The 286,529-nt window shown below is 40.8% G+C and overlaps 14 protein-coding genes and 1 long non-coding RNA gene across 22 annotated transcripts; 10 read left to right on the top strand and 5 right to left on the bottom strand.

Moving 5' to 3' along the window:
• Positions 1–57,217: 57,217 nt before the first annotated feature.
• Positions 57,218–81,735, top strand: smpd3 (sphingomyelin phosphodiesterase 3). Its single transcript, XM_026365968.1, has 9 exons — positions 57,218–57,666; positions 59,132–59,383; positions 59,501–60,452; positions 71,654–71,729; positions 75,406–75,567; positions 76,033–76,122; positions 78,719–78,782; positions 79,319–79,487; positions 81,601–81,735. Exons 1-9 carry the CDS (start codon positions 57,365–57,367, stop codon positions 81,700–81,702), a joined length of 2,169 nt encoding a protein of 722 aa, XP_026221753.1. The 5' UTR covers positions 57,218–57,364; the 3' UTR covers positions 81,703–81,735.
• LOC113166045 lies at positions 81,547–83,296 on the bottom strand. Its single transcript, XR_003299138.1, has 3 exons — positions 83,176–83,296; positions 82,378–82,509; positions 81,547–82,200 (listed from the first exon to the last, which is right to left on the bottom strand). It is a non-coding gene; the product is annotated as an uncharacterized LOC113166045 (long non-coding RNA).
• A 9,153-nt stretch (positions 83,297–92,449) lies between these two features.
• Positions 92,450–94,499, top strand: LOC113165318 (C-C motif chemokine 4-like). Its single transcript, XM_026364722.1, has 3 exons — positions 92,450–92,704; positions 93,521–93,638; positions 93,738–94,499. Exons 1-3 carry the CDS (start codon positions 92,521–92,523, stop codon positions 93,850–93,852), a joined length of 417 nt encoding a protein of 138 aa, XP_026220507.1. The 5' UTR covers positions 92,450–92,520; the 3' UTR covers positions 93,853–94,499.
• Positions 94,500–98,137: 3,638 nt separating this feature from the next.
• On the top strand, positions 98,138–135,549 carry LOC113165211 (septin-7-like). 2 transcript variants are annotated; one of them, XM_026364575.1, is made up of 13 exons: positions 98,138–98,443; positions 102,511–102,607; positions 117,062–117,168; positions 122,179–122,279; positions 122,389–122,523; positions 125,133–125,250; positions 125,531–125,623; positions 126,301–126,397; positions 131,079–131,130; positions 131,331–131,456; positions 132,060–132,195; positions 132,763–132,908; positions 133,040–135,549. In XM_026364575.1, exons 1-13 carry the CDS (start codon positions 98,405–98,407, stop codon positions 133,077–133,079), a joined length of 1,287 nt encoding a protein of 428 aa, XP_026220360.1. In that variant the 5' UTR covers positions 98,138–98,404; the 3' UTR covers positions 133,080–135,549. The 2 variants fall into 2 exon arrangements, with proteins under 2 accessions (XP_026220360.1, XP_026220359.1); XM_026364574.1 differs by having other exon boundaries at positions 102,508–102,607.
• Positions 135,550–135,609: 60 nt separating this feature from the next.
• Positions 135,610–137,787, bottom strand: LOC113165213 (C-C motif chemokine 4-like). The gene is made up of 3 exons (XM_026364578.1): positions 137,567–137,787; positions 136,274–136,379; positions 135,610–136,090 (listed from the first exon to the last, which is right to left on the bottom strand). The coding sequence occupies exons 1-3, from the start codon at positions 137,631–137,633 to the stop codon at positions 135,967–135,969; spliced, it is 297 nt and encodes a 98-aa protein (XP_026220363.1). The 5' UTR covers positions 137,634–137,787; the 3' UTR covers positions 135,610–135,966.
• A 4,488-nt stretch (positions 137,788–142,275) lies between these two features.
• Positions 142,276–151,383, bottom strand: LOC113165212. Of its 2 annotated transcripts, none has more exons than XM_026364577.1 (6): positions 151,032–151,383; positions 150,829–150,952; positions 150,565–150,662; positions 149,690–149,776; positions 149,495–149,615; positions 142,276–142,363 (listed from the first exon to the last, which is right to left on the bottom strand). In XM_026364577.1, exons 1-6 carry the CDS (start codon positions 151,093–151,095, stop codon positions 142,315–142,317), a joined length of 543 nt encoding a protein of 180 aa, XP_026220362.1. In that variant the 5' UTR covers positions 151,096–151,383; the 3' UTR covers positions 142,276–142,314. The 2 variants fall into 2 exon arrangements, with proteins under 2 accessions (XP_026220362.1, XP_026220361.1); XM_026364576.1 differs by lacking the exon at positions 142,276–142,363 and adding an exon at positions 149,184–149,331 and having other exon boundaries at positions 151,032–151,372.
• Positions 151,384–167,400: 16,017 nt separating this feature from the next.
• On the bottom strand, positions 167,401–169,033 carry LOC113165970 (C-C motif chemokine 4-like). Its single transcript, XM_026365819.1, has 3 exons — positions 168,863–169,033; positions 167,798–167,921; positions 167,401–167,695 (listed from the first exon to the last, which is right to left on the bottom strand). The coding sequence occupies exons 1-3, from the start codon at positions 168,927–168,929 to the stop codon at positions 167,605–167,607; spliced, it is 282 nt and encodes a 93-aa protein (XP_026221604.1). The 5' UTR covers positions 168,930–169,033; the 3' UTR covers positions 167,401–167,604.
• A 10,679-nt stretch (positions 169,034–179,712) lies between these two features.
• Positions 179,713–195,314, top strand: si:dkey-30c15.10 (uncharacterized protein LOC559353 homolog). Of its 2 annotated transcripts, XM_026366500.1 has the most exons (24): positions 179,713–179,863; positions 180,578–180,674; positions 180,821–180,985; positions 181,412–181,507; positions 182,290–182,465; positions 182,601–182,693; positions 184,353–184,445; positions 186,232–186,316; positions 188,708–189,006; positions 189,135–189,229; positions 189,721–189,856; positions 189,993–190,128; positions 190,476–190,658; positions 190,791–190,917; positions 191,153–191,201; positions 191,737–191,790; positions 191,876–191,908; positions 192,010–192,031; positions 192,174–192,283; positions 192,734–192,787; positions 193,141–193,227; positions 193,454–193,561; positions 193,653–193,801; positions 194,145–195,314. In XM_026366500.1, the coding sequence occupies exons 2-24, from the start codon at positions 180,584–180,586 to the stop codon at positions 194,308–194,310; spliced, it is 2,607 nt and encodes an 868-aa protein (XP_026222285.1). In that variant the 5' UTR covers positions 179,713–179,863; positions 180,578–180,583; the 3' UTR covers positions 194,311–195,314. The 2 variants fall into 2 exon arrangements, with proteins under 2 accessions (XP_026222285.1, XP_026222286.1); XM_026366501.1 differs by lacking the exon at positions 184,353–184,445 and having other exon boundaries at positions 179,714–179,863.
• A 3,083-nt stretch (positions 195,315–198,397) lies between these two features.
• exoc3l1 (exocyst complex component 3-like 1) lies at positions 198,398–207,752 on the top strand. The gene is made up of 15 exons (XM_026366596.1): positions 198,398–198,684; positions 200,617–200,792; positions 200,942–201,161; positions 201,648–201,860; positions 202,065–202,264; positions 202,355–202,573; positions 202,666–202,736; positions 203,481–203,598; positions 204,056–204,181; positions 204,514–204,614; positions 204,699–204,815; positions 204,917–205,187; positions 205,277–205,432; positions 205,614–205,747; positions 205,952–207,752. Exons 1-15 carry the CDS (start codon positions 198,642–198,644, stop codon positions 206,136–206,138), a joined length of 2,352 nt encoding a protein of 783 aa, XP_026222381.1. The 5' UTR covers positions 198,398–198,641; the 3' UTR covers positions 206,139–207,752.
• A 143-nt stretch (positions 207,753–207,895) lies between these two features.
• prmt7 (protein arginine methyltransferase 7) lies at positions 207,896–214,781 on the top strand. The gene is made up of 17 exons (XM_026366187.1): positions 207,896–208,118; positions 209,354–209,390; positions 209,915–210,064; positions 210,380–210,488; positions 210,631–210,743; positions 210,865–211,094; positions 211,174–211,354; positions 211,437–211,564; positions 211,889–212,027; positions 212,116–212,199; positions 212,284–212,331; positions 212,467–212,556; positions 212,806–212,967; positions 213,088–213,162; positions 213,559–213,719; positions 213,813–213,909; positions 214,301–214,781. Exons 1-17 carry the CDS (start codon positions 208,024–208,026, stop codon positions 214,457–214,459), a joined length of 2,058 nt encoding a protein of 685 aa, XP_026221972.1. The 5' UTR covers positions 207,896–208,023; the 3' UTR covers positions 214,460–214,781.
• Positions 214,779–218,132, bottom strand: ciapin1 (cytokine induced apoptosis inhibitor 1). Of its 3 annotated transcripts, none has more exons than XM_026366189.1 (9): positions 218,090–218,132; positions 216,917–217,079; positions 216,630–216,773; positions 216,451–216,530; positions 216,212–216,371; positions 216,047–216,123; positions 215,738–215,859; positions 215,546–215,627; positions 214,779–215,454 (listed from the first exon to the last, which is right to left on the bottom strand). In XM_026366189.1, exons 2-9 carry the CDS (start codon positions 217,071–217,073, stop codon positions 215,344–215,346), a joined length of 933 nt encoding a protein of 310 aa, XP_026221974.1. In that variant the 5' UTR covers positions 217,074–217,079; positions 218,090–218,132; the 3' UTR covers positions 214,779–215,343. The 3 variants fall into 3 exon arrangements, with proteins under 3 accessions (XP_026221974.1, XP_026221973.1, XP_026221976.1); XM_026366188.1 differs by having other exon boundaries at positions 216,917–217,110; positions 218,090–218,124; XM_026366191.1 differs by having other exon boundaries at positions 218,078–218,095.
• A 639-nt stretch (positions 218,133–218,771) lies between these two features.
• On the top strand, positions 218,772–223,049 carry coq9 (coenzyme Q9 homolog (S. cerevisiae)). The gene is made up of 9 exons (XM_026366152.1): positions 218,772–218,873; positions 219,457–219,688; positions 219,842–219,977; positions 220,858–221,000; positions 221,105–221,189; positions 221,279–221,383; positions 222,160–222,315; positions 222,453–222,506; positions 222,770–223,049. Exons 1-9 carry the CDS (start codon positions 218,816–218,818, stop codon positions 222,803–222,805), a joined length of 1,005 nt encoding a protein of 334 aa, XP_026221937.1. The 5' UTR covers positions 218,772–218,815; the 3' UTR covers positions 222,806–223,049.
• A 444-nt stretch (positions 223,050–223,493) lies between these two features.
• On the top strand, positions 223,494–226,853 carry polr2c (polymerase (RNA) II (DNA directed) polypeptide C). Its single transcript, XM_026366153.1, has 9 exons — positions 223,494–223,683; positions 224,164–224,213; positions 225,243–225,311; positions 225,427–225,479; positions 225,554–225,682; positions 225,763–225,814; positions 225,973–226,141; positions 226,268–226,342; positions 226,451–226,853. The coding sequence occupies exons 1-9, from the start codon at positions 223,598–223,600 to the stop codon at positions 226,593–226,595; spliced, it is 828 nt and encodes a 275-aa protein (XP_026221938.1). The 5' UTR covers positions 223,494–223,597; the 3' UTR covers positions 226,596–226,853.
• A 423-nt stretch (positions 226,854–227,276) lies between these two features.
• On the top strand, positions 227,277–236,425 carry LOC113165344 (diacylglycerol O-acyltransferase 1-like). 2 transcript variants are annotated; one of them, XM_026364763.1, is made up of 18 exons: positions 227,277–227,380; positions 227,883–228,027; positions 228,549–228,636; positions 228,776–228,816; positions 229,672–229,757; positions 231,380–231,432; positions 231,631–231,736; positions 231,825–231,929; positions 232,022–232,081; positions 232,177–232,280; positions 232,807–232,845; positions 233,630–233,671; positions 233,759–233,803; positions 234,089–234,198; positions 234,284–234,349; positions 234,447–234,534; positions 234,819–234,881; positions 235,923–236,425. In XM_026364763.1, the coding sequence occupies exons 2-18, from the start codon at positions 227,909–227,911 to the stop codon at positions 236,073–236,075; spliced, it is 1,368 nt and encodes a 455-aa protein (XP_026220548.1). In that variant the 5' UTR covers positions 227,277–227,380; positions 227,883–227,908; the 3' UTR covers positions 236,076–236,425. The 2 variants fall into 2 exon arrangements, with proteins under 2 accessions (XP_026220548.1, XP_026220547.1); XM_026364762.1 differs by having other exon boundaries at positions 232,004–232,081.
• A 1,620-nt stretch (positions 236,426–238,045) lies between these two features.
• wwp2 (WW domain containing E3 ubiquitin protein ligase 2) lies at positions 238,046–284,942 on the top strand. Of its 2 annotated transcripts, XM_026364957.1 has the most exons (24): positions 238,046–238,099; positions 239,350–239,431; positions 244,215–244,371; positions 244,479–244,600; positions 246,414–246,551; positions 251,749–251,827; positions 254,844–255,007; positions 255,461–255,713; positions 257,289–257,378; positions 263,642–263,816; positions 273,354–273,408; positions 274,957–275,038; positions 276,218–276,346; positions 277,822–277,900; positions 278,266–278,337; positions 278,443–278,531; positions 280,244–280,403; positions 282,166–282,299; positions 282,454–282,594; positions 282,699–282,819; positions 283,175–283,279; positions 283,374–283,470; positions 283,814–283,886; positions 284,176–284,942. In XM_026364957.1, the coding sequence occupies exons 2-24, from the start codon at positions 239,362–239,364 to the stop codon at positions 284,273–284,275; spliced, it is 2,685 nt and encodes an 894-aa protein (XP_026220742.1). In that variant the 5' UTR covers positions 238,046–238,099; positions 239,350–239,361; the 3' UTR covers positions 284,276–284,942. The 2 variants fall into 2 exon arrangements, with proteins under 2 accessions (XP_026220742.1, XP_026220743.1); XM_026364958.1 differs by lacking the exon at positions 276,218–276,346.
• The last annotated feature ends 1,587 nt before the right edge of the window (positions 284,943–286,529 follow it).

Genomic DNA, 286,529 nt, shown 5'->3' with positions numbered 1-286,529 from the left:
CACAGTAAAACCATACACTGAGCTTCAACTGGAACGTGACTGTACAGTTACAGTTTTAGCAACTGAAGCTAAAGGTATGACTAAAAGATATGACCATCTGGTTAGACTGTTATCATTTGAAATGCATGTAAAACATGTTTGATTAAATTTGTAGTCAAAATATCTTCGAATACTTCAAGTACTGAAACATACAGTATTATAGTACAGTACAGTGCATTCTGTTTGGAGGCTATATGCAGTACCAGCTGAACACAGTGGGGGGCAGTGTGACGTCACACTGAAGTCAGATGAGGACAGATGTTTCCACTGCTGTGGCCTGGTTTCCAGTTTCTGGCTGGCTGCCTCTCAGACACACCCAAAGCTGTGCTCGCATAATGACAGACCTGCTGCCCTGCAGATTTAGAGAAGTCCAACAGCAGTCGGCTGGCTCAGGACAAGACTTCATGGTCGCCGTGTATGTGGTCAGCCTGATTTTGTGTTTCTGTACAGGGAAAGCAGGCTGGGGAGGATCAACATGTTCTGTAATGACATGCTGGGATGCTGTAACATTTTGGTAACCTTCAGTCATCATTTCTAGCTCTAAATGCCGTCTTTTATCATTGCTGCTCAGCTGCTTTCAATAGAAAGGAGCTGACCAGTAAAACCACCACAGTAAAAATGTCGTATAGAAACAAGCTGGGAGGCAACAGATCCAGTGTCTCGGTTCATAGGGTCAGTGACCAAGTCCTGGGCTGAATTAATTACTCCTAAGAGATTTGTTGAAGTTATCACTTCACATGTATGTGTTGATCCTCTTTTTTATTTTCTGCACCGTCACTAAACGGTGGAATTTATCCTGCTATGGAACCTTTGAGAAAAAATGACCTGTTGACCCCTACTAAACATATTCCACCCGTTGATTTTGCACAATTAGCAACTAGTATTTCTTCAGCAGAGAACCACACTGCGTCAACAAGTGAAACATTTTTCTCTTGATGGAGGATAGTGCCCCCCCATGGGGCACGAGGGATCCCTGAATGCATTTATTAAAGGTTATTGCATTGATTGATAATTAAATCAAACAATTATATCAAACAACTCAGATGCCATGGCCTTCTTTAGAATTTAAAAATCCAAAATCCAGAATTAGAAAAATCCAAAACTGAAAAAAGACTCTGCAGATCAGATCACATTATTAATGCATTAACATTAAGTATGTGATCCTGTAATATGCTGTAGAGTATTATATTTATTACATGTTTTATATTTATCCATCACATAGGCCAATTCCCTTAATACCTTAGTTACATTTTCTAAGTTTCCACAGTATTTTGTTGGTAGTTTTTTGAATAATTATTAGTAGAAATGTGCTCCAAAAAGATCTTATTGTAGAGAAGTGCTGTTAACACCTCCCGTGAAGTCAGACTCACAAGGTAGTAAGACATATATATACTTGACCTATTTGACTCGCTCTTCTTAACAATCAGATAAGATCAGCAATGATTTCTGCTTGATTAGTACATTTTGTAGCTTCTTATTTCTTGCCATTTCTTGCTCATGCTAGCACTAAGTTTGGGTTTCGTATTGTAGCTTTAAGTTGTAATTTCTGCATTTGAGTACAACAAATTTACTGTGTTGTGGATGGATTGGTATAAATCATGAAGCTTGTGTTGTCCTCGAGTAAACATCAATCCAGTGCTTTGTTTTTGACCAAATACTTTGACCAAAAAACTAATGAGATTCTCATCAGTCTCCCTTGCTGTACTTTGTGTTTAGTGTTAATTAGTAAATGGTAACGACATCATTGTCCTTAAATTCAGCCCCACAGAGCAGCTGGCATTGGCTGTAGACTGTGAGCTGCAGAATTATATTCAAGGCCAGACAGAAGTGAACAAAAACAGACTACATAACAAGTACTCCAACCCCACTGGGACAATTTAAACTGTTTTTTTACACCACTTCATGGTGCCTCTTTATAGTGTCCTCCCCGCACAAGTGCACTATGTTTTCTCATTGCTTCAAAAAAACAGTATTAGGAGTATTTTCTCTCTCTTTAGCCAAGAGGAGACTGCAGATACACAGACAGAATTTGGACTGAAAATGCTGGCTCCATACTGAAAAGCTTCAATTGTCCAGTGGATTTAGGTGCTGCAAATAAGCTGTCAGTTTACAGTATGTAGGAACCAGTGGGTTTAACAAAGTGAAACAAGTTGAAGTGCAGTAAAATACTCAGTATTGCAGCTGAGGCTTTAGTGAGCACTTAAAGTACATCCTCATAGTTATTGCAGGAAGTCCATCCTGTTTGCCTCCAAGGAGGGATCGAACCATAATGATAGCCTAATAGCCTTACCTTCACTCATCATCACACCATCATTACCAGCAAAAAATATAGTGCTCACATTAAAGAGTCTATCTGATACCGTCACACACAGATGATTACCAGTAATGACTGTTATCAGCTGAACCTGCAATAAGCTGTCAACCCATGTTTGTCTCACAAAAAAATCATCTCAAGGTAGAATAAGCTACAGTGGTCATGACACTGGTCTAACCATTTGTGCCACATGTGATGAAATTCCCTCAAGGTGATATAGCACTCCAAAAAATGGGTGTGATGTCACTGGAACTGACCTTTGTCCTTTGACCAAAATGTAGTTCAAATATATAAAATCTGAAGACGTTCAGGTGGGATCACAAATGTGCATATGTATGTAAAAAATCAAAATAATATTAGTGGAAGTGGTGGACAGACATGTTGACCAATAGACTGAAGTCACTTTTTCTAAAGTCTTCACACAGTCAGCAAAACAGAAGTGGAGAAAACTGAATCCGTTCAAGCTCAGAAAAAGCAGAATTCCGTAAATATTAATTTCAAAATACAGATAGAGAGACGGATAATGGATTTCTCGATCTGTATCTGAGGGGTATGTCTTAAATGATCCAGTGTACTCATTTAGTTTGTCCAAACCTCATTTACATACCAGGATGTTAACTTACAGAGAAGCTGATCTCATAGCACCAGTCAGAACTGTGATGTTATTTCTACATAGTCAATTTCTACTGAATTGATTCATACTGTGAACAATCAGGTGGACGTATGTACTAACAAACAAACAAGTAAAAAAAGCAAAGTATGTTCTAATGTTGGATTTCTGAAAGCTGTCAGGTTTTATTTTGATAACAGCTTTCTGTGAACCAGCTTCACCTGGACAGCTTCACCTGGACAGCTTCACCTGGACTGTTTGTGGTTCCCACGTTCTTCATGAGGAACCACACCTGCAGCTACACCACCCTCTGACGTCTGCTGTGTCTCATTGTGTCTATTGTGTCTGTGCCAGTGCAGACTGAACTGTACAAATGCTTCTGCTCAACATTTTAAGGTAGGTCACGTAGCAAAACATGTTTGCAATTGTCCACCTGTTGTGAAATGTCTGTCTGTTTTTCAAAATGTCCACAAAACCCAAATATCACAGTTTCAGAGTAGTAACACCTGTTTTATCACGTGAAGACAAAAGTATGAGATGTTGTCACAGTCACTCGACTTTCTGAAGGGCATAGAGATGAATTCATGCACATTAGAGAAGAAGGTTCTGGTTTGTTATTTAGATGATATTTGAAAAGAGGCGTCAATAAATTCTTCAAGATCTGGTCTCTCCAAATACATTTCAGTCAGCACGAACACATCTAAACAAACCTAGGATAACCTAAGCTAAGGGTCATGAGTGTAATAATATTAATACTATGAGTTTTGTTCTCACTCATTTTATTATTACATAAAATGACTCACCTGAAAATAACAAACAATAAATACAACAAAAAGAAAGTAAGAGATAAGAAGGAATTGATTATTTAAATTTATTAAATGATGAATTGATTAGTTTTTAAAAATGTGGGAGGAAACCGGAGAACCCGGAGTAAACCCACACCACCACAGTAGGCAGAGTGCAAACGCACAAACACACAGGACAAAGAGTCAAACTCTTGTCTTTGTGTTGTGAGGCCACACTACTGACTACTGTGGTGGTCCTAATACCCCAAACCCTCCCCCCCCCCTGCAGGAGGCTACCAAATCTAGGTAGCCCACTGCAGGAAGGTACCAAATCTAGGTAGCCCACTGCAGGAAGGTACCAAATCTAGGTAGCCCCCTGCAGTAAGGTACCTAGATTTACCTCCTGCCCCATATTACTGCACACTGAAGGTCCTTGGCAGATATGGGGCAGTTGCACAGGTAGAACATCCCACATGCACAACAACAGGGCTCTATTGAGTGTGAGGAAGTCAGTTGTTGTGAACCCTGTGTGCCCACAGACAGAGGCGTCTGTGTGTGGTCCCCTGTAAAGCAACGGTTCCAGGTTTTTGAGATGCGTTTACGAATGCGAGAGAGAAACCTGAAGACAGTGTTGCTTCTTTTTGGTGCAGTAAGTAGGTGATATTTGAAAGAGGAGGCAATACAGTTGTCAAAGGCTGAATCCACCAGGCACATTGCAACCAGAATCAATTGTCCACCGGGAAAATAGTTGCACAGATCCTTGTAAATGGTCTTGTGCAGGTTTATAAAAGAATGTGATGTGATTTCAAAGTCTTCCAGCTCGATTTCAGACCAAACTCTCTGAAACAGTCGGTTGGTGACGTCCTCCACGTTTTCCAGAGTCACGTTTGTCTTTTTCAGAATTCGGTTAACCAGTTTCTTGACCATTACCAGCACCAAATTTCTGTTCCACTCCATCCCTCTTCTTTGTTCTTCCAAAAGGGCACGGGCCTGTCCAGACAATGAGGCGGGTGATGAAGCCTCCTCCACAGTGACGGATGTCACCCTGTCACTGTGAGAGTCAGCCTGTGTGCTCATCCACCACCTCATCAGTTCAATGAATTGCCACACTTTGGTCCTAATGTAGGCATATATGGTAGATCGAGGTGGAGTCACAAACACACTGATGGGGCTGTGGTCCGGTCTTTGTTTTGTTGGGTCGAATTTCATCTCATCTGCGTACATTGTCAGCGCTTTGTTAAGCTTGGAGGTGAAGAACAGCGCTTTGTCGTTTAAAATATCCTGTAACCAGCAGTGGTACTCCTCTTCTGGTGTCTCAGCTGCCTGTGTTTGAAGCAGAGAGTCAACGCTGGTCATGAGAGACTGCATCGGCTGCTCGCTTTCAACTTTGGCGCCGTCAAAGAATTTGGTCTTCACTTGTGCCGCGGTGCGACAAATTGAGGCTTTAGCGATCTGCTTTGCAAAAAAGGTCTTTACTTTGTGCCCCAGATCAGTTAGGTGCAGTTTGGAGTAGACGTCTCCTGCAGCATCGCTCTCTTCCAAACTATTTGCTTTTTGGACGATCACCTCAGCAATGTCATCGGCAACAACTCTGATTTCCTGAAGGGAGCTGGAGTCCAGGTGCTCTTGAACGCACTCTGACACTTCATCCAGAAGAGGATCAGTTAAATCACTGACCTCCTTCTGAAGAATTTTCTGGACAGCTTTAGATGTTATAGCTATGAGACTGTATTTGTCCTCTGTTGACTGTGCTCCTGTCTCTGGGCTTTGTGCTTTCAGAGATTTCTCTGGTGAACGACGGTCATGTTTGTTGATCTGCAGATGTTGTTCGCTGCTGCTCATCAGTGTGGGGCTGAGAACACTTCTCTGCCTTCTCTGTGATCGGGATGTGAGCGGCCTTGTCGCTTTCCCTGCAAAGTCCTTAATCATTTTGCAGGCGTGTAGAACCATGTCATTAAGCTCCTCCGAGCAGGTGTCCTTTGCAATGATCACAACCTCTCCAGAGTCCCATCCAGTGGAGAGGTTGGCGTTCACACGCTTTGTAACCTCTTTAGCAACCAGGCTGGTCAAACACTCTGAGCTGATGCTGTGGACCTCTTCAGTAATGTTCAGAGCCTGAGCAAAAGCCTGAGGAAGCATGTCGCCTAGACTGGACACGACCTGCTCCTCAGACATGGCTACAGCAGTGCTCTCTGAATCCTCCTCAATGGATGTGCTCAATAATCCTATCAAATCCAAAAGGGTTCCTGCCAAGATGGTTTTCGTGGCTTCGTCAGGTTGATCTGCTTTTAAGCATTCAAACTGTTCCAGTGTCAGTCGACTACAAAAGTCCAACACAGGCTTTAAAGTGTCCACACTTGTCTCCAGCGGCTCCTCTCTCTGTGAACGTTTCTCCATGTTGACTGGTGTTGATCCTCGATTCATCTTCTTGCGAAGTTTTTGTTGTGTTTTTCTTCTAGTTTCAGTGAGTTCTTCTCTTTTCACAAAATCCTCTGTGACTGTCAGAAAGATTCATGTAAGACTGGAATGATCCTGAGACATTGATCAAAGGCTTCCGGACTCTGACATCACACATCAAAGCACTTGTGGAGTCTAGAATCATAACAGCATTTGTTGCTAGGCAACCGATCAGCTGTTTTTTTTTTAAGTAATTATTTTTTTATTTAAAACAATACAATTCATGAATGACATAAGATCAAACACAGAACATTGTCAGCAGGGGATTGATACTAGCTTTACTAGGAAAAGTGCATCAAACAGCACAGTAAACTGTTTTGGATTCACAGGTATGCTGTAAAAAGTTGTGTTTGTACATTAACCAACCAACCAAGATATATTGTTCATGGAAATCTGAGAGCTTTCTAGGATTTTCTCTATGCTGCAGTTACATAATATAAAAAAAAAAAAAATTAAGGTCATCATGTTGGGAGAAGATATAAGTGGGAATGGATATCCAAATAGAAATAAAACTTAAAACATTTTTTTAAACCCATTGGAGGATGACAAATGCAAAAAGTTGGGACCACTTCTATAAGAATGTAAATATCACGAATTCGGTTTTAAAGCACAAATAAAAATCCAAAAACAAAAGTGGTTTATTGTTCAAGTTAATAGTTAAAATGATACAGAGCCAAGCAGGAAAAGCAAAAAACTAAAAACCCGTGGTTTGGCTCATGAAACAAGTAACAACTAAAGATTCAAAATTCAAAAGACTTTATTAATCCCAGAGGGAAAGTGTTTTGCTTTATTGCTCAACACAGACAGAAAGAAAAAGGAACCACAACCAGGAAAGATCCACAGCAACATAAATACACAATAACATCAATACAGAGATATCTGTATAATCACAGAATATGAGAGAGGAATGAGAATGGATTCATATTTATAGTCCAGGGTGGAATGACAGCAGTTATAAGACATCAATTGTCAGTCAAATGATAAATGGTAAACGGTCTGCACTTACTGTATGTACAGCTTTTCACTGCATCGCATTCACCCATTCACACACACTCTCACACATCGATGGCAGAGCTGCTATGCAGCTGATCTGACTCACCGGGGGCAACTTGGGCTTCAGTGTCTTGCCTAAGGACACCTTGGCATGTGACATGGCAGTAGGGAATCAAACCACCATGTAGAGGGTCCAGCTCCACCCCCAGAGAAGAGCCAGCCGTCCTGATCAGTTTGTTCTGCTACCACCATGTAGCACATTAGATGACACTCGGCCACCACAGACTCATAGAACATCAGCAGCAGGGTTCTACAGATGTTGAAGGACCCGAGTCTCCTCAGAATGACTCGGGTCCTATACGGCTCCGAGCCTTTTTGTAGTATAGAATAGAATCTCTAATGAACAGATACATTACAGGACACTCCACAGACTAAATGCCCTGCAGAGTCTTCCGGCCTTATGCAGGCCAATAGGTCCACCTATTGAATTCTGTCATGTACATTACAGTATGCACATGGAGTGTTAGGAGCATTAATCCACTCAAGAACATCCCTCCAGCTCCTCCTCCACCAGCTCTGGAGCCATGGCTCTGCTCGTCTTCCATAATCTGTTGCATTACTGATACTGTCTGATGCTGATAGTAAACACTATGTTCTCTGTGATATACAGTAGTGAGTCGCCAAAACGCTCCAGTTCAAGCACTATACTTTAATTATACAGACTGTGAACAATAAAACCAACCGTTGTTGCCACGTTTCATTACATAATATACAGCTGGGGTATATAATGATACAGTAGAGACAGCCCGAAGGGATGAGAGTAATAAGATTATAGCACTCCACTAGATTAACACGTGTGAATGGAAGATACTTATAGCGTGTGTTTGTGCATGTGTGTGTGTGTGTGTGCGTGCACGCATGTCTGTGTGTTTAAGGGGGGGTGGATGTCTTCGTTGGTGCTAAAACACAGATTGTCCTATCACTGCTTTTCAACAGCTCTGCACACACAGCACGTCCAGCACGTCCAGCACGATACTGGGATGGTTCCTCTTAGCTCCACGGCTAAGAGTCGGTAGACTGGAGGTCAGGGTCGATAGCTGCAAGGTAAAACATTAAACTTTGAAACAATAAACAGCTGTGTTTCCTGTTTCACTACAGCAAGGAATGATCATTATATGATGTGTCTCCTATTTTTATGTATTTGTATTTATATATTTATATTATACATCAAACGTGTTTGATGCGCAAACCAACCAAGAAAAAACACATCAAAAGGACAGTTTTTCCTTCACTTTTCTCTCTTTTCATCGACTGTTAATTTAGATGTAACCTCTATCTGCAGTACAAAGCTAAACATGTAGCATTAGAAGTCAGACTTGGACCTAGTAGTGTTTTTAAAAGTCATTTTTAAAAAAGATTTGGCATCAGGTTCTGCATGATGGTCTTGCTGAAGACAGAAATAAAAGCGAGTTCAAGGGATGAAAACCTGAGGTTTTCTTTTCAAGTCAGGACATTTTCATTACACGTAACAGTCAAGACCTCATCAAGTCTGAGAACATTTTTGAAGAATCTGTCAACACATTTAATTCATGGTGTCCAATTCATTCTTGATTAAATTTAATTGTTTCTTTTCTTTACTTTTTTAACACGAGTTTTGGTTCTTACGCTTCCTGTAAGTTGAAAGAAGCCACGGTGAATCATCATGGTGGTTAATTGTGCCACAGTTTTTACTTGCGCACTGGTTTGACTCACCCCGTCTCTAATGGTAATAAAAGAAAAAGGTCATTTGAAACCCAACTCACCAGAGTCAATATGAAGGACTGTTGTGTCAGCTTCACCTGTTTGCATAACATGCTCATGCATGCAAGTCATTCAAACGTCTGTAGACACATTTCTTCACTCTAGCTGTTTAGTTTCACACTGGCAGGTCTGCTAATTAACCAGTAAGACATTTCAGAGGTGCTCTGCCTTCAAATCATATTCATGTGGTTAATATTTCCTCCTGGCAGAGGCAGTGAAGTGCAAACAGATCAACACACGCTGTACCACTACAGGATAATGAAAATGAGTTTCTCTTAAATTCTCATGGGCAAACTGATCCAGACCTGAATCTTTAGGGGTTATCAAGCAGCAGCTCGCTGAAGGTTTCAATGTGGTATGATATGGGTTATGGTCTTGGATTTAAAAATGCACAATAACCTCTGCAAAAGTCAGTAGTAGCAAGTGTGGATATGATGGAATAAACACATGGATGTGTGAGAGAAAGGACACTATAAAAGTGTGAAGCGAGTAGAGGACAATCAATGAGAAGGAGAAATAGAAATGTATTGCTGTTATTTATTTTTACAAAAAGCACTGACTCACTCCAGGCTACTGCTTTTAAACAGCCTTTTACAGGCTCAGTATGTGCGTACATGCAGAGACCAGCATGCACTGCTTCCTGGAAACAGCAAAGCCTCTCACTCTGAATCTGAATCTGACAAAACCACCTTCTCCTGCCTACTCAGCTTTTGTATATCAATAACTGCCAGAGCTGGAAGCGTTGCAAATTTAAAGTTGCACTGTTTCAGAATTAAAAATGTACCAAATGACTATGTGTCACGTCAAATAAGTTGTGTCTAGTGACATACCCACAGAGTATTTGCAGTTCCCCTCAGCTCTCTTCAGCTATTTATTGTAGTTGAACTGGTGTCTTTTGATCAGGCTCACCACTCCCTCAGCCATGCTTTCAGTCAAAGAAATCAGCTGCTTTAAAGAAAAGGCTGGTGGGATACTGCCTCCTCAGTACCAACCAGCAGATTATGCCTCAGCCTGACCCCTACATTATCATCATCATCCTCGCCTGTACCTTATCGCAGGGATGATGTTTTCATGCTGGTGTGTGGTTCCCTGTATGCTCTACTGGACTCTCATGTTGGTGTATGTCTGTTTGTGTACATGTGGAAGTGCTTTTTAGCCTGTGGATCACAGCCGCCTGCTTGATATAACTGCCTTTAAGAGGAATTCTTTTTTTAACGTGTCATTTTTTGGGGACTTACTTTGTTGTGAACCGCTACATTTTATGGATATTAGAAAATTTGCCATCACTCTCCCCACCGATGATTTATACAACATTAAGATCAATACCACTTAAATGCATCATCCTGTTTAGAGGCCTTGTTTTCTTCGAGATGCACATGTCAAACGCTGGCATCACTATGGCTCATAGCCACACACTTGCACAACCTAAAAGGCTCTTTAGTAGCTTCTAATTGAAAAGTCGTGCTTCTGGTAGAGAAGAAGACAAATAGATGTTGGTGCAGACATCAGGCACAAGCACTAGGTTAGAAGCACCGTCCCCTCTAATTTAACGAAGTAGGAAAGTAATTACACACCAATTTCTCCTTCTTTTCTTTCACTATTGCAACTCCTCCCAGCCTCCCTCCTCATTGACCCTCCCCCTTCACCTCAAGTCCTTCCTGGATACATTCTACCTTCCTCCACACACACACACACACACACACACACACACCCACACACACGCACACACACACACACACACACACACACACACACACACACAAACTGGGCTCTATAAAGGTTCAATCCCCCACCCTTTTCTCAAAGTGATCAAAGGTGCCCCTTCTAACATGAATTAGCCCTCAGGGGTCCTGGCGACCTGAATAAACAACCTTACTGTAAAGTATAAACAAGCAGCATGGGCTGTTTGCTGCCATGATGTCACAATCCATCATAAAAAGTTAAGCTAATTACATTAGAAAAAAATAAATAAAGAAATAAGTTGAATTTTTCATCTATACATCCAACTAAAGTATATTTATCATTTCAAATATTCAGTTAATGTTTCTGTTTTTTCATGAGAAATCCACATTCAGACATAAAACTCCAGCCTCTATTTTAACTGTGTCAACGTTACAGCTGACTTAGTCATCGAAGACATTTCCAATAGAACGACAGATGAAAGAAATGCTGAATAACAATTAGCAGTGAGTTCCATTTCGTGTGATGTCAAGACTTCAGCTCTGTCTTTGTGACTGACCATTAAAGGGTGCTCACTTCACAGAGCAGGGTGGGAACATTGTACAGTATAACATAGACAACCAAAGTGAAACCAGAAGTGTTCTGGTTCTACTGCAGCAGTAATAAACTAATATAATAAACGTTTTCAGCATGTCTGTAATGACATGTTGCTGTTTCGGCTGCACCACCAAGGTGTTGGCCTCGCCGAGAGAGGGACATGTAGAAAGAGAGGGCTGTGGGAGTGGAGCTGTGATGGGTGGAACCGGCCTCGTTGCTATATGAGGCCTTCTAATGACAAGGCGTCTCGGAGTTTGAAGACATAAATAGTTTTTTTTTTGTTTTTTTTTTTAAATCTGTTCCAGGCAAAATCTGGAAAGAGTCCACCAGCCCAGCTTCAAATGACAGGGTGGCTGGAAAGAGAGTGTGAGCGGGGGTGTGTGTGTTTGTGTGTGCGCGTTAATTCACACACTGGGTAGACAGTTGGACTCTTTTAGCTCGTCTTTTCTTCCACATTGTGCTACTGTCTCACAGATGTTTCTCGTGTTCAACACAAATCAAACACACACACGGCAACATCTGCTGCCTAGCTGAGACGGATTTACATCGGGAAGGAGCTGCTGACTGTAGCTCGTAATTCACAACGCTGCCTCTGTTAACCAAAAACTGACAGAGGTGGTTGCCCTCTGTTGACACAAGTCTGGGGAAAGTTTGCAGTGAATGGCTAAAATAACATGAACCGCATTTAGACAGAGAGCGTTCAGTGAGATGCAACACGACTTTATACGAGATGGCTTTTCTTTTTTGGTGCGAGCAAACTTGCTTCAGCCAGCAAAACGTTTCCCCATCTGTCAACGTGCTTTCCAGATTCATAGACTTACATTATTTTTTGCCAGTGACTTTGACCATGCTCAAACATCCTCCACTCACCCAAGCCAGCTGTCCTGTGGTGGTGTTTACGCTAAGGTATTTCTGTCCTGCCAGTGTAAAGACCACTCTGTTACCATGGGTGTGTGTGTTACATTCAATTAGATGCCACCTGATGTTTCTGTTTATTCCTGACTTACATTACTGTAATCCTGCTTTTTCACATATAATACACTCTCTGTCTGAATCTGCAGTATAACTTTTACTCAGAGCAGCATCATTTCTATCTACTCTGATGGCATTCTCATGTCAATGGATTTTTTTTTTTTTATTGGGAGCAGGCCATTGTCCATTGTGCTGGAAGTCCTGCTCATTATCTGCATAGAACGTGTTCCCTGTTCCTCTTCCCAGGTTTGGATGAGCCTCAGTGCTGGCACAAAATGAACAACCTGAACTTTTGTGCTTATTCTTATGTGAGCTTGATTCAAATTAGTTCTGCACTGGTACATGCTGCCTCACAGTGTAAACGCCGACACTAACAAAAGCGTTCATTTACTGACACCTACTAGGCTTCTAATGTGCCAGTGATTAAAATGGAAGCATTACAGCCTTGAACAGTGTTACAGCCTGGAGCGAGGGACAAGCAACTGGCTGCAGAGGCTCTTTAATATATACATACAGTACATACAGTACATCCATACATACACACATACATGGATATATATACTGATCATGTACTGTTCTTTGGTTGTGTAAAGCTGCTTTGTGACAATGTCAGTTGTAAAAAGCGCTCTACAAATAAAATTGAATTGAATTGAAATTGAATATACACATACATACATACATATATACACACATACAATTCCAAATTAAATTAGAAGTCAGTGTAAATACATCTAAATACATCCATTAAATACAGCGTGAATCTAAAACGTCAGACCTTTTTCAAGGACTTTGTGAAGAAGCTGGCTGATCGTTCTGGACTTCTGCTCCAGGCAGGTTTTGCTAAGGCAGCTGAAAAGAGAACTGCAATAGTCAACACAGGTTGAAATGAATAATACTTATGAATAATTATTTCCTCCTCCATGGCCTCGCCGAACTTTTCCCAGGTCCGGGTTTTTGCCTCTGCGGCTGCGGCACGTTTGGCCTGCTGATACCCATCAGCTGCATCAGGAGTCCCACAGGCCAACCAGGCCTGATAAGACTCCTTCTTCAGCTTGACGGCTTCCCTTACTTCCGGTGTCCACCACCGGGTTCGGGGATTGCCGCCACGACAGGCACCAGAGACCATGGAGGAGGACTATCGGTCTGCCTCAAGGAAATTCTGGCAAACCGTCCGGCGCCTCAGAAGGGGAAAGCAGTTTCCTGCCAATACTGTTTACAGTGGAGGTGGGGAGTTGCTGACTTCAACTGGGGACGTTGTAGGACGGTGGAAGGAATACTTTGAGGATCTCCTCAACCCCGTCGTCACGCCTTCTGTTGAGGAAGCAGAGACTGGGGACTCGGAGGTGGATTCATCCATTTCCCTGGTCAAAGTCACCGAGGTAGTCAGTAAGCTCCTCGGTGGCAAGGCACCAGGGGTGGATGAAATTCGCCCTGAGTACCTTAAGTCTCTGGATGTTGTAGGGCTGTCTTGGTTGACACGCCTTTGCAACATCGCGTGGAGATCGGGGACAGTACCTCTGGACTGGCAGACCGGGGTGGTGGTTCCTCTTTTTAAAAAGGGGGACCGGAGGGTGTGTTCCAACTATAGGGGGATCACACTCCTCAGCCTCCCTGGGAAAGTCTATTCCAGAGTGCTGGAGAGGAGAGTTAGGCCGCTAGTCGAACCTCGGATCCAGGAGGAACAATGCGGTTTTCGTCCTGGCCGTGGAACACTGGACCAGCTCCATACTCTCGCTAGGGTGCTCGAGGGTTCATGGGAGTTCGCCCATCCAGTCTACATGTGTTTTGTGGACTTGGAGAAGGCGTTCGACCGTGTCCCTCGTGGCATCCTGTGGGGGGTACTCCGGGAATACGGGATTCGGGACCCTTTGTTAAGGGCCATTCGGTCCTTGTATGACCGGAGTAGGAGCTTGGTTCGCATTGCCGGTAGTAAGTCAGACTTGTTCCCGGTGCATGTTGGACTCCGACAGGGCTGCCCTTTGTCACCGATCCTGTTCATTACCTTTATGGACAGGATTTCTAGGCGCAGCCAGGGGTCGGAGGGAATCCGGTTTGGGAATCACAGGATTTCATCTCTGCTTTTTGCAGATGATGTTGTCCTGTTGGCCTCATCAGACCGGGACCTCCAGCAGGCACTGGGGCGGTTTGCAGCCGAGTGTGAAGGGGCTGGGATGAGAATCAGCACCTCCAAGTCCGAGGCCATGGTTCTCAACCGGAAAAAGGTGGCTTGCACCCTCCAGGTTGGGGGGGAGATCCTCCCTCAAGTGGAGGAGTTTAAGTATCTTGGGGTCTTGTTCACGAGTGAGGGAAATAGGGAGCGTGAGATTGACAGACGGATTGGTGCATCGGCAGCAGTAATGCGGTCGGTGTACCGGTCCGTCGTGGTGAAAAAGGAGCTGAGCCGAAAGATTTACCGGTCAGTCTACGTTCCCACCCTCACCTATGGTCATGAGCTTTGGGTCATGACCGAAAGGACAAGGTCGCGGATACAAGCGGCCGAAATGAGTTTCCTCTGTAGAGTGGCTGGGCGCACCCTTAGTGATAGGGTGAGGAGCTCAGTCACCCGGGAGGAGCTCGGAGTAGAGCCGCTGCTCCTCTGCATCGAGAGGGGCCAGTTGAGGTGGCTTGGGCATCTGTTTCGGATGCCCCCGGGACGCCTCGTAGGGGAGGTTTTCCGGTCCTGTCCCACCGGGAGGAGGCCCCGGGGAAGACCCAGGACACGTTGGAGGGACTATGTCTCTCGGCTGGCCTGGGAACGCCTCGGTGTCCCCCCGGAAGAGCTGGAGGAGGTGTCTAGGGAGAGGGAAGTCTGGGCATCTCTGCTTAAGCTGCTCCCCCCGCGACCCGGCCCCGGATAAGCGGATGAGAATGGATGGATGGATGGAATAATTATTTCCACCACTGACAGAAACAGGAACATGAGCCAATCAATTTATATGCAGGTCAGGACTTAAAGCCTGGTCCACAGAGACCTTCTGTTAAACCTACCTTCTATGAACTAGCCCGGGGTCTCCTCCACTTCTATAGCTATACTAAATAAGAAACCAGTATAACAGCAGTCACAGTGATTTTTCCGCCTGCTTTGACGACGTGTCCGTCTGTAATGCTAATGTCTCCGGCTGTGATGAGAACAGCTCTTCCCCAGTGATAAAACTTCCACGTGGTGTCGGTGCTTCTTCCTGTGGCGTGACATTTGTACCCACCACAATGGTCCTTCTCCCCAGTAAAGGGCAGTAATGCAAAATGAAATTGTTCCTTCCTAATTATAACTTCTCCAGAAGAACAAGAAAGAATTTGACCTTCTGGTGTTTAATGGTTTACATTAAGTCGTGCCATTTGCTGATTCATTGCAAATTGTAAATGGTAACCCACAGTGGAGTTATGTGATCTCAGTCCCTGGTACAAGGCAGGTCCCTGTGTGCTGCTCCTTCACAAATGTTAAAGCTGCTATAATCAATAATTTTAGATTAACATTGGAGCAAATGTTTATGTGAAGAATGTTGCTCATAAAGAGACTGCGTGTTCTCACTGTGCCTGTGTGGGTCTCCCCAGGTACTCCGGCTTCCTCCTGCCGTCATGATTCTGCAGGTCCCCTACACGTTTAGCATTTTATCAGCTCCTGCCAAATCTAAATAAGACGCCTTAAACATCATCTGACCTTTTTACTTACAGCAGAAACATTCTGTAACAGACTACAGTGAAAAAGATATGTGTAAAATGATTACACATGAAAACATACCCTGGAGCGCTTAACGTCATGGAGGGGAAAATGTGTTCTATCCTGATGACAGTCCACAAGCTGAAGCTCAGTAGAAGCCGGGTGATGCTGCAGAGAAAATTTACTCCAAACTACCTTTGGAGCTCCCAGCTCACACCCAGACTTCAACACAATAGAGATGCTGTGGAATGATTCCAAGAGAGCTGCTCTAACCAGACGTCCTAAGAATATGTCTGAGACGAAGCAGCTCTGTGAGGAAGAATGGTCCAGTGTTTTATTTTCACCATCACTTTACATATTTCATGGTTTAAAGAATGGTCACAACCAGAAAAGTCATGCTGGATTAAAACATCCAGTACTACTGATTTGAGCTTGGATCTTTTGAGCAATGTAGAAAGCTCAGGACCCTCGTCTCATTTTATGAACAGTTGATGCAGAGACCCAAGAAACCAAGAAACTGTTCACATACTTTTTCTTGCAACTGTACACATGTACTGCACTTACTCCTCCTGCTGCAAACACCTGGTTATACAAAAAAAAAAGCAAATAACTGGATTCAGTATTTTTTAGATCAAATTTTTCCATGTTGCTTGACTATTTGTAGGCTGGAGCTTTTTGAGGGAGCCAGCTGGACTTTTCGCCCAACAGATGCCAACTCCACTCCCATTGCAGGACACCGACCTCATGCTGAGTCTTGCTTGTACTTGTGTATTTTTATTTGTGGTTTGCATGGTTTGTGTGTGTGTGTGTGTGTGTGTGTGTGTGTGTGTGTGTGTGTGTGTGTGTGTGTGTGTGTGTGTGTGTGTGTGTGTTTCCTGACTTGAAGCAAAGCTGTTATACCGTGACAGTGTAGGATCCTCCTCACTGTTTTATATAGACTGTTTTTTTCCGTGCACAAATGTTATCCCAGAACTTCTGTTCCACTACAGGATCACACAGAGGCATGAATGTTCGGGCACATATTTTTGTGCTAAATCTGTTGCAATTAAAATAATCACAATAAAGGGACTTTAGTTTGTAGAGTTACAACCTTTCACCCATTTGTTCACTCAAACATATCACAAGTTGCAGGTTCTTGTATATACACATGCAAAACTTTACATCCTGAGAAGAACAATATTCCATAGTAAAATTCTAAATACAGTAAATACACATTGTTATAATCCTCTAACTCTGCATAAGTATGAACCAATATAATCTGATGACATACTGTGCAGACACTGTACTAGATTTAGCATACAGTCAGCATTGAAATTACTGTTGACCACACAGCTTCCTTTGCCAAAGCTTTTCCACGTGGTGAGGGTCAGTTATGGGTGATAAGCTGTAGCATAAGCAGAAGAGTGAAAGCACTCGGGGAGTGGATGAGCTCAAAGTCTCTTTAATCTTGTAATCTTGTAAAGTAGCTCTTTTGTCCCTGGAGACAAACTCCATGCTGCCCGTGCTCCTCTGTTACTACTTATTGGCAATCTACATGCATGGGCACAGTCTATTGACAGCAACGCACACACGGTTACGCTTTCTATGTACTGATGCTGTGGCCTGATAGAACTCCAGATGCAATACTAGATCTAAAATGAAACCTTAATTGAATCATTTAGGCTAAGACCGACCTGTTTTGTGTCTTTTCTCTTTTGTCTAATCGCTGTCACTGCTTTCCAATATAAAAGTAGCACAAACTAAACCTTGTCTTTCCATCACTCCACATCTTCCTGTCCTATTATCCAATCACCACTCTTTAATGCCTGCAGCTCCCCTGCGGTCGGTGCCGTATCATTCATCTCTCTGACGAGGACTTTCATCAGCCAATAGCTGTAGGCTGCTCCACACATTACCACAGATGCATTATTCATTCGTAGGCTAAATTGTGTCTCAGTGAGGTGGAAAGCGAAGACTGAAACAAACTTCTTTTAGAGCATAATCCACATAGTGCATTATTATCACAGTTGCTATTAAGTTGCATCGACATGCTACTTTTACAAGGCAGGGTTCCTGAAAAATACTTTATATTAACGCACTGAGACATACCTGTTTGTAAGCTTTATTAAAATGACATTGCTTTGGCTTCACTACTACTCACCCTCTTGTACATTTCTTTCATTCACATTCCTTGACCTGTAGATCTGAGTGTGTGTGTGTGTGTGTGTGTGTGCGTGTACGTTTGAGCCTGTGTGTGTGTAAGAGGATCATCGGCCTCATTAAGGAAAGCAGTCAGTAACCAAGCCCTGACAGCATCTTTGTGGACTAAATGACTGCCTGGAGAGATAAGAGCACATCAGGTAGACAGGCTTCACCTTGACATACTCCTCTGTACCAGCGTCAGACACACACTGCTTCTCTTACAGCAGAAAGGTGAGGGTTAGTGTGAACTGCTGAAATGGTGCTGAGGGGATAAGTTGTTATCAGTATAATTTGGTGAAAAGCAAATTACCATTTGATAAATGCGTCTTCTCAGTTGTCTGACCAACAGAATTTGACAGAACCAGCTATCGAAGGTGATCAGCATTTTGAAAGCTCAACATTTTTTTTCTCTTCTCTCCTATTTTCTATTCTCCAATACCATCCCTACAATGAAGCATGGTGGTGGCAGCATCATGCTGTGGGGATGTTTTTCAGTGGCAGGAACCTTTTTCACGTTGTCATTATGGGGTATTGTTTGTAGAATTTTGAGGACAATTATAAATTTAATCCATTTTGGAATAATGCTGTAACAAAACAAAATGCGAATAAAGTTAAGTAGAGTAAATACAATGTAAATGTAATTTTAAATTGTATAAAATTCCCATTGCCCATCACTCTAAAGTCAGTAACTAAGCATTCAGACCCATACTTAGAAGTTAGTTAGAAGAAGGTGCTTCAAATTAAATCTACAATGCAGTAATGTGTGCAAAAAAAAGAAGGGCAAGAAGCAGCTGAGAGTCAGGGTCAAGAGGAAAGACAGAGGAAAGAAACATGTGAAGAACAATGTGTGTGACAAACAAGAGGGGCGCGCAGACAAAGAATACATAGTAGCTAGTAATGAGACACGACGTGGGCTAGACAATACAGTAAGTGTGGGGTAGGCTCCAGACTGCCTGCTACATCAAACAGTACAACCCATCCCTCGGCTATGGAGCCCACATGAGATGAGACAATACGAGAATGTGTGTATGTCATTGTCTTTGTGTTTGTGTCTCTCAGGAATGTCATGGAGGTGGAGATAACACTGAATGAGCATAAAGGCCTAATGATAGTCTAGAAATGAGTGGCAGAGCTGATCAGACAAGATTTTGGTTTTAAAATTAGTCTCTCTGTTTGCTATTGGATGAGAAGCTCCAGGCAAGATATGAGGTAAAATAGAGATATGTTTGAAAGCAAAACTGAAACCAGTCTGGAACTATGCTGGTGATTAAATAGTGGGAGATTTGAGTGGAGTGTTGTAAGGTTTTAGGCCAATTATTCTTCTGCTGGTCTCTGTGACGTCACACCTTCAAATTTCATCTACATTGTAGACCTCGCACACGCTTCTTGAAATGTAAAATGTTGTCATCTGCAGCCACACTGAAGCACAGTCCTTGTTGATGATTGGGCTGTGGTTCCCCAAACACTACACACTTATTCTTCTGTCCCTTAAAAACTCACCGTCAATCGAAAATCTAAAGTCATTTTAATAACAAGAGGAAATTACTAAACTATGTACTATGTTTATATGTATTAAACAGAACTATTTGAGTCATTGGATCCACTGGAAAAGCCTACATATAGTCAGCTAGCCTTTTGGCATCCCCATCCAACACTTTAGCCTTGAGTGAGACGTTCGAAGGACTACTGGCCTGGTTTTCATGAAATATACTGTGAACATTCATAATCCCCAGTGTAAATAAGAGAGGCCTTCGACTATGTTTGCATAGTCTACTCAATTGTGCTGCTACTTTAACAATGTGTGGCTTCACCAACATGTTTAGCAGAACAGTGGAAAACTAAAGACAACAGGCATTAATGTTACTAACCAGTGTATTACCTCTATCACGAAAGACTTAAAATAAGAAAAGTATTTGATTTACATTTACTATCAACACACCTTGTCATCTTCATCACCATTGTTTGCTGTCTCAGGCAACTGCTCTCAGGTTGGTCATGTGTTTACTGAACCACTGCAACCAGGCTGGCACAATCACTTCAGCCTTTAGGCAGAACCAATTGGCCTTCAGGCAAGGGTGCCTGGCAGAATCAAACTTATAGTGTCTGCAACGTGTGCTCTTTAATAGTCTGCAAAGTGTGGAGACTGGTGCTATACACACACACACCTCTGATCAGTTCACTGCAATCAGCCATTGTTTGAATACCAATGTACCAATGTGTGAGTAAATCCCTCCACCAGAACAGACATTTCCCTTCAACTACATGCATATGATATACCAATACAGATCAGGCCTGTGGCTTCACACTAACATCACAATTTCATTGGAAATTGGATATTGTCACTCACCTGGAGAGAAACGTTAAACTTAATATTAACATATTTTACATTCACTTAACAATCACTGTCATGTAAGTAAGCTGACTTAAATATGTAAATGTTCAACTCACAGCCAGATTTTGTAAGTGATTGATTTCCAAGCTTTTCTTCTCTGCAGTCATGCTCCCCAGAGGATACATTATTTTCAATTTCAACACTGCATTTAGGACCAAGTGTCTTCACACTGTATTGACACCAGACATATTGCTATTCATTTTGTTTTGCTCTCTAAAAGGTGCATTTTGTGAATGTAATGAAATCATGGCTTTTACTTTAGCTCTTCCCTTTTGAACAGATTTGGGAGTTTTAGTGACAGATCCAAGTCCTGAAAACTGCATTGTGGAAGCTATAAGACGGACGGGCATTATATTTATTAACAGTGTATAATGTATATAATGACTTGTCTAATTAGCTTTGCAAGGAGATGATTCAGTTATGGTGTCACCTCATATTAGCAGCATCAGCACCATATATAACAGTATCACCTAGTGTCATGTCATATTTCCTACTAGACTGAGGAGGTACACCCCTCACCCACCTGCTAAAACACACACTACTGCCAAGCTACTACTGACTTCCTCATCTTGATTCTGCTCTACTTCTGATGATCAATCAGAGAGTAACAGGGCTGGATTTTGTTCCTTGAATATCAGCTACACAGCAAAAATAGGTCTGCCAACTTTGGCAGTGTTCTCTCTCTCTCTCTCTTTCTTTCTCTCTACACACACACACACACACCATGGACCACCACCTCATCTTGGCAGAAGCTCGAATTACAGTTATGGTTAATGGATTCACAGGACAAGAGGCTGTGTTTGGACGGCATTTTATAATTCATCTGAATCCCTGTAAGCAGAGTTCATCATCATCCAGGCCGTGCGTGTGTGCGCTCGTGTGTGTGTGTGTATGTGTTGCGGCCTGCTCAAAGGGTGTTTGCACTTGACAAACCATCAAAAAAGCATCAAAAAGCACTTCAGGGTGCTTCCCGAGTCAGAAAGCTACATACACAGAGCAGCAAAATGCTGTTCTCAGCTCGCTGTCGCGCTGGGTGGTGGATTGAAAAATTAACAAGAGCCGTCACTTTGACTCCCAGCCAGATGGGTCCTTTTTATAGTAAAGAGTTTCCTGTTATATAATAATTGCACCCTTACTAACCAGAGCTGAGCCTGAGTGGACAGGTGGCCTACGTTGAACTCCCACCACATAAAAGGAGTGTTCCTAGTCATCACGCTGTACAGTCTGACATTTACAAATCCCTCCGCCCCTGCAAAACCATGAGAAGCTCTGCACTACACACGGGGCTGATGCTGAACCACTCACCATGCATCACTGTCACTCATTCAAATGACATTCAGTTTGTTTTAATAGCGTGTCTTGCTTTAGCTGCAGCCAGTCGACTTCATGCTTTGGCATCTGGAAATGTATCTGTAGCCATCCAGAAATTCTGATAGGGGAAGAATTAATAACGCTCATGTAAAAGGACACAGAGAGAAGGGTACAGAGTAAAACAGGTTAATACATGACGCTATAAATATCCTGTTTTTTCACTCAACATCACTAACATGAGTAACTGATGATTCAGTTTACTAATCTACTAATCAGCCCCTGGAAATATTTTTAAGATGTCGAGACAAAACTAACTGATGATGTCATCAGGGTTGTCTCTTGGGCTTTGACGTTTCAAATTTATGATGGAACAATCCTGCACTACAAATCTGTAGCACAGAGATTGAAAGACAAGGAAGTTTACCAGCTGTAAATGGCCTAATGGAAAGATGCTACCAGGTTGTATAATGGGAAATGTAAGAAGCAGTGTTTTGGAAGTCCAACACATAACAGTATATAATTTACACATGTGGATTAGTATTTGATGATTCTGTGGTTCTGGGGGAGACAACTGGACCATTATTTGATATATGTCCACCACCATTGAAAAATAATCAGCTCTTTAGCTGTTTTGTTTTCTCTCTGCTTTCGTTTCCTCTAGAAAACCCCTGATCAGTTCCCACCTGGCTATGACTGATGGATCATAGCAGAGGATATTTCAGGAAGTCGAGTCTTTCTCAACTATTCTCTGTGGTGTAATTGGGTGAATGTGTCATAGTCTGGTTAATCTGATTTGCTCTGTGGGGCAATACCAGCTTTTAATTGATCCAGGCTTATTGATTCAAGAGCCTGGGTCACCAGGAGTTATGGGGAGGCAGTAGTTTGACCCCAGTCCTGTTGAACATACTGTATGTCAAAGTGTCCCTGAACAAGACACTGAACCTCCAGTGAGTGAACCTCTGGGTACTTATCCCGAACCTGGTGAAAACTGTGGAGGATTGCATTAGTAAGGGTATCCTAGCTAAGAATCTGTAGGATAAGGGTTCAGACCATGATCTGCAGCAGCGGCCCCCATGGGACAAGCTAAAAGAAAAATGTCCACATCACTCCATAGCAATTTCCTTAGACACTATCTAACGCAGAGATCACCCATGCACTGTGATGTAAGCCCTCACAATCCCTCATGTCCCAAATTTATTGTCACAGCTCTCTAATCTCCCCTCTTTCATTTTGCAGGGCTGCTGAGTACTCAAGAGGCCTCACACTGGGCTCCCAGCTCACATATGAAACATCAGCGGACTGCCAAGGTCTCTGTCTTCTCCTCTCTAACAAATAAATCCTCACTTCAGGCAGATGTCCTGGCCAAACTAATGATGCGAGGTTCTCACCCAGTGTGAGTTCAGTTCATGGAAGTTGAGAGAATGCTGATGCAAATATGAGATTTACTGCAGAACCAGTCAGTCAGAACATTTTGATTAATGTGTGCTCATTTCACTGCCAGTCCTAGGAAAAGAAGTATGCCACATTAGATTTATCATAAAGACACGCTGGTCACTCCAAAACAGTTCACTTTGACCTCATGGTATTACAATTTGGTGAACTGTCACAATCACATGGATTCACTAATTACAAAGAAGCATTGGCTGTGATGTCTTAACATCCATGGTTGTATCTGTTATATATATTGTTTTTGATATGCTTATGTTTGAAAATTCTTATTTGAAAACCACCAAAACTAAAACTATTAAAACTATTGTAATTTCCTTTCAGTGGTGATTTTAACTGATTTGCCTACTTAACTAAATGTTTACTTACTAAACTCTACTACTACAAAATAAGTTATAGGTAGACAATATCTGGTGGTCATAGAAATATGAGAAAAGCAAGCTGGATCAAGAAAGTATAGAACTTTTCAGGTCTAGTGAAGAACATTTTGTTTTGTCATAGTAATCATATACTAAAGCAAAACGAAACCCAACCAAACAGCTGTTTGCACAGTCATTCAGCTTCTAGACTGTTTGGGATGAAAAAGTGTGCAATGCCAGCTACCATTTTGTTGCCTGGTGACAGCGTGGTGCAATTTATTTCCAGAGTCTAAAACATTGTACTCAACCTGAACAGAACTGTGGTGAGAAAACACAAACCCGATGTGAATAAATTAAATCTTAAAAAGAGAGAGGCCAATCCACTCCACTCGGGTCCTGGACAGTTTTGACACAGACGTGGGACCCCGGAAAGTAAAAGGAGACCTGAATTAGATTGAGCAGAATTAGGGGCTGATCCGACTCCTCACATTCCCAGAACCAGGTGGAGCCATGAAGCTCCAGCTCTAGCTGTGTTTTCTTTTTTTTCTCTCTTCAGTTCCTGCAGCAATAAATATCTCAGTAATGACTGAGTCCATTTTGTCCTTATTTCTGACCTGTGTTTTTCTCATACTGACCGCTCACAAGGTGCGCTTTTATTCACCAGAGGCACCTGTGGCAACATCAAGTGAAGCCTGATGGGCAGCGAAGCCAGAAGTCAGTGCAGCTGCCTCTCAGTTTGGGATGAAACCTGACAGAGCGTAGGAGGATCCCACGTCTCTCTCTACAGCCACTGGAGGGGAAAACAACACAACATGAAAACCTGCTTTTGACTATTCTTCCTCTCTCTCTCTCTCGCAGCTCGTTTCAAAGGTGCTTGATTGGCACGAAATACACAAGATGTTACTGCCTGAGTAAAACAGGACTCAGTTCACAATGATAAAAAATATCATCCTCGGGGATATAAAGACCTTTTTCAGTGTTTTCTGTCTGATTAGTCAGTATTCATGTGCAGCATGTTTACAGAAAGATATTTTATTCTAGGACATTAGTCTGCTGATTGTGTGATTGAAGATGGGGTAGCATTAGCAGGATCCACATTTTTTTAATCCAAACGATTAATCCTATTAAGTTTCAGGTGATTAAAGACCTTATGACAACATAATAATTAATGTTATATTTAATCTTTGCACAGTTTCATCTAAATCGCATGCTCTGCACCTTTAATGTTTGCTTCCAGTATCTTTAATTGCTCATTTCCTAATGGTTTAATCTTTGTACATAGCTGCAAACAGCACAGGAGGACTCTTTGCATTTAGTTATTTTCCACATAAATTTGTCTTAAAATATGATCATATCTTCATTTAAGTTAAGAGTTATCAAGCCTGGAGTCCAATCAATGAAACAAGACTGGAGGTGTTACTTAGGGTGAGTTGATTTAGATTTTGTTGTTCACAAGAAGCATCTCCCGATGTGAACTAGGTCTCTCAAAAGCATCTCAGAAGTTTGTAGCCTTGCTTCTGACTAAACATAGCCAATGGAAAAAAAAAAAGCTTGGTTCAGCTTTGAAACGTGTAATTTCACAAAGCTCATTTAACAAGAATGTATTCTGAGTTTTGTAGTTACCAGTCACTCTGCTGCACAGATTTAACTACCTTACCCTTTCTCTCAGTTACTCTCTCGAGCCGTGGCTTTTGCCGAGGCAGCGTTTTCTGTTGCATCATGTTTTTTTTTCCCTCTGTGTGACACCAGTGAGTGAAAGGTGTGTATGTTAAATCTTAGAGTAAGTGACAAATGATTCACTTACATTCAGTATTCCACAGTGGGTTTTCAATTCAGTAAAACCTAAGCTGTGCCACAGTCTCTGTATTTAATATCATCTGCAACCAAACACTTTAAATCCACTTAGATTAAGAGACTATACTTGAGGAGCAAAGTGGAGCAGCAGCGTATGACTGACATGATGTTTATCTATCCCTGAAATATGTTGCTTTAAAAACAGCTATTTTGCATACAGAAAATTACATATTTGCTCTCGGAGGAAGTGATGCATCTGGTGAAGGGCCCGCTTTAAGATTTAATACATCACTTAGATGAGTCATCTTCACTCTGTAACCACTGTAGTTTGTGTCAGAGTTTGTTGAAACAGCCAAACCTTAGAGAGCAGCGTCAGCTCACAGAAAGTCACTCACTGAAGTTCAAAACCTGCTTACATACAAAGATACTGGGAAAATCACGGCTATTTGAAACTGGAGCTGAGAGACTGCCAGTGGCACCAGAACACACACCCACCTTTAAAAACACAAGCTGTGTAGCTTAAGAAACTATTTGATTTCTGCACCCAACTCATCAGATTTCAAAAGAAATCCAACAGGATATGTAGAGTTAATGGTCCGATCCACAGAAGAAGTAGTTGTTGAAAGCCAAGAAACTATTCTTTGGTTCATCCTGGTCAGTTTGTGGTGAATGCATGAACTGAATTCAGCTCCACTGTACTGGAAAGACTGGGAAGTTTAATTGCCTCATATGATGATGATGCAGCTTTCATTTTCTTAAACGAATTAAAGTGAACAAAGGGAAAAACCAGTAACAGATGTAATAGAATCACATTAAAAAGGAAAAACAAATAAAAACACATTTAGAACATAAATCTAGTTTTTATTTGAACACTATTGTTAGTCAGTTAGTGCACCACTCACTGTTATTTCAATTGAAATAGAGTGCAAGTCAAATTCTGTAAGTAGAGATAAAATAACTTGACTACAACCTCTGAGACACTTCATGCAGAAAGGAAAGGGACCTCGACTAATTGGCCACTCATAACATTCCAGGTGATGAGCGCTGGCTTTGTTTTAGGACACCAGATCCAGAATCTAGAAACCTGCATCCAGAACATCTAAGAGAAAAACCAATGAACATTCCCCAGAGTCAATCAGTGCAGAAAGTCAGATATCTACTGTCTCACAGAGCGTGGCTAAAAACAGGCTGGGTCGGGATCAAACAGGCAGTTGGGCAAGAGAAGAGGGCCAGGTCTCAGGCACCAATCTGGCAACGAGGCAGTGCAGACAGGTCTTCAAAATACCCACTCTCGCTGATTACCTGAAGCCAGGAAGACGGGCAGGCGTGAAACAGAATGTCCAACACAGAAGACAACAAAATAAAAGCATGGTAAGTCAAGAAACAGCGAAAACAAAAGATGTAAGGATTGCATCGAGACAGATGGCGACAAGACACCTGCTTGTTTTTGTAGCATATGAAACAAAGGAAACAAAGGGAGCTCCAGTACCAACGTGTCTCTGTCTCTGCTCTGATAATACTTACTGTATACTGTGTGACAAGCCTTCTTCTGGTGATGTTCAGGTGAAGGTAAATCCTCGTCTATACTTTTCTTTGCACTGTCACAAAATACAGTTGTAGCTGCAATATAGGAACAACTTTTAAGATTCAAGATTCAAAAAACTTTATTAATCCCAGAGGGAAATAGTTTTGCCTCATTACAGTTGTTCTCAACACAGACAGAAAGAAAAAGGAACCACAACCAGGAAATATCCACAGCAACATAAATACACAATAAGAAAAAATACAACATACATACAACAAAGATACAAGACGTTTATTGATTACAAGAAGACCAACAAGCAGGTCGGGTAAGCAGGTGGAATCAGGCGGCTGGAGCTTGTGGGGCACAGTGTAGCATTTGTTGTTGGATAATGGCACATACATATAATCTGGTCCTCCCACAAGCTTAGACATCTACAGAATCATAATTAAGAAGTATAGCTGCAAATTCGTCACAAAACATGTCCTTTGAGTATCTGGTCCACAGCCCTGGAACCACAGCAGCGGTGCTTCACTTCTGTTAGTCCTGAAACCCAACATCGTCACCGGGTGAAACATTCACCAATACTCAACAAAAGACGTAAATAGAAAAATAAATCCTGCCCTTTAACCCTAAACACCACTCGATGCTTGGTCGTGAGGGAAGTAAAGAAGCAGGAAGGGAAACTACTCAGTAAAAGATTCAGAGAAGAGTTTAGTCTGCTTGTAAATAAGAATCCTTACTGTCAATAAGGGACAGTAAGGATTCAATTAACTGAAATGAATACTTTATAAAATATGTTGAAACATGGCAGCACAGTAACCTATTGTCTCTCTCTCTCTCTCTCTCTCTCTCTCTCTCGACGGAGGCGGTCGCTGGGGGAAGTGGGCGTGGCGTGGCAGGCAGGCAGTGACGTCACCGGGAGCTGTTCGGAGCGGTGTGGTGCTGAAGAGACGAGTCTCCTCTTCCCCCTCAGTCAGACAGACAGTCCCCTCGCTCGGTTGGTCCGCAGACATCAGCTGGTCCGCGAACGCTGGATTTCACCGCCTCACGGCTCGTTTATTGGCGCTCAGCACAGGACGATACACGAGAAGAAGAAGAAGAAGAAGAAGAAGAAGAAGAGGAAGAAACAAAGAAACTCTCTGAGCCGCTCACACGTCGGCTCGCAGCCCATGTGGGACACATTTCCAACAAGTAAGTGTTTTCTGTCTGGCTCGATCGCACCTTTCTCCTGGGTTAGAAAGGCTGATAAATCACAAGTGATGTCCGTCCCAGGGAGATGATTTAGGCTGTGGTTGTGTTAACACACACACACACACACACACACACACACATGTATCCACACTGTCTGTCTGCGATTATCAGCTCGTGTGTGTCCACTGAGGCGAGTCCTCCAGCCGCGCCTAAACCTTTCCCTGAGCCTGCCCGGGGTAAAACATTTGACTCACATTTGCATGATCCATTGGCCAAAGATGCTCTTTGTGTGTGTGTGTGTGTGTGTGTGTGTGTGTGTGTGTGTGTGTGTGTGTGTGTGTGTCACATGCACACACACTCTTTTCTTTGCATAAATATCACAGAGCACAAAGCTAATGCAACTGAATGGGCATACAAATAGAAAGCGAGTGTGTGTATGTGTGTGTGTGTGTGTGACACTTGTAAATCGAGGCTCACTCTAGGAACACCACTATTCTATAAATGTCACTTCATTTATTTGATTTCTTGTAAACTCTGGTCAGTCAATGTGGAATTTTCCAGTTTGCTGACATGTATTGGTTTTACTGGTTTCCCACTGAGGCCATACTGGGACTCTACACTGAGAATCACACGGAGAATCTGCTGAGAGGCGTAGCTTTTCATTTATTCCTCAGTACATTTAGGTGTGGTCCGACTGGCCTCTCCTCTCTTCACCTCTCCCCTGTGGTTTTTTTTTCCTGCTCCTAAACCCCTGCTCTCCTTCACCTCCACAGTTTTGCACGTTGAAGACACATTTTTCCATTGCTATTTGTCATTTCTCATCACCCCACACCATTTAAGTGGTAAAATGTGCTACTGTTCATACAATATGTTTCTTTCCGGCTACTGTAGTAATTTGTAATGACACTTCCATCAGATTGATTTAAATGAAACAGATGTTTCCAGCTAGAGGCCAATGGCTTTATAAATCAGACTCTGTATAGGCTGGAGCCTACATTTCCCACAGTGCAACGTAGTGGTGCCCTTTATTATGCTGCGTTTATGTCAGGTCAGCAAAATGGGAAAGAGTACAATTCCCATGGAGCTGAGCCAGGAGCATTCACACACTAGTCCAATGCTCAGCTGCTAAGTTGCTGTTAAATTAGTCACTTGCACTTAGCTTAGCTTAGCTAACAAGCTCAGTTTGAGTGAACCAGTTGTATTAGTTGGTCGTGGTTTTGTGGTGGTCTGTGGTGGAAGCTGTTACTGTATGTTCACATTTCACTTCAAGTGTGACATTTCATATAACAATTAGAAATTCCTGAAATCTACAGCTCACAATTAGAAGTGGGAGGTTGGCATGAACATTTTTTTTCACTCAACAGCTCCTAATGACAATTTAAACAGCATGAGATGAAAGCCCAACCTTTACTTATTATAAAGAGCCTATGAAGACCACACCCCTTTACTTTTCACTGTAAGACAAAATGATCATGTTACTGGGTCTGGATCAATCCGATTTTTGCTATCATTTGGTATTATTAGTTCAACGTAATGCACAAAATATTTTGGCGCTTTGGCCTCAGCTCCTGCACAAGGCACACATGCGCCATCTGGGCGCTCGCAGGCTGCCGCTCGAGCTCTCCGTGAGTCCTGACATGAACACATCTTGACATCTCAGCGCAGAGGCAGATATGTGAAAGGTGACACTGCTGACATCATGACAGGGCTGTAAAAGTGCATGATATATGTTTAGAGTGGTCATGGATGATTCAAGCATAGAGGATGGAGAGCTAGTGCTGCTCTGTTTATCTTTGGGTGAGTATAATTCCTCGTGGATCTAGATCTGGATCTGTAGCCCAACTCCTGCTTTCGTTCTCTTTCTGTTTGCGTAATTCAGTTTCTTTCTTTAATGCATCATGTTTGCTTTTGATTTGGAGACTTATTTAATGTGGTTCTTCGATTCAGACCAGCCTGCCAGAGGAGCAGAAGGCATCACAATATGTCTGCTTCTTTAAACATACTGTAATGTTGAGACTAACCTTTTCAGTCTGACTTTCATAACAACTCAGTCATCACCTGCTGTTTGATGGTTTGAAATCACAACTATGCCAGTCATAAAGCTCTTCAATGAGTGCCTGTATTTTGTCAAATAATAATAATTATTAAACTCAGTGCACGCTGAGAGCTTCGACGTTCAGTATCCCACAACAAGCCTAAGGGTTCACAAACATTTTATTTGAAACTGAGAACATGTGGAGCACGATAAAGACTTTGTACTGACTGATGGTCGGCATCTACTGCCCTTTTTTTCTAAATCAGATAAGACTATTGTTCATTTTCCCAAATCAAGCAATGACTTTTCCCTGAACCCCCAACATCCAGTGACCTTTCTGTAGTTGGAAAAGGTCAACCCTTAGTTCTCCTCCCCTAGTGGACTGGTTTTCTGTTCATGACAGGGTAGGTAGGTGGGTGAGTGGAGCTGGCAGGTCGATAAGGGAGGCAGATGGGTGGGGGGGGTCTGATGGGTGACACCTGATAGTGCAGGATCCCGTTTCTCTGCCTGTGTGCAGGCGGAGAGATACTCGTTAATACTTAAGCATGTACTGTACAGTACTGGATAAGATCGAGTGACGTCTGCGTAATTATACTGGATGTTTGTACCTTGGTTTTGTTGAACCAAAGGATGCTGACAGCATTCATAGTGAAGAATAGACATATGTGTCCACTAGGGGCGTGGTTGCACTCCCAAGCATCAATTTACTGAAGAAATAAAATAAACACAGAAACACAAATGAATACTACTGCCGTGTAAGACTACAACCAATCATTGAATGGAGAGGGGCAGAACAAGACAGTGCAGATATGTTTAAAACCTTGTTTGCTAGTCACCTTTGCATTGGCTCCATCTTCCCTTCCATTTGCAGTTCTGCACACCACATTGTGTGCATGATGGCACCACTGCAATTTAGAGCTAATGTTTGCACATTCCTAAGCATAAGTCTTTGTGTACCCAGCTTTTTCAACAAATTGCCCCAAATTAGCAGATAAAATTAGTATGTCAAGCCATGTGAAGAGCCCCCCCACCTCTCCTATGCTTCTTCACAATGCTCAATTTCAGCAGAATGAGGCGTATTTATATCATTGCTGGGTTTTCACAGTGTGGCACAGCTCTCTTATTTCCTCTCCACTAGGTTGCCCCATATGAGCCTGAATAGAGTTTATTACCACAACCACAGGCACAGTGGGAGGCTTCCTGCTTACATTCATGATCGTACAAGAAGCCTGAGCCAACATAACACGAAGGTATCTGAGACTGCTGCAAATTCAGCTTTGTTCTTCAAGCCCAAATTTCAGGGCTAAAATCTATATCTGTCCTAATGTTGTTGTCGTGGGCAGCGGTATAGCAGAGATGAGAGCGTTGTTGTGGACAGCTGAGTGGAGCCCCGCTGTCTTTTAAATCATCCACTGCAAACCTTGAAGGACGTGTGATACCTGTGGGCTTTTGCTGTTAATTTCAAACCGTGAAGATACAAACATGGTGTGAAATGTGGCTGCTATAGCTGACCCTGTTAGAACAGACTTCACTTGCACCACAACAATTACATTGTCAATAGCAGAGATTAATGTAGTATGTCTAGTATTGTATATGTGACAAGATAATTTGCCAAAAGGGAGAAAAGAGGGGAAAACATCGAACTATGACACTGACAGATTCTTGTTAGCCCATTAATGAGGCAGATTTGCTTCATTTTAGTCATTTTATTTGATTTTTATCAGATAATTTTATTTTGTTATGGTCCGCTGATGCTCTGAAGCTTCTATAGAACCGGAGTGGTTCACTTGATTATGAGGACCCAAGAGACGACTTGGGTTGGATTGGTTGGATTTGTGTCCACATTCTGCCAGCCTAATTGGGTCGAGTCTCCTTTTAGTCCTTTTGCATGCTTGCAGCAAGTCTAGCAGGTCTAAATGAATATTCCAGCAGCTGGGCTGTGTTCTTTGCACCACAACTAGGTAGTTCGCACAAAAGAAAATGCCTGATGTAAGAATTTATGGGAAATGTTGAAGTAATGTGTTCCCCTCTTGACCTGTAATCTCATTGTCTGAACCTAGCATCACTGTCAGGTTTCATATGGTTTGCACAGTAGAGCAAAATTTGACATCATCCTAAAAATCATCCAGCGTGACCTTGCCGGTAGAGTCGGCTCTAGCTCTTTGTAAAATTACAGCTTTTAGCAACTCACAATGACACATCACGACACATGTTCATATGTGCGACCAGACAATGTAGAAACCACTCTTGGTGCTTGTTGCTGAATGTCCATTACTGACTGAGTGTGAGTCTTTTCAAACTTAATAAAGTAGTATTGTATTGTTCAGTGAAGCTTCAAGCCTCAAACGTCAAGCACCATCTCCTCTCTTATTCTTATTCACTGTTAAAGTCAGGTGTTACCTTTTATCACATGATTCCCAGTGCACATTATATGGTGAGCTAGAAAAGAAAATCTGCCAAATTTTCAAGTTGAAGGCTCTCATAGGACAGTTTTTCCACCAGCTGCAAAACATGTCGCACATGGTGATGCGGGTCTGTCAGCTCCGCTCAGTGCAGAGGAGATCAGACAGGCAGCCACTCACTGAAAGCCTTTAGGATTAGCTATTTCATAGGATTGTCACCCTGATCCTCTATGTTTGTTAGGATGGCCTACTTAAGACCACATCTGGTCAGAATGTTGCTGTGTACGCATTGAAGAAGTAATTTAATCTGCATAAAATGAGGGATTCTTAAGTTTTTATTTGAAACTGTTTGAATGGTTAAAAATAGTTACTTCAGCATTTACAGCACCATAAAGGCAGGTTTTAAAGTTGAACCCTTCAGCTGAGTTTCTAGTGCAAAATCCAACCAGAAATGAATTTAATTCAATTCAATCCAGTTTATTTATTTAGGTTTAAGGCCGCACAAAAAATACCTGTATACAGAATTATATAGAAAACCAAACAATCCCACTTGAGCAAGTACCAGACGACAGTGAAGAGGAAGAAACCTCCAGCAGAACAAGGCTCAGGGTGGGCGGCCATCTGCCTCGACCAGTTGGGGTGAGTGGAAAGAAGAGAGAGAAAAGAACAGCAGGCAACAAACTAACAAGAACAACAACAGGATTGGGCAGGTTGGTAGGACCAGTTACTGCATACTGGAAATGAACAGCTCTGAGGCCGAGGATACCTGCAGAATAGTACAAAGACAGGGAGACGGAGAGGAGGAAGCACAACTACAGGAGAAAGTTAATGACATGCAATGGTGGCATATAAATTCTAAAGCTGAACCGATACAGAAGTCAAGTGTTATACTTAACAGAAAGACCGAAAATTCATATGTATATTATTGTGCCACTGTTGAATAAGCATATAAAAGTGTTTCTGAACGTGTTCAACTACCCTCCTTTTGAGTAGGCAGTATTTTGTAACACTCTGTAGTACCAAACAGCCCTACAGGGCACAGGCTTAGGGCGCTGAGAGGTCTGGCTGCCACTGATGCACAGTCTCTGTATGAAGCGATTGTTTGGGTTTGACAGTCACGAAACTTGGTTAAAAAATGTTAAATGGTCACAAACGAAGGGGAAAAGATTTGATCTTATATCATATCATATATGGACATTTGTGTCTCTTTATATAGTGTCTAGAGGGGGTTGGGGGGCCATTACCTGTCTGTGCCCAGGGGCCTTTTTTTTTTTTTTTTATCTGTCCACCCCTAACTCATTGCTCCCATTCTGGTCCACTGTGCACAGCTTAGAAATTACAGCCTTAGAATATTACCTGGTGTGTTGTATGATTATGAGATTAAACCCAGAAAGACCGGAGCGTTTAAGGCTGCTGAAGAGCCCCAGTGAAAATAACCAGTAGGTAATCCAGCCCTCACAACCTGGCAACAGGTAATTTACTTACTCAACACATTTTAAAACTCAGGTACCTAAATGAAACAGACCACGTTCTGGGAGAACTCTGCAGCCTTTGAAGTCGGCGAATGCTTCACCCTGAGCCAAAATATATAGGCTGTATTTAACAGGCAGTATATACATGTGTAGCAAATGTACGGACTATATCATTACAGCATGTGGCTATTTTAGCCCTAATTAAACCCTGTAGAGCTGATTAGAGAGCAGACCATGTATCAACATTCACTCAGCAATCTCTCCACTCCACCCTCTCCACTCTCCTCTCTTTCATTTCTACTCAAACTGTACGGGCTTCATCTCATCATCCTGCCTTCATGTGGGCGGTTGTCCTTTACATCCCTCTCTCTCTCTGTCTCTCTCGCTCTCTGTCCCCCATCACTCTTGTAAGTCTGCCATTCTCCTGTCTTCACTGTGTCCTCCATCTGTCTATCTCGTACCCTACATCCATGCTGGCGCGAGTATGTGCCAGCATGGCACTAGGGTGGATGTCTGCTATTGCATTTGGTTACACCTTGTCCAAAGACAGCAGACTTATACTGAGAATGGAACCTGACACGTGATGACTGCAAAATATTATTGTGTTGTGTTTTAATCAGTTATTATTAAACAATTCCAGTTTGTAACATTAGAATTACTCTCCACACACCAAATATACATTCTGTTTTTAAGAACTGGATTTAAAGAACAAATCCTGAATGTTTATTTTTTTCAAAGAGAAACTGTCTTAATGTGAATAGCAGACAGAAATCAGAATGGCACACAACGTGAGACACTGGCACTGAGAAAAACACAATAGAGCACCCATTCAGTTAGCAGTGCTCTCGCTGTCCCACTTCATCACTCCAGTAAATAATATATCAACATCTATGTTGGCTGATTGACACGGTTGGCATTTCCACTGCAAAGCAACAATAACAAGGTGAACTACACAAACGCCACGTGACATATTTGCTGACATCTTTGAATATGTAGAAGTTATACGTCGCAGAAAACAGCTCTTCTTGACACATTGACAAACCATCTGATGCCATTTCTATTTCTGCAGCTCCAGCTCAAGAACAGAATTTTGAAGACAAAGCCATAACACTGAGGCCAGAGACAGACTTTGAGCAATGTTTTTATCTGCTTATGACTATTTTCCACAGCCTGCAAAAATATGCAGCATTATTTTCAGTTGGGTTGTTGCTGGGGGATGGTGCCGTTCCTGCAGGCATAGTTTGACCCACAGGATGACTTCCACAATCTGGCCAATCAGAACAGAGTAGGATGAGGGGGAAGGAGGGCCTTAGGAGGGTTCAATTGGGTCTTTTTAGTCCCAAGACCAGAGGGGAAAAATTATAACATGTTTTTGCATTTTCTAACATAGAAATTATATAATCTTGTATCATAATACATAATATAGCTGAAAGACACTAAAATGTTCCATATTCCAGTGATTATCCTCTGTAGGACTATGCATTTGACCCATTTTGATTGTAGAAATTTAATTTATGCAACTCTTAATGGTGCTGCATCATAGATTCAGAAATTGCGCTGGTTTTGTAATCATTACAAAATCCAATTAAAATTAACTATGCTACTAAAATGTACAGAATAACACAGACCAAGCTTCATCCTGAATGATTCGCAGTGACACATCACAGCAGTCAAGTCAAAGCAGTCTCATTTATTTACAGCATGTTTTCAGTGAAGACTAGCACGTTCGGCACACTGTTGTGTGGCTTTCACATCATTTCCTCGTGTTTCAGAAAGCAAACATCACGAGGGTCAGCAGACGTCCAGGATGACAGTGGGCGGTAGCTGCAACACAGCTTTCAAAATGTAATGATGTGAAAATCACACTGAGCTGAATGAGTGCACGCCGAGAGCAGTCTGGACAAGGGCACTCCCAGTCAGCAGAGCAACTGGAGATTTAGAACTGAATATGTTTCTTGTTTGTTCCAGCTTTGCATTTAAAGTAACATTATTTAAGTTAGATACTCTGGATGTTTCTCATTTAGCTGGAGAGCAATGAAAGTTAGAGAGTAACAGTAACAGGCTCAAAAAAAGTAGAAGTGGTCGACTGTCCACTGTGAACCAGCACACACACACACACACACAGACATCCACACTTACATGGGGGATACACATTACCTCACTTGTGCTCTGTCACACATAGAGGAGATTATATAAATCAGTCCATGCAAGCTCACACAGCTGCACACACACACACACACACACACAGAAGCACACGCCCTCTCTCTGTTCCCCTCACACTGTATTATGAATATTATAAATCAATCTTTCATTCCAACCTGAAACCCAGCTGAGTGGAGAGCAGGAGTGGCATTGTGACCACCAGTTGAACTGGTCCTATTCACTGCCGATGATGATGTGCGCGTGTCTGTGTCCTCAGGCACGTTGCCTTTTAATACATTGCCTTGCTGTTCCTGAACACCTTCAGTAATATGAGGAAGCTTCTGCTGAAAATAGCTTTGAACATTTGACTTTAGTGATTCTTGTGATTTTTAAACTGTTAGAAAAGTGAAGACAAATTAGAAACCTGGCAGCTCCCATGTGTGATTTACTGCTGAGAAGAGAGGGAGCCACTCCACCGCTTCCCAGCTTTTTGGAAGACATCCAAAACCTTCATATTCGTGGAAGACCATAAATTACATACATCTTTTGGGGAGGATGTGGCAAAAGAGTCAATCAAAGACTCAATGCTGATGGAGGCTCTTCAACGTGGGCTGTTAAAATCACCGAGTCGGGAAGAAAATGCAAGACAGATCAATGTGTGATGGATAGTACACAAGAGAAACAGCTCTTAACAGCAGAAATCTTCAAGGTTTCAAGGTTTTAACATCCCCAGCTGGAAGTGTCTTTACTAGGACAGTGATGACTGTAGAGAAACAAGACAGTTTTGCAGCACCACACATGCATAAGCACTGTTAAGGAGCCATTTGAAAGTTAGTCGCAGGAGAGAGAACGGGGTTATGGTACCATTGTGTTTATAATATTGCGGAAAAAGCCTTTTAGGTGAGCACAGGAAGGGCTGTCTATCTTAACCATTAGTTATATTATATTCAAACCTTCCCATCTGAGATTTTATTATATAAAGACAAGATCAAAATGGGCTTTCATGCATGTCCAAATTGTATTATGCCATATTCAGTGGAAAACAATTATGTCTCTGGATCACGGCATATCCTTTCAGCCAAACAAGTAGATAATGGGACAATCTGCCTGTTTTGAGAAACAGAGAAGTAGAAATGTCCTGAGCTGACATGGAGTGTCATTTTTCTCGTCTTTAAAGGATTCGTATTCAAACTCGAATGTGTTTTGCCTCGACCTGCTGGTGTTGCAGCTGCTCTGCTTCGCAGCCAGACTCAACAGTGCTGCACAATCAGACTGTGAGAATGTAAAACATAACTCTGCTGCGTTCTTCTTTGAAATAAAAACAGTTTTCCATATAAAAAAAAAGCCTTGAAATGTCCTGGAACTGGTGACTTTGCTAAGTACTGTAACTACTTTATGATGAAGATTATAACATTAGTTCAAATTGGGGGGTTTGGGGGAAGATCTGGAAAGGGAATGGTTCCTCTTCGTAATCCATCTGAATGAGATTGGCTGGACGATCTTTGGATTACACCCATTTAGTTGAAATATGTGTGTCTCACTAAAGCTACATTTAGTGTGGACAGCTGTGCAGTATGTATGCGTGTGCGGTTGAAGAGGGGGTCGCCTGCCTGCTGCTGTTGGCAGGTCAGTGTGAACAGACTGTGTGAACATGGAGAGATTATGTTTCCACCGCTGGTCCTGTCTTTACCTCTGCTGAGAGGACGCAGTGAGCAGGATTTGGTTTTGGTTGAGTTAATCTTCCAGTCTGAGGGTTATATTTGGAAACTGTGTGAGTATGAGTGTGTGTGTGTGTGTGTGTGTGTGTGTGTGTGTGTCAGTCATCTCACCCGTTAACTGATTAAATCATACACATCCACATCAGGCTATTGACCCACTTGAGAGATGTTTGGCTGTTCCAGTGTGTGTTCTGAAACTAAAATGGTCTGTTAGCTAGTTGCATTAGTAAGTACCCTCCTGTCCTTTTCTCCCAGAGGCTCTAATCTACTTCTTGTGTGAGGTCGGAAAGAGGTGCGCTGGGTGGAGTCAAGTGTGTGTGTGTGTGTGTGTATATCAGATGTGGTTGATGTAGATGAAACATGCTTTAGAAACCAGCCACACACTGATAACAGGGGGAGAACACTCCAACAGCGACTACATGTGAGGATTGCACAGTATCCGTCTGGAGCTACACACACAGCCTCTCATTACCTGCTTGGACTGTAGGCCATGTTCTGACCTCAATGACTGTGTCATTTGTGTGTGAGGTTGAGAGGGGAGGGGTTGTGAGAGAGGATGACAGGCAAAGCTGTACAGTAATTAGTGAGGTGCTGAGGTTAAAGTTGACATCAAGGCAGGGTGGGCTGTGGCTCGGGCGTTACATGGTAACCTGATTTTTAACTTCCTCCACCTTCTCTATTTCTATTTTTGGCCACCCATTGGGTAAATTCTAGCATTTGTATGGCTGGGTAGGTTCAAAATGCAGAGTTACAGACGAAACTAGTGCAGCTGGCAGCGTTGATTAGGCGCAGGTTCTGTTACAACCAACAGGAGGAGCAGAGACAGACTGTAGGTGGATATGCAGTCTTTTGGCCGCACATTGCCAGACTACAGACGCCTGCTTTGTTGGGGATCATCAGATGCCCCCTGTAAACCTCAGTGAATACAAATGACAGCAACAGAGATGTTAAACTCTTTAAGCTTAAACTCACTTCTTAGAGCTGCACTAATCTATATTTTTATATGGATGAATAATGGTCCTAATGACTATGTGTAATGTGAAATGAGTCATGCACAGTGTGGAACCCAGAGAGAACAATCACCCATCTCAACACATGAGCACATAGAGAACCTTGCTGCTCTTCAGGACGCATTATTTATTACAGGTTTTCAATTGCACACTGGAAGACACTGGATAAGAGAAAACTTCTGTTCAAAGCCCAGAACATTGAGCCATGTCTATTAGTTTTTAGATGTTTGAGAATTAAAATGTTGCTTAAGAAAGTCTAAAGAACAAAGACAACACTGGTTATGAATATAACCCCAGCTCTACGTTCATAGACATAATTGTAGCACTGGAAATTGAATTGTTTAATATGTGTGTACTTGATATTTTTCTATATTCCCTGAGAAATACTTTGATTTGGTGCTTTCTGTGGGACGTTTTCATGGTTAGACTCCCAAAGAATATGTAAAACATTTTGTGTCATGTTTATGGGCAGCACGTGCAAGTTGACACATGGGTAGTGTAACAGCTAGACTGGTTAAAATAGAATCACATCGGATGGATGTGTTTAGTTCTGTCACTGACCACTTCAGGGGAACTTTCACATTGCAAACCATCAGAAGCACCTAATGACACGCATGTGTACATAATCATGTGGGAATAAGATAAATACAGAGCATCTTGCAATAAATCACAGACAGAACCAACAGGATTATACGTCTGACAGTCTCAGACTTTCAATCAAACAATTAAAGTCAACTCAGCAAAACTCAAACCCATCTCGAACACATTCATCTTCTCTGAAGCACAGAAATAAACTTGACTTGAAATTAATTTCAAGGTAAGTACTGTGGGTAAATGCTAAGATTTCCATCATTTACACACACACAGACACACACACATACACACCACCATAAATAAGTAATATTTATTTTTACATTGTTGTCTTTCCATTTTTATTTATTATTATTATTATTATTATTATTATTATTATTATTCACTTACTTCATTAATTGAACAACACAGTGCCATAAAGTAGAATAATACAGCAAATTATGAGATCATGCTGAATCCGTCCCTCACCAGTCACAATATACTGGGATGTTGAATGTAACAGTTCAGATTTGGTTAAACTGAAACAAATCCTGACCAACTGGGCTGATCTGTTCCTCTCACTGTGTTTCGTAAAGGTTCCAATTTGTTCCCCTGATGAAACTGTAATGTACACATCCTCCGAATAACCAAAACTGTACACTATCTGTGATGCATGGCTCTCAAAGCTGCATATATCTACACAGCCTAAATATAACTGCACAGTTACAAACCATTAAAAGGTCAGTTGATGGTTTCACCCTTTGCTCTGACAGGTGGTCAACAGTGTAAGCATACATGCTCATTGTACATTATAATATTAAGATTGTACATCATTGGTGTTGTTGATATTATTGTAAGGTGTTGTTGTCCTGTGCTGTTCTGCGACAGTCACAATGCAAATTTCCATTAGCATACTGATGGAAAAGCCCTTTAAGTGTTAGCATCAAGCTAACAGAGAAGCTGTTATTGTCATGTTTCACATAGCTATGCTGATGTAGTAGAAGTTACTTCTGCTGTTTGTAATATTTTCATATTCTAGCTATATTTCCTGCTTTAACTTGAAATTTTGTGCATGTATTGTTTAGGAGGCAGCAAATAAACTGTCTCTAATTTGAAGGACACTTTACCTGTCTGCTAAACTACATAGAATAAACCACCAGAATGAACTGGTATAAAGCTTCATTTCCAAAACTATAACATCGCTAATAAATGCTAATCTCATTTTCACAAATAACAGAAGAAATAAAAACAAAAGAAAATCATAATTAGGATTATGACTTAAAGTCACAATAATGAGATAAACAGTCAGACTTGATGTGTAGAGGGAAGATTTGCCCTTTTCATTGTCAGAAAGATCAGACCCTACCTTCTAGACTATACAACCCAACTCAGCTTGGTTGGGCTCCAGTCATACCTTGTCTCGATTACTACAATGTCTTACTGACGGTGTTACCACTATCAAACCCCTCCAGATGATCCAAAATGCAGCAGCACGTCTCACTTTTGATCAAGGACACACCACACCACATCTTCAGATCTCTGCACTGGCTTCCTGTAGCTGTCCACATCAGGTTCAAAACCCTGACCCCTGCCTAAAAGGGGTCGACTCAACAGCACCGGCTTACCTGAACTCCCTCATCCAAGTCTACAATCCCTCCAATCTAAGGCACTCTACAAGTCAATAAGATTGTATAGACATTACATTGTAAAGATTCCAGGCTAAACGTTTTAGCTCAGTGGTAGTTTATTTAATACCATTTGATGACATGTAGTGGCTAGAGTGAATATTATAGGGTCACCATGTATTTAGACCCAAAACTATTTGTCAGGAGGAGATTGAAGTGTACCTTAGGCCTCCCACAGCAGACAGGATTTCAACTCTAGTGTAAAACAGCTGTCTGTTGGTGTGATTTTAACCAGTCACATGATGAACACATGTGAGCTTAAGAAAATTCATAGGCAAACATTTGAAATTTGCATTAACCCTAACCATGTTCATTTAGTGCCTAAATCTTACCCAGATATCTTTGTGACTAATCTCACCCTCTTGGGTGGTACAGTCATTTTCCTAAGGTCTGGAAGAAGATCCGAACGGTTTGACTCAGCTGAGAGCAAACTGGTTAAAGTAGTGAGGTACAACCCAGAAAACCACCTGTAACTGGTTAGCGCTAGCATTATTGATCACTTTGTGATTCTATTTTGTCTGATACAGTATATGTACAAATAAGCATTAATAAAACATTTTTTAAACAACTCCGATGTGGAACAGTAAACATTTCCCAGATCTTTAATTTTATGTACAGATTGATTAAGCTTGCCCACATAACCATCTAAGTCTGTTAATTTAGTGATCGTGAGGCCCATGCTTTCTCCCTGCCACATCCTTTTGCTCTTAACATCTCAGTAATTTCAGATGAAAGCAAGGACGACAGAGCATCACAAGATTCATAATTCAAGATGACTTTATTGGCTCCACAGGGAAATTTGTGTTAGACATAAAATAAAGCAGCTGTAATGCTTTAACAGCCTCAGCACAATGCAGAGACACAACATCCAACTCATAATATTAGTCAGATCTAAAGCTTATACATTTAATGTGCATTTTACAGAAGTTAATTGCTTTAACATTTCTAAAGGAAGCATGCCTTCTGCATCCAGCTGCACTCGTATTACATTTAGATCATTTTAGAGGAGCATCTTCCTGGATTACATAATATTCATAAAGAAACAGCATAGTACTAAAGATTATATGGCTTGTCCTTATTCTGAACACTGTGAACTGAAGATTTGGATAAACCAGCTCAAGAGATAATCCCTGACATTAATCTTCAGCTCATCCTCTAACCTGTAATATTTAATACAGCCTTGTCACCTCCATCATGGCATCAGTGTAAATTTAAGACTCTGATCTGAAGCAGTGCTGTGATTTATGGATGTAATTTAAAGCAGGCTACACTAGATATTGTTTCAAACACTGTTTTCTGTAAAAACCGTGTTCTATGTTGGTTTTAGGTGCAGACTATTTTTATCTTCTGTTGTTTTCCATAAATTAATTTGATGAGGAAAAACTACTACTGGCTCTAGCATGCTTAAGTCAGGAAATAGCTCAGCTTATAATAAAGACTGGAAATAAGGGGTAAACTCTAAATTTGTTCTATCCGAATTTAAAGACATAAAAAACAAGCCATGACATTTTATACCTATACACTGCTGGGATTTGCCAGCCGTGTAGCAGTGAGCAGAACACAACAAACAGTGGTGCTGGTTGGTATGTGTTCAGATGTTATTAAGAGCCAAGCTATCTGCTAAGCTACCTGTAGTTTTATATTGAGGGTAAAGACATGAGAGTGAACAAAGAAATAATAAAGACGGATGAAATATGTCAGGACTAGTCAGGAAAGAAATGCGATAAACAGTGATGACTCAATAAATGATGGCAGAAATAATTATTGTGATCATGATGATCATATGTGTTAGTTAGTCTTAAGTAAAACAAATTTAAAAGACAATAAACCATGATCATTTCCAAATGGTTGGTGTAGAGAACATCCCATTTTCAGTCTCTCACTCTCTATCACTCAAATTTACCTGTGTTTGCCATGGCCTGAACTTTGGGCTGTTTCCATAGCAACATCCACCAAACTCGGTGACAGTGACATCCAGCCAGCAGCCACTTGCTCCTTTCTTCCCTCTACATTCATGACTACATCTTCCTCTGTCTCCCTGCTTTTCCAGCCACTTCCTTTTTCACCTCCCTCCAACACGCACCTACAGAGTTTTATGTCCTTGCTATTGATGTGCACATGAACTGTTATCTTCTCGTTATGACCCTATGATGACATGGCGTGGGCTCGCAGTTTTCTATCTCAGAGTTTAAAGAAGAGAGCTAGACCTTGATTTTAGTTCTGCTTTTTTTAAAATAGAACCGGTCAGTCTTGGTATGTATGTGTTCATGGGTGTGGGTATGCGTGTAGAAAGTCATGAAACTCCTACTCAGCTTGACTCATGCACTGGTTAAAGAAGATTTAGGGAAAGAAATACAACATCTTCAATACAGGCCCTCACATCACATGGTAGCAAGTCTAATTAAAGAGTGACACTCAACTTTGTTAAAGGAAATCTCAGCAACAAAGAGCTGAGTCATCATAGACCCAATTATTCCACTATACTTTCCATTTATCTTCATTATTTGGAAGATTCTGGTTATGGATCTAGCTGATGCACTTTGCAGCGTCAGCATAAACATCTTAAAGTTTTTGAATAAGTCTGACCAAAAGTCCCCTGGATTAGCAACTGTGAGTAACTCTGGCAACGTGCCTGTCATTCAGTTAGCTACAGTAGATAATGCAGATGGCTCCTTAATTTGGCTATATTTATTGAATGACTTTGATACTAGAAATTAAAAAAGAAAAAATGTAAATGTGTATGTTGTAAGATTCTGGAGGTTTGTGCTACTTGAAACAAAAATACATTCATAGTGTATAAAATATTGATATTGATACCATTTGCACTTTGTTTTAAAATCATAGGTAACAGAATCCCAAGTGGGCAGCACGAAATACAAGAGAACTGACCATTAAGACAGCCACTATTCTTGCTAGTTTAGCTTTAACGAACACACACTTCTTCTCTCAGCGATGCCAAGGCAATCAGGGGACTCATTTTAACCCTTTTTATTGTTTTCACAACCTGAATTTCCCACCATGTTTCTTCAACTGTGCCAAATCTTATACACATGAATTTCATCTGACATCAAATATATGACTTTGCTACTGGGCGCATGTTGGGAAATGACCACAGGCAGTATGTTTTTGTTTAGTTTATTTTTTTTATTTAGGCCACATAACGGTAGGTTTCTCTATTTTTCTGTCTGTTTGGACTAAAAACCAAACAGACAGAATTAAAGTCCTGGGTCACAAGAAGCATCAAGTGTGTTGGTTAAATAGTGAAAGGCTTGTGAATGTTAGCATGTGTAACACCCCCCTTGGTTTCTGGATTTCTGTGGTCTGATCTGGAACGAAATTGTTCTTGTGTGATTGTGTTTTGACAGTGGATTAGGACGCAGCTGTTAACTGTAACAAATGTGGAGCAAATCAATGCTGGACAATCCATACTGTCCAATCTGCAGCTGGGCCAGAGAGCAGGCCATGTGTGCTCTGGGCGTGTGTTAATGACTCATGTATATGTGAGTGTGTCTATGTTTTGTTCTGCATGAGCCGATAATATGCATCTCATTGCCCTGGTCAAGTATTGATGATTTAATGTACCGACAGTGAAAACTCATGTCTGTCTGCCATCGTGCTTCTATGCCTGTTATTAGTTGTGTGTATATGTGTGTGTGCGTCTGTGTGTGTTTATAGAGGCGGTTAGCCTGGCATTGGGAGAGGGGCAAAGGTCAGAGTTCTGTAGGGCAGAAGCAGAAATTGAAAACAGAAGTCTTACAAGAAAAAGAGAGAAAGGATGGAGCGGGAGGAAGGGAGAGGAAAATGAGTGTGACAACTCATGTTTGTGGTTGTTTCTCCATACATTTGTTATCATCTCTTCTGCTGTTGACTATATGAAGTCTACATTAAGTGTATCTGTACAGATGTTATTGATTCATGCAAACAGTTGATATGGACAAGAATCGTGCTTGTTGGACTGGGCTCAGGTTTGGCCACCACACTCTCTGGCACAGGTTGGGTATAGATTGCAGTATATGACCCAAGCCTTACTCTAACTTGCACAAGGTTTTAATGCACTTCAGTGACTAAATATCCTACTGTCAGACTATTTATGGCTAAAATGAATGAAAACATTCAATTGTAACTGTCACTGGCTCCAATATCCAATGGTTCATACGGTGTTATGTATTTGCTAATACTGTGCACATGTTAGCTATTAAGCTGTTAGTTAAGTTATATAAGGTACGGCTCTACTGACACGGTGTGGGCTCACAGTTTCCTATATAAAGGTCTATATAAAAGGGTTCAACCTTGGTCCTGCTTTTGATAGAATCACTTTTTTTAGGCATTGCGTTCATGTGTTTGCATATGTGTGTCATAATATACTGTATTTGTAAAATGCAACACTCCCACTCAGTGACCTGCTCACTGGGGGAAGTGTTAAATATAGCTAAAGGAAAATTCCTGTATTCTGTGAAATACTGCGGGAAAACTGCTCTAGCAGCATCTATTGCAAAGGCTTGTGGACACACAAGCAAATAGAGTACATATACAAAAAATACATATAGTCAAATCAATAGTAAGGATGGATGAATTCTGTATTTATAGAAGAATCTGAGAGAAAACATGGACAGCACAACGTTTTGCTTTGTAAATCTCAACTGCTTTTATTTGTGTTGGTTCTTGCAGTCATAAAGAGAATTGTTACACATTTGACCTGCAGTTTTCTACAGTGTGCAGCACTATCAGCTATAATATCTGCCTGCAGAGTAGGCTCATACTGTATGGTACATTTTTCCCAGAAAAGAGTTAATTAGCATGATTGAAGAATGGTTCTGCAAGTTGATTGGTGAACCTGTGGGATTGTCTTGATGTAATTTCTTGAAAGAGCCCCCCACCAATTTAACAGAAAAAAGGAAATTACTGTAGCAGAGCCAAACACACCGACTTTTCTATTAAACACATTCTTCTTCTTTATTAAAACCTAGTTTCTACATTACACACAACACAACTTGACCACAGACAGTAGTGAAGCTTTAAGTCATTATCCTTTTTTCATTGCATTGTCTTGCTAAAACCACAGGTTCATCTCGGCTCGTCAGTGGAGTGGACAGGGGCAGAGAGAGAAATACTAAAAACAACGGTAATGTTTCTGGGCAGAAACTTCATTGAAAGGTTCAAACTACTTACATGGTAAAGAATTTTCCAATATTATGAATTTATGAGTTGCCATAGAAACAACAAGCATGTCCCAGCCGTGCCTGTGGCTTTTTAGTGAACCCTGGAAACATTGCAGTTTGCAGACATGATGTGGTCCACAGTGTTAAAATGAGGACACTAGTCACATTGGTAACTTTGGTGTTGGTGCATTTTGCAGGACGTTTCTGTACTTGGTTGTGTTGCCTCTTTTTAAATAGTGTGCTTGTGTTAGAGGGTTGATAACTGAGTCAAACCTCAGGAGACCAGTTGGATCAGGTTCAGACAGAAATGAAATCATGTCTGGTTTGGGTAAAATGTGGCTCTGTACTTGTAGACTAAATGTTTCAATTGTAAACATTTGAACTAAATAGACTACATACATACAAACATACAAGCATACATATTTTCTGCTTCAGTCTAATATAATGTGCAGGTTCAGACATGAAATATAATACACTCATGAGGTTCAGGTAAGGGTTGGGTTCAGCCACTACGCCCTCAGTCCCTTGGTGTGAAATTGGTGAAGTTTTGTCTATTTTCATGTTAAGACTCTTACATAACTAGTCCTATTTCATCTAGGATAGTAATGTATGTGGGTTTGTTTTCGTTGTTTTTGCTGGCTACGTCCCCAGAGAGTTAGCTACAACTCTGTTCATCATGTTAACTATAAGCAAATGAATGATGCTTTGTACAGCATACAGTTAATAGTCGGGCTTTTTTGGGGGCTGTTGTGTAATATTGAGCAGGCTGGTGCTACACTGACATCAATCAGCCTGAGTCATTGATCGACTACGAATTGGATGCTCTGGATCACGCAGGGCAAACGCAGCAGCAGCTCTGCACACATTCACACAGGAGTTACACATTCACACAAATGCACACACAGGCACAGGACATGCTCTCGGGAACACACTCAGACACACACATTGTTTGCCTGCTGCCTGCTCTAAGCCCATAAGGATGGCTGCCCAAAGGGCTATTGGGTTATTGTGAGTCATGATTATAATCCTCTGGATGTGAACGTATCAAGTAAGAGTGTACATGTAAGACTTTAAAGTCTTTCAATGGGAGCAGCTTCACTGTGCACATACTGAACATTGGTTCCTTTTTAAACTGCCTACATGTTCAACTGTGAGGACAGTTAGTGGTGAACAGTCTGTAGGTAGGGAACAGGACGAGCACAAGTACAATCACATCATTATTGATCTGGCATTCAGATTTTCTGTGTCCTCACAAAACCTTGTGTCTTTGGAAATAAAAAACATAGATCTGTGGTTTTATTGCGACAGAGTATTGAGGAGAAGTAGATGAAACAACAACAGGTGCGAGATGAGGACTCTGTGATTTCTCCCCTGTGGTTCTTGCAATGAGACAGAAAAGATGAAAAAGGAGGACTGAAGGGAAAGGCTATGAGAACTGACAGAGAAGAAAAAGGATTGAAATGAAAAATATAATCTCTAGATATGTCATCATAACATAAAATAAACTGACAAAGCGGTGCTTATAGAAGGTTCGCAGCCAAGTCAGGCTCCTGTGCTCTTTATCCTTTCACACATTGTAAGGTAATGAAAACCATTCTGAGGGGGACCAATTGACCAATAAACTATATATTGAGGCACAATTTCACTGGCAAATAGCAAAGAATGGTCATCTGAGGACAATTCCGGTGCCAGACAAGAAAGTCAGTATTCAGGTTCAAATATGGTCGGTGACATTGCCACAGATGCAAAAATGAATCATGTATATCCAGTGTACAGTACTGTGCAGTCCTAGGCCACTATTAGATCCTTTTTTGTTTGTTTGCTTGTTTTTGTTACAAGGTCATAATAGATTTGCCAAAACAACATATCTAATGGTGGCATAAGACATCAGCACAGTATTAAAAATCGAATCTTTTTGGCAAATACGTTTGAGATAGAATAGAAGTTTACATGCACTCATCATGTACAATACTAAATAAGTATTTTTTTTTTTCCCGGGGGCAGACTGATTGTGTAACATGCATTGGTAATCTAATAAATTACATCCCACAAATTACAGAATAATTAGCCAGCAATAGTTAAACAATTGAAATTAAAATTTAAATTAAATATAAATTAAATATAAAACTAAACTAACTAATGTAAAATAAGTTTTTCAAATTTGACATAATACCTGGTAATTTGGCAACAATTACATCATATCTAACAATTTGTGAAACTACAGCATGTGATACAAATCTAAAATGTTGATATAATTACCTGGAAATTAGGTAATAACAAAACAAACAAAAACAAAAGCAGCACATTGACAAGTAATGAACCATAATTTATTGATACTTATGAAGTACGAAGATACTTGTATCAACATACATGCTAGTGGTTCAATTCCCAGTTTCCCCTGAATTCCTGGCCATATGCTATTGTGCTAAGTGTCCCTGGACCCACTGGACCCTGAACCCTTGGTGCCTGAAATGCAGCTGCCTGTCCACAACCAATTTTCAAGGGGATTGATTATCTTTATTCAAAATCCAGAACAGAGAGCAGACTCACAGTGACGAGGGGCAGGCTACAGACTGCAGGAACAGACAGACAACACGGGAGATCAGGCAAAAAGAGCAGGCTACCAGCAGCAAACAATGTGGCAACGGGTTGTTGAGTTGCTGAATAAAACCCAGCAGGTTAAATAGACCAATGAGCAGGTGCAGTCAGTCAGGAGGTAATCAGCGTGGACTTGACCAACACAGCAAGCTGAACCACAGCAGAGGGGGAGAGAGCAGAGCCAGAAGCAAGGAAAGGAGCAGATCACAACAGTATGCACTTTTCTGAGCTCGTCAGACCATGTTTTGGTGTCTTTCAGCTCATTGTTTTGGTTTTAGATTTTCAACTCTACAGCACAGATTCATTCTCACTGCATTTATCTGCATTACGTCCAGCTGTAGCAGGCAAGATTTTTTTTTCTTTCTCCACAGGAAAAAGCTCCAAAAGTTAGCAGCTGCCTGGTGAATCTACATGAGCCACAGCTGCTGTTGCAAGCTTGTGGTTTGGTGTGTGACTGAATTTAATTTAAAGGTTACGGTTATGCAGCCAAAACCTACAAAGGTCTGGACATGTTTAAAGTATAAGATAAATAAATATTTGCTCAAGCTTTAGGTTGGCAAGAGAAAAAGTAAATATGGTTAGTGAGAATTGAAACATAACAGGTTTTCAAACTAAGGTTTTTCTGAAGGCTTAAAAGTTTCTGAAAACCAAACTAATATTTTACGTTAGCTAAAAACCACCAAGCAATATGAAGGATGTGGAACTTTAGTGTCAGTGCACCATATTGTAACCTTCACATCGACTCTGTAATCACACAGCCATCCTGATGACGTGAACAGTCTCAGTCTTTCCCGTCTCTACCGTCCATTTTATATGAACACAACCTTCTGCCTCACTGCATAAAGAGCACACGGCTTCCTGCGTTATCGCTAAACGTTGGCACTGCATGTTAAACATTAGATATGGATTTGTCCAGTGCTGGGATACTGACTTTACAGCACAAAGGTACTCTGTTGTACTAGCAATTCATGGTGTCTGTCATTTGCAGGTCATTCGCGACTGATGACATAACCAAAAGCAGGTTAATGGTGGGATGGCTGTAATAGCAGCCTTTGAGTTATGTAAAAGTCCAGAGGTGATGCTGCACTGCTCTCCATAGTGATTTATTACATCATGGCCAGGAAAGCAAGAGGGTAAATGTAGAAGAGGGAACTAGAGAGTTTTACTGAGACATGAAGGTGACATCAAACAAAGGGTCATGGGTTAGGATCAAAGCTATAGTATCACTTAGTGAAAGAACCACTTCAATAACGTCCTGACCCAAATTATAAGAGTACTATTATTTCTGATTACACTGCATATTTTCTGTATGCATTTGTCTTTTCAGATATCAGAATGAACATCATGTGTGATGTGTGGCTTGTAAATAAATCATGTACTGTATATATTTTTTATAAGCTTTTCAGAGCTACTACTTTATTACCACCTCAAAAAACATCTACCTACGCTACACAAACCTCGACGGCGTTCCCTCCTACTGTGAGTCAGCCATGTCCAGTTCATTTGTTGTCATGAGAGAAGCAGTGTTCCTCAAGAGCAGGTGGCAGCAGGTCGGGATCGAATTACCACACTGATTACATTGTGTCTCAGAATGATTCTACCACTAACCATGTTGTACAGCCACAATTACATTGACGAGGGAGACAGGGAGTCGGAGACAGAGGGGAGGAGGGTGTGATCGCTTGATAGCTCAAGATGCTCACAGATACTTTAAGTGTAGGGGATACTGTATATTAATTTAATAACAACACAGTGAGTGTGAATATTCCATCTTTAACATCCCGTCATTAAGGTTTCAACCTCCCATTTCATACAAGTAGGTGCAAACAGAACTGTTAGCATGAACTCCTGAGTGTGACAGTCATTTTTGACCAGAGGCACGTTTAATCCCGACACAGTTCAGTGCAAGCCAGAAAGTATGATCAATGGTAGGAATATAGTACAAACAGGAAGAGACCAGGCCAGAAATGTCCAATCAGAGAAGCAGCTCTTATACCCTTCAAATCCAGTAGATACTTTAATGTACTGCAATGTAAATAGTTCTATTCTCCTCTGGGACTATAAACATACAGTTGTTACAGTGTTCACTACATTTTTATGTATGATAAATTAAAACTATTTTGGGTTTATCTAACTATTCTGTTATGTTGGTCTGTTCTCACACACTGGTGTCCACTGAAGTAGCTCCACAGACACCATATGGTGCCTAATCCTGTGCTGCCTGTAGTGATACCAACAGTTTGAGATTTGTGATTGAAAGTATTTTAATAATTATTGGATGGATTAGATTTTGGATTAGCACCACCATTCACAGTATAGCCTCACAGAGCTACTTGCACGGATGTAGGTACTTGTTTAACACCAAATGTGTTTGGTTACATTAACTACATCTATATACACCCATCAGCCACATCTTTAATCTTGTGGTTGACAGGGCTCAGCATGGGCACCAGGCCTGTCTGCAGCCACATAGACAGGAAAAGAAAGACATAGGAGGAATTAAAAAGGTTGCAAATAATTTGCATGTGTGGCAAAATAATTACTGAACCTGAGCTATGAAAAAGACAGAAAAACACACAGTGAACACGCAGCAACGCGTACATGTCCACCAGTAATTTACTGTGTTTGCTGGTGGTTCCAGTCCAACCACACGCTGTATAAACACAGACAACCTCCTGAGACGAGCTATAATATAGCTGTGAAACATTGAGGGTAATTAGCTGTAGGTTCTCTTCTGGCTGATGATAAATTTAATAGTTTATCCAGTCTGCTTGAGAAGCCAGAGTGCTCATGGGAATTTTTGTTCCACCCCACACATTCCCATAGGCCTGATGTCAGTTCAGATCGCTTCCACTGAAAAACACAATTCTTAGTTGATCTGAAAATAAGGAGACCATGTGATACAGGTATTCAGTCTTTCCGGTGCAGTCCTCTGTTGGGCCATAAAACACAAAGGAAACACACACTGTGCTTAACTGTGACAGTTTACATGCACTGCTTGTGGGTGTGCATGTTTCCCAACATTACACATATACCCTGCAAACACTAGTCTGTGAGAACCCAAGCTGTGTCCTGACGGTGCCCATGTGTGTTCGCTGTGCGCTGACAGGCGGCCACACTGGTATAGTCACTAAGTGCATGTGACTAGGTCACCATGACAACAGAACTCCCCAGAGTATGCTGAGAGCAGAGTGACGTCACTGGCCTTTGCATGCGCGTGTGTTCATGTATGTGTACAGTATGTGTGCCACTTGGAGAATTAACTGCTGGTCCTCCTGAATGTGCTGAAGTATGCTGTGTGTGAGAGAGACGCACAGGAAATGACAAAAGAAGCAGAAGACGAAGACAAAGGAAGAAAAGGAAAAAACAGCAACAACAGTGAAAGGATGCAGAAGACAGACAGAGAGCGAAATTAAAAGATTCAAAGAAAGTGTAGTTACTCTGGTTTTTCAGCTGTACAATATGAGTAAAGACACACATATACACACACACACAGAGCACACACACAGCACACGTGAGCTGTATTCTCTCTCCTACACACAGTAACAAAAGGAGAGCATTTATCACCGCTGCGTTCTATTCTGCTTCTTCACTACACCGTGCTGACAAACACACTCACATAGTGTGTATGGACATGAATACACACGACGGTTTATACCTCACACGATGTACACATGGACATGCACAGACGTCATACACACTAATGCATTTACAGTGTCTGCACACCCCCATTCATAAACACAAGTCCGTGCTCGTGAATACGACCCTTTTGACTTCCTCTACATGCATTCACTCACACACGTACACACGCTGGAACAGCTCACACACAGTTTTTCTGACACTATTGATTTGGGCTGAAGGAGAAACTCTCTGAAGCAGATCTGTGGGAAAAAAAATTTAACGGACTACAGTTCCCCAAGTCGACACAGTCATTTATCGCCCACTTCCTGGCTGTCGATGTGTGCATCTTAATGAACCTCGCTTTACAGTGAGGTGTTCATCCTATTAGAGGATGTGTTTGTGTGTGTGTGATTAAAAATGTGAAGGTGTTGTTAGTCTATGCTGTGCTTGAAAACTACATTGTTAGAGGCAATGCAGCTTTTTTTCAAACAGAGGGAATTCAAAGTGGTTTACATAAACAAAGATGAGCATTGAGCAACAGGAAAAACAATAAGCAGTAACTGTAATGAATAATGAATTGCCAGAGGAAACAAAAGCACAGCAGAGAAACCAGTTAGTCAAGGCAAAGGAGAAAAGCAGAGTTTTCAATTAGGCTTTGAAAGTTCACAGTGTCAGGGTACCTTTCACATCAAGACGTTGGTCCGTCTCTGTGCAGCACAGTAGCTAAACGCAGCTGCACCCTGTTCGGTTCTGACTCAAGGTTTTGGTTCCAGCTGACAGCTTCATAAAGATTGAAGAGCCCTGCTGGGTTTGCATTCTTCAAGGATATCAGATATGTACAGTAAATACAGTATATGATATCCTTGAAGCACTTAAAGTCTATACTGTAGGTAATTGGTAGCGAGTGTATACCTTTAAAAACAGGAATTATGTGTTCACTTCTCCTGGTTCTTGTTAAAACTCTGGCAGCAGCAGTGTCAATGAGCTGAAGAAGCTTTTTGTGAAGACCTCGCTGTTACAGAAATCCACCCTGCTGCAGAAGAAGGCATGAATGAGTTTCATTAAATCTTGCCTGGACATTAGACCTATATATATATATATATATATATATATATATATATATATATATATATATATATATATATATATATATATATATATTTATATTTATATATATATATATATATATATATATATATTATATATATATATATATATATATATATATATATATATATATATATATATATATATATATATATATATATATACTGCATCCAGCTATTTATTTGCTCTACTCTAGGCACTGACAGTGAGACTTTAAGAGACCATAGTCACTTGGTAAAAGAATGATGTCATTCAGAGTGTCGTCTGCGTAGCCTTGATAAGCAACATTATTATATGACTGGTCCTCAATGAAGCATCTATAGATGGAATGAAAAGCAGCCTTTTCAATCAGTTTTCAAGGAAAGAGATGATGTAAGATTGACCTGTAATTATTTCATGTTGAGGGATCCAGGCTGCTTCTCTCCAGTGTGTGAGTGTCTAAACAGCAGGTGGAGGAATTTAGTTAGTGTTTGGTTTTAGAACTAAGTTGCTCTGGGTAAAAAAAAAGACATTTTGGAAACTTTATTACACCTACTGTACGTTGGAACGGGAATCAAGGGATAGTTAAGGTGGAGAATTTGCTTCAATAATTATTGCTATTTCTGTTAATATTTGTCAAACTTTACTTACCACGAAGATTTGCTTTAAAGATCTCACAGTGAATCTAACGTTTTTCCCTTTCCAGCTGCAATAGAGTGAATAATTTCTAGAGGCTAAATTGGCAAAGAGTGAGTCTGTTAGGCTTATTGACTTTGTCACAGCTTCCATAACAGTATAGAGCTTTATTATTATTATTGAGCAGTGTAGCAGTGTATAACAGAAAAAAGAAAGACAGAGAAAAGAACGAAAGATTTGTCTCACATGTTGTTACACACACCAGCAGCTTCTGTCTCAACAAGTAATATATGATATTTTGTTTCAGTTTATTTACACTGTTCACTTTGTATGTTAATGAGTGAAAGGCAAATTTAAACTGCCATTGATGTTGTCTACTTAGTGTAGGAGACAAACTCCCACACTGCTCTTTGGTTAAAGCACCACTCTTCATATTGTATTTAAATTGGACACTAGCTGCGAGTCTTCATCTCTCTGCGATGCAAAACACTCTCTTGGGATTTATTAATAGCAGATGCAAACAGCTAACAAAATATTTTTTTTTCAAAAGCCACTTAAAAAATGCCCCCATTGACTTAATGTGTCCTTTGGCCTGTCTGAGAATATAATTTGACAATCCATTAACTGAGGGTTTAAAATACATTGCACAAGAATGTGGCTGATGGTTTGCCCACATTTTCCCATAATGAATTGCATTTGCTTGATATTGTTTGGACTTACTTGTTGCTGGTAATGGTAAGTAAGGCCTGCAATAAAAAATATGTTAATATAAGTAATCAAGTCAAGATAGCTGACATTAAAATAGTTGTCTTATTGATACATTGAGCAACATTCCCCTCCCTGCATTTTGTCATGCATCTGTCATTGAATGCATCACAGCACGGTGGACCTACACTCTCCACTGCCATGCTGTTTCACCAAATCTTACCTTGATCTACAGTACAGTCTATAGCATTAGAGTTTATCTTGGTATGCCTTTTGTTTGCATCTTCTCTTAATTCACTAACTTACCATCACAGTCATATTTACTATCTTAAACACACCTGCTCACTAACTATGTCCTCAGTACATCACAAAATGCCAGGACGCCCAATTTACCCAGCTTCCATTGGTGCCAGACAACCACACATCAAGTCTGAGCTGTTCACACCTTGAAAGCCTGTTAGTCAGCCAGTCAGCTGAAGCACAGCGATCATGCCAGTCAGGCCCAGTGGTGAGTCAGCAGGTCACCTCATCATCTCTCACACGGTCAACCAGCACCCCAGAAAGTCAATCAGTAACAGGCGGCAAGTTAGCCATCTTACTAAACAGGCAGCTGTTCTGTCACAACATGAATCATGACTGTACACAAAGGTTTTGACTGTGCAGAAGAAGATTACTGGGATGGAGGAGACAGTGATTATTGTTATTCGGATGGAGATGTGCTATTCAGAGAGTGAGCTTGTCGAACAAAGGAGTCTCATTTTGGGAGAAAATAGGAAAGTGTACCGTTAAATGGCTCCCACAGCGCTGTCTTGTTAAAAAGTGTCTTGAAAAGACAAGAGAACAGCGTCTGAATGCTAAATACATGTATGACAGACCATGTGTCATGTTTGTCCTGTTTATTTTTAACTGGGATATACTTGGGATCACTGTATACAAAGTCAAAAATGATGTCTTTTCATTATACAAGCATGTTTACATTTTTGATGAAGACTACATTAAAACCACCATCTGTATTTAATGCAGGGGCTGATATTAGTGGTGCATATTACAAGATATGGTACAGTATTATTGGACAGCTGCTCCATTTGTTGTTTCACAGTCGCCAGTGGTATTTTAATAAGAGATGTGTGTGCAACAAGTGTAGCCTGCAACATATGGTGAGGTTCAGCTTGGCTGGCCTGACCATGGAGTTATTAAGGTGTTTCTGTCAATATGTTAACTTAAAGGCTTGGGCTGGTGTATTGTTGGTCCCTGTGGGGTATATGAGGTTACACTGAGGTCAACACTCTCTTTGTGGCTTCTTCAACCCGCGGCTGTTGACATGAAAGAATTAATCTATTCATTAATCATTCATGCTAAGGGAATTGATCTCAGTTCCCAGTAAAGTTGGGAAACAGTGCCGTTTTCAACAATGCTCAAAGCAGCTAGCTCAGATAGCTGCTTTACAAGTGTTTGCAATCACCTTTCGTCTTTGCACAAATTCTGTTTCCATTTAATGAAATTATTTTTTTGTTTAAGAAATAAGTAACTACTAAAAAAACTAAGAATACTTTAAAAAGGGGTGGAGAATTGGTACTGTTGGATTTACTGCAACTTTAGAAAACACATGCAAATGGAAAAAAGTGGGATACAGTGGGTCAATAAATGCACTGCAAATAGCACACAACAATGGAAATGTCTGTCCCCTTGTTTGTAGTTCAGGTGTGTCCACAGGGACACTAAACAGTGACGGACACAGCTGGGATACCCTTGCTGTTGCTATGGTGACTCATTAAGTTACTGAAGTGGAGTGGTGTTGGAAAATGCTCTGATATGATCTTCTAATAGTTTGTTTTAACCTTTTAATGATAAATAGAGACGTATGTAGTTGCTCCCAGAAACTTTGTATTCATTTAAAATATCTGTTCTGTTCCTGTGGTGTTTTATCTTTGTCCATTTGGTTCAGTTTGCTTACAGAGATCAGAGAAAATCAGTATTGATCTGCTTCTATTTTCTCCCCATCTTCCAGATCCTGACAAAACAGTGATGTTTAATGGCAGCTACCTTCCGATGTTGCTGCAGTCCACACAATCATACAACTGTCACCAAGGCCAAGGCTCTCCTCATGGCAACCTCCTACCTCCAGACTGCGCTCCTTGACCCCTGCTGTAGAGGGAGGAATTGTTGAGGGAGGGGAATTCAGACCGAGACAAACTTGCCTGTGAAGATAAAACTCACTAAACCATGTAGTGTACCTTTCTCCAAGGAGGGGGGAGGGTCTACGATTGAATCTGATTTATGTTTTATTTATTTCTGTTTATGTAATCTCTGGGACACATTACTTCTCACTTATTTAAAGAGTTTATGAGGGTGTGGACAGAGTGTGTGAGGTGAGGAGAAAGTGATAGAGAGGAAGAAAGAGGGAGACAAAGAAGGAAAGAGATGGTCCTCCACACCACCCCTTACTCCAGTGCCTGTCTGCACTTCCTGGACGGACTATCATGGAGCCTGGTGTTCCCCTGCTACTGGCTCGTGGACCGGCTCTTGGCCTCCTGCGTGGCCACCTCACTGGAGAAGCGCCAGCGCTCCCAGGACCCCTGCTCCTTCCTCACTCTGTGTATCCTGATCTCTGCACCCTTGTACCTGCTCCTCTTCCTCGCCTCCCTGCCTTTTGCTCTGCTGGGCTTCATCATCTGGGCTCCTCTGCAGGCCATCCGCCAGCCCTACCTGTACACTTACAGCAGGTTAGTGTTCACTTTAGTGACACTGGCACTACTTATGTGTCTTGTTGTCAGGTTGCAATACAATTGATTAAAATGTGTCCTTCTTTTGAATGGGAACTTGTCTTATGTTAGGTGACATCTAAGGTTTGAATGGGCATGAAGTTTCATTAGAAAAGGATAGCAACTCTGTATGCTAATATTTAGTACATGGATAGAAATTGTGTGTGTTTGATACTGTGAACATCAAAATATTGGGCATTAATTATGTATTGAAACATGCAATGTATTTAAACGTGGTTCTAAAAAGCCAGATATCCTGGCATTTTTACTCAAAGGCACCTTGTTCTAGTGAAAATAATCCTGAAGTAACACACACACAGTGCTTATTTAACGTCACTCATCTTGATTCTTTCAGCAACTGCCATAAATGTGGATGTAAGCCTCATGTTGTCGTGTTTCAACAATTCTAATTTTGCGGTAGAAAAATGTATGTCAGTCCACCAAATATTGCACGCAGCGCAAAACAACTTATCCCTGCTTTCATGCAGAAAAGAAGGTCTTCAGCAGTATTTTTGCAGACTTCATACTTCAAGGAGCAGCAGCAGTTCTGGTTTGAAGCATTTAGGGACCGCTCAGATAAGTTGCAGTGACTGAACAGTATTGCAACCACTTACCTTTTTGTTATTTTAATTTCACTGTAATTCAACTGGGAAACAGAAATTCCACTTTCCACGTTCAGTTCCCACTACTGATTTTTTCAGTACTGTTTAATAATGCATAAACCTTCTGTATTCCTGTATGTTGACATATTCTGAAGACAACATTGAATCAACATTTGGTAAAAAAAAAAATTAAAAAAAGTTTTTATTTGGATCAATGTATAACACATACTGTAATTCACAATTTACGTTTTCCTTCAGTCATCAATATGAACTCATCTTACACCTTTTTGAAGAAATACATCATTTAGTCATCACTGGTTTTTGCTTCTGATTTGCTTCTCTGGGATACTCAATTAATTCGTCTTGTTACTCCTACATGCTGTTTTAAAATTGATGTATTGATTTATTTGCTTTATTTTATGGCTATCACCTATTTTAATAATAAAAGACCAAAGAGCAGTGACAATTGGTTGGGATCATTCAGTAGAATGGTAAAGTTCAAGAAATTTAAAATAAAAATATGGTTTACCAACTGTGAAGAGTTTCAGTTATCTAGGTTACACAAAACCATAGTTTTATCCCAAAAACTGCTGTTGCATTGGCACTCACTGGAACTAGTGAGATTTATAGGTGTTTTGACATTCAGTCTTTTTGCTAGGATAACCTAGTTGCTAGATGTACCTTAATATTTAAAATATGGCACCAAAAAGGAAATTTTATTTTTTTAAATGTTGGCCTTTTCTTTTAATAAATTATGCAGTAGTACTTGTGTACTCCATAGATTCTTTTTGACTTAATGTGATAATGTGTTGTTCTTTTTGCAGGCCAGACAAACACCAGGCTGAGCAGGGCGAGGCAGGGCCTGGGAGTGTAGGTACTGGGGAATGGAGGCCACAGGGAAGAAGCTTCTGTTTCTGCAGTGCCAATGTATGCTTGCTGCCTGACTCCTTGGCCAGGTTCAACAACCTGTCAGACACCCACAGGAGAGCCCGCGAATTGGGGAAGAGGATTTGCAATGGTGCCAATCGGCCTCAGATTAAAATCTACATCGACTCACCTACCAACACTTCCATCAGGTGGGGAATGCCTTCTTCTGGGCTTCACCTGCTTATTTCTTAGCATGTAGTAAAACAAAAGTCTTTCTATGCATTGCTAAAAAGTTTATATTTGTTTGTTTCTGTTCTCTTCATTAGTGCTGCTTCCTTCAGCAGCCTTGCCACTGGTTTCCGCCGTACCTCTTCTCTGGACCAGCGTCCAGACCAAACACACACCACAAATGGTCCAGCTGACACTGAAACCGAACCCCTCACCGAGTGCCCAATTCACCCCTCAGGTGCCACTGACTGCCCTGTTCACCCCGCTGCAGGAGGCCAGGGTTCTTCTGAATGCCCCCTTCACCCAGATGGAGCAGACATCACGGCGGACTGTCCCCTCCACTCTGCAGGTGCTAACAACAGTTCAGACTGTCCCGTTCACACCTCAGGGGAGTCTTCAGACTGCCCCATGCATTCCACAGGGCCACAGGGTGGCCATCATGATTGCCCAATGCATGGGGAAGGGACCCAGCCAAAATCCTCCACAGACTGCCCTCTTCACGCCTCAGGGGTTCAAATCAGCATCAGCGCCCCAGAACCAGACCCCCAGGAGGAGGAGGCTGAAACAGGGAACCATCGGCCTGGGGAGCAGTCAGGAGTAGACACAGGCAGCATGACTGCCTCCAGGGAGTCCCTCGCTCGTTACCATGGAGGTGACAGCGGTATAGGGATATCCTGCAATAATACTCTCTCTCATGTTCCTCGCACATCAGTATTCAAGCGCCCAGGACGAAAACGCCGCCACGGGGATGAGACATTTGACCACGAGATCTCTGCCTTTTTCCCTGCTAACTTGGATTTCCTCGCCCTACAGGAAGTGTTTGACCATGGATCAACGACTAGACTGCGGCGGCAGTTGCACCGCTACTTTCCCTACGTGCTGAGTGATGTTGGTCGGTACGGCTGGAAAGGCTGCTGCTCCAGGTTCAAATTCCTGAACAGCGGGCTGATGCTGGCCAGCCGCTACCCAATCCTGGATGCACGGTACGAATGCTACCCCAACGGGAGAGGGGAGGACGCACTGGCAGCCAAGGGGGCACTGTTTGCCAAGGTAAGCGGTTTTACTTTACTTTTAATTGAACTACCCTATTCGTGGTTGAATTCTTGAATTCTTTCTCCCCTCATTAAGGATGCAACAGGGAAAATATTCATTTCATTTAATTCCAGCCTGAGCTGAATTAGAATTAAATGCCACTATAGGCCTAATTGTATACTTCTGCCGAAGAAAGGTGTCTATGCTCTGAACACTGTTCAGTGCTGTTTTAGACAAAAGATAATCTTGTCATCTCTGATGCTAATATGTGTAGCTTTTGCAAGGTGGTAATTGAATCTGCCCATGAAGTCTATTTATACTAAATTATCTTAGATTTGTGAAAGAAGATGTGAAAGACAGTGTGAAATAGGGACAGAGAGTCAGATTGAAAATTACCTGCCAGCTGTCAGCATTAATTCCCCTTAATTATGGGAAAATATTTTAGCATCCAAACATCTTATTTTCACTTCTGATTCTCTTCCTACTGTAAAAAACGTTGACACATTGCTTTGGTGTTGTCAATACATGTTTGCTCACTGAGAATCCGCACACAAATGACTACATTTGTTGGTCTAAAAATATAAATAATATAAGAATAATGTAAATCTATCATTTATGAATATTGTAAAAACAATAACTCTTACCCATATAGCTGCATATGGACTGTCAGCAGCAGATGTTATAACTACATTATGTGAGTTGACAGCATCCTGATATCAGACAGCTCCTAGCTAGCACTAGCTCCCCATAGTTCCCCAAAGCCAGAGATGGAGTTTTATGATGTAATCTGTGTCATAGATAATACATACCACCATTCCATTCATTTAGAAATGTATTAACATAATAACAGCAAAAGTGTTCAGTTGTGTTTTGGGAATCATTAAACTGATAAAGTGAGTTTTTCAGCTATAGTCATTTATATAACATTAAACATTTCTACACTGTATTTCTGATCGATTTGCGAATTCACTGAGAAAAGGAACATATGCAAAGATCAGTCTTGGGATTTTAAGAATGACTGCTGACCAGTACTTCAAACATGTGATTAATCAAGAACTTTTATCTGGTTTTAGTCTATATTAAGATTCACAGCTACCGACTGACTGTTACGAACGATATGAAAAGGCTTGTAATATAACATGCAATCATATCTAATTACTTTCCCATTCTAGCCTCTTCTGTTCTCTAGTCTCATACAGTTTGTTCACCAACTGGAGATTGGACCCCAAAAATTAGTCAGTAGTAGTAGTAGTTAGAGCAGTGGGCCTTGAGGACCCTGGGCCTTGAGGACCAGGGTTGGGGATCACCAAGTTAGAGAACAACAGATTACAACTGATGGTCTCCTAAATACATAAATCTGGTATAAATCACTTTGCTTACTATTGCAATCATCAGCCTTTTCTACCTTATGTATTAAGCCGTGGAGTCCATTAGGCATTTTCAGCAGTAAGATATGAACTTTCATTACACATAGTCTTACTGTTTTTTTTTCAATAACAACCATTGGTCAAAACTGATGTCTAATTGTCAAAGCTCTTTACACAGTCAGCTAAACAGAAGTCTATGTGGAGGAAACAGTGAATCACTTTTCATTGCTTTGAGTGACCACAGTTTCTAAAATTCATGAACTCCTTAAAGTACTGAACACACTGTACTTTTGCAGCACATTTTTCATATGCTAACACACTTCAATACAGTTAAATACACAATCAAAACAGAATTAAATTTAATTCTGTTTATCTATATAGCACCAAATCATAACAAAAGACATCTCAAGACACTTTACAGTGTAGGGTTTAAAACCCTACAAAGTATAATTCTATACAGAGTTATGTAGAAAAGAAAGAGGAGAGAGAAAAGGACATCAGCGAGAGCAACAGCAAATAGCAATAACACTGTGCAGGTTGGTAGGTCCACAAACTGCACACTGCAAATATACATAACTAAAGAGTGGCAGAGGGAGGAAGAAGAGGAAGGTGAGGAGGACCTCATGAGATTAGGGCCATAATTATTGACCATATGGTGAATCATGGACTCTCTTTGAGAGAGGTCGGTTAAAGGATGCAACCAAACTTGCGAAATGAACTGTTTAGCTGAAATGCATGTGTGTAATGCAGACTGTGTGAAGAGCTTTGAAATTTTAGTTTCAGTATAAACAAATGTTTGCTAGCAATGGAAAAAAAAAACTGTAATGCATGGTGGTTTTACTGTACCATCCCAGGAAGCAGGAAGTGTTTATGATATGGCTCCAGAGCACTAATGTGGGCTTCCTGCAGAGTGATGGGATTTGTGCAGCAGTTTCCACTGACATTTACTTATCTGTGTTAGAGTCATGCTTCTGTTGAACTATAGCCTTTTTTTCCTTTATATAATAAGAAAACACACAGTATTCTTCATGGAGAGAAAAAGCTTTAGTGCACAGTGTAGTGTTTTTACAGACAATGTGAGAGGGACTCGGTGATGAAGCGGGCAGCTGCTCTGTGTCTATGTTTCATTGCATATGTGCATGTCGCTGTGATGAGTGTTGATGCTGTGTGCGTTCATTAATAAGCCACATACCGTGATTGTCAGGATGTAAGTTTAGAGTTGATCCAGCTCCTACTGTGACAAAGCCACTTTATGTGTCTTAATGTTGATGATGGGTACCTGTATGATGCCTTTTTATTACCTTTATGTCTACTAGATCTAATAAAGACACACTCTATCGCAGCTTGCATGCTGACAGTCTCATCCTGTTACCTCTGCAGCCTGTTGTCACTGCAGCCTACAAGTCGGCCTTGTATCCCTGTTTCACCACCTCCTTGGATATGAGGTCACTCCAGGTTGCTCATAGATGCTGGCTGTCAGCCAGCTGGCATGTACGTGTTTCAATGCAATCTGCTTACAGTATGCTCCCAACTGACAGAGAAGGAAACCAAACAATGTTAAACAAAATGATTCTCCTTAGTGCCAGGAAATGGCTATTTAGCCAGAACCACATGCCTCTGAGTCTAGCAGGATTGACATGTCTCGAGGGACACATTTGAGACAGTAATTTCCAGAAAATTAAAAAAAGGATTGGTTTAGAAATAAATTTTATTTAATAATAGCTTGATAGAATAATCCGAACTCAAGATCCACTTGCTAGCTTTTTGTGGTCTTCCTTGGCAGATTACATTTGCTGAGTTGTCATGCGAAGGTTCAGTTTCTCATGTTTTGTTTAGGGTCCAGTTCTAGTTTGACTTTTTGTGTTTGATGCACAGAATCTACAAAGCATGTGTGCTAATAAACTGCTCCATGTACCATCAGTGAGATTTAGACTTTTTTTATTGAAGATTGGTGTACATATTTCAGCTTGTTCCATTAAGGATCCCCGCAGTGCATCATCTGATCCGCTTATCAATTTAGCAAAGATTTTTACACCAGCTGCCCTTTCTGGCACAATCTTGTCCCAGTTTTCCAGACTTTGGACTAGTACTCACAGTACACTAGTTGTCCAACTTCTGCAGCTTGGTTTTACTTTGGTCAACTATGGGGTTCAGCTTCTTGTTCAGAGTCACTTTAACATATAGTCAGGGGAAATCATGCCTGACTACACCAACTCTGTGGTACTGTAGGTCCACCCTACCCGTCGTGCCATGGCCATTGTCCGTAATTACCTAATTTGGATGATTGTGCAGCTTTGATGCCACCAGCTGACACACACTGGAGAAATGTCTTCATGAGTCAGGTTTAAAATGTGCTGCTATCAAATACCCAAGGTAGCAAATCAAAGGGGGCAGAGCTCAAATGGACATTTGAGATGACGTTAAGAGCCACTTTGCCCTAACCATCAATACTAAAGGAGCTTTTAGAGCCTCACAGTGTATTTCTTACTACATTATGCTCTGACTGAACTGCTTATTGTTGTTCCCATCAATAGAAAGGTGTTCAGCGTTGGCTCTTCTTTACAACCTGCCTGTTTCTCAGCCAGCTGTCAGCTTTGATGTGCCTGCTGTTCATTCCTTGCCTCTCTCTGTCCTCCAGGCAGCTTGGCAGCTTTCCAAAGCAGCATCTTTTTGTGAACCCTTGCCTCTCTATCCAGGAACCTTTGGTCATTCTTGCTCATTACTACTCAACACTGGCTGCCAGCTGGGATGCATCTCATTAGATGCAGTTTATTTGATGTACCTGATGTTCACACTGTTTCTTTGCGTAGCTACCAGACTGTGTTTGTTCTTTCATATTAAGCACAAACAAGGATGCTTAGTCAGAATTTATTGTTACAGTGGTAATCCTTTAAATTCTCCTTTTTTCTATATTGTGTTGTAAAACTAAAAGTTGATTAGTCTGGTGCTTTTGTACAATTAATTTGCTTACACAGTCTGTCAGTCACAACATTGAGAGGGGTGAGGTAACACCAGTTTGAGTTCCCACAAGTGAAGCTCTGTTTGGCCTTAGCTGCCAATGACAACCTACTATAGCCAGTATATGGGCATTTAGGTATTAACATATTAAGTGTTAAGTATAAACAGTCAGCGTATTTACTCTTAAACTTACACAGTTTTTTTAGGATTAGGGTTAGGGTTAGAAAATTTAACAAGGATCTTCATCAGCCATTGGCAACTGAACACCACAAAGGAATGTAATTTGTTGTCAAATGTTGCTGGGCCAAACCCAGCCGTCACTGGTACACCCTGGACACATCACCAGTCTCAGAGCTGCAATTTACTAAGCAGTTAACCTAAAGGCATGTGTTTGGACTGTGGGAGGAACCCCTCACTAGCACAGGAAGTACATGCAAGCCGTAAACTTTCCACAGCCGCAATCATACTTAAGTTAATGTGCAGATACAAAAAAAGTAAAAGCTTCACATGCGCTGTATAATTGTAGATCATAAGCATGATAAACTGCTGTTCTTTTTATATGAATTCTGCCTCTAGCAGATCCAGCATGGGGCACGCACACATTCTCATAATTTCCCAATAGATGTATTTACCTGCAGAGCCGCAGCAGGTCAGAAACATAAATCTGAATGGTCTCTTGTGGAGAAGTAATGCGCTAGAGTGTGTGTGTGTGAGAGAGAGAGAGGGAGGAAGAGATAGGATATTAATTAAAAAATGTTTCCCTAAAGAGTGCCAACGCTGGTTCCGTAATTAAAGCTTTTCAGCCTCAACATTTATCCCCTCTTATAATTATTTCAAACTACTAAGTGCATGGTTGAAGAGTTGTGGGTGTGTACATGTGTGCGTGCGTCTGTGTGTAAATACAGAGTTAGAATGCATTACTACAGATTAGGCTTCAAAACAGGGACATGCTCACATTTAGATTGGATAGAATGGAAATGTTTGAGAATTCACCAAATCTACCTCTGACCGTAAATGATCAGATGGACCTCCACTGACTATATTGAGGTCAGTTCAATTCATTGACACTAATTGCTTTTGTTCAGGATTTCAGCATGTATCAGAGTGCAAAACTAAACCATACACTGGCCTAGGTAACAGTACACAACCACTTAAGCCACAACTAACCTGCAGGCTTTAGTTGAAATCAAACTCACGTTTTTATTCGCACTTGGTGTGGTTCATTAGATCTGGTGTAAGAGCAGTAATCAAACTCAGGGGTTAAACACTGCACAGAGACCACCTCAACAAGAGGTGGCCTTAAAAGAAATCATTTAGTGAACTAGTGCAGTCCTCCTGGTGCGAAAACATACTGAACCAAAACAGGACCACAAGATATGAATTGCATGATTCGAGGGCACTGGATTATATGTAGTACACTCAATTGGACTTCAAATCCAAATTGAACTTTTTCCGACTGACTTGACATAGAAACAATCTAAACAGACACAAAGATAGTTTGTCCCTATCCTCTCATGCAACCCATAGGATCATCTTTTGAAATAGTGCTCTTATGCCAATAGGCACCCTAGATGGCATGGCATGCATGTGTTTCTTGACGTATGGGGAAATTACGCCCACTTACCGCAGGTGGCTCTTGAAATAGCACCATAATGGCAGCTGGCGTACTGGACACTTCCTCATCACGGAAGCTTTAATAAGCGTGGTTATGATTGTGCAACCATCACAGTTAAGTTATGTTGAGGAACAATAATTAGGTTGGATACAGAGCAACTGTGTCTTCTGAAAATTACATTTTTATTCAAACTAAACTGCAACCACAATTATGGTACTACAAAGTTATAGTTGTAAATGTAATCATTAGTAATTATGTTTTAATGCAATGAATTCTATTGAGTGAAGTATTCTTAATGCCAAGACTGACAAACCTGCAGACCCAGTCCAGTGTCCAATGTGAGGTTGGGTGTAGGCAAGTAAAGCGCTTTGGTTGTTAGAGTTAGATGTATGTATGTATATATACACTGTTGGTTATGCAACAATTCAGTGAAACTGCAGTCTTCAGTCATTCTTGAAGGTAATTAACAAATTGTCTGTTGCAGTAAAAAGAAAGTCAGTCAACTACAAACAACAGTCTATCCCAACACCACTAAATCATTCACAACATGTTGGATTTACAGCAGTGAAATATTCTGACTGCACGACATTCTCTAAAAATAAGACGCCCAGTGAAAAAACAGAATGTCTGTGGTTTTGTTCATCTGGAAAGCCACCGCTTGTCGGTCACTCGCCATGACAATTTGTCTGCTTGGTTTTCAAATGAGGCGATTAAACACATCTGAATAATGTGAGGCAAAATCTGGGTTCTGCCCCCATCTGATGGTAAAGTTAAGATCATTAGTTACAGCATTCCTTGGAGCTTTCATTAGCCGGCATGTATATCTCAGCTTAAGCTTATTGGCTCCCAATGTGGAGTCTCTCTTTCACAGCTCATTTCATTTCTGCTCAGTTCTATCTCAATGATCCGTAATGAGAGGAAGTTTCAGCATCTCATATCCAGCATTCTGACTCATTTGCCGTTTTCAGTTTTAGAGAAATGCAGTTAATTTCAATTCATGTTATTTTAACTCAACCAGAGCAGGAGGGACAAAAACGCTTTCTATTAATTTCAGCACAAATAGCTTCCAGTCATGGCTTTCCTTCATCACTTCACACAACTCCAATTAGCTGGCAGTATCTTAATTCCATCTTCTGCATAGATCAGGGATAATATACAGCGCACACACGTCCAACCCTTTTGAGTGTATGGATGAGTCCATATAAAGACACACGCACACATGCCCTTCAGGCCTCTTGTCAGTTTCAGGCTGTACACACACCTATTGAAGCATAGATAAGCCCCTGAAATATTAATACAGAGCGTGGCATGCAGATGGGGGGGGAAAAGAGGAGAGGAAGGAAGAGGGAGAGACAAGGAGTAACAAGAAATGAGAGGAATAAATAAATAATACTTTCATTTTGAATGTGCTTTGAATATGGATTATTGAAGATGTGATACTTCTCATGCATAGAAACATGCACGTTAAAGTTCACACTACAGGCATCTGGTACCTGTCCTGAGAATCAGCAAACCAGTACAATCTTCTTTGACTCATATCTTATGCAGCATTTGCAGAAACGTTAACATATTATCTAAAACCGCCTTTTCCGCTCTTCTACCTCACCCATTCTTATAAAACACTCACTCCATTACGAGTAATTGGATTAGTGCCTCAAATCTGCAGAAGGAAATGTATGGCCTCTGCTGTTAGGTGTATTTACTGTACTACAGTCTACAAAGTGAGCTTTGTGTTTGGCATTACCTTCCAGCTAATTTGACTAATGCTTTATTGTGGCTTTTAGGATTTTTCATTAGGGGCTCTGCACAGATACCAAGCCAAAACAGCCATCCCATTATTGGCAATCAGTTTCCACTGGTCTAAATGGAAGTCTCTGCTAAGTAGGAAGCTTTAACACAGTGGCAAATTCTCCGGAGACATAAATGCTGATTTGTCTTTGTCGTTATTAAAGAAGTGAATTAATGTTAAATGACGTACATTTATTGCACTGAATGAAGGCATCATGCAACAACCTTTCCATCTTTATAAACCTTTTCCCCATGTTTGCATTTGTGACCAGATTAAGCCTCTTCAGAGTAGTGCCAACATGCATCGGTAACATATACAGATGAGCCACAACATTAACACCATCAGGTGGAATTATTTTTATTTAGCATCTGCAATTTTTTTTTTTTTTTTTTTTGGTTTTACAGTTAACACAGAACTCATTGATGCTTTTACACTGTCCATTCAATAATGCACTGTGCAGTCAGCATTAGTAGTCATTGCTGCCCCTCCTCTTTTTGTGATGGTTTATTTTGAGAGCAGCTACTGGGATATTCACATACATTGGCAGCAGTATGTACAGCATGATTTGGACCCAGATAGAGTCATGAACTGCGTTCAGCATGTTCACTAACTTGCCTGGCTCTAGATTCTGGGACCAAAAAGACCAGCTGTTCTCTTATAAAGTGTTATTTTCCTGTCTGTCAGTGGGTTTTTCCTGGAAAGTACTGAGCCAGAGAGTAACCTTTTAGAACTATAGCAACTTAGCAAATGTAAAAGCTTCGCTTAACTGGATAAACAGCATGTTCAACAGTTTTAACTGGGTGTGTTGTAGTTTTTAGGTTGTAGTCTAGGTTGACTTACCAGGGTCTGTCCTGTTATTCATCTACTCCACCCAAACGTCTTCCCACTTCAAACCAAGCACCCCACAATCACTGTCTCCCTTTCTCTGCAACCCTTCATTCCTCCTCCTCATCATCCTCATCATCAGTCTGCATCCACCCACCGGCACTTCAGAGCTGCCAGCTTTAACCTCACTGCATGTCTTGTTTCTGTGTCGCTGAAGGACTGATGCTAAAGGTGTCTGATTAAATCTCAAGTGATGTTGAATTTATTGCAGCTTTGCTCACACTCTGCTGCTTGGGGAACTGCGGTAATTGAGGTCTGGGCAGAAGTATTGAAAAATGTATAAAGTGTACCAGGAAGTGCTGAAAAAATAATACCTTCAGCTCTGAGTTTGGCTCATGCTCATTGAGTCATCCTATTTCCTGTAGAGAACATCGCTCTGCAAAGCTACAAAGGACGAACACTTGAAATAAATGTTTTTTTCTAAGTAAACCTTCATTTCACATAAGGACTGAGTCTTTGGGTGAAATAGATACAGTACATAGAGAAACTTGCCATCACAGAATGACGCTGTTGGTTTTGTCGTAGAAACCCTGTGTCCTTACAGTGATTGATAGTGGACTGAACGTGTCCATGCGCCTGCAGCCTTGCAGACCATACATAATGCAAAATGTGAAGACTGAACATTTGTCTTCTTTCAGTTTATACTGTACTCCACTGCAATGCATAGGCCCATAACTAGCCTTGTTGCCTTGTTAGCAGCTCTGTGAGGCACTGCTGTGCATTTGCATTTTATCAGGGTCACAATACTAACACACGTTGTTAGTAACATATGATCTGTTTCGGGCTCACTATCTTAGTTTAGTGTAACATTTTGAAACTTAGCACAGATCCTAAACATTACAGTTCACCCAGAGAAACTTGATTTTGGGTTGAATGCCAATCCATCCTGTAGTTGTTGAGCTACAACACTGAAAAAAAACAAAAAACATCAACCCTTATGAAAGTGCTAGATGTGTCAGCAAGATTCATTTTCTGTCTACAGATGTCGGTGGATAACTCTGTAGCAATCCATCCTACAGTTCCATCTTTATGTGATTATTTATTTTAAATACCATTATCTATGCTGGACCAAACAACTGACTGCCACTCTAATCCCAAGAGTATTACTGCTACCATGACTAATAGGCTAAGTGATGTATTCATAGGTCATTCACAGAGAAGATGCAGGTTAGTTAGCATCACCAGTTAGCGTAATAATAATAATAATAATAATAATAATAATAATAATAATAATAATAATAATAATAATAATAAACTACTTAATAAATCAAATAATAATAAACTACAACTCGTTCAACAGGAAAATCTAAATAGAAATAAAGTCAGATTAATTTATAGGTTCTATTTTATTCTCTTTGTCTAACATCTCCTACTGTACTCTAACAGGCAAAGTTTTAGAATCAAATAGAAATGACCACGTGGTTAAAAGAAAATCTGATTAACTGAACAGTGAACAGTGAGCAAATACAGTGTAGACATTGTTAATATTGTAAAACTAACTACTGAAGCAGAAAACAGCTGTAATCTAAAAGAGTATTGACATAAACGTACAGAGGCCTGCCATGAGCAAACATTGGTACTGTCTTCTAGTAGTCTTCTAACAGCACGTTATGTTTGCTCATGCAACTTTATTAGTTTAAAAGGAGAACTGATCAGTAGAGACCCCTTTTTGCAGTGACGGTAACGCAGTGAAAGACGTATCTTGTCACCAAAACATTGTAATTCCTATGTGAGTCCAAACGACTGGTGGTATATGTCTAAAACAGAAGAAGCCAAACAGAATCTGGGTTCTGGTAGATAAGCATAAACAGCAGGTTTCCAGTTATTCTCGCTGTGTCTCTGTTTTTTTTTTTTTTTTTAGCAACATTAGTCAACTGCAGCAAAATACATGCTAATGCAGCTTGCAATCAGATCAGCTAACAGAGCACAATCAATTCAGAGAAACAGGAGTGCATACAAATGAAGTTCAAACATTTCCATACAGGTACCTCAGAATATTATATGCACTATAAAGAATGTGGCTCCACGGGCTGCAGTTCAGTTTTTAGAGTTTGTGATGCAGTTCTTTCAGTTAGTGTTTAGTCATGTACATCTATAAATACTGGTTATAGTAAACACTCTTTTTAATATATCAATAATAAATCAATGTATTGTTTTCTTCACTTACTCTCAGATCCTGATGTAATTGTGCTGTATGTGTAAGTTCAAAATTAAGTAATAGTAATAAAATAATAACTAGAAGACTTTCTGTAATACTTTTCATATATCACAATTGCATTGTGTGTTATTATTATTCTACATAATCATTTTTTCTTGGGTGAACGCCATGTGCTTCTGCACTTATTTATTTCTTTAAATCTTTTTTCCAGGATTCCCTGGTGCTGTAATGTAACACAGCCTAACTGCTGTAATGACTTCACTGCTGTAATCACCCTGCTTCCCCACAGGGATCAGTAAAGTTTCACCTTGCCTTGTATGCGCTAATTGCTGGTGTTATTACCTGCCGTGCTTTACATACGCAGTACTTGTTTGGCGGGCTTTGATGTTGCTTGTTTGAACACGGCAGCAGTGACATCATGTCGTGTTTGTCTCCGCTCCCCCGCAGGTTCACGTGGGCACCTCCCATCAGGAGCAGAGGGTCGTGGGATATCTCACGTGTACACACCTCCATGCCATAGAAGGTACTGTTAACATGTCCTGCAGTTGTCCAAACTGTTCTGTCTTTCAAACACACATGCACACACACAAATAAATGCCCATATGCATGCACAGATGTGCTTATGAGACCATTTCTACAACACTGACTGTGACTTGGCTGCTTTGTGTTAAGAGTGGGGAAAATCGTAGCTTTATGTGTGTGTATCTTTGCCATGGCTTCTTGCTAGAGTAGCCAGAGGCTGCACACACACACAGCTACACACAGAGCTCTGTATGTGTTTCCGTGTTCAGATACCTAGATAAATGGGCGCATCAAGCCCCCCGTGTGCCTCCTCCTGCTGTTCCCATGGTGACTGTCTCAAGCTGTTTAAGGCGTCACAGCCCTATTTAAAGCCTCCAGTTGATGCCTCCCTCATTTTTTACCAAAGACATGTCTCCCTTCCTTTGCCTGCTATTCTGAGCTCCTCCTACACTCCTCACAGGTCTAAATTTAGCCGTGCCAGCACTGTTTCTAAAGATACATCAAACATAAAGCCCTTTGGGGGAGGGGGCTGGGATCCAGGGGTAAGATCAGGATAACTTGGAGGGAAAAAAGGGGACAAGCACAGAGGCCTGATTCTTTTCTGGGAGTAAAGAGTAATCTCTCCTGCTCAAGTGTAGCTGCACGATACGGTGTGAGTAACTAAACATTTGGTTGCAAATTATTACACAGAAATAGAGAGCATGTGCTCAGAATGGTAGTAGTAAAGAGACAATATAGTTTGTTATAACTTTTCCTTAAATCTATTTTAAAATTCAAATGCATTTGTTTTAAAGTAGGAAAACATGATTTGTACTTGCACACTTTCTATTTTATATACTCATAAATAGGAGTACAGTGGAAAGACGCTTAATTTAATGACTTGGTCCCAATAATTGTGTAATTGTGTTGGTAAGGCTTTCCAACCTAATATAAATAAATAAATGTTTTTAATATAAAATTGCAGCCAGCGAAGCCGCGTCCTTCAGAGGCCTGATAATCAGACCACACTGACATTTCGTTCCACTTTATTATTCAGCCTGACATCTAATCATGTTAGCCCATTTCTATTTGGGAGGGAGACTAGAAGGGAGTGTTTCCATATTGCTCTGACCAATCAACAGCAAACTGACACATCTGTTCTGCTGGCGTAATTTGTGATCGGCGTGGAAGATGTGGTGGTTGCTTAGGAGCAGCTAACCTAACAAAAGGAATCTAATGCAGAAGCTGTTACGTCACACAAGCAGGTCTAGCTGAAAATCCAGTTTCGATGTTAATTAGAGGTCACATAAATTCTAAATACTGGAAAATCCTCATTAAATTACAAAGACGTAATGCTTCATTTAACATGTTTACATATGAGGAGAGCAACAGGCACACAGGCCGAGCTACAACTTTGTTAGATTTAGCTTTAAAAACGAGTTTGTCATGTTTGGGCACAGTTGGGATTTTGGTTCAAATAAAGTAACAATATTAATTGAAACTCTCATACAACCATTCCCACCTATGGGCTATGTAGAATTGCCAATTAACCTAACATGCAGGTGTCTGAATCGTGGGAGGAAGTATCTGGAAAAACCCAATGGGGAAAACATGCAAACTCCACCTTCTTGCTGTGAGGTGACAGTGCTAACCACTACGCCACCGTGCAGCCCCTCCACCAACATGTGGTGATGGTAATAAACCTACTGGCCTACTGGTAGGCTGGAGGTGCCCTGCTGAATCACAACTCTGGACGTGACAACAGCTGATAACCCACATCTGAATAACACAATAACAGTCAAATCAGCTGCTGTGTATTTGTTGGAGCCTTTCAGGAAAGCTGCTCTGCCACATTTCCACTAGATAGTGGGGACTGGACTATACTGCACATTTTTTATTGAGTGACAAATATATAAAATATCCCCCAAGTCAACCAGGCGAGTTTTTCTCACACAGACTGAAGCAAGCACACACACACACACAAAGACACACAAACCTACAAAGGTAAATGTAAAGCAAATACACCCCCACAACCTCCATCTTCATCTATCTCTAAGTGATCACTTAATACAAAGAGAAAAAATGTTACATTTCACTGTACTTGAGCTGGAGCGGAGAGTAATCAAAGCCAAAGCCACCTACTCAGCCGCCAATATCTTGACACCTCTTTGTTTCTCACACTCTCCACTATTCAGCTGTTATTTCTCTCTCACATGCTCTCACCCACCGCCTCCCTCTATTCACCTCCTCCCATCTCTCTTTAACTCCAATTTATCGGAATTATTGGCAAAGTGGACAGAGGACGACTCTGCCAAAAACAAAATAGCACCAAAGGTTGAATTAATATTGTGTCACTATGATTAGTAACATAACAAATCAACTTAATAACCCATATAAGTAAGAAATAAAATTACTTTAGTTTTGAGTCCATCAACAGTGTAAGACCTTTTTGTCATAGTTTTGCTTCATAATGTACAAAATGGTTTCACTGGGTAAGAGGTCTGGACTGCAGACCGGCCAGTTTAGCACCTGGACTGAGCTGTGGTTTGCCATTATCTCGCTGAACTAAGCAAGGTCTTCTGTCATAAAAGATATCATCTGGATAGCAGCATATGTGGCACAAAAGCCATATATATGTCTTTCTGGTTTAATGGGGCATCCACAGATGTGCAGCTTTCCTATGCTGTGTGCACTAACACACTCACATTTCATTACACATGCTGGTCTTTGAACGGTTAGCTGATAACAGGCTGGATGGTCTATCTCCTCCTAAGCCCCAAATTTTGGCTCATCACACCAGAGGACAGTTTTCCCCTATACCTCCATGTGTAATGAAGTTGGGCTCACAGAAGGCAGCAGCAATTCTGCGTCTTGTTCATACTGTATAGCAAATACTGGTTTTCGACCTCTTTCCATCCTTACAGAGACTTATCTGCCTGAATTTAATAAAGGCACAACACCTTCAAACCACAACAACAATACCACAAATTTAGAATTTTCTTTTTGTCAGAGTTTCAAAGTTTTGTTCAGTTGAATCTTCTGGTCCCTCCCACATTATGATGCATTAGACCTGATGTTGACCAGATTTTCCGGTAATAACAGCAATTGTCAAGGAAGCCAATAGCATAATTTTGGTAATAAGCTGACTCTAATTAGTTGCTTGGGTTGGCATGTAGCTCAGTTAGTTGAGCACGTGTGTCAGTGGTGTGATGCATCGATAAACTGCCAGTGAACCTAGTGAACCTCACCCCATCATTACATCCTTTTAACATTATACATTATAAAATATACATTATAATTTCTTCAGTCATTTTTTGCCCCATTCCAACTATTAAAATGTTCTACTGGCATCAAAAATCAAAATAGGCAATAAACATTTCTTATCTTGTTTTCGTACTATTTCAATGCTAATTTCATTTACATTGCCAATACCAACAGAGGAACCCCCTTTTGTGGACTCAATCGTACTTTACTAGGTTCTCCCCCCCCTAACACTGCTGTGAGGTCTTTTAATGTCCAGGCATGTCTTTCGTCTTTGGCTGTCCCTTTTCTGTAGATCATTTCAGGTTGGTTTCATTCAGACAAGCTCAGGTGATTTTATTGCAAGCACTTTGCATTCATTTGCTTCTCTTTCCCTCCCTCTCTCCCTGTTTCCTCCCTGTCTTTACTACACACACAAACACTGCACTGTTTACCAGGAGACGCTTCTGTACGATGTGAGCAGCTGGACCTGTTGCTTCAGTGGGGAGCAGAGTTTCGCCAATCCTCATCCCAGTCACCTGAAGGAGAGAAGGTGCTGGAAGACCTGGTGGCCTTTGATGTCATCCTGGGAGACCTCAACTTTGATAACTGCTCTTCAGGTATTCAGCAGTCAGCTTCTAAACCATCAGACATGATGCACAACATCACATGTGAAATGAATTGTGAAACAAAATGAACTGGTGAATAACATTTGAGTGTTGTCCAGCAGAGTGCAGCATAAATCTAAAAAAGAAGGTCCTGCTTTTACTTTGTTTCAGGCGGCCAGACTGCCTCATTGTTAAGACACATTATATATGCCAAAATGAAAAAAGCATTCACAATTATGGCTTGGAGCCATTGCTGACACGAGCTGATGGAAGTCACTTTTTATAGTGACCATGGTATTTCACATTAAAGCTGTTGATCATAATGTATTTGCTCATCCATAGGCAGCAGTCTTCTTCCCTCCCAAGTTAGTAGAATAATGTGTGTGTGTGTGTGTGTGTGTGTGTGTGTGTGTGTGTGTGTGTGTGTGTGTGTGTGTGTGTGTGTGTGTGTGTGTATACACTCTTGTGTTTTTCCAGAGGACAAACTCGAGCAGCAGCATGCACTTTTTACTCAGTACAAGGACCCGTGTCGCCTGGGGCCAGGGGAGGACAAACCATGGGCTCTGGGTAATAACATACACACACAAACACACACACACACACACACAATCTACACTGTTATACATGCATTCACGGATCAACACCATAACCTCACGCTTCATTGTGATATTCAGGTTTTCCTTTAAACACATTGACCCATGAAGTCTGGTGATCCATACAGTGCATGTTGAGCAGAGCCGCCCATAATCTGGCTCTGTCTGGCTAAATCAGGATGCCCCCACTGTTAGATTTAAAATACACCCAGAGCAGTGTTCTGATACATGGGCATTAGTGACGTAAAAACTGGAGGTCTGGATATGAAGCGTTATTTAGGCCAGTGGTATTTTGGGGATAGTGTGGGCTCATTTAGAATGAGGCTTACTTTGTTCATGGATGTTTCGCACGGCAAACCGGCAAACCTGTTCAGTCACCATTACAGAGGGGGAAGAAGGAGGCAAGAAAAGAAGACTGGATCAATGAATCAGTGAAACAAAGGAAAGGAAGATTATCCCATTTCATAAAGCTTATCCCAAGAAGATTAGAGCTAAATGAATACAATGGGGAGCAAACAAAAAAAGAACACACACACACACACACACACACACACACACACACACACACACACACAGCCAGCTATTGCCAGCTACTGTCAGATGTTGTACTGACTGAACTCCGAGAGTCCCAGGAATGTTGTAGTGAGGCCTCCCTGCCTGCCAACCAGCCTGGGACCATTTGGTAGTTAAACAGCGGTGGCTGGGGAGGAACATCACACAAGTTAAACTGTTAAAATTACAGGATTCTGGGATTCGTCTATCATCTCCCCTGCTCATAACTGACAAACTAGCATTTGAAACAGATTAAACACATCAACCACAAACCAGATTCCCAACCACCACAGTCACTGCCGCTTCCCATATATTGTGGCTAAAAGTAGTGTGAAGGATCATTTATGCTGTTCCCCATACAAACACGACAGCACAGTGGTGATGTCAGAATTTATGACAGCAGATAAACTGAGGTTAACCACCTGAAAGATGGAACCTCATGTATATCTACACTTTCCCAAACGTGCTCTAAGTAGCTCAGCAGACAGACAGACAGGCAGCAGCCAGGTCTGTGTAACTGACTCTTCGCCATCTTTGTTTCAGTGACCTGAAACCTGCTCTCAGACTTGTGAAAAGCACTAGCTGTTTATCAGACAGCTACTTTTCATAAGAGCTCCCAACGCCTGTAAATTGACTGGAGTAACTTTAGAGTGCTGCACTCTTCAAAAGGCGGCGCTTTTTTTTTACCACATTATCCCACCCGTGGCCTCACGCTGTGGAAAGTGTTCACTTCTCTCTGGCTGTTCCATTTCACTAGTCGATGACAGTGGATTGGAGTCTGAAAGCCATAAAGACAGAGATACACACTCTCAGAATTCAGAAGTCTGCTGATGCCTCCTTTACCACACTGAAAAAAGCAGCTATATGTGAAATGAGGAGCCGGTTGGTGTAGTGAGGGGGAGGATTGTAAACCTACATCAAGAAACAGGGTACAGTGGGAATAGTACTGTATATATAGTATACGGTGCTGTGAAAAAATATTCAACCACCATCCTGATTTCTTCTCAGTTTCAGATCTTCAAACATAATCTAACAAAGTGATGTAATACGAACAGCACTTGTGGGAAAAAGTATTTTCCTCATTTCGTTAAGGTTAGAGAAAGTGGCTTAAGCTGTCCTTAATTCACAGAGCTGGTTAAGTACATTTACTCAAGTGCTATACTTCCTGGAATATTTCCATCCTCTGTTACTTTTTACTCTGTTGCATCTTTAGACATCTTTGCAAATGCAATACAAAATCAAATCAGCTAATAAATGCTGCTGTATTGTTATGGATTAACCACTGGACCAGACCTGTATTCATGTTGTCAACGTTATCAAGTTCAGTAGTGTTTAAAATATTCTCTCGGCCAGATTGATGCTCAGTGAAATCACTTTTCTTAGTGGAGCACTGGTACTTTTGTGCTTCAAGTACATTTTAGAGCTTCTACTTAGTACTTCAACTTGAGTACAGAATTTGAAGCGGTACTCTTACTTGTAGTGGAGTACTTTTTAGTGACATACTTAAACTTTTATACTTAAACAGCAGGGGTGGATCTAAAGGTGGGCAAAAGGGAGGCAGCCGTCCCCCTTATTGTGGGTCTACCTCTGCATAAAAAGTGTTCAGTAATGTTGTCACTACAAGTGGATCTCATCCTGGAGCCTGGATATTCTGTTGTCAGTGAACATCTTACTCAGACATTCAGTAACATGTTAATTAGCAACATTTTCTCAAGATGCCAATGGTGATATAGTATAAATGTCGTTCCTAGAAGTAAGGGTTGCCAAGCGGTTCAGCCAAAGGGGCACTCCCAGAGCACATGTGGTCGCACAGAAATTTGCAGTCTTGCAGAATAAAAGAATAAAATGAGTCAGTTTCTGATCACAGCTTGTAGTATCACAAATTTACATAGTAATATTTATTACTTACTTTTAAGAGAGCGTGCATCCATTTTCACTTCCCCTACAGATCATTTAAATGACATTATGAAACGTATTTATTATACCTATAACTCGGCCCTTCATGTGTTATCCAACAGGTACTCTGCTGGATCCCAGTGGCCTTTATGACGACGAGGTCAGCTCACCTGAAAGTTTACAAAAGTAAGTCACACACACATACAGTGAACCTGTTTTTGTCGCATTAATGTTATTAAATTTCCAATTAATTTATTTATATTAAAATATTCTTCCTCCTAATGACGTTAGTGGGAGGAATTTTCTGTTTGGATCCCCACCTGGATGGTAATCAGGTTCCTAATACTGAGTGGACCTGTCCCTCCACATCACTTGATCTGATCTGAAAAACTCCCTCAGAACAGACATTTAACTACCATTTCTATGCATGTACAGTAATCCCCAATCTTGAACCACAGGAAGAAAGTTGAAAGAAGGCTTCCCCTTTGTTGTTAAGTTTACCCCTTAGTCCAAAGTTTACATCTTAGTTCATAGCTGACCTTTGACCTGAGCACTGCACTACATGTTTTCTCATTTTGCCACTCACCCTAGTGTAAATGGTGCTTTATCCTTCCTGTATTTAGACTGTGGGAACATACTGCATACTGGGGATTCACTGTCTTCCTGTGTACATGTGTGTCCTCCTCTACTGATGTTTTCCCTACACTTTACATCCCTGTCAGAGTGATGGAGAACGAAGAAGGTAGAAAGGAGTACCTGGTGTTTCCTCCCAGTAAGAACCAGTGTCCAGCCAGCAGTCAGAAGGGAAGGAAGATCCCACTGAAGGGCAACGGACGAAGGATTGACTACATCCTCTACAGTGATGAGGGCCTGCAGCAGGACTGGAAACTGGTATGGTTTTATAAGACCCCTTTTTGATATAACATGTTGCTATGTTGTCCTTTAAATGATCTGAAGTTAAAACCAGAAATGTTTCATACATTTTACCCAACAACAGTATCTAACATGACTGCGTTCAGCAACCGAACAGAGTGTAGGTCATTTGTGTTGTGAGGCTTTCAGGGACAGTGGAAAGTAAAAAAGATTTGGAGTTGCCGTACTCAAATATCATTTAAATTTGGTGTTATGAGTTGATTAAATGAGTCAAATAAAAATGTATATAAGAAAAGAGTGCTTCTCAACCTTTCTGGCTTGTTTTCACTTAAAATTTAGAATGAACAATGTGCAGTCGTGAGCATTTCTACCACAAAATCACGTACACAGGAGCTAGAAAAGACAAGAGCAAAGACCTCTTCACTGGAAACCTGTGATTCCCACCACGTTTATCCCAGTTTGTTATTTTCATAACTGTCTTAAACCAGTGAATGAATATGTGGACATTCAGATTCCAACCTCGATGTTGAAGGGTGTGATTGGTGGTTAGAATAAATATGAAGTCACAAAAAAACATTTGGGAAACTGCATTCACTGGGGAGTCTGAAGCAAGGTTTAGTGTGTTAAGGTATAAAACACAGCTTCCAACAAGAAACTGATGCATTCACTGAGACCTAGTGCAAGAACTCTGTTACATCGTGCAGCATTTTCCCCTCAAGTCAGAAGGTGATCTGCCTCATTGTACAGTGATTAATTTCCTAGCAACAAGACACTTGTGAGCACTTGTGTCCTAGAACCACATGAAACATCGTTGGGAAGCCAGTGAATCGATCTCAGGAGAAGGTTCCACTTGTTAAAGGGATTTTAAAAAATCCAAGTTGTAAAAGCTCAGGAAGGTGAACAGTGAAACACAAGCGGTGGAGGAGGGAAATGAGGGCGACACCGACACTCCTGTCAGTGTGTGTGTGAGCGAGGGGTTGGAGGGGATTGGAAAACCAAATCACATCATTTACATAGAACATCTCTCCGTCTGTCTCCATGCTTCACAAACCACATCCGCCTGAGGACACCATGTGCCAGAATGAAGCTACTGCAGCATTCCTTCATCTAAAGAAACAGCCTTTATTTGTCATATGTCACGTTCACATGTTACAATGAAATTGGTCCTGAATCTTCTGTGTCTAAAGCCAATGATCTACCCATTGAGCCACCAGCTGTTAGCGGCTGCCAAGTCAAAGACAGTATAGACTTGTTCTGAATCCTCAAAATCAAATCTAAACCTGCCAATATAGTTTTTACTCTTCGCTGTGAATTGAGATCCAAAAAGCTGTCTCATGTTTGTTATGTTTAATCAGTTGCCTTCCATTGTTTTTAAGTATAACTTAATGGTATAATAAAAATCAATGATCAATAGAAAATAGATTTTTATTACCACTCAATTCAACATTTACAACATTTATTTACAAAAGACATGCAGACATACTTTTTATTGTATTTTAATTATAGGGCCAATACTGTTGTGTGAAGTCATTTAGTCCCCAGGGGACATTTCTGTCCCCTGTGATCTGGCTCTTTATCATGATTTGAACAATTCCCTTTAGTTCCAGTGAAGGGAACTGTTTCTGCTACAGCTCACAGTGACACATCTGTTTGTCCAAAAAGGGAAAGGCCCTTTCTGTCGTTCTGTGTTAGAAAACAAAACCAGTTCCATAAAGAAATGGTTTTCCCAGTTCACAGGTTGTTTCCCAGCTGGATCTCACAGAGCCCCAACCTCAATCCCATCCAACATCTTTTGAGATGGACTGGAACGTGGCAGTCGACTGTCCACATACTTTTAGCCAAGTAGCGTAGCATTTGTAGTTCCAACCAAGTAATTTCTGAACCTTCGGAAAGTACTGCTGATCTGAGCAGGGTCTTTCTTGGGGGGTTAAATTTAGACTGGTTCCTCCAGTGAAAATGCATTTGAATTCATTACTTTGAAATCAAGACTCACTGAGTTGAAAGAAAATTTAAAAAAAAAATGTAATTATCCTCTGTAGACATGACATTCAGCCTAAATTTAAGAGTGACTCTTACACAAAATAAACACATAAACCATGATGACAACTGTTCTTATCTTTGGCCTCTACAGGACATCGAGGAGTTCAGCTTCGTCACCCAGTTGGCCAGCCTCACCGACCACCTGTCTGTGGCCATGAGATTGGCTGTTTCAACGGGCGAAGAGGAGCCTTAGACTGACCACCTGAGCTGATTTCTTTTTTCTTTTTTCGTTATTTTTTAAATACTGCCATGGAGGATCGACAGACAGCCAAGACGAGGAGAGGAGATCAAGAGCTCACAGATATGGAGCTGCTTAAAAGAGAGAGAGAGACAAAATGCAGTTCTGCGAGAGGATTAAAGGGACAGAGAAATGGACGGATCGATCGACAGAGGAGCGCTCGCTGGATGAATGGATGTAAAGCAAGTGGAAGAGAACGCAACTGAGGCGTGATATGAAAGAGAAAGACTCTGGAGGAGAGAGATAAGCAGGGGAATTAGTTTAGAAAACCAGAAAGGAATTCATCTTTCTGGGTAAAGCGCTCACAGACAAACACACACACACACACACACATACACACACACACACACACACACACACATACTGAATACATTACCAGACACAGACACAAGTCATCAGCGTTGTGACTGTTGAATATCACCTGGCCTCTCCGCTCCTCGCCTCCAGCTCTCCCTGTTGGACAGAATCCCGATTATTTTATTTACAGTGAATAGTTTTAATGTAGCCAATTTACACACACTCCTTTTGTTGGATCCCTTTTAGCCATAGTGTAAATGATTTTATTTTATTTTTTTTATGATTCAGGGACAAAGGAAAACACGTGATTTAAGTGATGAGAGTGAAACGTACAGCTGCTCACTGACCACCTGTGTCCTTGTGTTGTGCGCCTTCCTATAAGGTTATTGGTCAGTTCCACTGTCAGTCATTCACCTTACTGCTCCCACATTCGTCCCAGGAGCCTCAACAAGTGTCTTTTTTTTTCTAAAAAACAAACAAACAAACAAACAAAAAAATAAAACCAAAACTAGTCTTTCTAAAAGGAGAAAAATAATATGACACAGTTTCTATGGTTTATTGCCACACCTCTTTTTATAGGGAGTTTAATGCCTGTTTAATACTATTGTATGTTTCTACAAACAAGTATTATATAAGGTGACGGATCTGAGGAAGAAATGTCTGATGCTATTAGCATGATTTCCAGCCATGTTTAAATTTGAAAAAGAAAAGGAAATGAATTGTTGTCATAGTGGAAACTGACACTTTGCTGGTGCATGATGAGAAAACGTATCAGTGTACAATGTTAATATAGCAGCTCGTTGCATTTTGCCCTGAAACACACACGTACTGTATGCCAGTGTGATGTTGCATGTGAAACCCCTCCACAACTGATACTACCAAACACACACAAACCCGGTGAGGATTTCTATATGGCAGCAACACAGCTAGAATCATGTACAGCTGGTTTTCAGCCATACTGGACCAGACTTGGTTTCAGCTTGTTTGCTAACAAATCACTGTGTCTGTGTTATGAGCACATCTTATTTGATGGCTAGATAACATACAGCCCAGGTTTTACAGAACTGAACTATGTTTTGTAAAGATCTAAACTGTCCCAAAGATCAAGGCAACAAACTCAATAATACTCACAATCCAATGAATACAGACAGGTAGCACAGAAAATACATATGTTCACAAAGTAGTTCAGCAGGAATGCTGCAAAACTCAGTGAGTGTCAAAATTTGCAAAAAGGTTCTGAAATCATAATAAACAGGAAGAGAAACTTACAAGTAGAAATAACTGGCCTTCTCTGATTGGTTAGAAGGGAGAGCCTCTGCTCTGCTGTCACATTAGCCTTTGACAGCATCTCTTTACATGAAGATTTGATTTGGAACATATTTCTGCTACAACTAAATGTAGAAAAGCTGACATTCTGTAGCCTTAAGTAAAGTTATTTAACTTTATATGGAGGCTTTAGGACTCAAAATCATGAACAAACATGTCAGATAACAGGATCTGTAGAAAAGTAACAGAAATAACTTGAGTTGAGTTATGAACTGATTTGTGCAGCTGGTTGAACAACAGAATTCATGAGAATGGACACCAACTGAGAAATTACATTGATTTGGATTATTGGAACTCATAATAATGTTGCTTTAGCATAACAGTATCCAGTCTAGTCTTCAACAGAGCTACGTATGTAGACCATGGTGTCAAACAGGAACTGGAACTGGCCAGTATTAAGTCAGTGTAGATGTAAAGGAAGTGGCAATATGAAAACAGTCTTTGTGTGTTCGTGCTGCTCACAGTGACTGAATGGAAGGCCACTGTCATCACCCTAAACGTCTACACTACACTAATATGAAGAAAATGATCAGTAACCATGAGTGAGAACCACATTTAGCACCTAAGCAGACTGTTCATTCAACGTTTAATTTGTAAAAATGTACATATTCCTGCCTAAACATTGAAGTTGGTTTTACAGTAGTAATGGTGGCTTCCCTATCGCCCAACATTATGAATGCTAACTTCATACATGATGTCACGTCAGTGCCCACGTTGTCATCTGTCATGGGGCAACTACAGTACAAAAATCATGCTGTGTGTTTCAGATACTGCTCGATTCCCATGGTCTGCACAGCGAACAATGTTTACAACACTTTTTGATCTGTTTCTCGGCACTAAAGATGAGCTTTCGGGGGCAGGTTCACCACAGATGTGTGTGTACATCTTGGGCAGCTCATGGTGTTATAATTTTTTTATTTTTTTTTCAATACTAACTGATGCGAACACTGTGCGAGAAGGTAACACAGGATGTATAACACAGTATGAGTTTACAGCGTGTGTGTGTGTGTGATATGTGTGAATGACTGCAGGAAACATACTGGTTGTTCTGTTATGTATGTTCAACTGTCATTTTTACATACAGTATGAGTCCACTGGTCACCTGGCTGCTGTGACACACTCTATGTCTCTTTATGACTCTCATTATTCTAATTATTATGACTAATATATTCTTCTTATGACTAATATTTGTATCTGTTCTTTTTTTTTTTTCAACTCAAGCTTGACCATGATTTTTTTTTTTTTTTCTTAAGCTGTGTCAGGCTCTTGTGTGATTCACCACCCCCAAGTGTAGGGTGATCTGAAACCCTAGAATCTGCTTTTCTACTTAGTAAATACTCGTGTAAATACTGTACACTATCTATAGTGAGTTACTGAAAGGTGCCACAGTTTTCATGAGAATTCTCTCTAAGGGTAAAAAGGTCACGGCTTATGGTTTGGGTGGGAAAGTACAAGTGGTAAGAAATGAAAAGGTGTATTTAATAACTTTTTACTTTTTCAGTGGAGCAAACATCCAAACAGTGGGATAGTGTTACATCTTATTTTTAAAACTTGGGAAGGAATATGGGGATAAATCATTTTGAAATGTGTCTATTTTCTTCTGCCAAATGTTCTGCATTCATATCTTTTCTTTTTTCTCTTTTTTTTTTTTTTTTTTGTCTATTTTTTTACAACAAGGCTGCAGAAAGTTTGGGGTCAACATTTGATCTGATTTAAAGGTCAAAAGTGATGGTTAGTGTGTGTGGGGGGTGAGTGGGTCCAGGCACAAATACAGGAAGTCTATATGGTAGGCCTTGAAATTTCAGTCACTCACACAATACGTATTATAATTAATATGAACACGTCAGATGGAGGGAAATTTCTTAATGATTATTAAGTTGGAGAAAAGGATTTTAGGAACCAGGCAGGTGTGGAGAAACAAAGCGCATGTGAGATACTTCCATTCAAGCTGCATTATTCACTTCCTCAAACCTAAACAATTACATTTGTTTGTTTGTCGTCACCTTCTCATATTTGTTGAAAGAGTGCCCCCATAGCAGCGGGACATCTGTTGAAACTTCTAGGCAACAAAATGGCAGCTGTCATTCTCCTCAAAGGACAACAAAATAATCATGGCTTGGCTGAAAAGAACTGCTTACCTAATGCGGACTGGAACTCCACTAGGAGACAGTGTTCTCTGTCGACCTAATCATCACACAGACCTCCTTCATGTGAAAGTTTGTGCCTTTTAATATGACATCAAGCCTGACTAGAATCCTAACTGGTACAAACAACTTACAGTGCCATATTTTACAGGACAATCTTCTTTTTGGTCCACTTGTAAGCAGTTCACCAGCATCTATGTAAGATATTTGTGTCTTTAGTTGCTAAATGCTCTAGTATGTTGCAGGTAGGGCACAGATTAGATCAGCAGCATCATTGTTGCTGCTGTTCACAATAGGTTGACAACAGCAGAGGCACTGAATCATAATATTCAGTTAATAAACATATAATAAATTCATGACTATAAGTAGTAGAAGTGGCCCCTTTCACCTCATACATAGACCTTTTCACCATAATTAATTTTAAAATGTTAATTAGTGCAGCTTTAACTTAAAGTGAGGACAGGATTCCAATAACACAACTGATTAAAACAGCAGTCAAACAATTAATAGTTTTCCTACCTCCACAACAAATATTATGAACATCAGAGTGACTGAAATGTCCGGGCTCTATCATGTGGCCATTAATGGCTATGGTACTGTACATTGTATAACAGACCTGGGTACACAAGTATCTCCACAGAGGGTTAGTGGTTTATGGCAAACAGGAGCATCGTAGTGTTCACAACCTCCCGAAACTGTTGCTAATGACAATCAAGCAATCAGAATGAACCAGTCGTCACCTTTGATTTATTTCTAAGACCCTCTGTGGAGCTGTACACACTCACCAAACAGACTCCTCTGCACGCTAAACACCACGAGCAGGACATAATACCTGAATCGGGGGTTCCTTTCTTCAATTCACTATAAAAACAGAATGCATTAGGAAATGGGGTCATTCTGTTTGGTCATCTGACTCGATCTAATGTGATGAGAACATGGACGCCAGAATAATCTGTTTATTCCCAAGTGCTGAATGCAAACTCTGCAGGAAGTATGACGTACACTGATATGTACGTTATACATAAACATTTTTGGTATTTCTGATCTACACTAAACTAGTAAACTGTTGCTGACTAACTGCAGTATTTCCTTAAGTATTTAAACATTCTGTAATATTTCTGCTCAACAAACATTTTTCCCCCATTGTGTTCATGATATTCAGGACAGAATTATTCCATTAATCGGCAGGTGGTTGAGGAACAGCAGAGCTTTTGCAGCAGCATGTATTCTAATAATGCTTCAGGCTTGTAGTCTCATTAGAAGTTAATGCCTCACTTAGCTTTAATTTTTTCATGTTTTTTTTTAAATTACTTTATGTCTGTGTGGGGGGGGTCTTGATTGGGTCAACTAGCTTGGTCTCTGTAATGTGGCTCTAGGGAAACAATAGCTTTTCTCTTTCTAAGCTTCTCTAACAAACTGCATATTTTCTTCTGCCTTTTTCAAAAACAAAGGAGATTTCCCTCCCTTTTCTGTGTCCTTGTGTCGTTATTTGACCTCTCTGCATTAAAGAGTCATTCACTGGGTTGCACACAAAAGTTGTAAACACATAATAAGGAATTCTAAGACCCATTACTTAAAGGCCAACGGATGATGAAATGAAAGAAGCATTTGTGTGGTCCTTCTGCTTTTCATGAAAAAGGGAAAAGTCTAGCACTCAATATTTGCATAAGGTACTGTGTCAAATGTGAAAAAACCCCTTTATACTGAAACTCAAGTCAATTAGTTATATAACATTAGACTGAAATTACAACGGGTTTTCTTGATTTTATAGATAATACCCAGTTTAACTGAAAAAAAAAATGTTTTTGGTTTCCTTTTGTTGTTTTTACATCATCACCTAATGTTGCTAAAAAGCTGCAATACTTGATTAAAGTTAAAGTAAAAAGTTAAAGTTAAAGTTTGACACTGTGTTTCAGCTAACTGGTTAAATTTGACTCAGTCTCAGTTTCTTAGTTTCACCAAAAGCAAAAGCTTCTGGCAGAATTCTGTTGGATATTTGACCTCTGTCCTTGGCAGAACTGGTATTTGACACAGACCTGAATTATAAGTACCAACCATGCATTTTTCACAGGGTTTAAGTTGGGATTTTGTGAAGGCCATTCCAAAAGCTTGCTTTATCCATTCTACAACCAGATTTGATGTGGGTCATTGTTTCACCTGTCTAGCTTATGGTTTGAGGTTATTAATATTGCATTCACATTGTGCAATGTACCAGATCCAGTAGCAGCAATACAGCCTCAGAACATCATGCTGCCACCACCATGCTCAACAGAAGGTACAGTGTGTCTGAGGTTAATAACTCGCCTTTGCCCTCAAAACATACCTCTGGTCATTGTGGCCAAACACATCAATCTCTGTCGTGTCATTTACCCATGTGCTTTATCTGCAAACTATATTTGAGCTTTAAGTTGTTGATTTTAGATCAAAATCTTCTTGTTAAACTCTCTTGACTGTAAATAGGTCATGGAAGACCTGCGCTTAGGTTGTTCCTCACCATCTGAGGAAATGTCCTATCAGCTGAGTGAGACAATCCAGATCTTCTTGCAGACACTGTAAAGTGGCTTCACCTCCCAGTAACTTGTATTTCTGTACATTTGTTTGTACAGATGATTTTAGAAACTGCAGTTGTTGAAAAATGACTGTAAGATACATTTCTGATTGTGTCAATCTACCATCATCTTTCTCAGATCTGCACGGAGTTCCTTGGACTTTCCCATTGTATCATGTGTTGTTCAGTCCAATGACTGATGCCACATTCTTTTTATGTAGTCACCCATGATCACTTAACAGCACTATCATTAACTATGGTATAGAAGAGATGTTACAGGACCAACAAGACAAAAAGACAGGACCTGTGTGAAGTATGTACAGTCTACAGTGTGTTTGCATTGTATTGGTAGCCAGAGGGAAAATTGAGATTTTCTTTTTTTCAATAAAATAAATAAACTATATATATATTTATATCATCATATGTCATTTTTTAAGAAAACCCAAAATAATAAAAGTCCTAAGCAAAAGAAAAAACAAAGAAATTGTGCAATACTACTCTGACATTCATGTCCAACCACAAGTGTACAGTGATAATGCAATTCTTTGATTGTGTTGTGTTTCATTTCCCTCATGTTGTCAGAACAAAACACTTAAAGCTACACTAACCATTATTCTTATAGGAACAACGGGTCTAAAACTTTACATTTACATTTAGTAGTACATTTTATCCAAAGCGACTTACAAGTGAGGTACAAGGTACAAAGACAGGCAGAGTAAAAGTAAAGGACGTCTTGCCTACAGACCCCTACTGGAGGTAGGCCACAGCTGGGGTTTGAACCCCAGTCTCCCACAGGGAGAGCAGTAATCTTACAATTATACTTTGCAGACTAAATTTGTTTTCAGTTTACAATTTTTTTTACCATGTTTAAAAAAACTGACTCTCAACCATCAATCTCAAGAATTAAACCAATCTTGTAGTTAAGTAACTGAATTCTTAAACCCCAGGATAAATATTTCTGACTAGATACTGTAAACTCTAAGTTTACCTACAAGCTATACCTGAGGTTTCAGCTGTGCAGTTTTCATGTTGTATATCAATACTGACAAAGACAGTATCAAGTAAAAAGAGACATACTGTTTTTCAGATTATGTCATGATTAAATCTGAAAACACATTGTTTCATGTGCAGTAGCATGATGGGCTTATATTTGTGTTATTTAAAGACACAAAAAACAAAGTGAGAAAAGGAAATATTACCCAAGATCTCTTGCTTCATTAGGGTGGCTTCACATGCTACTAGTTTCTAACATGGTAATGACTAAACCATGCTAAAAATAGGAGAAGAAGCGATATGAGTCATACAGTAGTAAGCCCCCTACAGAAGATCTCAGTTCTCACATAAAACTGTACAACACATATTTTATACCCTTTAGCCCTGCCACTTTAAAATAATTTATATAAATTTTAATAATATCTTCTTCTTCTCTTTCGGCTTTTCCCATCAGGGGTCGCCACAGCGAATCATCCTTCTCCACCTAACTCTATCATGAACATCTTCTACCCTAACACTAGCCAACCTCATGTCCTCTGTTATAACATCCATATATCTCCTCCTTGGTCGTCCTCTTGCCCTCCTGCCTGGCAGCTCCATCTCCAACATCCTTCTACCAATATACTCACTATCCCTCCTCTGAACATGTCCAAACCATCTCAGTCTGGCCTCTCTGACTTTGTCGCTAACACAGGCAACGTGAGCCGTCCCTCTGATGTACTCGTTCCTTATTCTGTCTAACCTGGTCACTCCTAAGGAGAACCTCAACATCTTCATCTCTGATACATTTTAATAATATAATTAAATCATAGTTTGTTTTTAGGTTGTGATTCCATAGTTGAGGTAATGTCTCCTTGTAAATTCTCATCATTAGTGTAGACACAAGAATGAGCAGATAAAACAAAAAATAAAATTTGTAATGTCATTTTTCATTGCACAATAAATATAGTGGAAATATACACTACAAGCCAAAGGTACGAAGTACAGTGTTTTCATGAAAGGATCCATCTTCAGGTGTGTAACCATCATTTCAAAAGGGATTTCTAATGTGCTAGCAAACACAATGTGGTGCTTGAAGGCAGTACTAATGTTTTCTTATTCTTATGCCTCTGTATGTTTATGTAAATATTCTTTTAAAATCAGCAGTTTCCAGCTACATTAGTCATTTACAATATTAACGATGCATACACTGTATTTCTGATCCATTTGGTGTTACAAAATCAGCTTTTCTTTCAAATGCATTGGAATTTATCTGTGTCTGAACGTTTGAGTGGTAGTCAATGGTATATTTTTCCTTATCTTACTTTTAAACACTGCACTTCCTTTTCACAGATACATTGTCAATGAGCTAAAGAACTACCTCCTTTTCAATACAATAAATAATCACACAAGAATTTTGTACAATCAATTATTAATTAGTTTATTAACCTAAGATAAACAATATGAGTACATACTATATACTATACATATATATATATATATATATATATATATATATATATATATATATATATATATATATATATATATATATATATATAAATTCCCTACTCACCCCTTTCTTGGAGCATTCTTATATATATGTATACAGTATACAGTGCTGTGCAAAAGTCTATTTGTTTTGTTCTTTTATGAACGATGAATAGTATTTATTCATTTTTTCATTAGAAAAACAAAAAGTGGTTTCTTGGCTTTTGCCTTTCGACAAAAAACATTTCTGATCAAGCTTCTTTAGGCTGCGGAACGACCAACTTGGCATCCACATGAAGCTGCCAGATGCTGAACCAGGTCCTTGCTGGACTTCTCATCAGATCTTCCACTTCTGTTTTTGTCCTTGACCTTTCCAGATTCCTCTACAGAGGTTACACTTATTATTTGTCACTTTAGCCAACATAATGTTAAAATAAACATGTTTATTGAGATTTTATTATGAATTTTATCACTCTAAACATATGTCTTATGTACACTAGCTGTATTCTATCAAGTGAATATAAATAGGTATATAGTTATAATAGCACTGCCAATCCAAAGAAAAATTTAATGCTGCCTAAGACTTTTGCACAGTACTTTATATATATAATCAAATAAATAAAACAGAGGTTTACACAATAGACCAAAACCAAACTAGAGAGCCAAACTACAGATGTTTTAACACTATCTAGGGAATCAGGTCTTAATGTTGTGTTATTTCATATATGAAACACACAACAAGAAATAATTAGTTGTTTGTAAGGTTGTTTGTTTGATTTAGGTGAGGGGTAGGATAGAGGCATGCGGGAGGTGTTACATGACACAAAGAAAACATATGCTGCAGAAATCACACACTGACACATGTGTTCTGTAGACAACCATGGTTCCCTGAATGAGAGAAGCGCAGTGCGACACCAGAAAGTATGAAAGAAAGAAATCAATAATTCCCATGCTTTGAGGTGTGGTCCTGAGCGGATCCACTAAAAGGGAACATCCACTTAAAGTATAGTAAAGTCTGTTTAAAGCCTGGACAACCAGCTCAGACATTTGTCTTCTCACACAGCTCCTACAGGTAATGTCCACGTTCAAGCTTCCAGACATGTCTGAAAACAAATTGGGGAACACTGACTGAGGCCAAACTGTGAAAATAAAATCTCCATCCTCGTGTTGATGATATAATTTTTATCGCTGTGCAATAATTCTTGAGAAAACCCTCAAGAAGCCTTACTGCTGTGTGGTTAACCTCCACTAAAAGAAAGGCTGCATTGAACAGCAACTAGTCATCCCATCATTACCACTATGACTCAAACATCATCCGTGCTTGTTGACATACTTACAAACTGGAATTTTTGTCAGTATTCCAGATATTTACAGTTGGCATATTAAACAAAACTTAAGTGGCTGGTTGTTGCCTCTTTTGCTTCATATTGATTTGATTCACTATCTGCTCTCGAACATGTATTGTAGAGTATCCTCTCCGCATCATCGTGGGGTCATTACAACAGTCATTACAATTGTCAAGATGGATAACCTGACCTCTTTTTGTCATTTTAGGTTTACTCAAGCAGTTAATTACTGGTATGTATGGCTCACCACACTGTGGTCTGTTCTGAACTGCTGCAGATGTCAGTACAATCACAACAGTGCACATAACATCTTAACTGCATCTCTTCAATCTTTGGCCTATTAAAGGTCAGAGATTACAGAACAAAAAATACCTCATGTGACAGTGAGGGTGATACGTATAAGGCGAATAGAAAGCCACTGTACAAAAATTACATGTGGAAACTACGTTTGAAAGTACTTCTCCTTTTTCAACTCGGGCGTCATGGTTTGTCTGCTTTGTTTAGGGAACTGAAAATGGATCGCAAGCACATGCACAAAAAAGCCCACACACGAAACTCCCACTCGTGGTAAGCCCCCTCCGTCACACAAAGGTGAGATGAACCTACATGGAGCTGTGGGTCTTCCCCGGCACGCCTCTGAGATGTATAAATGTGGAACCCGACAGAGTTAAGGTACACACAGCTCAGAGGACAAGCTGATACTGAAGCTCAACTGAGATTTGCACCCTACTCTTCAACAGCGAAAGCAACACACGCGCTCTTCAGGATGGCCGCTCCTCGTCTCGCTCTGTCTGTGTTTGTGCTGATGCTGGCCGCCATCACTCTGAGTGAAGGTAGGGAGTTTGATCAATACGCTCAGTCACTAGGAGGCAAAATCATATTATTTTAAATTTATGAATACATTCTTAAATGTTACAGGATATTCAGTCTGACAGATATTTTATAAAATAGATTCATGTGTTGTTCACCTGTCATTGCAAAATCAGTACGTTCAAAAGAGAAAAGGCAGTAGATTAACACATAAAAGTATAATTCATGTATTCAATATAATATATTCATATAGGTGAATTGCAGAAATAGATATGCCTTACTGAGTACCTGTATAATAAGTTTGGAGCTCCCTCTATAGCGTACCCAAATATACAAGTCAATTTGAGCACTCTAGGGTTCAATCCTAAAAACAATATTACAGGCCATCAAAGCTGCACTTGTCAGTATTTAATATAAACAATTCTTCAAAATAATATGTATAATGACAAAGGAGTCTCTATTATTGATTGCTTCCTCTTTTAGCTTGTTGTTTTGCTTTTGTGGACTGCTGCTCTAATGTAGTGATGCTTCACTTTAAAGCCGCTCTGATCAATATGTCTGTTCGTTGTAAAAACAATGGCAGACTGGATGTTGACCTACTGTATAAAATCTTCTTATGAAAAAGCCCTGACATTTAGTTAATAGAGTGAACAAGTTACTTTCTTAAATTGAAACAGTTCCTATTTGACGTAGACAGCAGGGTAACACAAGAAAAGAATCAGGAGCAGATTTAGCGTCATGCAGGACAGCAGGAAATTAAAAAGGGAACAAAAAAAGGAACAAGCAAATGCTGTTGTTTTGGCATGCACGGTTGTTCACTCACACTTGTTCTTGTTTAGGTCTGCGTGGTGCCGGCCCTAAAAAGTGCTGCTTCCGTTTCAACGACAACCCAATCCCCAAAGAAAGGGTGGTTAGCTACGTCAAGACCAGCCAACGCTGCTCCAACCCTGCCATCTTGTAAGTGCACAATCTTTTACACGGATGCATCACTATTATCACTGCATCTCATAAAGGAACTGGACCTGACTGTCTTTTTTTATGTGTGTGTGTATTTAGGCTGAGCACAGTCGCAGGTCGTCAGCTGTGTGTTAAACCTTCAGCTGCTTGGGTGAAGGACCTCATCAGCTACATGGACAACAAATACCTCAAAGGAGAGACCTCCAACTTGTAACTGTGGCAACACAGCATCCGCTCTAAAGAGCTTTCTACGACCGAAGTCTGTCCACTCAAGTGTTTTGATGCTATAACTTGTCCAAATATGACTTTTTAGACTAACAAGTGTTTCACTTAAATACAGTATGTTACTGTCCCAACTGTAACGTATGCAGGAGGACAACAGCAGCTCTCTGCTTATCTGTGTGCAAACTGTATACAACGTATATGCTTAACATTCTTATGTTTGTAACAAACATTTCTTGAGATGAGGTTTGTTTACATGAATTTATATCATATGTACAACATGGTTTAAAGTTGCCAGATGTTACTTTGTTGGTACTTTTTTTCTAAAAGGTGGAGTAACAGGAGCATTTTTTGCTGTAACATTCAAAGTGTGACCACCAACACTGTGAACTGCTGCAGTTTTGTCATTTGAATTTAGCTACAAAAACTCCACTGACTGAAAGATCAACTCCATAGTGTCATCAGTAGAGGATAAGCTATGGGCTATACAGCTGTTCATGCACTGAATTGCTGTGAGCTCTGTTTTTTTTTTTTTTTTTTTTTTTTTTTTTTGTTACCTAAAATATATTTGAATTAATTTGATGAAAATAATAATTTATTCTCTATGCTGTTTGCTACAAATTTGATTCTTGGATTAAAGCAAAGTGAAAAGTTAGACTGTGACTGTGTGGTATCTTCTTATTGTCCAGGTTCTTACTTATTTAACAGTTTGCAAATACACTGCTCAAAACAGTAAGGTAACACTTAAATCACACATCAGTACTCATAGAGAGCTGTACTCGAACTCACAGTGAAAATCAGAGTGAGAAAAAATTAGAAGCAAGTATTTGTCTAAGGCCACAACATCTAAAGTGATGTTGCTTTTGCACCTTTTGTCACTTCCATTTGCACCAAGGCAGCTGAAACTGATCCATAATCACTCACTTCAGTAAATGATCAGAACTCCCTGAAGTTTAACTAACTTGGTGTTATGCTGTGATGATTAAGTGTTGCCTTCATTTTTTTAGCCAGAGTTCCCTCTCAGCTCTCATGCAGGATTCTGTTTTTAAACACTGAATACTGCTGATGATGTTTGTATATACTATAAAACCTGTAGATGTGTAGAAAGCAATATGCTGTGCTGTGTACACGTTTGATATGTAGATTTTCTACAGTATTATCTTCACAGCAAGTTTGCTATTGCATTTGCTGTCTTTGCCACTAGAGTGTGCTACATGACCACTCTGTGACCAGAGTGTGTCACAGGAAAAACCAGAGCACAAGCAAGTGCTGACACTGTTCAGTTAGTAGTGAGGTAAACAATGATGAAAGCTTCCATCAGAAGACTTAAAAAGTGCTTCCACAGAAATATTCTCTGAACATATTTTTGATATTTTTGTCATCTCAGATTTGGGTAAATGAATGTTTAAAGGATCATTAGTATCCTTATTGTTTAGTAATGCTATTCACAGTGGTCTTTGAAGGCAGCACATTTCTGCCTCCAGCACATTAAAGCTTTAAGGGCGCACAAACACATCACGCCTGATTCTTATTGCTAAGAGTGTAGATACATCTTTTTTTTAATTTTGTAGTAGAAAGGAAAACATCTGTATGTTGCCATATTTCAACTCAGGAGAATATGTAACAAGGACATAAATGTAGTCCTTGATCACTTAAAGTTTATAAAACCTTTATCTGATTCTGTATTAGCGAAAAACATTTATTAAGCTGATCCACATGTGTGACCTGTCCTTACAATGAAGGCTTGAGTTTTAGCTGTGAAGCATTTTCTGTTTTGCAGGAACTGAAACTCTGGTACAGTGGGCAAAGGAGCAGATGATGATATGATGAACCACAGACTCTAACTCTCCTGGCACCAGCAGTAGTAGTGAAGTATCAGAGAGCTGTTGCACTTGTAACCAGTCATGATAGTTTGAATCATGTTGTATATGTTGTTTTGCCATAAAATGCCTCTGCCGCTGACTTCAGAGCTACTGTCAGATGCATGGTGGCAAGGACCACCCACACCAGTTTGATACCATTAATACAGAACAGTGGGGCAGCATATTGGTGCAGTAAAACTGCCTTGAAGGGGCAGTGTAAAGGTGGCTAGGAGCACTGGCCTTAGTTATATAGACATTTAAAAAGATCACTGGTGTACTTCACAGCACAGAAAAAAACAGTCAGTCAAGGAAAACCAACCACACCTGATGACACGAGCAGTGTGAGAGCAGTGAAGAAAACCCCAAAGTGTGAGGGAATAAAGGATCCAATGAATCCAGACCATACAAGCTCATCTGTGAAGCTTGGTGAAGATAGTGTCATGGCTTGGACTGTATGCTTCTGGAACAGGCTCGCTGATCTTCAGTGATGGCAAAACGATGGTAGGTATGATGATGATGATGGTAGCAGCAGGATGAATTCGGAGGGGAGACACAGATAGTGGACGCATGGTTTGCTAATTGACGGAGAAATACATCAAAGCTAATTTGGAGCAGCTTCATCATGTGAGTCACAGGCTTAATGCAGTTATAACCAAATGTCACATTTAATTGACTTTAATTTACCTCAAAACTACTGATACTGACACAAATTATGGGTGATCTGATACAAAAGGTACTGTTTCCACTGATCATCCTTGAGCTGTCCACCTGTGGGACATTCAGTTGATTGAACATAATTTGGAAAGGCATACACTTGTCTGTATAAGGTCCCGCAGTTAACATGTGCATGTGAGAGCACAGACCAAACCATCAAGTCCAGGGAATTGTCTTTAGACGGTTTATCGTTCAACAGGACAACGACCTTAAGCACGCAGCCGAGATAACAAAGGAGTGGCTACAGGACAACTGTGTGAATGTTTTTGAGTGGTTCAGTCAGAGCCTAGACGTGAACCCAAGTGATCTCTCTTTTTTCTTTTTTTCTTTTTTTTGTTTGTTTTGTCTGTGAGTATGTTTGGATGCACTGGATACTCACAGTCCAGTAGGTGAACATGGAGGAGAGGCATGACAGACTGACAGGTTGACTTGCATTTGATCAGTATCCGGAGGACTACACCAAGAGAGGCAGACAAGTTCAGACTTTATGCTCTGTAATAACAAAAAAATAAATAAACCTGACATTAAAATAAGACTGAACATAACTTTATTTGTTTTGTGCAGATGGAGAGCTTTTCTTATGAGGCTGTCAAGACAAAGACAGAGTGTAGTTGTTGTTGGGTAAACTGTTTAACTGCTGGCAAAATGGACTAAATATACTATCTGCCTTCAAATCCACTAGTGTAAGTTTATACTGTACACTCAGTTCTGTTTGTCTTTGGTTTTATCGGTGTGGGAGCTGGTCGGTGACCTGACAATTTCGATTCGCCGATTTCAAATCATTTCCTTTAAAAAAACAGAGTTGCCAGAGAAGAAGCAAGAAACCTTATTTCTGTCATTTGCAGGCACAGTTGTCCTGAAAGAATCCTCTCTGATCAACCAAGAGAGTTTGTTAATGAGGTGAGTCTGTTCAAGCAAAAGCTCTACTCTACCTCTCTGTGATTTAAATCCTTTTTATAGTAGGACTACGTATACTGTGACATACATTCATTGTGACATACACTGGGGCATGAGCTGCTCCCAGACAAGAAGATGTAGCTGTGGAGTCATTTTGAAAGTAAGACAACCAGTTCAGACATAATCCAAATATTAGGTGTATGATAAAAGATAGTATAGTGTGCACTAAGTCTGGAGCCTTTTTTCAGTTTGGTAAAAACCTTCAGTATTGATCAGTCGTTGATGTGAGGATTACTACACATCGCCTGCAAGCTTGCTGAAAATGATGGTAGACCATCAACCTCACAGACGGTTTCACGTGTGTATGTTTTGATGGTTTCTAGCAATGTAGATCAGGTGTAGTGAACTTATTATGTAGTGATTTATTTTTCAAATGGGCAACGTTGCTTGAAGAGCAAAATATAGTAAAGGGTTAGTGTTAGTCCTGAGATAAGAAATAATAGTAAAAATAAGTGATTAATGTATGTTTGTGTACATGTGGTGGGTGCTCATTATTAACAATATATTTTAATAAATGGTCAAAATCAAGAACAGTATGGTTACAAATGAATCGTGATATTGACTGAATGCTTCAGTATAGAAGAACAGAAATGTAAACCAAAAAAAGAAGTGTGGTGATTAAACTAAATCTTGAAATGAGACTGAAGTCATGTCCTCTTCAAAGAAGAGAAGACGCTCTGTTCATCCGCGGCTAAAGAATCGTCTTATTGTGAAAGTCTCCACCGGATGTGTCCGTGGCTACCTCCGGTTCGTGTGCCCCTCCAGCAGAGCAGCCGTTGAGCGCTCTTCTTCGTTGTGTTAGCCTTACATCTGGTGGTAGCTGTCCCTCAGCGGCCATACCTACTTCACCTCATTCATTCATTTGCTGCTTTTTGTTTACACCAATCTGCGGCTTTCAGACAGGAAAAAGACTGCGTGCTCTCCCTGCTCCGTCTTTCTTTTGGACGTCCGTCGGTTTATGCCTCGGTGACTGTCCGTTGGGCTGGGTGCTGACAGCGAGGGAGCGTTACAATGATCGAGCGACCAGAGACTGCGGTTCCCAGCATCGCTGTAAGTCCATTTCTCCACTAAATAGACCCCTGAGTGACTAAATGCTAACACCACTCTTGTTGCCAGTGTCTTGGTTAATGAAATCTCATTGGGAATACCCCGTTTAACTGTTAGTCCCTGCTGCTACAGACCTTTTCTACATAGCGAGCTCTGCTCACCAGCCTACGTTACCATTCTGCTTGTTTTAGGATAATTTGTGTAAGTGCAAAGACACATTTGTGAACAAAACGTCGCTCACACCTTCTGACTAACTTCCATAATCTACTGATAAATTCGGCATGATATACTGTATTTAAAAAAATAGGTTAACCGTAGTATCGTCAAATGTCATCACTTTAAAGCGCTCCCCTCGTCCTAGCACGCCTGTGACTGGCTATATACCACAAATAGCTTTTTTTGATGTTGTTATATAAACGTGATGTGTGTGTGTGTGTGTGTGTTGTGTCTGCTAGAGTTACAGTTAAAGACAAACTTCCAACACTACAATGTGTTGAAATGGCTTCAGAAGGCTTGAGGGTCCACAACATGTGAAAGGGGGGCAGCGCGTATCAGAGGGACGAGGTCTGGTCTCAATTAGTGCAGCGGGGACAGAGACGGGCTGGAGGACGCTTTACTGTAGACATGTTTTCACACCGACCCTGACCTATGTTTCTACTGGGACTGTGTAATGGAGTAAAATAAGATTAATAAGGAACCGTGTGATCCGATGCTGTGGGTAGCAGAGCTCACATTTGCGCCAAATTCCATTAAGAAATTTCGCAACTTACACGAACAGCAAATGAATTTCCAACCAATGGGTTATGAAGGTTAGCTGCACTAACTATTTCTATGTGGACTGTATTATATTTGCACAACTACTTACTCAGAGTTACATCTTTTATTTTGTATTGAGTTTGGTGCAGGAGCACCCTGTCCTTTTTATATTCCTCTAAATTATGACTAACACTTACAACTGAATGATTACCCAACATGTGATGCAGTCAGGAGTGATTTGCAGTAACCTCCCTTGACTTGACTTACATCAGGGGGGTGGGAATACTGTATGTGATCCTAGTGAAATAATGTTGGTGCAATGTGCTAAAAATACCAAAGAACAGTTGGTTTCGAACAGTCTCTGTCTTCTGTGTGCTGTGTTATGTGATGCACTGTTTATTACACGATTCATTTTAAATATATATAAAAGAATGTGTTTAGAAAACAGCTGATGGAAAGAAAGGAATGATGTGAGAGGGCCCCAGCATCAGCTGCTGAACACATTAAGGGGGTGGACTTGGCAATGCAGATGATGTCAGTGAACCAGGCAGCTACTATCGCCACTGGGTGCACTGGGGGGGGAGGGGTTAGCATGAATGCTATGGGCTGGCCAGCCTTTTCATTCCCCTCTCCCTCCCAATACTTCCCCTTTTTAAGTCCCCTGTCTGTGTTTCTTCGCCTTTTTATGATGAAGGATCATATCAGTCAAAACACGACCGCTCTCTCGTACCATGTGTTTTTACAGTGATACTAAAAAGGATACAGTTAAGTTGGAAATGTGATGTGTCTAGCTCATTGTATGCTCCATTGTGTGCCACACACACACAGGATCTCTTTAAATAAGAGGATTTCAATTTACACACACTCACAGAGCATCTTCAGCTAATGGCTGGCAGCCTTCCCCATAGCAAAATGACCAAAACAACGTGTTGCACTACCTGTGCTGTCCACGGTGCTGGTAAAGGGAAATGGAGAGACCATCAGAGTGGAACCTTATGTAACATGCGTACAAAACTTAAACGTGGGTGGATCAAACATGGATGGAAAGTGCTTCAGGCTTGTTCAGAGTAGTTACTCCTGCTGACGAGCTTTGTGCATCAGTGTATTGATGTGGTGAATTGGTTGTAGCTTCCACAGTTGGTTGGTGTTTAATCTCCAGTTTTCTGAATATCACATGGGACAGGGGTGCATGGAATAAACACCATATATACCTGTCTTTCATCTTTTGAAAGGGTGTACATCCTCCACAGGTACTCACCCCCTTTTTGTACATGGTTATAAAGTGTCTCATACTTATGACCATCTTCTGTTATCTATGAGCACTTAGACTCAGCGAGTCTATAAAACAAATGGGAATAAGGCAGATTGACTCAATGATAATACAAGAATTCATGCTTTGTGATTTCCTTGGCTGGAAACATACAGTGTTACACAAAGGCATTAAAAGAGTAGTTAAGCTAAATTTTATATACAACTTAATTCAAATAGATACTGATAGTGAATATTATGACATACATGCTAGACAACTAGCGAGAAATCAAATGGAAGCCGGCAGTAGAAGAATAAGTACTACTGAATTACTATCAATGTATTTACCTAGTTAACAGATTTTTTTTTTTTTTTTATCAAAATTTTTCCTCCATCAAATGAAGCCAGAACAGGAAGGAGTTCAGTATGAATCAGTGCTGTTATGGCTGGCTTTTACTTGCCTTTTTACTATCTTTCTGAGTTCTGCTTTTCAGTCGTTTTAGCAGCTGATCACACAATATTTAAGGTTTATCTGCAGAAATTGATTAAATACAGATTTGCATGTAGACTTAAACTCTTTGCAGTGCAAATACTGTTGGGTAAATTATAGTAAATAAAATGTGGCATTTTGCAAATGCTTTTAAAGATTAATGAACTATCAAAAAGTTTTTTTCATGGTTATTGTTGACAAGTTGACAAGACAAATCATTCAGTCATGGACAAGCTCATTCTGTGTCTTCATGCAGGACTCTGATTTGGTAGGTAGCTTTAAACCCCAGCAGATCTTTAGTGTCATGCATGATAGAGCCTGGGAGACCAGTGATCAATTGTGTTTGCCTCATGTAGCGTGCAGCACAGCACCCAGTGATTGGAGGGTCAGTGGGGACAGTTGGGAGGGTTGTTTTCTGACAGCAGATTGGAAGATTGAGAGAGGCGCAGGGTGGAGACGGTAATGGGAGGATGACAGGAAGCGATACCTCGGTGGTAAAGAGAGAGCAGCCCGGATAAAGCCTGGACTGAGGTTGACGGCGTTCACCACAACCATGTCCTACATGGGGAACATAGTGGACACTATTCAACACGTAGGGGCTGGATTTGGTTGTTTGTTTGCGTCAACCTGGTTTAAGACCTTATCTACTCAGCTTTGTTTCTTTGCTTTTCTGCTTTGGAATTGAATTGATTGATTTGTTGATTTTTATGGATGTTATGTATGGATTGGGACACATTTTTCTATCCAAGCCCGACTTGAGCCTGAAAGTGTGGTGGCTTAACCCGACTTAAACATCCAGGTGTATTGTATGTCATGTATGAACCCGACCTGAGCCCAATGCAGTTGAGTTTGTGCAGTGCCTTTTTTGTATGGTCCTTACTCTAAGGAAGACCTGCGTCATTCTCTAATTAAATGAGGCAGACACTGAGTGCTCCCGGCATCTATTTATCTGTTTTGTTGTAGTCTATTTAAAATTCAAATAGTCTATTTGTTTAGTCTATTAAACCCTAACATGATTTCAGAATTTCTGTCTAAATCCAACTCAAACCTTTGGGTATTGATGGATCTTGTCAGGTATCTAGATTCTAATTGGGTTAAACGTTCAGTACTCATGTGATGGACTCTGGCAGTTTTACTCCACTTCCTCTTTCCAAGCTCCCTGGCAAAGGTCTGTTATTTTTCTATGTGAGTCTACCTCCCTTCACCCCTGTCCCCTTTACAACAGCCTTTTTCCGTTCTTGTATTTATCCCAGCTGCATTTCACTTCAAAGGGCCTCTGTCGCTGCAGGACACAGAAATGCTAATTGCAGGTTCACAGAAAACAAGTTTTTTTGTCACTTTGTGCACACATAATGACTGTGTGACTCTGTTACTATGAATACCTGTGTGTTTGTTTACACACACACACAACAGAGTTTATGTGTGTTTATATGCTTTTTTGTGTTAAAAAGGCTTATTTCTTGCCAAACTTGCATGATTAAATTTTAATGCTGCACATTTAAATTTTATGAGAGTTCATGTTGTGTAATTTCTGCTATAACAGTGCTGTTTGCCTGTGTGTGTTTTTCCTCAGCAGCGGAACCTGGAGGGTTACGTGGGCTTTGCCAATCTCCCCAACCAGGTGTATCGGAAGTCAGTCAAAAGAGGTTTCGAATTTACATTAATGGTTGTAGGTAAGTTGACAAAATTTACAAAAGATCTAAATGCAGATGCCGTGATTGGGTGTTTGCTTCTGTTCATATGTGTGCATGTGTGCATATATAGGTGCGTGCGCACATGAAAGCCATACCTACACCTACAGTATGTGTGCACACCTGCCCATTTGTCTGTGTCTGAGTGTGTTTTTATTTTTGTGCATATGTGGGTCATGGGGGCAGGTTGAAGGGAGGTAAAGCACGTGTGGCATCCAGCATCTCAGCAGCTCAGGGTGACAAGTTGACAGCCTAAAAAGCAGTTTCTGCAGAGTGCAGGTGCCATGTTTAAAATTACAGTACAGTGTTGTTCAGTGACTAAGAATGTGTGTATGTGAAAATATTTCTTGGAAAAACTGGATTTCCACAGTTTCCCAGGGGAGTTTGCTCTCTGGAGCCCCAGGATGCACGACGACACATCTGTGTTTTGGATGATTTGATTTGGAAAGCAAGCAGCAGGATGTCTATTCAAGTATGAATAAACTTGGATGCAAAATATGGCTAACGGCATTACAGAGGAAGGGAGTGGACAGGAACCATGGTTTTGGCAGTGTGTATGTGACACACACACATAACACATAGCTGTGTTGTAATGGCATATTGAACCATGCTCTGTGTGAAAGGGCCCTGTAATGAGCAGATATGGATTGTGCAAAGGAAGTCCTGTTGAGGTTGTCAGCTGTCAAACATATCTTATCTAGATTACATCTGCACACTAAATATAGGCTACGTGTGCATTGCGTATTCAGTACAGATTGTTGTGACTAATTGAAATAACAAATCTTATATTTTATCAAGTTGAACTGAAATTGTACTTCTACTGTTACACCAGTCTATTGCATTTATATGAAATTGTAGCTTTGTACATACTCCTGCCACTGGCAGCGTCAGGGAATGATTGTCATATTTGGGTCTACATCTCCAGGAGTAGTATTTTAGCATTTCTGGTTCCTCAAACCTGATGTCAGTGGTCTTAACAGGGTGGGGATAAAAAACAAGGTTGAAGACCTGCATAAACACGGGTGTGACTTTCCAATCTGTGTCACCATGGTTAGTTACACTGGTTACTGGTCACTGGTTAATCAAGATTCCTGGATACCATTACACCATGAAGACAAAAGAACACTCCAAGCAACTCAGAGAGCAGCTCATTGAAAAGCATAAGTCTGGGAATGGATACAAAAAAAATCTCCAAGACACTGAACATCCCCCGGAGTTCAGTGAAATCCATCATCAAGAAATGGAAGAAATATGGCACATGTCTAAATCTGCCTGAACAGGCTGTCTACACAAACTGAATGACCATGCAAGAAGGAGACTAATGAGAGAGGCCACTTATACACCCATGACTGAGGGAGTTACAAGCTTCAGCAACTGAGATAGAAGTGACTGTATATATAACAACTGTTGTTCAGGTTCTTCACCAGTGAGGGCATCTATGTCCAAGTGGAAGAGGGTTCTTTTGTCTGATGAGACCAAAATGGGTCTTTTTGGACATCAGACAAGACGCTATGTTTGGTGCACACCAAACACTGCACATCCCCACTAACACACCATCCCCACTGTGAAACACGGTGGTGGTAGCATCATGCTGTGAGGATGCTTCTCGGCAGCTGGCTCTGGAAGGCTTTTTAAGGTAGAGGGTAAGATGAATGTGGCAACTTTAGGACAATCCTGGAGGATAATCTTATTCAGTTGGCAAGACAACTATGGCTTGGGAGAAGATTTGTTTTCCAGCAAGACAATGACCTGAAGCATACAGAGAAAGCTACACAGACATGGTTTACTGACAACAAGGTGAATGTTTTGGAGTGGTGAAGTCAAAGCCCAGACCTCAATCCAATAGAGTATTTGTGGATGGACTTGAAAAGGGCTGTTCACACCCAATCCCCATGCAACCTGACAGAGCTTGAGCAGTTTTGCAAAAAAACAAAGAAAAATGGTGTAAAATTCCAGTGTCCAGATGTACAAGCCTAATGGAGACCTGTCCACACAGACTCCATGCTGTGATAGCAGCCAAAGGTGCATCTACTAAATACTGACCTGAAGGGGGTGAATATTAATGTAAACAATGATTTCACCTTTCATATTTTTGTTTCAGTGACATTACTTTGTAGAAACCTGTTTTGAGGTATTTTTCAGATTTTTTTTTGTCAAAGTTGCCAACTTTTATTGATCATGACTGATTTTTGTCAATAAAAAGATGAAACATCCAAAGGGGTGAAGACTTTTTATAGGCACTGTAGTTGGGAAATGTTTTCCCCAAGTTGCTAGTATGCTTTATGTTAAGTGAAGACAGACAAAATGCACAGTCTTTGGTATTTCTACAACATTTGTACAAAAAATGGATATGAGGCTTTGTCAGTCTTTGTCAATCAAACACAAGGCATTAATTCTTGGAGTTACCCATTTTACTGCAAATTACCTCTTTGTTTGTATTAGTCAATCCTAGTGCAGCAGGGAAGGACTATTAAGGGAAATGGAGAAGAAGGATATTAAATGTTTTGAAAGGTCAAAGATGTAGCTGCTTGTGTCATGTGGAGACCCTGATCAGTTCAGTGAGAGGAGAAAGATATTTACACTCACACATGCCCCACAATCTTTATTATGGCAGCCTGGGGTTTTAGCTTCCTGTTTAGTAAACAGCCACTTTAGAAGAGTAGCAGGATGGAGACAAAGACAAGAAGAACCACAGATTGATGGCTTGGGAGATAACCAAAGAGAACCACAATCAATCAGATGTTGTTTTTAGTCCTCTTACACATGGATCCCTCTCTCTGTCTCCCCAGCTTTTTTGGATCTCTACGCTGCATACTGATCTAAATTTCTCACATGACAGATTCAAGAAGCATAGCATAGTGTTTACAGCTCAACACAATGTACAGTTCTACAGAGGATGATCAGAGGAAGGACTCCAAAATCTCTCTATATTTCCTCTTGATAAATGAAAACTGAGCTAGTAAACTTGCTAAATGTCTGCAAGCCCTGTCACTAACAGGACAGTAAGCATACACAGCTCGTTCAAACTGTGTATGTGTCTCCATACTGCAGACAGTTAAAGACTGAAGGCTGGCTTTAGTACTGCTGTACTTGGCTTTGTAGTGACTTGTGAAAGCTCGGCTCAGCCCAGAGGCCCAGTATTGTTCCACTGCAGTTTTGTAACAGACAGATGGTGGAACATGAGAGGACTGGGCTGACGCCTGCAGGTACTGTATCATATTCACATTCAACAGTGCAGGCAGTGAAGGGACATTTTTGTAGGATTAAAATGCACAGGTAAAATGGATATTATTAAGAACATAGCATCACCTTTTCAAGGTCAAGAGATGTTGATATCTAATTTGTAATATAGACTATAAATATCAAATTCCCTCCAATCCTGTTTCCACTGATCATCCTTGAGATGTCTGCCTGTGGGAAATTCAGTTCATTGTGCATGATTTGGAAAGGCATACGCCTGTGAATATAAGGTCTCGCAGTTACCAGTGCATGTCACCAAGCCATGAAGTCCAAAGAATTGGCTGTAGACCTACGAGACAGGATTGTATTGAGGCACAGATGTGGGGAAGGGCACAGTAGAGAAAAATATGTCTGCAGCATTGAAGGTTCCAATGAGCACAGTGACCTCCATCATCTGTAAATAAAAGAGGTTTGGAACCACTAGCACTCTTCCAAGAGTGTGCCACCTGGCCAAACTGATACTGGGTTTTCTGTATTTGTTTTGCTGTGGTTCCTTTCTGGTTGTGGTTCCCTTTTTTTCTGTCTAAGTTGAGAATAATTGTAACAAGGCAAAATAATTTCCCTTTGGGATTAATAAAGTTTTTGGAATCTTGAATGCCATCCCAACAGTGAACCATGGTGGTCGCAGCATCATACTGTGGTGATGTTTTTCAGCAGCAGGAACTGGGAGACTAGTCGGAATCAAGCCACAGACCTGGACCTCAGACTGGGGCGACAATTTATCTTTCAAGAGGACAACGTCCCTAAGCACACAGCTAAGATAACAAAGGAGTGGCTACAGTGAACTCTGTGAATGTTCTTGAGTTTCCCAGCCACATCCCAGATTTGGAATCGATTGAACATCTCTGGAGAGATCTGAAAACGGCTGTGAACCGACTTGAGTTGACTTGAGTAAAGGTTGTGAATACTCATGTATATGTGATGGTTTTTATTTCTAATAAATTTGCAAAAGATTTCACATTGTCATTATGGGGCATCGTTTGTAGAATTTTGAGGAAAATAATGAATTAAATTCATTTTGGAACAGGCTGTAACATAACAAAATATGTGAATACTTTGTGGATGGTAGGTCTCCTATCTTTTGGCACACAATCACCCCAGCTGTTCAGACAGCTGGATTGATAAAAATAGAAGCATATCTGTTGTGTCAGAAGTAAGTGAGATGGACAGCTGAAAAATATGGCTGATAGACCACACGTCTTAGGTCTGACATCAGACATGGATTAGCTAATCATTGTGTCTCTAGATGAATAGACTTACCCTTTTCTCATTAGAATTATGCTAAGCTTGTTCATTTTCACCACCACCAAAATGTATCCCCTGTTCAAGAGTCGATTGTGTCGTATGCAGTAGTAGTAGTAGTAGTAGTAGTCATTTTTGGTTTTATATACAGTATTCAATCTATTGGAATGGCAGTCACAGTGATGTTATTATGACCACAGTGGTCCACACTAGGTGCTTGTCATGCCAGGAAGCAGCTCTGCTTGTTCTGCTGTCAGTTGGTCACTCCCTGAGAAAGAACGCCACCAGAAGCTGCTCTTTTAGTGTTTTTTTTCTTCTTCTTCTTTAGCATCTCTTTTCTTTTTCTCCTCTGTCTTTTTCCTCTCAATCCTCCTCTCCCCGAGGGGGAAAAAGCTGCTTCCTGATCCTTTGTCCAACTGGCAGAATAAATAGAAACTCCTGGAAAGATCGGCCAGATCCAGCGCCAGTGCAGAGAGTTGAACAGAGCTGAGAGTCAGATCACCACTGAGAAGAGCTGGGAAGAGAGGGGAAGTAATGCCTGTTTCATGCTGCTTCATGTGTTACAAGGCCAGTACAAGCCCCTACCTCTGCTTTCTCAAAGGCACTCAGGCAGAGAGCATCAAAACTTTTTATGAATCTGACCTTGCCAGCAGAGCTTTAGATTGCCTGTGGGACACCGCGTTAGAGAGGAAGGAATAGGGATGTAATGGACCCGAAACTAAGGCCAAAAACATGACATAGGCGTCCACGGTCTTGTTTAGGAACTGTAGCTTCCCCCATTACAACTATCTCACTGCCACCTGCATCCTACCTCTCACATATTGATAGTGAATCCCTGAAGCATCAATCGTTACAATACCCTGGAAATGAGTTGCTTTGTCTGCAGACTTTATGTTTCGTTTATATAAATGGCGTAGCATGAGCATGGGTGAGGCATTAAGGAAACATAAAGAATGTAGTTCATCTGTGTTGTTGTGTTGTGAAGAATTCGGGGACTGTGTAGGTCAACCATGTTTTTGGACGTTTAACCTCCACCTAGGGTTCACAAGGGTATGGGCGTGAATCCAATCTTTGTGCAGACCAAACATTTGAGCCTGTGCTGAATGTTCACACACCAAGTTCGCCAGATGTACTAGATAAACAAACTGAAAACTCTTTTTTAATGCATCAGATGTATTTATTTTTACATTCTTGACAGTGTTCACATTCTTGACCAGCTCTTCACTGTAGTTGGAGCCAATAATGACAATGGGGTCTTCATTGACTGGTGCAGGCCTGTGAAAGAAGCAACCACGGTGCAGTAGTAGTCTGCCTACTAGGTCAGATCTGTTTATCTGTCTCACTTATCTGTGTGAGATTGAAAGGCCTGTCTGTCCTGCTGTCTCTCTTGTTGCCATTGTACGTCTCTAAGCTTGTGAGCTATGTATGTGTGCATGTGTAATAACATTGTGCAGCGTGTGTGTCCAGATAAGTCGGTCTGACAGGCTTAGGGTTGACCGTCTTGCCTACTGACCTTGCAGAAGGGAGTGAGTGTAGGAACACGCTGGTATAATCTGCTGGCTTAACCAGATGCGTTAATAAACACCAAGCGCACACATTCTCTGTTTTAACGTGTTGCTTAAAAACGTATCTCGTCCTTTTTCCTTCTCTTGCTTCCATCTCACACATCACAAGACATCACAAAGATTCAAGTTGATGGATTTCATCCTGACACAGTTACTGTCACTGTTTCCCCAATCAAAGCGATATGTTACAAAGAAATGAACAAGCTGTAGTTGTTGCCGTGGCACAGGAACTGGTGGAGCTCTCAAACACACCAGCCCCAGTCAAACTTACTGTCATGTGGCAAATGGCAGCAGACTGTAATTCCTCATTTACAATTTCAGTTCTGTCAAACTGCATACGCCCATTTCTAGCTGTCATATGGTGCTGATCAGACCAGTTTCCAGTGTCCTCAGGAGGAGACTCTTGACTGTCCCTATTTTATTACGTATGGAAACAACATTTCAAACCCAAATTGGCTCTTTGTGAGGTACAGGTGCCGAGTATTTTGGCACATCATTGTAGGAAAAACATAACCAGAGTCCTTGTAGTCTGGCTTATTGGCTGGGGAACTGGGACACTTCAGTGGAACAGAGCTGTCTTTGATGTTATTACCAACACCTGTGCGTTTCTGCTGTTTAAAAATAGAGAGAACAGTCAAAGAAAAGATCTGGTATTGTGAAAATCAAGAAAAATTCATCTGCATGGATTAAAATGGTGTTGAGAGCTCTCCTGTGCTATAAAGTTTATAAATTCTATCTCTTTTTAAAAAAAATATTAAATATTGAAATGAAATTCACACAGATTTGCCACATTATATCCCCCACAGAGCACTCAAGAATATGGAAATATGCTCTGACGCACTTCACACCATTGTGCGACAGCCAGTCAGGATCATCTTCATTCCAGAGTCAGTTGGACAAACTGAGTGAATGTCCCATGTGGCCTAGGAATGTCTGAGGATCCCTCTAGAGATGTTGGGTAATGTACCTAAGGAAAAGGAAATATAAGCTACAGTGACCCTTGAAAGCAGCTGAAAATAAATGAATGAATGGGTGAATGGACTATTGTAAACAGACATTCACACCCTGTATAATACATTATGACTTACACACAGCCATGCTTCATGGCCTGAGGGATCGCTGGTGGCTCTTTTGCAGCTGCAATAGTCCAGGAGTGTCCAAGAACAACAAGTTGGTACTTGTGTCCTTGCAGAACGATAAAAACAACAAACTAAAGGATAGAGACATCAAACTCTAAAACTGGTGGTTACACTGCTGCTTAAAGAGATACAGCCAGGAACATACCATGGATTCTTGCGCTTCCTAACATACAATAATACATTTGTCCAGTTAATTTTGCGTCTTTGTGTTATTGTTTTTATCATCAGAAAGGTCCTGGATTAACAGGAAACCTCACAAATTCCATTGGTTTTACTTTGTCTGCTCAGTAGTCATTATGGAGAACACTGAAACATGTTCTGAGAAAAGTCTCCAAAAATAACAACTTTCTGCTCTCTAAAGGCCATATGAAAATAACACAATGATGTCACAGTCTCAGATTCTGTATTATCCAGCCTGATCTCTGTCTTAGATCAGTGGCCAGTCAAGTGTGAATAAATCTGTCCATGTCAGAGCCGGACAGCCTTCGTCAGTGCTGCTGGATAGCAGCCTGTTTACAGATTTACTTACTACAAAGACTCATCATCACCTCTGGGCACTACACTAGGCAGAGGCTACCATCAGCATGCATGTTGGTGTGTGGATGGGGACACACATGCACGTTAATGCGTGCTCTGTCAAAATCACTGTAGGCGAAACTCTCCCTCTCCTCTCTCATCCTTTCTCTCCACACTGCTCCCATTCTCTGCATCTCTATTTTGAGATGCACATGTCTGCCGTGACCCAGCACGTGCCAGTTCTGTCAGATTTAGTCTCCGGCTCAGTGGATCACAGCAGAACACTTACTTTCTAATTTAAAACAACCCCAGAAAGTGGGTTGTGTCCCTCCTAGTCTCCTGTAGCCAGCCCATGTGGACCACTGCTGTCAGACCGGAGTGCTGACACAGTTTAGTTTGGATTCCTGATTCTTTCATAGACTCTGCTGGACTCGCAGATCCTTATCTTTGCCAAAAAACTGACCTCTGCCCTGTTTCTGCCAGTACCATTTAGCCTCAACAATGGAGAATTATCTTTCTAAACAGTCTGTTGTTCAGCAAACACAACTTCCCTCACATTCACAGTCTGTCAGTTCTCTCCTTTATGTTCCCTAGATGTCTAATTTCACACTTTCTAGTTCAAGCCTCTCACATGTCTGTTAGGTGTGTGAGTGTGTGTGTGTGTGTGTGTGTTTGTGTGTTTGTTTGTGTGTGTGATAGTTAGTAGATCTATCAGGATGCATAGGGAGGGCCAGCTGCTGCCTCAGGGCTAAGAGAGACAGAATGAGAGAGAGAGAGAGTGAGGAATGTCAGGAATCCTGTGGGAAACCCACTCTATTTGTTTGTTTTTATGTCTCTGACAGTCCTGCTTACAACTCTTTAATCAAATTCATATTTAATATTCTAATACAGTTTTAAATAAGTGCATTTATCCCGCAACACTGCTGTGCTACTGACCAGATTCCAGGTATACCAGGTTTGAATAAAGGTGTATTGACCCAGATAGAGCTAGAACAGTCTATTGGCAGAATTAATGAGCAGGTATTTTAATAATTTACATATATACATTAAATATCTTTGGGTTTGGACTAATTGTTAAAGAATAATAATAATAATAATAAAAAGTAGTAGTAGCTGAAACCCTGTACTGTAGTTCATCTCATGTTTGCAGGAGGTACCTCAGAATAATTTACACTACAACTAGCCTTCAAACAATGTCAGGTATTTAAACCTGCTTACTGTTTGCTTCCTGACATTTGCTCCCCAGCTGTTAAATCCTGCTTTTCATGCGGTTCTATTTAATTCAGCAGTAAGTCTTGTTCCCTCAGCTTCCATTCAGCACAGTGGAGACTTTAATCCAGTTTCACTAAAATGTTAGTGAGATGCAATATGTAGACCATTGTCTCAACATTGGACATACAGTATTATTAGGTAAAATCTAGTGGGGGGGAAAAGAAACAACTAATTCCATGTTCATTCAGCCCTACAGAGAGGTATCAGGCCACATGTCTTCAATGGTCCTCATGATAGGTGACACCACTCTCTAGCCCTAACCTGCCTGACCTAACAGGTTAAGCTGCTTTCTACCCTCATCCAAGCAAAAGAGTAAATAATCTGCAACTTGAGCCAGCCTCATATCTACATTGTATCCAGGTGAGGCTAATCTGCTGTGGCGAATGCTATTGTTACCAAAACAAAGAGCAGATAGTAGGTCGAATGGCCCAGCCTCACATTTGCATTGCATTTGCTTAGGTTAAACAAAGCCCCTTTCAGACATGAGACATGTAGCATTGCTGCTTTCATCAGTATGTTAAAAATAGTTTCTGTCTGTCTGACATTGGTCATTTCTACGTCAATGTTCCTCACAGCATCATCCAGACATACTAATGGTATGATATGGTCCAATGCTGTTGCTGCATACCACCAGCTTCCCTTAGGGCTCTTTCTTATTTATTATTATTATTTTTCCATTATTAACATGTATTTCCTGTACATGTATATGTTGTTAGCTTTGCCTTGTTAGCTTAGCCTATCCCAGCTGTCATTGGGCAAGATACAGGGTACAACCTGGACAGGTCGCCAGTCTATCACAGGGCTTGACATACAGAGACAAGCAACCATTCACACTCACATTTACAGCTATGGGCAATTTAGAGTGACCAATCAGACCAATGTGCATGTCCTTGGATGGTGGGGGGAAGCCATAGTACCAGACAGAACCCATGCAGGCACAGGGAAAACATGTGGCCTGATCTATGCTTCGCTTTAGTTTTACGCGGTTTTTATCCTGTAATGTGACTGTATGCAGTTCAGACTTGTGTTGAAAGTGGCAGGTAAATGTTGCTGTTGGGACTTTTACAGAGAAGTGAGCAGGATGCTCATTCAGACATGAAGCCAACACATTCAAGTGCCATCAGATTAACGAAAAGGAGCATTCAAACCCCTTGGAATGAAACACTTTTTAAAATACATCTTACCCACATATGGTGCAAATAGATTGTAAATGAATCTATAGGGTCATCAGTTTGTCAAAATGCAATCAAGTGATGATGTCATACATTTGAATAAGCACAAAGAAACAAAACAATCTTTTCAATAAATTAATGAATAATGAATCAAAAAGTATCCACTGTTAATGTGGAGGATAATAGTAACCTTTATTGAAAGCAGGGACAAGGAGGTGAAATTGGACGACAGAGACAGAACTATAGAGAGATGGAGTGTTGGCACACTAAAGAGAGCCAGCACAGAGATCAGTTGGAAGGGTCGGCCATTCATCACTGACGTTTAGGTTAATAGTCTATTTACAGAGAGCTGGCACTGCACTTCCACTCGTCATGTGGAACCGATATTTAATTAAAGCTGAAAGATGGAGGCTAATTGGGACGGACCTGCCCTTGGGGGGTTGAAGCTACTGACTGAAGCATCCATCACACTGTAGACATCACTGTCACACAAACTAACGTTTAATTTGTCTCTTAAATTTCTCAGATTCAGTTCACTATTAATCACATGCACAGCACAGTTATTCTACTACTCTCATTCTAATGATATGCAGGGACTAGAAACTGACTTAAAGCTCCTTACTGCTGCATTTATGCCAGAGATTACAGTGTTTGTTAAACCTGTTTTTCCAGTGTGCTGCATCCTGAAGATCTACTAAGTTGTTTGGTCAGATGCTTAAGTGAGCCGTATCCGCTGTTTGCTCAGCTGAGGATGTTTAGGTTGTTTCAGGCCTCTGTCTGGACTTTTATAAATGTCACCAGACAAGCCGGGTTCAGCAATATGGCATATTGAGGCTGTCAGGAAAAGAAACTGCAACAGCACCAGTAACCTAGTGAGGTTCAGACAGATCATTCTGAGAAATGTCAGGAAGACTTCCATGTGAAGCTATGATCTTATTCCCTCAAACATATAATGTGGAATAAAATGATGTTAGTAAACTCAATCGGTATCTTATTTAGTCTGACAAACTAGCTAATGCTGTCAAATAAAAACCCTGTAAACACTGTTTATAGCCTACCTACAAATATGCTTTCAACAACAGATTTCTGCAAAAGAATGATGGCCTGCCTGTATGAAAAGTCAGTATCTCAATTTTTAACGACAGAAAATATGTCTTTGCTTTAGTCATAGCTGTTGTCTGGGAAACTGGGCAAATACGTTTTAATCAGCATTATGGTTAATACATTATCACCTGACTTTGCATTTCGTCATCAACGCTGCCTTATCCTAATCTAAGAACTAAAACTAAACTAAAACTGGTCTAAAAATAGGACCCTTATCTAAATTTAATTTAGAGGCCACTTTAAGAGATTTGTACTTTACTTCCAGTGGTTTTAGCTTGGGAAGTACATGTACAGTAAATAAATGCAATTAAACTTACCTCTGACTTACCTATTAAAAAAAATCCTCTCTAATTTAAAACTCGTCCAGGTAATATCATATTTTCCCATTTACTGGTTCATATAATGTTATCTGGAGGATTTAACTCCATATACTAGGCAACCAGATGGTATAATCTGACTGAAAGATTTCCACAGATGTTATCTGGAGGATTTTAACATATGGAAATTAGGGGAGTTTACCTCAATTTCTGTAACTGCAAGGAGCTGGACTTCCAAAAGTTAGCATTACTTTTCATACTCCTCATACTATAACCAGAGTAAGAAAATTGGTGGAGCCACCCTTTAAGACATTCCACAAAGTACATGTTTGCAGTATGAGCAGAATGACTGATCCTGAATTTGAATTCCATCAATGGATGTTTAACTGACTCAGATCATCAGTAATGAAATCAACAGTCCATTTTTAGCTCTATTAAGCATAAAAGCATTGAAATGTGGAGTAGACTAGTTTTTTGATGCTCTAACTTGGAGCATCCAACTGCAGCTTACATGTGATTGGGGTCATTGTTAGGTTAGTTTTACTTCATTTGCTACTGTTTGTTTTGTCAAGGTAGCATCAGAAGTGACACCAACTTACCTACAGTACCTAGCAAACCTAACAGGAGCAGCTGACAGCACACATCAGGCACACACAACTAAACTCACACATTTGGCCCCTCCTTTATGTTTAGATAACCTTTCCTCCTGTGCAAGACTGGGAGCTTGAACATATGATGAGACTCTGCATGCGTTCGCTTGACCTTTAACTCCAAACAGTCAATCAAACAACTGAGTTGGCAGTCGTCTGGCAGGAGACATGAAGATAAAGTGTGTTCATAACTCACAGAGGGACTAAATATCAGCCATAACTGATAAAACACAAGCATGTGGCAGACTGAGGGGTTAAGAAAGGATAAAGACTGGAATCCACCAGGGCTTCACACCACGTCAACAGAGACTGATGGAATACACAGATGCCCTGTGGAAAGTATGAATGAAACTGTTTTCCCTGCAGTTGTTCGCCCCAGCAGGTGTTCCTGCAAGGAAATGAAAAGACAGTCTATATTTCCATCTATAAAATTAATATGTGGAATGGCGTGAAATACATTTTACAGCAAATCTAGTTGACTATTTAAATGTTAGAACTCTTTTATTAAGCTTCTGGTATTTGCTAGACAGTTATGTAGTCTTTCAGTACCTTGCAGCAAATTTGCTTTCGAAAATGAATATTTTACTTCATGCCAGCAAAAAAACATACATGACATACATGTCAAAGTAAAACAACTCTATACATATGTGCGGCTTAATAACAAGCCCTAGATATGGCACTTTAGACTGGATCAATTGTCAGATATCTGAAAACCCACTCATTAGTCTAGAAAACTGGAGCAACATCTGATCATCATTTTGAAATGGAAAACCTCCAGCTTTCTGCTTTCAGGCTGCACACAGATGCACACAACTGTTTGATTTTCTGTATGGCAGGAACAATAAAGCCTGGCAACTTCATGCACATTTTTCTTATTTGTTGAGAGCAGCTTGAGTTCTTGACTGAATGCAGCCATGTACAAAAAGATGATTAAATATTACATATGACATTGTAACAATTGTAAGTGGAACGAAAAGTAAACAGTAAGTGATTGATAGAAGAAATGTGTGCTCTAATGCGAAAGCTTAGCACCAAAGCATTTTATTACTTTTTTTTATCGGATTCATCAATTGTGGTTTAATGAGTCAGAAAATCAACAGTTTTGTACATTTTATAACTGCAAGTAAAACCAAAGACACACAGAAGATGTCATTTTTGTCTTTATTTAATGGTAATTCAACAGTTTTTGATGAGCATTTCTTTACACAGTTATGTAGCTCTATGTAGCCTCTTAGATACTAGTGTAACAGCTGGGGCACTGGATAATTCCTGGTGCACTATGGAGTATATGTTTGGGTTATTCCTCAACCCACATTTTACCCATTTACCCAAATTCTTGCTTGTTTCACTTTAGTATTTGACTTCACACATCCCTAAAGCTACAGTGTACCCAGCCCGGGTTGCTGTCAGTAGCAGCCCCAGGTTTTCAAAGGCTGCAAACAGTGTGACGTGTACAAGTCAGTCAGAGGTCTTGCTGGGACAAACGTCCCTCCATCCTTCCAACCAAACACTCCTCCAACGCTTTTTCATGAGACACGAGCCACATGCTCAGCTATTAATCGCTGCATTGTATGTGTGTGGGAGTTTATGTCATGTGTATGTTTGGAGTGGCTGTTCTTTGTCAAGTAAATGTTAACTGTGTGTTTGTGTGGCTCCTATGCCCTTAACATCAGTATGGCAGCAGGAAATGGAAAGCTGGCACAGTAAAGAGAGAAAGGGAGATTTATATGTAAGGGAAACATTCAGCAAGAGGATAAATAGGGAGTGAAGGAGAAAGTGAGCAGGAGGTGGAGGTGGAGGGGAAATGTTTTATGCCTGCTATCTGAAAGCTTTTCTTGCTGGCAGATGAGCTCCTGGCCTATTCCCTCACAGACAATGAATCTACTTTATGTTCTCTGCTCCAGCCCTGTCCCTCCAGGCTCTGCATGTGCAATGAATGCAAATGCTGTTGTGCATGGCGTGTGTGTGTGTGAGACAGAGAGAGAGAGAGAGAGAGAGAGAGATTTTAGTTGAACAGAGCATAGATGAACATTTGCTCTGTCATAATAAAATAATCAATGCTGGATTTTTGAACTGAACATTGTCACATTCCTGAAGGAGGACTTCTTGCTGCTCTGTTGGATTAGACTGCAATGCAGTGAGCTATGTGTATCTGATAAACTGCCACCTGAGTGTGTGCATGCATATATCTAATGTACAAATTGCATCTGTGTTCGCAGGTGAATCTGGTCTTGGAAAGTCAACACTCATCAACTCTCTGTTCCTGACTGACTTGTACTCCAAGGACTACCCTGGACCCTCCCAGCGCATTAAGAAGACTGTACAAGTAAGTTCTATTCAATCTTTAGCTTGGTTACGGACTCGTAAGGCATCACTCTCTGGTTTACCCTGAGATAGCCGGTTTCCTATTTGAATCTGTTTTCAGAGGTTACATGCTCATGTGGAAGAGCTTCTTTATGTTGTTTGACATCTGATTTCTCTGACTCTCTGAATTCTAGCAACAACAATAAATACCTTAAGTCATTTGTCAGAGAAACACACAATAAACTGTTGCTACAAAGATGAGAGGTTTGCTGACACACTTTGAAGACCCTTCAAACCATTTTTTCAGCAGACATAAGCCTGATAATTACTCATCCTGTCCTTGCAGTGATAAGATTTTCATTTTGCTCAACAATCTACACTTACTAATCCATAATGACAAAGTTTCATACTGTCACTTTGATGACTGTAAAGCCACCACTAAATTGCCTTTTCTGTGGTATTGAAGTCTTCTGAGGTCTTACATTTAAGTAGATGAACCCGACAGGCTTTCTTTGGTATCATCAAGTGTGTGATAGCTGATATTTTCACTTTCTTAGGCATGTCAGTTACCACTGAGATTAAAAGGGACCTCTTTTTCCAGATGTGCCACTTCTTGCAAAAGCGTTAAACCCACCATAACTTATGCTCTCATTTAACCACTCCATCCCAGGCCTAACCACAACCATGCAAATGATCAGTTATAAGATTTCAGCAAACATTTCGCTGTCATGCATTCCTAGATACTGTGTCTTTTCTGTGCATGAGACAAACTAAGAGCTCTACAGACGTCCCTCTTTTGTCTGAATTGTGCCTGCGGTGACTACAGATAACAGAATGTCATGTGTCAGACTTGATGACTTAAAAGACAAGATCTCTGAGCACTTTGTCTTCATAATATGTCTGACATTCCTGCTGTGTTAAGAAGCTCTTCATATCTAGATATTCGAAAACACCTTGTGGTGGTGTTGAGGCCTGCTTATCACTCATGCTGAAAACTCTTAACCATTACCATTGATAACTGTAGTTGCTTACCATCCCCAACTGTATATGATTGAATGTTTACTGCTATGGTTGGGAACCATTATCAAGAGATGATAACTTTATTTATTATTTTATCTCTTTACTTTAAAGGTAAGATGACAAATTCCCAACTCTCCAAATCCTTTTACAAACTCTGTCTCAAGATTAAGATCAATGAGTTGCTTAATCTAAAACAAATCAATTGTTGAACAATGGCTAGGAAAAGTGTGTCTTTTATTACTTCCTAGTTTAATGCATAAATTGGTCATGAAATGGGAACTGATCTTCACAAATCTAATTTAAATTGAATTTAATAATGTATTTATTGAACCGTTCCTCCTCACAGAATTGCTTTAGCTAAGTCGTATTCTTAGTACGCCTGGTGTGAACGGCTCTCTTGAAGTCACTCCAAAGCATCTCTATTGGGTTGAGGTCTGGACTGTGGCTGGGCCACCTGCGATGCTGGATTTTGTGTACTTCACTTACATTGAGAGGAAAATATAGGTGGCCATGCCCAGTCCTAGTTATCATGCTGTCACAGAGGGTAAAAGTCTAAAACACATGACGAAGAAAGGAAAGAGGGAGCAGGAATATTCTTGAGTAGAGGACGAGAGAGCGATGGAGGAACTTGGAGGGAAACACAAGGCCACAGGGCCTGGTTTTGTCCTTTTATGGTCATGACAAACTCAGAAGGAGCGATGGCTGCATCTGGAGCAGCAGTGGGGAGCAGAGGACAGAGGGAGGGAGAAGAGGCAGTTTGGAAAAAGGGAGAAGGGTGGTGAAGGAGAAAGGACGAGAGCAGGGAAATAGCAGGGAGAGTAGAAAAGGAAAGTGTAACTAAAATGAGGTGAGAGAAAAAGGTTGTGAATGAAAGAGAGAGACGAGGATGCAGGTTACAGGAGAAGAGTGACAGAAGCCTTGTAAAAGGGGAGGAGGACAAAGACGGAGCTGAGCAGAACTGAAGACCGAGGGAGTGGTGGGTTACTGAGAGTCGACAGGGCAGTGAAAAAGAAAAACAGGGAATTGGGTGAGAGTCCCTGAGTTTCCCCTGGGGTCTGAGTGGGTCAGTAGCAGGGTAAGAATGTTCCCATGAAACCTAACACCACTAACCAGAAAAAGGAAAACTTCTCCCATGGACATTTAAAAAACATTTTTCAAATTGCTTCACACCAGGATGTAGTGCCTGTGTACTGTACTCACTGCACACATTACCATACATGCACACATCCACTGCACACACAGCTGCCTTTTATTGACTTTGCCACTATCAGTCATTTGGATTAAAAACACTGAAGTGCACTATTCATTTTGGTTTATGTGTCCACATTTTTTTTGAGATGCCTGTTGTTGAGACTGAAGAGTTTGTCTCTGTGAAGTCATGTTGAGGCGCTGTTGAATTTTCAGAGTTAGCAGTTACAGTAGTGCAACAAATAGCCCTTCCAGTAGTTCCTTCAGTAAGCATCCAGGTTCAAATATTTCACAAAAATATGCTTAGTTATTTTGCTCGTAGACCCTAAGGATACAGACATGGATTTCAGCGTTGCAGTTTCTGTCTCAGTCTCAGTTTCAGAACTGTTACATCCCTGAGAAATAAGTAAGAAAATGTATTTTTTCCCTTTAACATATCAAAGCTTCCAGCTACAGCAAGCAGTAAACCTCAAATTGTAAATATTAGGTTAGAATAGAGTTAAACAGAACTGTGTACAGTCATGACAGTTAAGTCACGGGTCAGCTCATGAGTCATCTTGTGCCTCTAGCATCAGCTTTGTAGAGTGTCTAAATGTAACTTCAGCAGGGACGTCTTTTAAGGTCACCTAATAAATGTCTGAGCAACCTCTATAAGTCTTCTTTTAAACCTCAACTCTTATTTTTTACATCTTTAGGGCAATTATTGTTACAAAACAAAACAACCCCCTTGCTCAGCTTAGTGGGGCTTAAGTGAACCTGAAGTTAAAATGATCTTGTCAGACTATTGTTACTTAGGAAAAAAATAAACTGATGTTTAGATAATGATTGGAGTGTTTGGAGAAAAGTTAACATTTGTCAATTCTGTCTTCAACTGTTAAATGAGAAAAGACCTTTGTAAAAACAAAGTAAAAAAACAGAATTTTGTAATCGCTTTTGAAATTATACACAACTTTACAGAGTTTCTCAATACAGGACATCACCAGTGTTCAGTCAGAAGGTCACAACAAAACTTCCCTGTAATAATGTAAAGATATTTTTGTGACAAGCAAATTCTGCAAGACTGATTTCTACAGCATGATACAATAGCGATACTCTCATGCAGTGTGTTAAGTGATGGTACTGTATTTTTTGCATTTCCACATAGTACACAGTTCTTTTTTTTTTTTTTTTTTTCAGTTTGTTTTGGTGGAACAGAAAACATTAAGATATTTTGCTCTAAGCTCCTTCCCAGTCTGTAGCTCACATGAAGACTGGTAAACCATATGAGCAAAAAGTGGGTAAAATTGCTCTCCTGCAAGTAACAGTTAGTGTGTGTAACCGTGTTTGCCATGGTCACTGTGGTCTGAGGCTGCGGAGGAGAGACGGGTCAGAGTATTTATATTTCAGAACAATCTCTTAAGTTTTGTCGCTCCCTCACATTCCCCCAGATCAGATTTCTTTTAAATGATGGTGTTGAGACTGACAGCATTTTTGAGGTTTTCTCCCAATCTGTTTTTCTTCACGGAAAGGGTGGAAATAGCAGATTTGGTTTTGAAATGGCTGACATGTCATGCACAAACACTTAAGGAGTGCAAACACACACTTCAGCGCACATGCTGGATGCTCAATTAAGCTCAGATATGTCAAATGACTGCGGTGCCTGATATATTTGCTCAGCTGTAAAGTCAGACAGATCATCTGAAGGTTTGTGGAAGCTGAAGAATGTTTGTGTTAGAGCAAGAGGGCTGTAGTTTGAGTTAAAGGGGTGATCCTAAAATAACTAGATGGCCTTGTGAAAGTATGTGGCAAAGCGAAGGAACAGCAGAGGAGCTGCAGGAAATGATGGGACTGAATGTGAATGTATGTGACTGAACAGTGAGAGAGGTTTTGTTTGTCTGCTCTTTGTCTTCCAAACACAAGCAGAAACCAGTTAGTGCCTGAATGTTATATCTCGGATCTTGAACTACTGTAGCACCGTGTGCCACAAAAAACTGAGAAACTGTGGTATTCAACAGGAGTAGTTTTACTTTTTGATATTATAGTCAATATACGGAATAGTTCACACAACCTATAGAAAAACTTGGTGTAATACATGATACCAAAATTGAAGGAGTTATGGCTCTAGCTTGATTTCTTTCTCTCGTAACTCTCAAAGCACAGTCCTGAATAGTAATATAACAAATTAATAATGCTCAAAGTTACATAATATTATTCTTATATTATACTTCTAGTTCCTTAATTTCTATTTGTTTTTCAATTTTGATTGTTTCAATTAACGTTAGGTGGCCACGACAGTTACATGGTTCACAGCTGTACTTCTTTTAACCCCTGTCAAACACTGCTGTAACATTGGCAGACACAGACAACACAATGCACTACTAAAAATGTGTATAAAATGCAACACACTGCAGCAGCAGAGGTTAAACATGACCTTCTTATGTCAGTTGCAAGACGCCCTTTATTCTGAATAGCAGTTAATGATGTGATCAATATCTTATAGTACATTGAGGAAGTGATACCCATTTCTAAAAAATTGCTGTACAGAAGAAGGAAAAGAGTCTGACTATGATTACTCACATACACATCTAACCAGCAGATAATGGTATCTCCGAATCTCCCAGGCTGTGTGGGTGAACTTACAGTGCTACGGTGTACCATCAACAGCCTGAGTGGGAAAGGATAGTGTTGCAGAATTACATGTAGGCCAAAGTGTGTGGGTGCATTCATGCTGCCAGTTTGTATTCTGAAGTGTTGATTACTCACTTTAGCAAAAACATCATAATACGTTAACAACTAGGATTCATGTATGACACAGGCTGAATGTGTGAATGTTGGTGTGTTTCAGGTAGAGCAGTCCAAAGTGCTGATCAAAGAAGGAGGGGTCCAGCTGACGCTCACCATCGTCGATACACCAGGGTTTGGAGATGCAGTGGACAACAGCAACTGGTGACTCCCTTAATCTTGCTCTATCTATAAACGATTAATTAGACTTATATCAGACAAATGATGAGCGTTTTGCTGCTCTTCGTCTGCCTCATACCTTTCTTGTCCCCAGTTGGCAGCCAGTTATCAACTACATTGACAGTAAGTTTGAGGACTTCCTGAATGCAGAGTCAAGGGTGAACCGCAGATCCATGCCAGACAACAGGGTCCACTGCTGCCTTTACTTTATTGCCCCATCAGGACACGGGTAGGTGCCACATGAGATAAAAGTGTAATAAGATAAGTGGATCACTTATTATAAATTACTTGATGGCAACACAACAAGCTGTAAACACAAATCTGACACTCACTGACGCTCAGACTGTGATTCTGTGAAATAGTTTATGTGCGGCTGTGCTATTAAAGAGGAGGCTGCTAGTCAGTGTTTGTGACCCACAAATGTTATATAACACTGTTCTGAACATGCTCAGTAGAGTTCTGCTCTCCATCTCCAAATCAGCCAATCAGAACAGAGGCTTGAAGCAGTTCACAGATGAAGACACACACACTCTTCTCTCATCCTGCAGTGTCTCAGATTGTGTGTGTTGGTGTGTTCACTCGACGTCAATAGAACAATCCCCGTTTTTTAATACAGATGCAGAACCAGCCAGAGTTTTAAAATCTGGGACTCAATCGGCTCAGATTTTATGCTGGCTAAATTTTAAATCAGCCCTGGATTGGGTCTACATCTGCAGAGAGGAGTCATATGATCGAGGTTTAACATTGCACGAAGGTGGAAATCTTCTAAAAATCTGAATATATGCGACCTCTGTACTGTTTTTGTGGTCATTGTGGCTCTCTACTTAAAATATGCCAAATCCTCTCCACATTAGCTCCTAGTGATAAATTAAGGTATTTCTTAGATTATTTTCATCTCTTTCAGCTATGTACTGTATTTGTGCAAATTAGCAAATGGTAGCATGTAAACACATTTATTTTTCAGTGTATAGTTCAGATTATTGCTGTGTCACGTGTTTTTAAGTAACAGTACAGGTCTGGTTTTCACTGCCATTTTGACTTTGAGTAATGACGTGGATGCTTCTTCAGTCATAAGACCAACAGATAAAATTGCCAGTGCACAGTTGGAATATTTGAAAGAGGTTAAAAACTGTCTTGTCTGTGTAAATATATTAGTTAATTTCTCTATCGGTCCCTTCAAAGTTACAAGTATATATTTTGAATTTACATCTCACACAACAACAGCTACTGAATAGCAGTTTCTGTGTTCGTGCATCCAGAAGAGACTGACGCCTGGCTGGAAAACATTAAAGCCTATAAATCCTGCATTAAAAGTAAACTGCATGCTCATGTTTCTGAGCATAGCTCATCTGTAATGTTTTGCAGGCCAGGATGCCAAAAGTAGAAGAAAGTTAATGTCCTGACAGCGAGCCCCTCACTGCTGGTCTGATAAATGTCTTTGTGCAGAGATGATTTATCATTGAACACTGAAAGAAGATCTTAACATTTTGAGATCACAGAACTACCTTGACACACAGTATCTCATCTAGTCCTCGAGTTATCCTCTTTTCAGACCAGACAGTCTGACTCCAGTTTTATTTGGGGCCACACTTCAGCTCTCCTGATGCTGCATAATACACCAACCTGACCCCATTCTCACCAAGTACTTCATGCACGCACACACTCTGTGTCCATCGATGACTAGGTTAACCAGTAAGCAGCTGTTTTGCTTTGTGTTTCTATATTCCTGGAAAAAGTAGCTTCCATCATTTACCATCACACCCACACCCACACATTTGCACAGTTCAATTCACGGAGCACAGTTGGATACAGGTAATCATTTGCACAGAGTTTGGTTTTACCTGTTATGCAGCTTAGAGTCACGTCCCTGGTCACAGTAACAGACAAGCTACCAACGTCATGCCTAACCAGAGCTCTCTGCTGAGACAGACATGGTGACACTGGGAGGGTGTTACACTAATGGTCCCTCATCAGCTCAACAATACACAGTTAAATCTGCTAATAGTATGGTGAGCATAAGCCCAGTATCAGACCGTGCTGACAAATCCATTGAGTCAAATGACAAGCAGCACCATGCTCTGCTCTAAACCTCTGTATGTTATACATTTTAACCAGATCAAACACACTATAAAGCCACTTGAAAGTCCTACCCTCACCCAGGCACAGGGTAAATATTCAGACCCAGCCTCATATCTACATGCAATCTGTTTAAGCTAATCTGCAGTAAATTCCACAGTCTGCCTGGTTGTCCAGCCATCATCCCCACTTATCTAAACTCACCAGTCTTACTAGCAGTTACTAGTTATATCATAAAATTACAGCTCTCTGACCTAGATCTCCTTTAAAGCATTCCTCTTGTCACTTAAGCAAAGAGCAGATACTTGACCTGCCCTTTTATCTGCCTACTGTCTGCTCAGCGTAAGACACAGTGGCTGACCCAACTTGTTTGTTAGCCAGTTAAATCTGAACACCAGGCCCTCACAATCGTCCAACCACCATCCCTGTTTAACTGGTTTCACTGATCTCCCCAGTAGCTACTATTTAGAAGAACGAATAATACAAAGATCACTCTTCTTTAGTTATCTGGTTGTGTCTTTGCTGTAGGGTACATGACATGTACAGTTGTAGTTGGCCCTCTGCTGGTGACCCACTGAACTGCTTTTATTTTGGAAAACGCCGTGCTGAGGAAGCACAGTGAGCATTGTGTTTACACCAAGTGTTGTAAAATGCACATTATGAACCAATAAAGGAAAAAGTGGAAAATTAACATGTGAATACCTTTCTTTCATTGATAAACCTGCTAAGTATCCTCATCCCTTCCCCTGTGTCTCTCTTCAGACTGAAGCCGCTGGATATAGAGTTTATGAAGAGACTCCATGACAAAGTCAACGTCATCCCTCTTATTGCAAAAGCTGACACCCTGACCCCTGAAGAGTGCCAGCTTTTCAAGAAACAGGTATTTGTGTTGTTATACATGTCACAAAAAAATGACATGCATTGGAATGACAGTGCTAACTCTTGGGAAACCCTGTAAAGCATTACATTAGGACTGTTTTTACTCCGTAGAGCTGATCTCTGGTTTAGTCTGATTTAGTTCTGGACTGATTTAGTCCTATAATCTTAGTTCAAATCACAGGCAAAACACTGACAAACATAGAGAAATTAGTTGTGTGTGTGTGTGTGTGTGTGTGTGTGTGTGTGTACCTTTTATTCTAATTACTTTCTGCCTTCCTCAGATAATGAAGGAGATACAGGAGCACAAAATCAAAATCTATGAATTCCCAGACACAGAAGATGACGAGGACAACAAGCTCATCCGAAAGATCAAGGTAGATCTCAGCAGGAGACTGATTAGAGTCACACAGAGCTAAAGGTCAGCAAGTCCTCTGGTCAGCATCTAGCCCCTGCAAATGCCTTTGTCCTAGTTCCCCATGTCCGGCCGGAACGGATCATCAGCTTTATAGACAAGCTAATTGAAGAACTTTCACTAGTAATTGTTGTCAGTGTTACTCTCTGACCCAGTAACTGTTGCCTCTGGCAAAGTATGACATATTTTTTATCTGCCACTGTAATGATGTTGGCCATCACTGATTGTTTACAATATATTAACCTGGTCACACCAGCATTTTCAAATGCAACTTGTTTGTTTGCTGTTTGTTTGTTAATTTTGTGAACATGAAATACTAGCAGAACTTAAGTCTAAATTCAGGGTGTTAGCTAGAATCCTGTTAGTTCTCTACATCTCTAAGCCTGTAGGACAGCCTATTACCAGAGGACGCATGGATACATTTTGCTGAAATGCAACCTATGTGACTAGTTCTATGTGAAAATCACTTTAGTCCACTAAACTAAAGACACAAGTCTTAATGTAAAAAAACAAATAAGCATAGGATAAGTACCTCTACCCAAAGCATTCACACAATGAGGCTAAATTAACCTGACATCATGTGTGAGAGAGCTGAGCAGTCAGCCTTCACAGTAAAAGACTGTTCTCTTCCCACTCCAGGAGAAGATGCCTCTGGCAGTAGTTGGCAGCAACGTGGTGATTGAGGTGAATGGCAAGAAGGTCAGAGGTCGCCAGTACCCGTGGGGTGTCGCAGAAGGTAGGTTTCCTCAGATCCACTGACAGAGAGGAAGAACATGACTTCCATTTTTAGCAGACCTGTGATAGAAAAACAACAAATTGAAGCGTGGACACTGTAAGAGGTCCAGTTTGTTTTCAAGAAACATTTTTGACATGCTGTTTGTCACTGCACCTTGATCAGGCAATGAAGGATGTGAGAGAGACGATGAAGCATGTTAGTGTTTGACATTTAACGTGTTTGGCAATGCCCAGCAGTCACAGCACTTTCTCTGTTGGAATGGGTGAAGCATGCTGTTCCAGAGAGTGTGGGACACAGTGCATGTTCTCTGCAGTGAACCCCTGTAGGCACTGAATGTATTACCTACCGGGTAACACAATGACTTGTCAAAATGAAAACAAGGAAATCCTACTAGTGGAAGTACATTTACAAGCCTCACTGACAACTGAAGAGGGCGGGTCTAATTGCTGGAATTTGCGGTTTTTGCTTGTGTATTGTTTGTGGTATTTCCTGTCTTTGTTGGCACTGGTTTGACTTAGTTTAAAGTAACGTGTTTCATGCTGAACCTAATGTTAGACTGTGTTTATTTGTCCAGGGATTAGGCGGGACTTTACGTAGCCACCATTTGTGTATCAGGTTGATGAGACTGTTGTGATTGTTTTGTGTGTCAAAGATGCTTCTGTCTTTAGCAGCCATATTCGTTCATGGGGGTCAGGTAGTACTTGGATATACTTTTCGTCTACCATATTGTATGCATAGACCACTATTGGTGAAAGACAAGGGTCTAATCATCCCTGTGGATCCTCATGAACATCACAAACAGAAGGCATGGCAACACTTGTTTTTGTTGTTCATGTTGAAGTCACAGCAATTGGACAACATTATGGCAGGCATGTAGATTCAGGTAGTTGTGGACTAGGTGTTTCTCCGACACTTTCTGCTATTGCTTTGATGAATCAAAGCTGCTGCTGAGATCATTTGCTACGACTCTATTTAGTTAAAACCATATATACCATAGGCATTAAAGGCAAGTATATGAGTATAATCGGTATTTTTCCTTTGCCGGACAGTATGAGGTTGATAAGAAATAAACAACACTGAGCAAACTAAGTTAGAATGTAGAATAGAGAGTAAAGGTACACCTATAGACCACAATGGCCAAACTGATGCCCTGTGTTTTATTTTGACAAGAATCAAGTTATCTGGCAGTTATTACATTAAAACCCTGTACACCTGCCATTCCTTTCCTTCAACACACACACATATACTCCTTTCTGTAGTGTTGTAATGAACCTGGTGGAGTTTTGGAAAAGCAGCATAGACACAGTGTATTATGGGATGTGTTGTATCATCAGTGACCGAGCTGACAGCAGAACAGCAGACTCTTACCTTTCCACTCCGAGCCACTTTGAACTGTCGTTTGTGTATTTGTTTAAAGTCCAGTGAGAGATGATATGTTTCTGTCTTTATATAAAGTAAAGTAAGCTCTTTTCCTCTGTGGTTGACCGTTTATCAGTCTTTCACGTTTTCATTCTTTCTTTTCTCTCTTTTTTTCTTTTTTTGCTTTGTCGATTCTTTTCATGACTGACAGAGGGCATTTTTGGTAAACAAAACCATCTTTCACTTTATTTCAACCTCATTCCGCCAACTCCACCACCACTCGTGCTCCCTCGGAGTGTCCCCCAAAACTCTCCATCCTTTCTCTCCCTCCACTTTTCTGTTGCTGTGCTCTCTCATCATTAGGCTGATGGTCAAACCAATGCTTGAATCAGACTTGGGCTGAATACTTTCTTAAACTTCCCAAACACTTCTTTTGAAAACATGTGAAAACAAAGATTTCAATACATCTATGTATTGAAATGTGGAATTTTTTAAATGCAAAAGAACATGGAGACATGGATAAATTATTCACGTTCTTCATAAAATGTAGGAACCACAGCTTAATCAAATTCCACCTGGAATTTCTAAACTTCTTTTACACCAAATACAAAATGTAGGAATTGACCCGTAAGGTGCATTTGATGATATGTATACACATATAGTTCAAAATTCCCTGACAACTGCCTTCACACACTCAGTTGTTTTGTCCCAGGTCTGATGCTGTAATTAGTCATCGAGTGAACTAGAGGCTGTTTGGTGCTGAAGCTACAGCTGCAGTAGAAATGTCACTCTAACACTGTGGTTCCCTTCTTTGCTCCTGTGGTATTGAAATCTCACCCCTGCTTCACCACACGATTCACCTCGCTGGATTCAGTTTGAGTTGAATGGGATTTGTTGGTGCAGGATGAGAGTTGTGTGAGGGCCTCTCTGTATCACTGGACCAAGGACTGGGAGCCACCATCCTAACGCATCGCTTATAGGTTCATGAGCAGTTAGTGGTGAGTTAGTGTTTTGCAGACGGGCATGTAGCAGCTCATTTAAGCCATCAAGGCAACATGTGGCTTGGTATCATGAATTCCCACTCATTAGCTTACTGGAATTTTAATGGAACCTTTCATGTACAAGCATATTTTTTGCTAAAGAACCCTGCACACACATACACACTTCTGCATGTTTCAATAAACTGGTGTGTGCTCTTGATTCATCATCATGACCTAAATAAACGCTGCTAGAAGAGAGGGTGCTCAGGCTGAAAACACCTGATGGACTGAGATAGTTTTTTGGAAACAGTTGTCCTCTAGAGTTCACTTCTCACTGATTGGCTGAAACAAAACAGACACAGATAAAACTAACTGCAGTATGCATCAGGTATTTTCTGCCATTCATCAACAAATAAGATCTGTTCTCTAATAATTCCAGCCCATATGACCTTTGACCCCAATTAGCTCCTCTACTTGTTCCCTCATCCAGACTTGCGCCCCCAGCTTCCCCCCAGATCTTGCATATAATACCCACTCCAACCACCACACCTCCTCTACAAGCCTCTTTAGCCAGTCAGTTTGGACACATTCAGCTTATGGTGTTAATCCGGGCAAAATCTGGGCTGAATCTGGGCCAAACATGGACCAATTCTGGGTCCAAACTGGGCCAGGTCTGAGCCATAATAAACCCAGCTGCTCCAGACCCAGATTTAGCCCACGCTGGGTGCAGACAGTAACTGAAAAACCATACCCCTCCCCTCCGTCAGAGCTCCCTCCTCTAGAAGAGACAGGAGGTCAATGGCTGGCTTTGGAGGCCAAGGGGCGGGACTGCTTAAGTTTCATCAATGGTAAGGTGTCCTCCTTATTCGCTGTCCTGATAACCAATATGGAGCAGCATTTTTGATGAAGAGGAGACTGAAGAACCAGCACACACGTCCTCAGCAGCAGTTTATCTCCAGTCCTTTTCCAGAACCCCATCTGATTATGTAACCATGTCTTTGTTGTTGAGATGAAGACTCACTACAATCTAACTGTACCATGTTCAAACAAGACCCGTTGTTTACTACAAGAACTCTTCTTCTTTGTTCCTAACACTGTTGCGTCTGTTGGGCTCTGATCAGATAGGAGGCGTCTTTCTATGCTCCAAAGAGTCTGCAGTGAGCTTCACTAGTAACTCAGGTCCTGCTGGCTACAACAAAGCAACTGAACTCAGATAATTTAGCTTGTCATTTTTTCTATATTTAAGAAGGTATTAAGGCTGCAATTTGAAAGTAGGTTAAATGAAGGAGCTTTTTGTTTTTCACTAGTCATGTAGAGTATTATTTTAATAGCATTTCTCTGAAAAAAGCTAAACCAACTGCTCACTGCCAACTTCGAGACTAACTGGTTAACATGGAGCATATAGCAGCTCAAATGACTCTAAATATTTGAAGAGGTCATGATAACCAAACCAGAACCAAAAGGCCTCTAAAGAACCCCAAACTGCAAATGAGTGCCAGGAATCAGGAACTGGGAGTTGAACCACCAGTCCTGGGGTTCATGGACAATCACAGTGCCTTTGGGGTCCATTTCTGTTTTTGTGCAGTGATTTGCTAAGTTGAGCAACCCATCATGTCGCTTAGTATTTGCGTCTACAGTTTATCTCTTAGTATGGAAAATGGAACTACAGGTTGCAAATTTGTCTAAATAACCAAAGAAGTGATTCTGCAAATAGAAATAAATGATCTGGAAGATGAAGCTTGGTGGCCCACATGTACTGTTCCTCAGCTGTCTCAAGGCTCTTGTTAAAAACTACCCTATGTGATCATGGCCTGGTGTCTTTGCCCTTTGTTTTCTGTTGATATGCTTCCACAACTGATAATGAACTGCACCTTTTTTGTTGTTACTGCCACCTCTTTTGATAACTGGATAACTGATGAACGAATTAATTGTACATGTGATAATTGTGTGTTTGGACTCACTATAAATATCTGTAACAATAATCTTAACTTGGTGCTGTTTTATTCAGGTTTTTTTCCACGTTAGTGTCATAGGTTTTATCGTGTAAATAACACTTATTATATTTTTCCTCACTAAAATCACATTAACATGGGTGTTTCTGCTGGACTGCCTCGATATATGAACACACAGGGAAATAGAAATAAACCATGTCAGTAATGTAGCACCTGTAGAATCTCTGCTATTCATGTTTGCAGTGCATTTCTAGCCCAGTATCCCTTAAGACCAGACAAGTATTGTTACTGTATGATGAGCACTGCGATAAAGGTTCAGGTGTATTAACTTCAGTATGTGTGTCTCTCTCCGCCCCTCTCTGTTCTCCTCTCGCTCCCCGTGTGTTTCAGTGGAGAATGGGGAACACTGCGACTTCACCGTGCTTCGCAACATGCTGATCAGGTGAGATGGCCTTTTGCTCTTCTCAATTTTACACGAAGCTCGACATTTATTATTTGATGTTGTAGTAAATGCATCATACTGTGTCATATGTTATAGCAACAGTCCAAGTTTAATTACTGTTGAGTTCATTAGCAGCTTCAACACAAGACTCCTTTCTCCTTCACTATCCATGATTTGTTTCTTCATGTCTCGTTGCACAGGACCCATATGCAGGATCTAAAGGACGTCACCAACAATGTCCACTACGAGAATTACCGCAGTAAGAAACTTGCGGCCGTCACCTGTAACGGAGTGGACGCTTCCAAGACCAAGGGACAGCTCACTAAGTAAGGCCTCTGTCAATAAACACAGACTGCCCTGCTGCCACAGACACAGAACCTGCCGCTGTAGACACTAGCTTGTTGTTACAGCTTTTCCAGTGTTAGAGACAGGGGAAAACAAACATTTCTACGAATCAGATTATTAACACTGCCCCCTCCAAAACAGGAATCTGTGAGAAACACTACAGTGAGTGCAGCAGATTTCCAGAGGGAAACTATTTACAAGAGGGGTGCTTTCTGACTAGATCTAATAAACACTTTAAATGTCCTGTGAGAGCTCACATGAGGAAGCTGACATATAAAATCTTTCTCTTGAAGCCTGGGAAGTTTCTCTCATTATTATGCTGTTGGAAGAAGAGACTTGCTTGCCCCCTTGGCTTCATTCACTGCTTCAGGCATCTTTCCCAGTTTGTTGAAGGTTCCCACAGGCTAGCGCATAAATGGGTTAAAGTTAGGGGCCAGTGAAAAGAATGTGTTTCTCCAAAGTGGAGCAGACATGCTGCACCTGCAGAGAAAACATCCAAACTGACTGAAAGTGACTGGAACAGCTGTAGGAAGAACCTTTGATTCGTCAGTCTCTAACTTGTACCTCGTTTCCATGGTCAACAGGAGTCCTCTGGCACAGATGGAGGAGGAGCGGAGGGAGCATGTGATGAAGATGAAGAAGATGGAGGCAGAAATGGAACAGGTCTTTGAAATGAAGGTTAAAGAGAAGAAGCAGAAACTGAAGGATTCAGAGGCCGAGGTGGGTTACTGTGTGTGTGTGTGTGTGTGTGTGTGTGTGTGTGTGTGTGTGTGTGTGTGTGTGTGTGTGTGTGTGTGTGTGTGTGTGTGTGTGTGTGTGTGTGTGTGTGTGTGTTTCTGCCACCAGGTGTCACGGTGTTACACCAGAATAATAATCTTTTACACTGGGTTAAACGTGGTTATTACTGCACCAAATATGAGTGAAAGTAATAAATAAATAATATCAGAAAATCAGATGTCAAACAGCTGTTGTATTAATGTCACAGGATGACAGACTGTGTCTCTTTGTCCCTACTGATGGCAATTAAATGACTATTTTACACATGGTCAGTCTCCTAAAATGGTCCCATGCAACTAAACTGAAATGGTTTGTATGGAGCGTATGGGATTTTTGGATCATATCACAATGCAACAGATCATGTGAATGTGGACGTTACATCAGTATCTCTTACAAATGACACACAAGAAGAGCCCAGCCCTCACAGTTCATACATGAAACAGTTGCTGTTCACTCGAGGTTACCGTCTTTGTGTTTGAGAGTGAGTCGCTCCAATGTTTTCACCCTCAGCTGGAGCGGCGCCACGAACAGATGAAGAGGAACTTAGAGGCCCAGTACAAAGAGCTGGAGGAGAAGAGGCGAGTGTTCGAGGAGGAGAAGTCCAACTGGGAGGCTCAGCAGAGAATCCTCGAGCAGCAGAAACTGGACGCCTCAAAGTCAGTAACGCTCGCGCTCCTCTGAAGATTAGTTCTGAAATTCTCCATGATTCATTGTGTTTCTCAGTTGTTAAACCATCTTGTATTTTGGTCACAGTGAAGTGACGTGTTCTCTGTTGTTTCTCACACAGGACGATGGAAAAGAACAAGAAGAAAGGCAAAATCTTTTGAAGAGACACAACCTGTTTCTTCAGTGTTTTTCCTTCATCCCCTCTGGAGCTCACGTCTACTGTGGCCCTCATAAACACACACACACACACTCCATAATGTTCCTGTGTTACATTGAACATACACCACATGGAACATTTACACCATGAACACACACACACACACACACACACATACACACGTGAATTCCCTCAACCGCCCACAAGCTCATCTCTCTGCAGGGCATTTGTTTTGTTTTCATTTGTTTTGTTTTGGGGTTTTTTTTTTTGGGGGGGGGGGATGCATGTGCTTGTAAAATTCTTCTTTCCTATATTTCCTGACAAAGAGGAGAAGCCAGCGTCTCTCCGAGCTTCTAGTACTGAGTAAACACATGGCAGGGACCATGCATAGCCATCTGTACACATGTAGTATTCGTTACCTTCTCTAGATATTCCTCGATATGCAGATAGACGTACTGTCCCCTTCCTCCGCGCTCTTTCTTTTCATTGTAATCTAAAGTATGAGACACGTGTATGTCCACGTCTGCACTCAGTCATGTAGAGCTCTGGAAGAGTGTGATAGAAAGCAGCGTGTATGTGAGGGAAGGGAACTGAATCATGTGGCAGCTGTGACAGAAAGGCCCAGTCACACCAAAGCGTGTGTCACATATGTGGCTCTACGACTTGGTGACACAGTCAGTCCTTCTATTGCAGCGGATGACCTACAGAAGGTGATTTACCCCTACCTTGCATTTGTTTCTCAGGATTGTACATACTTTAATTCAGTAAGGAGTGTCTCAAAGTTAGCAAAGCTTTAGGTAGTGTCAGTCAGTGCTACAAATGCTACTAAAACAAAATGTAATGCTAATGGGACTTACTGATATTATCTCATCAGGAAATATGTGTTATGAAGAAACTGTAAGTTAGCCAGTTTAACTTATAGTTACATTAGTTAATATGTACTTTGACTAAAACCGTAGAGTCACTAACACAACTAACTGCTAACTGAACTTTCATTAGTTCTTTTCAGATGTGTCTACAAACTCTTTCTTTATGGAGTTTTCTGCTCTGACAGAGGATATTTAAAAGTCAGTAGACTTCCTCTATTTTGGACCATGCGTTCCCTCAATGTCCCCTCTGTCCAGACGGTTTGCTGTTACCCTCAAATTCACACGCTGAAGTTACAAAAGCAAACTTGACAGGAAAGTGTAAGTACTAAAACCAAATATTTCCGTTAAAACTGCTGGTGTGACTGGGCCTTTACACAGGATGTACAGTGTAGTGACGTGGTTACGTGAGCAGGAGTCCACTGTCTGAACTGGTTCATACATTCAGAAGAACGGAGCAACGAATCTTGTACAACAGCAGCAGTGAGTGATTCCTGGGTGAATAGAAGATATTATGCAAAAGTCTCATTGGTGTGTACCATGTGACAGCTTACAGTGTTTACAAAGATGTTTTATATTGTGATGTGAGTGATGGGTGTTGTCATAGACCTGAACCCTCATGTCCAGACTTTTGTGATATCTCTCCTTTGGCTGAAAGGACCAAAGGGAGTCATAAGAAACCTGACTTCTTTTTTTTTTTCTTTTTTTTGCCAATTCAGCCATAACTTCACTTTATTCTAGAATTACTTTGACATGCAACCAAACATTGATGCTTTGCTCTCCTGACGAACAGAAAAGTCCAGGTACGAGTCAGCACAGTGTGCGACATGTTCCAACCTTTAATAATCCCTTCCCAGAGTTGTCATGTTTTATTTTCATATGATGATGATGATGATGATGATGATGATATTAATGCTACTACAATATATGTACGGTTGAAGAAGGACTCCTTAAATCCCTTTTGAGTTTTCTTAATCAACTCATGACCTGTTTCTCTAGTGCTGTTTTTCAGACTGCCTGCAGTCGACAGGATGCATTTAAAACAAAATGGTAAAGGGACAAAGCTTCAGCACCTGTCTGGGTTTGTCCGTGATGGAAATGCTTATATTGTGTACATACTGGAGGCTGCTCAGTGGCCTTTTTTACTTCACTTCTCTTGTGTCTTTTCTTTTCCACTATATTTTATGCCAGGAATAACAACAGAGCTTGTACTCAGAACAGAACCTACTGTGTAAAACTCATCTTAACGATCTATGAACACATCTCCACACATTTCTACACACGTTTCACACACACGTCTATGCCAATGAGTACATCTTCTCAGGACTGCTCCGTTATGCTAGATTTCCTCTACATCCAGAGAAAAGCAATCCTCTGGTCCTAAAACAAGTGACTGAATTTTACTTTGAAATGCTTGTGAAATAACAAGGCCGGTGTCAAATAACATCAAGATAAGAGAAGTTTCATTTTGAGTGGATTTTTTTTTTGTAATAATTTCTCTTTTTTTTATATATGTACACTGTTTTCTGCTTCTCTGCTTTGTTTTATCGTGTGTTCTGTCTCTAACTGTACATGGTTAACATTAAAGTTGACAAGGTTATGCTTTAACTCCCAACATGTACGAGTGTTCTTCATTACCCACCATCAAGAAATGAATATGAGACGAGGTTGGTGGAAAGACGATTTATTCTATCAGCTGTATGTGAAACAGAGCACAGCTCATATCAACAATATAAACATATCATGAATATCTGGTTTGTAACGTGACTGCACATGAAGACAGTTCTGTACTTTCATTGCTGTTTCTCATCGTGGAGTCTTCAGTCAGCAGGGTGAACTGGTGTAGCAGCAGGAAACATGCACACATGAAGGCTGCGTTTACCAGTCACTGTCAGTTCTACAAAATTAACTCATTAATATCATGGGGAGAAATCATGAAAACACTCCTAGCTGCACAGAGATCACACTGCGAGGAAAATAATACAAAGCTATAGGTTGTTAATGCCAGATGGAGCTCAGCCATCATTACTGGAGGTTCAGTGGGTGGAGTTTTTTAAAGCACTCATTGTTGTACTGCTGCTGTTCATAAGCTTTCTTGGCCCAGTCCAGAGTCTGGCTCACACACACCTTCCCTCTGGGAGTATTGAACCTGCAGGAAAACCAGTAACACACTCATTAATGTGGAGCTGAGTCTGTAAGAGTAGTGTTGGTGTCACAGTCACAGGTTTGACTAACAGAGGACTGAAAGTGTAGAATAATATGTATGACTATAGCGCCTCCTAGTGGTGGAATCAGAACAGACACTTTGTGTTAGAGTGAAGCACAGACGTACACAAACGCCTTCTCCAAACATCTTCTGGGAGTCTTGGTGATGGACATTATTGCTGCCTTGGGTATTTTTTTGGGAAATAATTTATAACAGCATGATCCAGTTGACACTGAAAAGAAACACAGGGATCAGTTAGTGTTGTTCACCTGCAGTGACTGTTGTAGTCAGGACAGTACAGTGCGAGCGCGCACACTCAGCACATGTAATTATTTAATTATTATTATCATGTACCACTTCAGGTACCCTCAGTCTTTAATGTCCTCCCTCTCGGCTTCTGTTGACGTGGGCATGTTTGAGTTGAAGGCCTCTCTCCCTTCTTTCACCAAACTAAAGCAGCATCCACGTGCCCAACAGATGGAGTTTGGAGTCATCAGACCAAAGAGCAGACTTCCAAAACTCATCTCCTTGTTTCAAATGTGTATAGTCAAATATCTGTCTGATCCTTTCTGTATGACCTCGAACCCCCCACAATGAAGAATCCTCACAACAGTTCTCTCACTGTCATTCTCTCTCTTTCAAAACACGCTCTGGTTTGTCTCGTCGGGTTTTGATGCAGCGTTCAGCCGTGGACAGCGTGAAACACTTTTTAAAATGGATGGAAAGCTTTCCCCCTAAAGATGAGCAGTCAGTAGAGTCCAGTTAAGTCCTTTAAGTAAAGTTCAGTGCTGAATGATTGTTAAAGGTTTGAAATCTCAAGGAGGCCAATATTTAGTAAGAAGAGAAAAAGATTTATTTATTTATTTTCCTTTCTAAAACGTGGGGTCTTAACACTGATAAATGCTTTACTATGTAAATTTACTGTGAATGATCCAAACATTAGATTCTTATGGAAATGTTCCACAGGAGCTTGACAAATAATCTTTTAGTCTTTAACTGTATTAGCTGATGTTGTTTGTTTTGAAAGCAGCTGTAGTGTTGATGAAGGAGAAGTTAGATGAATGAAGTGACTTTGAATGATGCTGGACACTGCTGAAGCAACTAAAGCTGTCAAATAAATGTTGTGAGGTAAATGATGGGGTACGAGTACAAGTACAAGTACAAGTACTGTAAAGTCTGTAGTGAGTCGGCCTCAAAATACATATCAAGTAATCTGAGAATGGTTTTAAATTTGAAATGTAGGTACAATGTTTCTCTCATAAATAAGATTAAAAACATGAAAAAAGAACCCAAGAAGAAGCACCTTGAATTGACTTAAAATGAACACAATTTAAATATTTAAATTAGACTGATGAGGAAAGTTGACTTGATTTCACTAAATTCCTGTGTGCAGTTTACCAGAGTAGCTGACAGACTTACGCGTGGCAGCGCAGTAGTAAAGAGTGATGAGCAGCAGCAGTCCCACTGTGAAGCTGAGCGTCTTCATGATGTCTTCAGTGATGATGCTCTCCTGTCTCTGCTGTCTGATCTGATCTGATCACTATCTCGTAGCTGCTTATAATTACATCCTCATCTGCGTATTCATAGCAGCTCTGAGGAAACTGACGATATCTTGAACAATTCTCTGCCTTCTGCTGGTTAAAAGAAGGTTCTGAAGGGGGGGGGGGGTGTGTTGTTGCCAGTTTGGGTGGCAGGAAGTCTGAGAAACGCACCACAACAGAAAACCAGTGTTCTGGTTTTGCTGTTTCTATCTCTGCAAATACTCCGATCAGTTAACAAAGTTACAAACGCAGTTTTGCAGAAGCCACTTTGAAAACACAGCTCTGGAAACCACAGAACTGTACTGTTCATACTGAAGAAGAAATGTTGTTTGTTTAACTAAAGCTACTTGGAAATCTACAGTAATATGAAAAAGTTAGACGCCAACAACAAACATCAATCTGCTGACTTTACTGTAAGAAGCTTGTTCACAGAAAGAAACAAGGTAGAAGAACCCACTGATAATGGACGGGCGAGAGTGTCAGCTTTGGTTTGTCCACATCAGGCAGATACAGTACCTGGCTTCCAGTGGAGGAACTGCACCAATCAGGAAGACTCAGACGTCTTCTCTCATACAGTCATTAACAGTAAAGTCTAAAAACTCTGTGACCTAGATTACAGTTACCAACTGTTGTTGGTGCTCGGCTGCATGTGCAATGAAGCAACTACGCTTCAGCGTTGAAGAGAAAAATCCACCACAGAGCAGCAGCTTCTGTCGATGCTATCAGGACACAGAGGTAAAACCTCACTGACCTTTATCACCACGAGAAAACAGGGCGAGGTGTTTTCCTGTGCACAACACAACACTGCAAAATACAAAATATGACAAGACACCAACCAGCTTTATTATGTGCTGTATGACTTCAACATGCAGTGAACGTGCACCACTAATGAAGGATCCAGTGTTCAGTTCCATCAGTGACACTACAACTTTGTAGGTTTGTTACAAATTCAGAAACATTTTATTCTAAACAACAGTTTGTCCAAAACTCCTCATGTTCTTTCTCTTTGTGTAATTCTTCATCAATTAAATACAGAACTGCTCATGTTGTTATGTTGTTGCTGCTACAGCCTCATGTGGTCTGGTCTTATATTACTGAGTCTGTTCTCAAACCACACAACTCTTCTTTAACTGAGCTGTTGTTACTCTACGACACCTCTTATGATGCACAGTCACTCTGAAAACTTGGGACCAGACCAGCAGTCCTCTGATAGAGCCCTGTCTCTCCTCTCACCTCGGCTCTGTTAAGTCCCCTCTTGTTCTACCTGTTGTTGTCTAAGGACACTAAGAGAAGTGAGGAAACTTTATTCTGTGTTTGGTGCTTACTCTGGAGCACTTCATGCTTCCCTCTGCTGACGAGCTTTATGGAGATGATTTCATATTTCTACAGGACTTGGCACCTGTCCACACTGCTAAAAGTACCAATACCTGGTTTAATGTTTTATGGACTCAGTGGACTTGATCGACCAACTAACTAGTCTGATCTATGGGGTTTTGTAAAGAGGAAGATGAGACACCAGACCCAAGAATGTGGACGGACTGAATCATCAAAGCAACCTGGGCTTCATGCTTTATTAAAATACAAAGATTTAGTTTATATGTCTTTAAGCCTGCAGAACCAGGCTTTCATATAATAAAGTATTTTATAATAACACAGTACAACTTCAGTTCTTCTGTCTGCTGCTGTCAGTGTTGTTGAGCTGATTGTTTAAATTCAAAGCCCACTGGAAACATACATAACCACTGATATAATCTATTACAGTAATTCATGTTTGATTAAATACACAGACTCAGTATATATGAAATATGAAAGACAAAACCAGACTTATATAAAACAAAGTCTAATATAAACAGTTCATCTTCAGTCCTGTTGCTCACTGGCCTCACTGTAAGGATTCACGCTCCACTGGAAAGTATCTCTGTAGCAGATCTTTCTCCCTCGATTAGTCTGAACTCTGTGAAACATACAGATGAGAAAACGTAATGAAGTGTGATTAGTTCTTATGTCTGAGGTGGTGTTGTGATAAAACCTGTCTGAAGGGCACAGTTTGTTCTTTTCTCTGTTCATCATTTAATCAATGAAACAAGAAAAAACTACAAAACAATGAAGAACAAACTTACATGTAGCCTTTAGTTGGACAGGACGGGTGGGTCCTGGTTATTTTAGTTATAATCTTTATTGGTATCCTGAAGGTAGAAAAGTCAAAGCAGCAGAAACCAGGTTGTAACAAATGTGGGTCTGAAGATAAATGGATAAAGTCAATACAAACACGTCACTGAGAAACTAACATGATGAGTCACTAACAGAGTTCACTCACGTGTGGCGTCACAGCAGTAAACAGTGAACAGCAGCAGGACCAGAGTGAAGCAGAGAGTCTTCATGATGCTGTCAGTGAAAAGTTAATGATGATGATCCTCTAGTCGTCTCTCTTCTGTGATCCATTCTCAGCTCTGTCTTCAATACAAATCATGTCACTGTGGAACTGAAAGTGGGATTTCAGCTTTTTACTGTGAAGAAAAACTCAAACTCTGCTGCTGTTTTCAACAAGGAGGGAAGTTACAGAGCAGAGACACATCCCAGCTTTAGTGTAGAGTCAAGCTTCTGTTCCTCATTTACTCTGTGTTTACTTCTTCATTTATGTTTAGTCAGTGGAAAGGTTTTGTTGAACATTCACATTTATCACAGTTTCACATCAACACACAAAGAAAATAAATGTTATTCAATTTTAAGCAACAATCTGTTGTTAGTTTTCACATTAGTGACAAACTAATACAGTGATTCACTAACAGAGATGACTGAGTCTTCTCAATACCTTCAGTGTGATGAGAGCAGCTGGGGGTGGGGGGGGGGGGGGGTTGCATAGCTATATATGATTAACTTATATGATATAAGTTACTTATATTAAGATGATCTTGTTGTACACAACAATATTATGTTGTTAATTGAGATTATTCCTATAATCACACATCAGTAAAGATCAAGTTCACCTAGCTGTTGATCATCTATGATGTTGCTTTTACAACAAGTTAAATTGGTCCAGACACTGAATTTCTGAAGATCAACTCGACACCATTCATCCTGAGTTCAGAATGATTTCACTGCAGTTTATAAGTTTCCTGTACAAAAGGTGAAACAGTCTTTAGAAGATGTGCTCACAGCTTGTGTCACACACACACACACACACACACAGACATATCAGCTGCTTCTGTGTACAAACTCAGACCTGATCCAATTTAACTGACACAGTCTGGGACTATTATGATGTTCACCTTCTGGTCACCTGCAGGATGCACTTGACTCTTGTTGCTGCATATTTGTGGGAACAATGAGAATCAATAAAAGAACAATATCAAAAATAACATAAGCTTCAGTTCAATGTGCAACACAACTCACCCCAGGCTGCTCACATGACGTGAAAGTATTAAGGAGACTCAAAATATTTTGAAGCCTAAGTAATAAAGTACAAAGTCGGCTACTGATGCCAATATTAAGCAAAAAGAAGTGTGATCATGTGTGGAGTGTGTGACGTCCTGTTGTATTCAGCTAGAACACTGAAATCCTGCTCCAGACTAACCTCACTGTGGTGAAGTGTCAGGTATCATATTTAACATCAATGATGTTGTTCCCACGCTTTATTCATTTCTGGCTCCTCACATGACTTATTGCAGTTACCACAAACAAGGGATTTGAAACCAAATATTAGTAAGTGAGTGTTATTATAGTAAGTAGTAGTTTGATTGACTAGTTGTTACACAACATTTGTTCATTCCAAATGTGGGTCATCACATACAAAAGGTACTATCTTCAGTTTTAACACATATTTAACACATAAACTAATTTCTCATGTAGATATTTACAATCTAAAAAAACAGCACTAAAATAGTGTCATGTGTCAATAAACTAGTATTTCAACAGTAAAGGTTAAACAGTTGTCTGTGGGTTCAGCACTACAAATGACGTCTTTCCCATTATACATGTGTTCTGAGTCTCAACTCCATGTGTGATCAAATGTTTTGTGTTGATGCGTTGTTAACAAGGTGTGCTCTTATCAGTGTCTTCAAGTGTAGAAGGAAGAAACAGGAACAGTGAGAAGCTGCTGCATCTGTTCAATATGACAGGTCAGTAATGTGTTTAGAAAATCTAGAAACATGTCTTTAACTATTGATGAATCCAGAAAAGTTGGTTTGTAGGTGGAAGCTGCTGATTTGAGAACAGACTGATGTGAAGTGGAAAAACAGGTTGAGTTTAAAAGGTGAGTGGTGACATCATGTCTGTACAAACATACAGCCTGAAATGAAGACTTTCACTTACAACCAGAAATCTGAACTTCCCTTTCTGTTTCCTGGGTTGCCATGGTAATGGAGGCCCAGTTTAAGAAGGGAAAAGTGGAAATATAGAAATGCACTCTGATGTTAGTAACAGTACTTTGAATCAGATGATGAAAGCTGCTCTCTGCTTCTGAGACCTGAGTAGAGTTACTGTATCTGTCAATGCTGCTGATTTCACGGCTCCTCTTCTCAACACATCATTGTACTTCAAATATTCCAACATGAAGCTCAGTGGATGTAAGGCATCATTACCACTCACCACAGTCCACTGCTGCTACCAGGAAAGCAGCCTGAAACTCTACTGACCAAGGAGGAAGCCAGACATCAACTCAGTGCAGAAACACCATCTATAAGATGAACAGACAAGTGTGAATCCAGATTAGTTCCACATGAGCCTCATACTGTAAATAATGTGTTGACCTTCAACATGTGTTTCTTTCTATTCAGAAACCAACTTAGTATCTAAAATAACACATGAATCACTGTGTATGTAAAAAATAGAAATCAATAACATATGAAATGGAAAACAAGCTTATTAGTCAAAGGAAATGAATCATGGTGGTCTAAGACTGATACAGGTTAGGAAGTGAAAAATACAAACAGGAACATTCAAAGGTTTGAGGTCACTTACAAACGTCCTTATTGTGTCTTAATCTTTAAACTGTTCAAATCTTTAATTCTTCATCTGTTCTCTTCATTTGATTTTCTTTCAAACTTTAGAACAGTAGTGTGAATATAATACATGGACAGAGTTAGTACAACCTCTTTTTATTCGTTTCTGTTGTTTTCCAGTAAAGATAGAAGAAGAATCTGATCATAGCTTCATATCAGACAAATCCAACCTCAGATGAACAACAACGTAGAACTGTTTTCATGATTTATTAACAAAGATCAGCAGCTGTACACTTCTGTTCTCCAGTCTCTGTCAGTCAGTATGTTCTGTAAAATAACACTTTCATGGCTAAAAGTCCAACTAAACCAGGCTGTTTGGAGATGAATCATCCAAATGGTAACAAAGACTAACATCAGATGGAGCTCTGTCCTGACTGCAGCTTCAGCAGGTGGAGCTGGTTAATAGTGAGTTACACAGACATGAGGGCTCTTTGGGATGTAGAGCAACAGATCACTTCACCATCAACAAACCTGAGTGATCAGTGAGAGTTGGGAAGACAGCATCTAAACACACCAGTTCACCATAATGCTCTACGTCTATGAGTCTTTCCCAGATCCATTTACAAAATGCTTGACTAAGATTCAAGATTCAAAAAACTTTATTAATCCCAGAGGGAAATTGTTTTGCCTCATTACCATTGTTCTCAAAACAGACAGAAAGAAAAGGAACCACAACCAGGAAAGATCCAACACCAACATAAATACACAAACATAAATACACAATAACATCAATACCAAAAAACTCAATATATAAACAGAATACGTAGATAGATAAATGAAATTGGGTCACAAGTATATGACAGTTTCACTTCCCCAACCCCTTACAGAGGGGGGAGGAATTGTACAGATTGATGGCCACAGGTAGAAAGGATCTCCTGTGGCACTCTGTGGAGCATTTAATGTTAATAAGTCTTTGGCTGAACGTGCTCCTCTGTCCAGCCAACACACTGTGCAGTGGGTGGGAGGGGTTGTCCAAGATTGAGAGGAGTTTGGACAGCATCCTCCTTTCAGCAACAACATGTAGAGGGTCCAGCTCCACCCCCAGAACAGAGCCAGCCCTCCTAATCAGTTTGTTTAGCCTGTTAGTGTCTGCCACCTTCATGTTGCTGTCCCAGCAGACCACAGCATAAAAGATGACACTGGCCACCACAGACTCATAAAACATCCGCAGCATGGTGCTGCAGACGTTGAAGGACCTGAGTCTCCTCAGGAAGTACATCCGGCTCTGAGCCTTTCTGTACAATGCTGATGAGTTTTTGGTCCAGTCCAGTTTGTTGTCCAAGTACACTCCCAGGTATTTGTACTCAGATACGACCTCCACCTCCTCCCCCTGTATAAAGAGAGGGATGACAGGACTCTCAGATTTCCTGAAGTCCATCACCAGCTCCTTTGTTTTATTGATGTTCAGTTGAAGATGGTTGAGTCCACACCAGTCAACAAAACTGTCCACCACTCCACGGTACTCTGTGACATCTCCACCATTAATACATCCTACAACTGCAGAGTCATCAGAGAAATTCAGAAGATGACAGGACTCTGAGTTGTACCTGAAGTCTGAGGTGTACAGGGTGAAGAGGAATGGAGACAGAACTGTCCCCTGTGGAGCACCTGTGCTACAGACCACAGTGTCAGACACACAGTTCTACAGGCAAACGTACTGTGGGCGGTTAGTGAGGTAGTCCATGATCCAGGAAGTCAGGGGAGTGTTGACCTGCATGTTTTTTAATTTCTCTCCCAGCAGTGCAGGCCAGATGATGTTGAATGCACTGGAGAAATCAAAAAACATGATCCTCACTAAGCCCCCAGGCTTTCCAGGTGGGTGTAGGTGCGATGGAGAAGGTGTATGATGGCGTCATCCACTCCAATATGGGGTTGATAAGCAAACTGGAGGGGGTCAAGTGAGGGTTTGACCAGAGGTCGGAGGGACTCCAGGATCAGCCTCTCAAAAGCCTTCATGATGTGTGATGTCAGAGCCACTGGTCTGTAGTCATTGAGGACTGTGGGACGTGGCGTCTTATTCACTGGAACCAGGCACGACTTGTTCCACCCTAGAGGAACTCTCTCCAGGTGCAGGCTGAGATTGAAGATGTGTTGGAGAACAACACATAGCTGAGGAGCACAGGCTTTCAGCACCCTTGGGCTGACTCCATCAGGACCTGCAGCCTTTGTGGGGTGAAGCCTGTGCAGCTCTCTTCTCCCCACAAAGGCTGCAGGTCCTGATGGAGTCAGAATAAATAGGTTTTCAGCCTAGACTTAAACACTGGGATTGTGTCTCAGTCCCCGAACGCTATTTGGAAGGCTATTCCATAACTTTGGGGCTTTGTAAGAAAAGACTCTGCCCCCAGCTGTAGTTTTTTGGATACGAGGTACTGACAGGCAGCCTGCATCCTTTGAGCGAAGTAGGCGTGGTGGATCATAAGACACTAGCAGTTCACTTAGATACTGCGGCACAAGACTGTTTAATGCTTTAAATGTCAAAAGTATTATTTTAAAATCAATGCGTAATTTCTCAGGGAGCCAATGAAGTGTAGGTAAGATAAGCATGATGTGCTCATATCTTCTGGTTAATAGTGAGTTATAGGTGGAGTGGAATCAGTAACACACTCATTAATGTGGAGCTGAGTCTGTAAGAGTAGTTTTGGTGTCACAGTCACAGGTTTGACTAACAGAGGACTAAAAGTGTAGAATAATGTGTATGACTATAGCGCCTCCTAGTGGTGGAATCAAAACAGACGTACACAAACACCTTCTCTGAACATCTGTTGTGAGCATATTGATCAATGATCATTTCTGTATCTGATATTTGTTTTTAGAAGAATTTAAAGCAGCATGAAGCCTGAAAAAAATACAGGGATCAGTTACTGTTGTTACTTGTTCATCATTATCCTGTGTAAATGATTTATCATTCATATGACATGGACAGATAGAAAATAATGGTCATTGTATTATTACCAAACTCTCTGATGTTTTAAGATCTAAATATTGTACTGACAGTAATTCATCAAATCACTTCTACTATTAATAACTGAAAGAGTTTCCAAAAAGGTTTAAAAATCACAACTAAACTAAAAAAATCATTGACACAAATCAGAGACAACAGAAAAAAACTGTGTTTCTACTGTTTACCTACAAACACGTTGAACCTAAACCTTTCCCGACTCACATAGATGGTTTAGAACTTTAGGGTTCAGTGTTTCAGTGTAGTTTTACTCTCAGACTAAACTGTTTGTTTAGTCACATTTTAGTCAAACCTTTTATTTTAGTTTTAGTTTGGTTTTATGTCATGTTTCAGTCATAGGTTTTCATGTCATTTCATGATGCAGTCAGTGACTTTGTGAATTTGTTTCTCAGGCTTTAATAATCTGGAACATAGAAATAATATTTACTTCTTATTTAACCTGCAGGTACAGGAACGTGTTAAAAGCAAGTGAAATATGTATAAGAATGAAAACTGAATAAAAAATCACAGTCTAATTATCATTGGACAATCCAGCTGACTGACAGCATCTGGATATGTCGACAGGTGATTGGTGCAAAATCAGTTATCTAGATCTAACTGTTCAGTGTTGTAGCACTGACTGGGACAGCATCCTGTGACAAGTCATTCTGTCCTACTTACACTCAACAGTAACAGAATGAATGTTGCTGATGGACACGAGTCAGAACAGCAACACACAGTGGATCACAGCTGCTGCTATGAGGCCGTGTAGCTGCAGACCTCAGACGTCAGAGAGATGAGCCCTGACCACCCCAACATATACTGAAGCTGATTAGTGAATGTGTTGATTAAACTTATTAATTAAAGTAGCCGAGACTATGAGTATGGGTCAAGCAGGTTAAGTGGAGTCCTGGTTCTGAGCTTTATAGGTGCAGGTTTGCAAAACAGGACCTGTGTGAAAGATGCACAGACACAGAAGACGGTCAACTGGATCAATGCAAATAATAATAGTAATAATAATAATCCTTTATTGGATAATCCTCCTATTGAGGTGCCAAAGCTTAAGGATTCAGTATCTTCTCCAAGAACCCTTCAACACAAGAATCAGGGAGAAATCACAAATCAACCCACAGACCCTGGACAACTGCTCTACCTCCTGAGCCATGGTCACAGAATACTGGTTAAAAAAGAAAACAACCTCCAGTGTTTTAAGATGAGGACTGAGATCTAGATTGTCTGCTGCAACAGAGTCAATGATTTCATCTCATCATCAGTCATCACAGTTTGTTGAACACGGTGAGATTTCACCATAGTTTGGTCATTTTTTAAATTAAAGTTGTCTTTACAATTTAATTCTTAAGTAAAAGAATAATCAACAAGTGAAAATAACAACATTCAACACTGCTTGTTTGCTTTGTCTATGTCTGGAGGATTCAAAGGGCTGGCCACTAGGAGGCAGACTAGGGCCTAATCATCATCTGGACGTTGAAGTTCTTCTTTGTGAATCTCTGTCCTGAGAGAAAGAAGAAGATTGAACAATGGGAACATTGGACATTGTGTGTACTGTCAGACTGATTATTTTTTGTTTGATTATCAAACTAATCTATTTACACTAATGTAAATTTTACACATTTCACTGCAAAATACAACATATAACATGACACCAACCAGCTTTATTATGTGCTGTATGACTTCAACATGCAGTGAACGTGCACCACTAATGAAGGATCCAGTGTTCAGTTCCATCAGTGACACTACAACTTTGTAGGTTTGTTACAAATTCAGAAACATTTTATTCTAAACAACAGTTTGTCCAAAACTCCTCATGTTCTTTCTCTTTGTGTAATTCTTCATCAATTAAATACAGAACTGCTCATGTTGTTATGTTGTTGCTGCTACAGCCTCATGTGGTCTGGTCTTATATTACTGAGTCTGTTCTCAAACCACACAACTCTTCTTTAACTGAGCTGTTGTTACTCTACAACACCTCTTATGATGCACAGTCACTCTGAAACTTGGGACCACCAGTAGAAATGTCTCCTGTGACCACAAATACAATGGATCAACAACAAATAAAACCCCTTCAGTTGTCTACAATGGTCCTGTTGTCCTGACCTGTGAGATCTTGTGGTGGTGTGATCCTTCCTGTGCTCTCTGTAGTTTAGAGTAGTGCCCAGTTTGTGGACGACTGATCTACAACGTTGACCTCTGGTCCATGTGGTTCCTCCCTGATATCCACATGACGTTGCCTTTGTTCGTTTGGTGGTTTAGTTTTTCTGTTTTAATCCAGTCTGTTTATTTTCTGATCAGCTTTGCGTTCACTCCCATCATGTCACATTATTTGACTGAGTTGAACATATTTACAATGTTACACTCTCAGTTCATGATGGTTCACTTAGTGTAAAATGTTAAATATCTGATTGTAAAACACAGAGGTCCTTTGTCTAATCACAGTGATCATATTGTCCTGGTTCAGCCTGAAAGTCTTTTAATCAGTTTATTTCTCTGTTCTCCGTTTTCTTAATATCACCTTCAGCTGCAGATTGTTTCTTCTTCCTCTTCTTCTTACCTGTCTCTCTGGCAGCAGGTCATTAGGAACCAGACCAGCAGTCCTCTGACAGAGCCCTGTCTCTCTGTCCCCTCTTGTTCTACCTGTTGTTGTCTAAAGAGGATCTGGATCTGCTTTGTGCATGTGTCTCTCTAGCAGTGATTCCTGGAATGGTTCCTCTCTGTGGATTGTCTTTTATTCTCAGTTAAGTACAGGACACTAAGAGAAGTGAGGAAACTTTATTCTGTGTTTGTTCTTTCTGGAACTCGTCTTTACTACTACCTGTGCTCAGTTCAGTCTGCTCTACAGCAGCTTTCATCCTGCATCAGCCACTGTCTTCCTGAACCTCTTTGTCTTTGTGTGTCCCTGCTCACCTCCTCTGTATTTAGAGGATTGTCAACTTCCATCAAGCTCTTATCTTTCTGTGTCTGTGTAGATTACAAGGTCCTCCATCATTAGAGGGAGCTCTCAAACAACCATTCAGTCTGGAGAAGCTACATCTCTTCCTGACCTTATTATTGTCTTTTCTTAATAAACCTTCAAAAATACTGTTGCTGGAGAAGCTGGTTGTCCAGAATGCTGTGTCCAAGTATATTAGTGGAAAGTTGAGTAAGTAACAGGGCTGACGAGCTTTAAGGAGATCATTTCATTTTCCAGCAGGACTTGGCACCTGTCCACACTGCTAAAAGTACCAATACCTGGTTTAATGTTTAATGGAATCAGTGGACTTGATCGACCAGCTAACTAGTCTGATCTATGGGGTTTTGTCAAGAAGAAGATGAGACAACAGACCCAAGAATGCAGACGGACTGAATATAATATATTTTTTTTATATATATATATATTTTTTTTTTTTTTTTTAAGCCCGGAAAACCAGTTCTTCTGTCTGCTGCTGTCACTGTTGTTGAGCTGATTGTTTAAATTCAAAGCCCACTGGAAACATACATAACCACTTATATAATCTATTACAGTAATTCATGTTTGACAAAATACACAGACTCAGTGTATATATGAAATGTAAAAGACAAAACCAGACTTTTATAAAATAAAGTTTAGTATAAACAGTAAATCTTCAGCCCTGTTGCTCATTGTAAGGATTCTGCCTCCACCGGAAAGTGTCTCTGTAGCAGCTCTTTATCCCTCCCTTAGCCTCAACTCTGTGAAACATACAGATGAGAAAACGTAATGAAGTGTGATTAGTTCTTATGTCTGAGGTGGTGTTGTGATAAAACCTGTCTGAAGGTCACAGTTTGTTCTTTTCTCTGTTCATCATTTTATCAATGAAACAAGAAGCAGTAAAACAATGAAGAACGAACTTACATGAAGCCCCTGGTTGGACAGTCGCTGTGGGTCTTGGTTATTTTAATCATATGCTTTTTTCTTATCCTGACGGTAGAAAAGTCAAAGCAGCAGGTACCATGTATAAAATCAGCTGCCACATCTGTTATGAAGATAAATGTCAATACAACCATGTCACCGAGAAACTAACATGAGTCACTAACAGAGTTCACTCACGTGCGGAGCTCTGAGTCTTGGTCATATTAGGCACAGGTTTTAATGTCACTTTAGTGGCATCAGGTTGTGTGAACATCAGTCTGGGAGCTGTTACAAAGATAAATAGATAAAGTCAATTCAAACACGTCAGTGAGAAACTAACATCAACACAGGTTTCAGTGAAGCTGTCATCCTTAATGTCTTCATCCTCTGCAGTGATCTGCTGGTATATAGTCTTAGTTAAGGCAGTATCTATCCATCTCTGTATCTGACATGGTGTACAACAACATCTACACACGACCAACAGGGCGGCCGCCACTACAATAGAGACTAGAAGAGAAGAGATTAGACTGTTCCAAGCTGCCAAGGCTAGAGGGTTTCTGCAAGGATCTCAACCTCTGAAGAAGCACTTAAACCAACACCAGCCATGGTTATGGTCAGACACCAACACCAACACCCAAACCAGCTCCAGTTGCAGTCGACAGAACTATATAGAAAACCTATTAATCCCACTTGAGCAGCACCAGGAGACAGTGGAGAGGAAAAACTTTAGAGGAAGAAACATCCAGCATAAAAAAAAAAAAAAAAAAACAAACAGTGTGTGTTCCACTTGGGCACAGTCCAGCCTCCCAGAGGTCCACAAGCCAAGGAAGAGAATTAACAAGCCTGGTCGCAAGTTCAGAGAAGTTGCTGCATATAGAAACATTATAACATGTATTTAGACTCTCTAAATACATGTTGATTCCTGTTGATCATAGAAGCAGGTTTCCTTACAGTTAGTGCTATTTTTTTTTTTTTTTTTTTTTTTTTTTTTTTTTTTTTTTTATGTTTTATTTATCCCCAAGGGAAGTTGTTGTTGGATAACTCCAAATATGTCAAACTGCCACGTCCATCACCTTTGGATAGCTGTGTCACACTGCCCTCATTGTAAGGATTTAGGTTCCACTTGAAATCGTGTCTGTAGCAGATCTTTCTCCCTCTCTCAGTCAGAACTCTGTGAAACATACAGATGAGAAAACTTCATGAAGTGTGATTAGTTCTTATGTCTGAGGTGGTGTTGTGATAAAACCTGTCTGAAGGTCACAGTTTGTTCTTTTCTCTGTTCATCATTTTATCAATTAAACAAGAAAAAACTACAAAACAATGAAGAACAAACTTACATGAAGCCTTTAGTTAGACATGAGCTGTGGGTCTTGGTTATATTATGAATAAACTTTTTTGGTATCCTTAAGGTAAAAAAGTCAAAGCAGCACGAAACAGGATCTGTGGACAACAGTCCGGGAGCTGTTTTGAAGATAAATGGATAAAGTCAATACAAACACGTCACTGAGAAACTAACATGAGTCACTAACAGTTCACTCACGTCCAGCGTCACAGCAGTAAACAGTGAACAGCAGCAGGACCAGAGTGAAGCAGAGAGTCTTCATGATGCTGGCAGTGAAAAGTTAATGATGATGATCCTCTAGTCGTCTCTCTTCTGTGATCCACTCTCAGCTCTGTCTTCAATAAAAATCATGTCTCTGTGGAACTGAAAGTGGGATTTCAGCTTTTTACTGTGAAGAAAAACTCAAACTCTGCTGCTGTTTTCATCAAGGAGGGAAGTTACAGAACAGAGACACATCCCAGCTTTAGTGTAGAGTCAAGCTTCTGTTCCTCATTTACTCTGTGTTTACTTCTTCATTTATGTTTAGTCAGCAGAAAGTTTATGTTGAACATTCACATTTATCACAGTTTCACATCAACACACAAAGAAAATAAATGTTATTTAAATTTAAGGAAAAATCTGTTGTTAGTTTTCTCATTAGTGACAAACTAATACAGTGATTCACTAACAGAGATGACTGAGTCTTCTCAATACCTTCAGTGTGATGAGAGCAGCTGGGGGTGGGAGGGGTTGCATAGCAGCATAGTATAAGTTATTTATATTAAGATGATCTTGTTATACACAATAATATTATGTTGTTTATTGAGATTATTCCTATAATCACACATCAGTAAAGATCAAGTTCACCTAGCTGTTGATCATCTATGATGTTGCTTTTACAACAAGTTAAATTGGTCCAGACACTGAATTTCTGAAGATCAACTCGACACCATTCATCCTGAGCTCAGAATGATTTCACTGCAGTTTATACGTTTTCTGTACAAAAGGTGAAACAGCTTGTGTCAAACACACACACACACACACACACACACACACACACATATCAGCTGCTTCTGTGTACAAACTCAGACCTAATCCAATTTAACTGACACAGTCTGGGGTCTATTATGATGTTCACCTTCTGGTCACCTGCAGGATGCACTTGGCTCTTGTTGCTGCATATTTGTGGAAACAATGAAAATCAATAAAAGAACAATATGAAAAATAACATAAGTTTCAGTTCAATGTCACTGTGCAACACAACTCACCCCCGGCTGCTCACATGACGTGAAAGTATTAAAGAGACTCAAAATATTTTGAAGCCTAAGTAATAAAGTACAAAGTCGGCTTCTAATAACAATATTAAGCAAAAAGAAAAAATAGTCCCTAAATGAGTGTGATCATGTGTGGAGTGTGTGACGTCCTGTTGTATTCAGCTAGAACACTGAAATCCTGCTCCAGACTAACCTCACTGTGGTGAAGTGTCAGGTATCATATTTAACATCAATGATGTTGTTCCCACACTTTATTCATTTCTGGCTCCTCACATGACTTATTGCAGTTACCACAAACAAGGGATTTGAAACCAAATATTAGTAAGTGAGTGTTATTATAGTAAGTAGTAGTTTGATTGACTAGTTGTTACACAACATTTGTTCATTCCAAATGTGGGTCATCAGATACAAAAGGTACTATCTTCAGTTTCAACACATATTTAACACATAAACTAATTTTTCATGTAGATATTTACAATCTAAAAAAACAGCACTAAAATAGTGTCATGTGTCAATAATCTAGTATTTCAACAGCAAAGGTTAAACAGTTGTCTGTGGGTTCAGCACTACAAATGACGTCTTTCCCATTATACATGTGTTTAGAGTCTCAACTCCATGTGTGATCAAATGTTTTGTGTTGATGCGTTGTTAACAAGGTGTGCTCTTATCAGTGTCTTCAAGTGTAGAAGGAAGAAACAGGAACAGTGAGAAGCTGCTGCATCTGTTCAATAGGACAGGTCAGTAATGTGTTTAGAAAATATAGAAACGTGTCTTCAACTAGTGATGAATCCAGAAAAGTTGGTTTGTAGGTGGACGCTGCTGATTTGAGAACAGACTGATGTGAAGTGGAAAAACAGGTTGAGTTTAAAAGGTGAGTGGTGACAACACCATGTCTGTACAAACATACAGCCTGAAATGAAGACTTTCACTTACAACCAGAAATCTGAACTTCCCTTTCTGTTTCCTGGGTTGCCATGGTGATGGAGATCCAGTATGAGAAGGGAAAAGTGGAAATATAGAAATGCACTCTGATGTTAGTAACAGTACTTTGAATCAGATGATGAAAGCTGCTCTCTGCTTCTGAGACCTGAGTAGAGTTACTGTATCTGTCAGTGCTGCTGATTTCACGGCTCCTCTTCTCAACACATCATTGTACTTCAAATATTCCAACATGAAGCTCAGTGGATGTAAGGCATCATTACCACTCACCACAGTCCACTGCTGCTACCAGGAAAGCAGCCTGAAACTCTACTGACCAAGGAGGAAGCCAGACATCAACTCAGTGCAGAAACACCATCTATAAGATGAACAGACAAGTGTGAATCCAGATTAGTTCCACATGAGCCTCATACTGTAAATAATGTGTTGACCTTCAACATGTGTTTCTTTCTATTCAGAAACCAACTTAGTATCTAAAATAACACAAGAACTGCTGTGTATGTAAAAAATAGAAATCAATAACATATGAAATGGAAAACAAGCTTATTAGTCAAAGGAAATGAATCATGGTGGTCTTAGACTGATACAGGTTAGGAAGTGAAAAATACAAACAGGAACATTCAAAGGTTTGAGGTCACTTACAAACGTCCTTATTGTGTCTTAATCTTTAAACTGTTCAAATCTTTAATTCTTAATCTGTTCTCTTCATTTGCTTTTCTTTCAAACTTTAGAACAGTAGTGTGAATATAATACATGGACAGAGTTAGTACAACCTCTTTTTATTTGTTTCTGTTGTTTTCCAGTAAAGATAAAATAAGAATCTGATCATAGCTTCATATCAGACAAATCCAACCTCAGATGAACAACAACGTAGAACTGTTTTCATGATTTATTAACAAAGATCAGCAGCTGTACACTTCTGTTCTCCAGTCTCTGTCAGTCAGTATGTTCTGTAAAATAACACTTTAATGGCTAAAAGTCCAGCTAAACCAGGCTGTTTGGAGATGAATCATCCAAATGGTAACAAAGACTAACATCAGATGGAGCTCTGTCCTGACTGCAGCTTCAGCAGGTGGAGCTGGTTAATAGTGAGTTACATAGACATGAGGGCTCTTTGGGATGTAGAGCAACAGATCACTTCACCATCAACAAACCTGAGTGATCAGTGAGAGTTGGGAAGACAGCATCTAAACACACCAGTTCACCATAATGCTCTATGAGTCTTTCCCAGATCTATTTACAAAATGCTTGACTAAGATTCAAGATTCAAGATTCAAAAAACTTTATTAATCCCAGAGGGAAATTGTTTTGCCTCATTACCATTGTTCTCAAAACAGACAGAAAGAAAAGGAACCACAACCAGGAAAGATCCAACACCAACACAAATACACAAACATAAATACACAATAACATCAATACCAAAAAACTCAATATATATACAGAATACGTAGATAGATAAATGAAATTGGGTCACAAGTATATGACAGTTTCACTTCCCCAACCCCTTACAGAGGGGGGAGGAATTGTACAGATTGATGGCCACAGGTAGAAAGGATCTCCTGTGGCACTCTGTGGAGCATTTAATGTTAATAAGTCTATGGCTGAACGTGCTCCTCTGTCCAGCCAACACACTGTGCAGTGGGTGGGAGGGGTTGTCCAGGATTGAGAGGAGTTTGGACAGCATCCTCCTCTCAGCCACAACATGTAGAGGGTCCTGCTCCACCCCCAGAACAGAGCCAGCCCTCCTAATCAGTTTGTTTAGCCTGTTAGTGTCTGACACCTTCATGTTGCTGCCCCAGCAGACCACAGCATAGAAGATGACACTGGAACCACAGACTCATAAAACATCCGCAGCATGGTGCTGCAGACGTTGAAGGACCTGAGTCTCCTCAGGAAGTACATCCGGCTCTGAGCCTTTCTGTACAATGCTGATGAGTTTTTGGTCCAGTCCAGTTTGTTGTCCAAGTACACTCCCAGGTATTTGTACTTGGACACGACCTCCACCTCCTCTCTTGAATAGAGAGAGGGATGACAGGACTCCCAGATTTCCTGAAGTCCATCACCAGCTCCTTTGTTTTATTGATGTTCAGTTGAAGATGGTTGAGTCCACACCAGTCAACAAAACTGTCCACCACTCCACGGTACTCTGTGACATCTCCACCCTGAATACATCCTACAACTGCAGAGTCATCAGAGAACTTCTGAAGATGACAGGACTCTGAGTTGTACCTGAAGTCTGAGGTGTACAGAGTGAAGAGGAATGGAGACAGAACTGTCCCCTGTGGATCACCTGTGCTACAGACCACAGTGTCAGACACACAGTTCTGCAGGCAAACGTACTGTGGCCGGTTGGTGAGGTACTCCATGATCCAGGAAGTCAGGGGAGTGTTGACCTGCATGTTTTTTAATTTCTCTCCCAGCAGTGCAGGCTGGATGATGTTGAATGCACTGGAGAAATCAAAAAACATGATCCTCACTAAGCCCCCAGGCTTTCCAGGTGGGTGTAGGTGCGATGGAGAAGGTGTATGATGGCGTCATCCACTCCAATATGGGGTTGATAAGCAAACTGGAGGGGGTCAAGTGAGGGTTTGACCAGAGGTCGGAGGGACTCCAGGATCAGCCTCTCAAAAGCCTTCATGATGTGTGATGTCAGAGCCACTGGTCTGAAGTCATTGAGGGATGTGGGACGTGGCGTCTTATTCACTGGAACCAGGCACGACTTGTTCCACCCTAGAGGAACTCTCTCCAGGTGCAGGCTGAGATTGAAGATGTGTTGGAGAACAACACATAGCTGAGGAGCACAGGCTTTCAGCACCCTTGGGCTGACTCCATCAGGACCTGCAGCCTTTGTGGGGTGAAGCCTGTGCAGCTCTCTTCTCCCCACAAAGGCTGCAGGTCCTGATGGAGTCAGAACAAATATGTTTTCAGCCTAGACTTAAACACTGGGATTGTGTCTCAGTCCCCGAACGCTATTTGGAAGGCTATTCCATAACTTTGGGGCTTTGTAAGAAAAGACTCTGCCCCCAGCTGTAGTTTTTATGACACGAGGTACTGACAGGCAGCCAGCATCCTTTGAGCGAAGTAGGCGTGGTGGATCATAAGACACTAGCAGTTCACTTAGATAATGCGGCGCAAGACTGTTTAATGCTTTAAATGTCAAAAGTAGTATTTTAAAATCAATGCGTAATTTCTCAGGGAGCCAACGAAGTGTAGGTAAGATAAGCATGATGTGCTCATATCTTCTGGTTAATAGTGAGTTATAGGTGGAGTGGAATCAGTAACACACTCATTAATGTGGAGCTGAGTCTGTAAGAGTAGTTTTGGTGTCACAGTCACAGGTTTGACTAACAGAGGACTAAAAGTGTAGAATAATGTGTATGACTATAGCGCCTCCTAGTGGTGGAATCAAAACAGACGTACACAAACACCTTCTCTGAACATCTGTTGTGAGCATATTGATCAATGATCATTTCCGTATCTGATATTTGTTTTTAGAAGAATTTAAAGCAGCATGAAGCCTAAAAAAATACAGGGATCAGTTACTGTTGTTACATTGTTCATCATTATCCTGTGTAAATCCGTTATCATTCATATGACATGGACAGATAGAAAATAATGGTCATTGTATTATTACCAGACTCTTTGATGTTTTAAGATCTAAATATTGTACTGACAGTAATTCATCAAATAACTTCTACTATTAATAACTGAAAGAGTTTCCAAAAAGGTTTAAAAATCACAACTAAACTAAAAAATCATTGACACAAATCAGAGACAACAGAAAAAAACTGTGTTTCTACTGTTTACCTACAAACACGTTGAACCTAAACCTTTCCCGACTCACATAGATGGTTTAGAACTTTAGGGTTCAGTGTTTCAGTGTAGTTTTACTCTCAGACTAAACTGTTTGTTTAGTCACATTTTAGTCAAACCTTTTATTTAGTTTAGTTTGGTTTTATGTCATGTTTCAGTCATAGGTTTTCATGTCATTTCATGATGCAGTCAGTGACTTTGTGAATTTGTTTCTCAGGCTTTAATAATCTGGAACATAGAAATAATATTTACTTCTTATTTAACCTGCAGGTACAGGAACGTGTTAAAAGCAAGTGAAATATGTATAACAATGAAAACTGAATAAAAAATCACAGTCTAATTATCATTGGACAATCCAGCTGACTGACAGCATCTGAATATGTCGACAGGTGATTGGTGCAGTTATCTAGATCTAACTGTGCAGTGTTGTAGTCCCTGACTGGGACAGCATCCTGTGACAAGTCATTCTGTCCTACTTACACTCAACAGTAACAGAATGAATGTTGGTGATGGACACGAGTCAGAACAGCAACACACAGTGGATCACAGCTGCTGCTATGAGGCCGTGTAGCTGCAGACCTCAGACGTCAGAGAGCTGAGGCCTGACCAGCCCAACATATATTGAAGCTGATTAGTGAACGTGTTGATTAAACTTATTAATTAAGTTAGCAGAGGCTATGGGTATGGGTCAAGCAGGTTAAGTGGAGTCCTGGTTCTGAGCTTTATAGGTGCAGGTTTGCAAAACTGGACCTGTGTGAAAGATGCACAGACACAGGGGACGGTCAACTGGATCAATGCAAATAATATTAGTAATAATAATAATCCTTTATTGGATAATCCTCCTATTGAGGTGCCAAAGCTTAAGGATTCAGTATCTTCTCCAAGAACCCTTCAACACAAGAATCAGGGAGAAAACACAAATCAACCCACAGACCCTGTGGTTCGTGGACAACTGCTCTACCTCCTGAGCCATGGTCACAGAATACTGGTTAAAAAAGAAAACAACCTCCAGTGTTTTAAGATGAGGACTGAGATCTAGATTGTCTGCTGCAACAGAGCCAATGATTTCATCTCATCATCAGTCTTCACAGTTTGCTGAACATGGTGAGATTTCACCATAGTTTAGTTATTTTTTAAATTAAAGTTGTCTTTAAAATTTAATTCTTAAGTAAAAGAATAATCAACAAATAAAAATAACAACATTCAACACTGCTTGTGTGCTTTGTCTATGTCTGGAGGATTCAAAGGGCTGGCCACTAGGGGGCAGACTAGGGCCTAATCATCATCTGGACGTTGAAGTTCTTCTTTGTGAATCTCTGTCCTGAGAGAAAGAAGAAGATTGAACAATGGGAACATTGGACATTGTGTGTACTGTCAGACTGATTATTTTTTTGTTTGATTATCAAACTAATCTATTTACACTAATGTCAATTTTACACATTTCACTGCAAAATACAAAATACGACATGACACCAACCAGCTTTATTATGTGCTGTATGACTTCAACATGCAGTGAACGTGCACTACTAATGAAGGATCCAGTGCTCAGTTCCATCAGTGACACTACAACTTTGTAGGTTTGTTACAAATTCAGAAACATTTTATTCTAAACAACAGTTTGTCCAAAACTACTCATGTTCTTTCTCTTTGTGTAATTCTTCATCAATTAAATACAGAACTGCTCATGTTGTTATGTTGTTGCTGCTACAGCCTCATGTGGTCTGGTCTTATATTACTGAGTCTGTTCTCTAACCACTCAACTCTTCTTTACCTGAGCTGTTGTTACTCTACGACACCTCTTATGATGCACAGTCACTCTGAAAACTCGGGACCACCAGTAGAAATGTCTCCTGTGACCACAAATACCATGGATCAATAACAAATGAAGCCCCTTCAGTTGTCTACAATGGTCCTGTTGTCCTAACCTGTGAGATCTTGTGGTGGTGTGATTCTTCCTGTGCTCTCTGTAGTTTAGAGTAGTGGCCAGTTTGTGGACGACTGATCTACAACGTTGACCTCTGGTCCATGTGGTTCCTCCCTGATATCCACATGACTTTGCCTTTGTTCATTTGGTGGTTTAGTTTTTCTGTTTTAATTCAGTTCATGATGGTTCACTTAGTGTAAAATGTTAAATATCTGATTGTGAAACAAAGAAACTTTGTCTAATCACAGTGATTATATTGTCCTGGTTCAGCCTGAAAGTCTTTTAATCAGTTTATTTCTCTATTCTCCGTTTTTTTAATATCACCTTCAGCTGCAGATTGTTTCTTCTTCCTCTTCTTCTTACCTGTCTCTCTGGCAGCAGGTCATTAGGAACCAGACCAGCAGTCCTCTGACAGAGCCCTGTCTCTCTGTCCCCTCTTGTTCTACCTGTTGTTGTCTAAAAGAGATCTGTGCATGTGTCTGTCTAGGAGTGATTCCTGGAATGGTTCCTCTCTGTGGATTGTCTTTTATTCTCAGTTAAGTACAGGACACTAAGAGAAGTGAGGAAACGTCCTGCTCATGGACATCTTGCTATTGCTCTGTAGACACCTGAACTCACCTGCAGCTCTGGAGCTCCTTCACTCTCTCAGCCACACCATCTCATCCACGACTGTGATCATCTAGACTCTGTAAGTTTCTTAAAATCATTTAATCATTGTCAACTTCCATCAAGCTCTTATCTTTCTGTCTCTGTGTAGATTACAAGGTCCTCCATCATTAGAGGGAGCTCTCAAAGCACCATCCAGTCTGGAGAAGCTACGTCACTTCCTGATTTATTCATTAGTGGACAGTTGAGTAAGTAACAGGTCTGCCACAGCTTTGACAGGAGTGTGATTGTGACTGAAGCTCATTTATTAACTTGGGGGAGATTCACAGGAAGTGGACTGTGGCTGGAGTCGGTGATTCTCTCAGGAAACTTCCAGCACTTCATGCTTCCCTCTGCTGACGAGCTTTATGGAGATGATTTCATTTTCCAGCAGGACTTGGCACCTGCCCACACTGCTAAAAGTACCAATACCTGGTTTAATGTTTAATGGACTCAGTGGACTTGATCGACCAGCTAACTAGTCTGATCTATGGGGTTTAGTCAAGAGGAAGATGAGACACCAGACCCAAGAATGTGGACGGACTGAATCATCAAAGCAACCTGGGCTTCATGCTTTATTAAAATACAAAGATTTAGTTTATATGTCTTTAAGCCTGCAGAACCAGGCTTTCATATAATAAAGTATTTTATAATAACACAGTACAACTTCAGTTCTTCTGTCTGCTGCTGTCAGTGTTGTTGAGCTGATTGTTTAAATTCAAAGCCCACTGGAAACATACATAACCACTGATATAATCTATTACAGCAATTCATGTTTGATTAAATATAGAGAGAGTGTATATGAAATGTTAAAGACAGAACCAGACTTTTATAAAATAAACTCTAATAAAAACAGTTCATCTTCAGCCCTGTTGTCCACTGGCCTCACTGTAAGGATTCAGGTTCCACTGGAAAACTTCTCTGTAGCAGAACTTTCTCCCTCTCTCAGTCTGGACTCTGTGAAACATGCAGATGAGAAAACTTAATGAAGTGTGATTAGTTCTTATGTCTGAGGTGGTGTTGTGATAAAACCTGTCTGAAGGTCACAGTTTGTTCTTTTCTCTGTTCATCATTTAATCAATAAAACAAGAAAAAAACAACAAAACAATGAAGAACAAACTTACATGTAGCCCTTCTTTGGACAGGAGCTGTGGGTCTTGGTTATTTTAGCTATAACCTTTATTGGTATCTTGATGGTAGAAAAGCCAAAGCAGCAGGAACCAAGTTGTGTTAACTCCAAGCTGCCTGATCTGTTATAAAGATAAATAGATAAAGTCAATACAAACATGTTAGTAATAAACTAACATGAGTCACTAACAGAGTTCACTCACGTGTGGCGTCACAGCAGTAAACAGTGAACAGCAGCAGGACCAGAGTGAAGCAGAGAGTCTTCATGATGCTGTCAGTGAAAAGTTAATGATGATGATCCTCTAGTCGTCTCTCTTCTGTGATCCATTCTCAGCTCTGTCTTCAATACAAATCATGTCTCTGTGGAACTGAAAGTGGGATTTCAGCTTTTTACTGTGAAGAAAAACTCAAACTCTGCTGCTGTTTTCAACAAGGAGGGAAGTTACAGAACAGAGACACATCCCAGCTTTAGTGTAGAGTCAAGCTTCTGTTCCTCATTTACTCTGTGTTTACTTCTTCATTTATGTTTAGTCAGCGGAAAGGTTTATGTTGAACATTCACATTTATCACAGTTTCACATCAACACACAAAGAAAATAAATGTTATTGTGATTCAATTTAAATTGAAGGATTGTTATTGAGCTAATCTGTTCTTAGCTCAATAACAGAACCCCTAGATTAAGTGGTCGGGGTGGTGGTGTTGCTGTGGTCTTTAAAAATCAATTCAATTGCTTAATGCTATCACTTAAACAGGTTCACAGCTTTGAAGCTCTGTCGTTTCTTATCCACTGCTCTGTTCCTGTATGTTGTACTGTCATCTACCGCCCACCAAAAACAAATGGTAACTCAGAATTTTTCCAGTATGTTTCTGACATTGTTGTGAGGTATAATAAGGTCATTATCGCTGGAGACTTTAACCTTCATATTGATACTAACACTAATACTCTAGCAAATGATTTTATCAGTCTTACTGAATCTCTCAACCTGGTTCAACACGTCAAAGGTCCGACCCATAACCAGGGCCACACCCTTGACTTGATATTCACTTTAGGTTTGACTCTAAATTCCATTGAGTTAAAGGACTCCATCTCTGATCATAAATGTGTCTTATTTGATACTTGTCTTCATCCAATCACTGTACCTCAAAAATTCACAGTTAAACGCCGTCTATTTAACAGCCAGTCAGCAGCAAAGCTCACTAGCACCTTTTCCATGTTGAAGCAGGGTATTTCTTGCGCATCACATGTTGATGATATCGTCCGCCTTTTCAATAATATTTGTGCCTCTGTCCCGTAAAGACACCAACAAACAGCCTTGGATAGATGTCAGCATTCGTTGCTGTAAAGCTGAGTGTAGGAAAGCTGAGCGAAGATGGAAGAAAACTGGACTTCAATTGAGTTATGAAGCTATGAAAGACTTACTACTAGATTAGAATTCTAAGGTAAAGAATACCAGGGCTAAATACTTCTCAGACCTGATCACTGCTCACTTCAGACTGTTGACAAGTTAGTAAACCCAACCCCTCCTAGCATCCCGGCTGAAAGTGATGCAGCGTGTGAGAAGTTCTTAACCTATTTTAATGATAAAATAGAATCAATCAGAGCTTCTGTCATCCCCAACTCCTCATTAGTCATAGTCTCACACCCTTTTAGAGAATGCACTTTAAGCCAGTTTCCATCCCCCTGACCTTATTTGAGCTACTACAAACTGTCTCTAAAATGAAACCGTCTTCCAGCCCAGTTGATGTCATCCCAACTAAGTTCTTAATCTCGATCATTGATTCGCTTGCCCCCTCTCTTCTGAATATTTTCAATACTTCTCTGTCCACTGGGATTTTGCCAGATTATTTTAAAATTGCATGTGTGCAACCTTTTTTGAAAAAACCTGGTCTAGATCCCTCAACCCCCGAAAACTACAGACCAATCTCCAAACTACCCTTCATATCAAAGATTTTAGAAAAGTACGTGTAGGAATAGAGCACATACCAGTGTCAGAGACCAACGTTTTGTTGCTCTCTGACACTGGTATGTGCTCTATTCTTGTCCTCCTTGATCTTAGTGCTGCTTTTGATACAGTAAACCACCAAATTTTGTAAGACCGGCTAAAGGACTGCGCTGGAATAGAAGGTACTGCACTGGACTGGTTCTCCTCAAACCTGTCCGATAGATCATTTTGTGTTACCGTTAACTACTGCAAGTCATCTTTTTCTCCTGTGAAGTACGGAGTCCCACAAGGTTCAGTGCTGGGGCCAATCTTGTTCTCTTGGTATATGCTCTCTTTCTTTTCATTGCTATGCTGATGTCATCAGCTGGTGTTTGATAATAAACTTAACTTCGAGCATCATGTCACAAAGCTTGTTCAGACATGTTTTTATCATCTTAGAAATATCTCCAAAATACGTTCAATTCTTTCTTTTCATGACACTGAAGTAATCTTACACGCATTTATTTCCTCACGCCTTGATTATTGCAACAGTCTGTTCACCTGTCTCAGTCAGAAATCTATTAATCGGCTTCAGATTCTTCAGAATTCAGCTGCAAGACTCTTAACTAGAAAAAGAAAATACGATCACATCACTCCTGTATTAGCTTCCTTACACTGGCTGCCAGTAAGTTTTAGGATTGATTTTAAGATTTTATTAATAACTTTTAAAGCTCTGCATGGCCTTTCCCCCAGCTATTTATCCCAGCTTTTAAAGCCTTATGAGCCTGCACGTAGCCTGAGATCCTCTGGTAGAAATCTTCTATATGTCCCTGATGTCAGAATGACTACTAGAGGTGACAGAGCCTTTTCAGTTAGAGCCCCCAAACTCTGGAACAACTTACCCGAGGAAATAAGATCAGCTGACTCTGTAACATCTTTTAAATCTCTCCTTAAAACATACCTCTACCGGCGAGCCTTTTGCGATCTTCTGTAAGCTAAAACAAATCTGTCCTTGGGAAGACTCTCCATTAGATTACAATGTCTTTACATTGGAACTGGTCTCCCCAAGGACCGATGTGGCAGTTGTTGGGAGTTGTGTTGTATTATTGTTTTGTTTGCATAACTGTTTCCTGCTCCCCAACCGGTCAAGGCAGATGGCGGTTTAACTTGAGCCTGGTTCTGCTGGAGGTTTCTTCCTCTAGGGGGAGTGCATCTGTTCAATAGGACAGGTCAGTAATGTTTTTTTAAAATATAGAAACATGTCTTTAACTACTGATGAATCCAGAAAAGTTGGTTTGTAGGTGGAAGCTGCCGATTTGAGAACAGACTGATGTGAAGTGGAAAAACAGGTTGAGTTTAAAAGGTGAGTGGTGACAACACCATGTCTGTACAAACATACAGCCTGAAATGAAGACTTTCACTTACAACCAGAAATCTGAACTACCCTTTCTGTTTCCTGGGTTGCCATGGTAATGGAGATCCAATATGAGAAGGGAAAAGTGGAAATATAGAAATTCACTCTTATGTTAGTAACAGTACTTTGAATCAGATGATGAAAGCTGCTCTCTGCTTCTGAGACCTGAGTAGAGTTACTGTCTCTGTCAGTGCTGCTGATTTCACAGCTCCTCTTCTCAACACATCATTGTAGTTCAAATATTTATATATTTCATTTGAATATTGAATTGTAAAGTCTCTGATACAAACCCAATTTCCAAAAAATTGCAATAAAATCTAACATCTGTTTCTGTTCCAATTTCTACACGTTTGATGATGCAACAAACTCTCAAAAAACTTGAAACAGAGGTAAAATAAGAGTTCTAGTAACTCTAGATGATTCCAACATGGGAGTGTTCAATGGGAACAAGTGAGGGGATAGTAGCTGGATATAATAAGAGCCTTCAACAAAGGTTTGTGTTTCCAACTCATTTACTGTTTTTCAGCATCTACAGTTCACGATGTTGGGAGAGGATCCATGTGTCAGTGTGTAAAGACCACTGATGAGTGTGTGACCCTCAAGCCCTCAGGCAGCACTGGATTAGAAATAGTCTGTAATGAATTCAGTCACAGGGGTTTTCTAAAATCATTACCACTCACCACAGTCCATTGCTGCAACCAGGAAAGCAGCCTGAAACTCTACTTGCCAAGGAGGAAGCCAGACATCAACTCAGTGCAGAAACACCATCTATAAGATATAAGAATCACTGTGTATGTAAAAAATAGAAATCAATAACATATGAAATGGAAAACTAGCTTATTGGTCAAAGGAATTAGTGAGGAAATGAATCATGGTGGTCTTAGACTGATACAGGTTAGGAAGTGAAAAATACAAACAGGAACATTCAAAGATTTGAGGTCACTTACAAGACTTATTGTGTCTTAATCTTTAAACTGTTCAAATCTTTAATTCTTCATCTGTTCTCTTCATTTGATTTTCTTTCAAACTTTAGAACAGTAGTGTGAATATAATACATGGACAGAGTTAGTACAACCTCTTTTCATTTGTTTCTGTTGTTTTCCAGTAAAGATAGAAGAAGAATCTGATCATAGCTTCATATCAGACAAATCCAACCTCAGATGAACAACAACGTAGAACTGTTTTCATGATTTATTAACAAAGATCAGCAGCTGTACACTTCTGTTCTCCAGTCTCTGTCAGTCAGTATGTTCTGTAAAATAACACTTTAATGGCTAAAAGTCCAACTAAACCAGGCTGTTTGGAGATGAATCATCCAAATGGTAACAAAGACTAACATCAGATGGAGCTCTGTCCTGACTGCAGCTTCAGCAGGTGGAGCTGGTTAATAGTGAGTTACAGGTGGAGTGGAATCAGTAACACACTCATTAATGTGGACCTGAGTCAGTAAGAGTAGTGTTGGTGTCACAGTCACAGGTTTGACTAACAGAGGACTAAAAGTGTGGAATAATATGTATGCCTACAGCTCCTCCTTGTGGAGGAATCAAAATAGACACTTTATGTTAGAGTGGACTTGTATTCTTCTGTTACTCCTACTTTTAATAACTGCTGAAACAGTTTAAAGAGAGATATAAAAATCACAAAACTAAAACTAAACTCTTTTTTGTGTCACATTTAGTCAAAAAAAAAATTTCTGTTGTCAAGTCTGTTTACTGTGCTTCTTTAAAACTGTAAAACAGTTAATGAGTATATACTGGTATCTATGAGTAGCATTTATTTCACTCAGCATTTCAAGTTGAAAGACCTCAAGTTAAAGCAATTCATGTTGACAACTTGTTTAATCAACACATTTTAAATATTTAGATTAAGCTAATGAGGAAAGTTGAGTTGATTTCACTAAATTCCTGTTTCTAGTTTTTCTACCATCACTTTGTGTGTCAGCTTAGAAATGTTGTGTTTGTTGATATTTGTAATTTGTGACCATTTCTGACAACTTTATGAAGTAATATACTGCTTCTGCCCTCAAAGGAAATACTGTTCTTTTTTTGCCATTGTACACCTCGTCTATAAAGATCAGAGGAACAGGTCACAGATCCGTGTGGTTAGGTACGTGGAGAATTATGTAATGTGTGTTCAGTCAGCTAGTTGTTTAGCAGCCAGTTTCACCTGAAACCACTCACCACTCACTTTTAATCTTTATGTTATGTAATCCAACCAAAAAACTACCAACCTGCAAGAGCTGGAATGCTAGTGAACCTGCCCAGAAGTGAAAATGAGTGAGACTGAAAGTGTTTGGAGATAGCGATCACATCACACCTGGTATAAACCAAACCCAGAATTCAAAAAGAGCCTTGTACAGTCCATCATGAAGGTGGCAGTGTCATGTTGTGGGTATGCTTTACCACTACATTACTACACTAATACATACCGTAAACTTGATCCCTTACCAAATACATGTATTTTAAACTAATATTTACTATAATCCAGTTATTAACAACAAAGTCTAAAAACTCTTCAGTGAAAATTCTGCAGCTCTTCAATAACCTAGAATAAGGTTAGCTACTATTGTTTCCCATGCATGCTCGGCTACATGTGAAGCAACTATCCTTCACTGGTAAGAAAAATCCCCCACAGACCAGCAGCTTCTTTCGATACTATCAGGACGCAGAGGTTTAGTTGATCAGGTCTGTAAATGCTAAAACCTCATTGATCTTTATCACAATGAACAAACAGGCAATGGTGTCATTTTGTGCAAAACAAAGCTGAAACTGCTGCAGATATGTTTTTTTTTTTTTAACCACCAACAAGACTTAACAACAAGATTATTTACAGTTCAAAACGTCTGAATCTCATCATGTTCTTTCTCTTCAGAAATGAAATTGTTAAGCAATGAAATGCACCACTGCTCCTGTCGTTTGCTGCTAGAGCCTCATTTGGTCTGGTAAGAACATTTACAGAGGTTAATGATATCCAATGTTTAATAGATTCTGATCTATTGATGAATGTATGTTACTGAGTCAAGGCCCTAACCACATGACTTTTGTATAACTGTGCTACAACTGCTTGTTTCACTACCTTTTATGGTGTTGGCCTACAGTTATTCCGTAATGTGACCACTTTTAGATAGGATTGTAATGACAAGTCAACAAGTCTGCTGTGAACACAACTGACTTGTTTGAAAAGTAATATGTTTGACCTCACAACAAATAAATCACCTTCAAACACCTAAAATGGCGTCTTTGTTCTGGCAACTAACATCTAGTTGTACTGTCTCTGAAATCATAATATAAATTTGCACGAAAATGCTGAATGAGCTTGATAGTAATGACATAAACATATATTTACATGAAGTAACATATAATATAGTTTTTGCCCTCTGAGACAAATTTGTCTTTTAGTTACTGTTTGCCGTAGTTAAAGGTCAAATAGGAATCCGTGTGGATAGCTACTTGTAGTTTTCAATCAGCAGGGCGTGCTGAAAGAGTTGAAGTAAACAGTAAAGTAAAGTTTTACAGACATTGTCAGTAAGTATGTTCTGCAAAATGAAACTTTAATGATTAAAAGGAAAACAAAGCAAGGCTGTACAGGTTTTCATTATAAATGATTAACACTCATAGCTGCACTGAAATCACACTACAAATCCAATAATACAGTGATATAGGTTGGTAACATGTGATGGAGCTCCGGCATGACTGAAGGTTCCACAGATAGAGCTGGTTGATAGTGAGGACTCTCACTGATCTCTGTTCTGCCGCTGTTCATAAGCTTTCTTGGCCCAGTCTAGAGTCTGGCTCACACAGATGTATCCTCTGCGAGTATTGAACCTGCAGAAAAATCAGAGAATGTTAAAGTTGAGTCTGTATGAGTAAGAGTATCGTGGTAACATAAAACAAGACACTTTGTGTTAGAGTGAAGCACAGACATACACAAACGCCTTCTCCGAACATTTGCTGTGAGTCTTGGCGATGGAGATAATTTCTGTCTTGGGTATTTTTTTGCCAAAGAAGCTATAGCAGCATGAACCAGGTGGTGTTTTACTCACTCCACGAGCTGTAAGAGAACAAACAAAATAGGAGGATCAGTTAGTTTTATTTGATCAGTATGTCTGCAGCAGTTTTACACAATAAAGGTATTCATGAGGTATAAATAGACAGCAAAAATACAATTAATAATGGTTAGTGTAGAGTAGAATGTATAATGTTATTTTGTCATTTATTATATTTAAATACACAGTGATCATTCATTTCAGTTCTGTGCTGTGGATCCAGTATCATTAATGTATGAGTAAGACTATTCTAAGAAAATACAGTTTACAGATAATTGAGTTGATTTTTTTTCTTTTTTAATTTTTACCACCTTGACTTGTCCTGTAGTCAAGGTCGCCAGAGCCAAGTATGTTCTGCACATGTCTGAAGAATTCTTATGCCAAATTACCTTCCTGACACAACCTCCTCAATGTTATTTTGGGCTTGGGACCAGAACTGGTGCACAAGCTTGTGAAACCTCAGTCTCAGTGTCTGTTGTTTTGTTTTTTTTTTGTTAGTTTGTTTGTTTGGTCAGGATGAGTTGGGTGGCAAACCACTGACCATTGAGTTGATGGACAACCACTCTAACCAACCAATAATATGACAGAAATGAAGTCATGCAACTAAATATCAATACAAATCCCCTCCACTAAGCATTAAAAGGTTAAGTTCTGCAAATTATTCTTTTTATTTTTTATTATAAAAATGTTTTAATAATTTTATTATTCTGCAGTTCTGTAAATGATTAAAACCTTGTTCAACTTGGAAATAGACATATCAATTAATTATGGAAACTGATCTTGAGTCAGCTTAACACATTAATTTGACTGAACTGTTTACTCAAATATACAGTCAACACAGATCGTCTCAACACAACTTAAATATTTAAATTAAGCTAATGAGGAAAGTTGAGTTGATTTCACTAAATTCCTATGTGCAGTTTAACAGAGTAGCTGACAGACTTACGCGTGGCAGCGCAGTAGTAAAGAGTGATGAGCAGCAGCAGTCCCACTGTGAAGCTGAGAGTCTTCATGATGTCTTCAGTGTAGAACGGATGATGCTCTTGTGTCTCTGCTGTCTGGACTGATCTGCTCTGATCACTGACTTATAACTGCATCCTCATCTGCATATTCGTGGCAATTCTAAGAAAACTGGTGATCTCTTGAACAATCCTACGCCTTTTTGAGGTCACCACTAGCCGGCCAATAGAGTGGGTGCTGTTACAAGTTTAGGTGGCAGGAAGTCTGAGGAATTCACCCACCGATCTTTATCACAATGAGAAAAGAGTTTGTAGTCTTGTTTTGTGCACAACACTGCTGTTACTGTGTGTTGTATATTTGTACATTTCTCTCCAAACTTTTAAATATAACAGTTGACTAATGCTCATCAAAAGAAAGCAGAATTTAGGGATGGTATTAGCCAGGTGATGAGCAGTAAAGTCACATTTTTTTCTCAGAGTCTTGAAACTATGACACCAGAGGAGTTTACCAGTGTTTGGAAAACTCCAAAATGAGCTTTAATTTCCATCTAATCATTCTACCACAGTATTCTGAATGATAGAGTTTCTCTAAGGTGTGCAGATTATCTTGATTCTTGCTACGCTATGACACACAACCATCTTTTGCTATCTTTTCCACTAGATTAATCTACCGGCTTATCACACCTTTCTGTGAAAAAATTAGCAAAAGTGAGTGTACCTAATGACAATATGAAGCTACAGCAAAGAATTTGAATACTTTTTTGTACATTTCATTATTATTTCAGAAGGTTTCATTGTTTTAAATTTAAAAAAAACAGCAAATGAAAAAAAGTTTCATTTGCTGGTTTGAAGAGACATAAGTCTGACCTCACAAGACACAAGACATGCTGGTTAAATAGTGATTCTAAGACTGTTCGAGGGCTTGAATGTGATGTGAATCGTTGTCTGTCTCTGTATGCCCTGTGAGATCATTACACGGAGCAATGCTGCCTCATTTTGAATTAAAAATAAAAACCAACACAAAGTCACAATAGGTCTGAATAAGTCCCTTTAACTGGGTATTTCTTTAATTCAGACAGTTTACACAGTGAAGATGAGTGTTTTGTCTCGCATTGTGGTGTCTTTCAGATCCTCTGAGACATGTTTTTAAAAAGTCTGGGAAGAGGTGTTATCTGTATCTGTACAGTTAGAATCTGTGAACCATGCTTCCAAAGTAAAAAATCGAATTACTCATTTGCAGCATTTATACACAGATATCTAGTAACCACTTTTAAAGTCCTACACTTGTCCCTGATTATGGAAGGAACCAGGTTTCTCTTAACGAGTAACGTGTAAACACTCTTCAGTGACTGCAGACACAGTGAGCCAGAAATCAGCTCCATACAGGTAACAAGCTGAGATGCTCTGACATCACAGTATTCCATTTTATCTATGCTGGTCAGTATAAGTCATAACTGATAAGTTAGAATACACACCAACATTATCTATTACAACCATTAATGCTTTATTGAAATACAAAGATTTAGTATATATGTCTTTAAGCCTGCAAAACCAGGCTTTCATATAATAAAGCATGATATAATAATGCAGTACAACTTCAGTTCTTCTGTCTGCTGCTGTCAGTGTTGTATAAATTCAAAACCCTGTCTGATGCAGACTTCAAAATGTCAACATATTCCTATTTCATGTTGCGCGAAATAAGAAGATGAAGAAAAATGTGCAATACAACAAAACAAGTAGACTATATAAACTAAATGTCTAAGTTTTAAATGGTTATGTTGTGACATGAATAAAGACACTGGGCTGACAGTAAACCTTTTATGATGATTAATGAAAGTTTGGTTATAATTATTTAACATTTTTAAAAGTAAAACCCAGAATACTTGTTCTCATTAAATCAAGCTACATTAAAAAAAAATATTGTTATATTATCACTTTAATTTCAAATAAGTTAAGAGAGAAGTTAAGAAAATGTAATGTGGAGAAACGTAAACGTAAGAAATTAAGTGAAATCACCTCAACTGAAATCTTTTTTGGAGTTTGTTGCCTTAAACTTTTGCATTTTCTTTTTCAGTAACCCAGATTATAAGCAACTATATTTTCACTATATGAAAATCCACCACCGACCAGCACCTTCTCTTGATGCTATCAAGACAGTTCTGCAAATGCTAAAACCTCACATCACATAAACCGATCATTATCACTATAAGAAAACAGTTTGTGGTGTTGTTTTGTGCACAACGCTGCTGGAACTGCTGTTTCTCTGTGTTGTATATTTGCATATTTCTCTTCAAACTATTAAATATTACACATGACTCAAGATCAGCTAAAGGAAGAGAGAAAGAAAAAAATGTTTTTTCTCATCAAAAATGAAGTAGAATTCCTAAGAAATGAATTGCACCACTGCTCATGTTATTATTATTACAACAAAAAGCTTCAGACCCCTGAATTTCTTGTACGTTTTACTACATTGTACCATGATGTTTCACTGAAGGGATGATATTAGTCAGGTGATGAGCATCTTTTGCTATGTTTTCTACTAGATGAATCTACTGGCTCATCACACCTTGCTATGAAGAAATTAGCAAAAGTGAGTGTACCTAATGACAATTTGAAGCTACAGCAAAGAATCTGAATACTTTTTTGTACATTTTCTAACTGTAAGTTTAATTGTTTGATTTTTAATTCCTTTTGTCATTTCATGTTGTAGATGATTTAGTACTTTTTTACAAAACAGTTAAATATGCAAAAAGTGATTTGTTTTTTTTTTTGTGAAAATTTGCATATTTCCCAACATGAGAGAGAATTTTGCTGCTACAACCCCACCTGGTCTGGTATGACCAGTCATAGCAGCCAATGTTAGCTCTTTGATTCAGATTTCTAACCCCATGACTCTTCTTTAACTGTTTTTGATATAAAATTACTGTGAACCCCCAGCAGACAACCAGTAGTCAATGCAATTACAAATCAACATGGCTCCTGTGACCACAAATGCTATGTGTCATTTGTTGGTTTAAAGAGACATAAGTCTGACCTCACAAGACACAAAGCACCCGCAGGTGGTTAAAATGTTTCTGTTGTTGTTAGTACAGTGACAGTAGGTGGTCACAACTAGAAGGTCATGGGTGTGAACCCACTGGCCAGCCATGGCTTTCTGGTGTTGTCTGTGATTCTTCCGCTTTCTTGCCACAGTTCAAATGCATGCTGGTTAATTGGTGACTCTAAGATTGTTTGTAGACTTGAATGTGATGTGATGTGAGTTGTTGTCTGTCTTTTACCACCTGTTTGATGGACAGAGTCTGGTGCGGTGGCTTTGACCAATCTGCAGCTACTCAGCTCCAGACAGGTATACTGCTGATCAGTGGTCAGCATAAGTCATAACTGATAAGTCAGAATACACAAAACATTATCCATTACAACCATTAATGCTTTATTGAAATACAAAGGTCTCTGTAATTTTTCTCTATTCATCACTAAAGCAAACAGAAAAACAGAAATACAGTGAAGCACAAACTTACATGAAGGCCTTGTTTAGGCAGAAGCTGTGAGTCTTGGTGATATTAGTCACAAACTTTGGTGGCACTTTGACTGTAGAAAAGTCAAAGCAGCAGGCATCAGGCTGTATGGCCAACAGTCCGGGAGCTGTTATGAAGATTAATGGATAAAGTCAATACAAACATGTCAGTTAGAAACTAACATGATGAGTCACAGATTTCACTCACTTGCGTCACAGCAGTAAACAGTGAACAGCAGCAGGACCAGAGCGAAGCAGAGAGTCTTCATGATGCTGGCAGTGAAAAGATGATGATGATGCTCTTCTTCTGTCTTTGCTGTGATCGCCTCTCAGCTCTGCCTCTCATATAAATCCTGTCCATCCAACCAATCAGCATTTCTGTCCAAATTAATCCTACTACGGAACATCGGGCCAGAGTTCCCGGACATATTCACAGCTTTCCACTACGAAGAAAAACACTTCTAATGTCTTGGTCAGGGAGGGAAGTTACACTAAAGGGAGAGACCACAGCTTTACTGCTGAGATGTAATCACGTCCTGTACCAGGAAAAATCAGTTCCTCATTGGCAGTTTGCACATCTTGACTTGCGTTGTTAGTTAATGGAAAGGTTATGCTAAACATTTATATTTATTGTATAATTTTAGAAGAACAAGAAACGCACAAAGAACAGAAACTGGTTTCATTTTTATAACACTCATATTTTCAAGAAACATTCTATAGTTAGTTTTACAGAACGTTAATAAATTCTAGAGAATAAAAAGTTGAAACCTCGTTCTAACACCCTAGCTACAACTTTAGAAATATCAAATTAACTCAACTTATTAATATAAGTTGATAAAATAACAACTTAAATTTCCCAATGTACAGAGTTAGAGAAAACATTGATGGTACAAACTCGTTGTGCGTCTTTAATAAAGGTCATGGTTGCAACCATTTATTATTGCTTTTATTTGTTATTTTAAGTACAATATCAACAGTGCAAACCATGATGAAGGCTGGGAAAACCTTAACATTACGGTTTAGTGCTTATCTTTGTACAATGGCTACAGCTGAAGCCAGTTTGTCACATTAAGTGCTGGTTCCATTAATCTGTTTAAAGAGTTTGCTCATCAGATGGACGGGTTACATTTTTGTGGGTGGTTATGGTTAATGAGTGTCCAATAATGTCTAATAAATAAATCTTCTAAGAAATTATTTGAAAATGGGACAAGACCCATTGGTTATGTTGTTATTCCAGTGAGCCTGAACCACTTAAGGGGTTCACCCTCCTCCCCATAGCAAAACTTATGAAGAAGCAGGCCCAAGCAGGAGTACTCGTTTTAGAGGAACATAGGAGCAGGTTATGAAGGAATTTGCTGCACCCACACAAAAGACAAAGTGTGGTGCAACCTAAGCTGAACATAGCTATAGTTAATGTCATCTCTTTATCAAAACAGACGGGAAGTACACACTTCCTCTAGAAACAAGATTTGACTTTTATATAGACCATGAAGACTTATGCTACTGTTCATGTAGCACACAGTGAGAGATTGTCTGAGTCAGAAGCATTCTCACAATGGAAAAAACTTGATTTCTGAGCCCTATGTAGAACTTGCTGGAGGAATGATGTCACATACAGGAGATCACATTCTGACATTACCCAGACTGTGATAGGGGGCTCAAAGGATAAAATCAGGGTAATCTCCGGGGTGTCGTACTCAACTAGGTGATATCTAAATATGTTCATGCTTCCAGTCTATGTCTGTAAGGTAATGTGCAAAGGTATTGTAACTGTAACCTAACAGCTAATGGTAGCTTTGCACAGGAGATTAGCTATGTGGAGTGAGTGATGCAGCTGCAGAAACAGGGTTGAGGAGGCAAAGTGCAAGGGGGGTTTCTATACTCCTGACTATGTTTTGGTTCTTAGAAAGTCTTCTGAAATAAGTTATAGGGACATTAAGTTGAAACAACAAGTTATAGTTTACAGTGTAGATTTTTATCGGTATAGAGGTCTCACCTCTCTGTACTGTGTACTTCATGTGTTGAGGGTACAATAAGTGTGAACGTGTGGTTGTTTTTTACTTTAAAGGCTTGACTGAACTGAAAAATTCCCAGTTATCATATGTGGTATCAAGCCAAATAAAAATGGTGGTTTAATTTGCCCACATTTTACAAATTTTTTCTCACATTGGCAATGTGGTATAGATAAATAGTAATAAGCTACATGGCATCAGCTTGTCTTGTCAGTAACAATGTCTCAATCACTCTGCAGTTGACAGAGCTTCCTGCCATAAGTCTTCACTACAGTAGAATGATTTTTTAGCCTGAGAAGTTATCTCCAGTAATACTGTGTATACAGTGAGACTGTCTGCTTAATGGTAGCCTTTTAAAAAAGTCCTTTAAAAGAAATATTAATTTAATATATAAATATAAGTCTATTTGTAATTAAAAGGGATGAATGCCTAAATGATTTATTAAGTTTTGTTTAAGGCTCTCTGTCTGATATTTAAGAACATGCATGTTAGTAATAAAGTCTTTAATCAGACAGGTTAAAAATAACCACTATAAAATCCTACAGGTTTTTGCCTCCCCCAGGGTAAACTACACTACTGGTTTATCATGAGTCATTTGGCCTCTTTTATGCAAATCTGTGTTTTGCAGATTCAAATAATGGAGCGACCATGATGTTCATGAGATCTTATCACAGCTGTTTTTAAATGTGTCTACAAAACCACGCTTAGCAATGCATGTGTGGCCTACTTAGAGCACTTTCACGTTTATGTTTGCAAACCTCATTAGTTTCCTCATGATAATCATCTGCATTTCATATACACGGTAAAAAGTTTCCACCATAAAGCCCTTTATATAACATACAATGTTGTATAAAATATAACAAGATTAAATTATGTTTTTTGTTTTTGAAAATTTACACAGAATGCTCTTTCATGTCCAAGAGAAAATTGAACTTTACAAAGTATTACTAACTCATTAAAATATAAAACCCCCTTTGAATCAGTCTTTACTGTAGTACATATTGATTTTCAGCAGAAATGACAGCACTGAACCTAGGTAATGTGTAACTCTTGGACAAAAATAGATCTTCTCCAAGTTTCACTTCTCTTACAGAATGCAATAGATTTTCTTGCTGAATTTCTCCATTTTGGCACTTTCATTTTACCCTCTGCATTCACAAGCCTTTCGGTGCCTACTGGCAAAAACTACCCCAGAGCATGATGCTGCCACCACTATATTTTTGGTTGATTTAGTGTATAATGATTAAAAAAGCTTAATTTAGGCCTCGTCAGCCCAAATAAACTTCGTCAAGTTGACTTCAGAGTCTCCCAAATGCCTTTTGGAGGCATTTGGCAAATGGTTATTTTATCTTTGCCACCCTACCATAAAACTTCAACTGGAGGAACCTAGGCAATAGTTGTATGCACAGACTCTTTTACTTTAGTTTGAAACTCTATCAGAGTTGCTTGGAGTGTTCTTTTGTGTTCATGGTGTAGATTTTGACCAGGATCCCTGACAAAAAGGGAGAATAACCATCTAGTAAATTCACTTCATCTCAGTTGGACACCATGTATTTAGAACACTACATGCTAGTGATGATGTGCTAAAAGCTCAAACACTAGAAACACCACCAGACAAGAACACATAAAGCAATATGATACAGGGTAATAAAAAAGGCTAGTTAAAAGCCAAGCTAAAAATAACAAAAACTAAAATAGCACAAAATAGCAAAATAGCAGTAGTCTAAAACCAATAAAAAGTTCATCTGAAATATTTGGCTGCTTGCTAATGTTAGTGCTGTTGCTACCAAAGCGGCTGTTGCTGGTTTGGGATTTCTTATGGAGGTCTATGTTTCTCTGTAGCGGCTAATATTAATGCCGCTGGACTAATGTTAGTGCTGCTGTGTTGGCAGCGGCTGATGCTGGTTCTCCTGTGCTCCTAACTTCCACCTCTGCTCTAGCTTAGTCCTCTTCATTTTCCTCCCCACCATAGTCATTTTGCAAACCACCATCCTGTGTTGTCTGGCAAACACTCTCCCCTACTAATACTTTGCAGTCATTGATCTCTTTCAGATTACAACATTGGCACAAGACATAGTCCACCTAAGTGCTTCTACCTTCACCTTATGTTCTTGCCTCTTCTGGAAAAAAGTATTTACTACAGCAGTTTCCATCCCGCAAAGTCAACCACTATCAGTTCTATTGCGTTCCTGTCCTGAAAACCTGCCCATCACAATCTCATCACGTCTGTTCCTTTCACCAACATGTCTGCATCACATCATTGCATTTACATTTAGTTATTTGGCAGACACTTTTATCCAAAGCGACTTACAAGTGAGATACAAAGCAGGCAAAATATAGCCAAGGAGAAGAACTATAAAGTAAAGTACTATAGGGAGAGCTGCTTCTGTTACATGGGGTATAAGTGCCATTTTTGTTTTTGTTTTGCTTTTTATAAAGTTTTAAGTGCAGAGAAAGATTCAAGTTTCACCATTGTGGAACCAAGGTTTTGCCTGGGACCTTATAAAGTGATGTGAGGGGAACACAAGACATTGTTTACATGCAGAGCAAAGTGGGCAGGAAGGATAGTAGATTTGGATGAGGGAGTTCAGATAAGTCTGGGCCATTGGGTTGACCACTTTGTAGGCAAGGATCAGGTATGTGACCCCAATACGGGCAGCTACAGGAATCCAATGCAAAAATCTGCAGAGTTGTGTAGCTTGTGTCTTTTTTGGCTGATCAAAAATGAGACATGCTGCTGCATTTGCGATCATCCGGAGAGGTTTTATGGTGCATGCTTGTAACCCTCTCAGTAAGACATTGCTGTAGTCAAGCCGAGGTATGACCAGAGCCTGCACAATGAGTTAGTTGTGTTGTATAGTCCAAAAGGTAGGGTCTCATCTTTCTGATGTTGGAAAGGGCAAATCTGCATCCCCTTGAGACAGAGGAGATGTGGTCGGTAAGGCTCAGTTGATCGTCAATGATCACTGGAAAGACAAAAAATTGGAGTGGATTGGTTGAGCTGAAGGTGTCTCTCTCATCCAAGCAGCAATGTTGACAAGGCATGCAGAGATGCAAAGTGAGACAGTGGAGTCAGCCAGTGGAAAGGACAGGAAACACTGTGTGTCATCAGCATAGCAATGTTAAGAAAAGCCATGCAACCAGATAATGGAACCTAGGGATGTAGTATAGATGAAAAAGAGTAGGGGACCAAGAACGGAGTGGAGTGGGGTGATCTGGTTCCTCTCAAGGTTTCTTCCTGTTGCCTTCTCAGGGAGTTTTTCCTTGCCACTGTCGCCCTCGGCTTGCTCATCAGGGACAATCACATTATTATGACTCATACACATACACTGTTCATGTACTGTTCTTTGGTTGTGTAAAGCTGCTTTGTGACAATGTCAATTGTAAAAAGCGCTCTACAAATAAAATTGAATTGAATTGAATTGAATCTGGGACTGCTTAAATGGGAGATGGAAAAGTTGCCTGTTGTGAGAGATGTGTTTATAATTTGTGCAATGTACGGAATTAGTGTGGATGCAGTTGTTTGAAGGAGGGTGGAGGTGATAGGATCAAGAGTACAGGTAGTAGAGTTATTTGAGAGGAGGAGGGTGGATGCATCATTGTTGGTCAGAGTGGCAAACGAGGCGAGCAATGTGTTGTTAGATAAAGTTGGTGGTATGTCTGTGTTTGAATAAGAGAACTGAGCTGATGGCTTACCCCTGATTGGTGAGAAGGTGGCAAAGTTATCAGCAATGAGAGAGGTGGTGGGGTGACGTGGAGAGGTGTAGAGCAGTGACTTGAAAGGGGAAAAAATCTTCCTGGTGTCAGTGGTGTTGCTGAATTTGTCCTGGTAGTAGTCTGTTTCCGCCTTAGCAATGCTGTGAGAAAATGATGTTAGTAGGCTCTGTCTGTTAGAGCAACTGGAGTCTTGGACTTGTACCACTTTTTCTTAGCACTTTCTAAGCCCGGTGCATTGTTCACAGATCTGGTCAGTCAGCCATAAATTAGGCACTGATGTAATGGCAGGCCTTGAAGCCAGTGAAGAGTGACTCGAAGAGTTGAGTGTGTGGTGCATAATTATCTGTGGCTGTGCCTGTATGAAAGGTAGAGAGGACCTGTCGGGGTAGCAGCATGTCAAGCTCATCACAGTAGTTTCCCAGCAGGCCCGGTGGCCAATAGAGCACAGTCACATGACCCGTAACCTGTGCACAAATCCTGACAGCGTAATATTCCAGTAACGAGAGACTGCTGAGAGGTGCTGTGGGGGAAAACCTCTAGGTGTCACTGATGAGCATTCAGTCACCAGAAGAGCAAAACTTTCTAACTACCCCTTTTAAAACTAACAACAGATTAAATATCAGCTACCCCTGAAGCAGGCAAACAAAATTAAACAGCACTTACTTGTTCAATCCTAGATGGTGGATGCTTGTTATCTAAGTCACTCCTGAATTTCTCCTTTTCTTCTAACTCATATCACACCTGTGGGGCATAACCATTAATAAAATTGAACATCACACCTTCAGCAGCTTCAGAGTCATCAACCTATTTCACCTCTAGAACATTCCTGACAAACTCCTCATTCAGAATAATTCCTACTCCACAGCATGTCCACTTCTTTGCATCATGTCAACCAACTCTCTAGACTTCCCTGTGTTGCAGAAATAGCGTAGCTCATGCAGGAATCTCAGGGTGTGCAGTCTGCACGCACAGCGTGTGTGTGTGTGTGTGTGTGTGTGTGTGTGTGTATGGTGAAAGGTGAAGTGGGATGAGCAGGTGGAGCGAGGCAGTGCGGCCTCTAAGCTGGTGATCAGAGCACTTAAATTAGTAGTTACAAAGGGAATGTACTGTTTTGTTTTCTTTTTTATCGTGAGTAAATGGGGTTAACCCCGAAGCAGCAATAACTTCACTTTATAGTGTTTTTTACAAAATTATTCACTGATCTACTGTGAGTAAAAAAAATAAGATTCAGGTAAAACTACTATGCCTCAATCAGCTGTGATAGACAAAGGTCCATGCTGGAATTAGGCCTAGTAGCTGAATAACATACAGGAGAGAAATTCTGCATTTCATTGCATTTAAATTGGAAAATGCAGACTAATCTCATAAACATTTCAGTACTGTGTGTCACAAGCAGGTGGTTATTTTCTGTCAAGTGCCTAAAAAAAAAACAACATGTTGTATAGTGTAGTGGAATGTTGATTTGCGTGTTTGCTCTGTGTAGTACGGTAAAGGCTCGTTGAGCGTGGGTCAGCAGACCTGGGGTCAGATAGAGCCTCCTGCAAACCAGACCAGCTGCAGTTAGTCTGATCCCAGATCAGAGACCTCCTCTTCCAGAGTCTGATCAACTAACGTCACAAGTCCCGCTGAAATTCAAAGTTGAAGAAGGAGGAGACTGAAAACATATCACAACAGGAAGGTTATTTCTTGCTCATCAGTAAGAGTTGACCTGTTTTTCTACGGTAGTTTCATACGCTGCTTTTCAGGTAAGATAACGAGACATCTGCGCAGCAAGTTGCTCTCCTAACTACACAAGGCGGCTAGTTCCTGCTAAAGTTAGCTTGACTTTAAGGTCGGCTGAGGTTTAACTAACGTTAACGTTTTTCGTCAACTTTAGCTTTAGCGTTAACAAGTTAGCTTCGAGTGAGCTAGCCACATTTAAATCAATGGCTTGTGTTGCTAACATAAGCTAGCTAATATAGCCTGTTTAGCTACTTGTCAAGTGACAGCTTATCAATGCTGAGAACGATTCAGTTTAATTAATAGAGGCCTTTGGAATTATTGGCAGATTTTGCATTTAGTTCGCTACCAGACACGTTAGCACAACTTATTTTTAGACATACCCATCATTAAAAAACAAACTCCTGAGCTCAATTTGAAACTCTGGGCGTAGTCACGTTTAGTACAGCAGCTAACGTTAATATAGAAACGTTAAAACGTTAACATGCAGCTAACAGTAGCGTTAGCTTTTTATCTGTATTAAAGTGTAAGTAGCTTCAGTCATTTTAGCCAAATAACGATATCTTTCCGGGAAAGTTTTAGTATTGACAAGCAGCTAGCTAGAGGAGTTGGAGAATTGAACACCTAATAAAAAAGTGTGTTTTTGCTTTCGCTGTGCAAGAAGTCGGTTTCTGCTCAATGACAGCGAGAACTGTAAAACAAAAATCCAGTCTGTAACATGAATGTCACCGTGTTTGCAGCTCATTATGGAAGCTGGTGAAGAAAGTGGTGGCAACAGCTTGAAGAGACAGAGAGCTCCTCTGTCTGATTCTGAAGACAATATTCTCATACCATCAGGTTTGCTTGTTCCCATAGTATTCAAGAATATCAATGTTCACATCTTGTATATATTTCTAAATGTTCACATATTTACAACTGATTGTGTGGTTATTTACAATTATAAGTTATGTCTAAATATCCTAACTCATTATCTTATGTTTTAGAAGGGAAGGATGGCCAGAAGCGGCGGCGTCTGGAGGCAGCTGGTCGGGAGAACCACAGTCCTAAACAGTCCTCTAGACTCCAAGCTGAGCCAGTAATAAAACCAGACACTCCAATTATTCCCTCAGTCCGGTCCCGAGTTCTACAGCTCACCCAGAGAAGAGAGGGTAATCCTGTCTTTACTTTTGAACCAGGCTTGTTAACATTGTGTTCACCCAACTATCAGTAAGTCTACCTTTACTATTAGCAACAGGGAAAACAGCACCTTACATAGGTAGAATTTACTGCACGCTTGCTGTACTGGTCTGCATTAGTTTTAGCTACATGGGCTTTTATAAACGGACATCAGGGTCTGTTTGTGTCCATAAAGTGTCTCTGATTACAGGATTGTTACAGTGTATTTTGCCATAGTTTCTGGTACTGCTCAAAACGGCGTCTTGTCGTAATAATCATGGTCAACAGTCAAACTGGATTGACTACATGTAAGATAAGAACTGTTGTCAATGTGTTGAGTAATCTGTGTCAAGCATTTGAAAGAGTTGGTCTGTTAAATAAATTCTGTAGTGTGTAACAGCAAGTGTTTATTATTTTAGAAGGAACTCCGCCGACCCAGAGGTGCTTGTCAGATCCTGGGGCTGACAGCCCATCAGCTGCCATCCACGACAAAGGATTCAGAGAGCATCTCCTTGGTGAGGAGGCACATGAATACACACGTTTAAAAACCATATGAACATCATACTCGATTTTGTTGAATCCAGTAATTTTCTATTTCCAAATCTCAAAAAAGTCTTAATGGATGACAATACAGCAAATGTGAAAATTAAAACTTCATCAACTATCAATGGACTAAAATGCTCTCTATTTTTCAGTTGAGACTTGACATCCACCACAGGACCTGAGGATTTAATTCTAATAGCCAGTCAAGAGATTAGCTACATCTAAGACAAAATATGTAGTAGATGGCATTGTGCTACAAAAAAAATACAGTAATAGGGTGTTGCTCTAGGTTATTAAAATTACAGTATGTATTGTTATTAGGAAAATCTTAATAATCGATGAGTCACCATCTGAGATGCTTTATTGCCACTGTGCTACAAATACAAGCAAAACCTAAAAAATTATTTGAGCCATTAAATCATATCACAAGAGAATCATTGTCATTGAAAGGGTTTTTTAGAGGAAGAGGGAGACTTATTGTGTTCCCTGGACTTTCTCTGGCAAGCTTCTTCTAGTGTTCTTTTATTGTACTGTATACACAAATGTTTATGTTTAGTGTATTGGCTTAGCACTTGTTACTACTGTCTTGGACAACTTAAACTTAAACTTTACTAGTGCACACAACACAACTGTTTTCTATGGTATCAGGAAATGTTGACTATTAAATACCTTGGATTGTGGTAAATACATGTTCAGGAATTTGCTGGCAAATTTGACTTGATTTCAGAAAAATCATCTTGTGTTTTCCCTCCAGGTGAGGGAGAATTCAGTCAGCGAATGGAGAGGTTTAAGCTGCCAGTCTGCAAGTCTGACCCAGCACCAAGTCCTGCAAACCCCTGTCCTCGAACCCGCTCTAACCTTGTGTCTGGCATTCATCAGAAACTCCAGGGCAGTCCAACCAGCTCTGAGCAGGCCTCTCGCATACGCCAGGTAGCTTTAAACTGATATGCATCAGTAGTATCTAGAATACTGGGATAAACACATGTACAGCTCTAAAGTACTAGTACTTTGATGAATATATGAACCTGAAAGCATTCTGAAATAAATCATGATTTCCCTAATCAGGAAAGGGAGAAGGAGTTCAGCCGGTTGCATTTTCAACCAATCAGTGAGAATCCCTGGCTTAAAAGGAGCAGCTCTGATCCCTCACTAAATCAGGTGGGTTGTGATGCTGGTATTTTGCTTGTCTGATAGTTGACTATTGCTGCTTTTACATATGAAACCGTAAACATCTCTAGGCGTTACACTAGTCAGAGATGACCCAGACTTTATCTTTCGAGTTCCCTAGTACAAAGTCTGCATAATTTCTGTGTAAGGCCATATGTGAGCACAGCAGGTAATTGTCCAGAGGATTCACCACAAGCAAGTGGGTGTTTCCTTTCAGTTGCACCACCTAGCACAAGATCAGAAACTATAAAAGATATTTATCATGATTTATTTTGTTGGATCGTGCCTCGCTTGATGTATATAACCAGAGTTATATACATATACACAGACTCTTCATTTACATACTAATATGTGACTGACACTATTGTAATGCCATGCAAACAAAACACATTTCAGATCTGTGGGATCCCTTTTTTTGTCATGCCATTCCTCATGCATGCTCTACACAGCAACCACCCCCCACCCCAAAATCAAATGCACTATTTCTCTGTCGGAACATGCACTGCCTGTCCAAAAAAAAAGCCTCCCATTCAATAATTAATGGGTGGATGATTATTTTACAGCTGACAACTCTAACTGATGCAGTGAGTAGCTTCTTTCAATTTCCTAAACAACCATGTCTGAAGACAGATCTTGTGGTCATGGAAAAGATGTTAATCTGTTTCAGTAGGGTGACATTATTGGCATGAATCAAGCAAAGAAAAGAGGATTGCTGAAACTACTAAAATGTGGTTAAGAACTGTCCAATGAAAGAAGGTCATGTGGTCTGATGATTCCAGATTTACCCTGTTTCAGAGTGAGGGGAGCATCAGTGTAAGAAGAGAGGAGGGTGAAGTGATACACCCATCAGGCCTAGTGTCTACTGTACAAGCCTGTGGGGGAAGTGATCTGGGGTTGCTGCAGTTGGTCAGATCTAGGTTCAGCAACATTATGTCTCCAAAGAATGAGGTCAGCTGACTACCTGAATATACTGAATGACCAGGTTATTCCATCAATAGATTTTTTTCCTCCTTGATGTCACTGGTATATTCCAAAATGACAATGTCAGGATGGGTCAGGCATAAATTGTGAAAGAGGAAAGAAGTTCAGGGAGCATGACACATCTTTTTTTACACATGGATTGTTCCACCACAGAGAACCATTCTGGACGTGAAGAAATGTTGAGACCATGCACAAGCTTATCGAAACAATGCCACGTTGAATGCGTGCTGTAATCAAAGCTAAAGGCGCTCCAACGTGCGTGCGTGCGTGCGTGCGTGTCTGGGGGGTGTATTGGACGGGCAGTGTATGTCAGTTGCAGAGGTTAATTTTGGCTTGTCAATCTAGTAGATCAAGAAGATGTGGTTGATCTTTTTGACTCCTAGACCACACAGCTTGAGTATAAGAGATGTCTGGTAGACTAACAGTACTGTTTAAATAGTTGGCAGATTAGTACTTACGCTGCCATTTTGTGATATAAAATAATTAAAACATTTACAACTAGGGTGTGTTTCAGACACATTGTTAAATCACAGAGGGTCTTTGTGTAGTGACAGTACCTGTAACAGGCTCTACAGATAAATCTTATGAACAATTTTTATTTTTTAAAAGCTTAAGTGAGCTCCTTTTGCTTTAAGAATGTATTTACACACCTATTTGTGTAAACGTTAGCAGGGAAGGACTACTCCTGGCTCCTCTTCTCCCTCCTCCTGTGTCCCTAGGTCTAAAAGGAGATTTCAGTGGCCTCCCACACAGCCCTGGGATGTGAGTCAGAAATAAATCTGTACTGCCTGGTCACTTTGTGCACATGGGTTATACTCTGATCCATTATACTGGGCAATATTGATTTAGGCATTCATGAGAACTAAATTGGATTAAAGAACCAAGAATTTCTCCATTTACATGACAGGTGTCTCTAGAGCAACATAAAAATTGTAGATTGATGGTAAACAAGAAGTAGTGCACATTTGTAATACTTTAGTGTTTTCACAAATGTGCTTTAGCGGGACACACGATGATGTTCTCACCTGTCATGAATACCAATGAGAAGTAGCTGTCTTACTTTGGTGTTTCTAAGTGGGGTCATAATGTTGTTGGTGTTCTGTCATTATCAGCACTGTCCCTGTAATGTCTATACAGTCCAGATTTGAACAGTGACAACTTGTAAGTTAAATAAAATAATTAATTATACATTAAAAGTCACTCTCCCATTTAAATTTGAGCAGGTTTACATCACTATTAAGAGAACATTAACCACCATGTGGTTCTCTCAAGTCAAACAATCAAAAAATTCTTTTTTTTTTTTTTTTTTTTTTTTTTGTATTTAACATCTTTGTAGTCGTTGATATCACTCAGAAAACACTTTATATCTTTCCTGGTGATGACTAACATTGACTCAGGACACATGTTGTGGGGTGTCTCCGCCTTTTACCTTTCTGTTATGGGTTCATAAGAAGGTTGTTCCCCCACTTTACAAATTTCTATCTTGTGGTAATTTTTTGAGAAAATGGTAATGGAGGAAACATTTACACCTACATCCTAGAAAGCAGTCCTGATTTGCCGTGTGGTCAGGAAGGTTTTTCCCTCCACATGCTAATTATTTTCTGCTCATCTGGTTTTGTTTTACTGTACACAACTGTCTTTACACTTCAGATTTTTGCAAAGTTTTTAGCACTATGTTTTAAAATCTATGTCGTTCCTGTGTGTGTTTGCACACATGTTGGCATAAACCTGCTCAAACTTGGACTTGAATATATTATTGATTCTTGTCATTTCTAATTGAAAGTGCTGAATTGCAGAGCCTGAACAAAAGAATTGTCGCTTAGTGCTGCTCAAGTGGGGTTGTTGTTTTTATATAATGTATGTAGGTCTTGAAACCTTGAACACTGTAAAGTCCATTACAATTTAATTTTAAAGGTGTTTATCCACCATCAGCTTATCTCTACTAACCTTTTTTATCCATTGGGCTGAAGTTGTGGATAGTATCTCCTAATTGCTGTGAGAAACAGTCATAAACCGAGAAACAAGAACAGCGTCCCTACAGTATCCTCCACCTTCAGTTTGTTGGCAGATTCAAAGCAGTTTAATGCGGTCTTACTGTGACAGCCTGCTGCTCCACTAAAACCAAGTAGAGTCCAATTTAATTGAGCCGGTACTATGCAGTGGAGAAATGCTTTTAGTCAGAATAGAGCAGAATAGTCTGGACTATGCAGAGTATTCTGTTTGGGTGCTTTATTTTCTTTTAAGCTCTTTTCCACCTTGTCACAGTGGTTGTTTGGTGTTTAATTTATGTTTCTGGACTTTAGATTTTAAGTTACGCTTTTTAAATAATGTTTTCTAGTTTATTGGCTTTTGTGCTTTTGTTGTCTTTCACTGCCTGGCACTGTTTGTGTAATGGAGATGTCACAGTCACATCTGTTTTTCATTCATTCATTCATTCATTCATTCATTCATTTTTCTTGTTTCGCAATAATCACCATAGAGCAGAGTTAGCCTCCACACACCTGTCTTTTCTTAAATTAAGGTGCTGATATTGTTTATGTTGTTTCAGGATGACTATGATGCTTTGTTGAAGGATGGCAGCTTCACTGAAGCTCCTACACCAGGTGCAGGCAAGCTGTTTGGAGATTCAACAGGTAAGGTCCCCCACAGACTACTCAATTAAATATCATACCGTGCCCCATCATCCCTTGAAGATCAGGGCAATTTGGTTTAATTTTCGTTTCTATACAATTTCAGATCACAACAGAAGTCATTTAAGGTTACCTTTTCTATAGAACAGGTTTATACCTTGTTCTTTTATTAAACAAACTAAATGGCCTTATGTTTTTTATTTTTTAAACAATGGTAATTTTTGTCTCTACATGGCCATGCATTTATAGTTCTCCTCTGTTCTCTGTATCACGCACACACACTTAAAGGTGAGCACACCTCCACCAGCAGAAAGAATGTCCCGTTGTGTTATTACAAATAACACATTTGCTAACGTGCCTGCTGTTGTCATTGTTCATTTTTGTTATTATGTTTTTTCACAACACAGTATGCCACCCTAAGTATTTAAAATATTCCTTGACTTCATATAAGTACTTAGTACCATCTCTAAGGCAACCCTAGCCCTAACCATGGAAGTTGGGAACCTTGTGTTAAGATTTAAGACTAATTTTCCAACAGGGGAAGGGGCACCTTGTGACTCTGAAGCCCCAGCAGCAAGCTCTAGTGAAGGGCAGCTGCAAATGGAGTGGAAGAAGCAAAATACTCTTCAGGTTAAAGAAGTCAAAGAGAAAGGGAAAGACTACAAGGCATCAGTTGGAAACGAAAAAGAACATGGAGGCTCCCAACCAACAGGAGAGCCAGCCTGTAATGATGTTGTCATTTAGTGAGGATCAGAGTTTTTCCAAAGCATCTTACGTTGAGAACCAGAATGTGTCCGGTGACGAGCAGGGCTTACTAGACTTTACTCAACCAGGGGAATCGGACATGAAGGAAACGTGTGAGGTTTCCAAGGTAACTGAGCAGAGCAGCTCAGACATGTTGTCACTTGAAGAAGATGAAAAGATTAATGATTCTTCGTATGGCGAAGAGGACATTGAGCCTTCATCAGATGAGGAGTTACGGTTGTGGAGATATCCTCAACACAAGGTTTACCAGGAGAAGGAGTTGAACATAGCTGAAAGACAGGAAGGTGTTTGTTCTAAAGATGAGGAAGAGGCACTGGTCTTATCCAGAGTTGAAATGAAGAGAGGAGGACATATTGTAGATGACAGCGATCCTTCGGCTATACAGGGTAGTGAATGTTATTTGACTAATGTCTCTGCTGACATTGCTGGATCCTCTGCCTTGCAAGAAGATGAGAAACTTAGTCGAGAAACAGATGAATTTCAGTCAGAAAAATGTTTAGATGACTCTGTGGAATACCAGTCTGCTTTAAACAGAGACCAAGAGAACATGGAGTCATATAAAGGATGTTATGAGGGAGAAGCTAAAGAAGACATCGATATTTTGACAACCAGACAAGACCAAATAAACACAAAAGAATGTACCCATGTGGATGATGTATGCCAACAGTCAAAAGAAATCCAGACAGTCTATATAAAAGAAGAAGACATGGATCTGGACTCTACAGGAACAGTCCTAAATAGTAGAGTGAAAGTCACAGAGGCATCTCCTTGTTCTGATGTAGCTCAAGTTGCAAAAGAAACACAGACAGGACACATAGATGTCCAAAGTAGCGCTGAAGATGTAGCACAGCTGAAGGCAAGAGCTTACGCTGAACCGCTTGACATTGATACACATGATGCACCATCGGCACCAGTGCACCTTTTGGAAACAGAGGAAAAAGGGCAAGAAGCGGTAGATGTAAAGGAGGATGTTACACATGGGCCAACAGAGGAAACTCACAAGGCAGAGGGAAGAGAAAGCTCAAAGAAAGTCACCTTTATCCTGGAGCCTGAGCTAATCAACGACGAGACCAATAACTCAGTGGAGTCCAGAACTGAGACAAGTACATCAGGTGAGAATAGTAAAAAGATGTAGGTGTGAGCATCTGGGCTACCTGAAGACACTTTAGGACACGTGGAGCACATTGGTGAAGTAGTTTGAAGGATAGAAATCAGTGGCCAATGGTGATCTGCATACACTGGTGCTGGTGCTGGTGTTGGTGTGTGTTTTCTTTTCTCTAGCGTTGTTCTTATATTGATGAATCCCACTGTTTGTGTAAGTGCGTTGTACTTTTTAGGACATGTCTTCTCAAGAACAGTTGGTGAATGACGTCCAAGGACATCTATGTATGTTTGTACAAATATTATTTCACATTAAGTGTGTTTGGTTGGAAGACCAAGAGGAGTCTATTATGGGGTCTGAAGGACAAATTAGGTATTGCATCAGTCCACAAGATTACACGGCATACACCTGAGGCTTGATCTATTGAGGACTTTCTTTACTCTCAATTATTGAATTTCTGTCTACCCGCTGTAGAAGTTATTTCTCTTCTCTAAGTGATTTTGGTTTAATGTTTTATCTTTCTATAGATGTTGAACTGAGCTCACACGATGAGACCAACACCGCAGAAATAATAGATCAGATGTTTGAGGAGGTGCTGGAATATGCTGGAAGGGTGGAGGAAGAGCGGGGCACTGAGGACGCAGAGGACCGTGATAGTGGAATTGTTGCTTGTTCTAGAGACACAGAAAATAAAATGGACACCGACTCCGAGAAGGAGAAAAGAGAGGAAGAGGCCAAAGAAGAGTGTGATGAGCTTCTCACTTTCCCTCCCAGCGGCATCCTCTCTCCTCTCAGCAAGTCTGTAGAGGCTGTGGTCACTCCTCTGGTAATAATATGAATTTAGAACTTTGACCTGAGTCATGAATTGTATTTAAGCAGTTTACTGCATTAAGTAACATACAAATTCAGAAGCTGAAAAAATATTTCTGCTATTGTGTTATATTCCTTCAACAGCGACTAGCAGTGAGCCAGGAATCCAATCCTCCCTCTCTGCTCCTGACTCCCGAGGAGACCTCCACCCCTCCCGCTGAATCTGCTCCTCTATACAGGTAATAGCAGCAGCAGCAGAATAGACATTAATCGGGTTTATGTATGTAATAATGGTCATGAGACAGAGGCTACAATGGTGACATAAATTTCCACAGTCTTGTGTTTTGGGAAGATGAATCCACAGCACCCCACTAACAACCCGCTGCTGTTTTTCTTCATATTCTATTCTGGATAATGATCCACATATTGATGGAATTTTTATACCACACCCTGAGAATCGTAGAAATTGAGTTTTAAATTGTGTTTAAAAGTGATAACATATTACCATGTAGTTAAAATTGAGGTACTAATTCAATAAAAAAATATGTGATTTTTTTTTTTTGGTTTGTTTGCTTTCAGGTAAATTGATAATACTTTTGTAACTTGTTGGCAAGTCAGATCTGCACAAATCTGCATTATCTGGGGGAGTAAACCATTCCTACTATGACTATGGAGTACACGGCAGCATGCTTAACTGTGATCTGGTGTGGGTTTGTTCTGTGATTGACAGTATCGATGCCTACCGCACACAAACGGACAGACAGAGTAAGCTGCCCACCATACAGAGCGTCACTCCTGGGGTTCAGAGACGAGCTCCAGAGAAGTCCCAGACTCAACAGTCTGTCAACACCAAGGAGAGAATCGCGGTGTGTATTGTTGCAGATCAGTTAGCATCTAGGAGAAATCGAACCACATTGTTCCCACCACAGAACACTAACTTAGCAGTTTACAACAGCTGAAACTGGCCTACCCTTGATACTGGGATGTTCTGTGTTTGTCCAGGCTCTAAATGAAGAAGCAGGGAAACTGCAGACTGTGATTAACCAGACTCTGCAGGCTCTGAGCTGCTGTACTGACGAGGAGCACGGACAAGGCTCGTTGGAGGAAGCTGAGGCTGAAAAACTGCTGCTCGTCTCCTGTATGTAGACCACAGGCTGTAATGTTTAACAGCAGTCCCATCTTTGTGTATCATAGAGTGAAAGCCATACTGTTCTCTTTTTGTAGAATGTGATGCTTCAACAGCAATATGTTACATTTTACATCCAGTTAATAAAAGAATATTAAACAGATTAACTAGAGCTATTTTTAAGAACTAATTCATGTACAGTAGTACATGTATTTGTCTTTATAGTGGTATTGATACCCTTGACATCTTCATATTTTTCCTAAGACTAAATAATTAGTATTTATTTATTTAGTTTTTACAGAATAATAAAATAATATTTGTCCTTGTGATTCTTATCTTATGATTTTCTTCTGTTTCAGGTGAAAAACGATCTTCCCTCCTGGCAGAGGTGGCCAGACTGAGGGAGGAGAGGAACTCAGAGTCTGGCGAAGGGGAGGACAGGGAGTACGTTTCCCAGCAGCCCTGCAGGGGGACTGTCAGCATCACAAATATCCAGCTGCCACTCAAGGTTGAATTTGTCTGCTCCTCACACGGGCGCACAGGTAGCACAACAAGACCTCAAACAGATTTATTTGATTTCAATAAAAATCAATTTTAAAACTCACCATATTTAAAACAAGTGTAGCAGCTGTCATCCACTTTGAAACGACTGATTTGTTTGTGTATCTGATCAGGTCGACCAAGTCACTACTTTTTTGTCCTGATCCGGTACGGACCCTGCAACATCGTCGCTACTCCATTGGCCACAGCTGCTGACGCTCAGAATGGAGACACTATTTCTTTCCCAACTTCTGTCACTCTGTAAGCTGCAGTTTATCAGCTAGTTATTGTTATTTCCTTTGATGGACATCACTGTACAAATCAGTTTACACTAAATAATGGATGTTCACATCCAGAAAACTAAACAAGTACAGTGTCTGTGATGCATATTTTTATGTTTAGGATCTGAAGTGTTACTGTATCAGTACAACTGTGTCAATAGGATTCCATAATGTAGAGCAAATATCTGCCTTTTTTTTTCTCCATGATACTTCAGGAAGGACATTCGCTCAGCCTTTGAGATTGACGTGGAGGTTTACAGCCTGGTGAGACAAAGCATTGAACATTTTTAATTGAACTGAATTTATCTTAAAGAGTCTCTGGAGCTGCAAGTTCCAGTATTTCTCCTGAACACAATTTTCAAGTTTGCTCTTGTTACTGCATTTATACCATGCATGCTCCTTAACAGCACAACATAGTAACTTTTCGTGTAACTGACTGTTGCCTTACGTTATACAGAGAGCATCAATTAGGTAATAGATACTCCAACTTTGTCAAATATTATAATAGTATAATATATTTATGGCTACTATTAACACTGACTTACATGTACTGTTGTTATAACCATCTGGCAAGCCAAATGGACCAGCTTGAGCTAATACGATGATAAAAAAAATGAGGAGGCCATGGAATTTAAATATAACTGCCAAAGTGGAGCAAGCTAGTGGAGCAGATATGCCTATTTTTACCTGATAAGACCAACATTTTATCAAAATATTGTCCTTTTGAAATAAAACTGGAGTTAGCAAACAGGCTTTACTCCTCTGTGGGCTCTTGTTTAATTGTTTTTGTACCATCTAGTCCCACACTTCAGGTAATAACAGCAGCATAGACCGGACCACCACCAAGTCACGGGTAAGTAGGTGAAGTTCTCACTAATTGTAAGATCAAATAATCTAAGGAGTGTAATGCTCATAAATGGTGTTTTTTTAATATTCAGGTAACACCAAGAAAACTTCTGAACACTATCACAGTGAGTCTCCCTTTTATTTATTCACTTTTTTAATTTTATGCCGACTCATAGTGTTTTGTTTTGTTTTTTTTAACCTAAACCTTCTGTTTTGTTTTCGACAGAGATCCAGCAACACTCTGACATGTAAGTTAAGTTTAAAATATTTACTGTAGTACAAGGAGCCTACTTCTTTTAGTCAACCTAACAATTTAGTAGCTGTCATATTTATTATTATATATTTTATTTATTTATTTATTTATTTATTGGTGTGTCATTTGTCCATCAGCTGCTGCTCTACCTACTCTCAACGCTCGTCGCTCCAGTAACTTCAGTCTAGTGGGCTGCCATAAGATCACATTGGCTTCACTGGGACACAGCAAGTTCCCTCTTGATAAGGTGATTATCAGTAATGCTGGAAAAAAACTAATCCCACTTTAAGAAATAAAGTAAATACACTCCTGTCTTAGACTGTAAAATATAGCTTTTCATAAATGAAGTTTGGTTTATGTCTTTCTATGTGCACAAACCCCCCTACAAAAGTAAGTAAAAATAAAGAGACTGACCTTACTGTTGGAGGGGAGTCTACATTTAGGCTTTTGTGTAATTCAGCAAGGTAAATGCCAGCATTAACAGGAGGCCGAGCACGTAACACACTGACTGTCACCAGGGTTTGTCTGTCACCGTTCATTTCTTCTGACTGATTAGAGAAGATGTTACAGTGCTACAGACATCACTATGCATCAGTTTGGTCTTATTCTAAACTTTCTACACATGGGTAGTCTCACTGGTGATGTAATTTTTTTCTGTCCTTCCCTCTCTCCCCTCTCTATTTTTTCCTCCACTTAGATGAAACTTGAAGGCAAAATCAGGAGGCTGCTGGGAGATGAATTTCAGGAAAAGGTTTCACTCACACCAGTTCACTTTGCTCCCTTGTAAACTCTAACCTCTGACTCATAATTCAGGTTGACAATTTAACCATTGCTTTAGTCTATTGTTTGGTAAATTTAATTTCCTTCTATATAATTGCAATTCTAAGACCATAGCTATTATTATTATATTGTTGGTAGTTTGACTCTAAACCATAGTTTTGTTTTTCTTGTAGAGTGCGTGTGTGTGTGCGTTTATGTCTTTGTTTGATCAGTTGTAATGAATTCTTCTGAATATTCTTTTCCATATCTTGCTTCTCTACACTTCTTCCACATCATAACCAGTTTAACAGAGAGTCCCCTCTCTCTTCCTCCCCTGTGTTGTAGGTGCCTTTTCTGTCTCCTCTAGAGGGCAACATCTACCTACAGCTGCACAGTGAGGGTCACTCTAATGTGCAGCACCAAGGCTTCTTGGTCAGTAATGGCTCTCTGGCTACATCACACTCATGTCCTCCTTAACAAGCCATTTAGTCTCATAGTGTAATAAAAAGTCAAAGATTTAAAGCAAATGGGGTGTAGCAATTTTACAATACACTGTTTTGGCAATGAAACAATTAAAAGGACGATGTTTGAGAAATGGACGTTTTTCTTAAAGGTTTTCATTAAATTCACTCTCCTGTTTTTGTGGTTATGTTCGCAGACGATGTTTGAGTTAATCAGCGGATACGGAGTGTGGCATCGGCGATATTTTGTCCTGGAGGGATGTAACATGTACTACTGGAACCATCCCAATGATAAAGAATCTAAAGTATGAACACACCAACAGCTAAACCAGCAGACTAACTTAACTCTAGTTGCTTTCAAAAGGTTTACTGTTACCTTCTGTTTCAACCTCTTAGGAAGCAGAGGGCAGCATGTCTCTCTCCAGCTCTCCCAGTCAGTGTGTCAGGCCTGTCAAGAGGGACTCGTGTGCTCGACCTTTCACCTTTGAGCTGGTGAGCAGCGTCCCACATCAGCAGCAGGATGAGAGGGAGGAAGCCTTAGCCAAGTAAGTTTTAATAAAACCTGATTTAAAAAAAACAAATAAGAGGTTTAGAAGTGATGGTGAATTGTGGAATGATAAATACACTCAACACATTTTAAGGGTTAATTAATTCAATTAAAAACAAAAATCTAGGTTTGAACCGAACAGCGGATTTGGAGAATTGTTACACACCTACGGATAATGATGATGAGTGTTTTTGTTGTGGACAGTTGACAGGAAACACCTTCTGTCACATGTATTTGTATGTGACTTAAAATGTCCTTTGTCCTATGGTCTTTGCTCTTATGGTCTTGTCACTGTCTCTTTGATCACAGTATTTGATCACAGATTTTTTCTTCTTGTCCAGGTGTTGGTTTTCAGCCGACACCAAACAGGAGAGACTGGACTGGATGGAGAAACTCAACCAGGCTCTTTTGGACTTTCACACATGGGACCGAACATCAGCAGCCCAAACAGAAAGTCAGCAGTCCACTTCGTCCAGCAGTGGGAACTTGAGGGAGAGCATACTGTAACTGTATCACTCAACCAAATCCAGTCTGCTACCTGCTCAGATACAGTTTCTGCTGTGTGGGGTCCATGAAGGCATCCTGGAAGCAGCTTTCATGTGATGCGAGCATGATGAGCTGAAATCAGGGTTTATCTTCTTCATCTCAGAGCTACAGGAAATGAGCTGCTTTACATGCTTTGCTTATAAAAATATAACCAGGGAGCATGTAATGGATCTTTTTGAGACATCTATTTGAATTTCTGTTCACTTCTTTTAATCTGAATCCAATCCTTACTGTTGGTTTTTGACTTTTATTTGCTAAGTTACAGTTGCAATAAGAATATTTTTAGTTGATTTGGTGATTTAGTGGAGATGAGGTTTTATTTTGATTTATTTTTTTTTTTGCCCCCCTTGTGGCAATCAGCTGCTCTAGCCTTTGTCAGCAGAATAGTTTGGTCACTTTCAGTAGCTAAGGTGAAACCTCTTTTGTAGCTTACATATAAATCTGAAATCAATTACACTACTTTATATTTAGATTAATATTTTCTTATATTCTTAAAAACTGGAAAGATAAACAAATTTATATAGATACACTAATAAATACTGAAGGAGAAGGAAATCCTTAATAAACTAATCTAGGATGAGAGTATATCAGTAATGGCAGAAAACACTACAAATCCTTTAAATGTAGGAGGAATGCTAGCTAGTATTGAATGGGAACTCCTCTTAGACATTCAGACTTGCTTCTTTTTGGTGAAATATGTTTCTGATGCAGGTTTCTGTTCCACTGAACAAACATGTATTTGTGATTTCTCTTAAATGTGATTGTGCCTTTTGTCCGAATGAGAGAAGTGGTGAGGTAAAAGGGGACTGTAGTGATGCTGCTGCAGTGAATGTAGTCTGTTCCGTCTGATTTCCATGTATTTCCACCTGTCAGTCTATCACCTCGTTATTAATGTTATTCATGTGAACTCTCATTCTATGCAATTAATGGAAGGAACCTACAAAATAAATGGAATGAAACATCCATTTGGACTATTGACTTGGCCAATCCAGTGGTACAAAGCCTAATGTGTCACATATGTTATTTTTGAATATTATATTTCACATTGCTACTCTTTGCATTTTTTCCATTTCTCTTTCCAATAGGAAACATGTTTCTTATCATTTTCACCTGTGTGTGTGTGTGTGTGTGTGTGTGTGTGTGTGTGTGTGTGTGTGTGTGTGTGTGTGTGTGTGTGTGTGTGTGTGTGTGTGTGTGTGTGTGTGTGTGTGTGTGGTGTGTGTGTGTGTGTGTGTGTGTGTGTATATACACACATAGGTTTACATTTATTCAAAAGTAAATGTAAAGGTTTAGGTGGTGGAGCCATAGATCTGTCATACATATGGAGCCTGAGAGAGTGTAGCAGGAAGGCAGTGCAGGTCAGGAATGTCATACAGGAAGTGGCCTAGAATTAGACTTCCTGTTCGTCCCATAGCTCCTTTGGGTGGTACGGAGCTCAAGGTGATGACAACAACAAGGGGAGGGGAACACGACTTCCAGCTTTCCAGGGTATGTGCTGGGCAGCGGTACAGCACAGTGGATTTGTATGAGCTGTAAATGCCAGTATTTAAACATATCTGTGTCACACTGACTTTATTAAACAGTGTGTACAAGTTGGACAACCAAGTTATTGTTAGACTGCCAGTCAGAAGGTGCAACAGTTTTGACTTCATCTTTAGTTTCATCCTGCAGGACGTCTGTGACTGCGTATCAGAGAGGAGGGAGCAAACACTTGACTGCCGTGAGCTCTGCTGTCAGTGTGACAAGACTAGAACTCAGCAGGTCAGCGGCCTTGTTGTCCTTAGCAATGTGGTCCCACCCTGACAGGAATACACTGTGCACAACATCCTGGTGTTTCAACCTTCGCTCCCTTCCTAACACGACCCTGGAGGAAATAGTTCCTGTATGGCAAAGATGTAGGAGGTGAGGAAGGTGGCCTTGTTACTATTATTAATAATCACCTTGACAAAAGGGGACTACACACAGTATATAGCACAGATGTCACAGTTACATTTTACTAGAAAACCTGAATCAATTGGATCAGTTTCCACTTTGTAGCTGTTTTTTCTTCTGTCTGTAAAGTTCTTAAAGTGATCAGGGCTCAGACTAGTGTGGACTGAACCTGGTATTTTAGAAAGGTTGGTTAAGTGATTGTTAAATCTGCTGTTCAAGGTGATAAACTTAGACGGGGTCTGCAGTTCCTCTTACTTCAGTGGAACATTTTAGCACCTTTCAGCTTAGAGTTTTGGTTTTAGAACCAGGCGGCTTCATTGCTGTGATTCACTCTCACTGCCCTCCTTCCACCGCTCTAGCTGCTGTTTTCACTGACAGATCTTAAGGCTGTCAGCTGGGATTTGTTAAAGATAAGAGGCATGTCATCTGAAGAATTAGCATATTTTGCACAACAAACACTTATTCAATATGGAATGTAAGGATCAGCCAACACAGAGAGAGAAGGGAAAAGTCAGTAGAAAAGCAAAACAAAGCTGAACACCTTTGTCGAAAAGAGCTACGAGTTGGAATTTTAGACTAAATATCCATCATGTGTCCCCAACTTCACAATAAAAGGTTGCCAGTGTTTCTTTTCTTGACGATCTTCAGGATCAAATTCCCCCTGTGAACCTAATAGGTGAGAAGTGCGTGGGATGTTTTCCTCTGGCCCCTAAGTGACTGCAGTGACTGGTCATTGCATATTAAATTTTTTAGACATGATCTCAAATTCCTAGTGCAGTATTTGGATTTGCAGGGGATAAGTCAAAGAGAGGCTGTGTGGGAGAGTCTTACTTTTAAAAAACAATATGCCACAATCATTCACAAAGTCAGTTTTGACCCTTTTGTCCCACATTTAATTTGTTATTCAAAGAGAACTTCCAGAGCACCCACACACAAATTTTTAAAATTGCACGAGGAAGTGCTGTCCTGAAAGATGTCGGTTCCATGTTGTGTTTGTGTGTTTGTGCTGGCTCCGGCTACAGGGCCGCTTGGCACGCTCCTTGCTGTGTTATGAAGAGGTTCGGGAAGCTCGCAGGCTGTAAACAGGCCAGCGGGGTCAGAGAACTCAACTGGTCCCAAATAAACTTCCCTCAGCGGTAGAAGCCTGTAGTGGTCGAACAGCTGCAGAGGATCAGAGACGGTCAGTGACACAGTCTGCTTTTTGTTTCAGTGGAAACATTCAACACACTTGACTCAGCATTAACAATGAAGCCATGAAATGTACCCACTGGACAAAAAGCAATGATCGTTATCATGAGTAATGGCTGGTTTAAATCATGGGAGACACCTGCAGAGTGGCTCACAATGAGAGAACAGGTCTCCATCAGTCCTCTGCTCCTTTGTGTTCCTCTTTTTACAGTAGGTTATAGTCTAATGACTTATGCATTATACATCATTCCTTCCTGTAACTATTTAATAGGTTTCACTTTACAAGTCTAAGAGACTCTCAGACTCCCACTTAAACCCCACCGACCCCACCCTCAGCCCTCCTCCACCTGCCACCTCGCTCCCTCTCATGCTTTGTTCTTCACTATTCCACTTGAACATGAAAACTACACATGGACAGAGGCGAGCTGGCTGTTTCCCCTTGTTTTCGGTCTTTGTGCTGAACTAAGCTGACCAGGATCAGATCAAAGTGTTCATTTAAAAAGACAAAGGTGGGCATGACCATTCATTTTACGCTCTACCACATGATATTAATGAGTGAGAGGTGTTAGCGCAGTTGTCAGGAAGATGAATCTGTGGACATTAAGGCTCATTAGCTGTTAGTTTTTCTCTTCCTATATGAACCGTTTGGCTGAACGCTTTGGATGAAGCTCGTAAATTGACCTTCAGTAATGTCAGTTTGTCTTGAGGTGATGTTGGAAGCTGAGATGAATCCTGTTCTCTAATAAAAATTACCATCTTGTCAACAGGCTCCTGAATGCAGCATATCTCCCTATACCCTCCCTGTGCCTGCCCCTTTCTCCCCTCCCCTCCCCTTCCCCCCGCCTCTCCACCCTCCAGCATTATGCTCTTGCCTCTCCTCCTCCTCCCCCCACAGCTCCCTCCCTTTCCTGCCGGCCTCTCAGCAGAGGATGTGTCTGGGTGAGAGAGAGTGTGTGTGAGGGAGAAAGAGGAAAGCCGTCAGTGGAATGGATATGTGCCCCCTCGCTTCCACTCTTTCTTCTTCTTCTTCTTCTCCTCCTCCTCCTCCTCCACCACCTCATCTGTCCTCCCTCACACTCCTCAGCCAGCGCTGCACCCTGGGCACCCTTGGCGCCGGCCCTCGGGGAAAAGGAGACTCGTCCGGTGGACGGGCGGCAGAAAACTGAACTTCAATGTCAGCGGGAGATCAGAAGAATGGTGGTGACAAACCAGGAGGTAACCACTCACACACAGTTTGTTGCTTCGTAAATGGCCAACACCCGCTTCTCCTAAGTCTCCTAACAGCTAGAGCCACAACAGAGGTGTGCATGGCTGTGTGTTGTTCCTCTAGGAGAGAAATGAATGAACTCGTATCTGTCCATTAGGAGTCAGTGTTTTGTGATGTGTTGCTCTTTAACTACATATTGAACATTTGCCAGTGACATCCTCCTGTTAAAAAAGGTTGAAGCTTGTCTTTAAGTGCTGAAAGTTCATCCGTGTGCCTGCATATAATGATTTCTACCCCCTTGTGATGCAGCTGCAGTTGTAAACAGTGGGGAAAACACTGTCATCACAAGGTCTGTTTAGTAGTGATTCTGGACCTTCAGTCACATCACATGAGCTTCGTTGGGAGATGGTGTTTTCATTTGACGTAGCTAAGACTAGGACTAGGTCACTAGGGATGCTGCTTTCCAAACTGCCCGCCTGTGGCAGCATCAGCATTTCATTGCTGGGATCAATAAGTCACTGCTCTATCGTCGCCTGAGAGCTTTGTGTCCTACCGGTGCTGTTGAAGCAGCGGCTTCCATGACACTCATCGCACGTCGCCGATGTGCGCTCTACAGTTTGTTAAGAGTAGCTGATGATGAGGTTTCAACACTCAGTTTGAGTCTTGGTAGGAGATAGCAGAGCATCCCCTGACCAGGGCAGACAGTCCTGTTTGTGTATTTGAGACACACACAGAGTCATGAATCACTGTATTTACCAGGACCTCTATTTAACCTAATCAGCACAATCACCTAAGCTTCCAACCCTAAACTCACACAAAGACTCCTTTATGCTGGTGTCCCAGCACAGCACATCACTCTGTGCTGAGTCACTGACCAGCACATTATTCAATTAGGACCAATTAAGACGTCACGTGACTCTGGCGGCTGCTCAGCTGCCTGTTCAGCTGACTAACCCCTGAGAAATGATATCCTGCTTACCTGACAACAGAGCCTCACTTTCTCTCTGCTATAAAAAGATGCTCTCCCATCAGGACACAGAAACGTTTGACTCAGGCTGTATCCCGTTCCCTAAACATCAATAATGCTGCTGCTCAGCAAAATACTCTCTCTTTATGGGTGATATGGTTTTTGCAGCAGCCAAGCAGTGAAAGCACGGGCGAGCTGGACGTTCAGGGGCCATATTCAGAGAGCTCGTAAATGAGAAACATTAAACGGTGAAATACAAAATCTCATTTGACAGAGAACTTCCCAGCTGGGAGAAAACCTCATCGCAGCACACTGGTTTGAATTCTCTGAGCTGCTGTCAAGACAAACGATGATGCTGGCTGAGTAAGTTAAACCTCACTTGGCAGATGATGAGGTCACGTCCAGCTTTTCTGTTACTGGAGAGGTTGTGTGCTAGTTGCCAAAAGTTTTTCTCGCAGATGGACAGTTTGAGATTGTGTTTATCTTGTTTGAGGTAAGGTCTATCCTAGTTTGCTCAGGTTTGTTCCTGTTTAGCTGAGATGGTGTGCCCTCAAGATCCTGACACACCTCTCGCATCAGTTTAGTTAGATGACATCCTACACAATAAACAAATAGAGTAGATACTAAGTCTTTACTTTTATTTTTCTATTTGATTGTTACTCCGTGTCTTCATGTACCAGGGCTCTGCTGGGGTCATGTTGGGACACACTAAGAAAAAATAGGACCCTTGGCACAGTATTTCTCACCTCTAACCTTGCACACAGGCTCTGCTCCTCAGCCTCTAAGACCTGTGGGCTTATGCGTGTTAGACCTGATCAGTAATCCATCAATGTGTGTGCCACATCTTCTGTTGTTCTTGCCTCTGAACAGAGGGCTTTGTTCACCAAGCATTGCAGTAGTATTGCATGAGAATCCCAGTGTGAAATAAAAAAGAAACATAGAAAACTATTGCTTCATTCCTTTTTCCTGGCAGACACAGTGCCTGTGGCTGAAGTATGGCCGGAGGTGGAGAGGGCCGAGCGCTTGGCCCGCGGTGCTGCCTTGAAGTGGGCGTCAGGTGTGTTCTGTCGGCCTGAACATCTAGAGCGGCTGAGCCAGTATAGGAAGAGGGAGAGTCAGAGGACTGCCTCCATACACACCAGACTCAAGGTGACAACACAGGGACACATCAAAATCCATAAATACACACGTTATACTGTAAGATCAGAGTTGGTAGCACAGCACAGGAGAAGTTCTACTACCTCTAGTTGTTGTTATTGTTTAACATCGTCATGTACTTTAATACTTGTGACAATCAGTCCATGGTCCAGTCCTACCTGGAGGGGGTTGGTTGGGGTCTGGAGCAGCTGAGGGAGGCCAGGACTGAGCTCAAGGAGGCATCACGCACTTTGAAGAAGGCGGGAGTAGAATCCAGCAGAAACACAGAGGGGGTCAAGTCCCTGGAGAGGCTACGAGAAGTGTCCATCAACCACTGTCAGCTCCTCGCCGCTGTCAGCAACCTGCCACGACTCTACTCTGGTGAGATCCCCAATGTCAGACATGCATAATGAAGTTACTGGTTTTAATTTACAGAAAATAGGTTTTAGGGAATATTATGTTTGTTTGTTTGCTTTAATAGTAGAGTACATATAAGTGATGTGAGCAGGAGCTAAAGGCTGTAGTTCCATTTTACATCTGCTTTACTTACTGTTCCACATGTGAACGATTAACAGAACATCTAATACGTATTATTCTTCCACTGATCTGAGCAAACTGTCAGACGATCTATGAAAGGAGAAACTCAATGAGTTTAAAGGTCCACAGTGCAGGTGAGACAGTGTGGTCTATCTATTTCATATTTTACCCACCATTCAGGAAATGTATGCTATAAAATACTGCAGAGGTTTCTTTTTACTGGAAACTTCAGCCTCAAGTGGCAGCAGCAGGGGCTTGATGCAGAAATAGTTTGACAGTTTGACAAATTAAAAGTTCTCCCTCCCTTCCTCCTGGTCTAACCCTTCGCAGTGCGTAGCATGGTGTCGGAGACTGAGCGCCTGGTGGAGTCTCGGCGGCTCCTCGAGGCCCACGCCCGGCTGATGGAACTTGAGCGCTGGCAGGATGACATCCTCTGGCAGCTCCACGGAGCTGCTGGGACCTCAGGAATTTCACTCAGCCCTGAAGACCAGGACCTGGTGGCCAAATATTTCTCTGGTGTTGGGCGGCTGGTGGACGCCCTGGGTAAGGACATCTTGACAGTTTAGTCAGGAATATCAGTTGAATTCAGTTTAACAAATAAAGAAAATACATATATGACAGCAGTATTTTGTCTGTATTGTAGTTTAAGGTGTATATGTATGTTTGGTTGATGCACTGCACCAACAAAACATGTTTTATTGAAAAATCAGTGCCATGACATTCTCAGCATCCACCCTGTCACTGCAGGCAAGGAGCTGTGGGCGGTGGTGAGCAGCGCCCTGGCTCTGGCTCGACAGAACCCCACACCATTTGTATCAGCCGTGAGGATAGTGGAGCGAGAGGAAGCCCTGGACCAGGCTCTGCTGGAGGAGAGAGGGGGCTCGGGAGGCAACAGCAGGCCCCTACCTCCTGGGCGGCCTCGCGGCTGGAGAGCCTGCTTCTTCCAGGTCAGTGCCAGCTCACTCAGTCTCTCCTTTTAAATGTAGGACTCATGCTAGTGTCAGAGTCCGTCCCCGCTCACGTCATTTGCCGTCCAGGTACTAGAGGAGGCGGTCTCGGCACGTTTTCGCAGCGTCTCCTACCTGCACACACGGGGTCCCGGTCTAGCAGGCCACCTCTCTGCTCTGCAGCACGGTTTGATGGCTGACCTGGCCACTGTACGCCACCTGCTGGAGCACTGTGTCCCTCCACACTACCGGCTGACAGGGGCCTACCTGAGGGCCAGCCATTGCTGTTTACATGCTCACCTCACTCAGGTCAGTGATGGGAGAGATAACAAATTAATCATGACTTGTTATGTTTGGTTGATTACCTCACTCTACTCATGTTAGTGATGTTGTTGGCTTAGGTTAGTAGCTGGGACCTGGAGAGCGGTGAAATCTTTGCTGTGCTCAACTGGGTGCTCCACATTTACAACAGGTGAGACGTGTATTCTGTCTGCTGTGTGCTTCTTTGTGCTGAACAGTGTGATGAGTTGACAGATGAACATCATAGAATGAAACACAACAACAACTGCTAATTTGTGTGAGCACGCATTACTTGATCAAATAGTTAAATTAAGTACAAATCACACTCCAGATGCAAATTCAATACACACTAAAACACACTCTGTCATACGTCCTGCCTCTTCTCTTAGTAGGAATCTGATGAAGCAGAAAAATAAAAAAGTAAAATACTTCCATGTCCTGTATGTATGTCTTTTTTATAAATGTTCATCTATTTGTTCTGGTGAAATACTGGATATTTGTACATATTGAAGTATTCTGAAGGTTTTGGTTAATCTCCTGATTTGCCAAACTGATAGTTTAAGCTAGAATGATACATTAATAATACAATAATAATTACGATATGTCTTTATCTGAATATGTAAAATAGAAATCTATTACATTTGGTAAATACAATTTGTTACTGTGGAATTCTTGTTATTCTATTGTTTTTTTTTATATGTTTCTATATAATATACATTCTACATTTTTAAAACATATTTTACATTTAGTCATTTAGCAGATGCTTTTATGCAAAGCAACCTACAAGACAGGTACAAGGCAAAGGCTGGGTCTGTGTACAGAGGTCTTGCCTAAGGACCCCTACTGGAGGTAGGCCACAACTGGGTCAGTATACCTGTTAGACATTGGTAACCATCAAAATATCTTCTCCCGGCAGCCCAGATATGATGGGTCATCCAGAACTGGTGTCTGAGATGGAAAAAGAAGAGTTGGGACCTCTCATCTCCAGCGAGGGACTGGAGCAGCTGCAGAGCAAATATGTGCAGAGTGTTCGGGTCAGTCGACTACAAAGAATTCACAAATGACCTGTTATCTTAGTGACAAGAGCATCTGCACACAGGGTCTTTAATAAGGGTGTAATGGTGTTGAAACTGAAGCCAGTGCCACCATGTTGTTGACAATCTGCTTCTGTTGCAGTAGAGTCTGACAACTTTGATACAATGTCTTGGAAATGGATCGTTCTTGTTGTTAGAGGACCTGTTACTTCCCTTCATGCCATAAAAGTAACATTGTGTCTATGTAGAAGCAGCAGCACGATCTCCCTGTCAGCTGCTGCACTAGCATGCTACATTCAGGGACAGTACTGAGTGAAGGTCACCCATGTTTCAAAAGCCCCCAGTCCCCTAAAAAACAAAACAAAACAAAAACGAGTGCTTCAGCACATACAGTAAAGGAGCATGATGGTGTCTTCAATGAGTGTGTCTGTCTGTGTTGGTATCGTTGCTCTTGTAGAAAAGTGTGTCAGAGTGGATGCTCAAAGCTCTGCAGGTGGAGCTGCAGGACTGGCAGAGAGACCAGGAGCCGGACACTGACCATGAAGGTTTCTACCAAACCAGCCTGCCTACTATCATCACACAGGTAAACCCGCTATCTCACACACAAAATACAAACACATACATGTCAAGCAAGAAAGTGAAATTACACACAGAAGCAGTTGAGAGATGAGAGATGTTGGAGTTTAGGCTGAAAAGTGAACCTCACTTATCATTGGATCAAATCTAGTCACAGTAATAGTGTCCGTGTCCACTGTCTGGAGCCATAGTTTGTGATGACTGATGCACCGTTGCAACTTACAACTTCACTGTTGCAGAAACCCAACAAGCTCTGTCATCACTTTTCAGCATCATCACGTGTCTGATGTCTGGTACGTGTGTGTTTTTTATGTGCTTCTGTTTGTGGGTCTGTGACAGATGCTGGAGGAGAACGCCCGGGTGGCTCTGATGATCGGAGAATCCCTACGAGATCAAACTATACAGATGGGACTGTATGAGATGGAGAACCTCTTAAACAAGTGTGTGTTTAAACGTGCTTTCTTCATAGCTAACGTTACACACTGTACCTTCCTGCAGTACCACTTTCACATCTTTACTTCCAGGTTCAGGGAAGCTCTGGTGGACTTTGGGAAGGAGCACCGCAAAGAACCGAGCAACAACAAAAGCAAGTTCTACCTCCACTATCTGCTGGCCTCCATTAGCAACTGTATCATCCTCAAGTAAGACTATAGCAGGACACTGTTGATAAAGCTTCCATAGCAGCATCATTATACTGTTTGCCTTATGACAATCAGGGAGCACTGACTGTATTTTAATGCAGGAAGTCCACAGAGAGCCTGCAGCAGCAGCAGTCATCAAGGTCGGCGGGTCAGTTCTCCCGGACACCTCCCAACCCCCTGGTGGCTCTGGACCGGGCTGTGAGACGCGCTTGTCGTCTGGTGATGGATCAGCTACTTCTGGACCTCCAGCCTTTCCTCCCAGGTCTCCTGACTAGATCCTGGCTGGCCCAAGGAGACCCCACACCCAAACTCTGCCATGTCCTGGAACATCACCTGGAGCTGTACAGCCGCGTTCGCCCTCCATGCCGACAGGTCCCAGCTTTGCTCGGTTTCCACCTCAGTGTGTTGGTTGTAGCTTGGTCCGACTGTATGTTCATGTGAATCTTTCTTTGGGTCTGCAGCGTCTGCAGGAGGAGGCTCAGTGGCTGATGGTGGTGGAGTACGTCAGGGCTCTGATGCAGAAGAGGCTGGTGTGTCGCAGCGCTGAGGAGAGGAGGCAGCTTGCTCAGCAGATGGTTCAGGATGAACAGCTGTTCAGAGAAATCTTCCATGGTCTGGTGAGCATTGTTGATATATCATCATCTACATCATCACTTTACAGCTAGTCCAGCTGTTGTCAGATCGACTTTGGGAAGTTCTGGACCTTCTTGATCTCACTGAGCCAAATGATGCAGCCAGTGACAGCTTCAGGTAAAAGCAATCAGTCAAACTCGGGTGTGCAACTGTGTGTCTCTGTAGGAGGGTGAAGGCTCAGTGCCTGAAGTGAACCCTTTAGCCCTGCTACCTGATCTGGCTGACTTCATCCGACTCAAAGACCCTGGCATGCTCACTCTGGAAGTGTCAGGACTTGCAGCTAAATACCCCGACATCAGGTAAGTTGACCTCAGCTGCTCTTCCCTAGCTGTCAAAAGCTGTTCAGCATACATTGCTTGTTGTTTACTTATAAATTTAAAATTAGTCCACAAAGGAGATCCTTATGGCAGAGCTCAAATGATGTGCTGGAATTGAGTTTCTTTCAATAATCTACCATTTAAGAAGTAAAAATACTGCTAATACATTCCTTGCTGTTTCCTCAGTGAAGAGCATGTGTCTGTGCTGTTGGACGTCCGCAGTGACGTCTCCAGGGACATCAGGGGGGCTGTGCTGGACTTGCTGGAGCAGAGTGCTCCCCCTCTGCCTGCTGGATATCGGCCCATCTTCACTGACATCCTGGTGCCTCCCCCCACCATCGCCTTCTGCCTGCCCACTGCCAAGTGTGCATGACTACAAGGACTCTAACTTAGGTCTAAACTAGAGCATCTCAAAACATTAGAGTAGTGTGAAATAGATATATTCAAGTTTCATTACATGTACAGTGCTCAGGGGTCACAAGCACAAATTACTGTCAGTGAGGTGTAGCATGGAAGTGATCAGCCTAACTGAAGACCATGTTTCCAGTTGGAAAAGAAATTCAGCATCTGCATTTAGCTTATCAGCAATCTTTGTAAGGCTGCAGTCATCTCTGTTGCCTGGGCGTCTTTTCTGCCACACCTTTTTCCTTTCAGATCCAGTACTCTGTGATCAGCCAACCCTTTCAGCATTGACTTTGAGGCTTTCCTTTTTTATAGTATTCTAAGTTGTGAGATGCACTAGTACTGCAATCTGGTTCTCAGGTCAAGTCAGGTCTGTTGGATTTCTTTCTGTAACCCATGGTTGATCCAGGAAACATCAACACCCTGCTTCACTCTTACAGTGTTACACCCATCATTCATACTACGAGCACCTTGTTTTGTCACCCTCTGAAGCAGGTTGAGCATTTGGGGCCTTGGCTCCTAACAAGGAATTTGAGCTGGTCCTTGCTGTTCCTGGTCTTTTGCTGAAACATTTTGGATTCATGAGCCATTGCGGCTGATTTTCCCCTTTGAACAAGGGCTCCTCTAATGCCTTAAAGAAATGAGCTTCTTCTCCTTTGTTTCCCTGCACATGATAATCCTGTGTAACGTTTGCTCAACAGCTGCCACTGTGGCTACAAGGAAGAATAATCATTGTTTTCTTCATATGCATGTATAGTTGCTTTCAAGATCTATCATTTTTTCCGCCATCACAATATATGTACATTATATACGTATGTAAATATAAAACATAATTTAACAGTAGCACAAGTAGAGAAGTCGGCAAACTGCCTCTGTTTACACAGCTATATCTAGCTACACATTAGCAGCACAAAGATACTGGTCATATCAGATCCTCTCAGATAGGACGTCATGACCCACAGTAGGAAAACATTCCTGTGCTCCTGAGATCTGCAGCTAGTGAATGTAAGCAAATGTAAAGCCTCTAAGAAGTTACTGCAGCAGAAACAAGCTATTGGATTTTTACATAAGCAGACCAGGAGCAGTATAAAACATTTGACTTCTTCTTTTTTGCTTCTTTAAAATTTAAATTTCAAGATTAAAATCTAAATTTTGAGATTAAACTCCGTCATAAATTCTGCAGGAGATTATGCTTCTTCAGATTATGCATTAGGTCACACCACGCGTCGTCTGGTATAATCAATGAACAATCAAACCATAGTTAGAGCTTAATGGGAATGATAGAAGCCGTAAAGTGCATATTTTCAATGTTTTGTAGTCAGTAACAGATGAAGGTTGTTGTATGAGTGACAACATACGGTATGCTTTCAGTGAGGACTCCTGGATTGTGTAAAGTCCTACCTGAAGACCTTAGGCTGCTAATTCGTTACCTTTACGTTACCCTTTCATTAACTTGTCTTTATGCATTTGTTTTCATTTTCTTTTTTATATTGTGTCGTTTTTATTGGGTGTTTTTAAAATAATTTTTATATGTATTTATTGTATTTATATGATTTTATTTGAATATATTTCTGGTTTATTGCCAACATCTAAAGCACAATGTAAACTGATAAATAAATGCTTTAATACATGTTTATTGTTTATTGTTTTTGTTTCTTATATTAATAAAGTTCAAAGAAAAAAACAACGAAGTGAGTCACGTGACCAAACAGGTTGTGACGTCTCTGGGAAACATGGCGGCTCCCGTCGGAGCAACGCTGCTTCTTTAATCCAATTTACTCTTTTAAACTTTAGGGCTTGTTCTGCTTTTATTTAGCTACACACTGTCTCGACGTGTTGTGGCAGCTGTAGCAGAGATGAAGACCTTTTGTGGAAGAGCCAACCCGACCACTGGAGCTTTAGACTGGGTGGAGGAGAGCGAGGAGTACGACTACCACCAGGAGATAGCCAGGTAGCACTGAGCTAGCACCCATTGTAGCTCCACTGCAGTTTGAACGGTTACAGTAAGCAAGTTGTTAAAATAACTAAAAAATTGTCGTTCTGAATTCAAAGTGTTGTCATATGTCCTGTAAGAAAACGTTATAGTAACATGTCATGTGAACTTGCTGTTTACGTTTGCAAACAAGTAAACCGACTTTATTTCGACGTGGAGGACGGTTTAGTATGTTTGTGTTGCGTTCATGAACACATTTACACTTCTACTTCTCCAAAGAGCAATACTACATTTATGTGACTACATAAGTTACTAATATACATTAGATTAAATACACAATAGTAAATTTAGGACATAAAACCGACTATACTTTAAACAATTCTTCTTCTCTTTCGGCTTTTCCCATCAGGGGTCGCCACAGCGAATCATCCTTCTCCACCTAACTCTATCATGAACATCTTCTACCCTAACACTAGCCAACCTCATGTCCTCTGTCAAACATCCATATATCTCCTCCTTGGTCGTCCTCTTGCCCTCCTTCTACCATCCTTCTACCAATATACTCACTATCCCTCCTCTGAACATGTCCAAACCACCTCAGTCTGGCCTCTCTGACTTTGTCGCTAACACAGGCAACGTGAGCCGTCCCTCTGATGTACTCGTTCCTTATTCTGTCTAACCTGGTCACTCCTAAGGAGAACCTCAACATCTTCATCTCTGCTACCTCCATCTCAGCCTCTTGTCTCTTTCTCACTGCTACCGTCTCTAACCCATAGAGCAGAGCTGGTCTCACCACTGTCTTGTACACCTTTCCTTTGAGTCTTGCTGACACTCTTTTGTCACACAACACTCCTGACACTTTCCTCCACCCGCTCCAACCTGCCTGCACTCTCCTCTTCACCGCTTTTCCACACTCTCCATCACACCGAACTGTTGACCCCAAGTACTTAAACTCCTGCACCTTCTTCACCTCAGCCCCCTGTAACCTAACGCTTCTACCTGGATCCCTCTCGTTCAGACACATGTATTCTGTCTTAACTATACTTTAAACAATTACATCAGCAAATCGGTAAATCCGCATTAATACATAAGTGATTATCACATGTAATAGAAAAGCACTAACAGGGAGCATTTCTCTGCACATTGAGTCCTTTTACTTTTGTTCCTTAAACTATATTTTGATGGAAACACCTTAAATGTAAAACATTAACACAAACATCTTGTGATTGATATATAAATGTTTTTTCTTTCAGGTCCTGTTATGCTGATATGCTGCATGATCATGACAGGGTGAGTTTTGGACAACACCACTGCCTGAAAACAGTGTTCATGTTCTTACAGTATTAAGAGGTTGACACTATTTTCACTGTTTTTATATGGATGTAAACACCTATCATCCATAACTAATTCAATGAAAAGGTAAACCCAGTTGAAACTGGTGTCTCAGACTAGTTGTTATGTCCGACCAGTAATCCAACACCTCAACTTATTTAGCTCACTTTAAGACAAAGGAAGGTGGCATCACTTCTTCATCTTCACTGTTTAAAAGCTAGAAGTAGGTTTTTATTCTTTTATTTCTTTATTCTTGCTTGAATTGTTGCTGGCTGATTGGTTAGTCCATGTTACGTCACTGCAGGGCCTCTGCTTTTAGTCCATGTGGGAACCTTTACTACATGCTACCCCTCTTCTCTTGTTCAGTCCTGTCGGCCTGTTCACTAGATTTTGTCAAATAAAGGCAAAATGCCCAAAAAACAAATTATGGAACAACTAAGTTTCACCACAGAGCATTCTCTAACATCATTCCCCCTTTTCAGAATAAGAAGTACTACCAGGGGATTCGGGCGGCCGTGTCCAGAGTAAAGGCTCGGGGTGAGAAAGTGATCGTCCTAGACATCGGCACGGGGACAGGCCTACTGTCCATGATGGCTGTCACTGCTGGAGCAGACTTCTGCTACGCCGTGGAGGTACTGATTCTTACATGTTCTTGCTGGGTACAGCACATTGGCACGGGCTCCCTCAGTTTCCCCAAATACTGGTCTGTGTGGAAGGAGATTGGTTGTTTCTGATTGTTCCAGTGTCAAAACTGAGAAATAAAACTTTTATGATAATCTAAAATCACCACGCTAAAAAAACAGTACATGCAGCACTAGTGAGTGTGCTGACATCACTTCCTTTTTTACTATGCTGTGGATGCACAGAGGAGCTTCAGGCAGTTATAACTGTTTATTGATTCATTTAATGATTAGTTTTTGAAGCCTCCGTTTCCTCTGTGTCTGCAGGTTTTTAAGCCCATGGCTGAAGCAGCTCAGAGTATTGTGGAGAAGAACGGCTTCTCCGACAAGATCAAGATTATTAACAAGCACTCTACTGATGTTACGGTGGGGCCAGGTCAGAGAGGACACACACACAAAAGCTGCACAGCATGAATGCAGCTGACATTCTCATGGTGGGAATTGATACATGTCGGATTTTCTACAACGAGTCTTTCCTCATTTTCTTCCTTTGTGTTGTATTTATGGTTTATGAACAGATGGAGATATGCAAACCAGAGCCAACATCCTGGTCACAGAACTGTTTGATACAGAACTAATAGGTGAAGGAGCTCTGCCCAGCTACGAGCATGCTCACCAAAATCTGGTCCAGGTGTGTGTGTGCTCTGTTGTTTTGTGTTTTATAGAATTAGTTTTAGTTGAATCTTAAATTTATGTTGGCTGAAGTGAACTTCAGACAGCGGGTTCAGATCTGTCCCCTCGTGTCTCTTCAGCTGGGCTGTGAGGCAGTTCCTCACCGCGCCACCATCTACGCCCAGCTCGTGGAGTCGGAGCTGCTGTGGAGCTGGACTCAGCTGCAGCCAGTGGAGGTAGAAGGAACCCATCTGGTCCCACCGCCCTCGGTGGGCCGCTGCGCTGGAGCTCATTCAGTGTGCGACATCCAGCTGAGCCAGGTGTCTCCTGGGAGCTTCACCCCACTGGGTCCTCTCTGCACCATGTTCAGGTATGAAAGACAGACAGGTTCTCCTACACTGTTGTCTCTCAACATCAGCGTTTCATTCCGTGCTCCCCCTCCCTCGCAGTGTGGACTTCAGTAAACCAGTAAGCAGCGCCTTCCAGTCCCACTCCTCCCAGTTTGTGGTTCAGTCCAGTGGTCGAGCCCAGGTTGTCCTGTCCTGGTGGGACCTGGACATGGATCCCAGTGGAAGCATTGTGTGCACCATGGCTCCCAGCTGGACATACCCTGAGCCGAGGATGGCTCCGGTGAGTCACACACCAGTGTTAAGATCCTAAGGGTTCAGGCTCCCATCAGTCTGTGTTAATGCTGTGCTGTGTTGTGTTGTAGTGGAGGGACCACTGGATGCAGAGCGTGTACTTCCTGCCTGTGGAGAGCAGGGTGACGGCAGGAGAGGAGCTCAGTTTAACCGTCTGCCATGATGACTACAGTCTGTGGTACAGCCTGCAGTCTCACAGGTACAACAGCTCAGAGACTAAACACCACAAGCCTGACATGACCCAGTAGGGGGGGTTGAGTCAATGTTGCAGCACTGGGACGTCTAATTACCAGCTGTTGTAAAGACTGTCATGTCCTCCAGACACAGCTGTAAACATGTTGGTACTGTCAGGTGAACGGTCAGGTTCATGCATGTAGTCTGCTGTGTCTCTCATATCATCAAGAGTCCACAGTTGGTGTGGGACACGCTAATAAAGGTTGAAAAACTTTCAGTTAGCATAGTTTTAGACTCTTTGTCATTTCTGTCCCTCAGCTGACCTCACGCTGTATGTGAATGTTTTCAGCCAGCAGGATTCGCACACTCGAGCTCTTCCCTCTCGGCCATGCTGTACCTGCCAGGCTCACCTGGTCTGGACGCGGCCTCGCTTTGGCGAGCTCAACGACAGGCAGCGGACAGAGAGCTTCGTCAGCGCACTGCGCAGCGTAAGTGAGGGCGAACCTGAGTCCAGACAGTTTTTCAGAGACTTAATGGATATGACGGATCTCTCATTAGCTGCTTTGCTGACTGCAGGTTCTCAGAGAGGACAGCGTGTGTCTCGGGATCAGCGATGGAAGTCTGCTTCCTGTGTTTGCTCATATGCTCGGAGCCAAGAAGGTATTGTGCTGTAACCACGAGGACACACGCTCAACCTTCATAAACCAAACCCTCTGACTTGTATCTCCATTTGCCTCTACCCAGGTGTTTGGTTTGGAAAACTCCAGAATGTCCAAGCAGGTTATTGAGCAGGTGAAGGACTATTTTACAGCTTCATTTCTGAGAAGTGGCAGATGCTTCTTGATAGTTTTGCTCTTTTAGGTTTTTTTAACACAGTTCTCCAGGGGCAGGTTAATAAGTGCTGACACGACATGTTCTTCTTTGCAGGTGTTGGAAGCCAACTCACTGAAAGGAGCTGTTGAGCTGCTGGAGATCAGGCCCGACCAGCTGTGCAGCAATGACTTAGGAGGAAAACAGGTGATCATGACAAATGTTATTGATCCCTGTGGAGAAACTGCTACAAGTGTGTCTGTGTTTTGTCCTCAGGAGTCAAACCACTGTGTGCAGTGCTTTCTGTCACCGTGTACCACTTGTTAGCACCACAGTTGGTAATTCCACGACCCACAGTAGTTAATTTGAATCTAAAAATCCCAAATGAACACAGATACTGTGACATTTGTTAATCTAACATCAACAACTGTGTCAAATGTGCTGTTTCTCACACAGATCTCAGTCCTGATGGGTGAACCGTACTTCAGTACCAGCCTTCTGCCCTGGCACTCCCTGTTCTTTTGGTACTGTCGGACCGCCCTGGCAGGGCTCCTGCTGCCCAACGCCACTATCCTCCCCTGCTCTGCCACGCTCCACATGCTGGCTGTGGAGTTCCAGGTGGGACGGGCGGGAATGGTTTCACATATATACAACATAGAAGGCAGCATCAGATCCCGAATGTAAAGTTCTACTGTGAGTCTAGATTTGCAATGAACGCCTCTTTCTTTACCATGTTAGGATTTGTGGAGGATAAGAGCACCATGTGGAACATGTGAGGGCTTTGACGTCACCCCCATGGATGAAATGGTCCAGGTAAAGTTTTAATGTCATTAAGTTCGCAGCGCAGACACTGGTAGAATATTTCATGTAGACGAAATGTCTCGACACAGAAAAGAGAATCAATAGAAGGGAATTCCTGACAAAGACGGACACCCCCATTTAACTCAGTTTATGTAATCAAGTTTAAAATGTCCATCTTACATTTAACAGGGGTGAAGTGATTTACTGAGTTTAAACTGCGACACAAGACTGTGGACATCTGTGTTGCAGGTTCACCTCCTCCCTCCTGTGTATCGATAGCAGCTCACTGGAGCCGTCAAGCTCGATATAAACAACAGCTCCATGACGTTCAGCTGTGTTAACTGAGACTTTACCTTGTTTTCACTAATGATCACGTACATTTCTTAAAAACTAAACCTGTCCCTTCAGAAATCTCTGGATTTCCGTGAGTCCCTCGAGGCGGAGCCCCACCCCCTGTGGGAGTACCCATGCCGTGCTCTGAGTGATTCTGCGGCCGTCATGACCTTTGACTTCACGCAGTGCGTCCCCCAGCAGCCAGTGAGCAGTCAGGGCTCGCTGCCTTTCAGAAGGTACCAATTCTTTCTGTCACTGTGGTAGAGCTGCAGGCAGCAGTGGTCTGATGTTGCTGAGTCACTGACCACTGGTTTAAATATCTGTTACAGGACTGGTCGTTGTCACGGTGTTGCACTGTGGATGGAGTATCACCTAACCACTGACATCACTGTCAGTGGGGGTCTGATTGGACCAATCAGTGAGCAGGTATCACCACCATTAATCTTTTTTCGATGTTTAACATATTAAACATGAACTTTTTTTGTCTCCTTATTTTGTCATGTTGTCCCAAAGGTGCGACTCAGTGGCAGCTTGAAGACTCACAGCCTAGTTTGAAAACAGAGCTCATTGTCCACTAGAGTTATGTTGTTAACACACCACTCACCAGGCAGCTTAACTGCTGTCCACACTTTACATGTGACCCTAGCAACACCAGTCCAGTGGGTGGGGAACCAGTCCACATTTGACCTCATCAGCTTAACCAGTGTGCCAGAACTGACGAAGCCACAGAACAGCACCTTTTCTGCGAGTCTCCGGTTGTTAGTGTTTGAATTTTCTGACATATGTGATGACTCCCTGTCTCCACCTCCTCCCACAGGGTGACTGTGAGTGGAGCCGACACAGGAAGCAAGGCATCTATTTCCTCAGGTCACCGTGGGAGATCTCAGGCGAGGGCCGAGCTGCAGTGTCTTACAGCTTCACCTTTGACCCCAGTTTAGGAGACATCAGGATGGATTTCAGCATGGAGTCTCACTGACTGAACTCTTAACGCTGCTTTTCACCTCAGTTGCTGCGTATTTAACTTTCAGCCGGTCTCGTCTTATTGTGCTGATGCTGCCATTTGTCTTTAATATTAACTCAGTACCTGAAGGACTGTACTGTCACTGTTAACATCCCATTGAAGTGTTTTTAAACTGTGTAAGATGAAAACTGTGGTTCAGTACAGTTAGGGACATAAAGTGGTATGTTTAAGTTATTACAGGAAAAACGTATGACTGACAGTTTCTGGAAGTTACCAGGTCACTGGTGTGGCTAAACCAAACGTGTTGTAGAAAGGTTTTATAAACTTTTATATCCTGTGTTTACTGTCTTTATTGGAAGATTGACATACATGAAGTTTACATCTTGTGAAGCAGGACTAGCAGAGCAGGGACTTTAGCGCTGGGCTCATTTGTCATGTCATTTGTGACAAGAGTCAGGCTTTAGTTTATCGAATTAAACACAAAAAGGCAACAACATTTCTTGTCAGACTGTCTTTAAACACATAAATACGCTTGAATAACAGTTTGTTCCTTTCCTCAGTGAACTCTCAGTAAGCTTAAATTCTTCTAGTTAACATACTATTGAGTGTATCATTATTTCAAAGAAGCAAATAAGAATTTTAAATGGAAAGAAGATGCATGTCAGTGCACGTAGGTACTTCAGGGAATTCTCACACCAGCATTTGCATAATTGCAGCGTCAGCATCAAAACAACGCTGGTGAGTCACTGAGGAAAATGTTGAGTCACAGTGCTGTTACCTGAAACTCAGTCAACAACACAACCACAACAGTCTTGACCTGAAGAGCGGCTTTTATGTTGCTGCTGTTGTGGAAGGAAAGGAAGGAATGTAATGTTTGTGAAGAGAGCAAGGAGCATGTTTCAAGCGTCCGTCAGCGTAGTGTTGTCCAGTACAATCTTCTCTCCTGGTTTGAATGCTGGCATCCCCAGGTATGGACAGCTGGCGCATCGGAACGCATCGCCAAGATAGCACTGCCACACACAGATGAAAAAGTTATTGTTGCTTCACGATGTTAACGGGTTAATGTGACAAAGAAGGAAACTAAAGAAGCTATGTACTCACACTTCCACAGGCAGATTTGGGCAGGTTAGGGGTCTGCTTCTCTCTACTCTCCTGCTCCAGCTCTTCAGCAAGGCCACAGGTGCTACACAGACAGACAACACGCTGCATCAGGTGGCGTTGAAACGCCTTCAAATCACAGATTACTGTACAACACAAAACATCTATTTTAACAACATGTTATTGCGCCCTCACCAGTTCTTGCAGGCTTTCTTCTTCTTTCCAGCTCCTTCTCCACAGCTCGGGGCTTTGAGGGAAGAGGGATCAGGTTTTTTCAAGTCATCTTCATCCAGCAAAGTGTCCGAGTCCACCAGATCCTGAGAGACGACAGAGAAGGGACAAAAAAAAACACACATTGTGGATGCAAAGGAGATGCCGGCACAAAGAGTCAGCGTTTCAATGTGCAACGACCCTCAAAAAAAAAAAAAGTATGGCTCAAATATCAAAATTAAACCTCTATCAAACTGTATTGGGAGACTTGAGTAATACAAATCATGAACTCACCACATCATCATCATTCATGTCATTAGCTGAGAGGGTCCACATTTTGACAACATTAGGATCCAGAGCAGGTTTCTCTGCTGAAGAATAGACAAAGGCAAGTATTAACTTTTTAACTCGTACCAGACACAGCAACAACAAACCTCCCAATGTGAATGATGAACCCACCTGGCTTAGCCGTCTTCTTCCCGAACGACAGCTTGATCTGGCTCGATGAGCCCACCTCGTAGTTGGGTTTGGAGGCAGATATGCGCACTCTAGACAGTGAGTTTCCTTGGTGACCGGTGAGGGACTTCAGCGCCTCTGGACTCAGTTCTGATTTACAGACCTTGGGTAGAGGCAGAAGAGCAAGAGGGATTTATTTTATGTCATCAACCTGAGGATCACGTGTAAGTTGATCCACTCACTTCTGTCACTGATGTGAAGCCCGACAGCTTCAGGGCTGACATCAGCTTCTCTGCAGTCCTCACATTCTGAGCTTCAGCTCCTGCAGAAGGGAGACAAACACGTCCAACACACAGTGAGAGCCAAAACGTAGTAGAGTTCCAAATGTGCTCGGTCACCATTAAAGACTTGTTTCTCTCACCACTAACTGGTTCCTCCAGAACTAGCCTCCCGCCAGGTTTCAGCACTCTGGCCAGCTCAGCTAGACTCTCTGTACTGTGGATAGATGAGCTGTCCGCCACAAGGCAGGAGAGCACCCAGTTGAACGTGGAGGCTGAGTGGGAAGCTGAAGGGAGGATGAGAAAGAACACTTTAACCGTGTTTAAGATAACTGGATGAGTCATGGCGTCTACATGTGTAACAACTGAACAATTCAGCTGCGGCCGCAGTTTGTGATTCATGCAAACAAAGACGCAGCAGGTCACTCACACAGCAGCAGTCTCTCCATGTTCTCCACCGACACTTTGCCGTCTGCGCCGACAACAGCTCCCAGCTCCTCTGCGTACTGTTTCAGGGCCGCTGGTGTGCAGGGCTGAGCCCAAACCAACAGCACCGCATCTCCTGCTTTAATGCCAAGGTCTGCCATGACGTGCTGCACAAAGTAAAGATGCACTGAGGGGGTTCTGTTTCTCAAAAAACAAAACAAGACTGTTCATGTCACTGAAATCACCTCCCGGTTGTCCAACCCCACACTATCACTGACAGCTGTAATGACTGTTTACATGGCAGTGTGCTCCATTATGATGCTAAACAAACATAAAACTGATCCATAAAGTCAGAACAACAACATTACAGTGGTGGGAACGTACATACTGTGGTACAGTATCGTGCCTTTTGCTGAAGTTGTTAAATGATGTTGCTATGCTCGATATGATAAGCCAGGTTAAATCCTTTGAAAATAAACACTGAGCTTCTACTGTGACATCAACACCCAACGCTCCCCACACCTCCATCACACCCTAATGTACATTTTCTAGGCCCAGCACTGGCTTCCTTCCTTCCCCAACTCTACAAAGACCACACACTTTCCAGTTCATTCCTCTTGTTCCTCTCTGAATATAAAGTGTAAAGTGGATTTTCAGAGACAAGATGTATTCCAGTAATACAGTCAAAGCTAGATCAGGATCTGGAGTGACGTTAACATATTATAAGAAGACAGTGTCTGATATTGGGTCTGATATTGTCCTGTTTGGTCACATGCAGACAATAAGAACCTGGTTAGAACATGCTAATGTTAGCAGCTAACATCTGATAACAACAACTACAGTTAACATGTTGTTCAAAAACTGCAGCATGACCTCGACGTTTCTCTCTAAACATTGTTTCTAGCCCACTTCGTTCTTTAAGAATAGTTGAAAGTCTTGAAGTGAACTAGTTCAGTTAATTAACTTGTGAACTAGTTAGTGAGGACGTGATAAGGAGCCTCGAGCAAACAACGTGACGCAGAAAACGCCGGTAACGTTACTCAACAACTTCAGCAGCGCGACGAGCCGCGAATAAAATACCCACTCTAGGTTTGTAGGATACTTTTCAAAAGCTTCTGGTTTCTAATTTGCTTCTCTAAAGGTTAGAATTGTAATCGAAACGTACTCTGTGACCTACCTGCTGTAGCTGTGTCAGCTGTATGAGCGTCAAGTTACATAAAGAAAACAACTTCCGGATTATATTTTCAAAATAATATCATTTGAGCGCGCAGCGGGGGGGAAGTAATTAAGTCCATTTACTGAAGTACTGTTCTGAGGTGTTATTATGGATGAACCACTTGTAATAACATAACATGGTTAAAAACTCTTCATCAGCTGCTGGTTTTAGTTCCGCACAGATCTTTAATTATTATTCATTATTGGATTTTCTTCCATATTTTCCTTTTTCCATATTTTTTTACCTTTATGTTTGTAAAACAAACCTGAGCTAGCCTTGCTGTTTAAAATGCATTTTTCTTTAAAGCAACCACTTCCAACTTGAGTAAAGAATTTGAAGCAGTCCTTGATTCTTGCAGTTGAGGAGCTTTTAGGCAAATAGCTGCACATTTACTCAAGTACTGAGTCCGTGGGCTTTCACCACCTCGGTGATCATGCAGTGTCAAGAATTATTTGTAATTTAATCTAAGCCCAAAACGTCGACGCGCTCACACTGGTCAATATTTTTGCTTTTGTAGACTCATTTAGAAAGCGTGTTATTGATTTTAGTTTGAAAAGTTCCTGTTTGGGTTTTCGGCCTTATTCCACTCAGCTTGTTTTTTTTTTTTTTTTTTTTATTTCCTCACAGAGTCGCGTTAGAATGACGTAGCTGAGTGTGAAGTTAAAAGCAGGCGCTGTGCAGCTGGAGATGGCGTCGCTGCTGAGAGCTGTGCGGGCTGGAAGGGTTCTCCGGGGGCTGGGCAGCGGTAAGACAACGATACTTTTGCTGAGAATGCAAAACATGGCTGGGAAAATAATTAACGTACGGTCCACTTCTTTGTAGTTGGACAAAGTGGGAACGAGCTCGTGTTGACGTGAGCCAAGTTATCCGCGCCAAAGTCATTAGTCATAGAAGGTGATAATGAAGGACACTTGTACTAGTCTAACGTTGGGTTGACTGGCTCCACGGACAACTGCTGGTTGAAGCCCTTCTGTGGAAACCGTGGTGTTTCCTTGACCTCAGTATTTAGACACGCCTGGTAAACAAGTTCCTGTCACTTGGGGGGCGTCCTCCGTGTGCTTATATAAGCTGTCTGCTCCAGCGTCCAGTTTCCATGTCCTCTGGAGTTTTCATATACATGTACTGTAGACTCTAAACCAGATCCTTAAGAAGCAAGATGTCAATCAGTGAAGTTGCCCTTCAAGGCTACAGGTCCTGGCTTTTGACATTTGGAGCGTTTAGCTGCAACATAAGTAGATGGATATGAAATAAGTACACAGTTTGACTTTTATAATATAATGTGGTGGAGATCCTTAGAAGCCGATCAGTCTATTTTCCTTTTTCTCCAGTGGCGGCCGCACCAACAGCAGCATACCCCACGTGTAGCCTGAGACGAGGCTTCCAATGTGCAGCACTGAGGCTTCAGGACGAAACCAAATCTGACAAACCGCCTTCGTCCTCCTCATCCACCACCTACCACGAGCACTACCAGGCTCACTCTGCTGAACAGGACACAGCAGCTGCCTCCCAGGGAGACTCATCTGACCCGGGAGCAGCCGAGGCTTCCAGGCCAAACACCAGGTCAGTTTGTACAAATGTCTTCAGCCGGCAGGGTTTCAGTTACAGTATGTAGCATTTAAGTTTGTGTGTTGCTGATGTCCTCCATCATGCTCCTGATGTTTCCCCTGTTCTTTGTTTATGCTGGAACATCACTGTATGTTTATTTCTGTGAAGTTACCAGGACCAGAGCGGGGAACATGGTGAAGAGTACGAAACAGAGGAAGAGCTTCAAGCTCGAATCCTGACTGCATCTCTGGAGTTCGTCCACTTGCACGGCTGGTCAGTGGAAGCCATTGCGGCCGGTGCTGAGGTGAGCTGCTCTTAAGAGGAAATGAACAGTTAAAAATCTTTAAGGTAAATACTTCAAGCGGTCAGAGCACTTTAATCGAATTGCAACTGAGATTAATGTTTTCTACACATGCAGGACATCAGACCAAGTCAGGATCGAGTCGAACAGAAAAGTAACCAGTGTAAATTGTGTGCTGATCTAACAGTTGAACTGGTTTATCTGTTGTCAGGTTCCCTTGGATCCAGTAGAACATGTGTGCTAGGGTTGTTCTCTGACTACGCCAGTTGAGGCTTAACCAGTTTCCTCTGGCACTTCCTGTAGACTCCCTGCACGTATGAGTGACTTAAAATCATTTCCTGATACAGATGTTTAAAACTTTCCAAATGTTATTAAATTGAACAGATCCAGGTCTGGGGCTACACTGGACTGCTTGCAATATTCTGAAACCGTATTTTCTGATCTACAGATGATGCTTTTTCCAGTGATTGTGTAAAAATTTGTGGGGCTCTGCCTTTCTGGGCTGGTGTGAGTCCTGTGATCCTGCAGTACAGAGCAGAGCTGCTACACCACAATTTCCTTACATCCCAGCCCTGTTCAGAGGGTGTTGATAGTGTTAGATTTGATACTACTCCGATAAATACTTACAACACACAAACTCTGCATTCTGCAGCGACCTTACTTTGCTCATATAAAAACCATTATGACACATGCTGATTACCTGTCTATTGTTCTTGCATGTCAATAAGACATTTTTAGCATCATCACCACTTCTACACAGGAGGACGCAGCAGTAAGATATCCTGTACCATTACAGGAGAAACGCTGCTACAGTAAATGAGTAGCACACTTTGTGAATGGAGATTTCAAATGACGTGTTTGTTGTTGTGTGTTTGGGGGACAGACTCTGGGCCTGTCCTCTGCTTCCACTGGCATGTTCAACAGCGGAGCTGGAGACTTGGTCCTACATTTTGTCGCTCAGTGCAACTCACAGCTGGCAGAAATCCTGGCTGAACAACACAAGCAGATCCAGCTGGGCCAGGCCGAGTACGTGTACACACACAAAAAAGGGCTTAGTTTTTGCTGCCTAACATTTGGCATTAAGAGAAAAATGAAATTTATATGATTTTCATTGAAACGTCTTCCTCCAGACCAAAGAAGACTGCTGACTTCCTAAGAGATGCTGTTGAGACCAGACTGAGGATGTACATCCCCTACATTGAAACATGGCCACAGGTATCGTGTGCATCACAGTGAGTTACAACGGAGGTCCAGATCAAAGCAGAAAGTTTGTTTGATCCTCGACTTTGCGTCTGTGTCCTCAGGCGATGAGCATCCTGCTCCTTCCTCACAACATCCCCGACAGCCTGAAGCATCTCTCCACCCTGGTGGACGACATCTGGTACTACGCTGGAGACCGATCCACAGACGTGAGTGGATCCTCTCACCCTCGTTCCTTTACCTCTTCTGTTCATACCTTCATGTCCCCCTTTCATCACCACCCCCACAATATTCGCCCTGCCACCTTCCAGGTTACTCCCCCACCCACCCATCTGCACCTGAGTCTGTCCCTGTCTGTGTCATAGACATCACTTGTGTCTTGTCTTGTAATTATCACACAGTAGCTCCAGTCAAAAATGTAAAGCAGCACCTAGTTTAATAGAGCTAAATGATGTTGGTAAGTAACTAAGGACATTTATTTAAGTTCTGTACTTTTACCTGCCACTACATAAATGGATAAAATCAACATGTATATTTATCAACAGCATCAAATCCAACACTCTTTAAAATGTGTTTTATCCTAAGTGGAGTAGTTTTACTTTTTTACTTTAGGGAAAATTCACATCTTGGACTTATTTACACGAGTAAAAGAATGCAGGTTTCTAGTTGTAGTGGAGTATTTTTCTAGGCAAATAATTGCACTTGAGTATTGAGTTGTGTACTTGTACCTCTTTTAGATAGTACATCTGTACATTACAGTAGAATGGATAATAAATGGGTAGTCATCAGAGCTGTAGTTAGCAGTTCAACTATAACTCGTCTCGTATGTCATGTGTTAATATTTCTCCGCTCTTTTTGTCCTCCCCTTATTTAAACGCCGTTTATTCATCTCTACGTGCTACTTCCTGAATAAAGCACAGCGGTTGTACCGCAGTAATGATGACATAGTCTTACAACCCTTCTCTATCATCTCATTCTTATGTAGATGAACTGGTACACCAAACGGGCTGCACTGACAGGCATCTACAACACCACAGAGCTAGTGATGGTTCAGGATTCATCTCCAGACTTTCAGGACACTTGGAACTTCCTTGATAATCGCATTCAGGATGTAGTCAACATGGCTACCACTGCCAAACAGGTAGAGCGCTTTAAAGACAGCTGTTGCAATAAAGAGTTGTCCTTCTCCTTGTACTGCACAACATCAGCTGTCCTCAATATGGGGCCAAAAGCTTTTTCAGACATATCAAAAGCTGTGTGCTCTGTTTTGTTCTGTAGGTGCAGTCGACGGGTGAAGCTGTGGTGCAGGGCCTAGTGGGAGCTGCTATAACAGTAAGCAACATTTTTGCTCCCTCAGTCTGTTAATAGTGGGTTTTCGTTGTTGTTTTTGTTTGTTTGTTTTTTGTTTGTATGTATTTTGGAACTTTGAAGATGGATGTGACCATGTGAAATTGTATCAGTTTCAACTGTATTAAGAACATAACACTTCTGGGGGCTCTGCACTTTGAAGATGTAAATTGTTTAAATGTATGTGAAGACAAAGACACTTCAATGTATTGATAGAGACTGACTCATGCTTGTCTTGTGTTTTCCAGCTGAAGAACCTGACGGGAGTCAACCAGAGACGATGATCATCACAGTCAAACCGATTCTCTCTCAGTCTCTAACTTATGTCACACGCTGGAGATCAGTTTGCTCTTGTTTCTGATTATGTGTGTGAAATGGTTCAATGAAGTCACACGCCATAAGTCTCACTGTCCAAATTTCACTCTTGCTCACGTCATTTTTTTCCTTTGTATAAAGGATTCACAAATGTGTTATTTTGTTGTTAAATCTATTAAGACTTCAATAAAGTAGTTATTATTGTATATTAAATGTTCAGATTTATCTTTGTTTAACTTATTATTATTATTATTATTATTATTATTATTATTATTATTATTATTATTATTATTATTATTATTATAGCAGTTATCCAGTATAATGGCTGCAAAGGCGTAGGCACACGTCCATAAGTAAAGTTTTGTAGTTTAAAGTCACCTTAATATGTATAAAGATTTGGTTGTCACTGTGTTGTTTCTTTTACATGTGAAAGTATGCGCCAGGGTCAGAATCATTTGAAATATACAATAAATTCCACATGATGGCGTTAGACTGTCCAACTTAAATTTTCCCATTGTTGTAAACAAGCGCTTTTACTTTGAAAATTTATTTCCGGGCTTCTATGATCCGGATATTAAATAAGGGCCCACCCCTCTCGCCTCCTTGAGACCAATCACCAATGGGTTTTAGACCTCCTGGCCAATCAGCGGCTAGTAAATATTCCTGCAGAGGCCTTCAAGCAGTGTTAGCGGTAGTGGAGTGCGTCAACGACTGTACAACGTTAGTTTTGGACTTATTCAACTCTAACAACAACTCTAACAATGCCGTATGCGAACCAGCCGACGGTGAAAATCACAGAACTGACAGATGAAAATGTGAAGTTTGTCATAGAGAACACGGATTTGGCGTGAGTATTCATATATTTATCCATTCAGAGTGTGCGCGATAGAGGGCGGCCATTTTTCCCTTTCAGCAGCAGAACACATCGCTGCTTTTACCTTTACACGTTAAATTTGTTTGTTTTATGATGCTGTTAATAAATAAAAGATTTCTACAGGGCGAGAGTGTTTATTTCATTATTTGTTAGTTGTAATAATGCTCCGTAATGTTTCATTACAATATTAATACAGTAGACATGTGAATTGTTGCTTCTCTCCAAAGACACTTTGAAGCTCTGATTTAATAGTTTTAACTAATGTTAATGTTAATTAACGTTACAGTTCACGACAGAGCTGAAAGTGGAGAAATTGTCGCTGTGCTGTTGTTTAATATTGTTTGTATGAAACGATCTGTGTTAGAAACATTATTGGACAGCTGAGGGCAAGTTCAGAGACTTAATGTAACATTTAAAACGTCTTTTTGTTTGTTTTTTTAATTCTCTCTTCAGGGTCGCAAACTCCATCCGCCGTGTTTTTATGTCAGAAGTCCCCACGATAGGTAAAGAAACGTTTGCTTGCTTTTGTTTACTCTACTATGTGTTTGGTGTTATAATATTTCAGTTTACGTTGAAACTGATAAAAAGGTGATCATGTTTACATGTACATGTTTATTGTTGATGTCCTAGTAGCCACCATATTTACATAAACCAGAGGGTCAAAACACGAGAAACATATAATCTAATGTCAACCAAACAGACAGAGAGACAGTCTAACCTTAGAAAAGTAGAATTCATGACAGAGCTGCTAAAGTGGACAGTATGGCCACATAAACAATAGAACACTACTACTAATGCTAATGATAATGATAAGAGGAAGAAGAAGAATGATAATATGTACAAGGTAGGTGAGACAGATGGGTAAAGTGATCTGCAGTTATCTGTGTAAATGTACTAGATATTAGGTGAGCCACTATCAGGGTCATGGTGTTGAGCACGGCAACATGCAATGAGCTATCATTACAGTGGCAGATCAGATCTGATGTGAAATCAGATCTTGAGGGATGGCAACGGCCACAGAAGATTAATTACTCTGACACCTGATAGTTTTGGCCTCAGCTTGATCACCTGTGAGTCTGTTGGTCTGCTTCTGTCACTGCATCATTAACAGCATTTGTTTCAGTACCTCCTGTGAAAGGTCAAATGTCTACGTTCTGTCTGACCTATTCCACCGGGGGGGCTGGTGTTACTAGACTCAGACTTACAGGATAGGAGACTTCAGGGAATTGTACAAAGCTATGGTAGAAAATGAACACAGTGATCTAGAGAAATCTTCTGTGTAACTATAGATGGAGTACAAAGAATAATGCAGGGCCGAATGACCCTTAAAGGAAAACAACTTTATGGAATTCAACCATCATTGATTTTGTTACACTACACATGTGAATAGTGTTACCAGCAGTATATAAACTCTGAGTTATCCCACTATCAGGTGTCACATAGAAAGCGTGACTACTTAAATAACGTGATGCTAGATGCTAGAGCTTCTTCCTAAAAACTCTTACTCTTAATTTGCCTTACTTTGTTTACAGCCATCGACTGGATCCAGATTGATGCCAATTCATCAGTACTGCATGATGAGTTTATTGCACATCGAGTTGGTACGTATCACAGAATCTGTGAGGAGTCTCCTGTGTAACTTCATGATAGTCATTGGAAATAGTCTTAAAAACAACCACAAAGATCTGTGACTAAGGCCGACATCTCTGTTGTCAGGTCTCATTCCTCTCACAAGTGATGACATTGTGGACAAAATGCAGTATTCCAGGGTAAGTGTAATGGTCAGAGTAACAGTATCTGAACACAGTAGGGTTTCTTTAATACAACTGACCATCTCCTGCAGGACTGTACCTGTGATGATTTCTGCCCAGAATGTTCTGTTGAGTTGACTCTGGACGTTCGATGCACTGAAGACCAGACGCGTCATGTCACCTCACGAGACCTTTTGTCCAACAACCCCAGAGTAATCCCGGTGAGTCCTGTCTCTATCTTTAGAAGCTATTAAATAGAAGCGGAGGAAAAAGCCAACAGTGTTTTATCATTTGTTTCCAGGTGACTTCCAGGAGTCGAGACAATGATCCCAATGACTACGTTGAACAGGATGGTAAGATTAAAGTTGTCCAGAGGGACAAACATCGGTTGTTACAATAATTTTCTACACCTTAGTCCCATTATTGTCCATTTTCTAATCTCACATTTCAACATTTAGCTTTTTTTGCTTATGTCCTCTCCTTAATTTTGTCATTTACTTACCCAACACAGACATTTTGCTAGTGAAGCTTCGTAAAGGTCAGGAACTACGGCTCAGGGCATACGCCAAGAAAGGCTTTGGTAAGGAGCATGCCAAGTGGAACCCAACAGCTGGGGTGTCGTTCGAGTACGACCCAGACAATGCACTGAGGCACACAGTGTACCCACGACCCGAGGAGTGGTGAGTCATCCACCAGGGTTACCGTAAATGTGTAACGTAGAATGATTGTCTGAACAAAGACTCCCACATCTCCACACATTGCTTGGGTGTATAGCTTATGTAAAGTGACATCTCTCTGTTTTCCAGGCCAAAGAGTGAGTACTCAGAGATTGAGGAGGATGAGGTACAGGCTCCTTATGACCCCAATGGAAAACCAGAAAGGTGAGCAAAGCATTTTGAAGGAGAAAACATAGTCAGTGCCATAAAATGTCCAGCAAATGTCAGAACTGCAGTATAACCATCATCCATGGCTTGTTTTCCATTTTGTAGGTTCTATTACAACGTAGAATCATGCGGCTCTCTGCGACCAGAGACTGTCGTCATGTCAGCGCTGGCAGTTCTCAAGAAGAAGTTGAGTGACCTGCAGACCCAGCTCAGCCACGAGATCCAGAGCGATGTGCTCACCATCAATTGAGGATGTCTCGGTAACAGACGGGGACTCACCTTCACACGGCTTTGTTACAACCAGAGGGTTGATCTCAGATCACGGTTAACGTCACATTTCTAAATAGTGCTTATGGATCATAGAGTGGTTGTAACAGCTGTTTGTGCTAAGGCGAGGTCAGTGAGTGAGAGGAGATTTGTCTCAGAATGATACAAATGTTGGTTTGTGGCCGTCAGTGTAACACTGAATATTATTTTGTTAAATGTTCCTTTTTGAATAAATATTTTTGGGGAACTTGGTCTCATGAAGTCTTCCTGTATTATAAACGTTAGATCACATATAATTTATATACTGACACCTGAAAAAAGTAAAAATCCAAAGACAGATCATTCTTGGTGATTAATTGTGAGATGTTACTAGTCAGATACAGAGAACTACAGGGATAATAGATTGAAGGTTGCGTAGCTTCAAATTAAAAGCACAAATTTCCTATGCTGAGATGTCAGTAATAACATAAATTAAGGTCCTTTCAAGCTGAAAACATGAAATAAAAAGTAACTGCGGCACCCTAGAAGACTGACTCCCACCCTTTAATTTGGTACTGTAGAAAAAACGTTTTTGTAACAGTTTCTTCAGGGGGGCTTTTATTTTGAATGGCTTATCAATAGGCTTCAAGTGCGACACTGAACGCATCACGGTGTCAAGATGGACCCAGCGGTCAGCTGAGCTCTGTGTGTGCGAACAGCTGATGAGCTGTGAGTGTTGTGGGATGCTGCCTGATCTCCTGATCTACCTGCCAGGGCCGAGGCTGCGAGGTGAGGCGTTCTCGATTGGTACCGAATGTCAGACCGATGTTTGGCAATTTAAAGATTCATTTATTAGCAGCAAATGTACCACGAGTAATTAAAAACACGCACTATCGCCATTGAATTGGTTGAAGCGGTCGTTACATTTCGGTAAATAATAAATCAATAAAACTTGTATACATATGTTACAATTGATCCCGGACCGCGGTCCGTTTCTGGGAAGGTCACTGGAAAAACAGACGTACCAACTGTAAAAGGTGCTTTTTAGTTACATGAATGGCACATTAGTTGATAGATACATGCCGAATTTAAAAGGTTTAGATAAACATCTAAACATCAACATCTGGGTTTATAAAGATGCACATTTAAATACTGTTTGTCTATTGCACAAAAAGGTTAAAAAAAAAGACATTGATGGGAGTGTGATGATATGACATTCATATTTAACATCTGGTAGGGTAGGTGACAGTTCCAAACAAAGTGTAACATAACTCTGTTTCTGTTTCTGAAGTCATAAATGAGCCCTGACACTCAGACATGGCTGTGTTGAGGCAGAGGTTCTCCTCTGTCTGCTCCTCTTCCTCGGCCCAGGGCGACTCTGCAGACCCCTGTGACAGCGCCTCTGCCTTCGATCCACCCAGTGAACAAGATCATCCGTATGCTGGGATAAACTCTCTCTCTCTCTGCCTCCTCCATCTCTTCCTTCTTAATGTCACTGGCAGCTGGCGTATGAAACGCGCCAGATTTTTACTTAACAGTTTTAAATAGCTACAGTGTGAGCATAAAAACATCTGTCAGTATTATTAGAAAATGTGCTTATAATTAGAAAAATACAAACTAATCAATGCCAGACAAGAGTTCACTGAATGTTTCACTGTTATACAGTACAAATATTATATTATTTAATTATTACTGAAGAATGTAGAAGTGGTCTTTAGTTAGACAAAGTAAAGCTAATTTTGAGCATTTTACAGCTGTAAAGAATGAGAGTTGGTGCACAATGCACCAAATACACTACAACACTTTATTAAATATTATTATATTTCAATGCAGAAAGACCATTTTGCAAAATGTATTCCTATTCCTAATGTAATCTATTTACATACTGTAAGTTAGCAGTATCAGGGTGATGTTTACTCATTAAAATGAAGCCTCATTCGTGATGGTTTCTCTGCAGCTGCCACAGTGTCCAAGACTCTTTGCTGAGCTCCAACAGCAGCTTCACCGGTTACAGAGGCGTCCTCAACTGGATCATCATCCTCTTGGTCAGTTATCTGTTGTTTTGTGTAGATACAGTACAGTCTATTATTACTGGTTTCTACACAGTTTGTTGTTTTTACAACATGTTTTTTTTTTACAGTAGGACTTATTGACTGTCTATATGCACGTCTTTGTGTGTTTCAGGTCCTCACTCATGCTCACTTGTTCTTGGAGAATTTCATACAGTGAGTATTTTGGTCTTTCAGTCTTTGATGGACATGAACATGCTGCTAATGTTAACACATGGTCATGTTGGTCTGCATGCTGGTCATCAACTTTGACCCAGACTACATAATAAATGAGTTTCCATTAAATTCTGGACAGACATTCATGGTCCCATGGAGCATCAGTGTTTCACTTTGTTCAATACTTTGGTTTTTGACCAGATATCAGCAACAGCTAATGAGATCCCTATCTATGGAAGCACATCACATTCTTATGGTATACAGTTTTAATTATGAGATATGGTCTCCAATTTATTATCTATTTATTTATTAGTCAGTTAATCGTGAATGCAGTGTGTTTCCATATCCATCAGCCAGAGCTGCACTTTGTGTTTAGTGCTATTTAACAAATGTTTGCATTAATACAAACTTATTGTGTCTAATGGGGAAATGAGCTCTGACTGTGAATAGAGTCTGTGCACAAACATTACAACGGCTGTGTCGTGTTAGTGTTTAGCTCAAAGCACTTCATTTGTTGTTCACTGTATTGTGCTCTCAAAAAAAATCCACAATGCATTGAACAAAGTAGTGTCCACGACACGTCCCTCTAACAATCCCACAATGCAATCTGTCTTATTTTAAAACAGTAGCTTAAAGCAGTAGTTTGGAAAACAAATCTTCACGGTCTGCTCACCAGATGTTTGTGGAGTTTTTCATTCACAGTTCATAGTTGTCATTAGCAGCCGCTTCATAATTTTAAACTGGGAAGTGGAGCTCAACTTAAGATCTGTTCTGGGTTCAACTGTAGCTGAACATGTTCCACGTCTATGCAGCAACTCTTTGGATATGAATCCTTTGCTTTCCTCCTGTGAACAGACACGGCTTTCTGATAGATGTCAAAAAGGTCTTGGAGTATCTCATCGAGGACAACTGCAACTGGCCGTCTGTCAACCTCATACTGGGTGAGAAACGCTTTAAGACATCAAATGTTCATCATACAGATGTGGAAGAAATAGTTGGCACCCTTCCCTTAAAGAAAGGAACACTGACAAAAGTAATAACAAAATTTTATTAAAAATAAACTCATGAAAATCAGACATTGCTTTTAAACAGCAGTTTAAAAAAAACAAATACAATGAAACTGACCTGGACAAAAATTATGGTACCCCCAGAAAAGATGTTGAATAATTTGACCATGGGAGCATGTTAAACTAACGTGTGTCCTCTAATGAGCGTCACAGGTGTCTTCAAACTTGTCGTCAGTCTGCCTATTTAACCCTTTAAAGCCCAGTCCAATAAATAGTAGTTACAACATCCTATATTTTTAAATGGAGTGTGTATTACACACTTTGTTGAAAAAACATTTTAAGACATTATTTCAAAACGTAAGATTCTTCATGTTTAATGTTTGTTTTTTGTGTTACATCAGAAGTTTATGATAATTATTTAATCAGAATATGTTTGTGCATCAAATATGATACAATTGGCCTTATAGGGTTTTAAAGGGTGAGAAGTGGTCACTGTGCTGTTGTTGATGGTGTGTACCACACTCAACATGTACCACAGAAAACTAGAAAGAGAAAGTTGTCTCAGGAGATCAAAAATAAAAATGATAGACAAACATGTAAAGGGTGTGAGACCATCTCCACAGATTACTCACATATTACTCAGAAGTTTAAGGTCCAAATAGTAACTAAAGAACCCAGAATAACTTCGATAGAGATTAGAGGCAAAATCTAAGATCAAGGTACATCAGAGTCAGATCACACCATCATTTACTGTTTAAGCCAAAGTGGAATTAATAGAAGATGATTAAGGAGGACTCCACTGGTGAAAGCAAAAAGAAACTTAAAACGCATATTAACAAACCACAAAGGTTCTGGGAGAATGTTCTTTGGACAGATGAGACAAAACTGGAACTTTTTGGCAAGTCACATCAGCTCAGAGACGCATAAATGAAGCATACAAAGAAAAGAACACTGTACCTACTATGAAACACAGAGGAGGCTGGGTTATGTTCTGGGGCTGCTTTGCTCCATCTGACACAGAGTGTCTTAAATCTGTGCAGGGTCAAGTTTGTTTTTTAAAAAACCTCTGTTCACAACTCAATCACAACTTAAAAGCAATGTCTGATTTTCACAAGGTAATTTGAATATTTTGATTTATAAATACTTTTGTCAGTTTAAAGTTATTTCAGTGACCTTTGTGTGTCAATAATTTCATCCAAATCTGTCTGTGATCCTATGTCACTGAGCTGTGTTGCAGAAGTATTAACAAATATAATGTGCATGAAATAATACCACAAAACAAATTCTGATCTTTTATGTTTTTATTGATAACAAGCATTAACACCTCATAGTAGAAGAAGAAGAATACACTTATGTGAGCCATGTCTCTTCAAAAGGAGCTTTCAGAGGATCAGGAATTGTTGATTTACATAAAGCTGGAAAGTTTGATTTAGATGAAGATCAGATCATGTTTTTGTAAATTAACACAGAAAACCATGAAATTCCAAAAGGTTCCCATACTTTTTCTTGTATTACTGTCATTAGCCTGTCGTTGTGAATGACTGTGTTGTTTGCAGGCGCCAACATGTTTTCCGTTGCAGCTTTGCTCCTTGAGAGGCTTCAAGATCAGGTGAGATGAGTAAATGTTCTTTCATTTTTTTAATTTCAGATTAGAGATGGTCTCAATTACACATCATTTAATCAGTCATTATTTAATCGCTATTTAAAATCCCATCTTATCAGATCAGATGTGCTGATATCTCCTCAAAGGATTCGTCATCTTTAGGTCATGAGTGGTGAAATCTCTGATTCTCTCCATTTCTGTCAGGGGAAGCTGTCTCCCACCATCAGTCATCGTTTACACCTCGTAAATCTGGGCTTACTCCTCCTGTTTCCTGCTGCAGTCATTGTGCATGAACCTACCATATCAACAGGTAAGATCTACCGTGGTGGGTCAGACCACACACTGTAATGATGAAGTTGACTGTTGCTGAGATGTTGCTGCTGTGTTCTGGACACCAGGTGGAGCATTCGTCTCTCTCTGGATCTACACTGTTCTGGGGATGAAGCTTTACTCGTACCAGGAGTCTAATGACTGGTACCGACGGGCCCACTTAACTGACACAGGTATTGTTATGACTCCAACAGTGTAAGTTGACCAAGACCAAAATAAAACAAACCTTACAACTAATGCTTTAAAGGTCTGTGTGTGTTTTTAGAGAAGGACCAGATCGGATCAGTCCCACAGAAAGCTCACAGCGACCATCTGACTCTCCGAGGTGAAACGGCACGTCATGTTAAAGCTCATTCCCCTTTTTTACTAAACTCATCATGATATATTTTATTCACACTCACTCTGTCTTTCATTTTGTAGATCTGTATTATTTCCTTGTTGCCCCCACTCTCTGCTACCAGAGAGATTTCCCCCGCACTCCTAGGGTCCGTATCAGTAAGCTGCTGCACAGGCTGCTGGAAATGGTGAGTCCACCATGGTACCATTGATTACCCTGAGTGAAGTTATGTATGTATGTTCTTAAATGTTATGTCTTACAAGTGATTACAGCATAATGGAGAAAAATAAAATGCATATATATATACATTGGCAACATTCACAGTATAGTTTGGAAACGGCACATGAACCCCTCAGATGATAACACCTATAAAAGCTAAATGGGGTCAGAGGTTAGGGACCCTGTGTGACCGTGTCGTTCTCAGACTAAACAGGAAAAGCTGTCAGCATCATCTCCTAACCATATTTTTTACAAATCAGTTACTCAATTATTTGAGCTATCTGCTACCAAAAACCAGATTTAACTCGTAGTTTTCAGAAATGTGAATGTTTAATGGCTGTATCTACCAGATTATTGTTTGTTATAAAACACTGTGTTTGCCAAGTAATGCAGAAAACCAGGTCGTTAAGGCTTATACTGTAAAATATACTTTAGGTTTTATGTATAAAAATGCTTTATCTTTGTGCCAATATTGTGCCATTTTCTATTTTCAGGTGATCCTTATCCAGATCATGGTTGGTATTGTGCAGCAGGTACAGCACCTGCTTAAATTCCTCCTCTGTACAGTAGGTTACTGTGTAGTGGAAACTGTGCACAGTACAGTTATCCATCTTACTTTAGTGCAGTATAAGTATTTTCAGTCCATCATTGACATGCAAAGTGGGCCTTTTACCTATGTGTCCCACTCTGTCCTCCCATCAACCACATTTCCTCTGGCTCCATCTTTTTTTTAACACATCTCTTTGCTGATCATTAGTGGTCATTTTGTGTTATGTTTTTTATTTCTTTAGTTTTTTTTACAGCTTTTAGTTTTTAAATGAGTAGATTAACGATGCTGAACAAGCAAACGTCTCATGTATGAAAGAGCAAAGTACCACTTTAATGACACCAAGGAGCCTTTTCTTTTTTATAACTCTTTGTAGTTATGTTTGTTTGTGTGTGTTCTTTGGTCATTTTCATTCTTTTCTGGTTATTTTGCATTTAGACATTTTAACACTCACCTCATACAGAGACTCTTGCCCAGTGGCCCATGCTTAATGGTTTTATCTGGAGTACATATAATTAGTGCATTCACATCAGGAGTGATGAATGATCAGCACCATCATCAAGTTCAGTTTGTCCACAGTTTTGGTTTCTGAACAAATACCTGCAAAAGTAGTGTCGTTCCCCTCAGCCTCAGCTCTGCTTTGTCTTAGCCTGTTGGTAAATTCTAATAGTAAACTCTTAATATTATTTGAGAATGTGTTGACTATGTATATTCACCCTGAATGCTAATAGCCTCACTGTGATTGTATATTTTTTCTTTTGTCCTCTCAGTGGGTTGAGCCCATCTTCCTGCGGTCTGACAACTCATTCTTTGTGAGTGAACCGTAATCCTTCTAATCGTTGCAAGTATTAGAACAAACACAGTTTGGAAATGTAAAGTTTTCCATTTCTTATTCCTAGAGTATGGACATCACCATGAGAGTGGAGCACTTAGTGGGGCTGGTGGTGAGTGATCTGATTTATTCAAGGGCTCACTGTTCTGTATTGACTCGTCCGTTTGGATTTCCCAGAAGTAGAAAGCACCAAGCCAACATAACATGTCGGAGTACGATGATGTAAACAGAAGAATTCTCTGTGGACAGAGTGTTCCCAGATGGTGGTGATGACAAAGATTAGGAGAGGGAGGAGGGGAATGTCTGGACTTGATAATTAGACGTAAAAGTATGTGCAACATGACACGATGGTGGAGGGGAATGAGATAACAGAGGCTGTTGTTACACTGTATTGCAGGCACCAACACATTTCCTCTGGCTCCTTCTCTTCTTCTTGAGTCACTCCTTCCTGAACTTCTGTGCAGAACTGCTGCGCTTTGGTGACCGCCGTTTTTATGGAGACTGGTGGTCAGTTGCATGTAACAGTTTGTGTACCTCATTTTGTGACATGTGGTGAAGCACTGGCTCATTGTGATTCATCTTTCATTGACAGGAACGCTACAACTCTCATCACTTTCTGGAAAAACTGGAATATTCCCTTTCAGAAATGGTGCCACAGGTATTTAAATCTGAAGTAGGGGAATAGGTATTAGTTTTTGCTTACATGATATGAATGCAGGCCAACGTGTTGTCTTGATATTCTCTCTCATATGAAGACACGTTTATGCACGGCTGGTGGAAAAGGATATGCCTTCAGTGCGAGCAGAGTTGCTGGTCTTCCTGATGTCTGCAGCTCTTTGTGAGGTACACGACAGAATGTGGACCGTTAAGCTATACATTTGTTCTTTGTAGAAAAAGGTCTTATAGTGTGAATTATGACCCAACTCTACAGAGCAGTTTTAGCCTCTTTTAGCACATTGTTTTGGTTTTACAGACTGCTCAAATAACCTGTTAACACAGAAATGAAAAACTTCACCGACTTCATTGATAAAATCCCCTGTCCTGCACCAAACAGCAGACAAAGTTAGTGATTAACTAATGAAATTAGAAAGAATGCTCTAATTTCTGCAGTTCTCTCTTCCACACAGTATTTTATTGCACTGCCGCTGCACAGCTGTCGCCTGTGGATCTTCTTCATGATGGTACTTGAGGTGAGAATATTACATTACAGTTTATTTTATAATAGTTTCATTGCTTTATTGGAAAAAAGAAAAACTGCTACTCCTTACTTTCACCTGAAATGTTAGTTATGTTACTGTTAGTTGTAACATAATTGTTACTGGTTAGAGGAGCTAGATAGTGTAGTGGTAACACTGCCACCCTCCATGTGGGAGATCGAGGCTTGAATCCTGGACGTGGCCTAAATCCAGTACTGGTCCAGTACTGTAGGCAAGACATCCTCATGCTTACCCTACCTGTACCTTGTAAGTCGCTAAATGACTAAACGTAAATGTTAATTTAGAATATCTATTTATAATCTTCAAACCAATTTACAACTTCTACGTATGACTTGTTCTACCTTCTAACTTGTTCTAACTTTGAACTTCGAACTTCCTCACATTGAAACTGTGACTTCTGATAGTTAACAATGCACAACACCTTGTTTTTTTAAAGAAATTAAACCAGCATGCACTATCTGAGAGTTAAAACTCTTCACTCTTTGTTTTTGTAGTAAGAAAACCTTCATGATGGAAACTTTATGTTGTGTCTGTAATTGAATTCTTTCCTTTCACAGTAATTAAATGGTGGTAACCTTAAATGTTGAATTTAGTTCTGACACCCACACACACACACACACAGGGAGCAGCCTCTTATGTTAGCTTTGTAATGGTTTTATTACAAAGTAATAAAGTTTCTGACACAAAAAGAAAACAGATTAAAGTTTAGTCAATTTAATATCTTGAATTGATTAAACTTACTTTCTTAAGTTCAGTAAAATTCATTTAATTTTTTAGTTTTCAAAGCTCATAAAACAAAATTAAATTTAGTCTATTTTCAGTTAACTCACAGAACATAATGTAACTTGAAATCATTAACACAGTACTTGTTGTAGTTGTGTGCACTTGGAGTTTTCCTGTACAACAATCAATGACAGGTTTATGGCAATTATTTTATGATTATGACAAAGAACAAAGGTCATGTTGCACACTGTATAGTGTATGATTAAAATGGTTTTTTTTTTCTCCTTCTAGCTCCTAGTTGCAGTATTCCTCAGAGACTATTTCCAGGGCAACTATGGTAATGGTTTGGTGTGGCTGTGCCTTCTCCTGGGCCCTCCTCTAGCTGTGACCACCTACTTCCATGACCACTACATTAGCTTCCATCGCAGTCATTCTAAGTCATGATCCTCGCCACTGGTGTCACACCTCCTTCTCAAAAGAGTTTGCCTCCAGTCTCACTGATCATGGAGAAACGTCTGAGAGAACTGTATCAGATTGTAGTAGATTTATGAGTAGACCAAGAGCTGATCCAAAGCTCAGCCAAGGCTGCTTCTCTTGGTCCAAGGATCAAATTTGGATGTGGAAAACCTTTAGCAGTTTTCTTCCATGACCTCGGCCTATTTAAGGAAAATACTATATAAATACATGTGTTACATAGAACCATGAATAAACCTACAATACTGACTCACATATTAACTATGTGCAACTATACTTCCAGATCTGAAAATTGAAATGCAATAAACAACTGATTTAGATTTTTTTTTGTCCTAATTTATTCGTCTAAAGCTTGTTCAGTGTGACCGAACAGTGACCTACAGCTTGTGGGCTGCTGCCGTCTCAGCCGCTGTGTCCGTCAGTACAAGTCTCCAGGATCATTCCCACAATAATGATGTGAATCAGCTGCACACACAATATGTACACTGCTTACACATCCCTGTGTCAACATGTGGTTAAACGCACTGATTTGTCTTAGTTTATCCTGAGTTTAAGGGATGTGGTTCAAACAGGAAATACAGGGAATGACTGTACCCCGTGTGGAATAATTTCAATCATGTCTAGCAGCCAGGTAACATTGGGCCTTAATGAGTTCTCAAAAGTCCACATTGTTATGTTTGATTTTATCTCATGTAGTATCCTAGCCAACACTGAAATACCTCTTTGCGATATTTATTATTGTATCTCACTAAAAGTAACATAGAACCACCTGCTGTTGGCACATCGACAACAAGGCTGGATCAAGAACTAATCCCTGTATTACACACATTAAAGTTGGTGATAAAAACATTTTGGAACTTTCTAATATGTTACATCTCAAGGATGACTCTGTTATGTGTCGTGTCAGCTCTGTAACCCAGCCGATGTCCGGCCGGGATTGGCCCCAGCCTAATATCACTCTCAAACACATTTGGTTAAGTTACTGTATAGATTTGAAGGTGAAAATTAAATTGTCAGTTCTGTTTTATTCTGTTTCAGGGTAAAACTGCTCTGAGATTTGAGGCCATTAGAGATAAAAACATGACATTATGTATTGATTGGTTTAGTTTTTTGTACAATTCAGTATTTTTGCTTTGTGTTACTACGGCAACTTTCAACCTTGAGATGGTGCAGGTTTTATGTGCATATCAAAGATTTCGATGTTTTTTCTGTTGTTTTGAGTGTAGTTCATTGAAATGTTGCACCATTTTATTAGATGATATATTTACTACTAATATGTGTAAATATAAATGGGCCCAACACTACATGTATAATTACTAATTAGGCATGTATTCTGCATATGCACCCAGTGAAAATGCTGCAAAAACAAAGGAGGATCATGACAGGACAAAAAATAAAAAATACAAAAATTCCCACATCGCATGCATCCTTTGAGCCCTTTACTTAGCTTGGAGAAGGTCACAAAGAAATAGTAATATGAAGGCCAAGAGAAAGTAGACAATGCATTGTCAGTGATAAACCTAATTAAGTGATAATACAGTAAATCAATACTGTGTGGTCAGCTTGTTCTGCTGCTTCTGACTGCCCAAAAGTGAAATGAAAACAATTAAAAACGGCAGCTTATGAGTTAAAACGATGTCAGCTGAGTGCTCAGACTCATTGACTAATCCATCATTACATCTTCTCTTTGGGTTGAATTGTCGACATCACGTGGTAAAACTGGTAGATTTTCTAAATTATTGTTGGGCTTTGCTGTTTCGATTAATTCATTATTTTTTTCCTCATTTAATGTTTGGTTTCTATTCCATTTTACAGTAAAGTGACGGGTTATGTTGAAATAAACAGTGACAATAAAACCAGTGTGTTGATGTTTGCTATTGTTTACGACCCACAATCCTTTGTGCAATAAAAACACGTACACGGGTCACGTGGTCTTGTCACTGAGACGGAAATGAAAGTTCAGTAGCGACGGCAGCGGAGCTCAGCTGAAAAAGGTAGGGGAAAGAGGACATTTAAGCCTCATTTGTCAGTCTGTCAGTGGGTATATCGCCCTCTGATATGAACCATTCAACTATCAGTGTAGCTTTACTTGTCTTCAGGTGATTAGAACAGGTTTTATTGACATGTCTTTTATTTAAACCCCACTACGAAGCTTGTTCGCTAATAGTTAGCTCATTCTGAATCAAGCTAGCTAGAGTCAGCCGCACCACACCGGACGTAAAGCGACTTGACCTTCAAAACAAAAGGGAAAACAAATCCACAGTGTTGGAAAAACAAGTATGGTATCGCGTTAAACACTGTAGATCTTCTACTTAATGCTACATTTATGAGCAGGAATTCTAGACTCAGTGTGCAGTTTATCTTATGTGCTGTGTATTACGCTTTCACTTTGTTGGAACAAAGCTTTTTTTCCCCAGTTGAGTTTTAGTTTGGAAAAAATAAGCGGACGTTTGAACGTCGTCTTAGTTTAGCTTGGCAGTAATGCATACAAATGCATCATGGATCACCTTCCGTGTTTGGGTTTTGTACGCAGCAGCCAAGGGTATTTAAACATGGGGACAATAGAATCTGCTTAACAGGAGGCAGTTAAACCTTTCAAATCTGCATAAAGTCTATCCAGCATCCTCTGGACGGATCTAGCTACCGCTGTGTAGCCGGTCAGTTTGATCACAAGGTTGACGGGAAGATGCTGTGCGCTTTTGTTGTGATAACGTTATCTCCCCTCTGGTTGCCTGCAGCCCAGAGACAGATATCAGATGGTCATTAGTTGAAGACAATGCATATTCTATTCGCTTTGATTATGACCAGGTCACTTCTGTGCATCATGCATCACCAGGTTCAGTCTGAGATGCCAACGCAGTCACCTTGGTGCTGCAGCAAGAAACCTTACACACAGGGTCCCCACCACAAAGGCTCACTGTCTTTTCTTGATATGTACTATAACAATCACTGTCAGCACTAGCTAGTGCCCAGGGTACACAATTGTGTAGTGTAGTGTTATCGCAGATACTGTCTGCATTAAATCCAGCACACTGCATCTCTGACTTTGCTCAAGGTGATGTTGACAGTGTCTATACCTGATGTGCTGTGTGGGATTTTTTTTTTTTTGTTTAGTTTTGTTGTTTTATGTATTTGACTGTGTTTCTAAATATGCCTGTATTAGTTGTTTTCAGTTTTTCAGTTCTGTTCTGCTGTTGTGATGCAGTATGTTGTAACACTGTGCGTGTCTGTCATTGTGTTTCAGAGCTGTGATGTCATGGCAGCTGCCAGTGTGAGCAGACCTGGCTGTGCCCAGACCACTGAAAAGTCTCAGTTGATCTTAAAAGGTAAGTTGTTGTTTTTTTCCTTTTCTTTAGCTTGTCCTTTCAAAATGTGAGTTTCCCTAAACTTTAGTGCAGATGTTTAACTCTCTCCAGCTGTGTAAAAACACTCTGTTTCTGTTAGTCTCTCTTTACTTTACTGTGCACATTAGTCAGTGTGATGCCACTTGTGTACATCTGTCCATCCAGCATTACATGGAAATCCTCTCCCTGTGATTCATCAACTTATGAAACATCTTTTCCTCCTTCCTCCTTTTTAGCTACTTCCGGTTTTGAAAACAATGGGCCGGCCTGACACCACAGTCTATATTGCTCTTGTCAGTTTTGCAGTTATTCCAGATATACAAAGCTGATTGAGACCTTTCCACCAAAGCTCAGTGCTGCAACGGCTGCCAAAGCTGTTTTATATTTTTAATTAATGTTCATGATTGTGTGTGTGTTGAGGGGGGATGTTGAATACATTTTATAGACTGTAAATGTTTACATTGTATGCTGGTAGTTATTCTCCATGTTGCACTGTAAATATCACTTATCACTATAGGTTTTCACACCACTATTCGCTTTAAACACTGAGGGTTCTAATTCAGAACAAAAAGTTGGTCTTGCTATATTGACCTGAACAATTTGATTTGGGAGATTACCAGTCTTTAAGAACAAGGGAGATGTGCAGAGCTGTGGCAACTACAGAGGAATAAAGCTGATGGCCCAAACAATACAGTTGTGGGAAAGTGTAGTGGAAGCTGGGCTAAGGGCAGAGGGGAGCATTCGTGAGTAACAATATGGTTTCATGCCTAGATAGAGTACAACAGATGCAATGTTTGCTCTGAGGATGCAGAAGAAGTACAGAGATGGGCAAAAGGAGTTGCAGTGTGTCTTCATAGATCTAGAGAAAGCGTATGACAGGGTGCAGAGAGAGGAGCTGTGGTATTTTATGAGGAAGTCTGGAGAGGCAGAGAAGTGTGTTAGAGTAGTACAGGACATGTATGAGAGCTGTAAGACAGTGGTGAGGTGAGCTGTAGGTGTGACAGTAGAATACAAGGTGGAGGTGGGTGTGCATCAAGGATCAGCTCTGAGCCTCTTGTTTGCTCTGGTGATGGACAGACTGACAAATGAAGTTAAACAGGAATCATCATGGACTATGATGTTTGCAGATGACAATGTGATCTGTGGTGAGAGCAGTGAGCAGGGGGAGGAAAATCTAGGGAGGTGGAGGTGTGCTCTGAAAAGCCGAGGAATGAAGGTCAGCCGCAGTAAGAGAGAATAAATGTGTGTGTGTGAAGTTACAGGGAGCAGAGATAAAGAATGTGCAGGACTTTAAGTACGGAGGGTCAATGAGCAACGGAGAGTGTGGAAAAGAGCTGAAGAGGCGTGAGCAAGCAGGATGGAACAGGTGGAGAAAAGTGTCAGACGTGTTGTGTGATAAGAGTATCAGCAGAATGAAAGGAAAGGTGTTGTTGGTGTACGACTTAGAAACAGTGGCACTGAAGTATAGACAGGAGGCAGAGCTGGAGGTAGCAGAGCTGAAGATGGTGAGGTTCTCTTTGGGAGTGACGAGGATGGACAGGATCAGGACTGAGTACATCAGAGGGACAGCACGTGTCAGATGTTGAGAAGCCAGACTGAGGGGGTTTGGACCTGTTTAGAGTAGAGATTGTGAACATATCGGTAAACAGACGCTGAGGTTGGAGCTGCCAGGCAGGAGGTCTGGAGGAAGACCAAAGAGGAGCTAGGTTACTGAGACCGCCAGTCGTCTCTGATGGAGGTGTAAACAGAGTGATACCTCTTACATCATATAGACAGCCCTGGGATACAAATAGTGCTGTTGTATTGAATTCTGACTGATTCTTAGAATTTTTACTTTGCATTCTATTTTATTAGTATTCTGACTTTAAATTCAGAATCACTTTCAGGTGATTAGATTATTTGTAAAATAAAAAAAAGCTTAACTAAAAACTATCAGTCAGTCACTGTATTGTTCATGGTGTGTACCACACTCAACATGGACCACAGAAAACTAAAGACAGAGTTGTCTCAGGAGAAAGGAGATAGACAAACGTGTTAAAAGTAAAGGCTGTTAGCCGCAAGAGGACAGTCGATAACAAATTGAAGAGACGGATAATACGAATGATAACTAAAGAACCCAGAAATCCAAGATCAAGGTAAATGACTTGCCTCTACTCACCATAACATCTGCCACTCATGAACATGATTTTACTTGTTCATCTATGCTGTAGAGCTAAACATGATTAAAAGCACATCATTGACACCCTCATAAAATGTAACCAGAGTGTTGTTTAAGGCGCTCTAAAAGTTCAGAACAACCACCATTTCTTACAGTATGTGAAATCCGAAAGAGTCAGCTGCGTACGCATGTGATCTCTACTTTGTTCACTCTGCAGGCTCCAGTATTGTTGTGTTAAGCAAAATGAAATCTGGTGTTTTTAATGGTCGTTCTCAGCCCTCTAGTTTCCTTTAAAAAAATACTTTGGTTACGCTTTGTGTGAGGCGGGAACATATAACCCTATTAGTGTGTTTCAGTGATGTGATTCCAAACACTTTTGGACAGCAACAGAGTTCTTTCTTACATTACCAGTCTTCTTAAGACGGCGTCCTTCACTGTAAATCATTAAAGCTCTGACTCATCTCCTCATTTACCTAGCTGTTTATCTACAGTCTTTCCACCCCTCCTGGCTTCTGTCAGTGTGGCAAAGCCAACTGTTGTTTCATCAATTTCTGGCTCTTTCACCTCTTTGTCTTTCCTTCTCCTCTCCAGAGCACCGTGGATTAGTCACATTCTGTTTGCCAGATGTTTATGAGTTCAGAGATTGTCCGGCTGTCTCAGAGGAACTTGTCCTGATCAAACACACCTTCAAAAAAAGTTTGCAATCTAGCAGTGCTTCAGGACAAACACATGGCTTCTCATAAGACTGGCACATGCTGCAACAAGAATTCTAAGTTCTATGTTTGCCTGAGGCCAGTTCAGTCAACGTATCTCAAAATATAAATAAACATTTCATCTAGAAGTGTCATCAGGAGTATTGTTAATGAAACTGACTGGTTGTACAGTATGTGTGTACACTGTAAATTAGCAGTTGCACAACTTGTTTTTTGGAGGTAGTTACAGTCCGACTGCACAAATAAACTACATTACAAAAAAGGTCTCTGATGTAGAAATTGAAAGTACTGGAAGTCTGCTTCTAGACCCCAGTGGGACTGAACATGTTCTTCTTTCTTCCACTAGAGGGCAATGTTTGCATTTTCCTTCTTTCCTTCTACCTGCTCACTCATCCCACATCCTTGTGATGTAAATAAATACTGAAGACATAAAAACTATAAAACAAAAATGGAGTTATGCAGTAAGCAAAAAAGGTTATACAAAGCAAATGCTGTTGTAAATGTTAGGTTAGGTTATGTATCCACCATTTGCTTTGATAGCAGCTTTGCACATTCTCTCTACAAGCTTCTTTGAGGTTTCAGAAATGCTGAGCTTTTGTTGCTTTTCCTTCACCTGTGGTCCAGCTCATCCCAAAACGATCTCAGCTAAGTTTAAGTCAAGTAAATGTGGAGGTCAGGCCATCTTATGCAGTCCTCCCATCACTCTCCTCCTGCTTGGTCACAAAGCCCCCATATAGTCTCAAAGGCGATGTGCCACTGCAGAATTATATAGTAGCAATGATGGTTAAGTGTGGCTGGAATTACAAGTAAATCATCACAACTCCTTCTCCATGTTCACAACGGGAACCACACACGGTGATGCTGCACCATTCCAACATCTTGGTCTGGTCTATAATATATGAAGGTCTGTCCACAAAGTGGTGATACAGGCCATTTAACACTCCAAGTGTTTCCATGACCACAGTAGTAAACAAACAAGGTTCCTGTGGGAGAACGTGTACTACTGCTGATCGCTGCAGGCTACTTACTGCACAGATGGAAGAATTAAAGCCATTTCAGTGCATCCTGTCTGAATGAAGTGGTCATGAAGTATCAAAATTATGTATATGGACACCTTCAGCAAGGACTTTGCAGAGCTGGAGTTTTCTTTTTGTTTATTTTTAGCTGAAGTTAACTAAGGGCATTCTCTCGTTGTTTCATGCCGTAGTCCCTACACTCAGGTGCTCATGAACACAAATGCAATGGACTTTGTGCAGCTTGAAGTTTGCATATTTGTGTGACTCATGTTTAGGGCCTTAATTAATGATTTCTGAGGTTCTACTGAACTATTGTTCTTTCTTCTCCTGGAGAAGTTTTTATGTTTGATTTTTTTATTTTAATTTTTTTTAAAATAGACATTTGAAATTTCTTGAACCGATCCAGCCTGGAGAGAGGATTTCTACCAATTAATTATTCTGGTGGAGCTGACTAAGATATCACCATTAGCATGCAAAGGTATCATCAAGCCAAACAAGTTACCAAGGAACTAAAAGCTTCAACGCTTTGCGTGTAGGAATGTTACCTGGATGAACTCAAATGAGAAGCTATCTGTTTGCATATTACCTCATTTTAGTAGGTTAGCACAGAAGCAGGGACTGTGTAAAAGTTGCTATTGACATGAAAACTAAAGCTTTCACCTTTCACACACAATATGTGTGACAGTATGACTGTCGCCACAGTCACACAGCTTTCACCCCACTCTATTCAGTTCCACTCTCTCTCTCTCGTGTGGTACAGTGCAACTCCATGGTTTTGTACAGAAACAAAACCTGACTCATCTTATCCACCTTTTTTCTTCACTCCCTGCGCATTCTAATGTATTTTGTTACGATTCTGTGTGTGTGCGCACGTGCAGTGGTATCAGCGAAGCCCCAGTCGCCCAAGCTGCCAAACCGTCACTCTCGGCTCAGCTCCTTCGTCGAGGTGACTGCAGATGGCCTGACCAGTGAAACCAAAAAGACAGGCAAACGCAGTGGACACCTTGAGCTGCAATGGAATGAAGACCTCACTCTGTGAGACCATTGACAGACACACAAATTTAAGTTTATCTGGTTATCAGGTTTATCAGCAACCTGATTGTATGTGTGTGACCTGTATTGTGTGTCTGCGTGTTTCCCAGTAATGTGACGCCTCAGAGTCGACTAGACCTGAAGCTGTGGAGCTGCCACACCCTGAGGAAGGAGCTACTGGGCAGCGCCACCATAGACCTGCTGGACACACTGCGCACACATGACGGCAAGAGTGAGTACACAGGACACGCAAAGTCACACAGAGAAATGAAACCTTCTAATATACAGTATTCCTCCTCAGCGTTCACTAAGACATAGTCCAACTGATAAACAGTATCTTAAAGGCAGGTTAATACAAATTTGCTTCTAAATTATTTCTGAGCCCTAAGCCTGAGAAGTTAAAGCTGGTAAACAACAAAAAAAAATGATTTAGAAATCTCACTTCTTTTACAGAAACCTTTCCTCTGAGCATAACCTGATGGTAAAGTGTGCGTATACAATCCTCTCTGAAAGTATTGGAAAGACACCAAAGACATTTAGGTTTTAAACAATGATATGAGATAAAAGTTCAGAATTTCAGCTTTTATTTGATGCAGTGTACATTTCGAAGATAGACTCACTAATATTTATTTAGTACATTTATGAGAGTAGCAGTTGGATGAATTCAGGTGAACAGAAGCATTTTGTCTAATTTATAGAATCAAAACTAGTTGGGCAGACCTTCATCATTCAGCAAAGCAATGATCCTAAACACACTGCCAACTCAACGCAAGACTTTATCAGGGAAAAGGGGAGCAGGGCAATCATGAGAGTTTAACTCAACTGAAAGTCTGTTTCATCTCCTGAAGATGGAATAAAAGGGAGAAATCCCTCTAAGCACATGCATACTGAAGGAGGCTGCAGTAGAAGGCTGGAAAAGCAAATCAAAAGAAGAAAGTGACAGTTTGGTGATGTCAGTGAGTCAAAGGCCTGATGCAGTTATTACAGACGAGGGATCTGTAACCAAACATTAAGTTTTATTGACTTCAATTTGCTTTCAAACTCTCTATTCCAGTATTTTTGCTCTCTCAAATTGTGGGTCATCTGATACAAACAGTGCTATCATCTGTGAACATAAAATAAAATTAAAGCTAAAATTCTGGACTTTGATCTCATTCATTTGATTTTAATGTCTGAGTGTCTTCTGTGTGCAGCAAAAACAAAAGGAACCAGCCTACACTCTATTTGCGAAGCTTTTCCTTTTAGTATACTGTAGTTTCTAGCTTGAAGAAGTGCTACTGCATCTTATCTATCGTCAGTTGTAGCAGTTTTCACCACATGATACCAACTCAACCGACCTTTTTTGTTTTTCTGTTGGTTAAATGTGATATGCCTTATTTTTACCTGGTATTTTTATTTTTGGGGGGTATCCTCTCCATTGAGGTTTTGAGCAAGCTGAGACGAAACCAAAAGGTGACATGAAAATACTGCAAACTACTGATTGGTCACGAAAAAACATTATTGCGTCAACCACAATCATCTTGTTTTTCCTAGACTCTCCTGATTTTTTAAATTTTCTGTCATCTTGCTGATTTCTCCAACTAAATTTGTCTCCTTAGTGAGCAAAGTGGAAAAACAAAGTACCTGGTACCAAAAGTAAGCCGGGTAAAGCTGAGTCAAGCCGAGTTGAGTTGGTACCATGCAGTGGTAAAACGTGTTTATATATGCTCATTAATAAAATTTGATCTTATCAACAGACATTTTCTGCTATTTTAAAACGTAAACTGAAAGTTAACAGTTCAAGCATTAGACTGAACCAGGACAGAAATTAAACATATATTTAAATTAATGTTATTATTAGTTCTTAGCTTCTATAAATCAGGAAATCTCTGATGAAAAACAAGTTACAACCAGCTAAGCATTCATCTTGTTGTTTGGGTAGTTTCACATATGCTTCTCAAACTACTGCAAAGTGAAACAGAGTTGGTTGTCCCGTACGTTTTCAACCACTCATCCTATCTTTCTCCACTCTCTCTCTCTTTCTGTCATCCCTCCTCTCCCTGTAGTGGAGAACGTGCAGCTGAGTTTGGTGTTGCAGACGGAGAACAAAGGCTCAGTTGTCGCGGGAGGAGAGCTCAACGTCTGTCTGGACGGCATGGCTGTTGATCTGGGCTCGCTGCCCAATGGCAGCACTGCAGCAGACAGTGAGTCCTGCCTTAAATACACACATATGTACAGAGAGGCAAATGAAATAACACACAAATGTACAGAGGAAGCAGTTGCACTAAGAACATCTGCTCATACTGTAGCTATTGCTGCTGTAATGAGGAAACATTTCTAAGTCCGGGACAGTGGTTTTCATGTTGTTTGGAGCCCTGTGAAGTCCTCTGAGGTTGAGAGGAAGGAGAAAAAAAGAACAGGGAATTAAACTGAAATTATCCTTACGGGGAAATTAGGAAGGAAACAGTGCAGAGAAGAAGAGAAGGGAAACATTAGAGGTAGGGTTCGATACACTTGAGTATCACAATGTTAAGTTTGATGATATTGAGTCTTGTGAATATCTCATGAAAACCTTTGATTTTGTGTTAATATCTGTTGGACAGTGGTTCATTTTGTGTTGTGTTTAATCCCTTGACAGCTAGATGTCAGTGTTGTACAGACAGTAAAAACAGTTTTTGCTAAGATTTTACGCATATGACAGTGTGTTCTTTATGCTATGATGGGTTTTCCTGACAAAATGGGATATAAAAAAATGGCAATATATGACCTTGCTTACAATATTGCAATATAAAGAAATATGTTGAAGCAATCCCCGTTTGATTCTAAATGTCATATTGCCACTGTATTCGGTGACAGTGGTTATGGACATAATTCACGGATTAGTGAACAGTCAAGGGTCTTTTCTGTTCTTTCACACACTGCTGATTTACTGATGTTGACGTTTCATGACTAAGCTGGAGGTTAGGGTGTGATGTAATAAGTCCCATGCTATATGTGAAGCGTCTTTGTTAAGCAACACAGAAAAGAGACCATATTCATCATTCAAACCTGCAACTGACATGTGAAATTGTCATCTAAATTAAGATATTTATGTCCATCTAACCCACATCTGACTAAGCTATCTCCTCTAAAAAAACCAGTAAATCAAAAATGCAATTAAATAAATTTACATTTGTAGATGGTTTATTAGGAACTGTTCATCTATAGCTGCTGAACATGCATCCTTATACCAAGAATATGCATGGTATGGTACCACTACTGGTATACTAGGGTCTGTTGACGTAACAGGCCACAGCTTCCACTGTGGGAAGCTCTGGGATAAGCAGCATCGGGGACAGCTATGGGCGTCACAGCCTCCCAAACAAGTACAAGATGGGTCAAAGAGGAAGTGTTAGTGACAAGCCTGACTGAGGAAATATGTGTTACTTTTTAATTTATATTGATGTCCTTGTGCAACCAGATGTCTTGGCCAGTAAATAACTGCATCACAGAAATAGCAAAGATATTATGAAAGTCCTGGTAACATTTATATTCAAAAGCAAACACTCTCCAATGTATTGGAAGGTTTATTTATTTACTTATTTTACCTTTAACTTAACTTTACAGATCTCTTAACAGATCTCTGATACATCTACATTTACGTAATTTTGCAATTATTTGGCTGGGAGCAGGGCCTTTCAGCAAAGTCTCTGGCTCAGGGGATGATGTATAGAGTATGAATAACGTGAGGAATATTGCGTAGCTGCAGTATTGCTATTGTATCTTCTACTTGTATAAATTGAATTGACTTGAAAAAAACTCATCTACATGTTCATGTTGTACTGTTCCCAAACCAATATCAAATAATTTCATAGCCCTCAGAGGAAGAATTTCAAATCCACAGATTTATTGACTTTCGGTCAACAGCATTTTTTTCTTCCAGGCACTGCGCTAACATTTTACTTTCCTTTGTGGTTTGGAAGCAACGACTAGGTGACTTTCAACTGATCTTAAATAGCCAGGTCCGTGCATGCATCTCCTGTGCTACACATACACAAAAACACACAAGGCTTTTCATAGAGCTCCACACAGAGCCCGCAGTGTATTCTGCTGAATGAATACAGGGCTGGCAGTAAGGGCCAAGGCCTGCCACCGCATGGGCTGTATAAATGTGTCTCTTTATGCTGTCGAGATGTGGAGAGAGGTTAAGAGGAGGTGTGTGTGTGTGTGTGTGTGTGTGTGTGTGTGTGTGTGTGTGTGTGTGTGTGTGTGTGTGTGTGTGTGTGTGTGTGTGTGTGTGTGTGTGTGTGTGTGTGTGTGTGTGTGTGTACACTTTGTTGTACCACATGTCTTTACAAGGACAGCAAAGTGAGAAAATTCCTTGAATGAGGCAATGTTTTGCAAGTGTCCTTATGAAGGAGGCTTAGAATTTGGATTTAGATTGAAGTTACATGGAGATTTTAAAGAACTTAAAGGCTGGAAATGAGTATATTCCTGAAAGCATTATTTGCCGTTCTGGGGTAGGTAGTGGATACCAGAACTGAACTGACAGGATTCAAAGCTTCAGATCGGGTTCACTCATGTGGGTCAGACTTCAGGCCAAATAATTGTAATTGCAGTTCAATATATTTTAAAAAATTGATGTAGATGTAAGGGAGCTATTTCAATCTGTTTCTAGTGTTTGCCCCAAGCTAACCTGCTACTAGCTTCAGCTCCAGACATCAGTCTTATTTAACTAACTAAGGCAGGTCCTCGCATTGTGCAGTTAAACAAGCAAGCATGTCTTAATAGAGTGTTTTCAGGTCATAGGTTAACTCACAATGAATAGAACCCTTTGTTTTCATTTTATAGACTGGAGTTCTCTTAAAATCGTGCAAAGCCACACACGTGTGCACGTGTGTACATAATCACAGACATCAGGAGTACTTTTGTCTCTGTGAGTGAGAATTGCGTAATTGAGTCTTATTGCTTGCAGCTCATCAGTACAAATGCCTTCTCTCATCCTGAGGGCAGAAATGTGTGGATGGTGTGTGTTCTGGGGGGAGGAGAGGTTAGTGAAGTGTGCCCTCTAAAACCCGTGTTTCGAGTTGAGGTACGTGTGTGTGTGCGTGCGTGTGCGCGCGTGCGTGCATGTGTGCGTGTGTGTGTGCGCGCGCGCATGTTTAGAAAGTTGGGAGTGTGTTCCTTCTGCCCGGTGGTGTTAAGGCGCTCTGTGTTCTTGCTGTGAACGCACCTCTGTTAGTTTGGAGGTTTTACTCATTTCCGTTGGCAGGTTTTCTGACACACACACACACACACACACACACACACACACACACACACACACACACACACACACACACACACACACACATATACTTGCTGGCAGCTTTTCTGACTGACACACACACACTCATTCACTCTTAGACACTTAGCGAGCTACATAAACAAACACTCGTATTGAAAGATGTGGAGAAACAGAAGCCAGAGCAGGAAGATTTCTGGGAATATTGGCACACCATGTAAATGTTAGATGCTACTGACTTTACATAGACACAGCTTACAATCCCACAGAAGCAAAAGACACACATACACAACAGCACACACAAAAACTACACTCATTGTCCTGTACATGTCTTGCTAGATTCTGCATGGATATGTGCCAAAGAAATGCCAACTGTATGAGACAGACGTACTGCCAGACAGTTGACAGTTACTGCTGAATGAAGAGGATATTTGTGGTTTGATCTCTTTTAAATTGTGAACACTAGGAGAACAATGGACACAGTCCTCCATTATAGTATATGTAATTTCTTATCGCAATAAAACGTATATTGTTGTGCAGTGAATAATCAGTTTAGAAACCAACTATTTATTGATAAAATAACAGCATGTCAGATTCTTCCTAGAACAGCTAATAATCTAATAATTAATTGATTTGTAAATAAACAGAAAACTATTTTCTTCATTTTTAGTTGGAGTTCTAAATCTAAAAATGTACTTTGTTCTCTTTTGCAGCATTCATTTGATATCCTGCTTTGCTACTCAGAAAACTGGAGTTACTCTTGTTTCTGATCCTTTCACAGTAGCTGCTGAACTAAAACATGCCCTCTGTTGTTTTCAGTCTAATGTAGTTGACATTGTTTTGTATCTTAAGATTGTCGCTGCCTGGAAATTCAGTTTTACACATCTACATACACACTCACATCTACACACGAACAGACACACACCAGACCAGTAATTAAGAGGGAGGGGGTGATGAACTCAATGAGCACGCTATGACACAATGGTTTCTCCTCAAGACCACTGTTTATTTTTCTGTATATCCAGCGGGTCTGCTCACAAGAAGCCCTTTCATAGCCACAAAGCAGCGCTCTATTCCCATGTCTATGTGTGTGTATGACAGAGAGAGTCAGTCAGTGAGAGATTACCTGTTTGCTTTACTTTAGATAGAAGGAAATGTAATTGCGTAAACATGCACACTTTTTTAGGTGGTCAGCTTCTGCGTGAGTGTCTTCCACATAGGAAGGGAAGTTGCTGCATTTGCCTGTGTCTATAGGGGAAAGTGATTTTTAATGAAAAGCACGTTACAGGCTTGTGGTTGAGACTGAGCTGTGCAGTCACACATTCCCTCACACCACCGAGACAGCATACCACCACACTCACATATCAACAGACTGCACACTCCATACAAGGATGAATGGTCTCTATTAAACCACCAACTTTACTGTACTACCATCTCCACATCTTTTAAGTCTATATGGGTTTAATTATTCTGGAACTCAAAGTAGCCTAAGCCTGAGTCTAAGCGCTGTCTCATTCTTTTAAGTCTTGAGAAGCCTAGTAACCTTGCTAGTGTGTAAAGTGTGACAGTAATGTGAAAAAAAAAGCATAGAGAGAGGGGGAGTGTTAGTCTTGAGGTAACTACAGTGCATCAAGAAAGTATTAGCAGTGCTTAACTTAACCACATTTTGTTATGTTACAGACTGCTCACAAAATGGAATAAATTCATTATTTTCCTCATTATTCATTTAAATCTTTTTTATAAAAAATATCCCACAATGTCAAAGTGAAAGAATGTAAATCTTTGCAGCTTTATTAAAAATAAAAAAAATCACTTTCATATTCAATGTATGAATATAAAAGCAAACGTGGCAGTTTTGAAGCCTGATTATGCCTTTACATTTAATCCACAGCTTTGACTTGGTGCAGGATAATTAACAGAATAAAAATTGAATGGAGGGCAGTATTTTTGTATCATCACATCCAAATGTATTTTTTTCTTCTTCATACCAGAAAAAAAATCTGCACTGCACTATGTGAGTGGTGGTCATTGACGTGAACATGTGCGGTGTCAACTGGCATCACTCTTGTAGCACACACACTATCTATTAGTAAGCTGGTCATCTATGTCTGGTCAATGATAATGTTGTGTCTCTGCAGAGATACTTCAGTCAGACAGACCCAACCTGAGGCGAACACAGAGTGAGGAGACTCCTAGTAGCACTGGATCTCACAGCAGGTGAGCGCACGGACACACATTTTCACTTGAGATAAGAACTTTATTAATCCATTACGTATGAATACATGTGAGGTACAGTTGAATGTGATACACTTACTAGTGAATGCAATGTAAGTTTTACATGATACAGTTGTTTTCTCATGCTCTCATGCTCATGTCTCCAGTCATCTGGGTGAAGTTAAAATAGTGGCCTATTCCATCTTTCTGTGTGATGGAAGATCTGCACAAGCTGTGTGGAAAGGTTATTATTTGCAAAGGAGAGGATGAGCTAATAGCATTTTAATGCCAATTGCCTACAGGAAGCAGTGTGTTTGGCTTTAAACTTCTAAGACAGTTTGCGGCTGCAATATGAGTTGGATTCATCAGTGTGTGTTTGTGTTTAATGACAATGACACAATTCAATTTGAAAGATTGTGGGAAATTAATACATAACTGAAACACATGTTGTAAAACTATACAGTGGCTCTCACATGTAATAGCACACCATATCTTTTTATCTATATCTTGATTGGAGTAACTTAAATCTTAGTCTACAGTAGATTTACGGTAAATGTTGAAGACTTTTCCACTTCTATGGGTTGGTATAGAGATAGAAGATTATATTAAAATGAAAGATGAACATTTAGGGAATCTATCTATGTAGCAACAGTGGATATATTTAAAGCTACAATATGAAAGTTAAGCTAGTGGTAACATGAGACTTGGCCCCACCGGGGCCTCACTGTCCCCGCTCTACTATGCTCTTTTACTAACTTCTATGCTGTGATAAGCCTTTTAGCTATTGGTCATTGTCAATTCACAGTATTAATCAAGCAGAAATCACTGAAATTCTCCAATTGTTTAGAAGGGGGAGCCTCACTGAAGCATGTTTTTTTTTTTTTTTTTTTTTTTTACAAGCAAATATCCCTACGCTGCTGCCAGACTGTTCTGAGTCTGACTTCACAGGAAGTGTTGACAGCACCTCTCCACAGTAAGATTAAATTTGGAATGTATTTCTACAAAGAAATAAAAAATTAAAAAATCAAATAAAGCTATTTACTATAGCTTTAACAGAGCAGCTGTCATCCCTGTCATTTACTCTACCGTATGTGAACACACTCCCCCCGCTTTAACTGGTGTGATAACTGTAACTATATTTTCTGGTAACGGTTTCTCATTATCAATTTTTAGTTCTTTGCTCTTCACAGAACAGCTTCAGCTCAGGGCAACTCAGTTGGTTGCATGAACTGCTTACTTCATATCCTTCCACAGTATTTGCATTGGACTAGGTTCAGGACCTTGACAAGGCCATTCCAGAACATCACGTTTCTTGTAATTTAACCATTCTTTGGTCCAATGTGTAGTTGTCTTTGTACACAGTCCACTTTTTGTTCAGTTCACAGATGTATTGTGTGTATACCCTGATGTTTGTTCTGTAGAATCAGGATATGTGTTGGCAGCCTGTTCTGTTCTGTTTTGGTTTTAGAGGGTTGAGGTAGTCTGGGTCAAGAAGCACCAGTAAACTGCATGTATAACAATCTAAGGGCGACTTTACATTTGGAGATCATTTAATTTTTTTTGCTTGTCACTGAAACTGAATATTATTTAAGAGTGTTGGGAGAATCTCTGGTTGGAGGTTATTTTTTGCTGATCACAGTGACATGTAGGATTATGAGGTTTTTGTACTGTAACATAACGTCATCATTTTTAGAGAAAGCCTTTAATCGTCATATGTCACATTTACATGTTACAATGATAGGACAAGTCGAGCTGAAGCATAGGCCTCAACCCGCTTCAATTAAGTTTTTGTCTTAAACCACTGACAAGCGCATACACACATACTGAACACATTGAAAATGAACTTTGTAGGTGTCAAAATAAATGCAGTTCACTACGTGGCTGGTTTTAAGTCTCTCTAGACGTTGTGGTGAAATAATGACAATAATTGCACAATAACCTTTTTTTACGAAACACTGTTTGCAAACGCACTTATAAGTAAATCATAAACCCAACGGTGTAATTGTATTCAAAATAAATGGAAGAGGAATAAGAGAAGGATCGAGTAAAGGAAGGCTCTGCCAGCATGGTCAACTGAAGCACTTATGCAGAGAGCCAGCATGTTATTCCTCCCAGAGTGTGGTTTCAGATGTTGCTCTCACTGGCTACAATGCTTGTGGGATAATAAATAGTGGGGCAGGCTGCGTTTATTTCAAAGCTCTGTGGCAGGGTTGCATGGGGTAAGATGGTATTTCCCTCTAAACATTGCTGGGGGGGCGTTAAACACAGTTCAGCCAAGAACCTAAACCGCCACTGTCATAGAGAAGCAGTCGACATCTCCATCCAGTTGCGTATGTACGGATGCCACCGACGGAGATGGAAGTCTGCTGTTGTCCCAGGACGAGGAGCCTTGTTCCCACACACACATTCTTAAGTGTACACACTACATACATACATACATGCCAACTGTCACTGTCAATTGTTTCTTCCTTCCTCTACTTCAGCCTCTCTTTACTGTGACAAACAAACGAGCGAGCGCACCCCTAGTCCTCTTCTTCTGTTGATGCCTCTCCAAGCTTGGCCTCAGCATTCCTTAGTCCTGGGGAGAGTAAGCCAACATGCTTTTCTTTGTATAAAAGTTCTTGTCGGAAAAGCAAAGTTATATTTAGCATCAGGAAAATATTAGGGGTTGCGGAGAGGAAAAGTAGCCGACATCGACACCTGCGTGTGTGTGTGTGTGTGTGTTTTTATTGTGTGCTGGTTTCACTCATGTGTACACTCATACGGGGGTCCTGAGTCAGGAACAGCAGGTCTAATCATAAGTTGTTGGGTGAACACTACACATTAAATCAACAGGTCACATTCTTCCCATACAGTAAATGCAGATTTTGATGTTTCTTTGTCACCTCTCTCTCATCGGATTCATCACGCCTCCTGTTCACCTCCCTCCTGCCTTTCCATCTCATCTCCTTTTTTCTCACTTTGTCCCCTGCTCCACACCACGCTCTCTCTCCCTTTATGCCTCTCTTCCTGTCCACAGGAGTAACAGGCACTCAGTGGGGGGTTCGCAGGGTGGCTCCCCAGGGTGCTCCAGAGGGGGCTCTCTGACTAACGGGGAACTGACTGAGGAACAGACACTAGATCCGGGCCTGTCTGGGCACCGTCTGCCCTCCAAGAATCATGGAAGCCCAGGAAACAGTGCAGGTATACGACAGGTCCTCTAGCTTTAATACAATGTTACACACCAAGCCTGACTCAGATCTGTTTATTAGCTGCATGTAATGATTAAAAGACTGCTGCAGTGTGAACAAAAACCACATTATTGTGTGGTACTACTCACACAGACTTATGTAGAGTCCAACTATGTCATTTTATAACAGTAGCCTACAGTCCGCTCGGTTTGTTTTTACAGCTCACTAGTATGTAGCAGTGGTTAGCAGCAACCTTATCAGTGCCAATGTGCAGCAGATTTTTAAAATGAAATGCCAGGTGTATGAAATGCTGCGTGGTATTTGACACAGAGTATCACTTGGCTTTAGTTCTCAAAAGGTTCCTGGTCTTCAGGAAAAGTTCCTGTGGTGGAAACTGGCCTTCGGAAAATATTTCTCACTCGTATCCGACCATTTCACGTTTCTCATCCTTTTGCCTCTCTGTCAGACAAAGCTGAGTTGACATCTAACGGGCTGGAGAACAGTCGTGTGGGTGTGGCCCGTCACACCCCTCCTCCATCCTCGCCATCAGGCCGGTCACCAGCCCCCAGCAGCAGCAGCAGTAGCCCCTCTCCAGGTCAGGATGCCCTGGTTCCAGCCACCCCGGCCGAGCCCAGCCCCAGCCCCACTTCCAACACAGAGCAGGCCAGCAGCAGCAGCAGCACCACAGCAGAGGCCAGCACAGACTCGCTCCCGGCAGGGTAAGAGTCACGAAAAGATGAAGCACTTAAGAACTGACCAGAATTTAACCTATAATGTAAAGCACCTGAGTTTAATTAACACTTGCTAAAGGTAGGTTTGTTACTCTCTTCTGTAAAATACTCCAAAGTGTTCTCTGCTGGAATCAAGTCTGCGGGCATGTTTGGTCAGGTCATGTGAAAAACTTACTTTGTTTTGAATCATTGTATAGTTGGAGAAGTTTCCTGAAGAAGAGGTTTCTTGCGACTTGAGTTGTCCTTTCATTCAGTATTTGTGTATCAGCAGCAGTTTTATTCTCAGCACTATGCAGTGACTGTGGTAGAACTGGCCAGTTCCACAATAAACATTCTAGACCCTCATCAAATCCAGACTCATTCATTTTGGTTTCATATGACCAAAGAATGTGCTGCCAATATTCATCAGGCTTTGTTTCACGTTCTTTGGCAAAGTATTACAGTCTCCTCCACAGACATCATTGTTAGAGGCTGACTTCATGCAGTGTCCTTCACACTGTCTGATCAGTCACTGAAATCAATCTCCAGACAGGTCTTGTGCCAAGTTAGAAGAACTTATTGTCTGTTTTTTTACAATGCCAAGTTTAATAGATGGTGAAGAGACTATCCAAATTGAAAGTGTTAAATTTCCTCTGTTTTCATACAGTATATACTTGTTACATTCCTTCTTGGGCCTGTAAGTTTCTTATTAAACACATTGTAAATGTAACTTTATCAAACAGTTTAAGAATTTAAAAAGGACATTTACTTAAGTGCAAATTTGAGGGATTTCCATTTTTTATTAATTCACACTTAAGATTCACTACATTTCTGAGTACTTTCAGAATACTGCACTTTTACTCCACCACATTTATTTAATAACTATAGTTACTAGTTACTGTGCTTTTTAGAATATGATTAATAAGACAAAATACAGTACAAGTACAATCATAACATGTTATTGATCCCCAGTGTGCGGTTTACATTACATTTGGCACATGCTTTTATCCAAAGCAACCTACAAGTGAGGTACAAGGCAAAGGCAGGGTAAGCGTAAGGAGGTCATAGTCCTCAGACCTGTGTACTGGGTTGATAAAATCTGCTCCATCATAACCTGCTGCAACATTTAAGTGATTAACACAATAATCTGTAATTGTGATAATTGTGAACAATATCATATTTAGTGATACATACCTGCATACAGAGTACTTTCTGCTAATTCAAGTTTTTTTGAGGTAACACTTTTGTACTCCTGTAACATTTTGATTGCAGGAGTTTGAATCAAGTTTGAATTGTTAACTATTATTTCTGATGCTGATACTGTTACTTAAGTAAATGATATAGTACTAAACAACTTGAGTTAGTGTATGATTACAGGATTATTAGGTGATGTTAAGAGAGCTTGTGTTTTCCTATGGGTTCATTGCATCAATCCACTTCTCCGTCTTTCTTAGATACACTTTTATTTACTGAGCAGGTATATACTGTCTTTCCTCTATGTTTGTCTGTTGTGATTGATTGTGAAACCTTAGAAAGCAGATGCTTGTAACATGCGTACTTGCTTTTCTCTCTCTGTCTGTTTAGCTGGGAGCAGAGGGTGTTGCCTCATGGAAGAGTATACTACGTCGACCACAACACCAAAACCACAACCTGGGAGAGACCACTGCCACCAGGGTAGGCGTGTTACGTTTTCTATGTTTTTGTATTCATGCTTTGACTGTCTGACAGAAGCTAGGGTTAGACAAGTTTAGACTCACAATTACACAGTGTCACTGTCTGATATGGTGAAGTGATGGTGATTTTATTTTACATGATATGCATAAAGAAATGCGTCCATTCAGCCTCAGTCTTGTCAGCTGCTAGACCAAGGCCTCTTGTTGCCTGTTTATTTGTTCTCAGTTAGAACAACATACATTGTTACTGATCATAAATCATCCAAGTAAATCATAAATCTCCCTCTTTTTGTACACAGTGTTAACAAGAGTGAATAAGCCTGCCTATTATTTGTTGATTTTCACAGTGTGTGTGACTGGCTGACGGAGAGAAAGAGAGGCTGCTTTTAGTAAAAGGTCACCCCCACCTCTCCCCAAACCCCCAACCCCATTTTTCCATACAAGGAACGAGAGCATGAGAACAAAAGTCCTTTCTTAGTGCCACATGTACTTCCATCCACCACTGTGTTGGCTGCTGGCCGCCACGGCCCTTCCGAGGATCAATTAGCAGGCTAATGCCGGGGTAGCACTCCAGATGTACACACCAGGAACTGTTTAGAGGTTGGGGGGAGTTAGGCAATGTAGGTTTGGAAGTTGAAATAATGAAAGCCATCCGAAGCCAGACTGAATGACTGAGTCACACTGCTCTTTGTCAGATACACTGCAGAGTTTGTAAATAGTGATGCATTTTGTGCTGAACCAATATGTTCTTTTAGAGTTGCAGCACAGTGTAACATTTTTTCTTTTTGTAGGACAATAGTGCCGTCTTTATTCAAAGGAAACGGTGAGGTTACCTGAATCTGTGCTTGTCTGCACTGATTTATTGTTAACTTTATACTTTTAATTGGTAAAAAACAAGAAACATTTTGTTATATTTCACTACATCAATGGTTCCATTCTGACTAAACAGTTCTTCTTTAAATGGTTAGTTTTTGGTTGAGCATATAAAATGGTAATAAATATGTGTTCGAAAATGTGTTATTAACAACCCAACCAAAGAATAATTTGAATAATAAAATAAAAACTGTAAAAAGTAAAAAATAAGCTTTATTGTCTGTTTTCAAATGCTACCTTACAAGCCACTTAAACTAGTTTCTAGTCCAATACCAAGTAAAACCCTGTTACAGGGTTAGTTTGTTACAGCCAAACAGCAGTACTAATAATTTGTATAAATTAACAAAAAGGGGAAAAAAGATTGGTCCAGACAACAGAGATGGAAAAGAGGATCTGTAGCCTAAGGCATAACTGCAGTATAAGGACTTTCAGCTTTTTGTTTTATTTATTTGTTTATTTATTTTCAAATAGTGCCACTTTGGTCACATTATTTCCAACAAACTCAAAGGTTTGTTAAGCATTGATGTCTGGCTTCCTACTTGGGTGGAGTTTCAGGGTGCATTTCTGGATCTAGTGGCAAACTGTATGAAGTCTTTCAAAGTATTCATGAGACCATGAGGCTTTGTTCATCACTGTAGCAGTAACATGACAGTTTCCCATCTGCTGCTTGAGGGCTCGAAGATCACACACATTTAACATCATTTCCCCCCTATGGCTTTTATGCACTGAGATTTCTTTTCTTTTCTCATTATGATGCACTGTAGATGGTGAAAGACTTCCTTTGAGAAGAAATGTTATTTTGGAACTGTCAATTCTCATCTACAGTTTGGCACAAAGTCATTATATACAACACATCTTTTAACAAAACCTTTTTATAACGTTATACCAGTTATATCCAATCATGATACTGTCCCAAAAAAAAATGCACAACGATATACTGTATAATCTTAATATAGTCCATGGTGAGGATACTGTACACTTCTAGTTCCAAGAAACACATGGAGTAGTTAATTGCATGACTGGTAAGAAAGTTAAAATCAGATAGCAGAACTAAGTAGAGACTGTCAGACAGGCCACTGTGGGCTCTGGGATTTTCTCTGGCTCCAGTAAATAACTAGCTAGTGCTAATATCAGAGAGAGAACAGTGTTTTTCTGTCTTTTAAAGTAAGCTCAGAGGCATAGTGGTAAGAGCGACTATTCCCTTAACCAAATAACTCCCTGTGTTTGTAATCATCCACGCTGCTGAAGTGTCTTTGAATAAGACATTGAAATCCACCAGCTCCTGACTTCTGACCACAAGAGAAGAGTTTTCCCTTCTAAAGGAACCAAAAGCTCATCATGTAAGCGTGATGCTAGAAAGCCATCAGCAAGAAAACTGAATACATGATCAATTGTAGGTTGGAAAAGATAGGTTGAGCTACTCTGATTTTATAAAATCATAGTCAAATTTTGTATAAAATCAATCAAGTCAAGTCCAAGTCCAAAAAAAACAAACCACTCAAACACTTAGTTTGCTGTTTACAAGAAGCATCTTCTGACATGTACCAAGCCTCAGTGAAAAATCTTAGAAGCCTGTGGCCAGGAACTGTTGATTTGCATAAATCTGGAAAGGGATTCAGAGTAGTCTCACAGTTAGACCAATTCTCTGTAAATGGAGTTGATTTAATATTGTGGCTACTCCCTAGAGTAGTGGGTGCACTTACTGACTCAACTCAAAATCCTCAGTGAGGTAGAAAAGAACCGTAACAGCTGGAGGAAACGTTAGAGCTGGTTAACATCTCTGTTCATGAGTCAGCCGTGCGCAAAACATTGAACTGGCAGGACACCACAGAGAAGGCTGCTGCTCTCCAAAACATCCCAGCGTCACTGAATGCCTGAATCTTTTCAAAGAGTACCTTGGCATGCCACTGCACTAGTGGGAAAATGTTTTGCATACTGATAAAAACTAAGGCTGAATTGTTTTGGAAGAACATGCAGTACTGCATTTAGTGACGTATGGTGGATTGAGCATCATTTTTGAGGGGGGAAATTAATTTCCATGTCCACTTCCATCAGAAGAAGTTGTGTGATTGACACAATAACTTAAAAAACAAAACACAACTTGGAAATAAATATCTGCTTTTTGCAGTGGCCCAGATCTCAGCCCAACAAAGATGCTGTGGAATGATCACAAGAGAGCCGAGACATAAAAAAAATATGCTTGAGCTCAAGCAGTTCTCTAAGGATGAATGGTTCACAGTTCCCCTTGTACATTGTAGAGGTCTATTCCACAGCTACAGCAGAATGTGGTTCAAGCTGTTATTACTTATTACTTTGCCATCTCTAACTATAAGCTTTATGAAAAAAAAAGTTAAGTTTTAAGTCTAGTATTAAATGTAGAGAGGGTGTCTGCCTCCTGAACCTGAACTGAACTGAGCTGAGCTGGTTGCACAGGAGAGGAGCTTGATAGCTAAAGCCTCTGCCTCCCATTCTACATTTGGAAACTCTAGGAACCACAAGTAAACCTGCAGTCTGAGAACGGAGAGTTCTGCTTGGAAAATATGGAACTATGAGTTCTTTGAGATAAGATGGAGCCTGATTATTAGGTGGTTTAAATTTGAGGAGAAGTGTTTTAAACTCTGGATTTTACAGGGAAGAGAAGCTAACGTACAGTAGGAGAAATATGATCTGTCTTGCTAATTCCAGTCAGAACTCTGGCTGCAGCATTTTGGATTAACTGGAGGCTCTTTAATGAGTTATTGGGACAAACTATTAATAATGAAATACAATAGTCCAGTCTGGAAGTAACAAATGCATGGACTAGTTTTTCAGCATCACTTTGGGACAGGATGCTCCTATTTTTAGCAATATTCCTCAGGTGGAAAAAAGGCAGTTCTAGAGATATCTTTGATGTGTAAGGTGAAGGAGATATCCTGGTCAAAGATAACTCCGAGATTCCTTACAGTATTACTTGAGGCCAATACTAAGTCATCAAGGGTGAGAACATGATTAGACATAGTGTCTCTGAGATTTTTAGGACCAAATAAAATAACCTCTGTCTTGTCTGAATTTAGGAGAAGGAAATTAGAGGACATCCAGGCCTTTATGTCTCTTAGGCATTCCTGAAGTTTGACTAATTGACTAGTTTCTTCTGCTCTCATAGATATATATATAGTAGGGTATCATCTGCATAGCAATGGAAATTTATAGTGTTTCCTAATAATATTGCCTAATGCAGCACTAAGATCTAACAAGGCGAGTATAGAGAGTAGTCCATTGTCTGATGCTAATAGAAGATCATTAGTGACCTTTACCAATGCTGTTTCTGTACTATGATGTACTCTAAATCCTGACTAGGAATCTTTATACAAACTATTCCTGCGCAGGTGATTACCTAATTGCTGTGAAACTACCTTTTCAAGAATTTTAGAGATAAAGGGCAGATTGCAACATTAAAGCCTGTGGTGGGTAGCCTGTTTGTAGATATATTGATCCAATCTAATATGGACGTGCTGATCAAAGGTAAAACATCTTTGAGGAGTCTAGTTGGGATGGGATCTACGAAACATGTTGATGGTTTAGATAAATTTCTTACTGAAGTTAATTCAGAACGATCTACAGGGAATAAGCAGTCTAAGTACGAGTGAGGTTTTACAAATGAATCTTGAACTGTTGTACATATAATATCAAATGCTGAAATAAATCTTAAAACACTAGCAAACAAACACTCGCATACATACACAGTCAAAACCCAAGGTGTGCTGTAGATACGTGCAGGGTACCCTCTGTGTCAGGATGTGCTGCACAGGGTTTGACTTTCTCTGACTGGTTAGAGGGAGGTGAGACTTTTTTTTCTGTTGGAGTTGGTGGGTCTCTGGTAGGTAGAATTCTCAAAGTTTGAATTTTGCTCGTAGAACCGCATCACGGACTTACTTTGTTTCTTCAAAGTTATTTCATTACTATAAATGGACCTTAAATTGTTCCAGTACTCTGAATTCTCTGAACTGCTCAATATTTAACTCCTATGTTTCATGCTGTCGTCTCCTGTACACTGAATGCCGTGTGTGTGTGTGAGAGAGAGAGAGAGAGAGAGAGTGAGAGAGTTTGCATTAATACCTTTCAGTGCGACAAAAGGGAGTCTATTTAGAGGACCACTGGGAGCGCAGAGCAAACTAATAGTCCTCTCATTACAGTCATACCAATTTATAGTGTGTGTGTGTGTGTGTGTGTGTGTGTGTGCGTGTGTGTGTTCTTCAGCCTCCCACCATTCCTGTAAAATCTTGTTGTATATGTGAGCCATGTGAGCACCATGAAGCTTTCAGAAGTGTGTTACAAATCAGGCGAGGGAATTTAGAAAACCTGAGCTGTGGACTGGTAAAAGTTCACTGTTGAGGATTTGGGCAGGAATTTGTTATACAGCTTCACATGTTCATGCCAGTAGCTGTTTTTTATCCTGAGTGCAGTGGAGACCAAACAGTTTGACCACTGTAGAAAAATAAAGACCAAACCAAAGAGAAAGAGGTTCATAGAGATACTGCAGCTAGTTATGAAAGGTAAAGTTCTGTTATAGTCCTTATGAGTATTTATTCTCTCTCTCTCTCTCTCTCTCAGTATGTGTGTTGGTATTTGCATGTTTTTTATGTATACTGAAGTGAGTACTGTTTTGTCTTTCAAATGTTGTATCGCTTAAGTCGGAGATATGAGAATAGCCACAGAACAACAGTCAGTCCTGCTGAGCCTAGAGAACACAACTCTTCATATGGTTGTGTATGTTCATGTGTGTGTGTTTTTCTGTGGTCCATTTGTATCTCAGTCCATGTCCAGACGGCCTTTCTCATGGGAAGATTAGGACATACACAGACGTCTGAGTAATGGCAGCAGCAAACACGTGGTTATTGTCACTTACATGCCTGGCATCTTTCACTGTTTTCTCTCGTCTTTGTAATGGGAAGCTGACGTTGTCTTGAATAATAAACTGTGTGACGTCTGAAGCTGAACCTTGATAAGGTACCATTAATAATTTAGTCCTTACTAATATAGTCAATCAGCTTTGTTCAGACTTTTAGGAGATTTATAACCTTGTTTAACATGTGCAAGTCTTGAGAAAGGATTAAAAATCTAAACCTTCAAGCAAGTGCAGAATTTATTAAGTGTATTTATATTGTTAAAAGGGTTTTTCCAGCGTCTTTACATATCTACTTCTGTATGCCTCCCACTCTCTGCCTCCCTCCTCTTCCTGTTTTCTTTCCTTTTCTTGTCTTTGTTTCTTTACTCTCAGTAGCGTAGCTTTTTAATGCAGCCGCCCACTCTTGATATGCTCAATAAAGATGTTGTTGAAAGCCACAGCCTCTCTTAATTTCCAACCTCACCCCCACTCCCTCCACTCATCCCTGCTATTTGTCTCCCATCCAGCTGGGAGAAACGAGTGGACCAGCGGGGCAGATTCTACTATGTGGACCACAACACCAGAACCACCACATGGCAGAGGCCCACGGCCGAGTCGGTGCGCAACTACCAGCAGTGGCAGAGCCAGCGCAGCCAGCTGCAGGGCGCCATGCACCAGTTCAGCCAGCGCTTTCTCTACCAGGTACTTCAGATACCTTTATGGTATGGCCAGATTTATGTGCACAGGACACACTGTTAGTTATAACTTAACGACACAGGTTTGTAGAAGCTCGAACAAAGGATCTGGCTGACTTCGGCCGGTCTAGTCCAAAGTCTTAAGAGATTTTTTTGTAACCCTTTTTGGCGTGGTTAGCATCAACAACTCTTCTTCTAAGCTCCTCCTGTCCTAGCTGTGCCACACTATTACTGTATTTTGTGTATTTCATATCTAAATATTAAGAAATTAAAGAAAGCTAAAGGATTCTGAAACTTTCAAGCGCCGCTGTAAGGGCAGAACTCAACACAACAAACTAAATGACCACTTCCTGCAAGCTACAGAAATGTAGCTGTAGTGTGTGTCTTTGGAAAGTACGGTCAGAGATTTTTTTTTTTTTTTTGGGGGGGTTGGACTTTTTTATGAGCTAGACAGGAGTGGTGATTTTGAAGAAAATAACATCTCTGGGCATAAAACCAAAACACTCAGCTGAATAATTCTAAAACACCCCCTCAGTGAAAATGAATTGCATACTTGCTAATTATTATTTGTGGGTTCATTACTATAAGTGACAACATTTCCCCTCAGATTACATAGTTACACAGGTTTGATAAAAAAAAATATATATATAAAACATGATTTTTACTGTCATTGCCATAAATGCACCACAGACCTGAAAACATGTTTTTTTTTTTTTTTTGCTCTATGTGACATAGTGCAGTTAGTTGACTCAACAGTCAGAAGGCATCATGTACATTTATCCTTTGGCTTTTTTGCCTATATTTGACAGATTTTAGAGGAAATATTTAATATTTAACATATCTTTAAGTAATAGACAGGAGAATTTGGTAAAAAAGAATGGGGGTGACCCAGCCCGATCCGGTGCACTGCAGTTAAATGGCATGCTCTCTAACCATTCAGCTACCGGGGTGCTCCATTCCATCCACCCAGCTTGTTTTTCCACATATTGATAATTCCAGATATTGTCTTACATTGTCTGCCTGCCTGTAGCCTGGATTTGTTTGACAAACTCTCTTGAGATTTAAGGTGATGATTTTTTTTCTTTGTTACCTTCAGACATTGTGAGAAGAACAGGCAGTTCTTAAAGCTGATTTTAGTCATGTCATGTACTGCTATATACATCAGCAAAAAGCAACTGTTGTTAAAGCTGTAAAAAATAAATGCATTTGAGTAAAAGTACAATATTTTCCTGAATTATAGTTGAGACAATTGTTGAAAATTTAAATAACATTAACATTAATGCAACAGAGAAAGAGATAAACATCATAACAAGTGTCTGTGAAGATTCTCAGTGGTCCAAGTCATGGTTATGCCACTGGACATGTCTTAACTGGACTAAAACCCAGTCCAGTTGCCACTGAACAGCACTTTCAGGATGGCATCATAACAAGTAAAGATGCACCAATCTGACTTTTTAAATCCCTACACCAATACCTGCACTTTGCATATCACTCATTGCCTGAAACCGATCTGATCAAATTGTTGAATTAGTAAACTGTGTACCTTGCTGTGTGGATGACAATGAAGGCTTCCACTTTCCTAACTTTGCAGTATTTCTTCTTGTGTACTAGAGAGATGTTTTTTGAAGACATGGATACGGTAAATATTACAAGGGCAGACTCAACTGCTAGACACATCACAAACAGAGAACTAAAGTAAAAAGGGAGAGATCGGCCACTTTATCCAACACCTGATCGAGCTATTTAGGCAGTATCTGATATTAATATCAGATTGGTGCGTACCGAGTTAATATAAAGGTTGTGTTTATTGTCCACTGGCACTTACCCTATATCTTGGCAAGTGATACATTTGGTATTACTATTCCTCCGGTTGATTGTAACACCAATGTTATTAATGTTACTAAAATGAGTCCATTTAGCAGATGTACACTGCCTGGCCAATAAAAGTCCCCACCTGGATTTCCCTAAGCAAATATGTAAGAGTCTTCCTTTGCATAAACAATGAAATGATGTTTGGTTTTTTTAGCTGGCAACACAGTGAGGCCATCCGACTACCTGAATGCAATGAATGAAGGTTCTTCCATTAATGTTTTTTTTGTTTTATGATGGCAGACAATGCCATTATCCCAGAAGATTACAATGCCAGTATTCACTGAGCTTAAAAGGTCATTCAAAGGGCACGAGTGTCATTTTCACACATGGGTTGGCCACCTCAGACTCCAGCTCTTAACCCTTTTGAGAATCTCTGGGATGTACTGGAGAAGCCCTAATGCTGGTGTCGAATCCCATTGTCAATATGAATTCTCTGTAAAAAAAAAAAAAACTTAACTCTGGAAAGAAGTAAATGTGGTGATACTGGATGAGCTTATACAAACCCACACAATACAATACAATACAATAAAAGCAACAGGTGGTCCAAGAAATATTAGTGTGTGACTTTTTTTTGGCCAGGCAGTGTAATTTCTCCTTTATTAAAGATCAGCATTAGATCTAAGTGCTTTTAGAATACTGAACAAAATATGGATATTGTCTATCTGCCGTGCCACATTTAGCACTACAGGACAGCTCCTTGTTTGGTGGATTTAAACTTTGCCGCTACACAAGAAGTGATTCTAAATGTGAATTTCAGGTACTTTCAGGTGTGTCTTCCAGCAAAGAACTGAAACAAACAAACAGCAGTAACTACATTATACTACTACTACATCTTCCACTGCTTTCTCTCCCACAATTGCTTATTTCACTTGCTTATCAAATAGCACGTAAATAGTTAAATGATACTTGCTTTTGGCTAGGTTCCTAAAGGCTTTGGCTTTTTTAATTAGAAGTTGAGTGCACATCATCAGTAATTATACCTAAATACAAGAGAAGAAAATCAAATCTCCACTGAGTGGAGCTAGTTCAGATGCTGTGGAACAAACTAGCAACCCTCAACCTTACAGTCCACTGTCAAGCAGGTTTTACATCACCACCATGGATTGAAAGGCTGTCGTCCAAAAAAGACACTGCAGCTCCAAAATCGACACCTTCAAGCCCGACTTGAGTTGGCAGCAGACCACATGCACAAAGAAAATGCTTCTAAAGGAAAGTTTGATGATCAAATGGGACTAAATTTTAGGTGTTTTGCCACAATGACCAGAGGTATTAGATGAGATATTCAACCTCAAGAACACCTTCTGTTGAGCACGCTGTTGGTAGAATCATGTGGAACATAACTTCAACACCCAACAGCAAATAATGACTTCAAAACATACATCAAAGCTGGTTGTAAAATGGATAATGCAGGCTTTTGGAATTACCTTCCCATAGTTCTGACCTAAACTAATTGTACAATACATCACCAGTGCTGCAGTCAGAATTGTGCCATAAAGCAAACAAATTTAACTGAACTTTATCAATTGTGCCAGGAAGAGAGGTCAAATATCAGACAGAATTTTGCCAGAAGCTTTTTCTAAAAGTGAAATTGGCTAAAGAATATTAAACCAAATATTATGGATTACGTATGTACATTTTTGCGTTGAAAACCGAAAAAAAAATTAGACCTTATGCTCATTGTCTACAATTAAGAGATTCTGTCGGACTAAGCAGAGTGTCATCAATGTCAAATTGATGAAATACCTGAACAAATAAAAAATTTAATTAATAGCTATGGTAGGATTAATTCAGGCTTTGATGTAACCCAAGGAGACACCATGCACACTCTGTTGACGTAGGATTAGTGTGAGCTGGTAGCGTTCCTAGCTCCCTCCTCTCCCTCAGTGTGTGTGAGAAAAGCCAATAGGCAGGTCTGCCCTGCATGTTGATAGTACACTGCTCAGTCTTGGAATGCCCACACTGCTGATAGCAGTGACTATTTATGGCCCCAGTGTGTGTGAACAAGAAAACACACACAAAAGGGCTCATAGTTTAAATGTGATCACATTCTCTGTCGTCCTCCTAACTTTCGTTGAGTGTGAATGCACTATAAAAAGGCATTACTCCAAAATATCTCAGACACTCATTCATCTTCTTCTGTTGTCATCAGAAATTATGACAGTTTCCTTTTCTGTGTACTATGTGTAGGTCCCTACTGTTGAATCGAGTGCTTGTCTCGTGTGTGTGTTTGAGCAGATGTGTTCACAGAACTGTAATGTTGAGGTGAGGTGCCACATTTTTTTTGTAGCACCTGACAACTAAAGAGGGTCAAGAGGCTAGTCTTAAATGACCATGGCACCGTAATAATTGCACGTGTATATGCATACACACACATATGTTCCCAGTGTAGAATTATGCCAGTGCAAATGAGCATGAGTGTGCATGCATTGAGTTTTTATACATTAGTTTCACACAGATTCTTGGAAGATACCTTTTAGCTGGTCTGCCATTGTGTGTTCGAGCGCGCGCGTGTGTGTGTGTGTGTGTGTGTGTGTGTGTGTGTGTGTGTGTGTGTGTGTGTGTGTGTGTGTGTGTGTGTGTGTGTGTGTGCGTGTTTGCGTGTTTGCAGAGTAATTGCAGCTCGTTAGGAACCCCAGAGAGTGCAGCCTAAGAGTCATTAACTGTTATTTCCGGCTCTCCCATTTCTCCTTCCTTTCCTTTCCTACTAGTCTTCCTTTGCTTTACCTATATTCCTTCATTCACCTCCTTTCCCAACCCTCATTCTCTAAAATCCACCTTTTGTACATAACACTCTTTTCAAATAACTTGTGCCTTTTTCTTTCCATTTTTTCAGTTTTTACCACCCCTCATCCTTCACCCTCAAATCAGCCCTTCCCTCACCTTCCCTCAATTGCTTCCTTCTTCTTAAGCTTCCCACCTCCCCCAGTCTTGACCCTCTGTCCATTCTCGCTGGAACAAGGACCCTTAACAACACCACCTGAATCAGCCCTGTGTTTTATCACTTGCAGCCCTGAACAGAAAACTCACACACGACCACACGGCTGCACCCATGTTTACACACAACCCATTAGTGATCATATTTCCATAAGGCACTTACTTCATGAAAGGACAAAGAACAGAACGTATGTAAAGTGCACTGTTACCAGGCATGTTAACATTTTGTCATGAAGAAAAGAAAGTCTTTCCAACCTAAAACTGTGATTTTATGTTAGTTTTAGACCCAAGTAGAAATGCAGGCGGTATTTATATTGTCAGTCCATATTAGTAGATGTACTTCTGCACAATACAATGTTAAATGTAAACTAGGAAAGTCCCAATCAGAAATCAAGTTTTATTTGTGTGTAACCCTAGCTGGAGCAAAAGCTTCAAAAACATCAGGTTTAAATTATTTAAATGACATGAATAAAGGAATAACTGGAAGATTTGACGTGATGGGATGCTCGAGAGCAGTGGCCCCAACCGCCGGGCCACAGACCAGCACCGGTCGGTGGGTCAGTTGGTACAGAGCCGCACAGAAAGAATACATAACTTACATCATTTCCGTTTTATTTATTATCTGATTCTGAACGATGTTTCATTTTGTAAAATTACCGGATTCTCTCTGCCACATCTGTCTATGACACACTCTTGATGCATGTCAAGGTGCTTGCCTTGGTCACATGTCTTACTTACATCTGGTACCTTCTTAAAGGGGCTGCTCCAGCAGGTAACACATAATACATCACCACTAAATTGAAATTAGCAAGGGCCAGTGAGGGTAAAAGGGCCAGTGAGGAGACAGAAAAAGAATATATTTAGAAAATACCAGTTTTACGCCGGTCGTATCATATTATTTCGTTGCGTTTAACCGAACCACCTTAAAGGCCGGTCCGCGAAAATATTGTCTGACATTAAACCGGTCCGTGGCGCAAAAAAGGTTGGGTACCGCTGCTCTAGAGGCAAGATTTATTGTTGAAAGCTGAAACCATGTGATTTTAATGCAGCACACAGCACTGGCTTAAAATCAGAAGCTACCAGCTAAATATTTTCTAAACTAAATATTTAGTTACTATAATATTTTCTAAACTTTGCTACACATAAATAGCAAGTGAATATCCATTGGTTTTATACTGGTTTGGAAGAGTTGGTGTAAAACACTATATTTAATCTTCGGTTAAATTATTTAAAGCTACAATATAAAGTTACAACTTTTACGATGACAGAGAGGAGAGATACAGACGACAGAGAGGAGAGAGACAGACGACAGAGAGGAGAGAGGGAGAGATACAGACGAGAGAGGGAGAGATACAGACGACAGAGAGGAGAGAGACAGACGACAGAGAGGAGAGAGATACAGACGACAGAGAGGAGAGAGACAGACGACAGAGAGGAGAGATACAGACGACAGAGTTGAGAGAGACAGACGACAGAGTTGAGAGAGACAGACGACAGAGAGGGAGAGATACAGACGACAGAGGAGAGATAATCCAGAATGAACAGACTCCTGTCTGTTCATATTACCCACTGAACTAAACCAGTGTCTTGCATTATGAGACAAAACACAAAGGTTTTGAACACACATACCCACTCAAATCTGAAGTGCGATCACAGAGAGTTCCTAGTCTCAGAGCCCAGTATGACCAGTCCACCAGGATCTGGAGCCACATGCTCAGTTTGATGTATAATATATCGCAGTAAATAGTTAGACATTATAATCCTCCGGAGCTTTGCTTCCAAAAATATTGTGTAACCGGACCCCTTTAAATACTAGTTGAATACCCCTGTTTTAGAGGATATTTATCATTTAAAAAAAGGGTTTATGCAATATGAAATAAGAAGCTGACATAATGAACTTCAAACTTATTCCAACAAAAACGCTTTTCCCGGCTGATCCAAACGACACTGCTGTTGTTGTTGCTGCTACTATTTTATAGCATTAGAACTCACTGACCTCCCCTTTCTACACTCTTCCTTTGCCTCTCTGCTCCCTGCAGATGTAGGAAAACAAGTGGCGAGTTGTTTTTGTGGCACTAGCATGAGTGGAATTTTAATAATTTTAAAAATAATATTTTGTATGTCTATTTTCTAGTAAAAGTGTAAAAGGCTGACCAGCTGAAATTGCCTTTTTCATTTGTAGTGCTGGACCTTGAAACAGGCCTTTATGGCATATTCCTTCTAGATCCATAACACCCAACCTTTCTTTCACAAGCTTCTGCCAACATGCTTCTTTTTCCTTTCTTCCTCGCTTGTTTTCTCAGCCTATTTCTCTTTTTCTCTCTCTCTCTCTCTCTCTCTCCGGCCTCGCTGTGTCTGGAAGCTGCTGAGGAGCTGAATGGTCAGAGCCAGGATGAAGTCATCATGTCTTTATATCATTATATTCTACTTTTACCTTTTTTAGTCACAGAAAACCCATAAGGGTGGGGCGCGGGGGCATAGATTGGCTGTCGATGGGAGCGAGACACACACTCGCACACCCTTTAACCCTGTTATGTGCCCACTCTCGCTCCTCCGGCAGGCCCACTCCTTTCCATCCGAACTCTCTCAGAGTTTCCATGACAGAGCCACTTTACACGGGCAAAGTCATATTTCCTTTTGGGGGAAATGCAGCGTAAGGTGGCATTGACATTCGCTGGCTTCTCTCACTTTTGTGCAGCAATGTGTCAAAGCAGAATGCTTTAAAGGTCCATCAGCCTTGATTTGGAAAATGTTTTTTTGTTTGTTTTTTTCACTTCACTGCAGTCAACAAGGGATAACAGGCCCTACCTACACTGCCCAAACCAGCCCCTGTTTTTAATGCCTTTCCAAATGTATCATTTATTTTTTTGTTCATATTGGAGCTTCTTTTGCTTTTTACAGTTACCAAATAGATTTCATTGCCTCTTTTCCACCAAGCCAGTTCCAGGGCTGGTTTGGAGCCAGTGCTTACTTTCAAACCAGTTCTTTGCATTTCACCAGCCAAAGAACCAGTTCTTGGCTGAAAACGGGTTCCAGATTGGCACCAACTCTTTGCTGGTCTTATACCAAGAACCACTGGCATTAGGGGCTGGGTGTGGGATTATTGTGATCAACAAGAACAACTACAGTGTTGTAAAGACAAAAATAAGTGCATCATTTATTAGATTTGTTTAACTGCTAAAACATCTAAAATGTACTGTGTTGAAGCTAGTTTGCTAGTAATAGGCTAAAGCTAACAAAAGCTAGCATTACATCCTACTTTGAGTTTTAACAAAAAATCGGAATGTTTCACACATTATTGCGGTCCATTGTGACGACAACAAGCAGCTCAAATATTAATTATAGATAATTATTTGGTGTTGGCGTTGCTTTGAAAGTGGAGACACAAGCAGATGTCTGCATTGACTCTGACCCAAGTAACCCGGTTTGCAAGAACCAGTTCAACCAGCACTAAACAGCCCCTGGTTTATGCTGGTGGAAAAGGGTTAACTTTGTATTTACAGCTACACTGCAACATTATCCAGCATAACATATTGTCTTTGGAGGCTCCAGTCCAGTTAATGAAGTTGTTTGTGATATGCCTAACTAAACATGTTTCAGCATGAAAACCCATCAGTAGTCGCTAATTCCCAACAAGTGTCTTTTCAGCTACTTTTCCACTCAATGCGATATATTTATGTGTGTGTGTGTGTGTGTGTGTGTGTGTGTGTGTGTGTGTGTGTGTGTGTGTGTGTGTGTGTGTGTGTGTGTGTGTGTGTATTTCAACATAAGAACATACACATTGACTGACTGTTTGCCACGGACAAACTTTCCACACAGTCTTTTTTATTTTTTCAGTGTGTGTGCGTGAGCGCAGGCTGAGTAAACCCCACAACAGTTTCCAGGCTCAGGGTGAATAAAGGTGCCTTTTGTCAGGCCCGGGTTGGGTTGGGGGTGGTGGGTGATGAGGCGTGGTGGGTGGGGCAGTAGGTTGGAGGTGTATGTGTGTGTGTGTGTGTGGGGGTGTTCAGTCTGGAACAAGCATGAATGTTCCCTCAGTTCCCTCAGACATCGCACTTTCCTGCCTACTTTCACAGCAGCACTAGAGAAAAGAGGCAAGAGAAAAGAGGAGGAGGACGTCAGGGTGGAGAAGGGAGGGGTGCCAGGGTGGTGGAGATGGAGGCGCAGGAGGAGGAGTGTGAGGTGGGGTGCGTTTGAGGAGGTGAGCGGGAAGCCGGGGAGGGGGTGGGGCTTGCGTCCAGCCAGTGAGCTCATTGGAACAGCTTTGTTGTTTTATCCTCCTACCGAGCGTGTAGTTTTTGGAAGGCATACGAGCGGCTGGCCGGCCAGCTCCCTCAGTCGCCCCTCACCGTTGCAGCAGTGAGGAGCCAGCCCCTCCACTTCCTGCACTTAACACTGGCACACACACACACACCATCCTGACTTACCCACAGGTACCATCCTGGTTCTGTGAGTTAGCAATACTTTACCTTCTTGATTACCAGCGTTTTGGACAACTGAGCTGAGTGAGTTTTCTTTTCCTTTCTTATTTTTTCTTACTCATTTACAACTTTTTTATTTTTATCTTTTTTTACTTTCATCGTCCTAACACGCCGATGAGAAGCTGAGCGTCAGAATTACTCACAGTTTTGTAAAAAGGACAAACGCTGAGTGGCAGCAGGAGAAGGACAAGAGCAAGAGGAGAGACAGAAAGGTGTCTCTAACCTGGATTTGTTTTGTCTGTCTGCTTCTCCTTTAGCCGTCCGGTGCCTTGGTGGAAAATGACCCTCTGGGCCCTCTGCCTCCTGGATGGGGTAAGTTTGCCACACTCATACACTCCTCATACACTCGCACACACACTCCAGGCAAATATCATTTTACAGAGGTGAGCTGAAACATTGGTCTTGAAGTTTGGTCTCAGTCAGCAGACTACAGTAGGTTTTAGTCAGTTTGTCCTCCGTACCTGCGAGGAGGTGTCACTGTTGAAATTAATCTGCTCAGTCAGAACTGTGGATTCGTGACTCTGAGCTGTTTTCAGTCGAAACCTGCAAACCCTTACAGTCTTGTGTAGGTATTTTTGAAGTGGTTTGCCAGTGGTCAACAAGTTCCAAACTCCAGTCTCTGGATTTTGTCAATTTAAGTTTGTTTACCGCAGGCGGCTATGAGGGAGTTAGGTTTAGGTGAAAGTGTTGCAAAAAGTTTGCAAGTTCTAACAGAGCCCTGTGCACATTTTTGATGATTTTAGGTATTTACGTAACATTAGGAACAGTGCCGGTTTTGTGGCTTTTGCTATTTGCTCCAGGCTGTTTTCTGCAGTCCCCACTGAGCAGATCAGTTATTGATTGATGTATTGATAACAATCATTCATTGCAATCATAGAAAACCTGGATAAAACATATTTAGGTATCTTTTCAGTACTCATGTTATTTCAATGTATCACAGTACAACAGTGCATGCTCTCATTACCCTCAAGTCCACAAATTACAGACGCAGCATTACTGACTGACTGACTGATGGTTTTTCATCATCCAACATTTTTCCCCAAATGAGTAATATCATCGGCTTCCATGCAGAATCACACACATTCATTCATAAGTGAATGTTGCTGGCAGCCTGCGTCCCACCAACATTTTCAAAGATTATCATCCCCCCCACCACTCAAAAGAAAAAAAAAAACCCTCACTGCCCATGATGCCTTTTCAGCATGTCGCGGTGCCTTAAGATGGAGGAGAAGGCAAAGAGACAGTGGCAAATGAAAGAAACTGGAAGTGGGGAAGTGGATGGGAGGGTTTGGTGGGATGGGGGGTGTTGAACTGGATAGAAAAAGAGGGGTGGGGGTAAGTTGAGAGAGAAAGCTAGTAAGAGTTGCAATGTGAGCCCCACAGTTTCTGGGCCCTACGCACACTCCTGTTAATGAGAAAAAGATGTCAGAGCGACAGAGGGAGGAGGATGGGGCACCAGCTACTCTCTCTTGAGACCAGTGCCCTACAGTACACACACACACACACACACACACACACACACACACACACACACAGTTTACCTGCTTCCATAAACTATAATGTGTCTTTAATATGCTTTTAGTGCACTCCATTCAACTGTTTAACTTTTATTGAAATGAAATCTTTCATATTTGTGGTCACTTCAACTCAGACACCTCTTCTGCTACCATAATTCCACACTCCCACAGACACTTAGGTTCACCCTGGTGCGGTATTCACAACCGAGCCACAGTGAAATACCACACAGACTTGTTGGTTTTCTATCACACTGGTGCCATATTTTCCTCACCCAGAGACACAGTCTCTGTAAGTCTCTAGTGATTTATCCCACATTATTTTTTTGTGTGTGTGTGTCCACAGAGAAGCGTCAAGACAATGGCAGAGTGTACTTTGTCAACCACAACACACGGACGACACAGTGGGACGATCCGCGGACCCAAGGGTAAGACTGTGAGCTCGAAAAAGCGATAGTGTGTGCATGTGCTTGTTAGATGGTATGTCGCTTTTGGGTGTTTGCTTGAACAGAAATATATGATCATCATATGACCACGGAGTGAGTCAGACATTATGAGATAATCGGTTACAAACAGGGAATTTTATTAAATTAAAATAAATAGTTAGATTTCCCAAAGGAGGGAAATTTAAAATTTTTAAAAAATGAGCGAGTTTACACAAACACGTAAACCTTTATTTGACATGTGGGCTGTTCTGAGCTGAAAACGAACATTCGTTGGCAGAAGGGGAGTTTCTACGGTTGTACTGCAGGCGATGCGACTGCTCCCAAACTCTAATCCACCAGAGGGATTTGGAAACTTTTTTCCAGTTGAACTGATCATTTTTCTTGCATCACCCTCTGTGTCATTGACATTTAAACACTCCCAGAGATCTGTCACATGGTTTTTCTTCTTACCTCACTGCACCTTTAACTCTCTGTGAGGCCAGCTGGTATAAATAGATGAGCTTTCCTGTCTTTGCACACTTGTAGTGCAAATCTCTGCATTTCCCCCTCCCCCCCCTTCCACACATTTCAGATTGAATTTTTTTTCAGGCTGCTGAACATACAAACATGGCATTCATCTTCATCACTATATGGAAACATAAGCTGGAGATGTGGTTACGGCCCCAGTTTTAGGCCTCTCCTCTATTACTGTTACATTCAAGTCACAGAGCTACAGCAAGGATAGCCACCCTATAGCAAATCTGTGAGGTAGTTAAACACCACTTACTGCTGTTCTGAAGGTGTTTACAGCATTTTCAGAGACTATTCTGACCACCTGGATGAGAAACAATTCAAAATACAAAAAGAAAAGTTTCCTTATCTGAACACATAGAGTAGCAGTTACATGTCCTGGTCAAGCATTTCAACATTAGGTGGAGCGGCTGTAGCTGTAGTTGGTTAAGCAGTCGAGTCGAGTGCTTCGTCTTGCTGCTCGCCGCTACACTGGTCTCCAGTGGTTTTGAAGCAATCAGACATGCCTTTAGAATCCAGCATGGCGTGGCCAGCGCAGGTTGTGCTTTCATTATTTTAGAGCCACAGGTTGGTGGGAGGTGTGTCATAGTTTCATCATCCCACCCACCCCTCCGGCTGGGACCGTGCTCACTGCCCCTCTCCCTGTTGCAGGATGATCAAGGAGCACCCCCTGCCCCCGGGCTGGGAGATGAAGTACACCCCAGAGGGAGTCCGATATTTTGTGGACCACAACTCACGCACCACCACCTTTAAAGACCCCCGACCTGGGTTTGAGTCAGGGTAAATATTCTCTGCCCTTCCTCCCAAACCTGTTTTTTTTTTATCTACTTTTTTTTAAGAAATACAATGTCATAGACTGAGGCAAATAGTTTCTCAGGAAATTATCTCAAGACAAAAAAACCCTTCTAAAAATCAGCTGCTTTATCAATTTCCAAAATATTACACAATGATTTTGCCAAAGTCTGACATAACTGCACTGTATTAAAGTATTAATTTCGAGAACCCCCTCATTATGTGAAAACCATAAAGATCATAAAAAAGACCAAAACTGTCCTTTGAACTTTAAACATGATCATTACATTCTCTCCATCGCCTTTCGTTTCTTTGCCTGTTTTTAAATATTTCAGACAGAGTCAACTTCAGCATATATGTAACAATGCCAAAAGGTCACATTTTACTCCAGCAACGTGTCCATGCTATTGCACACACACAAACACACACACAAACACACACACACACACACACACACACACACCTCCTCTCAGCTAATGGATGTGTGCCGTGCCTTCGAAGCAGCCTCAAATCTCAGCAAAGTCTGGAGAATGTGCACATGCACTGTGGGCTTCGCTGGCATGCGTGTTTGTCTGCGTTTCCGTTCAGCATGCGAGTGTGTGTTTGCTTGTGTGGTCTCCACTGTAGATGGTGTGGTTTGTGTGTGTGCACGAGTGCATCTGCGAGCAGCTTTTGTTTTTTTGTTTTTTTTGTTGTTGTTTTTTGCTGAGATTTGAACATATTCTTAGAGCTGAGGTCTTCTGAAAGAGTTGTCACTGTCCTTTTTTTTTTTTCTAATCTGCAGGGGTGTGTGTGTGTGTGTGTGTGTGTGTGTGTGTGTGTGTGTGTGTGTGTGTCTGAATGTGGCCAGGGCTCTGCCGCTGCGGTCTTCATTTCCTAACCTAAACCAAGATGTGCCTGGCAGCTTGGCGGGCACAAACTCGACACATTAGCAGCCTCCTCCTGCTCTTTCTTCTTCTTCTTCTTCTTCTCTCCATTTCATTTTCTCTTCCTTTCCTCCCATTATCTGTCTAACTCGCTCTTTCCTTCTGTCTGCATCTGAGCCTCGCCACTGCTGACAAGGCACATATCCTGCGTGCGTGCGTGTGTGTGTGTGTGTGTGTGTGTGTGTGTGTGTGTGTGTGTGAGAAGTAGGTTGGTGGAGCTTATACTAACACAGCTGCAGGCCCAGACTCACCTCTGTGTTTGAGACCCACATACGCTGAGTCGTTATTTAGAGCAGGATGACTGATGTGAATTTAATATTTACTCTGAGTCTCTGGGCCGCAGAGAACATTAGAGCTTCTTAAAGCAGCAGTTTGTGCAGCTGATCTGTCAAAAGCCAGAAACACGACGTCAAAGTCAGTTTGTTTGTTTCAGGTGATTATGTGGAATTCTTGAATCAGGATTCCAACAGATTTTTATTTAAATGGTGTAAAAACGTGTTTCTCTTTTCTCCTTTACATCTATGTGTGTGTGTGTAGGTCACGGCAGGGCGGTTCACCTGGAGCCTATGACCGCAGCTTCAGGTGGAAATACCACCAGTTCCGTTTCCTGTGCCATGTAAGTAACTGAAGTCTGCAGCTGCAAACGTTTCTCTCTCCGCACACTTCACCTTCTTTGTGTTGTTGGACTTGGGGTCTTGTTGCCCAAGTTCTGCAAAAACACATTTCTACATGTATCCAGCAGTGCACATGGATTTGTCTGCTCAGGGTCTGAGCTAAGACACAGTGCTGCTGTTTCAGGAGGAGATTTCTCAGAGGAGAATTTTGATTTAAAACTTATGTGCAGGCAGAATTCTCTAGTACAGTATCTGTAAAATATCTCTATAACACGTGCATCTTAAAAAGAGCATTTTCACATTCCAAACTGAATTGTTTTCATGTAAAGCTTAAAGTTGGGTAAAGTTGCTGTGTTCCTCTGTCTAGTCCAATGCCTTGCCGAGCCATGTGAAGATCTCCGTGTCCAGACAGACACTGTTTGAGGATTCGTTTCAGCAGGTCAGAGATGCACAAAACACACATCTCTCCAGTTGTCTGTCAGTCTCAGACGTTGCCTGTCAACATGCACCATGTGTGTGTGGCAAATATCTGTTTCGTCCTCAGATCATGAATGTGAAGCCATACGACCTGCGTCGCAGACTCTACATCATTATGAGGGGAGAGGAGGGGCTGGACTATGGCGGCATCGCCAGGTGAGAGCAACAACGAAACAAGCACATCCTGTCATCTTGTCAGGGTTTCTTTTCCACGTTTGGTTTTAATGTTGGTGACGGCGATAGTATGTTTTCTCTTCCTGCCACTTGTGCAGCTCTGCAGCAGCAGTAAAGTTGGTGGTTACTGCAGTTTGAGGCAGGATTGAAACATTCTCTAAAGATTAGAAAAAAAGGCGAATGAGGATTCCATAACCATTTTGTCATCTGTGTGGAGGTTGGTGTGTCAGAGATTCGTATGTGTGGGATGAAATTGTGGATGACTTAATATCTCTAAACGTCACCTGCTACCCTCCTGCAACATTTGTGTCCTCCATCCACCCATCACATGTATCCATCCTGCCCCCTGCGTCTGCTGTGTTTCAGGTCTTTCTCTCTATATGTATGTTGTTATTTTTCTGTTGGTGGTCTTCTCATTTTTCTGTTTGGTTTTGCATTGTGTGTCTGTCTCCGGTGTCACGTCAGTGGTTTTACCCTATGGTAGGTGACATCATGCTGTTCTACCACAGGGTAGAACCACGGACGGGATGTTGGGAGGTGTCTCCGTCCGTCCGTCCGTCCGTCAGTTCATACACCCCACACCCCACCCTCCCATATACCCCAAGGGGAAGGGCAGGGGCCTTGGGAGCGCTTGGTTCTGGTTCTGGTTCTGCAGCTGGTGGTGGCGCTGCTCTCTCTAACATGCATCCTTCCACAGATGTTCCACTGTCTTTTTAAACATTCTGCTCTGTTTTATTTATCTGTAATATTAAATGTTTTGTCTTCCTGTAATATTTGTGTCAATAATTGAGCTGCAGATTTGTAAATGTGCTGTTAATTTACACCAAGATCCACAGTAGGTGAATAAAAACACATATTTGCTGCTCTACACCAGACTGCTATTTTAAAAAGCCGACATTTAGAGAGAAGTCTCATCAAAGGAATCAGAAGGTCAATGCAAATCACATGCTGAGTTTGAGCCATCATGTAGTTAGTCCAGCTTTTCACGCCACGCTAAATACTTATTGTAGCTTGGTGTAAAGACTGGAAGCTCAAGTTAATAAAATCCAACCACAAGCAGTTCTAAAGCTCGACATAATCTGAACCAAAGCCAATGTGTAATAATGTCAATTTATGGTTTTACGTAAAGTTGCATCATGGAACTATTTCTGGTCTGGGAGCAGAATCTTCCTCAAATTGTCACTCTGAGGTCTGCCAGGAAACTTGTGGAGGCTCCAGGACGTCACAGTAGAGATATAAAACTCACATTATTTAATCAAACAGAATGAACAGGCTAAAGTTAAGCATGTGAAGCTTTACTCAGTCACACACTCTGCTGAAACCACTTCATGTGTAAATTAGAATTGTGCTTTTGTTGATGATGATCTGTCCTTGCATTAAATGTACTGTGCTTTTAGCATTTCCCTGTATTTGTTATGTCTTCATCTTTTTGTCATCGATCTGAATCATCATCTGCTCTTGTTCTTGGATCACAGTTTGTTTTGCCTCCACCAACATTTTTGTTTTAGCTTAAGATGATAAAAGTAGCTGCTTCACTTCGAAGCAGCCAACATGATACCTCTCACATGTTACATTTTCCAGCATCATATCATTGAATGACTTTATTGCCATCATGGCAGCATGTCCCTGCTGGGATCTGATCTGGTCGTGCCTTCTTCTCCTGCGTTAATGTCTTTTGTCCTCTTGCTCTGCAGGGAGTGGTTCTTCCTGCTGTCCCACGAGGTCCTGAACCCCATGTACTGTCTCTTTGAATATGCCGGCAAGAACAACTACTGCCTGCAGATCAACCCGGCCTCCTCCATCAACCCCGACCACCTCACGTACTTCCGCTTCATCGGCCGCTTCATTGCTATGGTGAGCTTTACTATTAGTTTTAGTCAAAGCAGACTTTGATTTGTTTTCAGGGATGTTCATGGTCTTTTCAGTTTATTTATTATCTGAAGTAGAAAGATAGCTTAGTTGATCAAAGTTTAACATCAGCTCACATTTGATCCATTCTGGTCAAAGCAAGATATTGGGAACACGTGGAGTGAATTTCATTACATGTGGCACAAACGTCTGCGTTCTGTGGTTACCTGATGTTGGAACGACCTACCCATCTACCAACAGCTCTTCCTAGAGCACTTTACTTTAAAGTTCTTCTCCTTGGCTTAAATATTTGCTACTTTGTACCTCATTTGTAGGTCGCTCTGGATAAAAGCATCTGCCAAATAACTAAATGTAAATGTGTGGACTCACTGATTACAATGAGTCTAGAACATGCGTAAGGACATAAACTGAACTGTTAGGTGGTGTTGCATTGATATCTCATGAGTCAGACATTGTAATAAGAGTGCAACACTAAATCTGTCCTTTTCTTAAAAGACACAAGTGTTCATAATGAAACCTGGCAGTTCTGCACAGGACGTGTGACGATGTGCAGGCCACTTGTTCACCAGGATCTTTTTTTTCTTTTTTCTTTTTTTTTAAGATTTGTCTGACGCAGTAGTTCAGAAACCTCACCATCTACAGTGTATACATGATGTACAGTGTGTACTCTAATGTCATTTCTTTGGGATCAACTCCAAAAGCCATTAGTTCCCAAAACCGACACCCTCCTTCCGTCTGCCACCGCACCCCTCACCCACACCATGACCTCACTGCCACACCCAGCCCACAGCTGCCAGCAGCTGCCTATATTTAGTCAGAAAATGCATTTTGCTCACTTCTACAAAGACGACAACTCTTTACTTCCAAACCCTCTTACTCTCTGTCTTCTATTATCTTTACTTTCTCTTTTTTTACCCACCATCTTTACCCCATCTGTGTGTGTGTGTGTGTGTGTGTGTGTGTGTGTGTGTGTGTGTGTGTGTGTGTGTGTGTGTGTGTGTGTGTGTGTGTGTGCGTGTGTGTGTGTGTGTGTGCGTGTGTGTGCGTGTGCGTGTGTGCGTGTGTGCGTGCGCATGCACTGGCTCACTGGCTGTGAGACAGACACATGGTTGGTCAGGATACAGTAGGACAGAACAGACTGTGACTCAGTCAGTCATTGGGTGTCTGTGTTGTTTTTGGCTCATCACAGCTCTCTGTGGGTTTTTTTTTTCTTTTTTTTTTTCTTTTAACATGAAACTGCGACATCTGGATGAATGTGTTCAATTTACTGTTCCTCACACACACACACACACACACACACACACACACACACACACACACACACACAGGAAAGATTCTGACTGTGCATGAACTTCTTTTACATTAAGAAAATAGGAATGAAGGCTTCTTCTATGTTTGTTTATATGTTTGTGTATGTACAGTAAGCAGATGTGACTTCAGTAAGAGAGGCAAGCACAACTATATCCGGCTGCTGTGATTCCTCATATAAAAGCCTCATTCATGTCTCCGGTAGAAGTGAGTGACTGTTGAAGCATAAATGGGAACCAGACAATTCACAGTGACTCATCAGTACAAACACTAAAAATATCTATCATTTTTCAAGAACAAATTTAAAACATATGGTCAGAAAATAGCACAAAAGTGTGGAAAACTCTCCCATCAAACTGGACGTAGTGAATTCCTACTGTCTGTAAGCATTGAATTAGTTTCTTATTGGAGTTTGTAATGTAACAAATCCTCCCTGCAGGCTCTGTACCACGGAAAGTTCATTGACACTGGTTTCACGCTGCCGTTCTACAAGCGAATGCTGGACAAGAAACCTACTCTCAAAGACCTGGAGTCCATAGATCCTGAGTTCTATAACTCCATCATGTGGGTCAAGTAAGTAATGAGCAGTTAACAGTTTGGTCTCTCAGTGGGTTTGTGTGCTCACATATGTAGAAGAGGAGGGAAATAATGTGCCTTTGATAGGTGTGTGAGAATGAGCTCTCCTGTGTGTGTGTGTGTGTGTGTGTGTGTGTGTGTGTGTGTCCAGGGAAAACAACCTGGAGGAGTGTGGCGTGGAGCTGTACTTTGCACAGGATATGGAGATCCTCGGGAAAGTTTCCACTCACCAGCTGAAGGACGACGGAGAGAACGAGCTGGTCACTGAGGAGAACAAGGAAGAGTACATCAGGTCAGTTGGCATGAACTCACCTGAGGAGACGAGGAGGTGATTCCTCTTCAGGAAAACAAAGCTGGAACCAAACCATAAAACTCAACCACTCTTCCTTCCCCTAGCCTGCTCACAGACTGGAGATTCACCCGCGGGGTGGAGGAGCAGACCAAAGCCTTCCTGGATGGCTTCAACGAGGTGGTTCCCCTGGAGTGGCTCCGCTACTTTGACGAGAAGGAGCTGGAGGTGAGGAAGAGGTGTTAGATGGAGGGTTGGAGGTCTACTTCCACTGGGTTTGAAAGAACACCCTCTGAAAAGTCAGGAAATAGCACTACATCTGAAATCTTATTTAAATATGTAGAATGTAGACTAAAAATGTATAAACCTTTTTAATATAATAAACTGTCTATTCATAATGAGTCCATGTTGCAGCAGCAGCCAGTCTTCCAGTGACAGTGAATTCCACTGACTCACCAGGACTGTGTGTTAAACCCGTCCTGCTCCAGTGTTGTCCTCCTGTGCTGTCCTGCTGATGAAGCAGAAATGACCAAGCTGCACTCGCTGCATTTTAATTGTCTTTCCTCTGTCTTGTGCGATGCAGCTGATGCTGTGTGGGATGCAGGAGATCGATTTGGCCGACTGGCAGAAAAACACCATCTACAGACATTACACCAAAAACAGCAAGCAGATCCACTGGTTCTGGCAGGTACGCACACCATACTTCAGTGAGCACACACACACTCACACACACACGTCTGCTAGGATGATGTGTTCCCGATAACGAGGTTGTGTTTGTGCAGGTGGTGAAAGAGATGGACAACGAGAAGAGAATCCGTCTGCTTCAGTTTGTAACAGGAACCTGTCGCCTGCCTGTCGGAGGCTTCGCTGAGCTCATAGGTAAACACCCAGATTCCCACATGCATCCATGTTCATACTCTAGTGTAATAGAATAATAATAAAGTGTTGTCATGGTTTAGGAAGTGAAGTAAACATATTTTGGCACAGGTTCAGCACATACTATCAGCTTGTCTTTTTCTCTTCTCTCTTGATTTCCTGGTTAATTCCAGTTCTTTAAGCTATCCCGTAGATTTTTCACATTAAAAGCATCCCAACCTCACAGTTAATGGTGGTGTGAAAATACTACAGTCAGGAAGTGGAACAATTGGGAAAAAATAATAAAAATTGAAAATGTAATTTTACTTAGTTTGTTTGTTTGTTTTTGTTCTTTTAACGCCTGCAGGAAGTAATGGTCCCCAGAAGTTCTGCATAGACAAGGTGGGGAAGGAGACTTGGCTTCCAAGAAGCCACACATGGTAAGCTGCTGCCTCATTATTCATTTGTTTTGTTTTATTGTGCAGAAAAATATAAGTTCAGAGATTCACTTTCTGTACAAGAGGAGGACTCTGGGATGTGACTGAATGTTGAACCTAGCTGTCTGCTAGCGTTAGTACAGTGGCTGTGCTACCTCAAGTGTTTTGTGTTGCAGTGGTATTTGAGACTTCATAGACTTGAGTGACAGATATGAAAACAGTTCCATCTGGGTATTTGTGAAGCCAATAATGGGAACGACTTATAGTGACCCTGCCTGTCTCGTCCACACAGCTTCAATCGTCTGGATCTGCCGCCCTATAGAAGCCTGGAGCAACTCAGAGAGAAACTCCTGTTCGCCATAGAGGAGACGGAGGGATTTGGACAAGAGTGACGCAGGAAGCGCTCACAAGACGACTAAAGATCAGTGAATTCAGTGGAATTGTTTTGGGTTTTTTTAATTGTTATTCTTTGATATTTGTTAATCACAGGGCTGAGAAATCACCTATCATCTATAGCCCCTTACCTTCAGGAGGGTCATGTTTGTGAACTGAATCATGAATTAAGTTGGAGAAATGTAGAGGAGGAATGTGTGTGTGTGTGTGTGTGTGTGGCTGCTCACGTTAATGCCGCTGTGTAATGGCAATGCATATGAATGGTGTCTATGTATCTGAGGGCTTGACAGGATAGCACATACACCTCTGCTCACCGCTTAGAAACTCACCGACCCCAGACAGCAGGATAGTCTTAATATCAGCAGCGACTCACCACAACAGCACAGCTACCCACAAATACAGTATAACATATCTACCAGAGAGAACTACATTTTTAAACATTTTAAAGTGTCGAGAGAGAGAGAAAGGAAGTGCGTCAGGTGAATTGAGTGAGAGTGTGTGTGTGTGTCTTTATAGAGAGACAGAGAGCCATTATCACAAACTAGTGCACCTCTGTTACAGAGGCTAGAGAGATGAGATGTGATTTAATTTTTTATTTTTCTGTCACTTGTGAAATTCAGCATTTTTCTCCTGTACATAACTAAAATAAAGAGATTTCAATCTTGAGCTGTGTTGCTTTTATTTAGTTTTGTAGCTTGGCACAACACAACGTACTCAAAGTGTAGTTGTACTTACTTAAAGTTTCATCATAAAATCTGCTTAGTCACATCGGAAGGAACTGGTGAACGGGGATTCGTGTTTGTGAATGTGGATAGAGCTGTGCCAGAACCAGCAGCGTTTTCCACACACTCATGCCTCGTTTTGTGGTTTGCTGCCAGGATCACAGTAATGGAAAATACAGATTTGGATCTAACCATCCAAACAAATGTTTCATATGCAGTATCTCCACTGGCAGTCTCCCGTTGGCTCTCCAGTGTGCAGCAGTGGTCTCTGGACACAGCTGCAGCTGGGAGGTTCAGTGACGTCAAGCGAATAATGCAATAATGATATACTGTGTATAATCCTGGTCAGACCTTTTCTGGTTCATAGGTTGATTGTTGCAGGGGCGGATCTATAGGGGGTGCTATTGTAGGTTTGTCCCCCACTCCCAAAGAGCTCTAACCCAATTTCTAAATACAAAAAACTACAAATATTTTGTAGTGTAATGTTTTTTGCTGTAAACTGTAGCTGTCAGCTCACACAGTGGAACAGCTAACCAGGTGGTGCTGTCTACAGCCACGCAGAGTGTATTCAGATGAGCGGGGGATTGTGAAGCGCGTAGAGGACTGGGAAACAAAGTGCTCGCTCCACATGAACCTCTAACCGATGGAAACTGCACTGGGATCTGCATGTCTGACCAGAGTTGACTCAGCTTGTCCACAGTTTGGAGCAAAACAAGCTTCTGATTATGCGTAAGACGTCCACACATATCCAATGAGCACAAAGAGGCTCAGTGTTCTCCTGATGGCCATTCCAGCAGCGTCTGGAACCAAACAGCTGCACTGCTAAATGGAGCAACACCTTCGACGACTGCAGGCACTGTGTGTCCATCAGTGTTTGACACTGCAAACTAAGGAGACATGGATCAAGTTTGAGCAAGCGCCACGTGACCTGAGCTGACCTTTAGTCAAACCAAACTGATACCCTTAAATCCACCACCCACTCTTTCTTCGCCATAATGCTGCTGTTTACAATTCAGACCATTCACATTTAAATAGTCAGCTTGGTACAAACTTTAAATATTTACATATGTGGAAACAATGCTACATTCCTGCTGTATATAAAATTCCAAATTTGGAAAACAGCATGTATTGTGTATTTTAATGTAATTATTTGCAATACTTTCAATTTTATTTTTAATTAATGAATGTTGCACATAAATGGTCACTTTTGGAATACATATATCCATAGATATCTATGTATAAATATGTAATAGATTAAATAGATCAACGTGAATAAGACTTAATATTTAGTTGCAAGTCCTTTATATGAACATATATACATATTTATACATACACACACATATATAGAGAGAGAGAGAGCGAGAGAGAGACGTGTTCATAGAAATATTATATTAATATTTAGTTACATTGTAACTAAATATTAAGTCTTTTTCACTGTAATCTATCTGTCTCACATGAAAAATGAATGGATTCAAACAAAAGTTTCTATCTTCTAAGTTGTGAATAGAATCTAGATGTAAACACCTGGAAA

Source organism: Anabas testudineus, chromosome 6, assembly GCF_900324465.2.
Source record: "Anabas testudineus chromosome 6, fAnaTes1.2, whole genome shotgun sequence".
Taxonomy (NCBI): Eukaryota; Metazoa; Chordata; class Actinopteri; order Anabantiformes; family Anabantidae; genus Anabas; species Anabas testudineus.
This window is presented reverse-complemented; position numbering and strand designations above follow the sequence as displayed.

What these genes read in the sequence shown, in the direction of transcription:
- smpd3 (XM_026365968.1), top strand. Translation starts at nt 57,365, where the DNA reads ATGGTCCTCCACACCACCCCTTACTCCAGTGCCTGTCTGCACTTCCTG. An exon ending in AGGGGGCACTGTTTGCCAAG is followed by an intron (nt 60,453 to 71,653) that starts GTAAGCGGTTTT and finishes GCTCCCCCGCAG; the next exon opens with GTTCACGTGGGCACCTCCCA. An exon ending in ACACCTCCATGCCATAGAAG is followed by an intron (nt 71,730 to 75,405) that starts GTACTGTTAACA and finishes ACTGTTTACCAG; the next exon opens with GAGACGCTTCTGTACGATGT.
- LOC113165318 (XM_026364722.1), top strand. Translation starts at nt 92,521, where the DNA reads ATGTGGAACCCGACAGAGTTAAGGTACACACAGCTCAGAGGACAAGCT. An exon ending in CGCCATCACTCTGAGTGAAG is followed by an intron (nt 92,705 to 93,520) that starts GTAGGGAGTTTG and finishes GTTCTTGTTTAG; the next exon opens with GTCTGCGTGGTGCCGGCCCT. An exon ending in TGCTCCAACCCTGCCATCTT is followed by an intron (nt 93,639 to 93,737) that starts GTAAGTGCACAA and finishes GTGTGTATTTAG; the next exon opens with GCTGAGCACAGTCGCAGGTC.
- LOC113165211 (XM_026364574.1), top strand. Translation starts at nt 98,405, where the DNA reads ATGATCGAGCGACCAGAGACTGCGGTTCCCAGCATCGCT. An exon ending in GCATTAAGAAGACTGTACAA is followed by an intron (nt 117,169 to 122,178) that starts GTAAGTTCTATT and finishes GGTGTGTTTCAG; the next exon opens with GTAGAGCAGTCCAAAGTGCT. An exon ending in GCAGTGGACAACAGCAACTG is followed by an intron (nt 122,280 to 122,388) that starts GTGACTCCCTTA and finishes TCTTGTCCCCAG; the next exon opens with TTGGCAGCCAGTTATCAACT.
- LOC113165213 (XM_026364578.1), bottom strand. Translation starts at nt 137,633, where the DNA reads ATGAAGACGCTCAGCTTCACAGTGGGACTGCTGCTGCTCATCACTCTT. An exon ending in TTACTACTGCGCTGCCACGC is followed by an intron (nt 136,380 to 137,566) that starts GTAAGTCTGTCA and finishes GTTTCTTTTCAG; the next exon opens with TGTCAACTGGATCATGCTGT. An exon ending in TGTTTGGAGAAGGCGTTTGT is followed by an intron (nt 136,091 to 136,273) that starts GTACGTCTGTGC and finishes GTTTTCCTGCAG; the next exon opens with GTTCAATACTCCCAGAGGGA.
- LOC113165212 (XM_026364576.1), bottom strand. Translation starts at nt 151,095, where the DNA reads ATGAAGACTCTCTGCTTCACTCTGGTCCTGCTGCTGTTCACTGTTTAC. An exon ending in TGTCTAACTAAAGGCTTCAT is followed by an intron (nt 150,663 to 150,828) that starts GTAAGTTTGTTC and finishes TATGTTTCACAG; the next exon opens with AGTTCTGACTGAGAGAGGGA. An exon ending in CAAGACTCAGAGCTCCGCAC is followed by an intron (nt 149,616 to 149,689) that starts GTGAGTGAACTC and finishes TCTTCATAACAG; the next exon opens with ATGTGGCAGCTGATTTTATA.
- LOC113165970 (XM_026365819.1), bottom strand. Translation starts at nt 168,929, where the DNA reads ATGAAGACTCTCAGCTTCACAGTGGGACTGCTGCTGCTCATCACTCTT. An exon ending in TTACTACTGCGCTGCCACGC is followed by an intron (nt 167,922 to 168,862) that starts GTAAGTCTGTCA and finishes GTTCTCTTACAG; the next exon opens with CTCGTGGAGTGAGTAAAACA. An exon ending in TGTTCGGAGAAGGCGTTTGT is followed by an intron (nt 167,696 to 167,797) that starts GTATGTCTGTGC and finishes ATTTTTCTGCAG; the next exon opens with GTTCAATACTCGCAGAGGAT.
- si:dkey-30c15.10 (XM_026366500.1), top strand. Translation starts at nt 180,584, where the DNA reads ATGGAAGCTGGTGAAGAAAGTGGTGGCAACAGCTTGAAGAGACAGAGA. An exon ending in CTGATCCCTCACTAAATCAG is followed by an intron (nt 182,694 to 184,352) that starts GTGGGTTGTGAT and finishes TGTAAACGTTAG; the next exon opens with CAGGGAAGGACTACTCCTGG. An exon ending in CTCCTCACACGGGCGCACAG is followed by an intron (nt 190,659 to 190,790) that starts GTAGCACAACAA and finishes GTATCTGATCAG; the next exon opens with GTCGACCAAGTCACTACTTT.
- exoc3l1 (XM_026366596.1), top strand. Translation starts at nt 198,642, where the DNA reads ATGTCAGCGGGAGATCAGAAGAATGGTGGTGACAAACCAGGAG. An exon ending in AATATGTGCAGAGTGTTCGG is followed by an intron (nt 203,599 to 204,055) that starts GTCAGTCGACTA and finishes TTGCTCTTGTAG; the next exon opens with AAAAGTGTGTCAGAGTGGAT. An exon ending in AGCAACTGTATCATCCTCAA is followed by an intron (nt 204,816 to 204,916) that starts GTAAGACTATAG and finishes ATTTTAATGCAG; the next exon opens with GAAGTCCACAGAGAGCCTGC.
- prmt7 (XM_026366187.1), top strand. Translation starts at nt 208,024, where the DNA reads ATGAAGACCTTTTGTGGAAGAGCCAACCCGACCACTGGAGCTTTAGAC. An exon ending in TGCTGCATGATCATGACAGG is followed by an intron (nt 209,391 to 209,914) that starts GTGAGTTTTGGA and finishes CCCCCTTTTCAG; the next exon opens with AATAAGAAGTACTACCAGGG. An exon ending in GGCTCGCTGCCTTTCAGAAG is followed by an intron (nt 213,720 to 213,812) that starts GTACCAATTCTT and finishes TATCTGTTACAG; the next exon opens with GACTGGTCGTTGTCACGGTG.
- ciapin1 (XM_026366189.1), bottom strand. Translation starts at nt 217,073, where the DNA reads ATGGCAGACCTTGGCATTAAAGCAGGAGATGCGGTGCTGTTGGTTTGG. An exon ending in CATGGAGAGACTGCTGCTGT is followed by an intron (nt 216,774 to 216,916) that starts GTGAGTGACCTG and finishes TCCTCCCTTCAG; the next exon opens with CTTCCCACTCAGCCTCCACG. An exon ending in TCTGGAGGAACCAGTTAGTG is followed by an intron (nt 216,531 to 216,629) that starts GTGAGAGAAACA and finishes TCCCTTCTGCAG; the next exon opens with GAGCTGAAGCTCAGAATGTG.
- coq9 (XM_026366152.1), top strand. Translation starts at nt 218,816, where the DNA reads ATGGCGTCGCTGCTGAGAGCTGTGCGGGCTGGAAGGGTTCTCCGGGGG. An exon ending in CTGGAGACCGATCCACAGAC is followed by an intron (nt 221,384 to 222,159) that starts GTGAGTGGATCC and finishes ATTCTTATGTAG; the next exon opens with ATGAACTGGTACACCAAACG. An exon ending in TGGCTACCACTGCCAAACAG is followed by an intron (nt 222,316 to 222,452) that starts GTAGAGCGCTTT and finishes TTTGTTCTGTAG; the next exon opens with GTGCAGTCGACGGGTGAAGC.
- polr2c (XM_026366153.1), top strand. Translation starts at nt 223,598, where the DNA reads ATGCCGTATGCGAACCAGCCGACGGTGAAAATCACAGAACTGACAGAT. An exon ending in ATAGAGAACACGGATTTGGC is followed by an intron (nt 223,684 to 224,163) that starts GTGAGTATTCAT and finishes TTCTCTCTTCAG; the next exon opens with GGTCGCAAACTCCATCCGCC. An exon ending in ACAACCCCAGAGTAATCCCG is followed by an intron (nt 225,683 to 225,762) that starts GTGAGTCCTGTC and finishes ATTTGTTTCCAG; the next exon opens with GTGACTTCCAGGAGTCGAGA.
- LOC113165344 (XM_026364762.1), top strand. Translation starts at nt 227,909, where the DNA reads ATGGCTGTGTTGAGGCAGAGGTTCTCCTCTGTCTGCTCCTCTTCCTCG. An exon ending in CCCAGTGAACAAGATCATCC is followed by an intron (nt 228,028 to 228,548) that starts GTATGCTGGGAT and finishes GTTTCTCTGCAG; the next exon opens with CTGCCACAGTGTCCAAGACT. An exon ending in TTGAGAGGCTTCAAGATCAG is followed by an intron (nt 231,433 to 231,630) that starts GTGAGATGAGTA and finishes CATTTCTGTCAG; the next exon opens with GGGAAGCTGTCTCCCACCAT.
- wwp2 (XM_026364957.1), top strand. Translation starts at nt 239,362, where the DNA reads ATGGCAGCTGCCAGTGTGAGCAGACCTGGCTGTGCCCAGACCACTGAA. An exon ending in CCCTCTGCCTCCTGGATGGG is followed by an intron (nt 273,409 to 274,956) that starts GTAAGTTTGCCA and finishes GTGTGTCCACAG; the next exon opens with AGAAGCGTCAAGACAATGGC. An exon ending in GACTATGGCGGCATCGCCAG is followed by an intron (nt 278,532 to 280,243) that starts GTGAGAGCAACA and finishes CTTGCTCTGCAG; the next exon opens with GGAGTGGTTCTTCCTGCTGT.